Source organism: Phalacrocorax carbo, chromosome 8 (genome assembly GCF_963921805.1).
Source record: "Phalacrocorax carbo chromosome 8, bPhaCar2.1, whole genome shotgun sequence".
NCBI classification, from domain to species: Eukaryota; Metazoa; Chordata; class Aves; order Suliformes; family Phalacrocoracidae; genus Phalacrocorax; species Phalacrocorax carbo.
In genome coordinates this window covers 34,815,303-35,070,199 of record NC_087520.1, presented here as the reverse complement: position 1 = coordinate 35,070,199, position 254,897 = coordinate 34,815,303, and the positions used below count along the sequence as shown (strand labels likewise).

The window sequence follows — 254,897 nt, the reverse complement described above, 5'->3', positions numbered from 1 at the left end:
ATGGATCACAGAGGAAAGACTAACCAAAGTCTTTGTTAAACCCTTGTTTAACCTTCAAGTGTTTTATTACAATGCTACATGTTTTGCCACCTTGCAGTCAGTCTTCAGTGGAAAGGTTATTAAAGGAACTAAAATTTGTATTTTTATGTCCAGCTTTTAGCTTGCAATTAGCCTTTGAGATGTGGAACTTGTAGGAGGAATCTATAAACAGATTAGTTCAATACAATTTGAAATAAAAATTATTTGATTCTACTGGACCCAGCACAGTGCCCTTCTTAAAATGGTTTGTAGCAGCTATTACATGGCCATGTTTTTGTCCATTTTTGGAACCCTATACTTATTCTGCTTTGTGCAAAGGACCGTTGCGCATGTTTAATATTTTTGTGAATGTTACTCAGTTAAGCTTTCTGTTGTCAAAACATCCTCTTGGAAAAAAAGTGCAAGTAAATTTTCAGACATGCAATAGTCTTTGGTGAATAAAGATACTTGAAAAGTCCTAGTGCCAAACAGTTTCACATTAATCCCTTATTTCTGAATGCACTGCGTTATCTGTAACACAAGAGGTCAGCCTTGGCTGCCCATCTGCTTGCTCAGAAGTGGCTCTCCTTGTGGAACCTCATCTTGGAGTTACTTCTCTAGACCACCTCCAGTTCCTCACAAGATATTCCTGAGTTATGACATAACCAAGGGACCTGCCAGCTAGCAACTGCCTTTCCTCTGAGGAACTGGCAATTTAATAGTAAAAGGGTAAATTAAGTGAACAAGTGGAAATGATCCTCAGTCAACAGGACCATAAAGGTGTCCAAGGCCATGTAATCCTGTCTACATCACTGTGACCCTCCAGTCTCTTCCGTTCGCTGCTTTTCTGTTGAATTCTTGCACCTTATTTCAGATGATACTGGGAATTTTTGGAGCAGCAATGCTTTTATGTGGCCCAACACACTGGGAACCCATTTCTTACCTGGATGCCAGTGCTCACCACATGCTTGGAAGAGCCATGTCATCAGCTCTGGTGAGATGATTAAATGATAAGGGATGTGAGTAAGAATTACACTTAGGTCTGTGTAATTGCTTCTGCATTTGCTGCTTTTTGGAGTTTCACTCTTCAGTCACAGGCCTGAAATTCAAGTGCAGACTTTTCCCCCAGGTGGGCCAGATATTTACTTGCTTTTCACAAGTGTCTACATCCATGTCCCCAGAATGGCGGGGCAGGGAGGATGTTTTGACTGTGAAAAGGGCAGTTCTTTCAAGAGGATTAAAGGTTCTTCTTTGATGCATCTGGGGAATGATAAAGCAGGGTGGGTGACTGCTGCAGTGGCTTCCCCAGGGTCAGTGATGGGAGAGGCAGGGAAGCTGTTCTCCTTTCCTTTCCCCTCTTCTCTCTCCATTTGGTGGAATTGGTAGGAGATCAATCTGGCTTAGAGAAAGAAGGACTCAAAGCCACTCTTAGAGGACATCTGCCACAGAACTCCTCCTTTGTCCCCTCTTTGGCCCACTACATATATTTTGTCCTTCATTTCCCCAGCCAAAGACCCCCAATCCCTATTGTTCTCCCACTCGGCAGCTCTGCCACAGTAGAATAGCAAGTACCCGTCTCTGTTATGCTACATGAAACTAAAAATATCAACCCCACTGGAGTTACTTCTACATTAAAGATGTACGTGAAATAAAAATCACTTTTTGAGCTTTTTTTTAAATTTAATTTTTAATTAATCTTAATTTGAATTTTGAAGCGATCTGAAAAATAGTTTAAAATGAACATATAGATATCTAACGGATTTTTTTTTCTTCCCATTTCCAGTGCTGAGAGCATGAATAATGCAGGACAAATGCTGTGGCTCCCCCTTCGTACTGCAGAAGCCGGGACTTTGTGCAGGGCAGGCGGGGGGCAGCCGGAGGGCCGGCTGCCCCCAGGTCGGCCGGCCTGTGCCGGCGAGCCGGCCCCGGGGCAGCCGCGGGCCCCTTCTCCCGTGGGTGCGTGGGAGAGCCCGCGGCGCCGGGCCGGGCCGGGCCGGGCGGGAGGCCGCGCTGGGGGGCCGGGGGAGAACGCCTGCGGCCTCCCGCGTCCCGCCGCGGCGCCTGGCTCCCGCCTTGGCCCTCCACACGGCCTTCCCGCCACCCGCCGTTGCCGTGGAAACTGGCAACTGCTCCCGGTGGGGGGGGGGGAACGGGACTGTGGGGGCTGGTAGGCGAGCGGCGCCCCGGGGGTCTGAGGGGACGGGCCGGGGGATGGGGCCCGGTGCTTGGGTGGACCCTGTGAGCCTGCGGCTGTGGGGCTGCGAAGGTCCTGGCGCTGCGGAGGGGCAGGGGGCCTGGTGCTGCGGAGCAGCCCCGGGGGCTGGGGGCTTGGAGCTTGGCGCTGTGAGGGACCCTCTGGGGCGGGGGTCTGGCACCACGGAGGGCGCAGCGGGGCGGGCGCCTGGCGCTGCAGAGGGCCCGGCAGGCCCTCCCCAGGGCTGGCCGGCAGAGCGGCAGCAGCTGTGCGGGCAGGCGGGGGAGTGGCGTGGAGGCAGGTGTGCCTGGGGGTGCGGAGCGGAGGGTGTCCCGCTCAGTTTGAGGTAAAAACTCTGTGAGCAGGTGGAGGGGCTGCAGGCCAGGGGACCCGCGCTAGCCAACTCCCAGCAGCTCGCGAGTGTGAGGCAGGAGGTGTCCGGGGAGCTGCTGGGAGAGCGTGGTCCTCTGAGAGGTAGGAGGAGGAGGAGGAGGTGGTGGTGGTGTTTCTAATTAATGCCTGTGTGGTAGCCTAATCTGTGTTACGGGGCTCTCGTGAGTATTGTAGCAACAAAGGTATATTTTAGGGTTCAGTTAATTAAAAATTACTTATAAATCTGCCTAGGTCCTGTGTGGCACTTAACTCTGCTGCTGTGGTGCTACCACAGAAGAAATATACCATATTTATACAGTTACAGCAGTAGTTTGACTAACCTCCTGTAGAGCTCTTTCTCTGCTCATTTCAGTCATTCCTCGTTGGATGCTAAATGCTTGCTCTCCTCCTTCTAATAGTTGAACTAGTTGTAGTGGGGAGTGTAGGACTGATACCTGCTTTTAGCCATCTCGGTAGAAGAGCTCCTGCCTTGATCCCTGGGAAGAGGGACAGTGCTGATTCCTGCTGCAGGTCTTGCCCTCAGGGAATGGCCTGTACTGCTCGTGTAACTGTGCTTCGTTGAAGGGCTAAAGTGTAGCAGGCTTAAGGTTTTGGGTATGCCTACATGCTGGGTTAAAGTTTTGTCAGTAGTCATCAGGAGAAATTATAACATGATATGAATTGGCTTCTGATTTAATTTTATAGCAAGTTTCTGTTTTCTTTTCCCAGGGCTAATTTCAAGTCTATATGGAAGTGGCTAATACATGTATATATCTTATATAAACTCAGTATTGGCAGGGCACTTAAATACATGCTTGTAGTGAAGAGGTGCTTGACTTGTTTGCAGTAGTGTGGTTTAAGAAAATAACTTGATCTAAAAGGCCTGATTTTTATATGCAAGCACATGTGTGTGTTTATGTTTATTTTGGAGTTAATTCCTTTTTGTGACTGATAGTGAGGGAGAAGGTCTTTCCCAACAAGCTAAAGTGAAAGGAAATAATCGAGGAGTTGGTTTCGTAATGTATAGGGACTGAATAAATCTAGCCATCTAGATATCTGTAAGCTCTAGAGTTTTCACGCTGCATTGCAATCTGTAACAAGCTTTTCTCAACTGTTGGGTTTTTTCTTTTTTTTTTTTTATTTCTTGAAGGAGTACTGTGCCACACTGCTGATATTTGGCTTCCCAGAAATAGATGTTGAATTCAAGTGTTTGAATCCTGAAATCGTGTTACAATATCTCAAATTCTTTGTGGCCTATATAAATTAACAGAGTCATAAGTAAAACTCTGTTTGATAAAGAGAAATACTGCATTCCTAGAATAGAAAACACACAGCATAGGAAATTACTAGTCAGTTCTAAGAAAATGTTGGCGTAAACTGCTTAAAAAGGATAAACACTTTAATATTTTGTTTTTATCAAAAAATATTCCAAACAGTACTTCATCTTGAGGTTTTTGTACTTTTCTTCTCTAAATAATAAAAAAAAAATCTTTGAAGAACATAGTTAAAAATATATGTTCCTAAGTACAGATGTCTGGGAAAGGTTGCCAATCTGCAGTTGATGCTTGGAAGGAAGGCATGATCTTGAGCATTTTTGAGGAAAAGGATTACTTAATCATGCAAGATTACTTTCTATTATCTTGAGAACAGTTACTGATTGTTTGAAGAAAAAAAAACCACTAAGAGTGCTTCCATCTCATTTCACAAATGTCTCTTATGAAGATTGTTTCTGATTGTGGAAGTTGATCTGTAGTCTTAGAAATTGAATTTCTTGTCCATCTACTTGTGTACCTTAAAAAATCTTCAGTCTGAGGAAAGCACCAAAAGTACTTGTCTTGATATCTAGATCCTTGGTCTCTGTATGCTGCCTAGAATAATTTTGTGAAAAAGACTGACAGTATCAGGATAGAATAATTTTATGAAAATGCTGATGTTTTCAGGGACAACTGCCTGCCTTTGCGTGGTTTGCAGATGCTGATCCTCTTACAGATGATTCTTAATGTGCGCAAAAGCAAGTAAACAAAAAAACCCATGACGGTATTTAACAGTGCAGTTAGCTGAACAGTGCTTGTAGTGTTCTAGGACTCCTACTTCCCATTATCCCCTTACTTGAAAAACATCATTGGTTCAAGAGGGTGTACAGGGCTGTAGTTAACTATGTTTGTTGGACAAATTGAGTTGTCACAAGCTGCATACAAGAATATTTCATCCTTTGTAGAGCAACTGGGGAAGCAATAATTTTAGGACCAAAACTTGCTGGCAGCTCTGCTCAAAGTAGAGCTGCTGCAATTAAAACATAAGAAGCTTTTAATAAGAATTAATTGGGGGCAGGGGGGATGAAAACTGTACATGCCCATTTATTGGTGAGAATTATAGCACGCTTTCTACATTCTGTGCAAATAATGGTTCTTAGTTCTTCAGTTCACATGCTGTTATAAATCTATGTCCATCCTGTAACTTAAAACTCTTCACTGTAATAGCTCCATTAAGAAATCAAGAGAGGAATTACTTAAGCAAGGAAGACCAAAGCCAATCTTACATGGATATCTGGTGAGCTAGTGGATATTTTCTTTCTCAAATTCAGAGCTTGAATGAACCAAGTTCTTGCCTCCATTCATCTACAGTAAACTTGGTCGTGAAATTTAATGTGGGTGTTTTGTGGTGCCTGATAGTTAGGCTAATAGAGTGCTAACTTTGTTATATTTAATGTTTACAGTGTTAATAGCAAAACATAGTAGCTGTGGCTTTATTGTGTTGGAGACTTTTAGTATGTTATTTATAGATCTGAAACCTACAAGATACAATATAAAAGCCTTCAATATGAAAAATGTTACATTTCTGAGCAGACAGTGAGAAAATTGCCTTTTAGAGGTCAAAACTCCCAATGCCTCTGGCAACATGGCCTTGATGTCATTTGACAGCGTGGAAACACAGCCCTTCCTGGGAATAAACAGCCAATACCTGCATGATTCATTTCATTAGGAGGGTTCTCCCATTGTTGCTAGGCAATATTTGCTAGGTGGAGTTTAAAAAAAAACAAACAACAAACAAAACCACACAACAAAAAAACCCAAACAAAAACCAACAAAACCCCGAACGACAAAAACCTCAAAACCCAACTGCTATCTCCTCAGAATAATACTTCCTGTAGGTTGTCTTGCTATGGATATTGATTCTTATTCTGTGGTGTGGTTTTTTTAATTGGGTGGTAATTTGTCCTTTCTGCAGAATTAATAAGAGAATCACCAACTGAATCCCCATAGGTACCTCCCCTCTGAGAGGCACAGAGGGGAAGAGGTAGGAAAGGGCTGTCACCTGGTTAGCGGAAGGCTTTCTTTCTCTCTTCCTCCCTCTGTACCTTCTTAGAGCTGTCTGTCTGGAAACGCTCAGCTGTGTTGTGATGTGGAATTCTTAGAGAGGAAACATGGCAGAGACCAGCAGACGTTCATTTGAAATGATTTTTATTCACTGCATTCTGGAATGGACTTGAAAGCAGGTCTCAGAGGCAACTTGTACGTACCAGTTTGTCTTACATATTTATTTATGACAGACTTGAATCTTCAGGATGGTGTTCTATCAAGTGACATACCCACTCAGGGTGATGTGTGTCTAAAAATAGGTCATTGTCAAAGGACAGCAAAGGAATTGTATAAACTTATAAACTAAATCATTGCAGTCTAGTATGATAGCACACTAGCACACTCTGAAGCTGAGGTAATGCTGAGTTCAAAATTACAGGTTTACATGGATTATTTTTCTAGCATAATATATTAGCGTTGCATTTATCGGACTGGGAGAAGACTGGCTGCAGATTCTAAAGACAGCTAATGCTAACGGGTTACTCCTGGCACAGCAGTTTGAAAATAGTTCTCAAAGTGAAACAAATTGGAGGTCGCTTCAGAAGGTAGCAGGGTTGGACCAAACTTTGCTTCACATAACTCACTTTTTCATGTGTTAAATCATACCATAAAGCATTTATTTAAGGCTGGGTTTTAGGCATGTGGGTTTGAAAGTAATGTTCCTGCTTTGTGCATTTAGCCAATGTGAATGGAATTTTTCTTTTTTCTCTAGAGTAAGTATTGGCAGGGCTGAAAGATAAAACCACTAAGAAATGACTCTGTTTAAAAATGGATCATCAAGAAAGGGATTTCTGTCATCCTAAGTAACCTGTTGATGCATACAAATGTGTGGGGTTTGGACTGCAACACAGCAATACAGTTTTTACTGGTTATGACAGTGTAAACGCTTCTATTAAGTAAGGCCTGGAACTTAGCTACACAAGTAATGCATATTTTGGCATTTAACTGCATTGTTACTGTAAACTAAATAGAGGGACTACTTTTAATTAAGGAGAGACTGTGCAGGTGGTCAATAAAGGAACACATACATCTGTGTAGAGGGTTATATTAATAGGGTTTAAAAGTTGCCAGGTAAAGGTGTAGGAAAGAAATAAAGGGTAAGTGTGACACCTGGTGGAAAGATGGTATCAGGAGCAAGAGATCTTTTAATGATAAATGGGCTTATTTGACATCAAAGTGCATTATGTGATGTTTGAAAACATGTATGCTACTGCTGGACATGAAGCCAGGTGTGACTTGGCTTGTGATCTCAGCTCATATTGTCCAAGCCAGTAAATGTGGCAAGCCAATTATATTCTTAATAAATAGTGATCTCTCTAAAGATACCAAAGAAAGCTCATGTTAAGTAGCTTCCCCAAACCTGTAATCTACACTAAAAATAAATTAACGTGGTACAGGCTTAACGACCTTTGAAGATCCAAGTAACTTTTCAGAAAAATTCATCATAACTACTTAGATGACACATTCTAGTACTTTTCTTGAAGCTTGAGTTCTTTATTGAGTCTTCTGTAATACTACTTCTAGGTATAAGTCCCAAATTACCAGGACTGTCCGCTGCTGCGTAGCCCTGCTTGCTGGTCTGGGAGATAACTGGTCTGGTACTGGCTTGGAGATGCACTTGCAGGAGCCTAGCATTAGAGGCCCTGTTTGGTTTTTGTTCCCTTACAACTGGTTGGATACTTTGAGCATGCTTTCCTGCAGAGTGCAGGAATACTGTAATATTGCATGCATGAAGGAGGAGGAAAAGGGGAACAAATCTGTAGAGGAGGAGGGAGAGAAAAGTAGAGATACCTTTTGTTTGGTGTCAGACTGCTAGAGTTAGAACCTGCTGTTCTTCAGCTAGTAGAACTTGCATGAAATCAGGGTGGCCTCAGCGCTGCAGACATCTTGCTTTATTATATTTATTTACAAAGTATTATAGTATGTTGTGGAAAAACAGCCTGCAAGTCATTGGAAAACTTTGTATTAGGGATGTTCAGGAAGCCCCTAGCTCAGCTGAGAGGCACAGGCAAAAGAAAAGAAAATTAATCTTAATCTTTCAGTTCTGCTTTAAAATGTCTCATTCTTCTGAGGTTTCATTCCACGTGGTATTGATCATCCCATGCCACTCTGAGATTTTTCTATGTTCTGACTTTGCTACTGAAAGATTGCTTTATCCTAACTGTGGTGCGAGTTCAATCACAATTCTGCTCTGTAGTTCAGGCTTACCTTCTGTGCACAACTGCCCCTGCCCCACCCCATCATGTGGGGATTTTCTACTTCATCAAAAGACAATAGGTCTTAAGCTTGTCTTGTTCTTTATGCATTTTCTCTTCTATTTTTAATGTTAGCGTATCACTTGCTAGAACAATATAAGAGTTCTGTATTGCTAATGGCAGTGACTTTCTTGCTTCGGGGGCAGACTCCATCTGCAAGTTTTTGCCTGCTTACTCAGAAATAACGCTTTTTGGGAATTGGCCAGTTCAGTCAGGGAAACTAGTTGGTGAATACCTAAACCCACAAATCTAGCGTTTCAGTCATTCAGTCCCAGCTGGAATGGAGCAACACTGAAATGGGATAGACCCATCTGAGGTGGCTGGCTTTTTCATCAGCCACAATGAGCATTTAACATCAGGTTCCTTCAGGTCACCTGATTGTTAGGCACAAACTAGGCAATATTTATGAACGGTGATGTTTTCATACTGTGATGGATAAAATATATTGTTTATTCCACAGACCAAACTGTTCTGCTGTGCTAGCAGAACTGAAATTCAACTTCTGTCAGTCAAGAGTTTTTGCTAATCTAAATGGGTTTGAGTGAAGAAGGCCTTTGGTAAAGAGTTTGCTGGTATACTCTAGTGCAGTTTAGTTCAGTGTTGAACACTTCCTTCCCAGTCTACCTCCTCCTCATCAGCATGACAGTAATTACCCTTTTCTGTCTGTATTTGCTGGGATAGATTGTGTAGGCACTCTCATACTCGTGCAACCACATAAATTAAAAACAGTTAAACTCCCAGTTACTGAACTGTCATACAAAGACTGGATGTAGGCCAAGTTTCAGTTTCTTCATGAGATGCTTGGTTTATGTTTTATCAGGGGGGAGGGAAACAAGCCTTATGCTGTCCTTCAAGGAACCTAGTTATATTGGTCAATAGTGTTCCGAAGATTATTGTGGGGTGTGTAGGTAGAGAAATGGCCATATTAAAAAGGGGCAGATACTATAGTTTACCTGTTTTGGAAATCTAAGTGAGAAACACAATTTTTAGTGAAGTTGAGGCCTGATTATTTTAAAAGAAGTCTAGATGTAACCTTAAAAAAACCCAACACCAATCAACAACAACAACAAAAAAACACCAAAAAAACCCACCCAGCAGTTTTGATTGACCTCAGAGCAGGACTGACAAGTTTTGCTTCTCAGCTCTGTCTTGGTGAGGAGACAATTCTCCTTCTTACGAAATTATAACTAATGATGGTACTGAGCTTGTGCTAGCACAAGGTGCTTTCTTAACTGCAAATGTGATCTCAGTCTGAAAATATCTTAAATTTACTGAATGGACTTCCTTCTGTAGTATACTCTTACAGTTATAAGCCCTTCATTTTTGCCCAGAGCATCTGCTTAGATATCATAGAGTGAAAATAATCTTAATGTCACTAAATGAGAAAAAAATGAACATATTGCCTTGGAGAGAAACAGAATGGGGAGGGGGATTGAGGAGGGGAACAGTACAGAATAATATTTGCTGCACTCTTGTGGATACCAGGAGGAAAAATGTCCTTTCCTTTTCTGAGATAATTTAAAAATGTGTATGTATCAATGTTGCAGCTTCTTAGTAACAATGTTAAATTTTTGACTATGCAAATATATACAGCCTTTGAGAAAGCTTATAGTTTGCATTCGTGTGTCTTGGTCTCCGTTACTGGTACTGATGATTGTGGGGGGTATGGTAGCTGTTCTGGCAGTGTATGTTGGGTGGGAGGAGGAAGGGTTCCTTGAGTACCTGTTGAAAAAAAATAAAAAATCTGCTGCAAGCCAAAAGTTAGTGAAAGTAGGATATGAAACTTGCTTATGGAAATATACCACTGGATGCCACTGTTGCTTCATGGAATGTTATACTAAAATAACACCGGCTCTGCTTCTTTGAAAAATTCTGCTTTTCCTTCACTCATCTTAGTTCTTTATTACTTTAATCTTTGTTCATATTGAAGGAAAGGAGAAATCATGCCCTACTTATTCTCTCCAGCAACATGGTGATATGGTTCCCATATCTAGAAGTGACATCTTGTCATAGGAAAGAAAAGGGAATGACACAAAGTTTTGCCATCTTTTTTTTTCCTTTCACCTTCTAAGGTAAAATCTTCTTGAAAAGAAGAAAGGTTCAGATGAAAGAGCGGTCAGTTTTCCTTGTAACTAAATGCCTTCTCTCTGGCTCTGAATCCTGTGTTAATCACAACTAAGTTTGGACACTGAGCCTTTATTCCTGTTTTAATGTCATCCTAGAGAGGAGGGCAGGAGGTCGCTTTCGCAAATGCCTGTTTATTTCCTTTCCCAAGTGTTGTGCATTTTGTACTTGAAAGAATGTGTTTTGCTTGTTATAATTTTTTCCTCCTTGGGAAGCAGGGAGGGTGAAGGTCATCAGGTGAATTTTTGATGGCTGTTGCTTGTTTTCACAGGCTTACTTTTAATCACCTGATTAGCAACTCAAGACTTTTCTCTAAGTCATACAGTGGGGTTTCTTTTATATTTTGGCTTTTTGACTCAAGCAATTTAATTAAATGAAAAGAAATAAGAAAATCTGAAGCCTAACTTTCATTGGTTTTGTTTTTGTATTCTGTGTGACCCTAATTCCTATGCTTTCCTATGGGAGAAGGAAAAAAAAGGTTGGGGAAAAAATGTGAGACATAAGCTTATTGTGGTGTATGTAGCCTGCTAGCCCGGCTTCTTCTGAGACAGGGACCACCTTCTGCTGTGTGCCTGCTTAATTGGGTAAGCCCTAAATATTGTTGGTTCCATGAAGTGCTAGCCTAATTAATGACAGTAGAAATGTGGAGAAAAGGCAAACACAATGGAAATGATCTGTTGAGGGGGCTCTGAAGGAAAAGAAGCAATAACCACGTAGCCCTGAGAAAGCACGTTTATCCTCTCTCTGCAAGCTGGGCGGGAGAAGGCAGACGGCAGGGCTTCAGCCTGGAGGCCTCGGCAGTGCCATGGAAACGGCACAGGAGCACCACATCCCTCCGGCTCTGCAGGCCTTGTGGCTCTACTGCGGATTTAGAGGCAGCAGCACCCACACAACCTGTGTGGGGCTGCACGAGGGGGAAGCTTAAAATGCATGGCTGTTCTGCTGCTTCAGAACTGGCTTATACAAAAAATTAAGGCAGAGGAGAAAGACACAAGTAAATGTACTAAGTTTATTGTCAAAGATGGAGTAGCAGCTGCAGCACAGTCCCCTGTGCTGGATGTCAGACAGCCAGAACACAGTTTAATTGTGCTACTGTTCACTGATAACTCTCCTCTTCAGGAACCTGGGCTGAAGCTTTGCCTGGATTAGATGTTGTAATCTAAGTTTTTCCAGTGATCAGGACTGGATGCTAATATTACATTGTTGTAGGTACTGAAGGGAAGCCTGCTAGCAGAGCTGCTACTGTTGGTGATGCCGCATAAACTTGTAGCAGTGACCCAGATAACATTGTGACTGACACAGTAAGTTACAGTGTCAGGAGGAATAAATGTCTCCTGCAGCCCCTCACAGAGCTCCAGCTGTGCCATGGTACCTGCCCTTAAGCCCCATCTACCCAAGAAACCGACCCGTTGCTGACGGGCTGTGGGACTTGCTGGGCTTTGCTCAATTATAAACTAGTTGTATATGTGGCTTCAGAAAATACACGGTGCTTGCGATTATTTAGAAATGGTGGTGACTTAGTGTACTTATTAAAGGATCCTCCAAAACGGCTGCCTGGGCTCTGCCATGTCTGCTGAGAATTCCTAGCGGTCATCTAAGCATGACAGCTCTCTCACTTTATCTACTGCCCTCTGCTGTGTTCCTACTTCTGGCCTAGACCTGAGAGAGGGGCAGTGTTTAAATTATCCTTCCTGGAGCTCTGCAGTCAGCCGTATTTTCATCTATCTCTGTCCTGAGGTTGAAATCACAAGTTCTCTTTTATATTATGTCATGTAAAGAGAAGGTTGTCCTTGTTCTTATTGGCTTGCAGTAGGACTGGCTTGACTGCTGAAGAATTCTAAGTGGCTATGCTGTGGCTTGATGTGGCCTTGCTCAAACAATAAAACGTGAGATACAGCAAGATGAAAGAAGCAGACGTCTTGCTGCTATCTTTGGACAACAGACTAAATAGAATATTAATACCTTTTGTCGTTTGCAGCTGTCAGAGGAAAAAAAGCTAAATGAAGTTTGACTTTTGCATATGAAGGCCTGGGCTTTTATGTATGGTGTAAACTGGTGAAAAGTAAGATGGAAAAGAGCAGGATTCAAGCCTGGGTTCTTGAGAGGTTGTGGTGTGGTTAGCTAGCTACCTAATGTAGAGGGCAAAGCCAGAGAAGGACTAAAAAAGCATGGCATGCAAATGAAATACACTGCTACTGCCTCTTTTTTTCCACCGAGTTTATGCTTGCTTCATCCCTTGCTTGTTTTAGGGTGAGTGGATGCAGAAGACCACTACTGAACACTGTCCTCAGGCTTCCTCTTTACAGGCATGTGTATATATAAGCAAAGATCAGGAATGCTTCCACAGTCTTAAGCTCCTTTTGAGTGTTCCTTAAGTGTACAGAATTTGGTCCCTACTGCATCTGGAGCTTCTTGAAGATAATTACTGATTCGTGGCTGTGACATCTTTTCTTAACTGGAAACCTTAATACATATATACAGTAAACCCCACTTCCAGAAATGGCAAAGAAGGGTTCTGTATCTTTTACAAGAAGCAATAGACAAAGAGCAAATATGTTTTGTAGGAGAGGTTGTGGCATGGAGAAGCACTCACAGGCATTGTCAAGGCTGTGCATATGGCTCTGTATGTGTGTTCATAGCCATGAATCGTTGTGAAGCAGAAACCGATTGTTTTTACCCCATGTAAGCCTCTGCTTGCTTATCTAGTTGAAAGCAGCAACTAATTCTTTTTGCTTTATTTGTAATCTTTGCAGTTTAGTGTCTGTATATATCTTAAAGGTGACATCTTCACAATGTAGGTCTTTAGAGTCCTTGTCTTTCATCCTGTTGCAGTTAGTTAAAAATGTGAGCATAATTGTTCACAGCCTCTTCCTCTATGGGGATGGTCTTTGAAAATTTATCTGGTCTCTTAGGGAATGGTGCATCCTCTGGCTGCTGGTATATGGAAAGTGCATTGGTACAAAACTATTTTTAATTCTTTCAATTGGTGCTGGATCTCTGTCATTATTCATTGCAAGTCTCTTCAAACTTTCAGAGATTTTCTAACAACTCCTAGCTCATAAGCAACAGCTTCCCCCGTGATAACCCTGCAGCCAGTCGTTTTGTTCCTCCAAGTTTCTGTCGCTGTGTTGCCAACCTAGTCATTAGACCAATGATTATTATTTAAGCTGATTGTGCATTCTAGTTTGGACTCTCTTTTTGTAGTGAGTAGTTAGAGAAAACATTTCCATGAATAGCACAAATTGATAAGGAAAATGCCATCACTTAGTGAAGATACAAAATAGACATAGGTAGGTTCTTTTTCTTGAAAAAGTGATCAAGTCCATGGGAAAAGGTGAAGATCCTAGCTGATGTCTAGAAGCTTTGCCCTGTTGGTCTTGGTACATACTAGATGTTTAGGGATTTGGTGCTCGTGTTTTACAACGTGTATGTTCTCCAAGGCTGTGGTGTGTGTGGTTCTTTAATGTTTTTCTTTCCCTATCCTCCAGTGTCATGTAGTGAAGGTCATGCTATTTCTATTCTAGGTAGGACAATATTTAAACAGTACATGAAAACATTCCTATATTATAAGATATTTTGAGACTGAAGTCTACAGGTGAATATGTGAGATCAGGAAAGCAGATAGTGGCAAGACTGTTATTATTAAGAAAGAATATTTTTATCTTTTGGAATAATGTAGTCATAGAAGTATAAATTTATAAGCTATCCAACAACATCAGTTCTTTGTTTAAAAGACACAAAAGATTAAATTCTTCATTCAGCTGGTGTGTAGACTTACCTGAACATTCTTGGAGCTGGAGCAAAGGTAATAACCGGGGGTCAAGAGGGAAGACTGCCTGGCTGATCATTAATCTTAGTTTGCCTATGGAATATAGCTGGGAAGAAGGTTTGGGTTTTTTTTTTCCTTTAGTCTGTCCTTCCTTCCCCCAAACAAGAAAACTGTAGGTTTTGCTCAAGTCTGACTTTAGAGTAATTGAGGATAAACAAGGAATGTTGAAAATTGGGGCTTTCAGGGGGGTGTGTGTGTGTGTTTGGGTTGTTTTTTTACAAGAAAACTTGGGAGGGAGGAAGGCTTGCTGTGATTCAAACCAGTTGAATTTCAAAAGAGAGTAAAGACTTAGTGAAAATCCCGGTCTGTGTGGGTCTGAAAACATGTTTACTAGAAGAAGGGTTGTGACAGGGACAGGTAGTGCCTGATAACTTTTGGGTAGCTCCTGCAGGTTACAAGTACCTCTGAACATGAAGGTGTCTGGATTTCAATGTAAGCAGCCCAAGAATTTTCCAGAGGTTGTCACTAATTCTGTGCTTCCTGTGCTAGTGCCTTGTTTTGCTCCAGCTTTGTTGCTCATACCCTGGCTAGTTTTCTTGAAGCTGGAATGAGAACAATTGCAATTGTGAGAGCAGCATAAGAAATGTAGGCAGTGCTTAGAGAAAGGTAGGAAAGATTCTACTGAATACTTTGCCAATCAATCTTCTTATTTATTAGGTGGGGTGTTGAGTGCATAAAACATCCTAAGGGTCCAGCTACATTATTTTTGGAAAGTAAAAGACCTTATAGTAATGCAACTTACTTTAATTTTGTAATTTCGTCCAGAGTACTTAATGATCTGAGATAAGAGAGAATGCAGAAGGGCCAAGCGTTGCCCTAAATACCATCAGAACCACAGTCTTGAGAGGAGAAGTACACGTTTTGAATTGGTAAAAAGGAGTTGTATTAATTATATGGCATGTCACATTACACATGAACACCATTAAAAGTCAGCCTTTAAATCTTAAAACACTTCCAGTTCTTGCTATCCTCATTATTAACATCCATATTCTACATTAATGCTGCTGGCAAGAGGTGAAAGCCATCCAGGGTGAAAAGAAATTAGTTTCGTTTTTCAGTAATTATGGGGAAAACCCTGCTCACTGGCTTTAGTCACCCTCTCAAGTTATTCTAGTGCTGCTGGTTAAAAAGATCCTGATCTATGGTGTTTTGCTAATGATCAACAGTTTTAGAAAAGACATTTTCCAGCAGCACAGCCTCTATTATTGGGACAATTTTTCCCTCTTGGGCAACTGCCAGATCTTTCAAAACCACTGGGAAAGCTTATGAAGGGTAAGTTTTTTTTTTTCTTCTTAAACTTGATATCACTATTGCTTGAGATGCAAACTAATGTTTCCAATTTTCAAAGGAAAAGGCCACCTCTTTCAAAGCAGGTATTTAAACAATCTATGGCTGAGGTAAAACATACTTGTTAGTATCACAACTAGGTAAAGGAGGAGGCACTGGAGAGTTATGCCAAGAATTAAGTGGAAATGACAGAACAGCATGCTAAGGTAGCAGCTGTCTTACAGTGCGGCAGGTTCTATATGAGTAAATAAAATATCTTAATTTGTCAGGTGCATTTTCCTGTTCTTATTTCAGGTGGCCCTTTTTATAAGGTTGAATGACAGAAGAGTAAAAGATTGCAGTAGGAAGACGGTGATGCATTTTGAGAGAAGCATCCTGGAGGACTGAGCAGGTACCTCCTATTGAGAAATATGAAGGTTTGGTTTGTTCTTTCTCAGCATTGGAAACTGGATTTATGCGGTACTTTAAAACGTCAGTAGTTAAACACAGAGCTCACTACTAGATGACTTTCTACTGGAGTGCACCATGTCACTCTGGTGGTTAATTGCCAGTACTTGTAATCCGTCTCATATGACATGTTGATTTTCAGGTTATGAAAAGCTCTGACAGATTTCCCATGCATCCATTTAGTGTCTTGCAAAGGATTAATGAGAGTTTGAGCAATAGCTCGGACACTAAATTTGTGTGACGATTTTCTTACTTAAAATAAATTCATTGTTCAAGAGGCCTTGCACCTTCTGTGACCACTTGCAAAACTCTGACATGTTCCCTGACCACTTATGTGAAATGCTGTGTAGTGTGTAGGACTGCTGTACTTTGGGGAGGGGGCGGGCATCCTGGCCACAGAGACACAAGTAGTTTCTTGCTGGGATGGTTTTTGCCTTGGTGCCCCTAGATAGGTTTGGGACTTTTGATCTTGAACAAACTTCATTGTGACAATTTTTATCTTTAAAGAACTAATTGAGCTGCTTACCTGTTTATTACATTATCGATTCTACTTCAAATGATCCTGGCTGTAGTAACCTCCTTCTGAAGCAGTTCAGTATTCTGTGATCAAGAGTTACTTAAGCTTATTGTGCTTAGCGTTGTACTTCTAAAGGAAGGTGGTATCCTTTTTTGTTCACTTCTTTCTCAAAGAAATGACTATTTAAAAAAAAAGCTTATCTTGGATAATAGGTCTTTTAAGTATCTGCAGCATGAGGTGTCATAACTGAAATACTTTTAAGTAATTTAATTAGATCTTTAAAATCTTTCTTTTTGCAGCAAGATACCTTACCTTCCCCAAAACTGGAACATGGGTCTGCAGATATTAAAACTGCAGCAAGATGTTTTACATTAATAGTTTATACCTTACTGTCACAAGATCACCTATGTAATAAAATGTCCTTATTCTTTAAGGCTACAGGCAGACAGTAGGATGCAAGAGAAATATGCTGGGACAAGCTACGTAAGACTTCACATAGAACATCAGAATTGTTCTTCTTCTGAGTATGAAATCTTGCCTTTGGCACTAAACTATATTGAATGCTTCAGAAGGGAATGAAAAGGAAATCTTTTCTCTAAGCAGAAAGGTAACTTTGAATGCAGAGCTGGTATGTGTGGATTTCTAGCTCTTCTCCATTTGATGCTTTGATTTACTTTCCCCTTTTTCTTGACTCGCTGTGCTACAATGCTCTTTGTATTTTCCGTTCTTTGGAGCAGAAAAAACTAACACAAAAAACTAGTGCTGGTGAACTCTACAGCTGATTAAATATATATGCTGTTGTTTGTTTTATGGTAAATATCATAAGACGTCATGTGGTATGGTAAAAGGTATGGTGTCCTTATTCTAATGCTTGTTTAAGAGCTGCCTTGATCAAAGTTAATGCTTGTTTCGAGGTGTGTTTGGTAAGAGCTTAAAAAAAATAGAGCCATGCACTGAGCTATTATGCTTATTTAAGGTAACAGCAAGACTTTCATTGCCTGTGTCTGGGGATCTCTTAACTAAAGAAATTATATCTCTCCGGATGGACTGTACAACTGTCTTTAATACAGTTAAAGACCTTTGATGGGTAGACAAGACTGACCTCGACTGTGTTGTGAGTTTGAGGCTTTGATTATCCACTTAGCCTTTCAGTAGATCTTCCCTTCCTGCACATGCTTTCATTTGTGGGCTAGTCTTCTGCATCTGTAGAGGGAAAAAAGTATTAGGAAGAGGGATTTTAAGTTGAACTTCCTCAGGATGTGTAAGCATGACTTGGAAGATAGCAAATATATGCTTATTTATAGATCTGCAAATATCTATTCTTAGTAACTATAGATAAACTGTAAGGGGAAGAAACTTAATGAAACAGGGAATGGAGGAAGATTATTTGGGTTTGGGTGATCTAGTAGACCAGTAGCCCAGTCAGTTCTAAAATGTCATTACCATGAGGAAGAGAGTCCAAAAGGCTGAACTGGGTCTTGCAGTCTGGCACATTGATCAAGAGGATGGAGAAAGACTAAGGGAGAGATTCTTATAGGAACTGTAAGGGTAACTCTTGTGGTTTAACCCCAGCTGGCAACTAAGCCCCATACAGCTGCTTGCTTGTTCCCCCTCTAGTGGGATGGGGGGGAGGACTGAAGGTGTAAAAGTGAGAAAACTTATGGGTTGAGATAAAGACAGCTTAATGGGTAAAGCAAAAGCCACACACAAAAGCAAAGCAAAACAAGGAATTAACTAGCTCCTTCCCATGGGCAGGCAGGTGTTCAGCTATTTCCAGGAAAGCAGGGCTCCATCAAGCGTAACAGTTACTTGGGAAGACAAAAGCCATCACTCCGAACATTTGTCCTGTGTTCCCCCTCCCCACTGGCTTTTTCCCCCTGCTTTATTTACTAAGCATGACACCATATGGTGTGGGACATCTCTTGGGTCAATTGGGGTCAGCTGTCCCAGCCGTGTCCCCTCCCAACCCTTTGTGCCACCCCTCTGCTCCCCAGCCCACTTACGGGTGGGGTGGGGTGAGAGGCAGGAAAGGCCTTGGCTCTGTGTAAGCACTGCTCAGCAGTGACTAAAACATTCCTCTATTATCAACACTGTTTCCAACACAAATCCAAAACATAGTCCCACACTAGCTACTGTAAAGAAAATTAACTCTATCCCAGCCAAAACCAGCACAGTAACACAAAGGAGAAACAGAAAGCCAGGATCGGAAGATAACAAATGGATGAAGCCCCACTGAGAACATGTATGAGCATAGTTTGGACAAGAAGATTTGGAAGCTCTCTTGCTAGAGGCAGGAGGGTGGCTTTTACCAAAGTAGGAATGCTTGTGGAAGGACTGCAAAGATCTAAGGGGCATAGAAGCCATTAAAAAAAGCAAGAATGCCCCTGTTAGAGCTTCTGTAGGTGAGAGGAATGCATATAAAGCTGTTCCATTGCAGGATCAGTCTTGGACCAGCCACACAAGTGTATAGGTAGTGTGTTTTCCTTTGCGCAGATCCTATAGTGCTTCTCCTGAGCTAACTCCTTCCCCATCCAGGGGTTCTGCATAGTACTTCCTTTCCTTTTGCCCTGTAGGTGGCTTTCTGCTCGGCACAGGTTCTGTGTCTTCCCTGACCTTTACTGTACTTGGGGTTTTTTATGCCCTAATCATGAGGGACCAAGGAATGAGGGAAGGCATCTATAGTGAGCTTTAATGCACTTTGGCTACCCAAAATGGTACCTACAGACACTTTAGCCTACCTTCCCTTGCAGTCAACCCTGTAAAGTAGCCTGTGTAGTGTTTTTGTGAGGGCATGTGATCTTGCTGGATTGGGGGAATGATGTAGAAAAATTTAAATGTCAATGAGGAGCAAAATTCTTTAGGCTTTTAATCTTATTGAGTTCTCGCTTCATTTAGTCAAAACCTTCCCAGATGCTAGTTTCCAGTGAGACTTAACTCTGAAAATGTGAAGACTTGAGGGTCTGTCTGATTCACAGGGGGGGGATCGGTATTGGCCTAATGGGACGTTGCTTGAAACTTTAATTACAAGACGACAGTAAAAAGCACTGTTTAAGAAAAATATTCTGCTTATCAAATTTTGTTGCTAGTCTAGTCAGGCTAAAAACTCTGCTTAATCTTAATGATTAGTAAGAGTTCTTCATTTCTCTGAGATTTATAGTGGTGTTAAATAAATTAAGAATTATTCAGAGGCGGTATATTAAAGGAGATCTAATCAAGATATCCAGAACATTGTGACATATTTAAATCCCATAATATTTTAAAAAACCCATTTTTGAGGGAGTAAAGATACTTTATATACAATTAGAGGCAGTATGATTAATAACCTTGGGCTCAGATTTGACGGCTTCCTTTGGGATCTGACTTTTTTTCTATATCTCTGGAACCAAATATATGCCTTAATTACCAATCAAACAGTCAATGAAGGCAGAACTGAAGTGCGAGTGTATATACTTGAATTTGCACTAGCATTTCTTCCACAGACTTGGATTAGTGAAGTTGAGTGTATCTGCAGACTTTAATCGCTTTCAGAAAAATGTGGATCCATGTTACGAGCTTAGATTTTCAAAACTGGCAGGACTGTCTGTTTCACATCATATAATATTTACGCCACATGCTAAACCTGCAAAAGGTGGGTGTTAGTCCAAATGCAGACACGTTTTAAAAAGTGCTGAGAAGATTCAGACCATCTAAAACCAGACCACTATTTGGGCAGGACAGTATAGCTTCTCCCCAGTCCTATTTCTTTATGGATGTTTTAGGAGGGATAGGGGATTTCGATATATGAGGAACAAACACATCTGGGTTGAAACCGCTGTGGTTGCAGATAATTTGCAAGGCTAAGACATAATCTGAATTAAAGAAAAGTGGCGTAAGATGCTCTTGAGATTTGAACACCCACAGGTTGCTACAAAGTCAGTGTGACTTGTGGGTGGGCAATGCTCCTTAAATAGCCAGCCATGTCAGTGTTTCCTTTTTACTGCAGAAACAGAACAGAAAAGTCAATGCCTTAAAATTCAATTGGATTGGCAGCTCAGGATTTTGGAAGGTGTTACTCCAGGGTGCTTAGCTTGTCAGATATATCTGCAAGGAAACTGATTGCTGAGTTGAAGCTAGGGAATGGGAAAATGTGTTGAAAACCAGTCTTTATTTTAATTCTGGGTATTACTGTTTCTGATAGTTCAGGATGATGAATAGTGGGGGAGAAGTAGCTCCTTGTCTATGCCAATGGCATATACTATGTGGGACTCGGTAGGCAATGCAACTGTGGGAGGGGGCAAGGATTCAACTAAACTCATTTGTCACTGAATTAAATTAAGTCAACACAAAGCTCTTTAACTTAATCAGAATGTCCAGATACCAATGAAAACCAGGTGATTTAGAAATCTGCTTCATTGGAGGGTTACCACTTTCAAGTATGTACCAGCTCTGGCATGAGTCAAATTTGTCTTTGATTATTGTCTTGTTAAGATGTGAACGTGACTTTTTTTATTAGTGACTCTGCTGGGCTGTCCTGCCCTGTGCAGTCAGGGCTATCTGCTGCCTGTTTAGCTTGACTGTAACAAGTGGATTCAACTTGCCGTCCTTTTGGTATGGATCAAATTACTTCATTTGTAACCATCTTCACCATTGCCTTGCTCAGATACAGCTTTAGCAAGCTGCTTTTGTGCTCAATTTACAGTTGCGCCAGAGCAACTGGGGGGTGGTGTTCCAATTAGGATTGAGCAAAATGTTTAGGTGGGTGTCATGATGCTGTTTCAGAACCAGTGATGCAGACATTAAAAGAAAATATGTAGTGGTTGTGTTTTAACACAATTTACTGGAATTTCATTGTTCTCATATTTGTTTGCCTCTCTCCTTTATGTAATTGGATATATCTATAATTAGAGTTTCAGGATGTATATATAATCCCTTTGCCTTCTGAATTTTTCTAAAATTGATTTTTTTACTTCTGCACATGTTCTTGAGTGTTTATAAGCTGTATATTTTGTTCAGATATGACAGGCTTAGCTTTTTATTCTGAATGGTTAATTTTGAAACTCTTTATGAAAGAGCTCTAAGGTATAATGCATTTGATTGTTAGTGACTGTTGTGTGCTTCATAGACTGTAATATAAACCTGACGTTCAGTTTTGGTGGGATGATCTAGTGAAGTTCTCAGTTTTATTTTAGATAATAAAAAAACCCTATTTTTTTTTCCACAGATAAACATGGGTAAATTGTCAGATTCATAACCAATCTCATACTATGTCTGCCACGTTTTCCACACTGCTTGAAATGGTCACTGTATGCCTGATTTATAAAGACAGTATCACCTTGATGAGTACACAGTATGTCACTTGACCAGGATTCATGTCTGTATGGATTTCAGTGGAGAAATATAATGTGAGACTATATAAATATTGTAGACTCTTGCTCTGTCACAGTGTCTGTTTTATTGGTCAGATTACCTGTGCTGTAGTGATTATGGCTTTTTTTGGTGGTATTTAAAAAAATTCTGATAGAAAAGGAGATATTGGTGGGGGAAAAAATAAGGCTAAAACCTTTTCATGAATTAAAAATTAGAGATCAGTAGATGATGTGCAGTGAAAAACACCAAAGATTATATTGTTCTTGAATGTTCCTCCACACCAGAGATGGGGAAAGATAAGCGGAGCAATTCTAGGGGATCAGACCCAAAACAGTCACATAACAGACAAATAGTAGGCCATATCTCCCAGTTACCTGCCCAAGCATTAGCATATCTGACTACTACTACTAGGTGTAGGAGCATTGTGAATGAATACTGTTGAAAAGTCAAACAGCTGTCCTGTTTCTTAGGGACAGACAGCTAAAACTGTTCCCTATGGTCTTCAGTATATGTATCTATATGTGGGCTGGCATAACCTTCATGTGACTTCTCTGTGGCTACATCATGGTACCCAGTCAGGGTTATATTGACTGGATGCAGTAAAAAAACCCCACAACTTTTTCTTGCGATCATAATGTACATTAGCCTGTATCTATGAACCTGAAGGTGAACTGTAGCCTGGAGCTTTCATTTCTTAGGAAAGAAGCCACCTCCACTAGTGTTTAATGGATTGGGACAAGCTCTTAGTGCAGTCGCCTTAAGCCATTGCTTCCCATGCTGCTGCTCCCTCTGCTTGAATGTAATCTTAACACCTTTTGCAGCTGGTGATGTTACTTATGTTTGGATATGTTGAGAGGAAATTTCCTGTATTAAGTGAAAATAAATCTGGACAGGAATCCCAGATTGGGAAAATAACTGTGGAAAACTTGGGATTGTGAAAGCCTCTTTCATTTTTCATAGCTTGACAGCATAATTTTAAGCTCCAGAAAAAAATGATGACACTGCTAGAAAAGATCACTGATAGAGTCCTGTAAAGCTGAATGTGAAATGTAAGGCTAGCACTACTGTGGCTGGATTTAAACAGACGAATTCGAGCTTCATACAAGGTAGGTACATAATGGAAAACTTGACCTTCACCGCAACTCTGTTAAATGTGTGTCTTCAGTTAAAAAAAAGTTGGTGGCAAAATGCAATGGATGGCAGAATTTTGAAGAGCTTATTCATGCAGCTGGGTAAAAATCACTGTGGCACAAACTGCCTGGAAAATGACACTTAAAAGATTTGTCCACATAGAAGTTGTTACGTATGAATGCTTCTTGCCACATGCAAGTTAATTGTCCACAGAGTTGTGTGTATGCCTAGGACTTTGCAAAGTGTTATTTCTGGTCTGGTTTTATTTTAGTTTAAAAGTGTTTTTGCACGGCTGCATGTTTCTATTAGACTAGTCATAAAGCAAACATTATTATTCTCTAGCATGGGCCACAACTAACTGTATCAATCGCTTCATAATATGTTAACCAAATAGCTTGGTGGCAGTGAGCAAGGGTTAATCATGCCTGTCTTCTCATTCTGTGTCAGTATGTTCTATGCTGTGTTCCCCTTACTGCTTAAGTGATACATTATTTGTAATGCTTTCACATACTTCAGGATTAAATTGGAGTGTGGAACAGGTGAGTGCCTGCTGTTCTTAAAACTTGAATCCACTGTGAGTCTAACTGCATGTTTAATGCAGAACACCTCTATTTGAGTGGATAGTTCTGAGAAATTTCAGCAGAAGTGACTTACTAATGGTCAGTATCAGTTGTCACTCTATAGCAGTTGTCACTGGTATAGTTTACATTAGTACAATCTCACTCTTTCTTGTAGGAATGCGCTGGAGTCAAGTACAGCAGTATCTTGCTGGAAGCCACAGGAGATGTTTGTTTACAGGCTTGTCTGATAGGTTCTATTGATGAAAGCTAAGAAAAATGCTGGCTTTTCTTAACAAGTAGCTGTTAACTTGGGACAAAAAGTAGTTACATGCATCTTGCTATGTGAAGCTTGGGATGCTTCCCAAGTCATTGTTCAGGAGCGTGCAGGTGCATGCTGAGGCTTTGAAGTCACCACAAATAACAATGCCAACCTGAAAATAATCACTTGAAGTAATATCAGCTCAAACAGACTATGCTGTGACTTGTCTCTCATGTTGTGCTCTGAAAACAAGCTACTACTGCATGCAGATGCTGTTGTTCTGTTATCACTGAAATGAAAATGAACAGACAAGGCTGAGATTTGTACGTTTAAGTTTCTCCCAAATGGTTGGCTGGACTGTGCCCAGCTACCTGTGTGATTTCTTGCTGGGGGTAGAAGAGGAACTCGGTCAACTCAGTGATTTAAAGCAATTTGTGTCAATAATAAATCAATAATAATTAAGCAAAACAACCACAAAAAAGAAACACCTCTTCAGTTTTTATCTGGTAGTTACGGATAATGTGGTACCATTTAAGTTGGCCTGGCTAATGGAATCATGTTATTGTACAAAGTAACCAAGAACAACTATTTAAAAGACAATTAATATGTTTGATATTTCTTGTATTCATTTTACAATTAATCTTTGTGGGATTATATCTACCCCCCTGTTCATTTGTGAGTTCTTATATTAAAATCTTTCTGTTAATAGACACCTTAGTGTGTATAATGCTATTTGCACAATTGTTTGTACTTTGTACTTCATATACATGCAAATAAGTAGACAATTACATATGGATTTGAGATAGGTGTGCTCTTGCTTTTACTGTCAGCAGTGGTGTTACCCAAATGGGAGAAGTAGTGCAAAGAAATGAAGGATTAAATTAATGTACTCTATAGTACATGCAGTCCATGTATGTGGATCTCTTACTCTGTAGGATCCCCCTCTCTCAAAAAAAGATACTGCTTGGACATCCAAAGAGTGGACTTACTGAGAAAGTTGCTCAAATGAGGCTGGGGAAGGAATGGGACCACTGGAACTCAGTATCTACATTTTTAAAACTTTAAAAACTCTTTACTTAAATCATTATTGGTTTACAGCTTATCTTAATAAACTGAATTGTGGCAAAAAAGATGATCTCCTATCCTCCATTTGTCTTCCCTTTTGATATTGTGCAGTCTGATGTGATCAAATTTTGGTGATTATCATGGAAAAAGTGTTGGCACCCCATCATGCAAATTCTGAGAAGTTATGATGTAAGCAGTTAAGGAACTTCACTTTAATCTATTGATTCTTTTTATTTTTAGAGGCATAAACTGACAGTAGTGGTATGAGGTCTACCATAGTTAATATCTGTTGTAGTGGGGGGGCTTTTATAATACAAAAATCTACAAATCACTATCACTCAATTTGTGCACATTACAAGGATAATTTTTTTTAAGCATGCAAATGTCTCAAAGATGATGACTGTTCGGATCCTCATGAACTTTATGTACAGAGCATCCCGATGTCAAGTTCCTAAATTATCCCTTAATTAAAAAATGATTGCTGTTTCGAGTTCCAGACTTTGCAGAGCCAGACAATAAACTGCATACTGCACTGTTCAGTATGTTTCACTTGGCTGCGTTCTGGGCATGGTGACTAGTTGTAGTTCTTACGCTGAAGTACCTGTGGGTAACAGAACTGCAGCTGGCAGCTTGGAGTGCCAGGACAGCAAAAGCTGGCTAACAAATTGGGCTTTGTTTAGATGATAGTCTTGCCTCTTGAAAATGCTCTTATTGATTTATTCAGGGAACACCTATTTATTTTTCACAATTTATTTTTGTATCTGAGTTAATACCTTTTCCTTTTCCTACTATAGGCTTTAGGCTGCTTTGTGGCTTAAGGTGTAAAATTCTGATCTGTTGATGTTTCAGTACCTTCATACCTCATCTTCTGTGACTGCTTTAGCTGGGTCCTTACTCCTGAATCGTTAACTGTGAACACTCTACTCCTAATATGCTGGTCCCTGAAATCCTAAAATTCCTATTTCCCATTTCAGAAGTTGTCAATATATCAAGAGTAATGGAGAGCTGCCCCAGCTAGAATCAAGTGAAGTATCTCCAGTACTGGAAGCAACCTAAGAATGGATTTATGAAGCTGGGAGGCAGGTCTGCTTTAACCTGTGTGGGGAGGAAAGATGCTGGGACAGTTTGCTGTCAGCACCTGAGCTATTTGTATTGATTAAGTATAAGGTGGAGAGAGTTTTAAGACAATAGGAGTTGTGAGTAGAGAGGTAGGGCAGAAAAGATTTGGGAGTAAAAATATTGAAAAATATTAAGCTGAGAACTAGGAGAACAGTTCTGTAAACAGCCCAGTAGTTACAAAATTCACCTTTAAGAAGCATCAAGAAGAATTAAAAAACCAATTGCATTGACAAAATTAATTTGGCTAAAAATAGCAATGCAAGATGTTTACCTCTGCTGACCTCTGAGCTAGGCTGTTTGTCTGAAAATAGGTGGTTTTTTGTACAAAGTCTTGAATTTCTGCTTTCCATATGAAATTGAATATAAATTTCCATATGAAGAAAAGACTAAAACATGGAAAAATTCAGAATGAACAACTCTGAAAAAAGTTCAATTGCATTATCAAAAGTGAAAATGTCAAGATTTCATATGCAGGGAAAAAGACAAGATAATCCAAAGGGAAACCAGCAGTTTGAAAACTTAGCACCCTCTACTTAAAATTGTTGCTTTTTATTGAAACATTTTGATTGATATGAAAATATTAGATGTCTATTGCCTCAGCTTTTTTGTTCAAGATAATGCATCTCTTAGCTTTAAAATATGTATCTTTACAGATCTGATTTTTTTTCTTTGAAACCATTTCTTGCCTTGTTTCTACCAGTCAGTAGGGAGAAAGTGATGAAAGTAACAAAGCCAAATATATGCAACTAGCCAGTATTAAGTAGGTTCAAATATATAGAAGGATACTTCTGTCTTCCTTGAGATACTGTAAAACAGATGCTACTGTGCTATATACAGCTTGTCATAAACATACAAATAACTTATTTAGGAGTCTTTGTTTAAAGAATGCTTGTTACCCCAGACAAAATAAAACCCTGCCAAAGTCTTCATCTTCATTTGTCATTAAAAATGTTATTCCCCTGTCATTAGCTTTTATTGGAGTAGAAAGGTTTTTAATTAAAATAGATTTGAGGGGGTAGTGATTGTATCAAGCTTGTGCTTTTACTATCAGTGTAATTTTGCTGGTATTTTTTTCCACTCATATGGTGAACACTTTACTGGTGTGTAACTGTACCAACAAAGTCTTTCAGATGTAAACATGACCTTGTGGCTCTATCAATTTATGTGTATATGTAGATTAATCTGAAAAGGAACTGGGGTGAGGGATTGTTCTTCAGTCTTTTCCTTAGAGCTCTCTAGAACTAGCAGACATCTGAATACAGATGATATCCAGGTTTATTCTGCTTGCATCACAGAGCTAACTTATGAGTCTGCATGTTCTCTTCTGCTGTAATGGTGCTGCAATAAGGTGAATTGAGATTCTTCTCTCAGTGGAAGTTCACCTGCTGACTTGAATGAGTTCAGCACCAGTCTGCAGGAGCAGTGATAGGCCAGTGCACCAGAGCACCGTGCGTTGCTTGCAAGATCAGACCATGAAAAGATGCTATGGAGGGCTCCAGTATTTATATAATCCTTTCCTTGTGTTGGTGAGTATTTGTGATTCCCATAACTACAGGCAAATCAACTGCATCCATTAGAGTATTGTCACCTCTTAGAGCACTCAATATCATTAAATGCTAAGGACGGCATAACTCAGATTCCTAGTGGCAGTCTTGACTATACCTCCTCACCCCCTCATGCCCCCCTCACCCCAATAAATCCTACCACTGTCAGAATGAATGTTCTGCTCTATCTGTGCTAAGAAGTGATTAATGCGTCTTGTTTTGCCCTGGATACTCCTCAGTGTGACCTGTTGAATGAGGTTATCTGCCACACTTACCTGTTGGCAGAGCAGCCCAGGAGAGTAGCCTCCAGCCTGTTCTGCTGATCTGAGGTGGGATAGCAGAAAAATTACTGTGAATAAAAATGCTGTTCACTAGTCATGTGAGCAGATCAACAAGTATCTGGGGGGTGGAAGGGTGGGGTAGGTGGTTAGCTGCAGCAGCAAGGCAGTGAGGAGGAGCTTGGGCAGATGGGGAATGGTAACTGGATTCATGGAACAATAAGTTTCACATTACCTTTCTAATGCAAACAGTTTTTCTCTGAACAAAAAAAAGGTCTGATGTCAGACATATGTGAAGTATTTGGCAGTAAAGCTTTCAATACAGGTATTTTAAAACAATTCTTTCCCCACTAAAATAAAAAATAAAACAAAAAAACACCACAAAAAACCACCCCACAAACAAAAAACCAAACCAACCACAACCCAAATGATACTGGATGTTTCCAGGGAAACTGTGATGCCAATACTTGTGATGCATGGAACTATCTGTGTGAGTAAACTTTCTTGGATCTGAACCTGTAAATGTGAAACTACTTGAAACAAGTGTTTCTTCTTAGGGGACTGTACAAATGTACAGTCCCAGTTGTGGTGGAATTCTTGGCTGTGAAATACAAACTCTAGAAATTACTGGGGAGTTCAAGTTTGGCATTGTGGCAGAGTTTGAGACTTGTTCCAATATGTCCAATTTAAATGTCACCATTTCAACTGTTTAAAAAGCATGTAAACAAGGATACTGTATACAGGATTTGTGTGAAGATTTATGAAATAAGTGGAAGGTCCAGTATTTGATTCTTGCAGGAGACTTCTGCTAGAGATGAAAGACTTCCGTTAAGTATAGAAAATGAACAACTGACTAAAACACCTGCAATATTTTTTGTATGTTAAGTCAGATGTAATTGTTACTTGAATAAACAAGTGCAGATTGTTTGCAGCAATGACAGGAACTACCCCGTTGGGCAGGAAGCTGCATTTATCCTTGCTTGTTATTATGAAGGAAAGATTTTATATTCCTGGTGACTATGAAGATTAAACCAGAGATTTATGTTAATGCAAAGGATTAAAAGAATCTTAATAACATTTATAAAGATGCAAATGTTCGCCTGCATTTTATCTTTTTGCAGATGAATGTGCCATAAGGGAAATACTGAAGGGAGAGAACACATCCTCGCTCTGAATTGCAACATCTGGTTTAATACTGCACTCACATGGTCATTAAGTATTAGTTGTTTTCACCAGTGTATTTTTGAACAGTGTGTGTGATAGGCTACTTCTCCTTGACTAATGGATATCAGGAAATAACAATCTACGACAAACTTCAAATACGTAGTGCCTGTGTAGTCTATAGCTTCATGTATTGCAGATTTCGACAAACTGTCAATGCTACTCAGTGTGGGGTCTTTTCTTGCTACTCCGTCACTTTCAGACTTATTTTATATATAGCACAGAGCTTGAAATACTGGCTCTGCTGTAGAGTTGCCAGCTGTGTTTCCGCAGTTTCAGACTGTCCTCCCAGTGCAAACACAGGCCACACCAGCATGGAAAATGATGTGCTTTATTTGGGACCCTGACATATAATGTTATACATACATATACATACATTTCATATGGAGAAATTATAGAAAAAATATGATTTGAAAAAGGAGGCAATTAAGGTGAAGGTGTAAACATCACTAGCCATTTATGTTCTATTTTGGATTTTTTCCTGCTCTTTAATCATTTACTAACGGACAAGTATATATAAAGAGAGGCCACCTGGATTTGTTTTACAAGTCAACTGGTATGACTGTGGAAATGTCTCATCTCAAATCAATATAAATCTTCAAAAGGTTTTGAGTAGTTAAACATCAAATAATCCATATAGTAAAAGTCATAGCTTCGTTGTCGTTGAGAAGGAGAAAGCTCTGCAAAATACTGTTGAGTAATTTTAGTGGTAGTTCTTTCTTCATTGGAGTGCCTGTCTTTAAACTTGGGGAAAGTTAAATTTTGTGGAGCACCAATTAAGTGGAGGAAGAAGTTTGCATCTTCTTCCATACTTTCAAATTTCCCAACAAAGTCGTAGTCTATTAAACATGGGCTGCAAAGCCTGTTGACATGATCCCAGTGGATATCCATACCCACGGGCCTATGTACGTCCAGGAGGTACTGAATGAACTCTTTAAATTTTACTCCAGAGCCTGTCCTTAATGCTTCTTTGGTGGCATTGACACGGTATCTGGAAATGATGGCTTTTCCAAAAACCGGGTGGTAGTAATTGTTTGGGTGTTCAAATTTGTCCCGAAATGCAGATACCAGCTTTTCAAAAGGTTCACGAATGAAAAGCATCTTCGTATAAGTGTTGAGCCTATGATAAATTCCTTTGTGATCAAAGCCATCCAGCCTTTTTAAATAGTTTCCATAGTGCACTGTGTTGTGCTGTATATCTTTTGTGGAAGAAGCCAGCCCGTTAAGAACCATGAGCACACGCTTCCAGTTAGAGCAGCCAGCTTTTGGTACTTCACAGTATAAAACTCTATATTTATCTTCTACAAATATTCTAGAAACATGGTAAGGAGTGATTATTCTTCTATTATTACTCTTGTATTTAGAACAAGTTTCCCTCATTATCCGCTTTCTTTCTCTTTGGATCTGATAGAGACTTTTCCACTTGTTTCTGTCCTCAGATTTAATTGTGGGCAGGTTGAAGATGGAGCTATTCATGGAAATCAGAATTGGGCTCTTCTTAATTATAAATCTCCTCCTCCGTTTATGGAGCCTGATGGAATTAATTTCTTCACCTTTCTCTTGATCTTTCATTGCAAACATTATACTGCTTTGCCTTCTGTGTGTGCTTTGAAGCTTAGTGGGCACATTTTCAGGTAGGTGTAATGAATCACCCTGCTTTACAGTTGCTACTCCGTCTGCAGTATTTTTTCTTAATCTTCTATCCTGATTATTGCTGGAAACACAGTCCTGATTGGGGAAAAAAAAGATGAAAGAAGTTAGTAAATAAGAGTGTTTATCACTATTAACAGCTTGTACAACTTAATGTGGATCTATTCATGCGCTCTGAGTTCAGCAGAGTTGTACAACAAAATGCATGGCTGCAAGTCCTCAGTGCTGTGCCTACGTTGTGGTAATGACTTCTCTTGTCATCTTGTTCTGTGCTTGCATGAAATTTAAAGGCTGAGGTGAGTCTGAACTGGTAAATTCTAGTTCAGATTTGAATTTAACTGTATTTTAGGTCATGCCGGTACCCAGATTTCAATAAATACTTTTGTCTTGGATACTTTGTCCTTGAAATTTCCACAAAAGGTATTTTGAGGACTTAATTATTCCAGACCACCTGTTGTCACTCAAATCTGTTTGGTTTTCCCCTCCTCTTTCAGTAGCTTACCCTTGCTATGAGGGTGGTTGGACACAGAGTGAAGCCTGATAGGGAAGGGAGGTTTATAGTGTTTGTAAAGTGGAGTGAACTGTAGAAGGAGCAAGAGAGGGACAGAGAAAGGACTGCAGTAAGAACATGGAGGCTTTGCAGAGAAGTGGGTTTGAGAGCAGCATGAATAGGGACCCCAAAGAGAGGCTTGAGCGAGGTGAGCCTGGGACCAGAGCAGTTGAGACTTGACGAGAAGCAGTGAGGGGTGGGAATGAGGCTGTGGCTGGGATTAGGAAAGTGAAAACAGAGTAATCAAAGTGGATCTATGGATAAGGGGTTTCTGGGTCCTGCTCCTTTTCCTTAGGCAGATCTCACCAGTTAGTATTAACTTTTGGCATACAGCCCACATGTGCTCCATTATTTCCTGCTTCTCAAAGCAGCTGAATTAAATCCCTGTCTACAGGTCTATGCCTCTAAGACTAAAATTAGGTCCTGATTGCTGTTTAACTCTGTGTCATCCCTGTTTTGAGAAGTCATCTGGAAACTGAGTGGCATATGAAGCACTAGGGAGTATTTCAACAGAGAGAGCAGATGTAGTTACAGAATGTTTGTTGCTTACTTAAAATACTTAAAGTTTACTGAGAGATTTTATAAATTGTAAATTTCTGATTTTCAGTCTTTACTTGGTCCCTAATAGTATTTAGAACTATTATTTTTACTTCAAAAATTATTTTTGAGGTTTTAAAAAAAAAAGATACTAGATGAATTTTAAGGTGCACAGTATGGGGATTAGTAGGGTCATGCTCTCTCAAGGTGGCAGATTAAATCTTACTTGTAATACTGATTTTACAAGTTTCTGGCTGAAAGAGATGCGATAGGAAGCTTATCAAACTTGTGCTGTCATGGAGGTTATATCTTCCCACCTCCTTCTTCAAGAGTGTGAGATGGGAAAAAGAGACTTGGTGTTCATTACAGAAAGTATTGGTGACAAAAGAAGAAGAAGAAAAAAGTTAAATTGTATTATTTTGTAGGTGACTTGCTTAAATGGGTAACTATTATACAAAACTCAAACAGAACAGATCAGAACAGATCATTTAGGTTTCTAAAATGTTTTGCTGGCTATTTTGGTAGCGGAGGCAGTTTGTAATGTGCAGACTGGGAAACCAACTGATAATTTGTTATATAAGACACTACATAGTTGGGAGCGTTGGGAGTGACTGTTGTACTCTGCTCTTCAGAAGTTATTTCTGGTAGTCAAAGGTGTATTGAAGTTTTTGTCTATGTAAAATACCAGATGTAGTTCTAAATATTACCCTTTACAGAGTGGCTGAAATTCAATATTATTTACTCATGTTGTGTGGCTAATATTTCAAGTTTATCAAATTCAGACTTCTTAGATATTCACAGCTTTAATGATGATGATGAACCTAAAGTTCTTGGGAAACTCAAATGCCATGATTTTAATGTTTTCTGTCAGTGTAACTCTTCATCCAGAAGGTCAAACTGGAGCTGTAAAGGTGGAGTGATGTCAGTCACACCACAATGATTTCACTAGGCAATGACATTTGGGTAACAGCTGGCAGCTGCACAGTTGTTCCTTTGCATATTTTTGCACTTGTCTTTCAACTATGAAATAGTGAATGGCTGTGGTGGGCTGTCACTGCTGCTGTGAGCATGCTAACAGCCACTAGATGGAGGAATTTCACCAGTATTTTTCTTTATTTTTAAGTACTTCTGAAGACATTTGATCAGTGTGATTTCATACATTAATATTAATATATAGGAAGTTTACAGTATACTTTAGCAATATCCAGTCTAGGAGAAAACTACATAAAAACAAAGTTGCATAGCTTATAGAATTTGTATTTTAAAAGGAAAATCTACACTTCATGACAAAGCTTTGATGCATCTTTTCTTTCCAATGCTTAATCTCCAGTCTAGTGGCCTTATCTGAGCCATCTCTATCCATACATGGAATATGGGTACAATTTTCCTTATGTGCTTCTGAAAACTTACTTTTTTTGGTTGCTGGAATCCCATGTTATATTTTATCCCTAAAGAAAGAAATTAAAGTCATTATTTGGTAAAAGTTAAAACACTAGTTTCATTTTGCTGGACTCATAACAGTGTCCTCTCAGTAACTAAAAAAGAAAACAGGAACAATACAGTGATAGGTAGACCAACAATGAATTGTAATTAATGTATATTTCATAGTAATACTCCTGGAAGGCCTCTTTATTTATAGGTGTCCTAACAATTGTGAAATGGAGTGAATGTCTCTATCTCCCTTTTACAGATGGGGAAACTGAAATGGAGAAAAGTGACTGCTTAACCTCAGCTAAAAGGACAGTAGCAGAACAAGAAGCAGCTGAAATTTGTGATCCCAGGTTAGAGCTCTAAGGAGGGCTGTTCTTTGTGTACTTACCTGAAGCTGTGTGGCTTCCCACTGCCCCACCTTTTGGTAGTATGGTACTTAGTCATAGTAATAGCTTGCATTGAGTATTATATTTTGCTATAAACCAAAGCAACACACAGTGGAGTTAGATATAAATGAGGTAATGTTTGTAGAGGTTTAAAGAGACAAAACAACACAGAATAGTGTTTTGCTAAATCTTCTGGCTTCTATAGTGATGTCTACCTGAAAACATAATAATGAAGATGTGAAAATCCCAGAAGGCAGATTTAGCAGATGTGTAGGATCTCTTTACTGTTCCTAACCTCTGCTAAGTATAAGTTAATAATACAGGAATATATAATGGAAAACACTTCTTAACTATGAAATTAATTTAGGGCTTTTCAGCTTACAAACTGGTATCCTTACTGTCACTGTTGCTTGAGAACTTCAGTTGCTTGAAGACTTCAGTTTAATAAGTGCATTATGAATCCACAGCTGTTTTGGCAAAGACGATTACAGGTAAAGGTTTTGTTACAGGTAAAGGTGTTGCAAAGCATTGTAAGTGAAAGCATCACTAGAATAGCTCAATCCCATCAGATTAATTTTCATAGTACTATGAAAGCTCTCAGAAACACCATGCATGCATAGTTCACGTTGTACCTTATTGCAGTTAAAGTAGCAAGTCCAACTTACATGATCAATCGTAGGTTGGGTTTTTTTGTGTTTTTAAATCAGATCTACAAACTAACGTTTATTGTAGAGTCTGAGTAAAATTACTGTGGTTATTTCTATGCTGTTAGAGCTTATCTAGCAGTGCTCATTATTCTTCTGGCTCATGTTTGAGCTTTAATTCCACTGCAGCAATTTGTTAGCAATAAACTCAATTTAAGGTTAATGGGGATATTGTGATTCTGTGCCTATTAAAAGCAAAGGGTGTATTATTTTTACTTCATCAGAAATAAGTTTTAGCCATGTTATAGAAGGAGTCTTAAGCCTTTTCTTAGGTGCTTCTCAAAAATATTTAACTGCTAAATAAAGTCAGAAGATATAAAGAGAAACAGAGCTAATCTATAGCATTATTGTGTCAGTTCTGGAGTATTAAAACGGATTCTGTTGCACCAGGCTTTAGGGGATGTTACTGAGCTGTTGTCCAATTCTTGATGTGATCAGCTGAAGAACCACATTTATTCTACTGCTGTGTAATATGTAACAGAGCAATGAACGTATAGAAACTCCTGTCCAAAAAGAGTAGCAAAAACTTAGCACCAGCACTTTGAAATAATTGATACTAAAGCATGGGTGATCTGTTTAAACCATTAAAATGTTCTGTTTGTCAGCAGATGTAATCTCTCTTGCTAAATCTAAAGGTGTAACTTTAAGCCTCTTGAGCTAGATTGGCCTTGGCTGCTTGGTCTCCACTCTAAGGCATCCTAAATGCAGAGAGTTGGGGTAGTTGTTTTTTACTTAAGCTTTCTTTTCTTTTACTTTAAGCTTTCTTGTAGCAGAGCTTGAAATTAAAGATTTTCCTTAAATTTAGAATATTGTTATGCTATCTCTTCTCTTGCATACATCTTTCTCACAGAAATCATGTCAGGTACAGTTTTGAAAAGTTAACATAGTTAAATTTAGTCTGGTGGTGTGGGTTGGTCAATTCTGCTCATCTTCTATGGATAGCTTTTGGTTTCTTGTGTATATGTAATATAATGCACTTAGCAATTATCATTACAATGTTATTACAGACAATAGTCTCTATTCTGTTCAGTAGCAATTTATTCCTCTCAAGTATTTTATTTTTGGTCTTTCTTTAAACTGAATTGAGTAGTGTTAAGTCATGCCTTGTTCTCTGTCAGAGATCTTGGAGATTTACTTTGGCTGACAATACTGTCAACATTCATAGATGAGAATTTACATATTTAAATATTTCTCCTACTGTGAACTAGTTAGGCCTACCAGTGCAAGACAGGAGAATGGTTGTGCAGCCCTTCCCAAAAGCTAAGATTTTACAGTGTCTACAAGTCCACACCCTTTCTGAAAGCATTTTGAGCTTTTCACAATTGGAAACATAAATAGGTGAGAAAAGACTTGGTCGCCTATTGGAAAACCAAGCAAATGTTTTGGACAAAATCAGATGCAAATACTGGAGCATTTACTGTGTCCAATATTTGCTCAAATGTAAAAGTTAGGGTTAGTTTTTATTCCCCAGTTTTGTTTAGTTGTGGCCATTTGTCCTGACTTCAGTGGGAGTAGTGATAGCGTGTAGCAAAACCACACACTGTTTGTGTAATTACCTATTAAGGTTGGTATGTATCTGCCATAAATAAGAATGATTAAAAAAAAACCCACAAAAGTGAAAAGAGCAGGTGTGAGACCGATCTTTTTTGTGGTTAATTATGATTAATTATGTTTTTGTTTTAGGGTTTCATAGAGGTAACTTATTTAGAGATTAATACTTTGACTGGTATGCTGTGCTTTAAAAAATGTTAAATGCTAGTAGGAGATGAGTAACTGTTTAAAAAAAAGATTATTTACTGGCTTTAAGATGTAATCATAACAACAATTCACGTTTAATGTAAATGTTTGGTGAAGCACTTGCCAACCTCTCCAATGTTTTTCTGATTTGTGACTTCTAAAGTTGGCTTCTTTTAGATGTCTTTCTCATGATACAGTCTGTCACTTCAGATCTAAAGCTACATGAAAAAAAACCTCTCAAGTGCAGTGAACTCAGGGAAGTTATATTGCACAGATCTACTATACTAATCAAAATCTAAATTTAATGTTATGCTACATCTTTACTCTCCATGTTACTTACTAGCTCTCAGATGTTACTGCCAAAATCATAGGGGTTTTTTTTGCCATAAATAAACCACTGGTGTCTGCTGCACCCAGGTGAAGTCAGTGATCATTAAATGTTTGGTGCAAGACACGATGACCAACATCTCACTAGTGCTAAAACAGAGAATAGCTGAGAGACAGAATAATTCTTTGGTTGTACATCGTTTATGTCAGTTTTCATGGTGTTCTTTTCTCTTCCCCTTGTGCAACCATGATTTTCCAGACCTGAGCTTGGCCTATGTTTTACGTCTGCTTTTGTTGTCTTTCATGAAATATGAGCCTTATGCTTCATCCAGTCCTACCATATAGTCAAACCCATTGTGAGATTATTTTTTTCTAAAATGCTACCAGCAACACAATAAAATGGCCTTCATCTTCCCTGTCTAATATTATATAGCTTTGCCTCTCTGCCTTCTCCTCTATCTCTGCTTCAAGACCTAATTTTGATTTGCCTCTGGTGTTTTCTTCCCTTCTGAGACTACACTACAGCTGAAATATTTTTTAATAAAAATGATAACTTCAAGTCTGCATCTGTGACTCCATCCCTTAATGGGCTTCTGTGAGCAATGTATACTTGTTTGCTTCATCCTAACTGACTTGTGAAATATGCTCAGGAAGGGCTGTTACTATCGTAATATGAACATGTGCGTCAAGTGTCTATCTGCATGGCCTCAGTCTTGGGTCTTTACTCAAAGACAACAATACATACTTAATCGCAGAATGAATAGTAAACTAGTACTCAGAATTCTGATTAGCCTGAAAAATTTTTAGTTTTAAAAGGATTTTCTCCAAAATATTGGTCAGATCATCTTTTTCCATTTTTTTGGTAATTTAAAATGAGCTCTTAACTTGTTCAGTATAAAAGAACTGCCCATGCCTGATCCTAACTTACTCTGGTGTCTGTTTACATACTTGAATTAAATTACTTATTAAAGACATTTATTTTAAAATTGCTACCATTGTAAATTATTTGTTTTTACATATATGTTTTATATGTACTGTACCTACTTGGAATACTTTTAAAATATATAAATCCTGTTGTTAACTGCTTTTATTCTGAAATTGAGGCCTAATTAATAGAACAAACTTTATATGTGTGTGTATCTGCTTTAAATGTTTGCTATGTGTCACTTTTATATTTTAAACTTGTAGTTTATTTGATCAGGGAAACCCCCCTCAAAAGTCTCCATCTAAGCTACATACACAGGACCTCATTTTAATACAGACAAAATCAATGAGGCAAAGTAAAGAAGGCTTAGCAAAGCTGTAGCACATCTTTAATTGTGCATCAAGAAAGAAGCAAACCTCTTTGAGTCCCCCATGAAGCTGCAAGTACTCAGTGTCATTTCCCACAGACGAGTAAACTTTTACAGTGACTGCTTTGGTTAAGTGATATACTGCCAAGCCCTTGTCAAAGCTAAATGCTTAGTGACAGGACATGCATTATTGTGTTTTAAAGAGACTTAGAAGTCATGTATTGCTGAGACACACAGTGTCTGTTTTCATGTCTGTTCACACTAATTGTTGCAATGGTAAAGATAACACAAATAAATTTACTGTATTCTCTATGAACGACAGGGTGCATGCAGGAAAACCTTGAGCCTCCTGCAATTTGACCAAAGAACCTGTCTGTCACTCTTGAAATGAATGCAGTTAAACAGAGTCTCCATAGCCCCTCTCATTTTTATGGCACCTTTTTGTATTTGGCAGCAGAATAATTATATATATATATATGACAAGAATGATTTTATTTATGTATGAATTGTAAGGGGGAATTATTTGGGACTCATTTATAATGCAGCTTTTCTGGAAAAAATTAGATGTTACTGTAAATATTTTATTCTGATATCTATTGCTACAGTATGCACCATGCAGTCTTTTTTTTAACTTTATATCACAAAGCATAGTAAGTTACTTGTTACTATGCCAGCTTTTCACACGTGAGAAGCAGAGAGGCTAACAGCTGCATTTGCCAAACTCATCTGATTTTAGGTTGTCACATTTTGAATTACAAACCTAAACACCGATTCTCTAAAACCCCCATCTTACTGGTCGAATTTTACCCTGAAAAATTTATTCCAGGCTCATACAGTGAGTGTTTAGTAACGTCTAGAATGTAGGTATCTGACTTCTAATCATAATGTTCAGTTCACCATATTGTAGATGATTGCCCAAGTAGTGGGATGTAGTTTATCCACTGAAGGCTAAGGTTTTGAGACCCAGATTCTGCTGCACATCTCTGGATATATCAGATTCTCACTTCCATGCTATCCAGGCAGTTGGATGGGCATTTCCCTAACATGCCAAGTATCAGTGGGCTGTGGGCTGTACAAACATTTCCAGCTTGTGTGAAGCTGGCCCAGCAGGGTTGGGGACTGAGCTGCTGAGGGAAGGATCCTTTGGTAAGCCTCACTGTAGGGCGCATGGGCTGTGTGCAATGTAAAGCTGCAACTTCTTAAATGAACCTTACTGTGAGAATGACATACTTTTGCCCCTGGTAGGCGATGTGTGTTCCAAGAGAGTCCGGATTTTTATAGCTGTGATGGAGAACCAGGACTGTTAACTAGGAAGTACTTCTTTTTGCTTCCATGGTGTGAAGTCTGTATTTCTCAAGATGGCAATTATTGCTCCTCTTCAGTGCCTTCTACAATCTGTTTTTGGCTAACATTTACAGCCCCTTTTTTTTTTGTTTTGTATTTTTCCTCTGAATATTCATGCTTCTTTCTAGTAACTTCTTTCTCTTCACCTTTCTTTCCCTGTATAAAAAATTCTCAGTCTCTGCCCTGACTCTGTGATCCAGTATTTTTGAGGGTGTAACAAAAGGTAAGTTTGTAATATTTCCAGAAACAAGAATGTCTGCATTTCATTAACTCTATTTTAATTGATCCTTCTGAATTGGAAACTTACTTGTGTTCTATCGCTTTACCATTGTCCTTGCCAGCAATATTGATGCTTAAAAAAATCTCTTTGGGATATTTCATACTCTTCAGAGGGATGTTCATTGACAGCAACATCTGACAGGATTGCATTTTTAGTCTAATAAAAATATACTGCATTTAAAGTAAGATATATAGAAAAAACATTAATTTCTTTTTTTTGAGTGCATTTAATTAAAGCAATGTTTATTTGCTGTGCAAATGTTAAACCTTCTTACGTTCTCATGCCACCATGGTTCTGGTATGCAATGCCAATCTCCCGTTTTGTGGCAAAGAACCCGATTCCTTAAGTCCATCTTGCTGATTTAAAGGAGCTGAAAACTTAACAGCCAGGTCTGATGGTTATTTCCTTTGCACAGAGGGGAATGGGTAGAATAGTTCTGTGGCTATTTCCCAGTCTCCAAAGTAGCCCTTTGGAGCTCTAAGTAGTTAAGCATGACTCTTGGAGTAAATAGCTGCTTTTTTTCCCCCTATTTTGGGAAGGCATAAGAAGTTTACCAAGCTACTGAGGATTAAGGTTTTTTATCTCTTTGAGTTTTCTTTCACATGCAAGTTCCTTTGAAAAACAGATAAGTCAGACTTCCTGAGTTCTTAGATTTTTGTTTCAATCCTACCTTTGCCAAGCATGCGATTTTTAATAGTTTAAATGCAACCTATATCAGGAACTTTGAACTCTGACTTGTGGCTTATTCGTAAGCAGTTGCTGTGGTGAAGTTAGAATACTTCCCAAAAAGATAGCTGTTTACCCTTGTTTCCCACTGTGCTAGTATTGTGCACAAACTGAATTACTTTATATTGATCTTGTGCTCCTCAATCCAAGTCAGCTTCAGAGAGGCAGGAGTTGAATCTAAGTGAAACCGTTAGCTCCATATTTCTAAACCAGCCAAATCTGCAGTTTCTCCATCCCACAGGCAGCAGGCAATGCAGTGTTGTGCTGCATTTGTGTCATGGGGTACTTATGATGGTAGCAGCTTGTGTGCACTTCAGTTGATTAAAACACGATTACTCTGGCTTTTTGTGTCTGGAATGACTTTCCATCTTAATGAAGTAAGGGAGTCTCTGGACAGAAGTACTGTATATGGGGAAAGCAATGCAATTCTAAAGGGCATATCCTGGAAATAATTAAAAGCGTTAGGTTCATCCATCAGTTTGAACAAGAAAAAATTACAAAAGGGGAAGCAAAGTAGAGATCAGTACATGTGTTAAGTAACTTCTAATGTTTGCTACTTGAGGACTTCCATACTGTCAAAGAACTGGGTATTCCCAGTTTGTTGTGGTGCCAGTAGCCAATCCTGTATGTCCGAATAGAGTCATCGTTCTGAAGCATGGTGCTTGCTGAGTTGTGGCTGTTGCCAAGTCGTTATTGCTTCCCTCCTGATTCCCTGATTAATTCCCTTGTAGCCAATGCTTTTGATGTAATGTCCCTCTTGACATTTTAACTTAGGCCATCCTTCGTACACAGCTTTCTCTGCTTTTTCCAGTAAGAGTTTCTTGGAGTAAAAGATGACAGTATGGAGCTGGTACCCACTGTTTCTAAATGTGGGTGTCACCTGAGTATAGCGCGTATGTCTACAGAGTGTTGCTCAGAGAACATGCCCAGGCTACCTCCTGCTATTGTTTCCCCTCATAAAGGCTTTGTACCTCTTGGACAACTTGCCTCATGTCTGTTTTGCTGTACATATTTTTGTGTTAAGTGTACTAGTAAGAAATACTATCTCCTGAAACTTCTGTTTATTTTTCTATGATTTTAAACACAAATTCATGTGAGAAATAGTTTTGATACGGTTTGCCTTGCAAATTTTTTTGATTCATAGAGGTCAAAGCAAGAGAAAAGCAGAAACAGAAATGGTAGCGTTTTAGAGGAATAAATTCCTGTTGAATCAAATTTCAAAGTTTGACTTCCTGGTAAGTCCCACCACCTACATATCAGTAGTGACTTTGTTAGCCAAGTATTGTTTGAAACTGTGGTGTTAGTCTTGTCCAGGAAGTTATTTACATTCAGACTTTGTAATGAGGGTTCCTTTCATCTGTCCTCTACTCCATTGTTGAGATTGTAAGTTGTTTGAAGAGGAGATTCTTGTATTACTTGGAATTCAAAAACCCTGATACTTTGACTTGCATCATGCTAATAGAACAGCTATATGAACCCTTAAAGAAAAACGCATACTACTGTGTTTTTTCACAATGTTCTTATGTTCTAAGATATACTGAATCCATCTCCTTGACTAAATAATCATGTAACTGTCACTTGGTATGTTTCCTTGATAGCTAATAAAGGAAAGGGAAATGCATGGTACCTTTATATTGCAAGCCTAATTGAATGAATACAAGAAGCAGTTTGTGAATTTATTATGGGAAGTGTCATGGTTTAATCCCAATTGGCAACTAAGCCCCACACAGCTGCTCACTTGCTCCCCCTCTGGTGGGATGGAGGGAGAACTGAAAGAGTAAAAGTGAGAAAACTTGTGGATTGAGATAAAGACAGCTTAATGGGTAAAGCAAAAGCAGCGCATGCAAGCAAAGCAAAACAAGGAATTAATTCGCTCCTTCCCATGGGCAGTCAGGTGTTCAGCTATCTCCAGGAAAGCAGGGCTCCACCATGCATGAGGGTTACTCAGGAAGACAAACAGCAGCACTCTGAACATCCCATCTCCCCTGCTTCATTCTTTCATTCTTCCCCCAGCTTTATACGCTGTGCATGATGTCATATGGTGTGGGACATCCCTTTGGTCAGTTGGGGTCAGCTGTCCCAGCTGTGTCCCCTCCCAATTCCTTGTGCACCCCCAGTTACTTGCTGGTGGCAGAACAGGCCTTGACTTTGTGTAAGCACTACTCAGCAGTAATGAAAACATCCCTGTGTTATCGAGCTGTTTTCAGCACAAATCCAAGACACAGCCCCACACTAGCTACTGTGAAGAAAACTAACTCTATCCCAGCCAAAACTAGCACAGGAAGATACCGCTACTTGTTTACTTTGCTATTTACTCTTTGCTATTTAGCCATCCTCATTAGAAAGTGCCATTTTCTGACTTAATTTATATTCTATAAGGATTCTATGAAGAAAGTAGAAGAGTCAAGCCTGTGCTATTGCATTCCCCATTCCTTTTGTGGACCTATCCCTGGGAATATTGTTAATTAGCATTGTTAACTTTCAGGCACTGTCAGCAGTTCCTTTCATTTTCTACTTAATACCTTTCAGTTATTCTCCATTCACATATTTAGTATTTGCATATTGCCTTCATAGCATGACTTTGACAAGGACATTACACTTTATTCAGGTTTATTAAAAAGTAAAAGCTAAGGTTTAAAATATAGCACTGCATTTATATTTAGTAGCCTGTCAGGTAACCAGAGGAGTTTTAATGAATCTCAAGCAAGAATGTAATGTAGTTTGTGACGGTAGTGGAGAAGGAGTTAGCTAGCCAGAATAGCTCACCTAGAACCCCAGAAATGTTTCAAGGAACTGTGCAAGTAGGACACCAACGCTTCAGCAGTCTCTCTACTGGAGGGAAGACAAAGTAATATAGGTAAAATTCTAGACTGCTTTCGTGTTGCCCTGTAGAGGTGTTTCTTCAGGAGGGAAAACAAAACTGGAAAGAGAGAAGGCTGCAGGCAAAACTACATAGACATGCCTCTGAGTGATGGAAGTTCAGTGATTTGATAGATTGACTGTGGATCAAATACCACAGGCGTGCATCCAAATGCTGTGTTATTGTTACAATCAATTAGCTGGAACTGATATAGTTTCCCTTTCACCTGTTACCATAGTTAATACTGACAAATCTTCCTAGTATAAGAGATCAATATGTAGTATTTTAAAGAAGTTAAGACCTGCAACTTTGTTGCAAAATATGCTGCAAAAGGGGTGATAACTGGATAGACTTTGATTCATGACCTGCGAGAAACAAGCAGGAGATAACAACAGTTCTGGGAAAGCTGGGTGTGAGGGGTTGAGCTCTTTGCTAGGACTTCTCTTCCTGACTAATGAGCAACTGAAAGACAGTGGTGGTTTTCTGTTAGTCATTTCTCACTGACCCTACTCTCCTTTGTGGAACATTTCCTGCTTCATGTTAAGGAGCTCACTTGCACTCCTTCTCCAGCCAGATTTTAGTGACTGATTGGTAGAACAATTTGCTTGCATAAGAGTAGTCTCTTGGATTGACTTTCAAGTCAGTAAGAGTGAGGGGGAAATGCACTCAAAAACTGAGTGCTTACTACTTCCAATATCCCTGTGACATTGCGTGGTATCCAGAATTTATTCTAAGCTGGAAACCCAGGTGGAAAGAATCAAAGTGCTAGTCTTGAGTTACAGCAAGCTTGAAACTTTTGAAGGGGAACTCGAGGCCATTTTAAGATGTTCTGAAACTTTTGGAACTCACAATTTAACTTTGTTTTTTTTGTGTAAAGCTAGAAAAAGTGGTCATCATTTGATTTTAAAGTTTATAATTATAAAATTAAAGTTTATAATTATAAGGTTGCCCAAGGACAGGACAAAGGGCAATGGGCACAAGTTGGAACTCAGGAAGTTCCAGCTGAACATGAGGAAAAGCTTCTTCCCTGTGCGGGTGCCAGAGCAGCGGCACAGGCTGCCCAGAGAGGCTGTGGAGTCCCTTCCCTGGGGACATTCAAACCCCGTCTGGATGCAGTCCTGTGCCCCTGCTCTGGGTGTGCCTGCTCAAGCAGGGGGGTTGGACAAGATGGTCTCCAGAGGTCCCTTCCAACCCCTACTGTTCTGTGATAATGTTTTCTGGAGAACCTTCCTATTCCTTGACTAAATACAGTCATCCAAAGATGCCAGGAAGATAAATGATTGGGTAATTGCTGGTAATTCAAGAAGAAAGCCATGAAGTTGAAAGTGGCAAGAAAGGTCTATATGTATATAGATATATACATATCCTTAAATGACTTGGGAATGGTACAGATCCCTCTGAAGGGATTATGCCTTGTTACCTCATTTAGTAATCTAGACATTTGTCTTTCCGAGGTCTTACACAAATGAATACCTAACTTAGTAACAATCTTTCTTGTTATTCTTCCCAGTTTCTGCATTCAGTGGGGATACAGATATTTTAGAGATGGATTTTCAAGCAAAAGTAAGGGGAAGACGTCTTCAGTGGTATTTAGTTTGGGAGTTCTGCTGTACTCATGGCATACTTCACACAGCTTTTGTGAAGTTAGTCTTCCAGAACAGAACACTTCCTTTCTGCCTGGAGAAGGAATTGTAATCACCCTCCACCAGGGCTATGATGCATTTTTCTCCTTTGGACACCATGTTGAGGGATTTGTTTTTAATAGCATGTTTGACCAGAAGTGCGTTATATGGCAGCAGCTTACCTTTACATCCTTGAAAATAATAATGGTGCTTTCTCCAAGAAATTGGAGACATGCTCTAAGAAATGTACTTAAAACAGAGGAGTGAAACAGACTTATTCTACCTGCAGGTCTCTAGTTTTAATACTGTCTAGTGTCCAGATGCTGTAAGTTTCAAGAAGCTCTAAGAAATTAAGGATAACCATGCCAAAGCACAAAATAAGTGAATTGTTCTCAAGTTCAATTAATGAGGAAATATAGAACAATGCTGATCTGTCAAAGGACTTCAAGGCTGTATTGGCAGATGACATGAAACTGCAGCAAAAGTCAGAGGGAGCGGTGCCTATGCCTGACAAAACAATGCCAGTAGATCAAAGAGGCAGTAGGATACTGTTATTGTCCATGGAGGCCACCAGGCATATGAGCAGGCGTTTCTCCGTCAGTAAAGTGGCGGTTTGATGTTTGTGTTTTCTCCTTGCCTATGTAAATGTCAGTGAAAATTGATAGTAGGACACCTGGAAAGCAGGGCCTCATGTCTGCACAAGTTGTCAAATATCTCCTTACCTTTGTGTAAGGGACAGTGCTTGAGGACAGGAGGGTTTCTGAAAATGAGAGAGAAGTTCTTTTCTTCTTGTGAATGGGTTGAAAAAGCATCACTAGGGTAGAGTAATAGTTCCTGCTGCCAGAGAAATCTCTGACTTATTAACCCCAGGCAAAAGGAGAAGAAATTCATAGTAACTTGAGAAAAGAGTACTAAACTAGGAGAGAGAATGAAAAGCCTTAGGCTTCTCCCAGGAAGATTTGAAATGAACAGAGAAACCTGTTCAGGATGGAAATGGAAAAACTCTACACAAACACATATCAGATACGGACTGGTGGTTCTCAATAGGTCTAAACTATTTTTACTAGACTCTGATAAAATGGACATGCGTTGCTGAGGATACTTAATGCCTCATATGATGTGTGTCTTGCAGGTTCAGGTGCTTATAGAACATATGGTTCTATAATTAGAATTGTAATTAATGGAGCATTATATCATGTGGACATTATAAGACAATCCAGCAGGAGTGGGATTTAGAGGACACTTGCTGTTAACCACTACTCACAACTCTTACCATTAGGAACTAGGTATCTCAGGGTCTGATCTACTTACAGCTTGGTATCTGCATTGGAGGGAGGCCTCTGGTGCCTTTCTCCCTGTGTGCTTCCTAGCACAACTCTGCATCTCTATTCTAGTGTTATCTTTCTACCTGCAGTTGACTGCAAATACTTTGGATGGGATGCACAGGCAGCTGCTGCTGAAGTAAAGGGCTTTCCCCTTGGAAAAGCTATTCTGTTCACTTTACTAGTCACTGCCTCTGCCAGGTCGCTGCATTTTCCTTCTTCTCCCCTGCACAATTTAAGAAACATGGGATCTGACAGAGACGTGAAAGAGAAGATGCAGCAGTTGTGTGGCAGTATATCTCAGATATGTGGGCAAGAGAAGAATAGCCTTTTCGGGGGCCTGGTGATCTCTTAATCTCCACACCTGGATGACTGTGCTGGTTTTGGCTGAGAAGGGGTTAATTCTCTTCACTGTAGTGCCTGTAGTAGTCAGGGATGTTTCCAGCTTCCCCTGCTCTGCCATTTTGGCAAGAGGCTGGGAGGGGCAGGGCTGCAGCCAGGACAGCTGACCCCGCCTGGCCAACGGGGTGTTCATTCCATACCATGTGACGCCACAACCAGTATATTAATGGGGACAGTTGGCGCTCGGGGATTGGCAGCGGCAGGTTGGCGGGCAGTGAGCAGCTGCATCACATGCGGTTGGTTTTGGTGGTTCATTCCCCCTTACACCCTCCCTGGGTTTTGTGCCTCTCTCATTGTTTTCCTTTCCATTGCATTATTGTTGCTGCTGTTGTTTTATTTTAATTATTATACTGTTCTTATCTCAACCTGTGAGCTTTACCCTTCTGATTCTTTCCCCCATCCCACCAGTGGGGGAGTGAGCGAGTGGCTGTGTGGGGCTGAGTTGCCGGCTAAACCACAACAATGAGCTACATTGGTTTTCTAAAGGGGTCACATCTGCTATGTCAGAGAAAATGCAGGTATTCCCCATTTGGTCTCTGTTCCCCATTTCCTACAGGTGCCACTTCTGTCTATGCAGCCCACTGCCTGGCTGCAGAAACTGGAAGGGCTCTAGCATATTTGCCTCTCTCTGGCACTGAACCATCAGTGGTGCCTGAAGTGAGAATCCCTCTGCTGCTGCCATTTTATGGCCATATCTGCATTTTTCATTCCCACATAATAGCACTTCCTACTTTCTAGTATCCCAGTGTAGAATGGTGTATCAGCCCAAGAAGGGGCCATATGAACTGAGATTGAATTGTTCGCATCTACCTTGACAACCCAAATTTGGGATACAGTTGCTATGACAATGGAATAATCTGATTTTGTAAGTCAGTGCATACAAACAGCAAGTAGCCAATTGGTTGCTGAATATGGTAAGCTGATGGAAGTGTGTGAATGTGTCTAATTTCATTGAAAGCCTTTCTATGATGGTCATTGTTCAGAGCATTTCAATATATTCATGGTTCACTCAGTACATTGCATGCAGTTACATATACAATTCATTCTCTCCGTTATGCATTGGCTAAAGGATCTCTGAAGTAATCTGCCACTCTAAGTTAGTCTTCTGAGACAATCATCTTACAGACGGACTACTTCCTGACAATGAAGCACACTGCTGACTGGATGTGTGGCTTACACAGTGTAATTTGATATTGTAAATATTTTTTTGTTTTTTTTTTTTTTTTTTTGATGCCTCTCCTCTAGTGCTGATTAAATGCCAGGATTTTAGCAGCAAACTATGTACATACATAAAGTCCTATCTGACCATTTGTTTCATCTGAAATCCAACTCTTTCACTTTAGATGGGGACTTTTTTACTAAGCTAATCTTGTTGAATTTTTGTTGAGAATGCATACAGGTTGTGCTCAAATGTTAGTGCATTCTCAACACTTAAATTATGCACTTAGGGAAGACCTGTTTTTAAATCTGAGAGTAGTATGCAACTCTACTAAGTCTCAATCTTTTGTGTTTATCTCAGCTGTTCATTCATAAATATTTTATCTCTGACAAGTCAGTTCACTTCAGTCTTTATTTCCACTTTTGGTCTTAGGTTAAATACATTCAAAGTTGTGACTTCATGGAACTGCATGTGACTATTACATTTAAAATGAGGTGTGTTCATCAGAAACAGTTTACTGTTGCAAATCTGATTTGTCGGTCTTCTCATGGTCTTATAGTTGATCTATTGGGGGAAAAAAAAATATTTTTTACTTCAGCGGCTGAGCTTCCTACAGCTCTTACTCATTGTTCAGGAATGGAATATTTAAAACCTCTGAACTCTACTGTCTGAAGACTTGCTACAATGAGAATCCGACTTGGAAGCGTGGGTTTTAAAAAACTTTGTTACAGGTATTATAACAGCTCCTGTGTAAGCAATAGTTATTTATGACTGTATAGAACTGTCTTTTGAACTATGAAAAATGTGGCGTTTACTTTGGTGGGTACCAGATCAGTTCCTCAATGAGCGAGTAGTAATGCATTATCAATTTTGTACATGATGGTAAACTGCTCTCCTAATCTTTTTACTCCTGGTGTGTCTTCTCACTGTACTTTTCCCAAAAAGGATTGGGAAGTTAGTGCTGCTCCACTGAAACCATGTATCTTTGAAAACTATGGTGGGCTTGCAAGAAGAAAGTTTCTTCCTGTTAAATTTTATTAGAGAAAAAGTATTTGATAAAATTGTCAGTGACTTGATTTCTGCAAGAACTTCAGTGTAGGAAAATAAACAGGTATTAAAAATACTCAGAATAAAGTTTTGGACACATTTTTTCATTTCTTCATGTCTTTTCATACTCCTTCATGATGGTTTTAATGTTTCTTGAGGCAAAATATCATCATTATTTCACACACTCTCACTGTTTTCCAACCTTTCCTCTTGCATAAAAAGGGGACAGCATTTAAAAAAAATTGTCAGAATGCCCTGTAGGGGAAATTTTAATTATCCAAGAAGTGAAGATGTCAAAAACTATAACATAAGGACTAAGTGGGAAATAAGAACTTTTTTTAAATCATTGTTTAGAAAAAATTTAAATGTCTGTCTGCTTTTCCTGTTGCATATCTAGCTTTGCTCCCCCTGCCCCCATTTTAGACTTTCTTTTTTGTCTTAAAGTGATTAAGGCCTTCTGGCAGGAATTGGTTTTATGCTTTTTGTGCAATCTCAGATTCTCTTTTCACAGATGCTCTAAACTTTGGTGGAGCTGAAATGAACTGGAAGTTGCAAAGTTACACCACACGCAACTTCAGATAGCCTTTCTATACTTTCTGCTATACAGGACATAAAGATTCCATTTATTTTGAGAAAATACAGAGTAGTGTGGCCTTGAATCCCTTCCCATAACTGCTTGTCCATTCAGTTCGTTTGCAAAAAAGTGAATTTCTTCAGAGTACATTAAGAGAATATCTCATGCAAATTACAGAGGAACTTGAGAAACCTGCATTTCCCTTGTATGGTTTGTATGTGGTGCAGGACTGATAATAAAAGCAGAATATATCTTATAGGAATAAAACAAAATCATTAAAATTATAGGAAGCTTGATCTGATGTCAGTTTACTACCTCTTAAAGTTGGATCTATGGTTCCATTTCGCTTGTAAACAAATGAGACTCCAGACTATCAACTGACACAATTTCCCTTTTTCTCCCCCCATTAAGGAAGGTGGTAATTGCCAAGATGTTGACAGCAAGTGCTGGAGGAAGCAATATGAGTGATTTCCTTGGTGACTGTCAGACTCTTCAGACAAGGCTTTCAAACTACATTTATAATAACAGAAATACACTGTGGGAAAGATAGGCAATGTTGTCTTCAGCAAGCTTGTTTCTTGCCAATATATAGAAATCAGCTACCAGCAATTCCAGCTTTATACTGGTGTATTAGCTTGGGGAACTCACTGAAAGACTAAATGATTCATTGCATTCTTAATTTTTACAGAGAAGCAATAATATCCTTAAAATTTAGACACAGAATCTCTGGTATAAAGTCTGAACATGTTCCTGCAGTGCTGGGTCCTCAAGAGGCCTTTGCTGTAGTGACTAATTTTGTATTTCATAATGGTGTGTTTCTTAAAAATGCATTCTGTCAAATCCCACAACAGCAGATACTGTCTTGGAGTGAATTAATAGAAGCAAAATTCTTAAGTAATCTGCTGTTAGTAAATGGCTGAGTATGGGTCATGCAGTTTCTGAGATTGTTACTTAATGTAGGCAACGCTCATTTTGTGTCTTGCTGTTTTAAATGGGCTTAATTTTCCACAGTTTGCAAGGTGGTACATTTCAAAGCCTATGAGACATAAAATTATGAGCTTAGCATGCTTGATTTAGACTTGGGTTCATCAATAAATCTCTCTGCCTCAGTCTCCATAGCTGTAAAATAGGAAGAATATGCCTTCCTCTGAGGAGTGCAGTGCATGTTAACTGATTGACTGAGAACATAAGTGGTTGGTGCTCTGCAAGCAATATGGTGGTCTCCTTAATTGAGGATTTTATTGCTAATCACAGGCAGTGCTTTTGAACAAGGAATGACTTCTTTTTTTCCAAACTTCTGCCCAAAAGTTTCTTGTTGTGTTTTGTGCTGCCTTCCTTGTCTCTGGGATTTCTTGCAAGTTCTGTCTGTGTTTGTAAGTTAATGTTGGTGGACATGCTGTTGACACAGACATTTTCCCAATGCTCTTGCTATGCGTGTCCCTTGGATGGGATTGATTTTCAAATATCATTATCCGGTAGTTTGGCCTCACATCCTATCTTACCTAAAGTGTGTTGGTGGACTACCTGATGTAGAGAATAGAAATATTCCTTACAAAAGTTACGTTTGTGTGTATATGAACCACTTGTGTGATTTTTAATATGGGGGCTTGTAAGCTTTACTTGGTTCTATAAAGCATTTCAAACTAATTTGGATGTGGCTAGGATACGTGGCTATTGAATCAACAGATTTTAATGTAGGGGGTTTTGTGTGTGTTTTTTTTAATACTACTTTCTGGTCATATTCTGAAAATCTGCATAACTAACACTTTAAAATAAGTCTGTTTCAGTAATTTTTAGTGATGATTTCAGCTTTATCAGTAAGGCAATGCAAAGTAATTTTTCACTCTCATACTAAGGCTACAGAGATCTAAAACTAGCAGTAGTATCTTTGCTTAAACCGTACTCCTCTGTGAATCCTCCAAAAGGAACCATTCTGTGATTGCTGAGTACCAATTTTCCCCATAGAACTGTGCCGCCTATTTTCAGGGTTCTCTTTCTTCTCTTTCAACACCCTAAAGGCATCACAATACCAAAATGAATATACACAAGCATCTTCAGAAAAGTGCCTATTAGGATTTCTAATGTTTTGAACGTTTTTCCACCTTCTTTTATCTGCATGTGGCTTTGTTTAAGGAATAAACTTGCAAATAATTAGAAGTCCAGATATGGATTTCTTTTGTCTTATAAAACTACACAGGGACTGAGGAACCCTAATTCACCTGTTATTGAATTAGGGAATTACTGAATACTAAACTAAAGTAATACTACAGAAACCTTGGGTCAAGCGAAGTATTCCATTTATCTCAACTAGATTTAATTATATTTATCTGTAGTTAATGTTTCCTTTAACACAAATAAATTTTCAGGTACTCATGACATGTAAATTGCTGCTACTAGTTCAAAACTGTGCATCACTTCTATTGAAATTGAGAGAAGGGTAGTAATGAAAACATCATACCCTATATTTTTGTAAGAATACTGCTGATTTCATTCCAAGTGAAACTTATTTTAAATAAAAATCTGTGAATTGTTTTAATAAGTGACAGGACTGAACCTAAATCTTGCTAAACATAATTTAATAAGAGCAGAAAATATTTTAGTCATTTTCATTGTCCAAATTCAGAGAAAAAAAAAGATAAGGTACACACTGTAAAAGGCAGAACATGGAAACCTGTAATGATTATCTTCATTCTCTTTTTCTTTCTTTTTATAATGGAAGCTGCTATTTTTAATGTACATGAAAGCCTTTTTTTTTTGTAATTTCATATTTTAAAAAAAAGTATTCTTCTAGGACTTTGTGCAATTCATAAGCAGATTATGTAGTGAAAGCTAAAATCCTGTCTGTTTTATGTGGCTTACTTCCTAAAAGTAAGGTGTACAGTAGTACCACCATCTCTCATCAGATTAAGGTGGACCTGTATAAAAGCATGGGCATGAAGATGTCAGGCTTGTAATACTTCTGCTCATGGTCTGTTACTCTTTCATTGATCTTTACAAGCCTATAACTCTCTTAAAAAGCATGTCGTTAGATAGATATTGAAAGGAAAATGTAATGATGGCTCTACAAAAGCAATAAAGCTGCCTTTATTAGCTTTTATGAAAGTCTTTATTGCTCATAGGGTCTTAGTTTCGGCAAGCAGTGAACCACATTTAGGCACTTAAAACCCATTTCTCATAGGCATCTCCAGAAGCCTTTGCCCCTTCACTTTCAGTGCTCCACCCTTGTGAACGTATTTTTCTCCTAAGTGTCTGCCCAGTAAAGTCAAAATACAAAATGTTAAAATATGTACTGGCTCTTAGGTGTTGCAAACCAGTGGAAGAGGTCAATGGTGGCTCTTGGGAAAGGAACAAGTTTCTTTGTTTCCAGTATTGTAATAGCTAAGAGAGTAAACATTAATTTTCATTAAGCACTTTGCTATAAATCTCAGTTTAATATCTATTTCAGATGTTCTAGATAAATTCTTAACCTTTCAGTTGTTCCCTCTTGTAAACCTGTATCAGTGATGAATCTTGGCAGTGACAAATGGCACTGCTAGACTCTGCAACTACTTCTGTTCATGTTCTTCCCTAAGCATTTTCTTTAGAGGGAGGAGGAAGGGAAAGGGACAGGCTGGGGAAGGTGGTTTGAATACTAATGCCTATAAATGGCATACTCCTTTTCCTCCCCTTACTCAAGCTCTGAGCATGCCTGCAAAAACTAGAAGTCTCTCTTGAAGAAAAACAAACAAACAAAACCTCACACACAAACAAAAAAAAACCCCATTAAGTTGACTGATGAACCATTTGCTTGTTGTGGTAGTAAATTAAGTAATATTAGATGATCGGTTAGTGACCTGCAGCTTTCCAGATCACTTAGTTACAGCAACGATGCATGTAAACATCTGAAGTAGGTAGATTGTCTCCTGAAATAGGAACAACCTTATGCTGTTGAGAGCACTTGCAATGAGTTTGTTGTATTCTTGGAATGCTTTGTCTGATAGCATAGCCAGTATGACTGAGAAATAGTCATGCACACCTTCTTACAGTAACCAGACAGTACAGAAATCTGCTCCTTTTTAAAGTTTCTAGACCTCTGTGGCAAAAAGTTTTATCGTAATGCAAGTGAGAGTTAACATGTCCCATAAGTAGCTGATCTGTGTTTGACTGGAATGAACTTGAACTCCGAAACTTTGGGGTCTGCCCCACCTTTACCACCACCTGATGGGAAGACTGGCAGACAGGTACAATAACAACTCAAGTTTATGAATAGTGTTATTCCAGGTGTCAAAGTGCAAAGGTAGATGTAATTAAGCAATAACCCTGTCTTCCCAAGGACAAAATAAAAAACCTACTGTACTGCTTTTTCCAGTTAAGATCCAAGTGAAAAAAGGATTTTGACTCAAGGTTAGCATGTAACTTTCAGTGAAATGAAGATACCAGATTAATTTAGAAAACTTTCATTTTGGGAATATTCAGTTGCTCATTATAATAGTATTTCCTGGAATATAATTTTTATGACTATCAAAAGTATCAATGCACAATATGTTTTAAAAACCTCCAAAACAACCAGTTCCCCCCACCAACCTACTAATGCAGTATGAGGTTAAAATATGTATGAGGTGTTTTAATTTTCTTTGTGCATTTTCTGTTTTGAAGAAAACAGTGCAGACAATTTTAAAAAAATAAAGTTAACAGAACATGTCAACTCCTATGTCATCATGTAACAATTCTGTAGTTAACACTACTATTAAGCTGTCGTAAAACAGCATAAAACTGTTAATTCTTAATTTTTTAATTTTTTTTTTTTTTAACATCTATCTGAAAGGAAAACTTTTGTTTGGGATAATGGGAGTCATTTCAAAACCTGAGTCTCATATGGAAAATATCCTTTGTGACTAGTCTGCTGTAGTGAGGATCTGTACTGTTAAGACCACCTGGCCTGAGCAAGCTGAACCTGGCTGTTGCATTGCATACTTGTTTGCTATGTAGTGTAGATCAGGTAGAGCTTAAGACATTGCATGAAACTGCCCTGTGTTAGACTACAGGGACTCCCACCTGTAATGCTTTTGCTGACCCATAGTAGACCAGCACAGTGACCTTTTTGGTAACTGTAGAGCCCCAGAAGTTTTGAGGTGAATGGGAAAGTCATTCAAGAAAAAGACTGCAGTATCACAAACAGGGCAAAGAACAGGCTCTGTCTTCTGAAGAGATACATGTATACAGCTCCAGGCACATTTAAGAGCTGAGTACATTCAGTACCTTCTCAGACCTGGCTCAGACCCTAAATTTTCATGATAATACCAGCTTCGTCTCGTTTCCTGTTATTGGTTTAGTGGGAGTAATCTTTCTTAACAAGCTCTCAAGGGTGCCACAAAACTTTATTAATATTAAGCAGAGCTTGGAGATTCTCCACCACAATGTGGAATATAACAGTAAGGATAATGCATTAATAGCGTGGTTTTGTTTGTCACAAAAAATAATTAATTCTGTCCTGTCTCTTTGAACAACTGCAATGATTTTTGTGCTGTTTGTTAATATATTTAGATTAGATGCTGAAGTGAAAGCCTAAACACACTGTCATCTTCAGACACACTCAGGCAATTAGAGTGCAGCTTGTGTTATTGTTTTATAATTCAAGCCTAGTGAAGTCATAAATTAAGAAGCTCATTAAATTTTCAATTGCATTAATAGGAAAATTCAACTTATTAAATTCTGTGGTAAGACCTAATAACAAAACATTGGAAACGCATCTTAATTTTTTTCCTCTATCTTTGTTAATCCTTGTTGGCCAGATAGCTTTCTCTACCCTTAATATAGAGAAAATAAAGTAATAGGAATATAAATTGTAGAAAAAAGGTCTCTTACGTGGAGCTTAACGCTGATCCTCCTTGTCACATTTTAAAGACTTTTTTAACAAATTCTCATGACAGCCTGCCACATAAGTAGCTACAGGCATCTCAGCAGCAAGGTGCCAGCATCTCTGTGCTCTGTGCTTGGCACTGCTTTGTTTCTAGCAGCATATCAAATAGAGACTGATAACACTGTTTTTATTTGGCAATGCATGAAACGATTTGGTGCTATAGGTTGAGCTGTTTAAAAAAGGAAATATTAAAAATATCTCAGTTTTTCCTGCAATTGCAAATTTTAAGTGTATGTATTTAATGGAGCATGCAAATATGAAACTGCTCAGTGAGCCAAGTCTGTACTGGTAGAAATGGATTTATATCCATTAAAACCATAATGACACAATTTATTCACACTTGTGGTGGATTTCCTTATTTCACAGAGGGGTTTTTTTTTTTTTGGTACCAGCTAATGGTTCAAGCCCAAATTATTTGAAAATTTATGTAGTTACACCCAGTTATGCTGCAGCTGAGTTTTTTTTTTCCTTTGCATGTTAGTATGCTCACATTACAACAGAACAAGTACTACAGAAATTCTTCATTCATCTTGAGAGGTGGTGTTGGTGTTTAATTTATTCAGTGGTTGTCTCAGTTATTGCCAAATTGTAGTGAGATAGAGAAGTGATTATGAGGGGGCATGAAATGCTTTGCATGTAGTACTAACTCACTCTAGATAAGTATAAGCACAGAAAGAAAAATATTTGGCTAGGTAATTTGAAGACTTCATTGTAAGTGTGATTTTTTTTTTCTGAACACTAGACTAATAAGCTTCCTGTTGCCTGTACCATTCAAAAGAGAGCTTTCTCACTAAAAAATCCTCTTCGATGTGCAGTCGTACCTGCCAAAATCGTATCTGTTAGCTGTTTGCTCAATTAACTGCTCAATCTAGACAAACAAATGCTATAGGGCAAAAAATAGGTCTGCATTTCTTCAGGCAGTTCTAGGGCATCTGTTTCTGAACTACATTCCCTCAGGTGCACATGTTCAACCTACTGCTCAGACTTCAAGGTTTGTAATCAGGGACCTGTTCACATTCCCCAGTTGCACCTTGCAGCAGGACGTTTAGTAAATGATCTTTTGCTTCACAAAGGTATTTGATATTTGCAATATTAGCTCTTCCTACTCCTCTTTCAAGATACTTAGCTATCTAACTGCAAGGTAAATTATATTTCTCTTTTTCCTTCTGTGGAAACATTGCACTTCTTTCTTGCAGATGGCGGGGGAGGAGAGGGAATTGGTACCAGAGGCAAGTGCAGCCTGTCTTGGGGTGTGGGGAACATGGAAGCAATGCTGCATATGAAGGGTGTCTGTAGGGGTTTTATCATTTAAACTTCTGATGCTGCTGCTCTTATACCTTCCTTGTAAAAGACTCCATGCAAAACAGTGCTTCTCAGGGAGGTTTAATAACAGTGTACGGCCAAGTCAAAATCTGAATAAGGGAACCAAAATATCACAGGTTGCTGGGAAGGGCAGTACTTCTATTCATGTTTTTGTGAGGTGATTTTTCTCTGTCTCTATTATGCTACTGTCACTGTGGGTAACGAAGTGAGTTACCACGAAGACAGGATCTAAAGACCTTCTGAAAACATGTAGCAAAGTAAAACTAATCAGATTTTTTGGTTTTGTTACTTCAAGTTTCAAATTTATTAAGCTAAAGTTATGGTACTTTTGAGCCTGATTCATGATTTTTGATTGCTCAAGGTTGTCAGTATGAGACACATGACATTTTCTTTTTCTTTTTTTTTCCCCCTCTTTTTCTTTGGTTTAGTTTAAGCATTTATCTTTAAAGTATATATCTGTAACAGACCAATTTGTTAAACTACCTGTACTTCTGTGCAATGGTTGCTTAAAGATGGTTTGTTAGAGCAGCAGGTTCTGGCTTTTCAATTTTTTTCTATTGTCAATCAAAATAATAAGTTTTAATGTACTTTTGCATTTATTTCTTTGAACAACACTGCTGCAATAAAACATATTAAATAATTTCATTAACCTTGGCCTAGACTTGCACTAAGAATCTCTTAATTGGGCAAACATAGCACAGATGTGAGGTCTATGATTATTGCAGCTATGCCAATCTACTGGCAATGTGTCATTTTTAATGTGACAGCTGTATTCCAGCAATCAAGGGTTACAGCTTCTGGCAGCACAAAGTTCTCATTATGCCATTTCTGCTCTGCAGTAAAATAATTATTTCAAAGCAAGCTGCTTCCTTCTCATCCCTAACCTGAGATCAGAAGTCTTCCTGTTTATTGTTTTGTGACTTTTCATCTAATCATGATCTGCAGCAGCTGGGTTCATGTTTAAAAGTTAGTGTTCTGAGACTGACCTAAGGTGCATTACTCTATACACACACACTTTTTTTTTTTGAGAGAGATATATATATAAAAAAGTAACAAATCAAAATCTGCTCCAAAGTACATTTCTCCTTTGAGTAAATGAACAGGGAATAGCTAAAAATTACAGGGGATTTTTTATACTTCGTTATGTCATATACACAAGTTATTTTTATGAACTTGTCTTTCAGTTAATCTATGAGCTATTAAAATGAATACTTTCTGTAATGATTCCATCTAGGGAATTTAAAAGCCACACAGTGTCTATCTTGAGAAGTTGCTACAGCAGAAGCCTTGAATCAATTTGACTGATTTTACTTGAGATGGTTTTAAGAGGAATATTTTTGTTTGCCACTTGGACTTTAAAGAAAACTCACTGTTTCAGAATAAAAGCAACAATGTGTAAGTGAACTATCAAGAGTTACTGTGTTACCACAACAAAATATGCTCACATCTGCGGAGGCCAGAGGCCTTGGGCAAGCTACACCTCTATCCCCTTTTCTTCTTTCCCGTTTCTGAAGTGGCACTGGGCATCGGAGCAACAGGTAAAGGAGGGTGGGGGGTTTTTTTAGTGCCATAGACCAAAGAATCAAGCTAAACTAAATTAACACAAAAAAGCCTGAAACAATTATTAATTATGACTACATGACCAAAAATAGAACCAGCTTTTTTTGGATCTAATGACTACAGTGGTGATAGCAATTGCAATGGAAATTAAAAGAGCATCTTGTAAGAGAATCACTTTTCATCAGCACCTTATTTTTAATAAATCAGTCCTGAATTTTAATTTGTAATAATTTTCTTAATGCATTCACCTTGTGTAACTGAGAAATCAGTGTCATTGGATGGATGTATTATTTCTGCCTCTCTGCTTTAAAGGTCATGTCCTAATTCAAGCAACTATAAAAATTAACATTTTTCAGTAATTTTATAATAGATAAGGTTTCTCTGTAGCCTTAAGAAGAGTATGCTAACATGCTTTTGGCAGCAGCATAGTTTGATACATTACTGCTATGACAAACCTAATACAGAATCCTTATTAATAATCCTATTAATGTTTCATCTAATGTGAGGGAAATGGTAAATAAATTGTGGCTTTAACCCACTGCTGAGCTTCCAATTACTATTTTTCTCCCTATCTGCTTGCAATATATCACTTTTTTAATATGACTGAAATGTTCTAACAATCAAGGGTTAGGATCCTAACAGCATGAAGTCCTCATTACATGATTTCTGCACTACAGCAAAATAATGATTGTGAAGCAAGCTGTTCTCCATGTAACACTTACAGAATAACTCATAAGACTACCCATTTACCACCTTCTGGTTATGGATTCAATTACTTCATGCCTCGGGTCTGTGGATGTTGGAATCATGTCATGCATCTGTCTTGAGCTGCACCATAAAAAGCATTCAAAGTGAATAAATTACAGGTGATGTTCCCCAGAAGCACTCTGAGGTTTTTGCTTTCTCCCAGGCCACTCAAGGCCGTGTCTTCTAAAAATTTAATGAAGGTTTCATAAACCATAAAAAGCCCACTAGAATGTCATGACCTTCTTTCATTTTCTGAAACTGCGCAAAAATCTGTTTTCCGCAATTAACAGGGAGAAGAGTGTTACACTTGAGAGACAGCATTTAAATGGTATGTTATAGTCCCAAATACATATTAAAAAGAACTGAAGAGGTAAATAAACAGTATTTCAGATGGTTATGCAGATCTCATAAAGAGATTTTATTCTTCCAAACAATAGGTCTTTGTATCAGATTAATACAGTTTGCCTCCTTGAGTACGCAGTATAAAATCGGCAAGGAGATGAAATCATAAATACTTACCTGTTAGCAAGTGACTCTAGGTACAGCTGCTGTATATCTTGTATTTCTTATATTAAGCATATAGCAGGGGAAAATTCAGGGTGCCTGACTGTACTTCATCTGACCTATAGCCCAATTCTTTTTCTTCTTGTTACATTAATGTGTGCCTTAATTTTATCCAATAATAAAGCTGACCAAATGTTTTTTAGAAAAGCCTGTTTTTTCAAGAGGAAGGGATCTTGCTGTGCTGACAGTGTAAGAAAACTTGCAAATGGTGAACAATGTTGATGGGTGATCTGAAGTAATGACAAAGTTAGAAACTCAAATGGCGTACAAAACATACCACACTTGTAGCTCAATTATTGACAGTGCTTTTATGAGAAATTTAGTATTAGCTCTTGTTTGTTTGCTCTCTAGTGCCCTTGAAAAATGCAGTAAGATGCTTACTTGAAAATGGAAATAATGAATTCATTTGGAGCAGGGTCTTGGTCTTTTTCCTCTGGTTTGTTTCCCCTCCCACCCCCTTTCTTTCTCAGCTTTACCCAGTAGAATTTCACAGAGAACAAGGTAGTAAGGCTACTGATACCTGGTAAACTCTTACATGCTATATAGCCATACTTCGCCTTGTGGTTCACAGAGCTGATGAACAGTGGTGAGGCATCTACACTGTCAAATATTTTTCTCTCACACAAGTACTATGAAGCAACCTGAGGGAAAAATTAAGATTATTCTGACATGATGAGAGAGATTATGCATATTCTTAACTATTTCAGGAATTCCGCTGACTGGAGCAGAGTGCCACATATTCCCTCGTGTCAGACAGGGAAGCCTCTTGCAATTCAGGACCATGCTAGTTGCATTAGGTAGTGGAGTGCCAGGATTAGACCCCATACATGGACTGCATTAATAAACCTTTTGCTCTATAAAATTAGGCTTCCATGCCTCAAAGAATGGAGGTTGTTTTCCCAGAGGGTGAAATGTATGAAGAACTTTTGGATGTAGATACATTGTTTTGACACTTCTGCTGCGTGTGAAATGTGTGCCTGGTGGGTACGAAGTGGGAAATAGTGAAACACCTGAGGAGTTTCTAATCAATATGCACAGCTCTCTTGCTTTCGAGGTATTTTACCCATTGACAAGAAAAGAACTTAAATAAATGTTATGGCTTGCTCAGCGCCAGACAGTAAACTGTAGATCAGAAGAGACTGGCACTCAGGTGTTACACTTGCAATTGGATACTTAGGTTTGGGATTTTAACAAAGATATGATAGTGACATTTTTATGACTTTTTTTTCCTAACTCTCTATTTTTATAGCTTTCCAAGTCATACTTTCCTGACCTTTGTTTGATATCCCTGATTTGCAGGATCACTCAGAGAGCAGAGATGCAATTTAATGTATCATTAATTCCTTACAACCTTGGTGTTTATCTCGTCACTTGACACTGTTCTTTTCAGTGTTTAGTTTTAACAAAAGAGTAAGTCCCATTTCTCTTACCCTCCAGAATTTATGGATATTATAAATAATTTGCTATCCACATGGCTAACATCATGCATCAGGTGCGTGTCTTGTGGCAGCATTAGTGAGGAATATAGTGATCATGTTATCATTTGGCTTTGCTAACATAATTAACAGAAGAACATAAATATGTGAGCTAATGGGCAACCTATTCTAGAGTCAATGCCCACAAAATCATTACCTTGCAATGTACTTAAAGTGTGCCAGTTGTCCACCATATATTGATCAGGGAGTGTTTGTTATGTTAAACATCCTGGGTAATTAATATAAACTACTCTAATTCAGTAGGTATCACAGATATCCAGAAGAAAAATAATTAGTGGATAATGCACACAGAGAAACAAGAACGAAAGGGTTCCAAGTACAAACGCTACAGACTGGCTACAATGGGACAGAAACAGAACATTGTGTGAGGTAACTGGATTTCTTCTTGTGATTAAAGAAATGAGGAGGTAGTGAGCTTGGCAGGGCAAAAGTCAGAGAAAGTCTTTAACATAATCTTTTTTCAAAAGCTTATGGTGTACCATTTTTATAGACAAATGCAAGATATATGTTTGAGACTGCATCACTGCATTCCTTTTCCTTCCTGCCAAATCTATCAGTTGAATTCTGAATTACTGCAGCCTCTGTGCAGGTTTCTGAAAGCCCTGTGGTGGCAGGAGGCAGGGCTGTTCTCGAGCCAGTGAGGAGTCATTTTCCAAGCAAGAAGCTCAGATGGTTTCCCTGATAAATGATGAAGTTGCAATGAGTGTCAGCTGCTTGTAGATGCCTGGGGGACCTTGCAACAGGACAGGCTGAGATGTGTCTTCTGGCACAAGAATGAGGAATATGGGGATATAGGAATACAGACATGGAGAATGTGACAGAAGTGGAAATTCTCTCAGCAGGTTGGTTGAGGCCTGAGGAGCTTCAGGGCATGTTATGGTCATGGTGAGCTGTGGAGAATTTTTAGCTAGATCCAGTTTTGGGAGCAGAAATGTGTGCGTGGGATTGGCCACCCATAAATATTCCAAGAGATTACCTTCCCCTGCTTTTCCTATACTGCCTCCTTGCTTTTAATGTTAGAAACAAAGCAGCCACTCCCCTTCAACCATATTTTGCCTTACTGAAGATTTCCTTTGTCTCCTAGGTTATTTAAATTCCATTTTGAAAAAAACCTGCCACTGTCATCACTATCCTGTAATCCCTGCCTATATACTTCTGGCAGCAGCACACTCCATGGTCAGCTGATTTGCACCTCAGATCTGAATCGTACACTAGGGTGACACTGGCAATGGTGTTACCGCTCCGAGGCTTCTCTTTGGAGTCGGACTGTTCTTTTGCACAGCATGGCAGGTGTCTGTAGATGATTTCAAGTTAGCAGAGGGAGTTTAGGCTCTGCTTCCCCAAGACGTGGGTGGTGCCTTTGTCTTGCAGGGCAAGGGGTTATCAAGCTGAGATGCTTTTCTTGTGGAAAGTATGATGTGAGGGTTGCTGCAGCTTTTTTCAGTTCTCATTGCTGATGTTGATCTTTTGCCGTCCTTTCTCTGTGGCAGCCCCTCTCATCTGGAAAGTAAAAGCATGACTCATGGTATATGTTGGATGGTTGTGTAAATTGGTGCAGATGTTAATTTAATAAAGAAAAGTCCCTACTTCAGTCATGGTCCTCAGTCTCCCTTCTGTATCCAAGTCAGTGATTTCCTGTAGGTTTTTACAGTCATCCTACAAAGCTGAGTACAGAAAAAGAATCATTGCTGTGGAAACCTACAACAGGGTTTGGGAAAGGATAGCATTCCCTTAAAACATTACAGGATAGCAATTAACTTCATTGCTTTTATACATCATTGAGATACTTCTAGTTTCTTCCTCATACGGGAATATAATTACATAATATATGGTACAATATCTGTTTTGCTGAAGCCATGATGCTTGCTTCTTTGGGACAGATTTTTATCTACAGTGCTTAAAACTGGCTCATATAATAGAACTGGGTATTGTTCTACAGACATACCTAAATGTGAAGAAGACTGACTGTATGAGATATGCCTGGCCGCTGACTTGAGAATTATAGATCAGACTACATTGTGCACCTAACTAATGTGCCAAAAAGAAGCCAAAAAGTTCAAACAAATGGGCTATTTATTGCAAGGTGATCAAAAGGCAAAATCATGAAGCCTAACCTTTACAAAATCCCAGCTTGCTTTAAATGGTCTCTATCTCCTAGAAAGAAACCTTGGGATTTCCATTCATATACTTCACTAGAGTCTGGCTCTTTTGTAATCTCTATCTTATTCTTAAATAGGAAAGGCATTATTTGCTTTTGTGGATGCACCTAAATGGATGCTTCCTGGAGTGACTGTTATGGACTCAGGTATCTGTCATGCCCCTGAATTAAATTCTAACTATGTAACATGTCTTTAGTGTTGTTGTGTAACATGTCGTTGTGTGAAGTTTCACAGTGAATATTGCATTTTTATTGTCATATACTGATAGCTTTTCAACAATCTCTTTGCATCTTGTAAATATTTGCAGCAATTTTTGTTTTAAAAAAGTTATATTTGGGTATTCAGAAGGCTTTAAATTGCATGATGCTCAGAGTACTTTGCAGAGCTGTTATACACAGAATCATTTTTTTCATCAGTAAAAGAAATCCAGTGAGCATGTATGTGTGTATATATATATGAATTTTCTAACTGCAGAAACATTACGTGTACCTGCAGAGTAGAAAAGGACTGATCAAGACTCTTGAACTGTTGCCCTTGCATGTTTTGTTCTACAGGTGAACATGCTATTAAACCAATCCAGGCAACAAGATTTGATGAGACCTGTTGAACGCAGAATTTTCACAATGGAACTGCACAAACTTATTTAGCACAAGCATCTCTTTAACTATTAAACTGTGAATAACTGTGTGGCCTCTGCTGTAATGTGTGCACCTACATAATGTGATTGATAAAATCAGGAATACTAACTGGAATATGAAAATGCAACAGGAATGTCTCTGCCTGAATCCAGTCTTGGCTTTAGCTTTCCTGAATGCTTTGGTGGCAGAATGTGGTTAGTGGCTTCTCAGTTAAGAAGGGTATGTTAATGCTATACAGGGATTCTTGAGGAGGCTGCTGTCTCAGGTATAAGCTACAGTAGAGTCACTTCACTGGGCTTAGCGTTAGTCATAGAAAGTTATATTGTTAAATAGAAAAGGTTGACAAAATTCTTACCAAACAGCTACAGCCAAGTAATCCTTTCTGTGATTATTTTTTCAAAATGGGGGGAGGGGGAAGGGGGAAGGGGGAGTGCCTATTTTTGGCACTTTTTTGTTATAATATCAGGGAGGCTTTTAACTTTTTTTTTTGTGTATGGTGCTCTAAATGAAAGCAGAGGGACAGCCAGTGTTGTGGCGCTTAGAGGATGGATAAGTAGTGCTTTAGACTTCAATGGATTTTCTATATGCGTGAAGCAATTCATACATCCATAAGCAAAGATGGTTACTGCTTCAGAAATCAGGGGAGGTGATTCTGCCCCTCCGTTCCACTCTGGTGAGACCCTGCCTGCAGTGCTGCGTCCGGCTCTGGAGCCCTCAGCACAGGAAGGACGTGGACCTGTTGGAGCAGGTCCAGAGGAGGCCACAAAAATGATCTGAGGGCTGGAGCACCTCTCCTCCAAGGACAGGCTGAGGGAGTTGGGGTTGTTCAGCCTGGAGAAGAGAAGGCTCCAGGGAGACCTTATTGCAGCCTTTCAATACTTAAAGGGGGCTTGTAAGAAAGGTGAGGGCAACCTCTTCAGCGAGGCCTGCTGTGACAGGACAAGGGGCAATGGTTTTAAACTAAAAAAGGGTAGATTCAGACTAGATGTAGGGAAAAAATTTTTTACAATGAGGGTGGTGAAACACAGAATATGTTGCCCAGAGAGGTGGTCGATGCCCCATGCCAGGAAACATTCAAGATCAGGTTGGACAGGGCTCTGAGCAACCTGATGTAGTTGAAGATGTCCCTGCTCACTGCAGGGGGGTTGGACTAGGTGACCTTTAAAGGTCCCTTCCAACCCAAACTATTCTATGATTCTATGAAAAACAAAAGCGTTAAAGCCTGAGACAAGCAATATGAACACTTAAGAAAGTTATGTATGTCCTAAAACGCCACCCAATTATCACATTTCCTGCCTGTTGAATACATGCAGGCAGGTATCTAGAAAGTCTCTTTCATATATATTGTAGATGCAAAACTAATTGCTGGTGGTCCTTAAGCTCTGGTATTAAAGTTGCTCTGTAATAGCATTTACTGAAATCTCTCTTTAGATTTATAGATCTGGACACCCACCCCCCAACCCCTCACCCACACCCCTCCAAAGTTATCTGGAAAATTGGAAGCTTTCAGTTAAAAGTACTTCACGTTTAATGTTTGAGTCAAATGCAGGTATACTAACAGTGGAAGGCTCTGGTTTGGATGTGTCATACTGTTCCTTCTCAGAAACCAGGTTTCTCACCTTGATGCACTGCCACGGCTAGACACACCAGCATGGCAGATACAATCTGAGCTGCTGTGGAATCATGGAGGGAGGAGTGTGAGATGCTTGAAGTTTGGCTTTGGTCAGGCACCACAGCTGCACTTCTGAATGGGAATTTTAGCTTTATCCAGATACACTTTGTTTATAATTTTGTTTCCCTGCAAAGCTTTTGCAGTTTTCCTCAGAAGAATTTTCTCCTTTCCTGGCCTTTGAAGATGCTGCAATTTTTCACCTCACAGTATTTGTATAAATTATTTTTTAGGAAAAGCGATTTTTAGAAGACTTTTATCTTCTGATCTACAGCATGGAGAAAGGCAAAGAAAACTACCGAAGGAGGCTAAATAAAGCTAAAATAATGATAAAAATGGAAAAAAACCAAGTCTTCAGGTTTATGATAAATTTTCTTGGTCAAAAGAAGCATTACAGGATTTTTTTCGGTGACACCATTCTGTTTCTGGGAATGTAGAAAAACATCAAAAGCTTCCCCATTGCTAGTGACTATGCAGTTTTGCTAATTGTAACAGTACTTTCTCTGCTGTGAGTGCCTGTATGAAGCTGAAGCCATTTAAACAATTTCTCTTAGGCCACTGAACCTCCATTTGATGGTAATAACTTTCTGGTTGCTACAGCCCTGTGCTGGATTCAGAGCAGTGACCTGTAGATGAAAGGCTCCATATCCCATTGCCAGTCCCCTGAGTTAGCCGGTCCTGGCCCATTTTTCTTCTCCTCTGCAAGCAGCTGCTTCTGCCTCTGGAGTTCCTGACTGAAACAGGCAGCAAAGAAATAATTCTGTGGCTCGTATTTCCACTTGGGTTCAGTGATCAGGATCACAACAGAAATAAGTGTGTTGAACTGAAAGGGTCTTTCTGCTTTTCTTAAAGGTTCTCCATGATATAAGTGTTACAAAAGCACTGTGTATTCCAATTAAACTTAAACAGCAGCTCTGGCAGGGAGCAACTGCTGTGCACTCACAGGATAAATCAGCTTTCCTACTGAGCTCCACCGCATAGTTAAAAAAGGAAAATCTATTTCAGCAACCTCCATAAAGAGCATATGCATTTTCTTTCTGTCTATCTTGCTTAGACCTTCGTATGTGTAGTTCTTATTTTTCATGGATACTGAATACCTATGACTCTGTTTGGGGTCAAAATCCTTGTCATTTCAGAGAGTCTTACAAAGTAGTGTCTTGTCTGCACCATCTTTTGTGGGCAGATGATGGAGCAAGGTGGGCTTACCAGCTTTGAGCTTTAGTTCTGCTCCCAATCCCCTGTGCGATATTGTGCAAGTTATTCCTTCCTACAAATGGGAATGATGATTTGTTTGCTCTTTGGCTCTTTTTCTGCCTCAGCTGGAAAATGTTTGCATCAGAGATTTTTTTTTTTTAGTTGTTTAACCCACATCTACTACACTGAGTCCTGAACTGGATTCCAGCTGGGGAGGACTATCATGGAGCTGAGTCAAATCTGGTTCATTATCACCACTTCCATTGTTCCTGTCTGAGCCATAGCTGCATCTGAACCCATGGAATTTGGCTCATTTATGAGTTGAGAAAGATCCATTTTGACTATCTGAGCATATAGAAATGTCTACAAAGATAAGCCCCCAGTGTGATTGGTGGTGGCTCTGTTAGTCATGTTTTAAGACAAAAGATGCTCTTCATACTTAGCAGAACAATGCAGTGCTGCTCTTTCTCCTGTGGTGCATCAACAAAATGCACTTTTCACTTGGCCAGCTACAGAACCATGCGTTACCCTTGGTTATATTTCTTTTTGCCTCTTGCTGCTGTACTGTGGATATAAATTACCTTAGCAAGGCATATTAAAAACTGATACTGGCTTGTGCGATGCTTTGACCATTAGTACCATCATAGCCAAAAGGCTCAGACAGCCAACTGTGCCCTTCTGTGGTCTCCAACCTGACCAAAAAGAGAACAGATTTCATTAAAGCTATTATGGAAGCAGCACTGCATAATGATTTACCCTGAGCATGAGCCAAAGTGCCATTTGGTGGAGATTAATATAACTTCACGTGTTTGAAAGGCTATAGTTCTGTATATTAAATATAAATAACTGAAATTTCATATCTGCAAGCCTAGTTGTTCCAGGCACAAAATGAAAACCAACTCTGTATTTACTCAGACCATTTCTGTTGTTTGAGTCACTTTATGGATACATGAAAGAAAGTCTGATGAAATGAATTATAGATATAAAAAATAGCAAGAGTAACATGCTTTTCAGATTTTTATATTGTATGAGGGGAGTCTTGGGAGTTCAGCTTGACAGAAAAAAGTCTTTTTTCTTTTCTCCCTTTTTTTTTTGCCTGCTTTTTTTTCTTTTCCATTGCCTATGAAATCAAGGTGAGGATAAAGAAAGATATTAAAAACTAGTTTTCCTGACTCAGAATAGGAAGGATTGTAAGGCAGCAGGATGCCCTGTGCATTGCAGAAAGTGGGTCACAATCAATAATAATGAAATTTTAAAGGTACGTCATTTTACAAAATACATCAGCCGGACAGTAATCTAGAGGGCATGTATGCACCTTCGCAATAGGAGGAGAAGTTCTGAAGTATCCATTAACTAACAGTAATTGCTAGATTACTTCTCTTGAAGCACAGAAATATCATAGAAAACCAGTGTTTCAATGAACTACAAGAGGAAGCTCCTAAAGAGCTACCACCTAAGAGAGGATAATAATTACACATTTTGGAAAATGGACATCTTCTGGTATATACTTTTTCGCATGTGGCTTATTTATTAGCTTTACGGATGGTCATAATGGCTGTACCTGAAGTAGTAATGACTCAGACAAATTCTACCTTCCCAAGAAACATAGGAAAATAAATGGACATAAAAGCTTTCTAAAGTCTATTTAGAGGAAGAGTCAATATTACACAATTAAAAACATTTTCATTTGCTGTGATATGTGATGATTTAAGAAGCAGCAATATATTGGAATTGTTGATGAAGTCGGTGTTTTGTGTATCTGAAGGTGATTTCTGCTAGCTACATTTTTCTCTGAATTTCACATTCTTTTGTTAAAATGGGCTGTTGTTTAAAAAAAAGGATAGATTTACATCTACCTTGAACAGAAGGAAAAGGTACCTGAAGATTTTGTATAATTAGCCAGTTATCCTTAATGGAGAGTTACTTTATTGATATGTAGTTATGAGTCTCTGTGTTGCTTTTTCTGGAAGTAACAGGGAAAAGGGAACAAATCCAACATGAGACAAAAATCTGAAAGCAAACAAACACTGTAGTATGATTAATGTTTAAAGGAGAGCTGTTGGATAATGGTGTTGAGTTGATTATAAGCATGTCTAAGGAAGTCATTTTTCTCTTCAAAGTGTGCATCACCATAGATTTGAAATGCAATTTGTTTTATTTTTCACTGATGTCTTCCTTATTAAGCAGAATGCTCTTTTGAAAGGAAGGATGCTTGAAAAATATTTTAAGAATTGGCTTATTGAAATATGTTAAATACTACTGATTTTTTTTTAATTAGAAATGTATGAATGTTTAGTGAAAAATCCCAAGCAACGTCTTAGTTTTAAATTACCAAAGTAAACTCTTCCTGGTTTGACTGAAAAGAATATAGTCTCCAAAAGCAGCTGGTTCTGTCTTTCAGACATACTGATGTTCATCCTTGAGCAGATATAAGGATTTCCCAGCAGTTTTCCTGGAGTTTGATACTGAATCCTTTCATTCCCAAAGTTCTTTGTAGTAGGTGGCCATTTTAAAGACCTATTGGATATAACCCCAGATGCGCTTCATTATTTCTGGCTTTTGAAGAGGTAAGCTTTTGCATGGAACTTCATCGTGCTTGTTTTGATGTAGGGGCTCCTTTAAGCACTGTTAGCTATTGATATTATTTCTGGAGTACTAGGACTTTCAGACACAATCAAAAACTGGGGCCTTCTCTACAGACCTTACTGTCTAAGAGGAAACTGGGAGACAATGGAAACAATGAAGGGCTGGAAAGCAATCACTGTACTACTTTTTTGTTCCCTAACTAAAAGAGAAATTAATTCATGATAAAGCTTGACAGTGTTTTAAAGCTTGAGCTATTCTGTTTGAGGCTTATATTTTTCATTGTCTTCTACCATAACATCTCCAGAAATATCCTGTGAAATAGGAACAGTAAGCTTGCAAATACAGTGTCAGTCCAGTTTCATGGATAGCTATCTTTATAACAGGAGGCCACAAGGAGGTTGAATCAAAAAAGACATCCCAAGCCGGTTTCCTGTTTCCTTTGAAGTATAACACATCCTGCAGCCGTCAGAATTCCACAATACGTTCTCCAAAAGCAGAGATGATGAGACTAAGATGCCTCTGTTTTTGAGAATTAAAATACCATAATTAATTGTGGATGTTTGATCATAGGCTACGTATTACTATCTATACTCTTACTAGGTCCATTTATTAATAGGACAAATTAAATGTTTTTCAGGCTTAAGTATGAAATTGTTTTCATTTGATATGTTCGTTGCATCTGTTCTAATTAAGAATTGAAATATGCTGGATGTAAAAATGGGGTAAAATGCCTTTTGTAAAAGTAATTATATTCATTTTAATTAATCCAGTTTAACACAAGATTTTCTCAGGGGTTAGACAGCATTCTTTTTAATAATTTGAGTAATAGTTGGTTTTACTAAATAAGGTATGGTTACTAGTATGCCCTACCTTTCTTTTAAACAAATACTATATTTCCCTGGTTTAGGAACAATTACAAGAACAATGATTGCAAAATCATAAAATTCAAGTGCCAAATGTGAATGCTTTTGCATGTCTGAAGTAATTAGAGCGGAAGAGTTTCCTTCTTAAAGAGTCTGGCATTTTTACAAAATTACATAAATATTGTTTTGGTATAAGCAAGATATTTTTTCCAAATTCAGAATGTTTCTTTCAATTTTTTTTACATGATTCATTGTTACAGGCTTTTAAAACTAAGAATTATTTTTATTGGGGAAAACTGAAACATTTTGTTCAAGACTGAGGAGGACATTTTTATGTTTACTGATTTTTGTCTGATTTTTTTCTGTCAAAATAGACAATTTTGCAAAGCATTTCACTTTCCACGAGGTATTATTTTTCTAATGCTTTAGTGAATAATCCATATTGAAATAGGTGGGATGAGATGCGCTAGAAAAAGTTTGTATGGGCAGACTGTGTAGTAGTTGTGGTAATTGTGTCTGAATAATTGATAAAATATCATTTGAGTTCCTTCCTCTGTTTCTGCTGGTTGCAAATACATTGTGCTGTAGGCACCACATTCACGCTTAACTAAACTGATAGAGGCAAAGTGATTTTGGTTGTTTTTTTTTTTTTTTAAAGAATTAAAGTACATCATATACCTCAGTGTCTAACATTATAATACATTAAAATGTCAGCATTAACCGCTCAATTCCATTACACAGCCTTATGGCCTCAGCTCCGTTACGGGTCTCACAAGCCATCAGTATTTACCATTCAGTCATTGCTGACTTGTAGTCTTCAAATCTTTGCATTTTGTTGAATGGCCAAAGTCTGAATTACATCAGAGCTGTGGTAATATTTATGATTACCGAATGCTAAATTGTGAATTACTTTTCATAGCTATAACACGATATGTTTTACCTATAAATTTAGAGTCTATTATAGAGATTTCAGAGCAAATAAAGGTTTTCTTAACCTTGTAGCAGACGTGTGTGTGTGCACTTCTAATTACTATTCGTAGTGCAGAATAACTTCGTGTAAGATTTATCTTTTAGTACCTTTCCTTGCCTATAGCGTATCAGACTGTAACTGCACGGGATCATGTTTATGGGCTGGATGCTGCTTACCTGCTCTGACTTCTGTTAGATTTTTAGGTGGAGCAGCTTAGATATGAACTTCAGTTTATGTCTTCCATTGAAGTAGGAAAGAACTTTAGTTCAGAGATGATATTTAATCCCCAATTGGATAGGACTCTACCCAGGCAAATTCACTATAAAAATGAAGTGCAGACTCAGCAAGCATTTAAGTAAGTTTTTAGCTTCCCATTGACTCTAGTTTTCTACTATTTTTTTGCCTTTTTTAAGTTTTTGAATTATGTAGGACTGTGCCAACACCCTCTACTGACAAGCATGTTGGGCTGCATAAATGTTTAGGTGGTCAAAGTCAAAACTAGGTATGACTTTCTGTGCAATTGCCTTGCGTGGTGCTTATCATTGTGAGTACTGAGTCTCGGGTTTTGTATGTTAGATAGTTCTTGACAACAGACTCTTTTTGTTTGTTTGTAATGTAAAAACTCTTAATAACTGTAGAATGGTATTTCTGCCCTGAGTTATTCCTTTCAAGGAATTTTCCATAGTTATTTGACATGAAGTAATTTGTAATTATCCTATTTATCAAGGCTCTGTAGTCTTTAATGTCTATTAACATGTAGTCACTGCAATACCTTAGTGTATTAGAGCTCAAAAAAATTTGCCTGCTATTAAATATCTATTACAAGGGTAGATGTCCTTTAATTAAAGCATAGAGAAAAAAATAGTTTGCTAGTATTTAGAATAATATTCATAGTAGGTTGACATGCTCCAGTTTTGGAGTCCATAAGAAATGAAAAGAATCCTCTTTAACTCAAGGTCACATAAGAAAGCCTATTAAAAAGGGCTGTGTTTGTAAAGTGCAATGCCAAACTGTTTATGCTTTTTTTAAATGCACGAAGTTTGCAAGGTAGAATAGTCTAATGTATTTTGCAGTTCCTCGTTAATATGCATTATCATTGAAAAATATTTAGCTTATTATTTTTCATTAGTAAAGCTATAACTGGGTTAGTCTTAGGAGGTTGAAAATTTGAGTTCTGAAACAAGTGTCAGAAAGTTGTATCAATTTAAATTTTTGAGAGTCTCTCTTCAGACTGTGTGCCAGTTCTTGCTTTTCTGACACTCAGGCCCTTGTCCCTGTAGTTAATCTTGCAGAAATGTTGGGAGTTTTAATGTGCTGTTGTGGTGGGTTGACCCTGTCTGGATGCCAGGTGCTCACCAAAGCTGCCCTATCACTCTCCTCCTCAAGTGGACAGGGGAGAGAAAGTATAATGAAAAGCTCATGAGTCCAGACAAGAACAGGGGAGGGATCATTCACTGATCACTATCATGGGCAAAACAGACTCAATGTGGGAAAATTAATTCAACTTATTATCAATCAAATCAGAGTAGGATAATGAGAAATAAAACAAAATATTAAAACACCTTCCCCCCACTCCTCCCTTCTTCCCAGGCTTAACTTTACTCCTGATTTCTCTGCCTCTTCCCCCCAAGTACTGCAGGGGGATGGGGAATGGGGGTTGTGGTCAGCTCATGACACATTGTCTCTGCTGCTCCTTCCTCCCCAGGTGGAGGACGACTCCTCCAGTGTGAGGTCCCTCCCATGGAAGACAGTCCTCCACAAACTTCTCTAACATTAGTCCTTCCTACAGACTGCTCTAGTGTGGACCCCTTCCATACCCTTCAGGAATAAACTGCTCCAGCATGGATCCCCCACAGGGTCACAAGTCCTGCCAGCAAACCTGCTCCAGCATGGGCTCCTCTCTCCACAGGTCCTATAAGAAGCCTGCTCCAGTGCAGTCTTCCCACAGGATCACAGCCTTCAGGCATCCACCTTTGGGTGTGGGGTCCTTGATGGGCTGCAGGTGGGTATCTGCTCCACCATTAACCCCCATGGGCTGCAGGGGGACAGCCTGCCTCACCATGGTCTTCACCATAGGCTGCAGGTGAATCTCTGCTCCGGTGCCTGGAGCACCTCCTCCCCCTCCTTCTTCACTGACCTTGGTGTCTGCAGGGTTGTTTCACTCACATAGTCTCAATCCTCTCTCTGGCTGAAACTGCTGTTGCACAGGTTTTTTTCCCCTTCTTAAATAAGTTCTCACTGAGGCACTTGGCCAGCAATGGGTCTGTCTTGGAGCCGGCTGGCACTGGCTCTGTCAGACTTAGGGGAAGCTTCTAGCATCTTCTCACGGAAGCCACCCTTGTAGCTCCCCCCACTACCAAAACTGTGACATGCAAACCCAATGCAGAGTCCATTAAAACAGAATACTGGTTAGGATTTGGAGACTTTCTATTTTACATTTATAGCTCTTGATTTATATGATTTCATGACTGAATCTTCAGACTTCTTAGATGCTAAAACAGCACAGGCAAAAACATTAGTGCTGGACTGGCTTGATAAGCCAGTAGGTATGATTGGGGATGGTTAAGTCTGGAAGAAGACAATGGATCATCTTGGAAAGATAAAAGGCAGAGGGAGAAAAATCACTAAAATTATTTATTTTTGAAATTCAGCCTGCTGGATAAAGGCATAAATATCGGCTAGTCAGATAGATACTGCTGAGTAGTTTTGACTGGTGTGATGCTATTGGAATTGGTAGTTGCATGTGCTGGGTATTACTGGGGGTACTAAATTCCTGTAAATGGAAGGCAGGATATCATCACAGCAGCCAGCAGCACCAAATGGTGGCTATCTCCCCGTCCCCATGGCCTTGTTATTGCTAATCCTTCCTGGAGGATACAGGAGTGAGCCTGGCCCATGCCGGGACATTTCTTTTGGAGTGCTGAACTGCGTAGCTGGAGTCCCTGGTGCCGAGCAGGAGACAGTGGCAGTGCTCACCAGCAGTGGTGCCTGCCCCTTCTTTCCATGGCCCTGCCAGGTAGGAACGCGGGGACCAGCTCTGAGGGTATGCAAGAAGGGCCCTGTGGATGCAGGGCATAAGCAGAACCTCTGATATCTATAGACATTTTCTGTTAAGTATATTGCTGCCAGTTCTCTGGGTTCATGTGGACCTGGGCAGTGTTAGACATGTTCCTTCTTGAAAGTATTGCTTCCTTGGCGCTGACAGACCAGCAAGCATTTCAATGATGGCTGTAGGGCAGTGAAGGAAATGCAATATATGTTTTTATAACATTTTTATTATTTCACTGTAGTGAGCCTTTTTCTTTTACATAAACAGTGGGTGACAAATTCAGGAGCTGAAGTTCAGTAGTGATGAGACAGCTCATGTAAATTTCTTGTGTGTAACTCTTTCCACATTTGTATGGAAAAATAAAATATATTTGATGTACGCGTGTATTCTTTATCCTTCGCTGTTACTTTGTCTTCTTTTGTTGTATGTTGGGCAGGGATTTTGTGCTTTTATTTCTGATCAAAACTGTGTTATCGATAACTCTGCCAACTTATCTGGCCAGGAGGGAACAAGCAGCATCCTGACATCGTTAAACCTATCTCATTTGAATGTTAGTGGGAAATTTTAGTGGGAAATATAGATTTGAAGGTCAGTGATGGAAGTATTATTGTTAGGTTATCTAAAAACTGACGGTACTTTGCAAGTCTGCTCCGAGATCTGAAATGATGTAATTTCAGCAGGATGGATTAGTTGTCACAACTTTGAAAGTATATGAAAATTTAATTAATCATAGGACTTTTCAGCTCTGTCTATATTGCCAGTAGAAGTTTCTGTTTGTAAGTGGTATGAATAATTTGCCAACATTCAAGTCTGTAGGAGGTACAGAGAATTAAGATTTTCTGTTATAGTACTTCCTTCTGCGTTGTGATCTGACCTACTTGGCCCCTTTCAGTTGCATGTTAGTCTTGTTCTGGCTTTAAAAAAAAAAAAAAGATAAGAATGTTGTTTTTCTTACCTACCCTATTCTGTCTGAGCCTTCCTCTTAAAATATATCCCTGACAACTGTCCCATTTCTGATGCTTTGAAAAGGTGGTGGTTATGGCTTCCCAACCACACTCTGTGCAACTTGAAAATAAAAAGGTATTTCTCTGTCAAAAGTTGAAAGAAATCTTCCTTTTCAAAAAGCAGAAGAAATTGTCTAGCTGGGATTAAACAAGGGCAGGAAGTGAAGCATTTGTTTGTTTTATGAAGTCTGGTGAATTTTGATAATGAGTCCTTTAAAACATATGATATTGAAGCTTTTCTAATTCCAGACAGATAAGAAATATAGTTACATATTTCAGCTTCAAAGACAAAAGTAACCTTTTATCACCTAATTTAACAGTCGTCTTAGTAAAATGTCTTAGAAGAATGTGAAATGTTATTTAAATGATAAAAAAGCACCATCTTTGAATAGCACGTTTTTTTTAATTGCCATAATCAAAGTCCAAACACATTTCCCTGCTTGCTTTAAATAGATTCTCTTAATGACAGGTTTCTCCTTAATGAGGAGGAGAACAAAGGGAACTCTGAGCGTGTCAGTGTGACTTCAGCATGACGAAAGTTCTGATTTTTGACAGCCCCCACTATGAAAATAGGAAATCTGGAAGTGGTTTAATTAACGTGTAGCTATGAATTGCTAGGTTGTGTTTTAAAATAGAAATTTTTTTATATTAATATTTGAATATGTGTTTTAAATAGCAAAAAAAGCCAAAGAAATTTTACACTGCAGGTCACGTAAAGTATGTTAATTCACACTTATTTTTGATAAGTAATACAAAATATCTTCTAAAATTGGGCATTCTTGTTAAGTTTACTAATATTTTCTCTGAATTTTGAGAGTGATAAGTAGCTTAGACTAATTACACAGTTCATGGAGTTTTTGCAGATTAAGTCTTGTTCTAGTACTAAAATCTGTGCTTTGAGAAGGGGAGACCTGTAACAAGTTCATTAATAAACAACAGCAGTTAGTGTTACTTAAATTCACGTGATCAAGGTAACTGATGTGTAATCATACTTAGTAGGAAAGGAGAACATAATCCCATACTTAATGGTGATCAGATTTTCTACAATTGACTAAACCTCAAAAATATGTTCTACATGTGGTCCTTTGTAGAGAGCATTGTAGGCTTTAGTAAAAGAGGTGACTTTGACATTAATAACAACTAAGTAATAACTCAGGTAATATACAAAATTTTACAATAGGGATAGACATCTCTTTCTAATATTGGATCTTGGTGCAACTTTACTGAGTCACATTTATTTTCTAAGGAATTGTATTTGTTCTCAGAAATTGCTTGGTTCTGTAAGACTTAAGAGGAGTGAATCTGTATGCTACTAAGAAAATATTAGGTACCTTTCTGGTGTGGTAATAGAGCATAGTTACCCTGCCGCACTGGCTCCCAAGCCTTCATGGGGAGTTGCACTACTGCCAGAGCTGGCTGCTGAGAGCTGGTGGGTGTCCTGGGCTTGGGCCATTGCAGGAGTATCTGCAGAAAGCCAGGAAGGGTAATGGTAACTCTGGGAGAGGCAAAGGACTTTTCCAGCTTAGTATCACTATTCCTGTTGTAGCTTCCCCCTAAATTCCTTGTAGCCTAAAAGTACACAGGTGTGGGTGAGAAAGGAAGGACACCAAGGTGGAGCTGGGAATGACAGGGTAGTGCACCTCGGCTGCTTGAGTGGCTGCTCTGCAGCAATGAATTCAGAAATTGGTGCCCTGTCCAGGAGATGGGGCCCTGATGTTTTCAGACAGGAAGGAATGTTTGCAGTTCTATAAGGTTTTTGCTGTTCTGTCAAATTGTACTTGTTTTTACAGCCAGACACTAGTCCAAGAATAATTATAGTTTTTAAACAATTATTGTGATTGCATACTAAGATTGATTGTTTTTTATCAGATTAATTGGAGAGAAAATGGCCACCAGTTTTTGAATGGCAGAAATTTTTTGTTTTGTTTTCTTTTGCTGTCTGTAAAGCTGTGAATTGCAAAAACATATGGATAGAATCATGGCTGATATCTGAAATGTAAATGAGATGCAGAGCTGGGGAATGTCTCCCTCCAGTTCACCCCTCCAGTGGCATCTGCTGGAAAGGTTAATGTACAGACACAGTTTTGTAAGAATTTCCTCCCTTCTGCTCCCTTTTCTCTCAGCAGCATCTGGTGCAAGAAAGAACTGCAATATGAAACTGGGTTCACTGTCAAAACAAGAGATTATAATTTCCACGTCATTGTCTCTATTCCCTACCACCCCCCTTCCCACTGTTTGATAATAATCTAGTCTCATAATGAAATTCATGAGGCCGCAACAACAAAGGAGCTCATGGAAGAGAACAGGAGCTTGTCAGATGGTATAGATTTGCATACTAATGAAGATTATGATGTTATTAATATTACAAAAGCAGGGTAGTATCCAAATGCCACTGAAATGGGGAATAATAGATCATGATTAAACTCCAAAAACAAATTAAGGAATATATTTTACAATATAACTACATCTTGCAACTACCAAAGACAGAAGTATACCCAGTTCTTGTAACTGAATTATGTTGATTTGTGTGATGTTTCAAGAAGGTTAATAAATGTAGACTTGCAATATGTTTTATTGTCTGTACTTTATTGGAAGAAAGGACTCAAAACTTCAATTTCTTTCAAGCTACAAAGGCTGATCACGAAAAGTAGAATTGGTTGGATTTCATAGGACTGATATTCAGAAGAACGTTGTCATGCCATTGACTTCCGAGCATGAGGTTAAGACAGGAGACTCATCCATCATTGGGGTTTTATTCCTGTCTTTGCTATAGGATTCTTGACTTAACTTTGGACAACCCTATGATATTTCCCTTTGCTTGCTTGTTCAGTAAAATAGGTTCAGAGATTGCAATGAATTCATGAAGGGAAAGGCAAAGCAGAATTAAAGCTTCTACAGCTCACATAGTATGCTTTCCACATTCCGTGTCTTCTGAACACTTAAAGGTATTGGTTTGCTCCAAAAAGAGCGCTTGGCATTTGCGAAGTCTCATGTCAAATGACAACGTGAGCAGAATTTTTCTCGGCTTGATTCCCTGTTCTTTCTGCTTTGCATGACGATGCCTATGCAGACACACATGATCCTCTCAGAGCAAGGTGATGGTTGTTTTATATCTACTCTGCATAAACAGAAATGAGCCCTAAAGTGCAGGACTGTAGACACCCTTGCTTCCAGTAGATTCGCCTTTCAATTTTAATATGAAACAGTGAGGCTACCCTTGTTACAGGAAGCAGTATGATTTTCCAGCATATTATGCTGCAGTTCAGCAAATTTGAAAGTGTACCTTTGTGAGGAAGATGAGGAGGGTCAGATTCTCACAATATTTGGCTGCTATTAGAGGCTTGTTCTGTAGCTCCAACAACACAAGGAATTAATTCAGTGTAACAGAAGCCTCTGTTGGTCAACAAAAAAGTTGTGAAAAAGCTGGAGTGTCTCATTGCTCAGGTGTGATTGAAGGTGGTGATGTATTTGGGAAGATTACAATGAGTCTTAGGGACCATGGTAGACTTGAGTGAAATTTAGTGTTTGTCAGTGTTTGTGAGCCTAACAAAGCAATTTGTGCTTTTCTGTTACACTGTGTAACTTATCAGGGTCATTTTGCTTAAGTTAAAGTAGACCAAGCCTTAAATCTAAGACAAGAATGATGATCTGACAATGAGGCTTGATAAGGACAAATTGTACCCTGCAGACCGTCAGATTGGTGCAGTTTTGATGTGGTCAGCGTGGGAGTGGGATGCAGCAATGTGCACCCAGGAGGTTTGCAAACCACGGGTGCTAAAAAGCCCAGCATCACACCTTCGCTCCTCTAAAGGGTTTGTGTGTATTTGTGGTGTTTCTGAAGGAAGGGTGGGATACAGGCAGCCATTTTGTGTTCTGTTGCTGGTCAGCCTCTTGCAGAGCTGTAAAACAGAAATACAAGAGCCAAGAAGGGGGATGTGTGTGGCAGGTGCTGAACATCAACAGAGGACTCTGCTGTCCTGTTCCACAGCCTGGGGGAGCATCCCAGCCCACAGCCAGCTTCCTCAGGCTCTGTGCAGGGAACAAGGATGGGTCCATTATGCAAATGTTTCTGTAAAGAGAACCATGGATTCATGTTCAAATATTTTAAGTGTCTCTGTTTATAAATTTTTGCCTTAGGCAGATATTTCTTTCACATTGAATTTTAAATAATGAAAGACTTTATTGTGTTTCACATTAGAAACAGCTTAATTCTTTTTAGGGATTGTGAAATAAGTGTTTTCATAATATTGTCCTATGTTTGGTAGCCTTTGTAAGAGCTTGAAAGGTTTTCAGTATCCCTTTCCTTTTTCTCACTATAACAAAGGGTTTTCACTTCACTGTTAATGTGGATTAATAAATCTGCATTAAATAAAACATGTAGGAAAGTGACAGTTCTGACAGCTTAAATTGTACTCATTTGTGATGTCTTCTTTCAGAGGCATTGATGAGTGAGCAATAGTTCCTTGTAGTGCTGCTTTATCTGATCAAAAACATTTTAAATTTGAGAGAACTAATACAGCATGGTAGCCTGGGAAGAAAAGATAGCTTGTTTAGTCTCTCCCCCTTTGGTGTAGGAGTCTTCCCTTGTGGCTGTTCACCAGTGTCTGCCCCATCACAGACTGCAAGATGGATGATAGTACCTGCAGGATGAGCTATGCGTAGCAGACACTGAGATATGTACTTCCTGATGAACAACTGCAGTTAGGAATTATGTGGATCTCTTAGCAGGGCCCCTGACAGACCAACTCTGCTGTCTTTGGTTGCAAGGGATACATGTCTCTAAACCCTCTTCCTTTAGCTGTTCTCTTCCCTCAGGCTTCCTTTGCATTTTTCCTTCACCAGTTTCTCAAAAGGGTCTTTCAGTGATGAGAGGAATGCCTTGTGCTGTTGTCACAACCTGCATGTTCAACTACTGTGTATCTGAGCACAGCTGTCGGCTTCATCCCAAACGCAGAGCTTACTGTGGAAGCCAAATTGACCTGGTCCCAGGTGGTGGAAGTGAGAATTTACTACTTATCACAAGCTAAGGCAATAGGGCAGCTCAGTTGTGCTGCCCTCAATAGATATTGCAGAGAGGCTGTGTTAACTCCTTGGGTTAAGGCAAAGACACAGGTCAGAGGACTGAGACTAGAACAATGAACTCTGGTGGCAAAGGGGCCAACCTGTGTGAAAATGTTATTACAAGTTTGAGACACTGCTTTGTAAGTTTGTAATTTGTACTTCTCTATTAAACAGTGCCAATCACTTGATGTGAAGCAAATTCAGAGGAATGTTTGGGTTCCTCTTAGCAAACCTTGACTGGTTCTTCAAACTTGTTCCTTAAACAACACTTTGGATTGCCAAATATTCTGACTATGAGGTAGAAGCCACTGTACTTCCATTTCTGATTTTTATTGCTTATAAAAATGATGGTAAATAGAAGTTTAATATAGTTTTGACTAAGACTGTAGTTCTCTCTTTGCCATCCCCAGCATCGTCAAAAATCCAGTGCCTATTTGCCAGTATATCCATTAGTGGCCTTTAGACAAAGCACAGCAGTAGCCTGGTATTTAACAGTACAATAATTGCATGACAGTATCATTTAATGGAAGTCTTGGTAAAACTGGAGGCAAAAGACCTCTCTTACAGCTCTTACTGTCAATAGGTCAATAAGACCTATTTTTAACACCTTTTCCAGGGAACTAGTGACTGTTTTGCAAAAGTTATACTTTCGCTGTTGTTGTTTTTCTTCAGTGTAGCATAGTAACTCTAGTACGGGGAGCTGGGGTGTTTACCAAAGCCACCATTCTCCTTCAGGTCTGTTAACAGCAGTCTATGCTATTTCTGTGTTTCTAGGAGTCTAGTGCTGGGCTGAAATGTTGGTTCACTGTGTCTGTATGGTTCACTAGCCCATTCAGATACAGAGGTCAGTCTTAGTTGTGGTTTAAGTAGCCTGTTAACCTGGCTGGGATTAGGATGGTACTGGGGCTGAAGCTTCCTTTTCTTCTTCTCTGTTCTTCCCCTGAAGTCATGTTAGTTATGAGGACATTGCTTTATGCAACAGAAATGAATCCATTATCTGTGAGAGAATCAGTTTCTACAAAACTTAACTATTTGGGTCAGAAGTACTTCACTTTCTTCTTCCAAACAGAAATGTCAATACAATGCAATTTTCAGTTCTTTTGAACTGGTGCATAGCTTTGAATGAGTTCATAGCAGAAAGTGCTATAATAGCCTCCATTCACTGTTGCAACCCACACTGTTTTTCATCCAAGGGACGTAGGCTATTGACCAGATCAGGGCTGTTGCTTCATTGATATGAAGCACCATCTACTCGGAATGAATGCATTTGCCCCACTAACGGTGAAGTCTGATTTTTCTCTGATGTGTGAGGCTGCTTTGCAGAATTCAGAGACAGTTATTTCTGGTTTGACAGGGACAACGGAAGAAAATTGGATTCTAGAAATACCTGCTTATCCTTAATCTTTGTGGTAATCTCTCATGGAGGTACGATAGGCCAGGGCAACCTGATTTAACTTTGAAGCCTACTCTGCTTTGAGCAGGAGGTTGCACTGGAGACCTCCAGAGGTGCCCTCCAACCTGAATTTTTCTGTGATTCTGTGACACCCTTGCAGTTTAGCAGGGCATCACTTTCTACCACGTTCATATTTTGTACTGCTTAATGCTACCTTTCACAGCTTCGCAGTCAGACACTTTACCTTCCTTTGGAAACATGAAGGTCTCTGTACTTTCAGTGGTTCCCAAAAGAATTAGGAATGGATTTTATGAATTACATTCAACAGTATTTTTGAGCAAAGCTACAAGATATGGCTAGGCTTAGAGAGTTGGTGGGTGTTGGTAGGAATAGGTGAACACAGGAGAGTATTCTAAAGGAAAATGGAAGTTGAATCCTAGTACTTAAGACGTGATTGCTCTAAAGCTGTGCTTCCTTACTCATTTCAGTGTGATCATCATTTAAATTACCTGTCTGCTATTTCCTTTCTGCAAGAATTTTGCCTATAAGTGGTGCCTAAAGCCATGTTCTGCAGAGCCAAGATTTTGCTAGTTGAGGTTCAATTGATTTCCCCTTCAGTTTAAAGGGAAAGCTCCAGGACACCAAACATCAATGCTGTGACATTGCAGATGCTGGGCAGCTGATGTTAAATGCATTGCACGTTTGGATCTTTTTCTGTGGCTTTCCCTTTGCTCAGCTGCCTTTTGCAATTTCTGAATTATTTTTCCCGTTACAGCCTCATTCCCCTTTTAGTTCTTTTTATTGTATAGAGCTGTCTTTAAAAAAAAAATTCAAGGGTTTTCTTCTGTACTTGGTATCATTTTGTGTCTGTTTTAGGTCTCTCTTGCTTCCTAAAACAATTACCTCATCATTTCAGATCTACTTGTATATTAACAGCTAGTCAGCTTTTTACCCTCTGGTCTTCATGCCCTTTTTCACACAGTTCCTGACCCCTTTATCAGCACGCCTGCCTTATTTTGTTCACAATTTAATTTTTGTATCAGTCCTCTTTCATCTCTCTGTGCTATACATATTTCACTCCAGATTCTCTTCTATACAATTAACTTTGTTCTATTTCCTCTGCCGTTTGAAGAAGCTTCACTGATGAAATAGTTCACATAATAAAATTCCCTTTTCTGATGCTCAGTCTGTAGCAGTACACAGGCCCAATCACCCACAGAAGGCATAACTTAACTGTCAGCAGTGCTACAGACTAACCCTAGATAAGGTACTGTGGTACCATTTTGTGCCACTTTCAGACAACCTCTTTGGGGTAATAATGAACCATGTTATCTATTGCCAGCATGGATAGAGGTGACACATGAATGGCACACCTGCTCACATTTCCTTAAACGCTACAAACAGCCTCATGAGGGAAATCTTCAAAGTGGTAACAATTTGAAGAAGCTGGACCGTGCAACTAACAATATTTTGATAAGAATTTTCCTTAAAGAAAGCCTTTGCTTTACTTGTGTAAGACTTAACATAGGAGGGGTTTGGCTCCATGAAAGAAAAAAGAAGCAACTTCAAGTTAACATGCAAGTTGGCAGAATTTAACAAAGAAGCCTTGCTAGTCTTCTCTGCAGCACTGATAAACAGTTAAAGAACACTGTATGGTGTGCAAACAACAGTCATGTCTGTAAACACGTTCTGCATCTGAATGTTGTAACTAACTGTATCTAGACTGGAATCTTCTGGTAAGGACCTTTTTCTGATGGATCACCTGGAATTACCTCTAGCCCTTTGCCTTCCCACCATTTTGGGAAGTTCAGAATATGGGTCTGAACTTTGCAATGTGAATATCTCTCTAATGCATGTAAGCATCGTTTATTTTGGATTCTTCAGTTTCTCCTCCTCATAATTCAGAGAATTACTTTAAAAATAGCGTAGGAAACTGCAGATTCCAACATTTAAAAATAGTTATTCAGGACGATTTCTGTAAGCAAATAATGTATAGTTCCTGTAAATTCATTGAAAATGGTAGGTAGCTCAGAACTGTGTTTTCATCCCTACCCAGAGTCCCAGTCATACAAAAAAATCCTATAAGCTCACTCTGATAGTGCTTTTAACTTGTATTTCCCGAACCTAAAGGTACTATGACTTGGTTAATTACTACTGTGGCCATTCATGAAGATTCAGGCTAGCACTAGCAGGTTAATGCTTTAGTGCTGACATTCTTCCAACACCTTCTGTAATTTTTCACATCAGCCTGGAGAGGACAGACAAGTTATCCTGTACTTTACTACAAAGAGATCGTAAAACAGAAAAGTCCTGAAGAAAGGTCCTGAGTGGTCTTTTAATGTCCTATACAGCTAAATCCTCTTTTTGAATCTTAAGTGAATTTGTTCCTTAATGAAAATATTATCTTTACTCTGCATTGCTCTAACTCACTGTTTAAAAAACAAATTGTGTAGACAAGCACAAAAGCCCAGCTTCTGACTGATTTTTAAGAAGGTTATTTAAAAATCAAAGTCACAGGACCCACTTTTTCTCTTGGGCCTCATCAAAACCAGCAATGGATGACACCAACTTCAGTAAGGCAGATATCATATGTGAAAGTTACACATAACATTAATCACTGTTGTTCTGGTGTATGTTCAGTAGCGTAATTCCTGCGTCATAGCAGCAGACATGCACACAGGATTGAGCCAAAGGCATTTTGTAACTTTGTCATGCTGCATGTGTTTTTTTGCCATGAATGTAGCCCTTTTTCACCTGGGAAGTAATCTTTATCCATCTTGTGGTTAAGACTGTGTGGTTTACTGTGAGTGTAAACAGAATAATTACCAAAGTGATACATTTCCCTCTGTTAATGTAATAGACTTCTAAGTGGACTCAAAGGAAATTAGGGAGTTACATAGTGAAAAAAAGTTACCATGTAGCATACTGCAGTCAGTACGGAGATCTATGTATTTTTAATTAATGTTAAACCCATGAAAGAAGGTTGTGTTTTCTTTTCATGTGGAGTTAAAAATACAAAACACCACAAAAAAAAACCCACCCATTTTGATCCTGTGTATTAAGATTATTTTCTGCCTTTTGGATTACTGGATTTGATGTGTGTATATTAGCAGTCAAAATGTGGAATAACATTTTTAAAAGTGCTGAAACAACACTGTGAAACATATGCCTTCATCTCCCAAAAGCTGAAAAGTAACTGCACAGCTTTGTTTTTTCAGTCTGCAGAGTCCAAAGAACTCACTAGGTACATCTCAGCTATGCTGGGAAGAGGAAATACTTGGCGAATAGTAATGGGGCAAACTAAATTTAATGACAAAACTCCCATTGGTTTCCAAGAAGCAGGATTTAGCTTTAACTTTCCATAAATGCCAGTGCATTTCTACGGTCTGATTTTGCATGAACAGTTGCTGAACAACTAGTTCTTGTGTACTGTATATTGCAAGGGGGAAAAAAGAAGATTTCGATGTCTTGCTAATAGATTTCTTCATGTCTCTAAATAATTAGGTGTATAGCTGGGGTTTATACTTGCATTTGATATCCCTTCTTGCAAATTACTTCTCAAGTGTGGGCTAAGTTTAAAAAAATCAGTTCCATGATGTCTATATATAGCTGAAAAGATGATGTGACATTTGAACTATGTGCTAACCTTGCTGTGATTCAAAGTGGTGGCTCCAGAGGGACTGTGGGCCAGGTACAGGCACAACAACACACCAGGGCTTAAAATCTGTACTTCCTAGTGGTCACTTGGAGATTGCAATTAGTCAGCTAAAGTGATGTTCCATTTTCATTAGAATTTTTAAAATAATCTCATTAAAAACTTTATCTTCTTTATCATTAAAACTTTATCTTCTTTAATAAAAGATTTATATCCTTATAAGGAATTTTTTGACAATTTTGATTTTCCTGATCATGGGGAGGTTTACATGGCACCAGGCCTGCTGGTAGCAGAAGGAGTTCAGCTGTATCAGAGGGAGAAAACGATTCTCACTCATGAGTTGCTGGGGCTCATTGAAAGGGCTTTAAACTAGGTTTGAAGGGGAAGGGGATGTAACCAGGCTTACTAGAGAGGAGCCTAGGGGTGGCATGCCAAGGTTGGGGGTGAAATCTCAAGTGCATCTACACCAATGCACACAGCGTGGGCAATAAACAGGAGCTGGAAGCCATTGTGCAGTGGGATAGCTATGACTTAGTCGCCATCACAGAGACATGGTGTGATGACTTTCACGACTGGAGTGCTGTAATGGATGGCTATAAGCTCTTCAGAATGGATAGGCAAAGGAGAGGCAGTGCGGTGGCTCTGTATGTTAGGGAGTATGTCAACTGTATAGAGCTCAACAATTGTGATGATAAGGTCGAGTGCTTATGGGTAAGAATGAGGGGGAAGGCCAACAAGGCAGATATCCTGCTGGGTGTCTGTTATAGACCACCCAACCAGGATGAAGTAGTAGATGAAGCATTCTACAAGCGGCTGGCAGAAGTCTCACAATCACTAGCCTCGTTCTCATGGGGGACTTCAACTTAACGGATGTCTGCTGGAAATAGAAGACAGGAGAGAGGAAACAGTCTAGGAGGTTCCTGGAGTGTGTGGAAGATAACTTCTTGATGCAGCTGGTAAGTGAACCTACCAGGGGAGGTGCCTCGCTTGACCTGCTGTTTACAAGCAGTGAAGGACTGGTGGGAGATGTGGCAGTTGGAGGCTGTCTTGGGCTCAGCGACCATGAAATGATAGAGTTCTCGATTATTAGCGAAGTGAGGAAGTGGGGGGTCAGTAAAACCACTACTGTGGGCTTCTGGAGGAGAGACTTTGGCCTCTTCAGGACACTGGTTGAGAGAGTCCCTTGAGAGACAGTCCTGAAGGGCAGTGTGGTCCAGGAAGTCTGGGCATTCTTCAAGAAGGAAGTCTTGAAGGCACAGGAGCAGGCTATCCCCATGTGCTGTAAGACGAACTAGCAGGGAAGATGACTGACCTGGTTAAACAGGGAGCTTTTCCTGGGACTCAGGAAAAAAAGGAGAGTTTTGGAAGAAGGGGCAGGCTACTCAGGAAGAGCACAGGGATCTCATTAGGTGATGCAGAGAGAAAATTAGAGAAAAGTCCAGCTCAGGGGCTGAATACCCTGGAGGGATAAACCCTGTCTTTACTTAAAGACTTGGCAAGAATAGTCAATGAAGAACTTCATCCTTTCTTGCATTGTTGGGGGCAATGTTTGGGGGAAACATTGCCACCAACAATGAAGAAAAGGCTGAAGTACTTAATGCCTTCTTGCCTCAGTCTTTAATAGTCAGACCAGTTATCCCCAGGGTATTCAGCCCCCTGAGCTGGAAGACAGGGAGTGGAATAAATCCCCCATAATCTAGGAGGAAGCCTTTTATGACCTGCTGCTCTACCTGGACACTCAGGTCTATGGGGCCGGGTGGGATCCACCTAAGAGTACCGAGGGAGCTGGCAGAGGAGCTTGCCAGGCCACTCGCCATCATTTATCAGCAGTCCTGGTTAACAGGGGAGGTCCCAGATGACTGGAGGCTTGCCGATGTGATGCCCATCTACAAGAAGGGCTGGAAGGAGGATGCTGGGAACTACAGGCCTGTCAGCCTGACCTCAGTACCAGGGAAGGTTATGGAACGGTTCATCTTGAGTGAGCTCACCAGGCAAGTGCAGGACAGCCAGGGGATCAGGCCCAGCCAGCGTGGGTTCACGAAAGGCAGGTCCTGCCTGACCAACCTGATGTCCTTCTATGACCTGGTGGCTCACCTAGTGGATGAGGGAAAGGCTGTGGATGTTATCTATGTGGACTTTAGTTAAGCCTTTGACACTGTCTTCCACAGCATCCTCCTAGAGAAGCTGGCGACTCATGGCTTAGGCAGACGTACTCTTCACTAGGTAAAAGATCTGGCTGGGTGGCGGAGCCCAGAGTTGTGGTGGTGAATGGAGTCAAATCCAGTTGGCGGCCAGTCACGAGCAGGCTTCCCCAGGACTCAGTGTTGGGGCCAGGCTTGTTTAATGTCTTCATCAACGATCTGGATGAGGGGATCAAGTGCACCCTCAGGAAGTTTGGAGATGACACCAAGTTGGGCAGGAGTGTCGATCTGCTTGAGGGTACGAAGGCTCTGCAGAGGGAGCCGGGCAGGCTGGATTGATGGGCCGGAGCCAACGGTATGAGATTCAACAAGGCCAAGTGCAGAGTCCTGCACTTTGGTCACAACAACCCCATGCAACGCTACAGGCTTGGGGAAGAGTGGCTGGAAAGCTGCCTGGCGGAGAAGGACCTGGAGGTGCTGGTTGACAGGCAGCTGAACGTGAGACAGCAGCGTGCTCAGGCAGCCAAGAAGGTCAACAGCATCCTGGCTTGCATCAGGAATCGTGTGGCCAGCAGGAGCAGGGAAGTGATTATGCCCCTGTACTCGGCACTGGTGAGGCTGCACCTTGAATACAAGAAGGACATTGAGGTGCTGGAGCGTGTCCAGAGAAGGGCAACGAAGCTGGAGAAGGGTCTAGAGAACAAGTCTTATGAGGAGCAGCTGAGGGAGCTGGGTTTGTTTAGTCTGGAGAAGAGGAGGCTGAGGGGAGACCTTATAGCTCTCTACAACTACCTGAAAGGAGGTTGTAGCGAGGTGGGTGTTGGTCTCTTCTCCCAGGTCACTAGTGATAGAACGAGAGGAAATGGCCTGAAGGTGCATCAGGGGAAGTTTAGATTGGACATGAGGAAAAACGTCTGTACTGGAAGAGTGGTCAGGGATTGCAACAGGCTGCCCAGAGAGGTGGTGGAGTCACCATCCCTGGAGGTATTTAAAAGATGTGTGGACGTGGCACTTCAGGGCATGGTTTAGAAGGCACGGGGGTGTTGGGTTGATGGTTGGACTTAATTGTCTTAGAGGTCTTTTCCAAACTTAATGATTCTATGATTCTTTAATTCTAATTACTACAGGAAGTCTTCGGTTAATGAGTTTTGGAGCCCTGTTTCATCAGTAGTAGAATTCCAGATCTTTTAAGCATTAGTCTCTGAAATACAATTTTAAGATTAATTTAATCTTTATTTACTTCCTGTTTCCAAGTTGATTCTTGTTCACATACAAAACCTTTATATGTTGCCTTCTGGCAGTTCTTGAAAGAATTTTTTTCATAGCAATTAGGAATGCACCATTTTTATATGAAGTTTTTTCTAAGAATAACTAGGAAGCAATTCAGTCAAGGCAACTTTTTTGTGCGTGTAAATGGCTTGCACGCATTGTGCTGCTTGAAGTTCTGAGTAAAGAAATTTGGTTTTGTGTGTCATAGTAGCTAACGCAGCAGAATTTTAATGTAATCATAATTTAATGTAGTATCCAGCAACAGACCATAATTAAAGAATATTAGTTTAGTATTTGGACTGGTGAACAAGTGGAAACATGGGAAGACATGTTCTAGGATATATTGGAGTATAGGTGAAAAGAACATTCATTAAAATTTACCTTATTTATTGGTCCAATAGTGTAACTGTTCACATTCAGTGTTTAGGTGTGTTCCACCTGCCTGAGACAATATCGGTCTTCCTTTGAAAGAAGCAACATTAAAATGTTAGGAAATTTAAAAAAAGAAAAAGTAAAAAGGGAACTGATTCGAATGAACTCAGTATGGACTTTCTTAGTTTACAGAGCAATATATTTTAGCATTGAACTGGGCAGACTGTTAAGTACTGGGAATGTTTTTCATAGTTTCTGTGACCCTGTAGATAGCTAAACTGTGATTAGATGCCTTTGCCTTTACAGTTCCTGAAAGCAGGTCTCTTCTGAAGTGACCAGTGCATGCTGAGCTAGAAATTCATTTGAAATCCTGACTTGACCAGTTCAGATATGTGCTAAGGAATAATGAAATTATTTTTGTAGAGGCAGATTGGCCTTCTTGAACTCTAGGGAATGATGCACTTCAGTTCCTGGCAGGATCCTGGCATTCAATTTTTAAAAGGCACATACAAAATTGTACTTTGAAGTCAGTATCTAAATGAGTCATTGACCTAGTAATTTGTTTGACTTGCATATTTTTGAAGACAAAAGGAAGAAGGGTGTGTTCTTTTTGGTTTGGACTAAACACAATCTATAATATTGCTGTGTTATTAAAGGTCATTGGAGAAGGATATAATATTAAATGAGAAAGGTGTGATGGGCTACTTTAGAGGCAGAGGCAAGAGTGTGTCAGTCAACTATGACACAAGAAGGGGGATAAGAGGAAAAGCTGAAAACTGGATACAAAAGAAGTCTTCCCCCCTACTGTGCACATACACAACAATTAGATCAAAGACCATGATAAGCATGAGCTTGATGAAATTTGAAGTTGGCAGTACTGCCTATTGGGGTAATGATGTGTCACTAGAGTGAAGATCACAAAATGTAACTACAAAAGAAAAAATCCTGCCAGGCATTGTTAAACCTTTGCTTTTGACTGCAGTCTGAAGATTCTCCTGAATCCTTTATGTGATTAAAATTTTAAACAATGTGATTAACCTTAACTATGTCATTAATGTAACATTGGATTTGAAACGTGCTGTGCAATCTCGGCTGCACGCTCTCTGTTCATCTGGTATTTGTAATTGATTGGTGTGTATAATAGTAGGCAAAAAGATGCACTTTAATCAGCTGGGTACCACCTGCACACACACATGGGCACAAGAGAATCCTGCTAGGCAAGCATTCACAACTTAAAACACACAAAGGAACATGAGTGAATAGATACAGATTTTAGTTGTTACCTGTTATGCTAAAATTTAAGATCATTAAAGTAGAAGTTTTGAATAGTTCACAATTCAAACTTTAACTATAATTTAAGTATCAGTAGTACTACCACGTTATACATAATCAAGACTGTAACTGTCCATAGAGTTTGATCAAATGGGCCATATATTCTAATGACGTTAATTAGTACTTTTCTACTGATTCAGTTTGAATTAGCATTGGATGCAAATCCTGCTTTAATTTTATGATAATTTATTTAAATAATCAGAATGCTTTTATACTTGCTTCCATTGAATAAGTGCTGGAGCCATTCTGGGTCAGCAAGAATCTCACCTTCTTTATTTCATTCTGGATATTTGTCTGAAGTTACTACACATGAAATGCCTCAAAGCATTTCCTCGACTGTGGTTTTCCACAGTTCTTAACTGTTGCTTCAAGTGAAATCTGCTTATTTGTGTTTCTGTGTCTGTGTGTTTAGCCTGCTGCTAACAATACAACAAGCCCTGGCAAGATGCTAACACACTCTTGTATTACACATCACTGTCTGAGAAATCTCAGTGCCTTAAAGAGTAGGGGGATTGTCCCCAAACTGCATAGTGGGAGAACTGAAGCATAAAGATAGGGGTTTTACCTGAAATCACCAATTTACCACTGTGCTCAGTTGGGGGAGAACCTGACAGTCCTGTCCCCCATTACTGCAGTATACCCCTAGGCAATCATATTCCAATCTTATTTTACCATTTTATTGCCATAATTCCATTTGGTATCCAATATTCCTCAGATGTTTGAGAAACTTGGGTCTTCAGTCTTACATAGTCTATGAAAAATGCCAGTTCTTACTGACGTGAATTATTTAACTAGAAATGTATCTGAATTTGGTTAAAGGCTGTGATTTTTATTTTGCATGGTTTCTGCAGCAGGGTGTTATGACCTTGTGGAGCTGCATGATATTACTAACTAAAGATTTAGAAAAAGGCATGAGGCTGTGAAAGTTACGCAGAGGCTTTCCCTCTGCAAAATAGGTGATTGTTCCGAGGCAAACTGATCAAAGATTCACCCCATGTTTCCTGCTATCCCATCTGCCAGTAAATATTATTCAGGCAAAATATTGAAGCTCCTTATTTTTATTTTATCAGCCAAATTTTGGCACCTAGGAATTAAACTACTTTCAAAAATATCCTTCTTCATCTTTCACTGAGGTTTTGATTAAGTGATGAGTGATTTATCTGAAGTGTTGCCCTTCACATTAATCTCTGTATATCTGCATGATGAATGCAACTTTATTTGGCTAATGTTATTTTTCAGTCCATCTTTGGTCTATTTTTCTCTGGGATTGCTATGCATTTACTCTTAACCACCCCCCCCCCCCTTGTTCTTTATAATAAGAATTATGCTGAATTTCCAACAGCGTGCCACAGATTTATGTAAAACTCATGATCCTATGTACAAGTTTGTGAAATTAGTCTGATCCTCTGGTTTGTACTTGCAAGTAGATACTTATCCTCTGCCAAATAAGATAAGTTTTATAGGGTTTTAAATACCCTTTGAAAGGTTCACTTAAGGTATTGAACTTTCCATGGGGTGTAAATGATCTCTCCTTAATGTTGCAGCTTATTTGTCCTACATCAGTTTTATCAATAACCTGATCGCTTTTTCTTTGTAATTTATTTTTCTTTTTCCTTTTGCCTACTTGCATGTTTTGGGGGAACTAACTAATGAGGATAGAGTTATTTTGATTGTCTCCAGCCAGGTTTCTAAATTGTCTCATGACTGCTATATCTGAGTACCTGTTTGAAACAATTAATTGGTGACAAGTCAGGCAGGGAGGGTAGTGGCAAAACCCAAATTACAGACATGTTTGTTTTTAATTTAAAGAATTGCTTTGCTTCAGTGGCCACATTGATCTACTACTTTAATGTACAACAAGATATGAACAAACTTAATTATCTCGTTGCAGAAGTTTTAGTATCTAGAAAATGCAGTACTTCATAACAAACCTGTAAGGAGGAAATACAAAACTCCCTGATATTAATGGTCTTTAAAGTATAGCTGGAAATTAAGTATCCACTTCAGTATATTAATTGCTGTTCAACTATTTATTCTCAACAGTGTCTTGACTGTTTTGAGCTATTGATAAACATTGCATTTATATTCACATTTCGGTGAAGAAGAATGTTCTTGTTGCTGAGGTTCATTTACCACTGATTGTGCAAGATCCTTCTTTTGCACAGTCTTCATCTGCTAGTTGACTATCTGAATTAACTGGTTTAAATAGTTTTCTGGTTCCACTCACCCTTGGGTATCCTTATGATAGTTCAAAGCTGTCTTGCGTTTATCTCCCCGTTCCTATTACACACAATCAGTACCAAATAGTCAACTCTATGTCTTACAAAACTCTGCTTTCAAAGACTTGTGAAATTAAATGTTAGTCCAAACTGCCAAAGAGTTTTCTTCAATTAATGGAGAAAGAAAGAAGGAAGGAAAGGAAGGAAGGAAGGAATGAATCTTTAAAAACCAGGTACGTTCTAAGAGAAATTAAATGCTGTCTGCCACACTTTGCATTCCCTGGCAGGTTTGTATGTGTGTACTTGGGGAAGAAATATTTATTTAAAGTTCTGTGAGGTAAACAGCCCATTTTAGCCTGGAAAAAGAATAGCAGGAAATAAACAATAATGAACAAAGTCTGTCTAAACTGCTGTTTCATGCTAATAACCTGAAAAGTGCAGAACTTGTGCTGACAATTCAGTCAAAACAGCCAGGTCCCAGGTCATCTTGGGGAATGAAATGCTAGATTTCAATCACTGCTCAAGAGGCTGGATTGCTAAAACCGCTTTGAAGTTCTCTTGTGATCTTCCATTGAGAGGCTAAGAATCAAAACTGCACAGAAGTTAAGAAGTAAAAGGAGAAAAGAAGCAAAACCTGAAAAAATAGATTCAGAGGCTTTTATTTCAGGTATTTTTTTCAGGTTTTGCTTTACAAGAATGTTTTAAAAAATAGTGTTCAGTAGTAAAAGAATTGCTGAAATTAGTCTACCTATCCCAAAATGAAAATACAGACATAGAAGCTAAATTTTGGGCTGCTAATTTTGAATGTGTGGCCCTGATCTCTAGAAAGGTGTTAGGAGATGCTATATTTAGAAAATGGCTCCAGTGATCTCATGTTACTCGTAATTCTTAACGCCCAAACCTTTTGTTTATTCTGAAGGTGCTGCGGTTTCTTGTCTGAGCTAGTCTGATTGTCCAATTAAAAGGTGATTTCTTGATATTCACTGTGTCTGTTGGTATAATTTTGTTCATCACAATTAGTCATTCACAATGGCAATCAGTTGATTTGAATTTGATAGCATTGGCAGTGTCATGACTGTCTCCGCGACAAACTTCCCACTAATTCCTCTTCCACTATGAGAACTCATATTACCTCTGAATTCTTTCCAAAGTAACAGGACATAATGCACTGACTTTACTGCAGTATACTTAATACAATAAATCAGGAGCAATAGCTAATGAAAATGTACTGTAAGGTACATAACTACATGAAAAAAAATGAAGGGGTATTTTTAGGTATATAAACTAATAATTGTAATTTCACTTTCCCTATGCTATCACTTCTTCCTAGACAGGGTAATGATCTGCCTTATCACTAAAGTGCCTCTACTAAATCTTTTGAAATGTCAAAAGAGAACTAATATTTACATCAGAATAATAACTACAATTACTTACCCACTTTCCAATTCATTTAGAGTCAATTATTCTTTAGTACTAAGAGAAATAGAACCTTACTGTAATACCGGAATGAGTTTAATTAATCCCTTTTCACATACAGCAGGCTGATAAATGAAATTCAGCCTGTCATTTAAGAGCTTGGGGAAATAGTATGATATTAAGGGTGCTTTGAGTGACTGACGCTTCAATTTATTTTGAAGAGCAGAAGTAGTCTGGCTTACCTTGGAGTTTATTCCAGTTTGCAATTAGTGATTTCAACTGGGGAGATCATAATTGTTCTAGAAAGACTTTCCAAACAAAATTTTTATGGACTTTTTGGCGTCACCTATCAATTACTACACACTTGTAACCCTTTATTTTGTAAAAATTACTGATAAAGAATGAAATCTGTAATACCAAAAGTGGTGCTGAAAAGTTTTTAGGAGCTGGAGAATATGATATATTTGTCTAGTAGAATTTCCCACAAGTCGATATCATATTTTCAGCAGGAAGGAGAAAGGGTAATTGGATTTAAATGTCAAGATGTTCCTTATGTAGGTTTGAAGTCACACATCTATTTTCTCAGCTACAGTTTTTGCTTATGATTATGAAAACTGCACCCACTTGTCACTGAAGATGACAGTGAAGAATTCTCTAGGAGTGAGTTAAATGCTGAACCATAATCTGGAAGTTTGACACAAGCAACTAACACCACTGGTATAGATGAGAAATAAATTTTTCTATTGGATTTGGTAGATCATAGATGAAATAGAGATTTTACTAAGAATCAACCCAGATAAAGCTAAGAAAGAGTAATCCAGCAACAGATTTCTAAATCAGGAAAATACAGACTGAAATGTCCAAGAGGTGAGGACAGTGTCCTACAGGAGGAAAACATGGGTAGATTTGTTTTCCTATCCCCCGCATTTTTCTAGATATTTAGAAGCAAATAGAATGAAACATGTCTAGAATGTCAGTTATTTCCCTAGATTGGCACTTGTGGGTATGTTTAAAATAGTAACAAAAGGGGGCTTTAATAAATTATATAGAAATCTGGAGATAGTTCTTAATACAGTTCCCTTGGCAGCAATTCTGTTCCATGCATTTGACCCCTACTGCTACTCAGTAGGTATTGGCTTCTCCTGACTCCTGCTGAACTCAAAAATAGCTTAAGCAGCACAGTTAATGCTAATTATCATTTAGTAAAATTGGGTAAGAACTGTCACCTTCCTTCAGTGTCTGTATTGGGAAAGGGTGTCTGGGCTACATCTTGTTTTTTCTAGAATCTCTTTAAATTAGAGGAGAACCTAGGGGGTTTCTCTTGTGTTGCTGAGGTACACGGAGAACCCCCATCAAGGCCATCTTCTGCAAGTGTTTGGTTCATATTCCTGTTGAGTGCCATGTTCAGCTGTAACTGATCATGTGTAAAAATACTTCTTTGTGAATAAAGGTAGCATAATTTCACTTATGCGCTTGTGTGTGCTGTTTGTTATAGCAATGCTAAATACACTTAAAATAGACTCACCTTACCAGAACTGTGTTTTACAAGAACTGTTCTCTGTATATTTGTTAATTTTTCCCTTTTATAGCTCAGGTTTTTTTTAAGAGGATGATTGTAATGCTTTAGGAAATGCACAGCTCATGGATACTGTTTGATGCTGAGGTAATTTTTGTGCATCTCCATCAGTCTGTGCACTCTATTTTGAATATGCAATACCTTTGCTTTCTCTTATTCTGTTCTTTTTTTCACTCCTATTCTGGACTGCTATCTCAAAGACCCAGTAGCATTAAAGGTTGGTTTATTTAGAGTATTTCAGTGTGTAAGATTGTGTCTTGGTTTAACAAGGAAAGAGTGCTGAGCATCAGGGAAAGAATTAGGGATCTGTGATTGCATGTTGGGTCAGATCAGGAGAATTAATAATGAAGAGGAATGGAGGCTATAAAGCCAGTGCGCTAGAGGGAAGCCATGTTAACTAGTCCAAGGTGAGGCAGATGTCTCATAAAGCAAGGGAAAAGAATCCCTGACCACCAGAATTCAGTATGGCCCTGGTTTGTGTTTTCTGACTGATTTCTAATAGATTTCTACTTCTTCTGCTTTATCTTGCAAGTGAAGAGGATTTAGAAACCTGGTCATGGTGGTAGAGCTTGGGAACCTTGTTCCAAACTGACTGGTGTGCTACACAGCATATTTGTGACAGCTCCCTGGTGGTCAGTTAAATCTCCAGAAGGTCTTTTATGGACCTTAGTTGTCCACTGTCAGAAGAGCTGAGCTTAGAGACTGCATTTGGGCCAAAGACCTCAGCCTTTGTGCCAAAAACCCCATGGCACAGTGAGAAGAGACAGAGAGCAGCAGTTACTGATGCAGAACAAGTAGATTCTGTGGGGTTTGCTCAGATTTGTGAAAACAACACCCCTATATTGTTGTTCCTAAGTAGTTCATTTAGCTGAGTATAGGCAAAACATTTATTCTTTCACAGGTTAAGAACTGCTCTTTCCGCCGCAATTGCAGTACAGGTGATTTGTGCAAAGTTTTCCTGCTTCCTGCATGCTTGACAGTTCAATGAAAAGAAGGTGGGAAAGCATGAAAACTGGGGCCAGGGCTGATTTGCAAGGCTTCTCATGCAGGAGAGGAGAGTAAAAGTTTTGACATTCCTCTAATCTTCAGCGCAGTGGGTGACTGACGGGCATCTGGAGAGCATTTGTCCCCTTCCTCCTCTGGCTCACTCTCCAGGGGCTGTAGTGTTGGTGCACCAAAGCTGCTCTGTCAGGAAGTCTAATCTGACAGTTACAAATTTCTAAATAACTTCAAGTTTCTGAGTCATTTAATGAAAGCCATTCATAAAGATACAGGGTTTGGGAGTGAGAAATATCAAATAACCTGCTGCTGTTGATACTATTTATGATAGTCCTGTTTTAGGCTTTTACAGTGCCTTTCAATTCCAGCATCCTTGGTAATGAGATGCATTTGGCATCACTAAAATTCAGTGGGTGGACAGTAGTAATCAGATGATAGATTATGTGTGGCAGAGTAAGTATGTGGACATAATTATTAGCAAAGACACAAGTGCAAATCCCAGTTCTTACTAATAGCTCTAAATGAGCTTTCTTATCTGTGATCATAAGCATGGCCTCCTTCAGACAATGGATAATCAGTAAAGTAGATTTTAGTCATTTTTATCTAAGAATGAAAAACTACAGTCCTTTTTTTTTATACAATTTTAGCAGCGTATGTGGATTATAGCACCTAAATGAAGAATGTTACTTTATTTTTTTGTTTTACCATTACTGCATATTATCACTTTACTGTCCCATGTGTATCATTATTCACTGGGCTGTTATTTAAAAGATTTTTTTATACCCTCCCTTGCTGAGTATCAAGATAAATTGTTGCCTGTACATTTTACTTTGAATTCCTAGTTGGATGGGAGCTTCAGGCTGTGGTTTTGTTTTGTTTTGTTTTGTTTTTTAATTTACGAATGCCAAGGAAATGAAACCTTTCCTTTTCTACCAGTTTGGAGTGACCGGTGTACTGGCAAGGCTCCTTCTGTATGTTGCCAGGTTGTTTAGCACCATATATCACATGTACTTAATTCAGTCCCTGAAGCTATTTTTTAAATTCCACCAGTTATATGCAGGCAATACAAATTCCTGTCATGCTGTGACTCATCATTGGCCCTCTGTAGTCTGATATTGGGACACCCAGTAGATGTGACAGAGTTACTTCATCATTATTTCTGTAGTGTTCAGTTAAGAAGGAATATTTGGAGCTAAGGTTTTGAAGAATGACCAGCCAGTTTAAATTGACTTAGAACCATTAAATGCTTATCTACTCGTTAAAGGCATGAGGAAATCCTGTGGATTCTTTTTCTCCATGGCATTTCTTTTTCCAGACAGAGCTAAGTACCTTATCTTAATGCGGCTGAGCAGGACAGAAAGTGGAGAAGTCTTGCAAGTGCTGGCTGTCACTGAAGGGAGTGCTCCTGCCTGTTGCAAAGGGAATTCAGTGAAAAGGGTCAGGAATGCAGAGATATACTTTAAAGTAGTTAGTGGCATATTAGTAGGATGATCTAAGAACCTGACACCTTGCGTGACCTGAGGAAAATATAGGTTCCTATCTTACATGTTACCTTTCCTCTGTCAGAAACGTGCAGAGTAAGACTAGAGAGCCTGGAGCTTTTCCTCAGCTGTTACTCCAGAGAGACAGGCAGAACTGCAGGAGGCTGCGATCCACCCACAGATATGGGCTCAGCCCCACAGGCTATCGGTAGAGGAGGAAGAAGCCAAGGACATCAGTAGAATTAATCAGTCACTATTTCTAAAGCTGTGGGATCTTACTATTTTTCTGTTTTCCTCCCCTCGCCTTTTCCCTCGCCTTTTCCCTCGCCTTTTCCCTCGCCTTTTCCCTCGCCTTTTCCCTCGCCTTTTCCCTCGCCTTTTCCCTCGCCTTTTCCCTCGCCTTTTCCCTCGCCTTTTCCCTCGCCTTTTCCCTCGCCTTTTCCCTCGCCTTTTCCCTCGCCTTTTCCCTCGCCTTTTCCCTCCCCTTTTCCCTCGCCTTTTCCCTCCCCTTTTCCCTCCCCTTTTCCCTCGCCTTTTCCCTCGCCTTTTCCCTCGCCTTTTCCCTCGCCTTTTCCCTTCCTCCAATACATACACATTGTAAAAAGGAGCCTGCAAGGCCCAGGGAGAAGGTCCATGAGGTCATGTCTCTTTGATACTGTCTTAAATTCAAAATGCTTTATAAAGGGTAACCTGGTAGGCCTAGAGGCAAGCTGAAATCCAGTATGTATAAAAAGTTTTTGTAGGCCTAAAAAGTTTAGGAACAGCAGCTCTTGATAGGATGAGGTATATCTTCACGATGCCTGACAGATGTCTATCTAACCTGTGCCTATAAAGAATGATAGGGTTTCCATAACCTCATTTAGCCACCTTTTACACTGTAATTACCTTTTGATGTATAGAGTTTTTCCCAATCTAAGTCCTTTTCACTGAAAATTAAGCCAATTATGTCTTGTCCTCTCCCCAGCAGACTAGAGAATAATTCATTAAACTCCCTCTGAGAAAGAGCCTTTTATATTAAGATGATTTGTCTCATGTCCTCTTCTGATCCTCTCTTTTCTACATGGGGGAAAAAAAAAGCTGAATCTTTGAATTTTCCTCCATTTTTTTCTGAAGCTTTAAGCATTCTTACTAACTTCCTTGAAACTCCCTGTTCTGATCTCTTTGCTTTGACAGGGTGTGCCTAGAAGCTAAAAAGATTTACTTCTCTTCAGACTCCAGGTCTTTAGGATGCCTGGTCCTAGCAATCAGTGACACAAGAGCCTTATGAGTCTTGTGTGTTTGGTCAGATCTGTGAGCATATGATCCCCTTATAGCCACTGTTAAACATTTCCCTAGCTAAACATAAAAATTCCTGATATAGGTTGATCGTCACTTCTGTAACTGGTCTTTACAATAATACCTTACTGTGAAATTATTATTATTTCTTTTAAAGTTCGTTCCCTCTCTGTTTTATAAAATGTTCTAAGACAAGCAAATGCAATAAGCAGAGTGCAGGAATAGTGCTGTGGAACAAAGGAAATCCCCCCCCAAGTACTTTTGTGGGCAGGGTCAGTTAGAAAACATTCTTGTTTTCTGTCACTGCTTTTTTCTGCTCTCCATAACATTCAAGTGCCAGTGGTAGGCTCTATGTACTGTATGGTATGTAGATGTTCTACATGATCAATAATTTATGAAGTTGGCACTTTCTAAATGTTTAAATTTTCAACAATGATAGCAGGTTCCTTCTCTGCTCTTGCAATTATCCCACTGAATAGTTATATATCAACAAATGCTGACATAAATATTTCAAAACATGTAATTGTTGTGACCCACATTTTGACTGACAGTCTTTTATTAATACTGGGGCTGTATAAAGCACATACATTTTTTTGCATTTATGTTATTATTCATCTTTAGTGATGATGGCTTGCTGTAATTCCCAAGTGACTGAACTATTCTTTGTGCTCTGACATAATTTGTAACTTATGGAGATAATGATTTACTTGAAGAGAATCACATTATGTAATGGGGCAGACTTTGTTATAGTTGTAAAATCCCACCAAATAATGTGAATATTCAGTATGGTAATGAGGTCATCTGAGATTACTGTTTTCTAGAACAATGCTGATGAGGACCAATGTCCTTCCCAAACTAAAGGCAAGATTTGGCTCCATCTTTATACTTGTCCATGATTGTCATTTTATGTTGGAAGTGTAATTTTCAGAAACTTGAAGTTTCCACATGACTGTGGTTTTGAAAGATGTTTCATAAATGACAAATATGAAAAAAACAGAGAAACTATTGACGACCTTTGACTTGAAGCCCCCAAAGTTAGAGGAAATCTGTTTTCTGGCTTTGTCCCAGTTCTATCAAATATTTTAAATAAAAATTTATAACTTGCAGAGGCCATCCAGCCTCTAATTCCTGAACAAATTAATTTAAATACGAATTTAATTGCTGAAGAAAAATGTTACCAATTATATAAAGGAGAGGAAAATGAAATATGACTTATTTTTTATGCAGGAAGGAAACTTACTATGATGTTCTACAATAATTTAATCTGTAAGAGCTGCTTTAAAGTAGTGCACAACAGAGTGGGGATAAAGTTGAGTCTAGTTCCAGGCACAGACCTCTGATATGGACAAGGTGCTTCATGCTCTACTAGTCAGCAGTGAATGTTTCTGTCTATCTGGGCACACTCTGAAGTAGATCCTTCTTTCTGCAGTGGTGATCCTTCTGTTTTCTCAAGCTTCCTAGCCACATTAAAATAATAAACAGAAAAGCAACGTCTCATGTAAGGCTGTGACGAAATAAGAGTTAAATCCCAGTCAGCGGCAAAACCCTATCCTTGAATTTTAAGTGGGATGTACAGCTGTCATTGGATTACTGTCACCTTTTTGTTCCTCGTGAATCCAGGAAATTGAGTTGAGTTTCTACTAATCAACCTCTTTTGTCATATCCTCTAAAAAAACAAACCTTGATTTTTACAGTGTGGGTGGAGGATTCCTGTGTGGCCTTTCTGTTCTGTACCCTCGTGCAAAGTGTGCAGTAGTGTTTCCGTTGGCATTGCTCATCTGAGGACTCTACAGGAACAGAATGAGCACTGAATTGTGACCAGGAACTAAGCGAATACAACTCTCTTTTAACAATAACAAAATGAAATGAATACTGCATTTAAGTTTCAGATACCTGGCTTTAATTTTGAGTTTTAGGGTTTCTGTCTCAATAGTTATACTGAATTTGTGATTCAGTGTTCTTGTTCGTTGCCCTCCTAGCATTCTTGCTTTATTTGCAATAGCATTGGCCTGGTTTCTCTAATTTGCTGGTTAAGGCAGTGTCCTTAACCAGCAACGGCCAAGGGACCATGTTTGTGTTACTGGTTTCTTCTTCTGTGAATTGTAAGATAGATCAATTCCCCTTTCTGTTAATGTATCTTTAGTTTATGATAGATTATATCCCTGGCAATACCTTAAACTGAAGAGGAATCTGGCTTGCAGTGTGTAGCAAACCACAGCTTGTTTATTAATTGAGTTCACGTTAACCTCTGGATCTGTGATCATAAAGTGCAGTGCAGTTATTTCTTTATCTCTAAATTAAGGTAATTGTGGGGGTGGATTTATGGAGAGGTTTAGTTATATCAGATGGAATTTTTTGTTTGTTTTGTTGGATCATTCTGAAAGCTGGAGAACTGTGGATAAAGAAATTAAAACATTTTCTTGCTGCATGTGAGGATCATTAGGTTGCCTAATCTCTTATTCAGAAGTGGGATTCAGAAGTCTATGGATGAGTTTGCTCATTGCAGAGATGTAACATAATAAAGGCTAGGACTCTATTGTTTCTGAACTCTTTGTGAAAATATTAAGGTTTACATCCAGCCTCCTTTAGCAACAGTAAATTTACTATTGTGAAACAAAGGAATATTGAGATAATATCAAGATTTTCATATTAGATATTTGTATATGCCAATTACTATTTTCAGCTAAGTCTGTTGTCACCAACTAGATATAAAGTAGAAGATGGATTTGGGTGAGGGAAGATCTTTTCCTTTATAAAGTTCTGTCTTATATCAGGAGGACTTTAAATATTTTTCGCCTTGCTTCATAGCAAATCCCCTTCAGGAAGTGGGCTTGCAGTTGCATGTGACCAGGTTCCTGTTCTCAGCTGAGCTGTTGTTGCTGCCTTTGGACACATTCCATGTCATGGCAATGGTGAATTGAAATTTATTTGCTGAAAGAATCCTTACCAAGGTTTACAGTGCACCGGAGCAGGCTAAAAGCCTGCACAGTGAGTTGCAGTGACTGAGATGAAGAGCTGCAACTTCTAAAGCTTTTGTAATCCAATTGTACTTGAGTTGTGTATTTGTACACTTCTCTTCCCAGGCAATAGATTTAACAGCCTCTGGAATTTATGATGCATTCCAGTGGTGTATCACTAAGTTTTGGAAGAGACTTATGTTAAAGCTATCCTTTTCCTCAAAGTTGGTGTTATTTCCTTCCTCCTAGTGAATCTATGCCATTCTGATTGCTGTTATATTATGTCTGCCAGGGATGACTTATACACGTAAGAATTTGTGGTTGTTTTTGGAATGCACTGAGGTTCAGGATTCCTATCATATTTATATGCTAATGTTTTAATCAGATGAATTCTCCCTCCCTCATTTTACCTAATGAATGATGACCTTTCTTCTCTGCTCCCCATCTAGTAATATATTTAGATGCCAAGTATAAATCTTCTTAGCAAATGAATTGCTTATGTACATTTGCCACATGATGTATCTCTCCCTTGGTATGAGCAAATGTTTTGCTTAAACAGGAAAACAAATCCCCTAGCATCTTTCTTTTCCTTTTCTATATGCAGAGTTAGGTACTTCAGCATGGTTATAATACTAATATATAGCTAGTATGCTGTATTATGAAGACTCTTAAGTACATAATGTAGTAGATCTATTATGTGAAAGTATACTTAACTAAAAAAACCTCATTTGATGCTTGAAATCAAGGGAGTTAGTTCACATTCTGTTCGAGTGTATACTCTTCTTTGCATCCTTCTCTGGCTGTTCACTGGAAGAAGGTGTGCTTATGCTCAACTAAGGTGTGTTTGTTTTCTGGTTTTGTTCCCCTGCCCCTGAACCTTAACTTTCAGCAGTCTAACAGAAGTCCTTCACACAGGTGGAGAAGCATGTGCATTATAATGTCCATGTGCATGGACTAAAATTTTAAGTACACCGTTTTCCACCCTGATCATGTTACAATATTTTCTGTTAACTATGTCAGCTGAATAAAATGACATACTAAAATATCAGTTCTCATTCTTCAGGGTGAAAATTACTCCATTGCTTTATACGGATCAGTATGTAGCACCAAGAGTAAATATTTAGTTCTTTGTAAGAGCCTTTTAAAATCAGGATAGCATTTGTTATGCAAGCCATGTTTTTGTTAAAGGACAGGATATTCCCCAGATTTTGCTTTAGGGTGTTTATTAAATGTGACACTGGCTGAAGGAGACTTTTTAATGTATGCTGTACAGGTACCTGCTGGGCTGAATGTCCTGGCAAAAAGAAACCATCATACCAATATACTGGAATAGAGTTTGTAGCTGATTATTAAGCCAGCTATCAATGACCTATGTCATTGGAGAAGAGGGCATGTTTGAGATGGACATAACATTTGGAATAAACACTTTAAGGGTGTTATCGACATGCATGAATATTTTCTATTTTAGATGTCTGATAGCAAGGGTATTAATGTTAGGATTCAAAGACTTGACCCTACTGCTGCTCCCTGCAGAACCCCTACAGATGCTAAAAGTGGTTCTGACATGAAGTTCTGCCGTAAAATGCTTTGAAAATTATGCCAAAGAGGAAAAGAGAAACAAGACAAAGAAACAACATCAAGACTGTGCATTTTGGATTTTAAGAGTAAAGTGGAGCAGCTGTGAGCAAAAGCTCCTTTAAACAAAGACTGACACAAACCTGTAAAATGACCTTTACCTGGAGTAGTGTGGATGTGATCAGTAAATTCAAGAAAGGCTGAGGTGCCGTATGGTAGCTTAATGAGCTTTGTGGAAAGGGCAAGCATGAAATTAGAGATGAATTAGTTTGTTGTAACTTAGATAGTTGTCATCTTGTTCAGGAAGGATGTTTTCAATTATTTCCAGCATAAGAGTTGAGATTAATCAACAGTTTAAAAAATGAAATGCATGGAGCAGTTTGGAAAAGATGTAATATCTTTTATATTCATCTGAGACTGTGATACTGGAAAGAGGGAGGTAATGAATGAATGAACAGCCTGTGTGGAAGCTCTGGATGTGTGAAAAAAGGAGAAAAGTGAGATATCTACAGGCGATATTTTTAGAAGTGGCTAAATCACGTCAAATGCAGTTATATAGTGGTGTTTCTGCTTGGAAGGATGAAGTTAAAACTGCTTGATTCATTCAGCATATTAGAGGTCTCCTATTTATTTTAGCTTTTACTCATCAAAAAGAATCTATAAAGAGATTCTGTCCAGATGAAAAAGAAGAAAGAACAAGAAAATAATGGTTTAACGTTTTTGACTTTCCCATTAGTTATAAGAAATTAAAACTCCCAAGAAATCCCCATTTTGTGATGTTGGCAGAAAAAAGCTACTGGTTCAAGGGACACTGTAACTAATAATTGTTTGACTGTGGGTGAGTGCACATCCACATGTGTATTTAAAGGGTAGCTCCTGTCCTGAAGGCAGTTATTTTTGATGGAGTGTGTGACTAGGTTGGCACTAACAGAGTGGAGCTGTGTAAACATGTTTCTTGCCAAGCCAATTGTGATTAGAGCACCCAGTAACAGGAATTTCAAATATGTGATTAGAGATTCCAGAGTAACTTTAAATTAGAAATTAAGTTGGCCAAGCTGGTGGAAGCACTGTTAACAGCAGCCACCTTCAAAATTATGGGTAACAAAATGGTTTTGCAGGTTTTACAAACAAATAAGAAGTAGGATTTTTAAAAATATATCTCCTATAATTTTATGAGCATTTAACACAGCTGCCAGTCAGTTTATAAATAAAACTAGAATGAGAGGTAAGCAGCTGTTTGCTGATAGTGTGATACCTATTCATGCGGTTTCTCCTTTTCGAAGACAAGAAACAATCATTGCAAGGTTGGTAATGTGTGTGGTGAACTAACTAAAGAGAAGATTGCAACAGATCCTATTAAAAGGGAGACTATCAGACAGCAATTACTAATGATGTTCTTCAGAGATCAGTCCTGGCTTAAGCCTGCTCATTGTATCAATTAATGATGTGTGCAGAAGTAGTAGACATGTACTGAAACTTGTGGATGGCATGAGTGGAGAGAGGTGCTGCAAACACAGGAAACTGCAAAATCACATACAAAATTAATCATAGAATCACAGAATCATTAAGGCTGGAAAAGACCCTTAAAATCATAGAGTCCAACCGCTAACCTATCACTTCCAAGTCCACCAATAAACCGTATCCTCAAGCACCACATCTACCCTTCTTTTAAATACCTCCAGGGATGGAGACTCCACCACCTCCCCAGGCAGCCTATTCCAATGCCTGACAACCCTTTTGGTGAAGAAGTTCTTCCTAATATCCAACCTAAACTTCCACGGCGCAGCTTCAGGCCATTTCCTCTTATCCTACCGCTTGTTACTAGGAAGAGACCGACCCCCGCCTCGCTACAACCTCCTTTCAGGTAGTTGTAGAGAGCAATAAGGTCTCCCCTCAGCCTCCTCTTCTCCAGACTAAACAAACCCAGCTCCCTCAGCCGCTGCTCATAAGACTTGTTCTCTAGACCCTTCACCAGCTTTATTGCCCTTCTTTGGACATGCTCCAGCACCTCAATGTCCTTCTTATAGTGAGGGGCCCAAAACTGCACACAGCACTCAAGGTGCAGCCTTACCAGTGCCGAGTACAGGGGCACAATCACTTCCCTGCTCCTGCTGGCCACACGATTCCTGATGCAAGCCAGGATGCTGTTGACCTTCTTGGCTGCCTGAGCACGCTGCTGTCTCACGTTCAGCTGCCTGTCAACCAGCACCCCAGGTCCTTCTCCGCCAGGCAGCTTTCCAGCCACTCTTCCCCAAGCCTGTAGTGTTGCATGGGGTTGTTGTGACCAAAGTGCAGGACTCTGCACTTGGCCTTGTTGAATCTCATACCGTTGGCTCCGGCCCATCAATCCAGCCTGCCCGGCTCCCTCTGCAGAGCCTTCGTACCCTCAAGCAGATCGACACTCCTGCCCAACTTGGTGTCATCTCCAAACTTCCTGAGGGTGCACTTGATCCCCTCATCCAGATCGTTGATGAAGACATTAAACAAGCCTGGCCCCAACACTGAGTCCTGGGGAAGCCTGCTCGTGACTGGCCACCAACTGGATTTGACTCCATTCACCACCACTCTCTGGGCTCGGCCATCAGCCAGTTTTTAACCCAGCCCAGACTGCACTTGTCCAAGCCATGAGCAGCCAGCTTCTCTAGGAAAATGCTGTGGGAGACAGTGTCAAAGGCCTTGCTGAAGTCCAAGTAGACAACATCCACAGCCTTCCCCACATCCCCTAAGGGGGTCACCTTATCATAGAAGGAGACCAGGTTAGTGAGGCAGGACCTCCCTTTCATAAACCCACGCTGGCTGAGCCTGATCCCCTGGGTGTCCCGCATGTGCTGCGTAATGGCATTCAAGATGATCTGCTCTATGACCTTTCCCGGCACCGAGGTCAGGCTGACAGGCCTGTAGTTCCCTGGATCCTCCTTCTGACCCTTCCTGTAGAGGGGCGTCACATTCACTAGTTTCCAGTCATCTGGCATCTCTCCGGTTGACCAGGACTGCTGATAAATGATGGACAGTGGCTTGGCAAGCACCTCTGCCAGCTCCCTCAGTATCCTCGGGTGGATCCCATCTGGCTCCATGGACTTGTGAACATCCAGGTGAAGAAGCAGGTCAATGACTGCCACCTCTTCAACAACTGGGACTTCATTCTGCATACTATCTCCATCTCCCAGCACAGGGGGCCGACAGCCCTGAGGATGACCAGTCTGACTATTGAAGACTGAGGCAAAGAAAGCATTAAGTACCTCAGCCGCCTTCTCATCTTTCCTGGCAAGGTTACCTTCCCCATCCAACAAAGGAGGGAGGTTGTCCCTGGCCCTCCTTTTGTCACTGACGTATTTATAAAAACATTTTTTGTTATCTTTAACGGTGGCAGCCAGCTTAAGTTCCAGCGGGGCCTTTGCCTTCCTAATCTTTCCCCTGCATAACCTCACAACATCCTTGTAGTCCTCCTGAGTCACCTGCCCCTTCTTCCAAAGGCAGTAAGCTCTCCCTTTTTTCTTGAGTTCCAGCCAAAGCTCCCTATTCAGCCAAGCCAGTCTTCTCCCCTGCCTGCTCGACTTATGGCACATGGGGACGGCCTGCTCCTGTGCCTTTGAGATTTCCTTCTTTAGTAACACCCAGCCTTCCTGGACTCCTTTGCCCTTCAGGACTGCCTCCCAAGGGACTCTGTTAACCAGACTCCTTAACAATCCAAATTCTGCCCTTCTGAAGTCCAGGGTAGTGGTTTTACTGACCCTCTTCCTTACTTCTCCAAGAATCAAAAACTCTATCATGTCATGGTCGCTGAGCCCAAGACAGCCTCCGACCACCACGTCACCCACCAGGCCTTCTCAGTTTGTAAACAGCAGGTCCAGCGGGGCACCTCCCCTGGTTGGCTCGCTTACCAGCTGCGTCAGGAAGTTATCTCCCACACACTCCAGGAACCCCCGAGACTGCTTTCTCTCTGCTGTGTTGTATTTCCAGCAGATATCTGGTAAGTTGAAATATCCCACAAGAACAAGGGCTAGAGATTGTGAGACTTCAGCCAACTGCTTGTAGAGTACTTCATCTGTCTCCTCGTCCTGGTTGGGTGGTAAATAACAGACTCCCAGCAGGATATCTGCCTTATTAGCCTTCCCCCGATCCTTACCCATAAGCACTCAACCTTATCATTACTGTCGTTGAGTTCTAGACAGTCAAAACACTCTCTAACATAAAAGGCTACCCCTTCACCTCTCCTTCCTTGCCTGTCCCTTCTAAAGAGCTTGTAGCCATCCATTGCAGCACTCCAGTTGTGCGAGTCATCCCACCACGTTGCCATGATGGTGACCACATCGTAGTTTCCCTGGCACGCAATGGCTTCCAGCTCCTCCTGTTTATTGCCCATGCTGTGTGCATTGGTATAAATGCACTTCAGTTGATCGATTGATCTCTTCTCCAACACAGGTATGCCACCCCCAGGCTCATTCCTAGCAAGCCTGATCTTATCCCCTTCCCCCTTTGTATCTAGTTTAAAGCCCTCTCAACGAGGCCTGCTAACTCCTGAGCCAGAATCCTTTTCCCCCTTTGCAACAGGTGAACCCCATCTGTTTCCAGCAGGCCTGGTGCTGTGTAAACTGCAGAAATTTTCCATTTTTGCACTTTTAGGGGTCAAACATAACTTCATGCTATGAGCATAAAGCTTTTGGAAGCGGTGGAGGAGAAAAAGGTCTGGTGGGCTGGAGAATGGCTGGAAGTGCCAGCAGGCCGTGGTGTCAGGCAGGTATGGCTTTGGCGATGTCAGGCTGGGTGCTGTTTAACAGCAACAAACAAACACTAGCCTAGATGAACTGGCCTGACTTCCAAGTGGGGCAATCATGGTGGAGAGGAAAAAAAAAAGTGTTTCAAGAGGGAGCTATGGAAAAGAGTATATTCCAAACTAGGAGGTTTTTTTGACTTCAGAAACCGAGGGCTTGGTAAGAGTCCTTGGATTCTGTGAGCAGATATACATATGGGGGTTTGAAAGGAGAGCAGATTGCAGTTTGTTTGCAGTAGTGTAAATTATATTAATACCATACTGCAGAACTCCTGTTGATCATCTACAGAGGTGGAAGATACTGTTTTTTCCCCTTGACTGGTGATTTTGCTTTTTTTTCCTGCTAAGTTAGTTGTTTAAGTGTTTTGAGCTCCACAGCTCTCTACATTCTCTCATCCAGGGCATCCATTAAACACTTTCCTGAGCCTGGATTCCTTGGTCAGGTGGCTGTACCAATGCCACACTCCTCTTTGTGGGTTTACATCGCTGAATTACCAATACGTTTCTTACTTGTTGAAATAGTGCTCCATATTTTTCAACTCTGAGTCAGTCCTGTTCCTTTTTCTTCTAAAGCTCACCCCCTGCCAAAGGTATTTGTTTCTTTCATGCTCAGGTGTGTTATGGCTAAGCTATGGTACTACTTGGTGTGTATTTGAGGATTTTTTTCTTTCACACCAAGGTACCAGAGCTGGAAAATCTCACATGTTACAGCAAGATATTTCTTTTGTCTGTGTGGTGGAAGGCGTATAATGGTCATTTTCAAAGTCTGTTATAAGTCTACTTTATGTTAATTTGCCATTGAATTACTATGCCTTCAGCATAGTGTGGAAGAAATATATATATACGCTTTAGAAAGCACAGACTTCAGTATTAGATAAAAACCTATTCAGTCACTTTGACATCAGCTCCCCATGCTGCTCAATGTTCATTTATTTTTAAGCTACAATTTCTTCTGTATTTGTATTAGAGAGCAATACTGTGAATGCACAAAGGAATGTTACAAGTGGGTAGTGATCAAAGTGGCCACCTACCACACCGTAAGAAAAAAGTAACAGCTTGATTTGAAAGGCGCTAAAGTTAAAATTATGGAATTGGGCACTGTTGTCTGAAATGCACATGCATCTGTAATTCTTTCTTTTTCCTTTCAGAAGAGCCTCAAGTGCTCAAAATTCTAATCAATTAATTTTATGCTATTACCTTAGGGTACCTATTGCACACCAGAAAGTCTCTAAAAAGTGTGGTATTCTTGTTTGCTTTGTATGTGGTTGAAAAAAATTATCTTAGAAAGTAGGTAGTACATGGTCACATGGTTAGCAATTACCATATTTTAAGATTTTCTGGAGTTAATTTCCCATTTTATGAATATTTTTATCTTCTGTCCTTGTTTTCCACTCAGATACTATTAAAAACCTTAATGGAATGGCAATTAATACAGCATGTTTGGATTTATATTGGCTAAAATTTCACTGATGCAGTGAAAAATATTAATTAGATTCCCATGGTGGCAGCTTGTGCCTTCCTCTGCTGCTGTATTGCAGGGGTCACCCTGGCATGAGTGCTCCTGACAGACTGTCTGCTTTCTGGATCTAAGCAGTGTGAAGGACCTTGGCTATTTTTGTGCCCTTTTCCAAGGATGATATGGACTCCTGTCTCTGCTGCGAGGGAAGTGCTGAAAAAAAATCATCACTTAGCTCTACTAAAACCTGCTTTTCAAAAAAATGCTGCCAAGGAATAGCCCGGTGTTTTGAGGATGATAGCTTAGGTAACCTTACAGGTCTTTTCTTTCTTGAATTTCAAGACATCTTTGATGTTGAGAAATTTCATTAACTGGTGCGATAGACCATGCGTTTATATTACTGGTCAACAATTCTGGCCAGCAAAAGAAAACCTGCTCTTACAGCCAGCAGGCCAGGTTTATGCTGCATGTCAGGCCTCACCTGCTCAGGTGCAGTTTGCTAACAAGTCTAACACCTCCAATATTTAGGTAGCTGTAGATGCACATAAATTCCTACAAGTAGAGGTCAATGTTTTAAAACACTGCAGTGTAAACTGCATCTTTGGTACCAGCTGAACAACTACTAGAGCCTGTAGATCCCTGCAGCTTTTGAAAGGTTGATGAATATACAAGGTGAAAAGTGTATGAGATAGTCAAAATAAAATACAACAACAAATTTTATTTATTTTCCTGAATGCTGATGAATTTGACAGTCTGTTGCACATATTTTATTTGTTCAAATACATACTGAAAAATAGATCTGATGAAACAAGATACATTGTAGATGCCTTTCTCAAATAAGGCCTTTATACCCACATACAGTATATGCTTTCCAATAAAAATAATGGTGCTCTGCTAAAATTGGGTGGGGGGAAGCATAGTATTCTGAAGTCTCAAAGCTGTGGAAGAAATTACAAAAATGCAGTTAACCACTTCTGTGTTCAGTTTGGCTCCTTCCTGAGTAATGAGGGTCCAGTGCCCTCACTTCAGAACATTCTACTTGCTGAACACTCCAACTAGATTTAATGGGATTGCCCATAGCATGGTAGCTGGTGCACTAAGGACATTGCCATCCGTACTGTGCTAGGAGGAGGCACATGAAGAAGAGAAATGAGGAATTCTGTTATTTAGCAAGATTACCTCTGGGGAACTTCTGTTTGCACCCAGTGTTGATCGCTTGTCTCATAAGAAAGTGAGTCTTTGGACACTAGGGTAGCATGACATCTGCCCAGCGACAGTTCTCAAGATGTTTGCTTTGCTAAAGCCCCAGAAGAAATGGACCATTCCTAAAGAGATATAAAACATGAGGTTTCATTATATTTTGGATTTTAGGAACTCCAGTTGCTATCCAGCATTAGAAACTGTATTTCTAGGGGTTGCACATCCACCACTGCTGCCAACTTTGAAGCAAAATTTTATTCACCTGTTTTGGATCCACAAGTGCTCTAACAAGATGTTATAAACACCACAAACCACAAGAAAACCTTCAATTAGCATTTGCACCAATTAGCCACCAGAGACTCCACACCTTACATTAGTTCTGTTGCTTAGGGAACTACTTGTTAATTATTTTTTGGTTTTGTGTTAAAGGACAGAATGTAATTTGTATTTGCTGAATACATTCTGTCTAAAAACACATAAGATAACAGTTCATAGATCTGTAAAGGGCTAAAACCCTTTCCAATCTTAGTAGGCTACCATACTGTCTGGTATTTTATATTCTGTACCATGATGCTTGAAATATGTGGATGCTGCACTTTGTTACCTCCAGAAATGTCATTTTCTATTGAGGAATTTTCAGGTGATCTCATCTCTTTCCCACAGGCTTGGCACATGGTATTTTCTAATACTGTTTTAAGGTTAAATATAATTGATAAGATATTTCCTTTTATGTGCAAGGAAAGGGAGCTTGTCAGATATACAAGGGAAGGGAGCCCAGCAGGGTTATGGCAAGCAAAGTTACGGGTTACAACTAGTTTGTATGCAGTTATAGTTGTATCACTGCTTTATCCTTAACTGGCTTATCCCTGCTAGCCTACTTTTCTTCAAGCAGTTTGTAGCCAATACAGGATGCTTTTCATTTAGCAGCTGCCATACCTATTGTGGTTATTTATTTCTGTAGCCATAGCTGTGAACATTTTTATTGGTTGCTGTCAGAAAGACTAGACATAGTATCCATCCTTGGATAACTTCAGTAAGTGAGAATGCTTCCCTAGCATAATACTAATAAGCTAGTGTTTGAGGATTTATCACGAACATAAGTTTTGTGTCAATTTCCCATCAGAGCACGAAGTGTAGAGCAGTCAGGGTAGGAGGGGATGCCATCACATGAGCCATGATATTTTGATGACATCCACAGGCAGACATACATGGTAGTCTGTCCCTCTAGTGAAACAATACACAATTACACTGTTGACTTATTTCAGTTCTAAATTGTAACACATGTTTTAATGCAACAGTCTCGTGAGAAAGGGAAAAAATGTTCTGTACCAGTGACAACTGCTGAAAATTGCAGTGTCAGCCTTAGGACTGCATGGCTTCAGGATCTTGGCTGGCTCAACGGTTTAGCTGGGAGTGAGTTTGGTACAGTAGCAGATTCTGATACTGCAGATTCAGGTTGTACGTGGAAGTTGTCATGCAGGGATCTAGGTCTACCACAAAAACATCTCATGCTCTTTTTAGTATTTGGATAACTCCCAACACAGTGTGGCTTGCTTAGTTTATACCATGTTAAATGATTGAATGGGAATTGAATGCAGATAGCACAAAAGGAGGACAGCTTGGTTGGTTTCAGGATCTATTCCTACTCCTTCCAGGAATTTCCTGTGCAATGCAGTTAGCAGAATCCACTTCAGTTATCTTTCCTGAAAAGACAAGATAGAATACTGCAGAAGTGTTGCCCGCCTTAGCATAGGTATCACCTAACATGTTCATGAATTTTAGGCAGCCAGTGCAGCAGTCCTCCAAGTCTGTGTCAAGGTTCTGTATGTGGTTAAGACAAAGTACATGCTTTCAAAGGCATTAGGAGGTTTCTCCTGCCTGTTTTTTCTTGGGGACCAATGCAGGCAGTTGGGCTCCTACCCCATCAACGTTTTCCAAGTGAATTCTATGATTCTTACGTGATTTTAACATTTTCCAAGTGCTTTGAATTCCATGGATAGAAACTATTTCAATGCACAAATGCAAGAAGCTAGTTGTAATAGTGCTAGCAGCTATTCTAACATTGTGGACTTGATTTTAGATGTTCACAAATTGTAACTAAAGAAAACAGAAGTTTATGCCTCCCTAAAGTTCACGTGCAATAGACAGACTTTGTTCAGCTGGTATTTGAAGTGCCAGTGCAATGCTAAGTTCTGTCAGACTTAATTTGGAAAGTGCCCACAGTTTTTGATTAGAGCGCGCAGTACTCAGGAAATATGTTGCAGAGTTATTAGAAGAGAGTTACTTTCAGTGTCAGCTCTTGAGTGTAAAGCCAAGTGTCAGGCTAAAAGCATTCAAAGCAGCTTGTGCTTAATTCCATCTGCCAGTAACAGCTTCTTCATTACAAGGAAAAGGAGAGACGGAAATACAAAGAAAGCCTCATATAATATGCCTATGTATTTGTAAGCTTGTTTTCTGCCATATATAATTGTAGTTTCCAGTTTCCATTTATAATCCAGTAATTTACTTAGTGAATGTAATTCCTGTTTTGTTTCATAGGAGCAGTAAGAATTCTGATGGAAGACTTAATCTTATATGTTTGGGCCCAATTTTAAAAGGACATTTTGAAGCTTGATTCTTGTAATGGATTTTGCACCTATGTTTTCAAATAGCTGTACATGATTTAACCAGGCATGCTTTGGTACAAGTTGTATGCAAGAGGGATGGCACTTTCAGGAAGCATTCTGGGAACAGAGGGTAAGACAGTGCCGCAGTAGGCATTTATTTAGCATTTATTAGTTGTCTGTCTTGGCAATCTCTGAATTTGTCTGAAATTCTCTGATCCTGCCAATTGCATTTCATGGCCAGTATTTCTGACTGACAAAATGCAGTAAGAATGGCAATTCTTTTTTTTTTTTTTTGCTTCTCCATTACTTTTGACGCTATAAAAGTTCAAAGCTTTGAATGAGTTCTAACTATACTTTTGTCTTCCTCTGAAATTCATGGAAAACGTTGCATGATTTTAACACAGATTGAAATTCAATGTGCTTCTGACACAGCTCAGGTAGATTGCTGGCCTCTGAGATCAGTAACAGCAGATTTGCTTCCAGTGCCTGGAGACCAGCAGGGCTTTTTCAGCAGGTGGGGACTGCCTGTGTGTAGGTTGCCTACATCATGCTGTCCTTGGCACAGTGGTCATTATATGCTGTGAGAAATTCACTAGAGAAAGTAAATGTTGAAACATCTGGGAAAGTTAAGTCTGGAGGCCAGAGGCAACCAGAACTCAGAAAAAATATGTTTCCAGTAGGAAAAAATAGCTGTAAACATGTAAGTAGTAGTTGCAAAGGCAAATAGAGAGAGGTGCTAATGAATGAAAGAGCTCTAAAAGCTGGATCACCCACTTGTCTGATGATATTGCCATTTTAGAAATGCACAAAATTAAGCATTTTGACCCAGATTAAGAAAAATACGATGGTGTAAGTGCAGATGTATTGAATGAAATGAGTGTAATAGAAAATAAAAATACCTAGTTATTTGTCTACAGGGCAATGTGCAACCAAGGTCTTTAGAATAATGTACCCAGCTGCACATGCACTGCTTTTATTTAAGAATTCTTCTAAACTAAAAAGGGTGATACTATGTAAAGCTGAATTAATGTTTTATATTATTTCAGTCATCTCTTGTATTGCTGAAGCCATGCTGGATGCTGAGGGAGTAGTGCACAGTGGTGGCTGTGCTTGCAGCTCAAGACCCAACAGTCTACATGTTGCTCAAATGAGATCATAGCCATCAATACCCAAATCTATACAACTGACTGCTTCAATACTGCTCATATTGAATGTACACCAGAAAAAGAGATCACAAAACAATTTCCTCTATGTCAGTCATAATTCCCAGGACCCTCCGTGGTCCAACAGCACCTTTTTGAACCTTTTGCTCAAAAAAGAAGGTGCACTGTGCAAAAGGAGCAGATTATAATTGAAACTCCAATTCACAGTAAGGATGGGAATATTTCTTTCTCTCCCAGTTAGTGATGGTTTTCCCCCTGGCAAGGGAAGGCTTGTTCTGAACTGAAGCTTATCAATTTAATTGCTTCTCTATTTCATAAAGAATTGTTTCTAATTTTTATGTTTAGTAAGAAAATTTAAAGTAGTCATATGTCATACCTGAAGCTTAAGTTTCAGAGGTTTTGAGTATTACAGGTTTCTTGATTCAGATATTTTTCATTTTCTGTATGTGACCCATGAGTATTTCAGAATAAAGAAACTAGTTGTAGTGCATACTGATTCTGGGACTTGGAAAAAAAACTTGAAAGTGCTGCCTCTTGGGCAAACTGGACGGAATAAATCTGATTTACAGACTTGTGTTGGATTTCCGAAAGCACTTAAGTAGTTTAAGACCACAAGTACCATTGACTTGAAAGTCAATAAGTTGTTTTTTTAAATCCAGTCTACAGTCAGTTATTTTGTAACCTGTAAATTCTTCTGCAGCAAAGGCGAGCAAAAACTGCAGTTAATGCCTGCCTGCACCTGATTACATCCTAACCTTCAGTTAGATCTTTTTGCACAGAATCACTGGAGGTTGTGCCTTTAGCAGTCCCGTGGGGGACCAAGGAAAGGTCTGTTCCAGCAGGTTTAAAATCTTAAAATAAAATCTTAATATCTAGACTGCGAACGTTTCGGTGCAGATATGGAGATATGGGGGGAAATCTATATTTTGTGTTCATAGACAGAAGTCATATTGCTTCTTTGCCTTTGTATATTTACGTGCTTGCTGTACTACTCCCAAAGATATAAGATACCAACACAACTTTGACTTGTGGAATATATATAATTTTTTTTGTTGTTGGTGAGGACTAATTTTGTCTTTCTTTAGGCAGCCAATTTAGGTACTTTCATTAGGAAACTGGGCTTTCTATGTATTGAAGGAAAAGAGAGGGGCAGAATAGAAGTTGTGAATACCTTCCTTTGGATTCACAGCAAAACAAAGAACAGCAAAAACTGTGGAGTCATGGGCCATCTTTTATTAGTGGAATTACATCGCTCCATTTTTTTATCTCCAAGTAAAGGCTTAGAGTCAGGACTAACAAAAACATATCTGTGGGAATTGAGAGCACTAGAAGGCAAGCTACCCTTTGAATCTGTTGCAGCAGAGACGGGTTTATAGTTACATGATGATGTTATGGTTTGTACTCACTTTAATGTTATCCCAATGTGGAGACAAATGAGATTTACTATTTCTGGATGCTTAAATTTTTACTGTATTTAATTGTTATTGGAACTGTAGCTGTAATAAATAGTACGTTTTCTCTCCCTGTGATGCTTTTCTTTCCCTGCTATCATGCTCAAAAAATGAAGAAAGGTGTCATAGCATGAGAATTGCATCTGCATTGCCATGCTTTGACAGCTTCTCTATTTCTGCCCAAGAATTCTTATACATGCACTGTAAACACAGACATTTCAGTTGGCATTTTTCTCTCTTTCATAATATTATTTATTTATAACATAAAATAAAAATTAATGTGTCGGGTCTCTCTAGCATGATTCCAGACTACCTGGTGGAATTTCAACTGAAGCAGGAGAAATCTCGTTGAGGAAGGCATTTTCCTCCAAACCCATTACAGTCTATCCAGAAGGGGCTAAAATTAAGGTTGGAAATGTGCCTCTTCGTTCTGTCTTTCGTAACAGGAAACGTGATTTTATTCTCTAACAAACCCATCTAATCTTTCTAATCCTACCAACTCTTATTTTTCTTTTTCTAGTCCTGTAGTATTTTCTGCTCACTGCTGAAATGATTGTCCAAAGGAGGTAATGAGTTTTGTGGGAACAGGAGACCGCTCAGACATTCAGTAATGATGACTATTGTGGCAGTTGCAGAGGCACATGGAGAGCTGTGGATGTGGAGGGAGCTGGGAAAATACGTGCTGTCATCTCTGAGAGCTCTTCTTAGCATCACATAGATGAGTAAATGCTTCCTCTGGTGCTGGAAAGGTTAACAGACCTATGAATGTGGATGCTTTGCTCTGTGGCTCAGTAACACCAAACGTGGTAAATGCATATATGTGTGTGTATATCTATGTACACTCAATGTATGTCTGCATATGTCCTCTAGCAATAATATTCAGTGCTGCTGGAAGAACAAGAACTAAAATCTAAGTGGTCAGTGACATTCTGTATTGGCCCCCATAAATCCGTCTACTTGGGGAGAATATTTTCTACCTGAAGACATACATGGCTGATTTTGAATCCATGCCTATTTGTGCCTTAATACATCAGAGAGTTTGTTCAGGAACAGTTAGTTCATCCTTGTGAAAACATTAGCCTTCTGTTGCTGCCAAGGTCATTGTTGGCTTCAGTTATCTGGAGCCCTGGGACACAATCCCAAACCAGTGAAGTCCTTGGAAGGTTTACTTCAGTGTCTGTCCTTGTCTCCAGTGTAGACATAGAATAAATACCTGTTACTATTCTTAACACAAAGCAGATGTATTCTTTTGGGCAGTCCTTCAGCAATGTACAAAGTGTTAAGACTGTTACACTGAAGTGAAAGCAAACAGACTACTTGGTTTTTCTTTTTCCTGAGTATGTTGCATTTGTTTTTGGTCTCTTACCACAAAATGGTTAGTTGCTAGAATAATATCACTGGGAAAGTGTGAGCTTTTGTGTCCCCCAAGTGCTTGGTCTGTGTAAGAGGTTATCACACCTCCCTCTAGAGCCCATTGCAAAGGGTTGAGAGTCCTCCAGGTGCCCAGGGTTCAACCTGTCAGAAAAGGACTGGTTGTCACAGTGTTGCTGAAGCTGGGTTCAGTCCTCATAGTGAGTGAAGTCAATGTAAGTTTGACAGGAGGCTTAGGACTGTCTCAGGAGAGCATGCTGTACATCTGTACTATATCTGCCCTACCTGCAGCATAACTGCTCCTTGCAAGTACACACTGGGGAGATAGATGTTAAGGCTGCTTATGACCTAGAAGGCTGAATGTCCCCAGCCTTGGTGGTTCAAATTCTTTGCCATTCAACCCAAGTCCAGGCCAGCCTCCTAGAGCCATAACTGAGCCTTAACTAGAAAGCATAAAATTAGTATGCAAGAATTCTCTTCACTGGGACACCACAGTGGACCCATTATCTTCATTAAAGGGAAAGTAACTTATTCTGTAGAGCTTTGAATGTAGCATGTTTGCATGTGGTAGGAAGAATTAATGAGCAGTTGATAAGTCTAAAAAGGCAAAATACAATATCAATTAAATTAAATTAATAACATATTCACTCCATTACTTTTTTTTATTATTTTTTAGTCTTTTTAGGGTGTCTTATTTGATAAAAGACAAGAGATGAACATTTCATGCCTAATCAACACCTGGTAAAACACCACTTTACTTCTCAATATTGAGCGAATGTTGCCATTAAGGAGAGTATTTGATAATGCTGTCATGCTCAAGCAGCAGCTATAGTCAGTTAGTATCATGAAACAGAATTGCTTTCCTTGAGGAAAACCCAATTAAGAAAATTCTAAATAGCAGTGAGTAGTCTGCTGCGCTTCTAGTGCTATTGGTCATGCAACGGATTCCTTTGATGACTATGCAAGGCCCTAAATCAGGCCAAAGACTTCTATGAAGTTAGCTTCATTTTTGTGTATGTGAACACATATGAAAAATGAAATAATTATTTTCTTATTTTGGATTAATTGAAACCTCATAACTGTTATTCAGACCTTTGGGTTCATATTCTGCATATGAAGACCTATAGTGCAAGCTAAAATATGAAGGCTTAACATCCAAATATTTATCAATAATATTAGAGTAATGAAATAGGTGTGTACAAATGAGTGCCATGATGTTTCATATGGCTCTTGAACATCAAAATTACTTATATTTTCATGAAAATTTTGACAAATGGACTGGCATGCCAAAGGTTTGAAATCAGAGATGATAATCTATGCTGTAGTTCTGAGTAACAGAAAGAATCAGTTGCACAAAACCTTTTAACAACTTATTTCCTGACCTTTGCTGTGGAAACCCCCAGATTTTTCTACCTTCCAAAATGCTATTTTGTTTTTTATTTAAAATGCGGTTTGATGGGAGAATCAAGAGTTGATCATGAGTGGAAAATTAAGCTTTTGTTCTGAATTTAAAACACATTTCCATTTTCTGCAAAATTCTCAATTTTCTTATCACCAAAATCAACATTATCTGTCAACAATGCAAAGGGTGAATGTGATTAACCACCCACTCACTTGGAACAAGTGGTATCTTGATTCATTTAATTTAGAACATCTAAAGCTGTCAGCAACTTACCATCTGCTAAGGGTACCTGCTCTAGTCTGAAATGCCCTCTTAGCAACATGTGGGTTCAGTTATATAAGAGATACCAGGTTGCCTGTATTTTGAGAATGTGTTTGTGTAGTTTTTACTTAGATAAAAACTGAGCAACATAAATTGCTTCAGAAGGTATAGATTATTTGCTCCCCAAATCAAATCTCTAATGCCTCTGATGGAATTTGTGTCAATACTATAGTAAAATGGGATCATGTGGCATCAATAATTCACTACATATGCTCAAATGAAGATCTTTTCATTATGCAAATACTTCTGAAAGACATCTATCCCAGCTGCTTTTTCATTGTTTCTTGAAATATTTCTGAATGGGCACTGATTTAAAATAATGCTAGAAGATGGAAGTCTAAATTTAATATTTTGACTTTTAGTTTGACATTTGGGTGCTTGTAAGTTTTGCTAACAAAGCATAGTCCTTGCAACTGGGATGCTGTTTTGATAGAGCAGAAGAGACTTGAGCTGGTCATCTTCCCTTGCCTCTGGAGTGGCTGGTTTGAATGGCAGGTGAGGGATGGTTTATGGCATAGGAAGATGTTGAAGTTGTTCTCAGCTGCATCTTTTATGCAGATAAATACAGAACATCAGTTCCCAGTTTTATCAGCCTGACCCTTTTTATGACTGATGTCATGAAAGCTTTTGAGCTTGCTATAGTCTAATATCTATCCCAATTTGCATTCTGCTTGAAATTAAAAGCTAGCCTTTCATAAAAGCAGTCAGAATTGGTAAAATCAGTGCCAGTAATAAACAATAAATTGTTCAACACTCTTTGTAATGAACTGTGGAGGAAAGGTAAAAATACATTACTCTTAAATGAGAAATATAATGCCAGAGACCATGTTAAAATTACAGTAAAACATGAAATATAATAAATAAAATGATGTAACACTGGCCAGTGATTTCTATCCTATCTGTAACTTGGCACCAAATGCTGCAGATGTACAAAAGCTGGCATTGAAACCCACAAAATCTAACAGAAGACTTTCCTGTAGCTTCAATGTGCTTTGCAGTAGAAGCTGAATTTTTCTGGGGTGTCAAGTATACAGCCACTTATTTTATTCTATTTTTTAAAATAGCCAGGAGTTTCTTATCTTGCAGTGTTACAAATCTTGGCAGGTTTAAAATTATTCTTTGTGAACAGAACTAGTGCAGATTCAAGCATTTTTCAGAGTATTTTTCAAAACTTGGCCTGTGTATGACCGTGTAGCATCTTGGGAAAGAAGGAAAAGATTTTGGAAACATTACATAAAGTATATGTGTAGTGCTTTCAAAATCAGCTAAGGTTTTTGAGAGTGCAGTGGAAAAGACTCACATCTTTGGCCCTTTAACCCTACTTCACCAAATCCTTTCTAGAAGCATGTCGTGTGCGTTTAGATTACACAAACATAAAATGGCATTGTCAGTATGGAAAATGCATTTTTGTTTGTTTTCCCATCTACCTTTTATTTTGTGTCAAGGGTCAGGAGCTACACTTGTGGTCTAATTCTTCTGCTTCTTTGAGTTGTGCAGCTATTGGCATTTGTGCCTGGCTCAATAGGGCAAGACATCTGGGTATGGTTCAGAGGGATCTTGTGTCTAGAACAGTAATGACGTTTGCACTGTTTTTCTTAGTTCCCAGATCCTTCCCAAAGGCTGCCTGTTTTTATCTTTCTTGTGGCTCTTCAGAGTTTTCCTGCACTATAAACTGTCCGCGGCCAGAGAGTGGTTGTTTGGAGTGCTCTGGGCGAGTGCCATGCGTGATGCTGGTGGTGGGGTTCTACGCAATGCTCTAGAAAATATTTCACTTACTCGTTAACAAAACCATTTCAGATGAAAACTTTAGGTTCATTTGAGACAATTCATTGGAAATTCTCTAGTGTAAAGAAGATCAAGTAATGTAATCAAAGGAAAAATACCTGCACTATCTAAGGGATTTGGAAAGAAACTTCTGCAAGTAAAGTCTGAAGTGGAAGGTTTTAGTAGATTTGGTTTCTTTTCACAGCTCTGAGCACAGTCCTTGGTTGAAGAACACAAGTGGTTTGATTTTCCTGTAGCCTAGTTCACCTACATAAAATGAGGGCAAAATCAGCTGCTTGGACACACCTTTTGTCTGCCTTTGTGGTATAGTTTGTAAATTCTCATGTGCTCTGTGTTGCACAACAGCCATCATGAATAGACACCAGCCTACAGCCTGGGGACCCTGCTCTCTTTGCTCTCTCGTCTTCTTTTGGTAAGACAAAGAACGAGACATCTTGAAAGTATTTTGGGAAAAACGTATGCTTGGAGTCTAAATCACATTTGACTTAATAAATAGATATTACAGATGGTTTTTTTTTTTTTCAGGTGAACCCAGTGGGTGTGTGGTTTGTCACTCTTGGGTGTGTGGATATTTTACCCTGTTGATTCCAGCTGAGGGTCGGCTTGCAGTAAAACTGGAGCAAAGCAGGACTGATGATGGCCGAGAGTTTTCTATCTGGGGTGTAGTTCCTTGCATTTTCTGTGGTGTCAGAGATGCTTTCCGCCCCACCCCACCACTCTTTTCTGTGTTCTGCAGTTATGCCCACTCAGGTTTTTGTTCAGCAGGTCTGTAATGCAGGGGGAGGGAGAGCAGTGGAAGCACAGGAACTTCACCCAAGGAGCATCACTCAGCTGCACTCTGCTGTCACTCTTAGGTAGCTAATGCTATTCAGTTCACCTTCCCAGCACTCCCACTGCTTGGTTTCTCCAACCTTAACAAAGCATAGTGTTTGACAGACTGGTACAAAATATTTCTGCCTTTCAGAATGTTGTTTGTTTGCTTCTTTAAAAAAAAAAAAGAAAAAAAAAGTTGATAACAGGTTAAAATAATTCCTCATATAGAAACATTTGTCCGTATCCTATCAGTCAAAATGTCTGGCTAGGAGGTTTGGAATCAGTCAAATGATTCATATTATGGGTAAATTTTATCACTCCTAGTGTAGGGAAGAAAGTAATTTCCATTTCTTTTTAGAACACTGTGAGCCAATTTGCTCTGAGGTTGATCTGTAGGCTAAATTGTGGCGAGTCACGCTGCAGACTTTGTTTTGTCAGAGAAGTGTGTGTGGGGAGAGAGTTAAAATGCTTAGTTGAATGCTTAAATTCCTTCTTCTCTCATACCCTCAGTGCTGCATCTGACACCTTTTTATTTAATCAGTTCACAGTGTCTCTCCTGCACCATTTTTATTGCTTATCAAGTCATTAGAAATGTTTTAATCACTGTCTGATTATAGCTGTCCTCTCCAAGGTCTTTACAAAACTGGTACCCTCAGGTGTTTGTATATACACGGTGTTGTAGTTTGGATACTGGGCAGTGTTACTGTTTGGATGCTTTGCAGCAGAGTGTAAGACCTTTAACATCAAATCAAGCTATTTAATGCTAAAAGCTAGCTTCACTTTTTAATAATTTTCTTTGACAACCACTGTTTTCATTTCTGAAAGTGGCTTGCATGCCAGGCCTCTACTTTAGTGTCTAGATTTTTCACTCCAGGAGCAGTTGGTTGCTGGGCTTTAGTAAATGAACGTAGTATAGATCCCCCCTTTTTGCAGGTACCTTCGCAGCATTCTTCTGGCTCCTGCTGTCTGAAATTGCTCTCTTTCCATAACTAGTGCCTTTCAGAGACTGTTTTCATTTCAGTTGGATGTGTTTGCTGACCGTGTCAAATATTGTTTAAAATGCCCCATATGTGCTGTGTACAAAGCAACCACTTTGCTTATAGGTCTTAAGTTAAAGTGACAGCGTCAAGGTTAGTGAGGCTCAATATCTGACCCTCCTGAAAAAAAACCAACAGCAACAACAACAACAAAAAACCAACAATACAAGCAAAACAAAACAAAAAAAACCCAAATCCAAAACCAACCAACCAAAAAAAATCCCACAAAACCCAAACAAACAGAAAATTTGAAAACCTCATAGACTTCCATTCAGTTATGTTTTTCTGCTTTGAACAAATCAAAATGCATGCCATTTTTGGGGAGAGAGAAAAAGATTAGGATGGGGAAAAAAGAAGAATACTCATCAAGGGCACAGAATTCATTACAAAAAAGTCACTAGAGCAGGATAACATGACAATACACAACTGAGGAAAAATAGCTGGTTTTAAAAAAGTTTTAAAGAATTATAAAGCTATATGTACATTATGGTGGTTTTATGGTCTTACAGCTGCAAAAAACAGTTTTATGCAAAACTGTCCTAGTTATACCTTTTTATAGTATTCCCAAACATGGTTGGATAAAATGTAAAGTCTGTGTGGGCCAGAGGGCCAGATCATGGTAGAGAAGCTAGGCAGTTTTGGAGATGGATGAACCGTGGCAAGCCAGTTGGCATTGCTACTTTTGGGGCGCAGGAGAGGAGAGAATTTGACTAATATCAGAACCTCTTACTGAGTCCTTGTGAGTGAACCAGAAATCTGTTGAATCTGTAATAAAATTTCAGCTCTACTGCTGGCTTTTCCTTTTCTGTATACTAATGAATGGTGCTCGTGCAATATGTCAGCTGCTCTTATCTTCTAATGTTATTTTGCCTGAAAGAAATGGCAGTATGCTACTGTTAAAATGCTTACCCAGTTGCTGACATAACAAAAGGACACCTTACTAAAAAGTAAGTTAAACCTTTCTATTGATTATATGTAAACTTCAGAAATAGGAGAGCAGGCCATGGTTCTCATCCCATGTAACCACTTCTTTATATGTCTAAATCATTACTATGCAGTCTGCACTGAGACTATCTAATCTATTTGCATTTCATTTCTTTGTTTTATCAGTATTTCATAATGAAATCCAGGAATGCTTTTTTTATTTCAGCATGCTAACAAGTTCCCATACTATTGATGATAAAAAAAAATTTAGAAAATATAACCATTAAAAAATATTTTTCCTTTATTTGAACAAATACCTAATATTTTGTGGTTTACTGAATGAAAAAATAACGTTTTCTGAGTGTTATAAGCATAGACCTGTAAGTGTTCCTTAAGGACCAGACTCTAATGTGTATGTCCTTCTTACAAACACATAAAATAGATTTCTTCAATCCTTGTGCTTTTGCTGCCATTTCATTTATTATGCAGGAATCAATATTCTTGCAAATATAACTTGGTAATATAAAAATGAATAACACAAGATACATATTTTGCATAGTAAATAATAACAGGAGCCAGAAATGTTCTCTGTGCCTCTGTTCCAAAATTTTATACTACTTATAATTCAGTACATGAACCTTTTAATTCAGTTTCAATAAATTGCTTATGAGCCCCTTGAAAGTTGGTCCAATTTAATAATACTAGATGACAAGAACTTTCATAAAAATTAACTCCATTATCTTTCCTCATTAGTGAAGGCATGTCAGACATAAAGAATCCTACGATTGCTCTCTAGGAATACTTTATATTTGTTTTTTAATTAAGACATTTTAAAAATAAGTTCTGTTTGAAAGTTCACTGGTGATTATTACGGAAATGTTATTTATGCCAGTTTTGTTATAGTCCCCTCCATTAGTGGAGTAATTTGTTGAACTATGAAGACCCTTAACTGCGTTCAGGGACTTGCAATTTAACTAATCTGTTTTTATTTGGGACATTTCAGACTCATCGCAAGGCAAGCTCTTCGATGATCTGGATTTTGTTAGTGGAAAAAGATCTTCATAGTCATTTATTCTTTCCTTTGTTCCACCAACATGTTACCAATGGAGGAAACCCCAATGCTGTTGTGTTTTTAAATGCCATGAATAGTTAACTTACTGTAACAGGTACGTTTAAAGAATCCTCCCTGTCAGTAAATGAGTTTTGTATTTTCACAGGAGACGGAAACAAATATAGATGGCTAATTTTGGAAATCCGCATGCTTGGAAGTTTAAGCTTTAGCCTCCCAACCTTAGGAAATTAATTTTCCTTGGTGGCTATTAGTTTCCTGAACTCCCTTTCAGCAACTCCACTCCATCCGTTTCTTTTGACCTGCATTTGCTAGTTGCCATGTCATATCACTATGATAGCTGAACATTATTTTGTCCAATATTACAAAAAAAAACCCCAAAACCAAAACAAACCACCACAAAACTTTTTTCTTGGGTAATATGCCAGTCAAATTTCTCTTTTCTCCAGATTCTTCTATTTCTTTTCTCCTCTTGCTGTTGTCAGGGAACTGCTTTGTCCGAGAGGCTCCACGCTAAGGTGCCATGAGGTAGGAGTGAAGCCTGCTGGGAGTGGGCAATGGGAAGCAACACCTGAGTGTGAGAGAATGGAGACTCTCAATCCTGCCTAATAATAATAATAATATTGCTTTTGGTACCATCTTCACCCTCTTTGGTACAACCTTCACTCTCCAGAGAAGTGAAAATCTTTTGTTGTTTTGGACAAGTTTAAAAACTCAATTATCTTCATGAAATCTACTTCCCCACCCCCCAACCCTCTGAAAAATGTCAATGCTTCCGTTCGTCAAAAACGCAGCCCAGCATATCTTTCAGTCTTGGCTGTCTCTGGTCTTTCAAGTTACTAATTGCTACCTCTCTCCTCCTTGAATTCTTGACTTGCTACTTATAAATACATCCCTTCAAATACAACTTTGTATATACACAATTTTCATCTGTATAATTATAAAAAGAAATCTTGTACTTTCCGGGACCATCTACTCCATTTCATGTAATTTTATTTCTAACCAGTCCTGGTCCAGCCTTTACCGACATTTATAACATCCTTTTACTTCTGTATTGAGTACTTTTGCGGTTGACCCAACAGACATAAGTATCACCCTATAGGCATCCAAGCAGATATGAATTTTCATGACCCCTTTCATATGGATAAGATTGACAGGGGTTGCCTTTCCAAAGAGAAACTGTGATTCAATTCCTGAAACAAAGCACCCACTCTTTAAACTGATTTAAACCAAAGAATGAGTCAATAAGAAAGCAATTAAATTAGTGGACCTTGCTCTTCTGTACTGGAATGAACTCTTTCCTTTCTGACTGAGTAGAAGAAGATGGGAAGTCAGGATGCACCAGCATAATGCTCAGTACATTTTTTTACTGACTGACAAGGTGCTTGTAAGGATTTAATGGAAAATCTTAATGCATCATGTTTTGACAAACAGAATTACCTATCATACTCCTGGATGGATTTTTAAATGTAATACCTTAGAAGGAAAATCAAGTTGTTGATAAATAGGAATGACATACTGTGCTTAAAATTAAAAAAAAAAAGCGATGCATAGAAAGCTGAATACACATATCTAAGTGAATTTAGGAGGGTTTTTGTTGTTGTTGTTCTTTCATCAGGATAAAAGACAGCAATCTATATCGTAATCTCAAAAGATAGGTGCAGACAGGACTCAGCTTTTGGCCTTTTACAGAAATAGACTATCATTAATACCACCCATGCCAAAACTCATCATCATCCGCTGTCCAGCCAGGTAGAAGAAGCAGAAGTCATTCTTTCTAGGGACAGCTCCTACAGTTAGGGGACACATAAGACATTCTGTAGTTTCTTTTATACTGGTTGCGAATAATATTTTTTTTTGGAATTATGACAGACCTTGAACTGACTATTGCTTATTTATAGGTACTGTTGTGAGGAAAATGAATGACCTACTACTTGTGATATGGTCTTCACTCTTCCATTGTATTTCAAGGAGAGCTTGACCATGCTCTTGAACAGTTGCAAATTCTGTTGTAAAGGTTGTGTTTCGAAGCCTTCTGACTCCCTCTCTTGAACTGGATTCTGTCATACTATGAAAAATAAGAACTAGCTAACCTGTGGAGCCCCACAGACTTGCCTGTCTGTTTTCTGTAGAAGTTGCTCAGCTACAGTGATGATAGGGAAACATAAGAATGGGTAGGTGAATGACTGTATACTGGACCTATTGAAAAGAAAATAGAGAACAATAGGAAACACTCCTTGTATTTGCATTTTTGTATCATTTTAAGAGCCGATTTTAACTGAAGTACATTTGAAACAAATGGAATCAAAATAGGATTAATTCAGTTCTAAGTAATGTATTGCTCTAACATATACCTGTTTAAGCTACTGGATGTTTCTTGGGAAAAAGGCAAGTAATGCAGGAAGAAGCAGCAGGAGGAAGACTGTCAGTGGGACATACATACGCACCTCACCTGCTGCTCTGGCATTTCTTTCATGCTTAGCAATCCCACAAAGTTCAGTGGAGTCTGGGGAACTCCATCATGAGGCTGAAATCAGGGAATTAAAAGATTGATCAAAGTATGTGTTGAAGCCTAGGAGATGTGAATTGCTGCAGGAAAATTTGGCTAGTTATTTGAGTTCGGATATACTGGATTCCACTGTGACTCTGAGTATGGAAAACAATACTCAAAAGCTAAATCTGAAATAGGGGCCCTTCAAGACAGGAATTTTCCCAAAGTGCTGAACCTTTGGCAACATCCATGAACTTCACTGGTGCATTCAAACATGAGCCACTTGGAAGATAAGTTTGATTTTAAAGCAAGTTAAATAAGGATTAAGGTACATAACTTTCCTGTATCTAAGCTGGCATTCTCAGATGGCTTTATGAAGCTAAGTATATGTATAGGAACTCTTTTTTATCATAAGCATATTTCCCTTACGGCATGTTTTCTGTATGATCTCTAGAAACAGTTCTATTTTTAGGTATGTTATTTAAAATGTTATACTAATGACATATCTAAGCACTGCCTCTCAGAATGCTTTAATAAGAATTATTTTAAAGCATTTTTCTGAATAAGTTGCAGCTAGAAATAACTGAAATAAGAAGCCGTTAAGAAGTTAGTTGCACTTCTTTAAAATTGATACTAAGCTGTTCATAACACATTCTGAACAAAATTACATTTTTTTATTTGTTCATTAGGGAATGTGCCTTAAGGAGAATGGATTTTATTGTAGTAAACTAAAATAGTTATGCACAGAATAAACACATGACAAAACAAGGAGGTGGAAGAAGAATCTTAATGACCCCTATACTGTAGAGTGTGAACCGTTGTTCAAATAACATGAATGGCTTAGCTGTGGTCCACATGAAAATCTGAGTAGGAACCTGCACTTACAAATGTCTTGACTGTGTGTGTGACTCTAAGAAAGAAATGGCAGAACCGGATTACAAGGAAATGGATATTTGACATGCATTTCATAGTTATCTTTTATAGTTGTCTTTCAATTCCTCCCTCACTGATGCTTGTTATCAGTAGTAATACAGACATGACTGACGCACTACTGAACACAAGGTGCATGTCTATTAAGACTGGATATACAAAACAAGACAAGAAGCAGCTTTTTCTGCATGTCTTGGTGTCATTGCAGTGATGATATGACACCATTGTGCACTGCAAGTGCTGTGAAGTTTTTAAAACTGAAATTCAGATATTTCAAGGTGCTTTACTGAATTCAGATGGCAGGTGCTTCTGCCCTAATAGCTCCTCTAATGGACAGTAACCCATGTGTGTTCATGTGCTCTTCTGTTTCTCTTGTCTAGTTAGCCTCTTACATTGCCTTTCTCTGCAGCCTAAGGCCTAGCATTTCTTCCAGTCATGCCTTTGGGAAAATAGGTGATTGCTCAGCCCAACCCATACATGGTGCATACATCAATCCTCATTCTCTGACCTTATGAACATTTAGTAAGACTGGCTTACTGTTTACTTTTGCATGGACATAGGATTATAATACACAGGCTTTAGAAATGCCCCTGTAATAATTTTATGTCATAGCCAGGAAAGGAACATAGAATCATAAAAACATTAAGTTTGGAAAAGATTTCTACGATCATCAAGTCCAACCGTCAACCCAACACCCCCGTGCCTCCTAAAACATGCCCTGAAGTGCCACGTCCACACGTCTTTTAAATACCTCCAGGGATGGTGACTCCACCACCTCTCTGGGCAGCCTGTTGCAATCCCTGACCACTCTTCCAGTACAGACGTTTTTCCTCATGTCCAATCTAAACCTCCCCTGATACACCTTCAGGCCATTTCCTCTCGTTCTATCACTAGTGACCTGGGAGAAGAGACCAACACCCACCTCGCTACAACCTCCTTTCAGGTAGTTGTAGAGAGCGATAAGGTCTCCCCTCAGCCTCCTCTTCTCCAGACTAAACAAACCCAGCTCCCTCAGCCGCTCCTCATAAGACTTGTTCTCTAGACCCTTCTCCAGCTTCGTTGCCCTTCTCTGGACACGCTCCAGCACCTCAATGTCCTTCTTGTATTGAGGGGCCAAAACTGAACACAATATTCAAGGTGTGGCCTCACCAGTGCCGAGTACAGGGGCACAATCACTTCCCTGCTCCTGCTGGCCATGCTATTGCTGATACAAGCCAGGATGCTGTTGGCCTTCTTGGCTGCCTGAGCACGCTGCTGTCTCACGTTCAGCTGCCTGTCAACCAGCACCCTTCTCCGCCAGGCAGCTTTCCAGCCACTCTTCCCCAAGCCTGTAGTGTTGCATGGGGTTGTTGTGACCAAAGTGCAGGACTCTGCACTTGGCCTTGTTGAATCTCATACCGTTGGCTCCGGCCCATCAATCCAGCCTGCCCGGCTCCCTCTGCAGAGCCTTCGTACCCTCAAGCAGATCGACACTCCTGCCCAACTTGGTGTCATCTCCAAACTTCCTGAGGGTGCACTTGATCCCCTCATCCAGATCGTTGATGAAGACATTAAACAAGCCTGGCCCCAACACTGAGTCCTGGGGAAGCCTGCTCGTGACTGGCCGCCAACTGGATTTGACTCCATTCACCACCACAACTCTGGGCTCCGCCACCCAGCCAGATCTTTTACCTAGTGAAGAGTACGTCTGCCTAAGCCATGAGTCGCCAGCTTCTCTAGGAGGATGCTGTGGAAGACAGTGTCAAAGGCTTAACTAAAGTCCACATAGATAACATCCACAGCCTTTCCCTCATCCACTAGGTGAGCCACCAGGTCATAGAAGGACATCAGGTTGGTCAGGCAGGACCTGCCTTTCGTGAACCCACGCTGGCTGGGCCTGATCCCCTGGCTGTCCTGCACTTGCCTGGTGAGCTCACTCAAGATGAACCGTTCCATAACCTTCCCTGGTACTGAGGTCAGGCTGACAGGCCTGTAGTTCCCAGCATCCTCCTTCCGGCCCTTCTTGTAGATGGGCGTCACATCGGCAAGCCTCCAGTCATCTGGGACCTCCCCTGTTAACCAGGACTGCTGATAAATGATGGCGAGTGGCCTGGCAAGCTCCTCTGCCAGCTCCCTCGGTACTCTTAGGTGGATCCCACCCGGCCCCATAGACCTGAGTGTCCAGGTAGAGCAGCAGGTCATAAAAGGCTTCCTCCTAGATTATGGGGGATTTATTCCACTCCCTGTCTTCCAGCTCAGGGGGCTGAATACCCTGGGGATAACTGGTCTGACTATTAAAGACTGAAGCAGAGAATATAAGACTATGCTGGCCAAATTAATTCTGTGCATTGTAGAAACCTACCAGCAGTAGGTAAGGATTTAGTGTAGGAGTGCTCCCTGTGACAAGTTTGGACGCTGTAATGTTGGTGATAGATCCTGAAGGTGTTCTCAGAAAGTAACATCACGGTGCAGACCATCCACAGAGCAAAGAAGTTTTGATGCTATCTCATCCTCACAAGTGGTAAAACACAGTACATGAGGTACTGTTGCTCTGCATGGGAATCCTAATTATTAACCTATTCCTTGCCATGCAATGGACTGACCAAGTGTAAAGCCTAGACTGTAGTGGTTTTTGCTTGTTTCCCCAGGCTCTGAAGGACTATTGCATTTAGAGCTCGTCACAAGGCATGCACCAAAATCTAGTAAGTCTGTCAAAAGTCTGTAATGTGGAAAGTTGTATTTTATTTGAAGCAATTGCAAAGTGGTAGGGCTTTCCTTCATTTCCCTTCCCAGGCTCAGAGGTTAGACTTCGCTTTGACAAAGCATTTACTGCAGTATTTGGTTTCCTTTCAAATGCAGGATCACTTTAGACCCAGGGCAGGTAGTGACAGCCACTCATACTATGCTGCATCATATGGGACACAGTGCAGCAACTGTCCTGCTGCTTCTCTCCTCTAATAAATGAGGAACCTGTGAGTAAATTACAGCTTGTAGTGCATGATCATGGACGTTGTAAGTGGCTGCACCACAGTTGTCTTAGCAACAGCCACATCCCACAAGCTAAAGAACAGCTACTTAACTCACAAGCGGATAAAGAGACATTGATGCTTTGTCTCCACATGGAAAAATACATGGACATGGTATTAAGTGTTCTCCTCCCCATTAGAAATAATTTATAGGGAAAGCCTGTGACAAATACACATCTTCTCTTTTATAGGAGTGGCTTGCATTCTCTTATGCACTATGGGACACTGTAACCAAAAGGACATGCACACAGTAAACCTGCAGAAAGTGAAATGCCCTTATGTTATTCTGTCTGAACATGGATGTATTCTGTACATATGGAAAAAATCTTGCCAGAAGCCTGATGAATTGCCGCAGAGGGGGCTTGTCACGATTCGCATCATCCATAGACAGCTGATACAAAGGAAAGACTCCCCTAACTGTTGCTGGCTTTGGATCAGAGCTGTGTGTATAAAATGAGCTTCTGGAATCCATTGCCTATGAGTGAGACCCATTGAAATGAAATAATTGATACAGGCACCAGAACTTGAATTATTCAATTGCTTTTCTAATGCCTGTTTCTAAATACGTTGATTGTATGAAGCTGGCAGTATGAATTGGGCTTGGGGCCCACTTAACTGTGCCTGATACAGCTTTGTGATACAGCAATGTGTTTGTTGTGCTTTTATCCTGCACTGAAAGGCGAGTGATTACTCTATCATGATTGGATAATTTTCAAGGATTTTACAGGGGATTATTAGTTTTAGTGTCCTAATAAACATATAATTAAACAATGCCTCTGTATTATTGGTTCCTACTCTGCCTTGTACACAATGGATTTACAGCTTGTCAGTAAATATTGAAATTGTGATGTGGTAATTAAGATTTACATAAACCTTCTTTGGGAGGAGGATGAGAGGTTTTTACTGTGAGACTCAGCTGAAGTGTTGCAGTGGTAGGAAAGTATCTGAATGTGAGGAGGAAACACTGGCTAGTTCATACTTTTCTCCCCCAAGTTATCTAGTTTTGTTCAAGATTTCAGCCTTAAAGATAGCACAGTGTGCACTTTGAGGGAACAGAAGTCCTTCTCAAAGCCTAGGACAGCACTCCCTGACATAAGCCAAGGCAAATGAACATCTAATCTGCAATCTGAGCAATAACCTTGAAGTGGGAGAACATATTTGGGAGTTCTCTTCCTCTACTAGACTGTTACGGCTCTATTCAATTTGACGTGCCCTGAATTGTCAAATGCATTCCACCAAAGGACTTGAGCTGAGATATTCAAACCTCACATTTCATTACTTCATTAGAAGAGGTGAACCTTTTTCAGGAGAAAAAAAAATATCCTAAAAGATATTAAATTATCAATCAAATGAATTGCAGTTTAGATACCATATTTTATGAATGTTTTGTGAAACTTGCTCATAAAAAATGCAGCTTTTGACAGAACGAATATGTTCAGGTTAGTTCATGTTAAGTACTAATCAGCCTTGCCCAGTGCACACCCTGTCAATTTTCTTAGCTGGGGAAAACAACTAAGTGGTATACTGAGTATGTGCACGGTGTGGTTTCATTTAGATTAGATGATTATTTAACCTGATGTAACGTGATGCAAGCTTCTCCTGAGAAAGATTAGAAAAATAGAAAATTATTACAACCTTTATCAGTGCATCATTTATTGTAAGTTGTAATGGCATCTCCCCTTTGAGGCTACTCATGGGGAATGGCTGAAGTCTAATGTGCTTTGGGGTCAGTAGAATTCAGAGGTACCTCATTGATTCCCATGAACAACCCTAACCAGGTTGAAGGACATTGCATAAAGATGGGAGTAGGGCAGAAGTATCCCATTAGTTATGTATTGCCAGTCTTAACACTGATAGCAAGCAACTGCACAATATTTATACTCACCAAACCAAAGTACCCTATGCAGTCTTTCCCTGCTCTTGTCACTGAATGCATAGCCCATACAGCTGTTTGTCTTAAAAGCTTCTTTTTATGTGGAGAAAAGACTTACACAAGTGTACTGTGTGTCTATGTGTGTTTTGCTGCCTCTAATAACTGTTGAATCCACTAGCCAGAATCAAGTAAAAGGAGAAGAAGGGGTATCAGCAATACTTGCACTTTTACCAGCTTCATGCAAATGGGTAACTGAGTAAAAAAGCCCTGTAAATGCCCACACTAAGGGAAGGTGGCAGTGTGAGCTCTCACGCCAGATAGTGTGCAAGAATTTGCAAGGCAGAAAGACTTAATAAATGCCCCAACTGTTAGAAAAGCTTCAGCCTGAGCCGCTTAGTTCTTCAGTCAACCATGACACATAAATCTGAAGGAAACCAGGGTTTCATTAATCCTGGTGCTCACAAAACTGCTCTTTATACATCCATCTATGGTCAGTCTGAGTGGACCACTACTGAGAGACTGTGATAGAAGTATCTATTGTGTATTCAAGGAAATAATATTGCTTTGATTAAAATATTATCTTTGGATTTTTTTGTTTATAAGAGACACCCACTAGGGATCTTTGAATTTACCTTTGGAATCAAATAATGTCCAGAAAGATACTCACAATATGCAAGGTCTTAACAATGTTGTCTCAGTGGTCCCTTAGTGCTGTTCATGTGAGTGAGATCCTAACGATTTGTCAGGCTTTCCAGAATCAAGAATCTAAAATTAGATTTTGAATTGATGGCTGCTAATTACTGCATACAATTTAGTTATTTTGTCCTTTGGTTAATAGATAGGTATGCTCTTGTTTCTGAAGTACTACCTTTGACTGATAGCCTGTTCATTATCAAACATGTGAAACAAATTAGTCTGGTGGGAGGAAAATGAGAGTTAGAGCAAATATTAAGGAAAATTAGACAGCACTTACTCTTATGTAATTTTGATTTCTGAATTGTGCTGCAGTAACATCTACCCAACTAACCAGCCTTTTTCCTAATGAAATTTGCATTCTCTCTCAAACATCAACATCAGCATTATAAGGTAATTTAACTCTTAGTTTTGTCAAATTAAGGCACTTTAAAAATTATTTTATAAGTAGTGCTTTGCAAAGTCCACAGAACAAATCACATAACTATTACGTTATGCTAAAAATGTCAGTTTTATACTATAGAATCAGTCCCTGGAATTTTGCCATAGTTCATTCTATAATACTGCTCTCCCGGGAACTGAACCATTTGGCACCTCATTGCACTAATTGCTGTTGAACTTTAGACCCTTTAATGCAGTGAAAATTAAAATATTTAACATGCACTGATATTTCAGGATGAAAAGGTGGAATTTGCACAGAAATATGATATCCAATTTATTTCTGTAATAATGCCAATAATTTAGGATTAACTCTTATTAATATTTAGTGCAGTAGTAAATGAAAGGAGTTGTCATTATAATGTTATGATTATGATCAATAATGCCTTGGCCCTAGGTGAGTTTTTCTGCTCTTGTCCATTCTTTGTGTAACTTGATATGGGAGGCAAGGAAGAAGCAATCAACTAATGAACCACTTTATAAATATACAATACACATGCTGACCTATTTAAAGGATTGTGAAAGGAAGATTATTTTAATGTCTAAATACAGGCATTTCTATCCCTATCAATAGTGTAGAGAATTATTTTCTACTCCCCAATTCCTAACAAGAATGAAAAAAAAGCTTCTGACACTTAATGGCATACAAAACTATGAACTTCCTAATCAGTGTGGTATTTTCAATCATTGTATTTCTGTAGGAAACATATTAGATGTCTTTATGTGAAGTCATTTTGTATTCAGCTGCCATCTCCCATTACACATTTACCTTTTGATGTATGGCTAGGAAGTGTTGTTTTGCTTTATGAGCCTCATTTAGGAGCGCATTCTGTTAGAGGCCAAAGCAAACACTTGCTATCAGGAAAAGAACCAGAGAGGAATTCAGGTTCCTCAATCAGAAGCATAGACAACGATGTTGCCAAGTACCTGGTGGCTTAGATAAACTTTTTCTGACCCATTTTAGTTATTCTTCACAACATGTCACTGAAATTGCTTTTTTTACTCACCTAGTGAGTGTGACTTAGTGGTTCAGATCCCTTAATTCTCACTGAAAACAGTCTAAATACCTTTGTGTATCATGAGCATATCTTTGAATATTAATTCTCTCTCTAGCAGATACAAATGCCATTTCCCATGTATTTTGAGTTCTTTGTGAAGTCTCTGTTACCAGGGATGACATCTGTCTTGATCAATTTCTGGTTTAATCATCTGGATTAGCTGTTTGCAGGAAAAAAACTGCTACGTTTTTTTCCAAACTTTACTTGTGTTTGTACTTGGTATCGTCCCTGTCTTATTAAATCACTGGAATGGTCCCAGATCTTATCTGTATATTGCATGAATAATTTCAGCAGGTCATCATTTTCTGACAAAGCCTGTGTAATTTGTGAAGATTTGCTTGTCACATAAACCCAAACTTGTGTTTTCCCAGAATTGCTGGCATCAGCACTACCTCTAGGTAAAACCATGAGAACTTGATTCTTTTCATTGTAAAAAATCATTTGGTATTTATACTAGTATTGTTGCTTCTACCACATCTACCACTTTGAAGATAATTCAGGTGTTCAGCTAATTCAGCAGGTATAATAGCTGATCCATTCTAATGATCTGAATCTTTCAGATGACTGTTTTACTGAAAAATGTGCTGATCCCTAGAAGTACAGAGGGAGGGCTCCTAAATCTGTGCAACGCTATGTTCTAGGGTCTCTTTTAGAACGGTTATGTGACTGCTGCTTGACCAGCCAAGTGTGGACTGGCCATACAGTGTTGCACACCATCTACTGTCACTGTGGCCTTGGTGGGGGCAGTTAACTTTGCAGAACCTCAGCTCCCCACTACCAAATGAGGATAATGGCTCTTTTTCACCTTATGGAGGTAGAGGTGGCATCTTGGAGGTTTTGAGGAACTTGGTCATTGTGCAACAGTGATGAGGAGCAGATGAGAACTTCTTCAGCAGGAATTAGAGAAGTATATTCTTTTGTATCCATATGTGGGAAGATTTCTTGAATGTATTCCAGTTATTGATGCCTTCTGTCTCCCTGAACAAGCAATGGTGGCAATTAAGATTGAAACTGGGCACAGGATGCCATCAGTCCTTAGTGTGAAACTCATGAACCTGAGAGAAACCTACTATATCACCTGTGCAGGAGAGGAATAGGGCTGGACAGCATTTGTGATTCTGAGGACAGCTAAATAAGATCTTATATCAAAGAAAAGTCCTTTACCTGGGCATGTGCTGTTGAATAAGTATTTATTTATTGCAACATTCCAAATACATATGAGTAATTGCTAATGCAGCATAGATGCTGCTGACACAGTGCTGCTTCTGGAATAAATCTTCAGGAGAAAAGTCAACAGAAAACTGATAAGATTTAATGAGTGAGCTGTGCCAGATGCATACTGTAAAACTCTTTGCCTACAGTGCACATATAGCTTTATCCTAATCACTTCTTCACCAAAAATATTCATAAATATGCTCTTCCCACATTAAAAATAATAGTATGCATTCACGTAAAGACTAAAGAAATCAGGCATGAAAAGTCCTTCAGCTGCCAAGGACAGGTTTGGGTTTTTTTTAACCAATTCCTTAAGAAATATTTGTACTGTTTCATAAGAAGAAAAGAATTAGTTGAGAATCTAATCAAACAGGTATCCTGCACCAGCCTCTATGTTGGTGAATGCTTCAGGTGAGCCAGGTGCTGTGGCCTGAAGGGAACCATGGAGCGCTTGCACTCTCACCAGTGGTATCACCACCACTCTTCTTACTGTTGCTCAATCTTGAATTTTTGCAGGACTTCTGTTTCTAGCACTAATGATAAGGAGAAAAATTCTAAATCTTATGTATTTTATAAGGTGTCTAAGGTTTGAATCTAGCATGCTAGCTACGTATTACTGACTTTCTGCTGCCTCCTGAGAAACTGGAGGGTCTTGCTATAGTTGCTCCTATGCTAGATGCTCTTTCACTTTGTTCTTCTTTGACTTCCCCAAGCTAGGCTAATTGGATGGCTCTGAATAACACAGGGAGTATTTTGGCTTTTGAAAATGTTCTCCTTTTCAGGCTGCTTTCCAACCTTTTCTCCCCTGCTTAATGACCCATTCAAAAAAATTTCCAATGAAATTCTTAGACTAGATTTACGTAAGATCATTAGAGTATTCCAACTCCTTTAAAATATTCATGGCAGTCTCACATTGCTGGCTTCACAGATCCAATTTCAGGCAAAACTCCCATCAGCTTCACTGAATAAGGACGGCAGGGTAGAGCTCTAATTGTCAAAAGCTCAAAAGCTTCAGCTTTGGTAGCCGTACTCCATGTCAAGTACCAATTCAGATAGTGCTTCATTGCATATTCTGCTCACTCTGTGCAGTGAGGGAAAGGCAGGTTAGATGCTTTTTATTGTCCCCAGTCTTTGAAAACAAATTGCAAGAATTTGCTGACTTAAATCTCAGCCTATGAAGGCTTTTCTGTGTATCACCTGTATGTAAAACTTCACTGGATTTGCAACTGGAAAAGTAAAGCAGTCTGTTCGTCATTATGTTAAAAATTCTGTGCAGATTTGCAGCTTACTGGTCTATTATAATACTTGCTTTGGACAATTTTAGCATGGCAAGAGATGCTGTCCTGTGAAAGGGTGTCTTGATTTGTCCACAAAACTGGTAGGAAATCTTTATATATGAGGTGCCCCTTAGCTTAACCGTGTTAGTTATTTTTAGCATCAGTATAGTATAAACAGTTTCTTAGAGAAGCAGTAGTGGGGACATCATCTCAGTCCACAGACCAGCAGGGAGGAGAGCACGCTCGAGGCCTGGATTTGGAAGGCTCACTCAAGGGTCACAGCAGCAGAGCATAAGAATAATAATTTGAATTTTCTGGTTTTGCCAATAAACTTTACATTGAGTTACTGTACTCTACATAGACAGTGACTACAGCAGCCACATGTAGTAGTAAACATGCTATGGGCAACCCTGTGGTATAGCATTAACAACACTGGCTTTCATTCCCGAAGTGTGTGCCAGCTCAACAGGGCATGGGGACTCCAATTCCCTCTCTCCTCTTCAACCACTTCCAATGTTTGTGCCCAGTGAGTCCAGATCCAGATATGTTTTCCTCAGTATTCTACAGTCCTTCCTATTCTGCTATTCCTGGCTTAATGAACAGCCTAAGATGCAAAGAAAAGTCTCCAGGGACCAGTAGGATGTAAAATGTCCCACCATCTTAAACATTTATTACTGAAGCAACTCTGCTTGGATATGTTTTTTAAAATGGAAATGAATAATTTAAGACTGTTTAAAATATATGAATGTAACTTTAAATTAATCAGGTTTTTGTGTACATTGCTTGGCAAATAGCATATGTTAACAAAACTCACCTCCCCTTTCTTTTTTTTTACCACAGAAGCAACTTGAAAATGGTTTTAATAACATTTCCATAGAACTGAAGCATTTGTCCTGTCTCCAAACCCATGCATTTCAAAGCAGACACCCATAGCCATACCAAGGCAGATCAGAGAGATCTGTCTCAGCAATTACCTGAGACAGAGATAAGGGTGTTCAGTGGGGGCAAATACACCCAGCCCTGCTGATTGTGACCCTGGCTGTCTCCTGGGGTGACTGTGCAGCCACTCTGCAGGTAATGCAGAAGCTGGTGGCAACTGGGAGAAGAAGGGGAGAGCAGGTAGATGCTGGAATGGATACGTGTGGACAGCAGCCAAAATGGTCTCCTTGAGCTGCATGCATGACTGAGCAACCGGCTGCAGAATAGGCAGATTTGGAAATGAGTGCAATTTTGTTTATAATATTTGTAGCTTTTTCTAGGGAAGTGTACTGTATGCTTTGCCCTAGATAGTTGATAAAACATAGTTTAATGTCTCTGATAATGGGTGATAACTTGATAAGAGATTGGTCAGTCAGAAGTTCAGCTTTTCAAGTTTGCTCCTGTCTGTTTTTTAACAGTGTGAATAGTCAGGCCTAACTTGCCTTCCAAGGTCCATCGAGTACAGGCTCCTGCTCTCAAACTCCTCTACTACAACAGTTTCCCTTTGTGGAAAGAATTAAATACCTGTTGAGTCAGAAAGCGTGTGGCTGACAGGGATGTGCAAAATTGAGACTGAGCCTCCTGTTATGTTTAATTCAGTCAGGGACAGGATCTTAGGTCATTTGTATCCAGAGTGAATGCCACACCTGTCAAGCCATTGAGTCTTCTCATCCCTCTCTTCTAAAGTTGTCATTTGGGGTGGAACAAAAAAAGTTTTTTCCAGTGGTTGTCTGTCAGAAGTGAAAGCAGCAGCTTACCTACCCTACTTCTAACTCCTGCAGTCACAGAGCTTTAAAAAAAAACTGGGCGAAAACCTTAACATTTATTTAAGGTATAAAACCTTATAATTGATTTATCTTCACTGAAAATAATGAGGAGGTCTAGCTTTACATCTTCATTTGCTTCATAAATCATTATCGATTTAGCATGTTAACATTTACCATACTTGTATTTCTGTGCACAGCTTGTAAAATCCGGAATACGTGAAGGTGACCATCAGTGTGAACATCAGCAGGAGCTGGTGGGGAGGGCTGGCACAGCAGGGAGCCCGGGGAAGCACCTGAGCGATGGGAGCTCTGGTGCAACAGGAAGCAGGGGGTGGTGCAGGTGTGGAGTACAACATCCAGTTTGAGTGTAATCCTGTCTGTGGTTTCTCTAAACAACTCATGGTTTTTTTCTGTGTGAATGAAGAGCTGCAAGATGAAAATACAGTTTTATATATTTGACAAATTGGTCCAAATGTTTCTCCTCTGATGAATGAGGCTATTGGATCAGTTGAGTGCAAGAGTTGCTATGAATGACAATATAGAATAGGTATTTCTGATGCTACCTGCATATACTCTGGTATTTAGATGAAAGCACAAATGAGTTTATCTATAGATCACTAGGTAGGAAATGATTAACTGTCAATCATGTGACTTGGTTAATGCTGGGACAACCAATCTTCTGTTACTGTTAGCACAAGGTCTGATACATTATTGATTTTTTTAGCATTTTGATATTAGAAAAAACATATGTTTAAAAGAAGCTATCACAAATGTAAATACAGAACACAATGGGTTGGATAGATGACATAGGACAGGCTTGGCTAAGAGAGCTCGCGTGACTGACCTTGCATATCTGAAATGAAACAGTATGGTAGGATTTTTTTTTTCTTGTTAAACATACATAAATAAATAATCTCTCTCAGAACAAATATTTTCTAGTATCAAGCCAGAAGGAACATTTTCTTGTAAAGCTAGTTAACTTGTACAATGTGCCCTGCACTCTGAAGAATGCACAGCCAATTCTTTGTATCAGACTGTGTTTGATAAGTGGAACAGTAATATTTGACATTATTTGGTAATTTACCCATTTTTAATATTAGAAGTTACAACTATTTATGGAACTTAAACAGGGAGCTTTTAGAAGACAAACATCCATCTGGGAGCATAGTGGAAAAAACAAAATGATGCATTTAAAATATTATTTAATATGAATTAATTCTAAGCCAAGTGTGACAAACAACAACTGCCAATATCTCATCCTCTCTGGTAGCACTGACTTGTAAACTATAACCACATCTGTTGTATTAGTATTTGTCATAACTATGCTTGTGATAAACGATCACATCAAATTTTAATAACTTTCCTAATGTTCACAAGAATTATTGCATAATGAGGTTACCTCTCTTAGATCTATTGTGCAAAAAATGTTGCATGCAGTGTACTGACAAAAGTCAGCTTCCTATCAGAAGAACAACTTCCGTAACTACTTTGCAGCAACAATCGAATAGTGAAGCAGCAAGCAGGAGAAACAAGGCTTCCCAGAAAAATTTCCTTTGTGAAGGTGGTAGTGACTGTGAGCATGATGTAACCTAGCGCGTTTCAGAGGCAGTAGCTTGCTTATAACTTTATACTGCAATTCAGTTTACATGGTGTACGTCAAAAGCAAAGTAAAAGGCAATAGCAAAACCAAATCAGGAGAATAACAATAGAAGTAATGACTCCTGATCTTCTGTATACTCAAATCACTGCTTCTTACACTGTCAGAAACTTTTTTTGCACTATGTGTACTGTCTATACAATTAATGCATCAAGTTTTTAAAATGAAATCATACCTAAAATATATCACAAGACTAAACTACCTTCAAGAAGTTATTTGAAATTAGTAAGTCCTTTCATATATCTTTAACAAAAGTAGTAAGAGATTCTTTCCTGTGAAGTGGGGTTCTATCTGCACTGAGCGCAGACATAGGGATTGCATGGGATACATCAAAGTGTACTGATGGCTTAAGAGAATGTGACTGTCACCATATGCTGTCCAGTCCCACCTTCTTTTACATTTTACTACCAAATAATACAGGAGCCACCTATTTGGTATGTTGCTTGATTTTTTTCTGACATAGAAAATGTACACCCACATTCCATAAGTCTTTAAAATTTAATTCTTTGTGGGAAATTTAAGCCCTTGTCAGAGACTCTCTGATAATCTGAAAAAAGGCCCCTTAGGAGTTGTCTTACAGCCAGACTGGTGGCTAGGATGAGAATTTACCTAGCATATTTCCCTATCTAGCTGTTCATGCTGCTTCAGAGGATCTTGCATTACCATTAGTGCAGAGAAAATTAACGAAGACAGCTGTGTGTACTCAGTGGATCAGATTCTGATCTCTGTTACAGTTTGTATCTAGTTATTTATACTGGTCTAAAAGAGATCACAATCTGGTGGCGTGATCTATGCTATGCAGTATTAGGAGATGCTGAATTACCCAGTAATTTGGGTCCTACTATCTTTGTCTCCGAGAATCTGTACAAATGGTGTGTTTATAGGCTAGCAATTCAGTCGTGTTATTTAGGGGCTGCAGTAATACTATAACAAAGTATAAGAGCAAAGATCAGAGCAAAGATCAATAGCTGATGTTTGAATCCTGAGATGTACACCTGGATGAATCCTGGAAATACTTGCTTCTTTATGGTTTTACATGTAGAAAAGCCAGTCAAACATGCACTTGGCTTGAAAAAGAAATGCTTAGGTAGAAATAAAAGAAGATCATCATGGGTTTTCTGGGCTTCTGAAGCATACTGTAAAATGCTAGGAAAAAAATGTTACATCTTTCTGTTGTAGCTCAAATATAATATCTAAATGCAACATAAAGGATAAGGTTATATTTATGATACAGATTCTTCAAACATATCCTTAGTTCAAGACATTAAAATGGTATGAGAAACTGCTAAGGCAGGACCTATTTAGAGGCCACACTGAAGCAAGAAGGCATCCTGCAATGGACAAAGGACCACACAGCAGGAAATTCATGGTAGCAAATATCAATGCATGCCTGTTAGCTGCTTGTGGATAGGACCAGGCGTGCCATTTCCATGGCTGTGGGTTGGCCATTCATCCATTGTCCAGAAACACTGCAACACGCTGCAGAAAATCTATGCCCTGGCAATTCAGCAAATTAAGCAAGCGTATAATTTATGAGCCTGCTGATTAAATCCATTCAGCTCTAATATGTTAAGGGACAAAAGACCCCTTACTCTTTCTTTAAAGTTTAATCTGTGAATGTGTGCAGGCACATGCAAATTGCAGAGACACATGTGGCTTTCACAATGGTATATATAATATGTTATAGTAAATTGCATAGCCCACTGGTGAGTATGTTTACCATCAATTTCCCTGAGGCCCCACTCATCTCTTAAGGACTTATTTTGACTTTCCAAATCACTGAACTGCTCTGACTAACCAAACTTATTTAAATTAACCTGACAGATCTGTAAATGTCCTTTTTGCAGCACCAAACCCAACTCAGTTCTGCAGTGGGAACTTCTTTATACATTTTAAATGCTATGAAAAAACACTGATATCTTAGAATAGGGCAGGGTGGCCAACCTGATGTCCTCAGGGCGATCCCGTTGGCATGCCCACACTGAGCCTAGTAATAGACCGGCTTTGGCCAGGCTTGCTCTTTCACCTCAGCTCCCGGTGAAAGACATACCTTCCTCAGCACCTGGACAGCCAGGACAGGAATATTCTCTGTAGCCCTATGCATCAGCAAGCAGCCTGGGCTGCCAGTTTTGGGACGAAATGGAGTAATTTGCAATTGCTTGTCCTGCTCTAGCTGGTGGGGGAAGTGCAGAGATATCTTAAGGCTAGGATTGCTTTTCAGGTGAGGAGGTCAGATGGAAAGGGACCAGATGCACTGGGGGTAATATTGGAGGCTTAAAAAAAAGAGGCTATTCCCGTGGAAGATCAAGGAAGGAGAGGAAGGCACATGGAGATTGTCTGAAGGGGGAAAGCAATGGCCTGATATCAATAGGTTGAAATCTTTAGTGCCTTAAATGCTCATTTGATGCATGTGCCCCTGTGGCAGGGCTTGCCATGGAGGAAAGCAGCATTCTGTTGCTACCAGCCAAGGAAGCTCCTACTTTTTTTTTTTTTAGCTCAGTGATGCCAAAAATCCCAGAATTAAACTCTGTTGCATACCAGCTTCGTATTTAAATTTCAAGTGCTACCTGTAGAGTAACTCGTTGGAGTCACCAGGAGGGTGACCATGCCTGTGGTGAGCCCAGCGCTCCAACCTCTCGCTAAGGGAGGGAGCACTGGCACTGCTTGAGCTTCCCTTGCCAGGCTGGCCAGAGGGCAGTGCCTGTGTTGTGCTGCCAGCTTTCCCTGCAGCATCTGCGCTGGGGAATCTACAGGTGAGCTAATTATTTTGGTGACAGTTGGGAGTGCTGGCACTCTGCCAGGCAGCACCAGCTCTCTTTGCTTTGGGAAGGGATGTGAAATGATTGATCAGTACTGAAAGCATTTGTGTACATTTCAAGATCACTCGTTACTTTGTTCTGTATCTCACATTTTTGGGAGCGCAGTCCTGTTAATTGAGCTACCTCATGCTTGTTTATACATGAATCCAGAGTGCCTAAACAAAATACTTAATGCTTCTGCTTTGGCATCCTCCACAGATGGACCAAGGGAGGTTTGTGATGCACAAGCATTAGGAATAAAATCAAGAAGAGAAAACATGCTTTCAGTGGTATCATCAGTCATTTGATAAGGATTTTATATAATTGACTCTCCTGTTAGTTGTCTGCTAGAGTTTTTTAGTGTCCTAAGCTTGGACTGACCCTCAGGTCTTCAACTTAGAAATGCAATGAAATTGTCTTTGGTGGGAGCAAAGGGTCATATGTGAGTACCTTCAAAAAGGAGAACAAAAGCCAAATCTCTAATACCAGCACTATCCCTTTACTAGTAACAATGCCACTTCTTCAGCAGACTATACACCTGATTTCAGCTAAAACCAAAAAAGGAAATATTCACTCCCCCAGCTGATTTTTTAAAAACTGCTGGATCATTTATTCAGAAATTAAAAAAAAAAAAATATCAGCCCGAGTAGACATTCCCGGCATAGAAAATTTTAAAGAACAGGTTCTAAGTTTAGCAGCTAAAGGTCAAGATCTTATAAAGCAGTGCTGTGTAACTGCAGTGACATGGTTCTCATCTTCACTTATTCCTCAGTTTCAGAGAAGAGCAGGTGCCAAAAATTCTCTTCATGCAAAATAATCTGGTTATTGTAAATAACCTGGCTCAGGATGGAGAATTTGTGAACCTAGTTGCTTCATCTGTCCATATGGTTCAAGAAAAATTTGTCTGTGTAATTAGAAAATAGTTTAAAGAAAACAAAAAAAAAAAGAGAAAAGAAAGAAGAGATGGCTTTGTGATAGCAGTATAAGACTGGGATTATGGGGTTCTTGATACTATTTTTGCTTTTCCATGGATTTTCTGTATAAAATGACCAAATGACTGAGTATTGCTTCCTTCATTGGTAACATGGGGACATTCACCATGTGTTTTGAGGCTTAATTCATATTTGCAAAGCACTTTGAGACTCTCAGATTGAAAGTGCTGTTAGCACATAGTACTGATAATTAATTATTAAATCATAATTGGGCTCTGTGGATGCTCACAGCTGGCACCTGCAAACACAGGGATTTTGGATGGCTAACCCCTCAGATCAGGCTTGCTTGACAGAACAGGAAGTTTTAAAGTTGATTATTTGGCAAGGATGGGTTTTGGAGATATGTTCCTGGACTGAGAACAGATTTTGGCTCAGTGGATTTAGAGTAAAATTTCGAAAAGATTCTAGAGATTTGGGATATCACTATGTAACTGGGGTGGATACACATGAAATCCCTCTGTATACTCCAAAACCATAATGATGTGAGAGACATTTTTCTTAGTGTTATTGCAGTACTGCCCTGAGCTGATCTGTTCTAACAGGCATGTCTGTAACCATCATGTAGATAGATCTGTAAGGTCTGTGTTCCTTTGAAGCCAAAGGTACTTAAATACATATCACATTTCTTGAAAGAAAGCCTTCTCCTTTTTTTTATATTTTTTTTTTTAATGGGTAAGTGTAAAAGTTTATCTGCTCTCAAAATTGTGGGGAAATCTGAATGTTGGATAGTGCTTCTCATATTAGGTGGTGGTGTACTGGTGTTAAGGAGGAAAATTATGCAATGGAGATGTATTTTAAAAGGAAGCTTTCATTTGGGTGTATAAGAATATGTTTGAGTGTTTCAATATGGCTCATGTGTTTTAATGCAATTGTTAAAAAAATCAGTCTTTTACAACTTTAATTTTTGTTTCTAGCTACATATTGCATTAAATAAAAGAGTAATTGGTGAGTTCCAGTGGGTATCCTGTGCCTTAGGTTCTTCCTGTGCAAGCTGAAGAGACATATTTATTCTGCATATCTTGCAGAAGCTTAATTCCATTATATTTGGAGGGTGTTTTCAGCTCTTTAGATAGAAGGGCAAATATTCATATTTCAAACTCATATTGAAGAAAGAACGCTTTTTAAAAATCTTTCTCTGTAATTTGTGATCTGTTGAAAAACACTTTTCTCCTAAGCAGACGGACAGAAGCTATTGCATCTGTGCTATTGCAGCCTGTCAGTGGGAGCTAAGGTTGATCAGCAGCTCGTATGGCGAGAACCAACATTTTACATCTGTAGCACAGTAAGGTTATTGAATAAATAGTTTGTAGAGAGATATGAAATGTTAATGGCTGCTGCTTAAAGTCTGCAGTAGTTTGTATTGCTAGGGATATTTTGCAATTCAGTTTGGTGGAAGTAGTACTAATGGACAGAAATTTAAACATAACTGTGCAAGGAACTGTTATGCAAATTTCTCCCTTTTTTATTTTCTTCTGGAAAGTGCTCCCTGAGCAACTTTGACACCGGAGCCTTCTAACATCTCTAAATGTTGCTGACTGGGAAAACAAACAACACTGTCACATTTGGAAAGTCAAAGCAGAAAAGCGTCTCATTTGTAGAGCGATTCATTTCGATTTTCATCTTGCTACTGTCACTGAGGATACATGAACAACAGCAGTTGGTATTATCAGGAGACCTAAGCAGACCTGTTTTGTTGGCTGACTTGACAGCTGTTCCGTGAAAGAGATTCATGCTCACAAAATCAAAAAAGTACGAAGACCAGATTTTTCTTTTTAACCCTTTCTTGGCTCACTGTACCTGGGTTATGCTTTAATAAAAAATCAAAGGGAAGGATTGGGTTGCTGTGGAAAACAGCAGAGGGATTTAGTTTAGCAAACTACCCCATGTGTCCTATGTAGCACCCTTTAAAGCAGTGTCTCTGGCATTGTTTGGATCAGCACAGCCATCTGGGGAAATTAAACACAGGGGCCTAACTCTCCTGTTACCACAAGCAGCACATAGCAGGGAAGAGGTTTACATTATTCTCCCGAATGCTCCATTTCTCAGGCAACCTGGATCCTTTTGTCAGGCAGCTTCTTCTTCCTTTAAATCAGCAAATATGCAAATATTTAAATATTTAAAAAACTATACTTCCTTTTAGTTTTCTGCTTGCTAATTTTGAAATAAATATATTATTTTAGCAGATACTATTGCCAGACAGTTGGATTTTCTAAACAGTAAGGCTCTCCTACTATAGTGGTTTTAACTTGGCTGTTTTGAGATTTAGTTCCTAATACAGCATCTGTCTGCATATTGACCCCTTGATACCAATGTGATTTATGCAGTAGAAGAGTTTGTCTCACAGTTTTTTAGACGAAAGGAACTTTAATACCCATTTGTTTAATACGACTGGTACTGATTGCACTGCACTAACAGGCATTGGTGACACTGTTTCATTCAGCTCCTGCTGAAAAACCCTGCAAGTTTATCGTACGTTACCGTGAGGTGGTGGTGTTGTGAATTGTTATAGTCAATGGGAAATAAAAGGTTGTGGAAATTAATCTCCATGAGAAAGTCAAACTTGATATAAACCGTGCTCTATCATAAATACATACGCCTTGCCAATTACACTAGAATGATGCCAGATTTCAGTAAGTGTTTAGTTAGGGCTGTGGAGTTTGGTACAGACTGCATTGAAGACACAATGTAAAATAACTGCAATGAGTGAATGAAACTAGGGCAGTTCCTTCCAGTTGGCCCCGCCAGTGTTCCTGTGTGTCTCTTTTTCCAAATCTTTTGAAAGGTGCTGTCCCCCTGCTTGGAGGCTGTGGGGCCCTCATTGTGGTCAGGTACAGATGTGGTGGGGTGACTGGTTTGGTCTACAGTCATTTCACTGTGGTTATGATTAGTCATTTTAAATTAATCACCCATTTATCTGGGACTGGTGTCTTGGATTGCCTCTGTATAAATCTAATTTAATTATTTCATTAATTATAGATACTCTCTTAAGGCTGTGACATTGAAGTTTAGAAAAGCTCTTTGAAGATCATAGTCAGAGATTTTGTTGGCTCCTTCAGTTTTTCCTGCACTGGGACATGTGTTAACTATGGCACTTGCCTTCACAATCACATATGAAAAAAAGCCTTAGTGTACTTTTTCTACCAACATGAATGTGAGCCCAGGCTTTGCAGTGCAGTGATGAGATCCATCTGTCTAGCATAGAAAAGCACAGAATCACTGTACTCATTATTACAGCTAAAAGCCATGGACAGGACTGCCCTTGTTAGCGAGTGCTGTTTCCATTAGTATATGTTTATTAAATAAGTCTATTAAATATATATTAAACACTTTTCCGGACAACGTATGGCATATGCATATGTTTGTAGGGAGGTGCAGATGACACTTGTTTGAAATGATGCTCATCAGTCATGCATTCATTGCTCATGAGCCACTGAAGCCATGGTAAATACTGCCCCTTTTTCAAAGGAAATTTTCTGTGTCTTGTAAAGTTACTCCTCGAAACATGCCCAAACAGAAGAGCTCAAACTGATTTAATTACTCTATGTGTCCAATACAGTACTCAGCTATGTCATACTTCTGCTGCTGTCAGAAGAAAAGTGAGGAAAGAAATGACAAAGAGCTCTTTCAGACAGGGCTCTGACACTTTCTTACCCATTCACAACAATTGAACCTGATTTTTGCAATTAGCTGAAGGCTGCAGCCGGCAGTATTTTTACTGTAGCTGAGTATAAGCAAGAGTCCTCATCTTTTACCATTCATTACCGAGCAAGCACACCATACAAGTAGTTGCTTCTCATTACAAACCTTATCCTGAAAATTGTTGCTGAGCACCTGAAACCTTTTGTTTATTAGGTTGCTTAGGACATGCAGTGACTTTAAATAGTGAATGGATGTGTTCGGATGTAGTGCCGTATTCTCTTATTATCTGCCTTATAAGACCTAAAAATGAGGTTGAAATACAAGAGATGCAGAAAGGGAGGGAAACAAAACTGCTGGTTGCTTTTAGAAATCTGTCTTTTCAAAGTAAGCCTCAGCTTAGTTTTCCAGAGCTGCCACTATTTACAGAAGTTATTCACCTAACTTTTTTTAAGCACAGAAGCAAAACTAATTACTTACTTCAAGCTTAGCATGCATGGAGAGCTTTGCTAGATTCAGACCTGCAGTCAGCCGTTATCGACTTTAATTACCAAATGCTATGCTTTTTTATCTAGGTTTAAGCACTCATCCCAGTTTTTTCAGCCCAAAGACTCCTGGGACAGTTTGTATGTTGATACCCTCGCTGACCAAGTACCCCTAACAAGTTTTCTACAGCCTGGGAATTACAGCAGAGGGAAGGGACAGTCTGGCTGTACTTGTACCACAGCACATTTTTCATTTTCTGGGGAGTGCTACCTCTTCTGTCATTGAAATGCAGGCAAGACCATTGGTTATAAGTTGTTCTGTGTGAAGAGCCCATGCATGCATACACCCCACCCAGATATGTGCACAGTAATTGGCACAGACCTTGGTTTACACATTGGGTGGAAGGACTTGTCTTACTGAGATTGTAACATTTGGTAGCAATGGAGTCTAGATGTTTTAAACAAGGCTGTGTCTTCCAACTCCTTTTTCATTAATAAATTATCAGTTAATTAATTATGTGATTTTTATCCCATTTCCTCTTAAAAGCAGTCCTGCTGAGATTTTAACATGTGGTTACAGTGAAGTCTAGGTGTTTTAAACAAAGCCACCCTTCTGACTCCTTACTTTTTAATTAATAAATTATAAACCAATTAATTTTGTTTTTCAGATCCTCCCTGAAAACTACTGTGCTAAGTAAACTGTATATATGCTTTGTCATATGCTTGTTACATTCTGAATAGATAGTTTGATACTGAGCCTCTGAATTTTTGTAATCTATTATAGAATTAGAGAATGATTATAGAATTATTATTAGGAAATAGTACAGATCTGGGTCTCTTTCCTTAAGAATATGATTTGCTCAGGAAGAGCTTTCATATTATTAGATTTGCATAGTATGAATTAAGATTTTAAGTTCCTTTTATACCTGTTTTGTAGTATTTGTTGTATCACATGATGACTATAGACATAAGACATTAATCTGTTTTTTCTGCTAAAATATATTAATTTTAAAACTTTAGCTATCATATACTGCAAGAGGTGGTGAACATGAGTATGTATATGTAAGCAGGGACTGAAGAAAGAAAAATTTTAAAAAACCTTGAAATTGGCTGGAAACAAATTGCAAAAGCTGAATAAGGAATACTTTAATCATTTCTGTAAAATATTTACCTAACCTCTACTATATTTAACAATCTCTACAACATGTAACACCTGTAGGATCCACCACTTTGGTTCTCCTACAGTGAAACAAAGCTGTTTTCTGTAATACATAAATCAAATTCTTTTCTGAATCTTTTTTCTCATTCTTGTCCTTTAGTACTGTTTAAACACAATGAATTGAAATATGTGCTGTAGTCTCTGGTTTAGTGGTTATGCAAATCTGCTCTGTATGAAGCAGAGAGAAACCAGTGCAAATATCTCGTGTTCCGCTGCTCGAGCAGCCCGTTGTCACTGGGGAGGGCTACCAGCTGGCCTTGACCTCTGCCTAAGATCACAAATGCTGGCCATATTGCTTTTGACTGGTTTATCAGGATCAGGTGCTTTGACAGCAGAGGCTGTAGGAGTAGGGATGAAACAGTGGGAGAGAAGGTAAGGTGTGGAGGTGATGTAGTGTACCTGCAGCTGTGTTTGTGGGCAGGGACGTACAGTCTGGATGCTTCAGTGCAGGAACCAAGCAAGGAGCGGGTGTTCTGCACAAGTGCTGTTATTGAATGGGAGGGGTTTGCTGCAGTGTGGTATTTGCACTTTCTGGAAAGTTTCCGCTTCTCAGTGATGGCAGCTGCAGAACAGTAGGACTAGGCAGGAATTATATGTTAGCAAAATCACAAAACAGCTCTCCACCATTCGTTTCCTTTCTGAAGGTGAATATAAGAATTTGCATTCTGTATTCTCAGAAAGTTAGACTCTTTTTTTTTCAGAGAATGGCATAAGTGTAATGCAGTTAGTTGGGGAGGGCAAGCTAAATGAATCAAGCCATAATTTCAGAAGGGTTGGTTCCTGAAGGTGAAGCCTGGGAGGTTGAGAGCCTGCAATGCACCTCCAGTGACATTGTTATTTTCCTTGTTTTCTGAGAGAATGCCTAGTAAATTCAAAAGCTGTAACGATAATGCTTGCTGATGGTTCAGCTACTCATATTCTCACTCTCTTTATTGAACAGGAAGAGGGGAAATAATAAAATGAATTTATCCCTTAATACCTACATGCACTATGGAAAATTAGCCAGAATGCAAAAGTTCTGCTTTCAAGCAGTAGAAAAATTAGAGAGTTAATATGTCGGAAGGGGACTATATGCAGCTAACACATCATAGATCTTGTTAAGCCCTTTACTGTGTCACTGAAAAGCAACAAAGCTTTCAGCTGGGGACCACTGATCTTTTAAAGAATATAAAATTTGACATAAATCCATTTCCAAACTGATATTCTAATACTTCAGTTCCTATAGAAAGCCTGTGCATTTTCAAAAAGTAGGACAAATCAATAGAATCTATTACCCACTTGGTTATGAAATGTGATTCTTACCTGTAAATCCAGAATATCGACATTTAATTATGTTTGATCACTATAAATTTCTGTGTCCTTAAACTAATGCTAAAAATATAAATGCATACTAAAAAGCTGAGAATATGCTCTAGTAGCTCAGAAAAAAAAATCACAAAATACTCGTGCTTTGTTATAATGAGTCTTAGCCCTACGTGCTTATCAGCTGAAATGCAAGTTACTGTTAAAACTTGTAGGATATCAGGGTGATAAATAGCAGGTGGAAAAAGACAGCCTGTGTCTGATGATTACATGTGTTACAGTAGCAGTTCAGAGATTACTTTAATAATGGACAAGGCTGCAGCGTGCTGAGCAGATGTATGACAATACGTCCTTGACCATGCACAGAACATGCCTAAGCATCTTGCTGCAGTTTTGAGCTTCATGCAAGGACAGTTGGCTGCTAAAAATAACTTACGAGATAACAAACTAAAATATTAATATGTTGTGGGATGCGATGATTCTGTGCACACTGAACAGCACTGCCATGCAAATGATGAATTTCCAGAAGGAGAAGAGAGAATTAATTCTCATATTGTCACACTGAAATGGCTTAAATATGCACCAAAGCTATTTTTGGTGACCAGACAATTGCATCCTGTATGGCTTTCTGAATGTGAACTGACAGCCTGCTACAGGAAAGTACAATGCAATCATTTTTGGGCTCGAGCCAGGCATATCAATCGAATCATGGCTCCTCCGTAGCAGTTCTGTGAAAGAAATGCAGAACAAGCATGTCATTTTATATTGAACAGAAGGCTAAGAGTTTAATGACTGTTCGGGGACCTCAGGCAAGACTTCCATCAACATAGTTAGCCGCTGTTGTTTTCAAAGGAGCCATGAAGTAAACACTAAAGCTGTAAGAATTTACTGTGTGTCCCTTGGCCCATGTGAAGACTGGCAGCATGCCTACATGTGCTGTTTGTTAAATATAGCAGAAACCCTTTCTTTTATACCACTTGTGACATTTATGAAAACTAGGGTCCCTAGTTAAGTTAATGTTACGTTTTTAGAAGGTCTCCTAATGCTACTTATAGACCTTCTTACATTATTGGCACTTACATCTTCTATCCAAAGTTTTAAGCTAGAATGACATTGCTGTGATGTAATAAAATGTGGGAGGGAGCCCTTCCTTTGGCCTTGAGCACATAGACCAGGACACAGTTGAGCTTGTCTAATACTTCAAATTGCATTTGTGCAAGGATTTAACTGCTGAAACAAAACAAAAGAAGAAATTAGTCAATCTTATAATCTGTGTTGTGTTTGGAATTGCTGATTGACTGAGAGGTCCGGGTAGCAAGGATTGCACTTTTGAAATGAAAAACCTATGGCATCCTTGAGGTTCATGGTACCAGCTCAAACCAGGTCATGAACTGTGCCAGATGTTCCTTTTAGACAGGCACAGAGGTGTTAACTTAGAGCAAGAACAAATAAAACCCACAAAGAGGATTATTTTAATCCTTTTATATGTATATGGGGAGAGAGATAGATACATGTATATATTTAGTTGACAAATAAGCTATCCTAGAGCTAATATCCTGTATGATAGCAATGATTCCTCTTCTAAATAGATTTACCCTTTCTTTAACAAAGTACAAGCAGTGCAAACGCTTAACACGAACAGCTCTACTGGGTTATTAGTCTTTCGGTATGAGTGCAATGCTGTCTGCAAAACAATACTTTGTGTAGAAGACTTAATTAACCAGAGAAATCAAGCAGCTAACTAGCTCCTTAGCTTCCAGCAAGGACTTTTTTGATGGATTTACAGTAGCTGAAGATCTGATCCTATTATCTGTAATATGTCAGGTAAATTTTAAACTAAGTCATCCACTGTATGTTCAAACAGGAATGCCTGCTCCACTAAACAGCAGCCCGAAATATGTTCCTGTGTAAACAACTATATGAAAAAGGCAACTGGCTAACAGCTTATGCGACTGAGCAAGGGTGGGGATGACCGTGTATGAGGAAAGTGATAGTTGTAGTGCTGTGTGCCTCACCAGCTGAGCAAGAATCTTGCATTTCTTAATGAAAACTGAATTCAATCCATTGCTTTCTATGACATACCCTCCCAGTAAAAGGTTAAGTAATTACTGTTAGAGATGAGCATCAGCAGTACTACTTCAGACCTGAGTTGGCACTACCGTGCTGCTGAGGGGTTTCAGACTCTCCTTTTGCCTGTGTATTTTGCTGATTTCAGTGGATTAACCAGGTGCCTACTGTATGCAGCCTGTACCCCCAACTCTAAATTTGAGGTGAATTCCATCTTCCAATGGATCTACCTAGCTATCTTTAGGTGGACATGGTGGCATTCAGTAGGGGCATAAACATTTTTAATTGATCCACTTCACGTAACTTTTTATTTATTATTTGGCCATTTAATAGCAGAACAAATATGATTATTCACTGTCTTTATACCAATAGCCTTTTTGCAAAGCTCAAAGATAGGAAAAATCCTGAAATGTATTTCTTAACAACTCCAGTCTTGATCCTGTAAGCTGTAGGTGGTGGAAAAGCACAGCTAAGCCACTGGTAGGATTAAGGGCCATGCTGTATTTATCTCAAAAAGCAGTAGTAGAAAGTTGACATTAAAGTCTGGCATGCTACTGGAGTCTGGGGAAATTGCTGCCTGCCTAAGTCATCGTGTGTCACTGGGCTGTAGCTGGAGGGACGGTATTTCACTGCAGTTGCTACTGGCATCGTTGCAGTTGGGCCTCCTGACAGGCTGGGCTCCCACTTTCCCTTGAAGTCCAATCCTTGCTTCTTGATAAACCAGTTTTTTTAGGCAGCAGCAGGGGAATCTCAAATCTATAAGGACTGGTCCAGTCTGTGCATCCTTCCTGCATCTGTGCTGCCCCTTCCCCTGGGTGGGCCCACTAATTCTTGCACTCCTGCTTGCCAGCTCACTGCACTGTGAAGCACCAGCCACTTTTCTCTGTGCTCAAGGCCTGAGCAAACTGTGCTCCATGATAGAGCTCAAGCTGGCCTTGGGGGAAGGTGGTTTGAGTAATAATAATAACAACAACAATAATAATCATACTAGTTGTCGTATTTTAAACATGATTTTAAAAACTTGTTTAAAAACATGAGTTTTTTCCAAATCCCTTGCTCCTGCAATCAGGTGATTATGTGAGTAGTTCTCATTTTATTTTTCATTAAATAAATGTTCTGCCCTCATATTAACAGAAAAAATATTAGTGATGACTATAGAAAAAAAACCCTCTACTATATTAAGATTAACCAAATAAATACAAAAGAATTTTAAAATCTTGTAAGTTGATAGTGTGAGTTCCAATAGCCTTCAAAATGTTGATGCTGTAGGTTCTTTATATCTTCAGCCAGCACTTTTAAATTAAAACACTGAATTAAGAAGAGCTTTAGAAGAGTGGAAGCTGAAATATACACCAATACCATGAGAGGTATTTTTGCAATAAGGGAGAAAGGGAGAAGTGCAGGTATTGTTTCTTTGCTTCAGCTTCTCACAATCTTTAGTCTGTTTATGCAGAGACAGTTTTCTGTCCTTGTTATATCACTCCATAGTGTATTAAGTATAAATCAAATATCACATTGTGTCACTGATTTCTACGGCAGTAGGCACGTGATTAAGGTGTAGCATGTGTGACTGTGTTTGCAAAATCAGTGCTTCAGGCAGTCTTTCCAAAAAGATCCCTGCAATCTGGGGTTAGGTAATCCTAGATGTGCTGTGGATAAAGCACTTTAGAAGGTATGGAAATAGATTTGAAACCATATGAAATACACCTTACAGATTCCCCAAAGTAAAGTCTTTGTTGGATAAGAAAATGCAGGAGGCTGACAGGCAATAACCTCCCAGGCAGCTGCTGGTGGGTTGATACTTTAAGGGTGATGTTGGAATTGCTCATGTAGAGTATATGCAACAGACTTGTGAGTGGTAGGTAGTGGGAGCTCCCAGCCTCAGGTGCTTGTGGCAAATGGTTAAGAAAAAATGTTACGACAGCAACAGAGCACGTGTCAGAAACTTCACTGCTTTTCCATAAATGAAAGTGAGTGCAATGTAGTTTTCATGCACATTTAAACTGGCCATCTTTCATTAAAACCTAGTGTTAAACTGCATTTGCTGAATACATCTGTTCAGGCTATGGGCCACTAGGAAATGAGTAAACCCTTGCCGGGACAGGAAATCATGTGCGGTGATGCCTGGTTAGAGCATCTGAGAGAGGCAGTGGACTAAATTATGTGCTAATGTACATCAGTGTGTTTCCACTGAAGTCACAGATTTAATGTATTTGTTACATTTTCCTTTCTGTTTTAAAATATTTTTTGCAGCTATACAGATATTGCAAACTTAAATGGGCCTGGGAACAAAACCTGAATGATACTGTAGAATAGATATTATCAACCCAGAAATGCCATTATGGAATTTGAAAGTATTGAGAATCCCATGTGGGGAGAACCCAGGCTTCATAAATTTACGGAATGGCTTTTCAATCCTTTTCATTTATGTATACCTTCTATTGACTTTGTTAAATCCAGGGAAGTAGCAAAAATGTCTGTTCCTTAAATAAAACCTGTAAGTAATATCTAAAGATTCCAGGCTGTTCTATGAAAAAAATTACATTATGTGAGCCTTATTTTTGGTTACATTAATGCCCCTGTATACTTCCTAGCAATTTACATGGACTTTCCCAGAGTATAAATTATAGTGGAAAAGCATAAACGAGAATCAGACTCCATGACGTTAGGCAAACTAAACTTGATAGCTGTGTTAAGTGATACGTTTTTGTTGCGTTTGAATGCCTCCTTTCTCTTTTTCATTTTATTCTGAAGAACACACTCAAGAGGGCACAGATAGAGAGCATTTTATGCAACCTGGGTGGGATTCTTGCTTACCTCTCCTCCAAAGGCATTTCTCTTTCCTGAGAAAATAACTGCTACTTCACATACATTTTAATTTCATGGATATTCAGAAGAAGCACTTACATTACAAACTGTAATCTAAAGAATGAATGAAACATGCTGCTCAGCCCTATCACTCATGCGGTTCCAGAAAATCAAGAGAAGTGGCAATGATATTAAAAAATCAATTTTGATTAAAACAAAATAGCTGTACATTGGCTGATCCAACTTCAAGCTTTGGAAACCTGAAAGTTGATAAAGCACAAGGTTTATAAATTTAATCTCTTTCTGGAAACTGATTTCAGGTGTTTGCAATGAATGAAATAATGTATTTTTAAGTAAATATTCTGCTACAATAATCTAGCAAAAAGAGAAACACATAGGGTAACTAGCATTAAAACACTGGAAGCATATTTTCAGTGCTAAATTTATGCTTTTAAAAGTGTGTATATAGCATGATAGGTACTGCCTCAGATGCCATTTTCATTCTTTGATGCTTTTTAGATTAAATTACTAAAACTGTGTGATTTGGGAGGCATAAAAGAACATACAGCTTCATTTCAGAACAGAATAATCCATGTTCTCACTGCAGTGTTTTACCTAGCGAGTTGCTAGATAATAAGTAGTAGAGACTGTGGCATTTTAAGGTGCTGCTATCTTTTTTGCATTTGTTTTTGTTTGATTGCATCAGGCGTATCCATGTTAAATCAGTAACCTCGTCTCAAAGCACCTTTATTGGTTGCTTAAATTAAGGCAAGTTTAAACTAACCCCCAGGCATGGCTCGGCTGAGTCCAGACTGCCATTGCCTTTGTTTGTTGCATGATTCTTTCACAACTGGGAACTGGACTGGTTCAAGCAGGTAACCTTGGTGAAAAAATTATGTATCTAGGAGAGTGAAGCTGCTGGAGGAACTGAACTGGACTTGTTATAACCCAGGGAAAAAGGTTATTTTTCATTCATAACAGTTCTGTGAACAACTGTCTGACTTTGCATTGAAAATGAAAATTCATGGATTTTTTTTGGCCAGCCAAAATGTGGGAACAGTGATGTCTGGTAGAGAAGCAGAAGCATGGATCTTATTGGGATTAACTTCCTAAACTGAACTCGAGTCTTGGCCTCAGATATATTATTGCAAAATACATTATTTTCACAAAAGTATATTCAAAATATTTGGTCACTAACAAAGAATCATAGGATTCCAAGGTAGAAACAAAGATTTAAAGGTTTTTTTACTTTTATAATTGTAATAGACTACATATATGTTTCCCCTCCAAATTATCTAATGTGTGGATACGTAAACGTGCCTCTGTGGCCATTTCTAGAGTTCTTCTAGAGTTCTTCAGAGTTATTAAATTAGGTTATGAATGTCCATATCTATAAGCAACCTTGCTTTTATCCCCATGCAGTGTTACTTGAGTCCTTAGTACCTGAAATAGCCCTATGCATGGAATTCCACAGTACTGTATGCCATTTACATAATTGGAATTTGCTAAATAAGAATTATTATAATTAAAATGGCATTTTCCTAGAACAATTGCTGTGTGTCATTCAGTCAGATTCAGAGAGATCTGAGGCTAACTATACTAGGCATGCTGCAACCCTTCTGGTGCCTTGTGAAACAGTCCCATAGGGTTCCATCCAAGACACTCCTGGTAAAGTCATCCAGAAACATGAATCTGTAATCATGAGAAGCAGTTTAATCCAAGTTCATAAATGTCAGATCTTCCAAATTAATGTGCATACTGTGGGTCGCACACATTCCCATATGCTTAACTCACGTGTGCCAGTACCAGAAGGGAATCCATCCTGCGTGTTCCTATACCTAATGGGTGCCCTTCCCTGCAGACATGCACACACTGACATGTGGCATAGAGGTACAGAATGACATTTTGCATGTTTAAATTAGCTTCATGCATTTTCAAAAATGTGCTCAGAGCAGACGTAGTATTTAAAAAAAAATTAAAGTATAGTTCTTGTCAACAAATTGTGATTTGACTTTAAAAAAGGACATACTGTAAAATCTTTTCTGTATGCAAAGTCTTACCGCTGCTTGGCTGTGTCTTCCAGCCAGTCTCCAGCACACCTCTCCATGTTAACCAGAGGGGAGTTATGCTTACAAACTGGCACAATGAATCTCATAATTATAAATAAATGACTAGGGCTCTGAATTTGCAACCAGCCTGACAAAAGTTGGCCTCCTAAATCCATAATCCTTCATCTAAGTGTTGTGGTTTAAAAAGTGCAGTTTTGTTCAGTGGGAATTGTTCAGGAGGGGAAGTGCTCCAAAAAGATGTGTATATACATGTGAAACTACTGTGTTTGTGTATAGAAAAATAACATTGTATTGAATTTATTTTTTGTGGATTTTGTTGGAGATTTCAGTGGCAAAAAAACCCTCAGAAAACTTCTGAGGGACAAAATCTAGTGTTTGGCTGTTGAAATCCAGCTACCTTAGAAATAAAATGCTTTTGTTCATCTAAAAAGCCTTTAACCCATTCTGTTCACCAGTTTAGATAATAAAATTATTTATTTAAAGGTTCAAGAATAAGTTTAGGGAACAAAACTGATACTTTAGCATGCCTCAGGATCTCATATAGCTTAGCAGACAATTAATACTGCTTACTGAAATATTTATCCTCCACTCTTCTGCTAATAACAGCCCGAGTGATTTAAGCCACTGTACTTATACAAAATAATTAAAATGTACATCTTCACAGAGAACTGTTGCATAGTTTTACTATTAATTTGACAAATGTAATCCCTAAGAATGAGGCTTATCACTGAAACTGAAAGAGAATTTTTGGGGTGTCGCTAAGCAGTATTGTAATTATAGGGTTTGGATATAAACGGCTTTTGTGTGCAAGAGGAGGTAATGGCTCATGAAAACGCATTAACCTTTCACACCAGGGCATGAGACCATGTGTACGTGCCTCCTCTGGGGTACCAACTTCTTCCTGCAAAGATTCACCTCAATTTCCATAGAAGGGGAAATCATTGTAAAATCAATAAAACAATTATGGTTGTAGCTAATCTATTTTAACGGAATACTTATAAGCGATGTGTTTTATTAACGCAATAAGATAGGTCTGTGCTTATGGGCTATGCTGCCAGTCAGCTTCCCAGACATAAATATAACCACACAAACCCTCTGGTCTGCAAAGTGTCTGACAAGTGTTTACATGTTAACATTCATTAGAAGACTCAGTCAAGCAATTGATGCTTGATTAATTGATTGTCCCATGGTGACAGTTTATTTATTGAAATAGCTGCCAACCTGAACAGGAGCAGGACAGTCAGACCAATGACAAAAGACATTGATGGACAAACGCTGGACTTACTGAATAGCTACTGGAGTGACAGGCTGGTATCTACAGAGTTTAATCAATGCCTCAAAGATATAGCAACACTATAAAGACTGTTTATTTATTTTCTGTGCATTTATGAATTGTTAATGCGGTCAATACATATTAGCTTCATTTGTTGTTTGGTTAAAATGCAATTTAAATTTTCCAAGTTGAGTTGCCTTAGTATCAGTTTTTGTACAGCGAAATTTATGAGTCCTTACAGATTTGTAAGGTTTTACTGATGGCTAGAAAGCCAAGCATAATTTCTGCCTTTGTTTATTCCAGCATTACAGAATTAGTAAGGGTTGACATTGCAGGCCTTATTGAATAAATTAATTTCCTTGGCAGTGTGTGCATTTTGAATTTTCTTGAGTTAAGCCAGAAAAAGTGGATGCATCAGCACAAGCTAGTAAATAGCAACTGTGCTGTAAGTGGGTTTCAAGCTAGAGCAATACAAGGAAGAAGCTCTAAACCAGAGCAAATTATACACAGACAGTAAATGTGTTGGAACAGATCATCCCTTGCCTAATGGTACTGAAGTCCACTGAATTACCCAAGAGACAAGTTTGGCCCAATATTAATTTGCAGCAGATGTTTGAATACCTAATTATTTGAAAGAGCTTGAGTGTATTGCGATATAATTACCTGATACTGCAGCGTACTGCTTTCAGAGTTTGTTTTTGTCTTACTCTTGCAGTAGAAGCAATAATGCAAAAGTCATGGTGTAAGTCTTCTGAGTGATCACTTGGTTTTATGGCTATAAAGAAACAAGATTCCCAAATCATTAAATGATTGCAACTTACACGTGAAGTCAGGAACTGACTGATCTGTAACCTAGCCCATGGGCAGGCATTGTTTTGAACCTTGATGAGACAAACATGCAGAGCAGCACTCTTCTCGCATCACCCACCTCTATTCCTCTCCCTCCTCAATATCCTCTTTTCTTGCACATTATAGGGTGCCAGGGCAGGACCCTGCTGGTGCAGCAGAGGTGGTTCTTTGTTCCTTCTGGATCCCTTGCTGCTGGTATGCCCAGGGAAGCTGCTGTATCTCACATCCTTGTTGACAGCCCTGTCTAAAGGTTTGAGGTGGTTCTCCTGTAGTCAGTAGGAGTTACTACTGAATTAATTTGCAGTTTCTGCTACTATTGCTATTGTCCTGTGAATTCCAAGGTTTCTTAACTGATCCCAAAGCTCAGTTGTTATCCCAAAGCTCAATTATTTCAGCAACAGGCTGTTGGAAAGAGTCTTCTCTACGCATCTCACTTCTTGCACCACCATGTCTGAACCCATCAGTTTCTGGGGTTTGTCCTCCCTGAAGTCCTAAGCATGTAACCACCATGAGATGCTCTGGGTGTGACTGTGATGCTGCAAACAAATTCAAATGAAGAACAAGGATAGGCATCATGCTGTGTGTCTTCTGATTATGAGATTGTTCAGGAGTCACAGAAAGAGAATTTTATAAAGAGAAATTAAAAAGATCGGGCTTCTTTGCCAAAGTAAAAGGAACTTTTTATGAAATACAAGTGCTAAGGAGAATATTGAAGAAACTTTACTTGATAGTACTTTATTCTATTGCACACTACCTTGCATCTTCCTCTAAAACATATCACACCATCCATTGCTAAAGACAGGATATTTTAATGGATAGATGGGCTGCTGATGTGAGCTGCTATGGCAATTCCTATGCTCCTATTAACAGAGGCTGCTGTCATTTCAGTGACAATTAGCAGGCAAGACCTATTACAGGAATAAGATCACCTAATCCTCAACTCTGGTACATGCTGTTCACTATGATAGGTGTTTAATTATAAGGCTTCTGCAGGCTACAATAATTTGTGCAAAAATTCCAGAAAATATAGAGAATATGTTAAGACTTCACTTATAAATGACAAGTTAGACATCTGCTACTTAAAAATTTTTACTCCAACCTTTTTAATTAGCGTAACTACTTTTCTGTGCCATTCACAGTGCCTTTTTACAAGTTGTGGTAATGTAGGAAAGCCAGCAAGGTCTGAAGTGTCACTAGCAATTTTCTTCTCTGCTGCATTTTTAACTTGTTTACAAAGGTAGAAAGCAAGAAAAAGATACTGGGAGAGAGCCCACCAGGTGCATTATTCACTCGGTGGTTTGATCTTTTTAAAGTTGCTCATTAGGTGTAGCAAAGAGAGGGCAACATTGCAAGGGTGAATGCAGGAGAGCCTGGTTGCACACTGTAACATATTCAGCCATTAAACAGCCCATCACTGTGCTCCAAGGACCCTTCTCTGGGTATTGCAGCTTGGTACACACTGAAAGCTGTGGCAGTTACTCAGCAATGAAGAAATCCAGTTTTCATTTAACAGTAGCTACTGTCTTGGGGCTTCTTGTTTGGTTGTTTTTTTGTCTTTTTTCCAATAGGAAAAGGGACAACTCTAAGCAGCATGAAATCTAATCAAAACGAGATGAGTTAAGGGCAACCTGTACTTTCTGTTTCGTTGGAGCATAGCACAGTTTCCATGAAGGATGATGATATGTATTAGAAGAATCCCTTCCACTCTTGCATAAGCTGCCTTTGGGCATGTGTAGTTTGCATAATAAATCTTGTACTTTGTCCCCTGTGTATTTAACTAGCTCTTCTTTATGTGACTTTCTACTCTTCAGTAGTTGAAGGTTTGCAATGTACTTAACACTAGCATAAATCTGCTACCCATAGAGTTACCAGTTAAATTTTAATGGTGGGAGACTGAGATCTTTGGTTTTTGCTGTTGTTGCTTTAGAAAATGCCACCTGACAATCTACATACAAACCTTGACCATGCAAGCAGAATTTGGCCTCAGAGGCTGCACCATAATGTTAAGTCAGTGTAATGTTACTAAGGACTCTCAATATCAATGCATTTTAAAATCTGTTCATTATAATTTCTATTTCACAGAGCTAGAATAACTGCTGTGAATCTCTGTTCCCATGATATACATGCTATTCCTGGTCTTTTATTGTACTTAATAGTTCCCTGGATTACCTTGACTGTGAATTGGGTACTCAGACTCCTGAAGGTGTCCTGTCTTCAGCTGATGCTCTTTCCAGTTACCACAATTAAATTTCAATTAAAACAATGAAGCAAAACAATTAACAATCCCTCAAAAATTATTGTTAACCTTTTCCACAAAAATCTATGTATTTTTTTAGCAGCCTATATTACTCCTTTCCCTTATTCATCCTCAAAGCCCAGGATACACTTTCTCAGTAGCTCTTTCAATTACAAGTATCAGCATTATAATTTTTTGTCATGCTTTGTATTTTGTTGTCCCAAGGCTCTAAATCTGTTCTTTTTCTCTTCCATGTTATCTTTAACATCTTTATAACAAAAGTGCTGCAAAAGCTATTGGAGAAAGATCAGCCTGTCTGACAACATCATTCTTTGCAGCATGGTAGAGTTTGAATAGAGGCTACCGGCTCTGTTATATGAAGTAGCATTCTCTTTAACAAAGGAGGATAAGCATCAGAAGCATCTGGGGAAAAGTGCTGATTCGAAGTGCTGTGCTGTGAATATGAATTTTAACCAGTAATAAGAAAAAGCAGAGTATCATCTTTAGTAAGCTGAGTTCAAGTCTATTGAAGCACAGGGGCTGAAGGAAAGGATAAGTACTTGGGACACAATCCAAAGCAAGTCAACAGAAAAGTTCCTAGTGACTCCAGTGGTCTTTGAATCGGGTTTTCTTAAGCTATTTTTAAAGCACTTTTGTACATGAATCTTCACCTGCATTAGGAGCAAACATAATCATTGAGAAAATTGGCTATTTATGTGTATGAGTGAATAAAACAATCTTAGAAAGACCTGTGCGCCCATGCTCCAAAAGGCTGAAAGCAGAGGTGTCGTTGGAACCTACTGAGACTGATCACTGATGCTTTTGGGTGTTGAAGGCTCTAACTTGCCTGCAGAATTGCTAGGTACTCTCCCTGTATAATCATGCTCACTTCCATAAGGGCTTGCACTGTTGTCTGGGCGGAGGGACAGTGGCTGAACCAAACGGCAGCTTAAAGGATGAGGTTGCCGTCAGCCAGAGCAGAGACTATGTGCATTGCTTATGCATCCTGTTTTGGGGAAATTTAATTTTAAACCAAACTGGTGATTCTGAAGCTTTTTTTATTTCCTCAGATATATCTTTCCCTTTCTGTTGTTTCAGATACATAAATAAATGTTGGAAGAAGAGATCTAAAAGATTTATGTTTGCAAGGAGGTTAAATGTGGTTGCCATGAACAGCTGGAGTGTATCTAATGTGCTGCTTCTCTGTGCCTGGCCTGCATGGAATTGCACGCAGCATTGCTCACTCCTGGGGTGATGGATAAGCAGCACTGGTAACCACATGGAGGGGAAGAGCTACATGAAGTTTCATCCTCAAAAGTTCCTCGAATGAAGACAAAACAAATATTGTGTGGCTTCTGAAGAATTGTTGTGCTCGGGTTTTTTCCCGTTGAAGCTGAATGAGGCTGCAAAAAGGGCCATTAAGCGCAGGCACATTTACTGCTGACCCTGCTCCTGCACTAGCCCAGTGAGATAATGCAACTTTTCAGCTGTGTGGTTATTTGTATCTGGTGTAGAGCATTCCTAATATTACACACCTAGGAAGGACTGTGTTTTACTTCAATTTCCTTTTGGAAAGATCATTTCTGTTTTGTAGTTCAAAACAAATGCATAGCTTTAGGTGTATTTCTGGTAATTATACCCTTAAAACAGTAGTTTCAACCTCCATTATGTCTGTGAGCCTCTAAAATTATTCTGTGGACATATGGGCCTTTTTATATAGAGGTCTGCTAGGTGTAAGCTTACTTTTCTTACAGTTTTTTTGACCTTTTAGTTACCTCAAAAGCAATCCATGAACTTCCGGGGGTCCACAGACCACACTGACTTATTGACAACTACTGCACTGAAGTGATTGTGGAGAAGCAGAAACAGGGATGCCAGAGCTGTGCTCACAGATCAGCTCCACAGTGTTTCTGAGCATCCAACATCTGGGCTGTTTTTGCAAAACTGAAGTTTTGCAAAATGGACCTGTGAGGGAGCTGTAAAAGACTGTTTATGCATTGCCTCTAGAATAAAATTATGTTGGGGAGAAATCCTTATATTGCATCTTCAGACTGCAGGTATACAATATTACTAGCTAGAAGCTGTAGAATTTTAAGGATAAGTTTAATTCCTGTGGTTTGTACCAATTGCATGGTAATGCTTTGTTGTGGGAAATGTTATCTACCAAACCTCTATGTAACATATATGATTCATCATCTTGTTTGCCATGTTCAGCAGCTGTCATAATTTTCAGTTTTACTGCCTTCAAATAACCTTTCCAAATGCTAATTTCCTTATAATGCATTCTCCGGTAATTTTAAATAGGCCAATATAAACAGCATGTAATTTGCAGTTTTGCTTTCTTTTTTGAAGCACCTCAGCTAGACTTTTTTCATAATAAAATTTATATTTAATTTACCACTGATACTATTCTAATCACAGTAACAACTTTCCATTTGCATACTGTGTAATTGTGCTTCCACATTATTAAAAACCAGTTTATATCTGGTGAACTTCTGATAATTTTTTTTTTAGTTTGCAACAGTTATTTAATTGTCTTGTTAACGTGGATCATTTGATTTTATATCAGATTAAACTGTGGTCTCAATGGCTCATTTTTGCAATATGCTGTGTTGACAGAAAGGTACAGAGAATTTGAACGGATATATATCTTACTAAATGCAGATTTTATTAGCATATCTTGTTAATATTCTTTTCAGTTCAATAAATTTTTGTGGCACTTAAAAAACTATTAGTTTCTCTATAAAGCTTTGGATAAACATTTTGAAGCTGTGTGTTGGAGTTCATTAGCTTTCATATATGTGTGTATGCAGGTTTTTTGCTTTTGGCTTTTGAAAATAGGCACCAGTGGGAAGGTGCTTCCTCAGTGGCAGCGCAGTGGTTGGTAGGTTATCCTGCAACACAGTTTATGGCTGCTGGGCTTGGGAGTGGGTTTCTTGCTATATGTTTTAGGAAAAAAAAAAAAGACATTCTTTAGCAGAAATTACTTTGTTTAGGACTATAATGCTTGAGGAAAGGATTCTGTCTTTACCATAATATAATTCTCTAACTAAAAGTAAGTCACATTTTTTACATCTCTCACTTCATATCAGGTAGGCCCCCAAAAGACCCATTCATTGCTCTTCCATTAAAGCAGAGAGAGAGCTTGACACAGCAGGAGAGCAAGTTGTATGCAATGCCACATCTAAAAGAATGATTGTTTACAAATACCAGGTTTCCTTTGAAATGCCACTTAAGTAGACTAGGTCAACATTTTGAATATGTAGCTAAACTAAAAAAAGTTGGGAAAAGAATAAATTGAGATTTTTTTTTTTCCCCTGCTGCAATGTCATTTACCTTTCAGTGTGGATCATTTTGTTTGATCCAGAATGTTTCTTTCTGTTTTGGGATGTGTTTTAACCTTTATTTTTTATCACCCCCCCCCCAAAAAAAAAATTTTTTTTTAAAAAATTTTAATTTCAATATATTTGTTTAGAAATATTTTTTTTTTGGTTGAAGTATTTGCTGGCTGACCAGTGGGAAGAGTGAAAAAGCTTCTCCTGGACTATTAAGAGCATTATCAGATGGCACTGCCCCAAGGTATTGATTGAATATAAGCAGTAATACTGGTAGATAAGCTTGAGTGGTATTTGTTTTCAACTCTGATTTATCAGGGTCAGCCAGTGACACAAGCTATTCGGCATTTACACACTGCAGTCATGAAACAGCCTTGTTGGGTAACATGCTAACTGCAGAATGTTTCAATACCTTTTGAGCATTCATTTTTAAAAACCAAACTGCAATGTATTGAGTCCAGGAAATGCAAATAATAAAACTAGAAAAGTTTTTTTCCACTTAGTCTAAATAACCTGCAAGATAGTTTTGATATAAAGAAACATCTTGTATTGCCCTCACTACCTCTAAGAATCCTGATGGTATCGGCTGTCTTGTCAAGTTATATTTGACACTGGCACCACAGTGGCCCACTGTGAGGGTGGAGAGACTTCCAGTCTGCTTTTATTACTACTTCTATGCTGAGAGCTAAAACCCCTATCACCTTTAGGACCCGATCTGGCCCAGAGAATTGTGCAATTTTTAAACCTGTTGCAGAGAAAAGGAACCAGCTGAATCAATCAGCTCTCTTGCATGAACTCATTACGGGCTACCTAGGCCTGCTGGTAAGGGAGAGGGGACGTTTTAGCTCCATAAATTAAAATAGTATGGAGACATAACGAGGCTTGAAAACGTAGTTTAGAAATGTTCCCATATATTTTACACACATGTTTTCTGCTTAACCTGGCCACCACCCCTCATTGGCTCTGAGCTGTTAGGTCTGGCTTTGGCTGGACAGGCTTTCACTGGCCTTTTGTCATGATGTAGTGCATGCTGCCCAGGGCAAAACATCATAGCAATGTGAAGGCTGTGCTACATGGTATATTACAGCAACTGGATGCTATGATGCGTTCTAACCATGATACTATCAGACTGCATTGCTTTTCAGCTTGCTGCAGGACACTGGTTTTTGTCCACAGCAGCAGCCCTAACAGGAGTCAATGGTCATTCCTACCCCACGACTGCAATCTGCTGTTAAGCAGTGAGTTTGCTTTGACTGTGAAGTCTGCATTTATTAGTCAATACCAATTTTGTCCTCCTTGTGACAGGAACATTATCAGAGAAATGGCTTGTGGATTGTCCCTTTTTGTGTCTAAAACACCCACTTGGCCACCTGCACCTGGGTTTCCACTTCCCCTGCAGGTGCCCTGCAGCTGAGCCATAGCTATGGAGATGATGGACACAGCAACCCAAACGCAGCTATGCATTCAAGAAATCTTTGTTTTGTGAAATTCCTGCCAAAGAGCATTTCAGCTTGCTAGATCAAAGAAATAGGGCCAGATTCATGCAACTAGGCTAAGCAAACGCAGTCATTACATGCAACAGATGTAATGAGTGCTTTGTTTAGTCAAAGCCAGGAAACAGAATTGCCTTTTCCCAAGGTAAGCCTCTAACTCTGGACACCTTCTCCACTGAGACAAGAGATGGTAAATATTTTGCCGCCAGCAAGACCAGTGTTGCTGTGCTTGCTTCTCGTTCCTCTAAATGACTACAAGACAATGGTTTGTCTTGCTAATTAGAGCTGCTCTCATGGCAAACAGAGTTTCTCTTGGAATATTAACAATTCACCCTTCACTTGAAAGTTTTTACAACATCAATGGTTGGTTGCTAAAAGGACAGAAACTCAGAAACATTTAATTAATTAATATTAAAATATTCAGCATTCTTGAAATACTGTCTCAGCCATTCTTTGTGAAACATCTTTTGTTATAATCAAAAGACTATCTGTTTGTGGTGACATGCAGGGCTGTGATCAAAGTGGCTGAATGCTGTAAAAATGCCTGTATATACACGCACCCTTCTGAACTCCGTAGGAGCCACTGTTTGAATCACACTCGCTAATTTGAAGAATTTGAAATCTAATTAACATTAAATTGCAACAAAAATATACAAAGATCAAGGGACAGAAAGATGCCTTTGCTTCACAAGGTAGGGACAGGGCTGGAAGCAGCATGCTTGGGTGAGGGAGGTGAAGAAGGATGGCAGTGTGCTGTCTGCCGTGTCCCTGAGAAGGAGACTGCAGGAGACTGCCTTGCTCCCCAGGCTGTGTCATGTGAGATGTTTAAAAGTCAGAGTTTTTTCCCCTATACAAAAATATAGGTAAATAACCAAAAAATACAGTGGGGCTGATGCTGCAGAAGTTTCTCCCCAAAGCCCCAAAGTAAGGGGGGAAGGAGGCACTGAGATGACAGCTCTGTGCAGTGAGAATACCTCTGCTGGACTGCTCAAAATCATTCAGAGTGAAAAGGAAAATCTTCACACTTGGAGGGGACTGTGGTCATGGCACATCCAAGACTAATGTGAAGGGTAAAGCAAGTAAATTCAGCCTTTGAAGTTGAAGGGGAAAAAGAGTAAAATTCACTCATCTGTACTGTAGGTCTCTGATTTCTAATCTGTGATTTCATGGAGGAAAGAAATTGTGTCCCTGAACTCCTTTTAGGAACTATGTCCTTGGCTTATTAACTTGCTTTAGGTTTTGTCCAATTTCAGGGGGGGAAAGGGTTGCATTTGTGTGGGTGGTATTATTTTAGGAGATGTCTTAGTTAATTATTTTCTACTGAAACATCACCTAGGAGATACTCTTTCTCCGTCATGCAGCTTGATACTTCATGCAGTAAAAGGTAACTCTTCCATAGTTCATTAAATTACGTTGTGGTGAACTTATCTCCACTGGGTCTCAATTAAGAAGTGAAGCCAGTGCCTTTAGAGGAAAAGGCAGAGAACAATCAGAATATACTGAATATATAATTTGATCTCTGGAAACAAGCAAGAGCAAAAATATCATGTGCAAATGTTTAGACATTAAGAACATGTTATGTCTCAAAGATTTGTATATGGAAGTATAATATAATTAGATCATCATTATTGTTCATTAGGAATACTTAGTACTTCTAAAAATTTAAGGTGTTCTTTCTAAGGTTGTTAACTACCATAAATTTACTGTAGTAAATATTCATTTTCCCTACTACTTCCCTTTTATCCATTTTAGCACCCCTTGAAACTTCAGTCACATGCATTCTGGGCATATTGTCTATTAACATGAATTGTAAAGCTGCAGTAAATTTTCTGTTACATTCTAACTTAATTAAACATTTTGGTTTCAATAATATTTTTTAATTTTCCTTTTTAAAAATGTTTAAAATATCTCGCAGAACTAGTCTCTCTGGATGTTTTTCTACAAAAAACCCATAAACCTGTTCTCATTAAGTAATTTCAAATGTGAAGAACAGGAAAGGAAGTTATCTCAACTTTTGTTTCCCACATCTCCTTTCCTACCCTTCTTTGTGTCCTGCACACTTTTTTTTTTTCTGTGTCTCACCCATTTACATGCTTTTTTTCCTAATGCTGTTGTTATAATGGTTTGCTGAGGTCTGTTAATTTAGTTTTCTTCTACAAAATATAAATCATCCCAAGAACCATTCTGCAGGTATTGGTGAAATATGCTACTGGGACAGGCAGTGACATGGCTAGTTTAACATGCAGCACTGAACATATCATCAATATATAGATGTTAAACAATACCTGACTTTGTATATTCTTGGGTAACTTAATTCCCTTCAATAGCATGAGAATGAGCAGCTCATAAATGCAGAACAGGAATTTTAATTGGGCAGCGCCTTAAGGATGCCTTCTGTTTACAAGGTAATAACATCTCTTGAGCTAAATGAATGGAGGGGCAGGTTTCAGTTTTACAGGTTATAAAAATCAGTTGACTGGTTTCCACTATTAATCTTGGCTGTTCACAGTATCTAAGTGAACTTGGTGACTGAGGTGCTTATGTTTGTTTTGGGCACGTGAATGGTATCCCAGCCCGGCTTAAGTTCTCACCAAAGTCTTTATGATGAGTTTTAACCAATTAACAGTGAACTACATTAAAGTCTCAATGACTACAAAATTGCTTTGCCATGGCATAAAATTCATGGTATCTGCCTGCAGGTGTATACATATCATTTTTTGTTTAAAATGGAGTAGTGAGAGGAATTTGTATTCTTCTCTGAGATAAGGATCATCATGTTTTTCCTAGTAGCTGCATGCACAATTAGAAGGGCCCAATTAAATCTGCATTCAGTTCACACAGAGCGGCAGTGCTTGCTGTCTATAATTTCTCCTGTGGTTTGACTTATGGGCATTAAGCTGTGCAGAACTTTATTAACAAATAAAGTCAAGTCAAACAAGTCAAGAAAAAAAAATCCAACAAGCTGGAAACTGGTATGTGGGATCTTGGCTGTTGTGCACTACCTACAGCTTGAGAAAAGGAGTCTCCCCTCCCACCCCTCTCAAACAGCAACTGGGCAAATGACATTTCCTCTGCTTAAGCTTGTGCCTTCTGTCCTCCTGGCTGGAAGAAAAAGTATTTGTGTGTCTCCTCTGCTTCCATGTTAGTCACTATGACTGCAGCAGGTGCAGGCCATCGACAGACTCCTGTGAATTCAAGCCTAAAATAATTCTAAAGCCAAATATACCTTTGTTTGTCCCAAGCATTATCTGTGCCATCATTACAGAAAGCTCAGCACTGCCAATCTTTATGCCCAATGGAAGGAGAAAGGTAAATGAATTAGAATAGAGAAGGAACAGGGCACTGGAGCACAGGCGCCTTCTTGAAGGATGAGGAATTTCATTCACAACCTGCTTTTTTTCCCCCCCTGAGGTTGTTCAGTTTCCACTGCTCCATAAAGGGACTTGATGTCCCTTGATTTCCTCCCAGCCTGTGTAACCCTCCTTGTGTATGTGCATACATACTCGGTGGCACAGCATGTTTTGCTTTCATCGTCTAGGAATACCCAAAGTCTGTAAATATTGATCTCTTGGCTAATGCACTACAAAGAGCAAAACATCAGACATCCAGCACCTGCAAAGAGTTTTATGAGAAAATGTGTGGTTTCCAACTAAAAAGCGGGAAGAGAAGCCCCAAAAGACTCCATTTCTGTAGGTATGAACAGCCAGTGGATAGCAATTCTGAAAAAAAAGGAGGGAGAAAGCGTGTCTGAATTGCCCTGATGTGCAGAAATGGCAACAGAGGAAGTGCCTGCTGCATTTTCCCCCTTAATCACCACATAGGTCTCCTGAAGTGGCTGAGACCAAAAAGGGACAAAGATGGGACTTAATTTTACAAGATGCAGAGTATTCTGACCCTCAGGCACTTCAAGCATTGGAGCAGAGCTAACAGTCAAGCCACTTAGTTGACATTGCAGTGCTTTTCTGCACTGATGCTATGAGCTGGCATTTTGTAGGATAGGGCCTGTACAGAAGATGATTAAAATTAGTTCATCACCTTGCGTATGTCAAGTGGTGACAGATCCAAATGCAGTCACTTACTTTCAAAAATAGATAGATTATTGATTTGGAGAAAATTATAAAGATGTCCACAAGAAGTTGTTCTTGTGTAGGGCCTATACAAGATCAGGTATTTGGCCTTTTATGCTCTCTTGACTGGTGCTAAAGCAGTAGTTAACTGGCAGTTTTGATGCTGATACACAAAGCAAGCCATAATAGAGAAGATATCCACCTTTAACTTCAAGCTCCACTAAAATAATGAAAAGAAAATTAATGTTTAGTAAATGATAAAGGATGATATTGCTGGAGAGAGGAAGTTTTGGTTAAGCTTTTAGGGGAACGTTAATAACTTTGAGAAATAGAAACATATATTATAAAACACCTTTAAAATGGCATAAACTTTAGAAAATCCAGAAAGTATTTTAAACGTATCTAAGCTCCTCAATATGGTATCAAGTTTTAAAAATCAAGCAAACTGAATGATAGCTGACATATGGAGGGAGGCTTTCTAGTACTGACACATTTTCTATGAAAAATTCAATACAGCCTTATATTTAGAATAAATGTTTTGAGGTGAAATTAAAGTCTGCTGATCAACTTTTGCACATTTCTGTAATGCCTCTTCAAATTTCCAGGGGAATGTGAGAAGTATCCAGACTTGATCCCTAGGAATATACTTTCCTAAAGCTGCTACTCTGAGAGTCTTCTGACAAATCATAGTGCAGTTAAGTTTTGCCTGTGATATGTTGCCAAGCACATAAATGAATGCAGCTCCGAGATGGCAGGTCACTTTTTATTTTGCCAGACACGGAAAAGAATTGCCAACCTGTGACAGTTTTTAAAAGTAGGCTTTAAAAGAAATATCAAACCTTTTTTTTTTTTTTACCAGTCAGTATCTGAGAAGAAATGCTCACAGAAAAAGAGAGGATAGTGAAATTTGTGGAGGTGGAAGCTGCATTATGTGAGTGATTTAGCACTACATCACTCTCCTTTTATGCTGATAAATACATTTGGGATTAGGTGACATGGACTTTATGCCAACAAATGAATGGGCAGTGGATCTGAGTTCAGTCATCTGATGAGTATGTGCACCACTGTGGTGGAATTATAACTGCTGTCAGTAAGCACTAGATTTTGTAATAATCTCAGTGAATACGCTTTAGTCTTGCATTTTTGTTTTAGAATCTTGCAGTGCTTAGGTACCTTGAATTCCCTACAGAGAACTCCTGTAATAATAGGAAGTGGAAACATTTAGCAGGTGAATTGCCTAATTTAACACAATATAGCGCAATTTATGAGCAGTAGGGCAGGACAGGAACAAACCAGAGCAGCTGTGGATCCCAATTCCACAGTCTAACACTGAAGTGCTCTGAATCTGTGAAGCACTTGCTGATGGTTGACAGAAAATAATGGTCCTATAAATGCTGGCCTGTGATGGTATAGCTTAAGAGCTGTATTTACTTTGATAGGCTTTAGGCTGGAAAAGTACTGACTTTCTAACTCCTAAAGTACATTAACAGAAACTGTAAAAAAAAAAGGAAAGGAAAAAAAAGTGTCGCGTTCTCAATACCATGTCATAAATAAATGCTGCATTTTTCATAAGACTGCCAAGGATACGGCATTGTCATGAAAGCAGGGAAAAAGTGTTGTAGGAGACAATCTCTGTATATTATTTATGATAAAACAGCTTATGCATGATTGCTTTCACCATTAGACTGCATTTCTTTTGAACAGGGTTGCAGTGGCACTGTGGTGTTGAGTTTTCTTTGTAACCAGCTGGACAGCGTTTGATTGCCCTACAGCAGTAGACTGATGAAGTCATTGCCAGCACTTCTTTCCAATGCAAAAACTAACCAGGTTCACATTCAAAGTCAGTCTAAACCACAGCTATTTCAAGCAATAGAAAAGGGAATATCATACTCATAAGACCACATTTCCCTTATAAGTGCCTTGCCTTAGCAGACAAAGCAATAGATCTTTTTCTTTTCATCCCGATAACTGCAGACCATTGGGAACTAGTCTGCACTCAGGGAACTTCTCTGCTGTGGGAAGTTCAGCTAAAGAAGACTCAGAGTATGCGACTGCAGAAGGTTCATCCATTCTTGAGTTGGTGGCAGCTGCCCTTACACATGGAACAGTGTGCCACTTCTGCTTGAAAAGCGTGCCTCTGCTACAGTCACCAGATTCACAGAATCACAGAATCACAGGTTGGAAGGGACCTCAGGGATCATCTAGTCCAACCTTTCTGGGAAGAGCAGAGTCTAAACAAGATGGCCCAGCACACTGTCCAGACAGCTCTTGAAGGTGGCCAACGGGGCCGAGTCAACCACTTCCCTGGGGAGATTATTCCAATGGTGACTGTCCTCACTGTGAAAAATTTCCCTCTGGTCTCCAATCGGAATCTCCCCAAGAGCAACTTGTGTCCATCCCCCCTTGTCCTCTCCATGTGACTCCGTGTAAAAAGGGAGTCTCCATCTTCTTTGTAGCTACCGCTTAAGTACTGGTACATGGTGATGAGATCCCCTCTGAGCCTCCTTTTCTCAAGGCTGAACAAACCCAGCTCTCTCAGATTCTTTTGTTCATGATTTCTGCTGACACTGTTAGCTGAGAAGCAGATTAAATGGCTTCCAGTTTATAAAGAGAAGTTGCACAGTATAGGAAAATTACTTCTGAAATTATACATCAATGCCAGTTCATTTCCAATTGTATTTATATAAAGTTTCCAGTATGATAAACAAGTGCTACATTGTGCACTAGGAAGTATTATGGAAATGTACAGCGAACATGGAGATGTGCATAGGACTGTAATTTGTAAGTAACAAGGTGTATGTGCTCTGAATAAGTAATTAAGAAAATTTCAGTATAGCTATAATATTGGTATTTGCTCTAAGGCTACTGCAATATACAGTAAGATTTCTGCACAGGGGGTCCCTTGTGCTGTCAGGTTTGCAATAGCATTCACATGCCAGCCCTTCTGTCATCTCTCCTTCCTCCCTCTCCTCCCATTCACACCCCTAGTAAAGGAGAAAATAAAGAAAATAACAGTATTATGTTAGGAATTGGTAGATGAGGTAAGGAGAGCAATCACTGCAGAATCTCAGTCAGCTGAGTTTCAGGCTTGGTGTATTCATACTTGACTTAAAAATTCTGATATAGTCAGACTGCAAAGCCATTTCCATTTTACTTGTTTTCTCCCTTTTGGAGCTTTCACAACATGCATCCTTTGAGATATATTTTCCACCTTTTACCAGCTCCCAGAGGAGTGTGTGTCCATATATATTAATCTTAAAAGCTCTAACTGAAAACTCTTACAGGTTTGTGAATTCAATAACCATATGGCAAAAACCCAATGATTTTTTTCCCACAGGCTTATTCACCATATAGATGTATAGGAATGTTAATACTTCCCCTGGTTTTCATTTAGCAAAATCTCCTATTACAAAAGTAGATACCATTTCACAATATCTCTTCTCACTAAAGTCCGTAGAGCACATGGTCTTAAGTACAGCTATAGATGTTGTAGTACAGCTACAGATACTGTGTCCCTGGTCCAACTTAGAAGCAGTGGTCCTGGAATTCATGACCTCAGCTGCCCACCTGATATCCATGACCACAGTCCTGTCTCCAGGCCCTGGACTGGCTGGTCTGCAGCTCAGAAGTTCGTGTAGGCATTTGAAATCCACCTGAGAACTATCAGGATGGGTTGCATCCTCTAGACTTTTCCCTCACTTGCTGACATTGTCCAAGTTGCTCTCCCTTGTACCACCCAAATGCAGCGCTCACAAATCCAAGTTCTCCATGCTGTCAGTGATCTCATAAACTGCAGTGGCCCTGACCGAAGCTGTGAGGGTGCTCGTTAGCCCTATCAACTCTTTTACTGTAAATCCTCTGGGAGAGGGCACATGCCATTATGCCAAAGATGTCTCCTGCTAACCACAGGGCTGGACAGGCCCCTTCCTAGCTGCTTTTGTGGTTCCAGGACAAACACAGTGATGGAGTGGCTGCACATTTAGTTAATGTAAAGTTTTTGCATGTTTAATATCTTATCACAGACAGGAGATATATACATTCAAGAGTCATTAGCATTAGGGTGGGGATATATATATTAAAATTTTCTTGAACACCATGTGCAAATGCGCTTGACTTACCCAAAACAAATAATTTACTGTGTCTGTTTTAGAATAATGTAACGATCACTGCAGAAGCCAAGTTTATATAATTATACAGGGAGAATTATTAGACAAGCATTATGTTTCTGTACGGCGTATGACTGTCATTCATACCACTTCTCAACACACACCCCTGCTTTATCCTGCTTTATCCTGCTTTCTCCATAGTAATAGCACTCTGCATAGATGCCAAGAAAACTACTGCTGCAAGTGAAGTTATTGTCTCTTTAATGACCACAGGAATATCTACTGAATTTAATATATTGCCTTGGGAAATCTGTTTTGCCCACCCTAAATGGCTGTCTGTCTTATATCTGCTGAAAGTGATGCGAATTATATAAATAAAACTACACAGACAGCATGTTTGTCCATCAGTGAAAAAGGCTCTGCACCCGCTATCCTGGGCACCTATACTTTGTAAGCATTGGTTTCCAACAGATAAATGTAATCAAGGTTTATATGCTCACAGAAGCCAACAGGATGGGATTGTTTCACTTGAAAGATCAGAAGAAAATTGTAACTAATGTTGTGGAAAATTACTTTGATATTGCTTTCTCGGTACAGCATCACAATTAGGTAGCAATGTGAAGCACAGGGAAAGAATAAATGAATAGTAACAAATCAACACAAACAGCTACTGTCAGGAGTACTTTGCTCGGTGAAAGTAATGTAAGCATTACTTAAAGTTTTATGACTGTGGATTTTATACTGGTTTAAGTAGTACATCAAGGTCTCACCATCATGCTTGCTAGGACTAGAGCAATCAAGAACAATTTCCGGAACAGACAGATAAAACTAAAGTACCGAAGTATTTTTATTAATCTTGTTTCATAAGTTGTACTATCTTAAATTAAAGATGACTGAGTGTACTAACAGTGAAAAAATGTCCTTTTGGACAATGCAAAATTATCCTATGCTGCTTTTCAGTGGAAAATAAATGTTACTGAATTTTTCTCCAGCTTTCCTGATGAGATTCTGAGCCTGGCAAATATGTTTTGCTACATAGTAACTACGTGGTAAATACAAAAGCAATGGCTAATCCAATAAAACTTTGCCATGAAGAATCTGTTATCTGAATCTGTTAGCTTAATGACACATGCATTTATTCGATTCTATTGAGGGAGCAATCAGACAAGCAAATGATAGCAATGTCTGATCTCCATTAGAAACAGGCCCTTTTAAGGAGAAACACCCAGAACAGAGGGAGGGAAGGATTCTTCTCAGCTCGCCAAAATGTTACTTGTGATTGACAGATTTTCACAGAAGACTGTCTAGTGATGAAACATGCCTACCTGTCTTTTTAATGAAATGAATGGATATTTTTTCCTGTGTGTTTTAGTGATAACTGGTATCATTTTCAGAAGCAGGGGATGTGAGGAGTTTGAATCCACTGGGAGCTGAAAGCACTTAACACACATGAAAATAGAAAGAAGAGTAATTGTATTGAGCACCTTTTACTCAAGGGTAAAGTCTGGTTCCTATTAACATAAATAGTAATTGAATGTGAGAATTGAGCAATTGCTTACACACCTTTGGCAGTAATAGCATCGTTGGGATGTCATGTTTTAGCTATGCAGAACCCTGCCCACAGCAATCGCGTATGTTACAGAGTGAGTTTCCCTGTTGGGGGGTAGGAGTTCTGTTCAAACTTTTATTTAAATGTGCTTAAGCATCCCCTTCTACAGTTACATCCCTCTCAGAAATCACTTCACAGTGTACTGCAATCAGCAGACGGCATTCCAAAGGTTTATAGTAGAGAGAACAGGGGTACGATAGGTCAAGATGAGGGACCAATAATGAAAAAATGGAGAAGAAATAGCACTGGTTTTGAGACACTAGAAACTCCTTCTCTTTCAGGAGCAAAGAATTAACTTGTCAATATAAAGTTACACAATATTAGGTGCATTAGAGTACTGCCTGCATTTGCTGTCCATATGTCTTTCCCCTCACCCCCAATCTACTGGCCAATTTCAGTCGAATGTGGCCAGTACCGCCAGTTTTAATCTGTAAACTCTATTGCATCTAAGTATGCAAAAATAAATTGCGAAACACTGAAGCGGCTGGTTAATTCTCTGCTTTGCATAACACTGATGAATCATTATTTTTGTAGTTTCAGCTGAGTGGCTGCTTTCAAAAATGGTGTGCAGTTGGACTAAATAATAACCATATTAAAGTATAGATTGTTTAGTGACATGGAAATAAGCACTTAATAAACCTGGACACAGAAATTAGCACTTAATGTAATTATTTAAGAGTTATCTGTATTAGGGTACAGCTCCTTTAAAAATGTTAATAATACTTTAAAATATATACAGTCGTGTTCACTTTACAATGAAGATGTCAATTGAATAGACTTTTTATAAAGCACATATTTAGTCAAAGGAGAATTTCAGTGCATATAAAAGCAAACACAGTGACCAAACCTCAGTGCACAGGGGCATTATTATGAGCGGGAGTAACTGCACTGACATTTGTCTAGGCTCCAAATCAGCCTTCATTATGGCCTTAGTCAAAGACAAAGTGACTGTAAGTAAATCAAGAGATCTATGCTTTTTCATACTTCTTGTGTGCCCCTCATTTAAAAGGAAACCACTATTTGAGCCCACAGTTTTCTAGTTCTCACACTGATGCAGTCACAGTCCAAAGTTAGTAGCACAGGATGATGGTGTGCATATGAATGAAAGTTATGAAAAGTTTAGTGGAAGTTAAGCGCATTAAAGGAATGCATCCCAAAGTATTTGATGTTTCTTGCATAATTCATTTATGCATCTCTTATTTTGCATCTTCATGACACCTTGAACACCATATACAGGCAAAGGGGGATTCAGAGGCATGTATTTGCAGGAAATTAACTTTTGGCAATATTTCTCATTTTCATATTTATAGGGGTATAGCTGGTAGCAGAAATTGGTCTCAACTTTAGCAGAAAATTAACTCCATGCAGCTGGACCCTGAACACCTTGGCAAAGATCCCTGCATAATCAGTTAATTGGTTCTTGGAACTGTTTTTTAAGCAAACTCCCTTTTTTTTAAAACGAAATTGTTAATTAGTTTCAAAATAGCCTTCATTTAAAAAATTACCTTTGTTAAGGTAACCCGTGAAATATGTAAAACATGTGAAAGGCGTAAGTACAAATTGTTGAACATGAAAAAGCAAGTGAGTCAAACAGAAATAGGAATGCTAACCTGCTGTCTGCTGATGAACTATTTCTTCTGGATCCTGCAGGTGAATGAAGACAACGAGCCCAGCTGCTCCAAACAGCAAGATGAAGGAGAACATACATGTCAGCCTCATAATTATTGTTCTCAGATCAATCCAGTTCTGACCCAGGAAAAGTACTGCACGCAATCTCCAGGGCACTCTTCACTCATAGTCTCGTCCCCTCATCTGGAAGTCTGGCGCAATACGTCTACAAGAGGTATAAAACAAAACCCCTAAAACTTAACATATAGAGCATTTATTTCTTCAGTGCAGATTAGTAGATTTGAGTCCTTGTTTAGACCAAATAACTGATTTCTCTAGTATTTCTTTGGTACAGTTAATTGCAGTTATTCAGTTATTATTTCTGCCCCATCAATTTGTGTTTAATTATATGTCATTGTTTTTAACATGTTGAAAAGACAACGTAGAATAGTGTTAAAAAGTGCAGTTTGGGAAAAATTATCGTGCCATGGCTGCAATTTGCACAGAAAGCCCTCTTAATATGAAGCATGCATCACTTTTTATTTTCCACCGAAAAATATGAAAACTATAAAGTGAGATAATGTGGGGGAAATGATCACAAGAGCTGCACCTTGCATGTCAAACATGGGAGGAAGGATGAACAACTGGCAGCTGCTTGACTCACCCTTGATAAAAACAGTCAAACTGAAACGGTGCACCACAGGTCACCATGCTGCCTCCTGAAAAAGCTCTGCAGGCATATTGATTTCCGAGGGGAATACTGGTCACTGTGCTTGGACCTCCTTTTACTGGCTTGCAGAAAACATGAGAAAAGAAAGCATGGGCAGCAAGCGGGCCCTCTCTGCAGGAGTGACTGGCTCTGCTGCCCTTCCTCCCCTGGGAACTCCCAGTGAGTTTCTGGGCTCGGTTCACTCGGTGAGTGAATTCTCACTGCTCACCCTAACACTTGCTGTTAGGTGCAGTCCCAGTGAAACAGCAGCAGCCCTAGTCCTAGACAGGCATGTTGTGTGTCATTCTAAACCCCTCGCTGAGCACAGCCCTAAGGCAAATACTTCGCTTTAAGCCCGTGAATAGTCCCGATGGAACCAATGTCTGTTCTGGTAAGATACTAAGAAGTGAACAAATGAAAGAATGGGAACCAGAGAGAAAAAACATTAGAGGTGCCAATTGGCTTTATTAATGAAAATAAATGCTTTTGCCACACAACTGTGGTGGTCCTGCATTTTTCAGTAACACAGCACGGGCAGTGGAACTGGTTCCCAAAAATGTTACCGGATTTGTTATCAGCAAATTATTGAGCACAAGGGCTCAGACTAGAGAACAGCAACAGGTCGCACGGGTGGCGATCACTTTGCTTTTCTCATATTTCTAATCGCAAATGCAACCTGGTCTAACAGAAAGTTTTTGAAGGTGGCCTTTGTTTACAAAGGAGATTTTAAGTACAGAAAGACTGTGTAACAGTAGTTTGCAGGGAGAATGGGTTGTGGAAAGATGATGATTCAAAGTAGTTATGCCAGGAAAAGACTTTAAAGATTTGTTCTCAATGTGTCTGGAGTATTTGGTGTCAGGGGCAACTTGTTTGCTCTTCATGATTTCCATAGCAGGTTTTTAATTTTCTGCAGTGTGTAATTTCTAAAGTGCATCAACAAAGAGCACTAGCTGTGCAGTCCTGATGAAGTAATTTCTGTGACTCTGATTGCTAAGGTTATTTAATGGCAACTATGTTTATTCAGTATGTAAAGTAGCTGGAGCTCCAGGCCAGGAACACTGGTGGATGGTTGTATCTTAAATGAATGCAGAGCACCAAGTTCTCTCTATAGGCAAATTCAGCTTTATTTTTTTGTTAAAATTGTGACAGACATTAACTGTGGGTTTTTTGGTTGGGTTTTTTGGTTTTTTTTTTTTTTGCCTTAAACCTTTCTCATGCCTTTAAAAGTAAAACTAAAAGAAAATGTTGCTAAGTTTTTCAGCACTAGCATAGCCAAAACCTTATGGGTCCTTGTGCAGGTCCATCTGTGCCTGTTGTGTGCATGTGTATGTAGTATGGTGGACTTTTTGCACATGTATTTATTTTATAGATATATGTATATATTTAGGGGTCAAATGCTAACTTTAAAGCCCTAAGGGAGTCAGATTAGGGAAGGAGGATTAACCTTCAAAGCAACTTTGTTTAAATTCCAAACACTGCTGTTATAAGCAAACAATTAGGGAACATGAACCACCCTCTTGTCTGGTTCACTACAGAACTTGTTTGCACCACATAGTCAGTGGTTTGGGTAAATGGGTCCTTCAAACCAAATCCACCTGTGGCAAGGCTGGTACAACACCAAAATCACAGCATTGTTTTGTAAAACCATTCAGTTGGAGCTTTCTAAGAATTGTATTTCATTACTTAATATAAACATTTTCCTTTTTGTAACCAATTTACACTCTCTGCATGCCTGTGGGGAGGAGGATGTTACTACCCCAGCTTTACAGGACAGGTGTGAGGCAAGCGTCTTGCCCAAGACTATTCAGAAAGGCTGTGACAGAGCAGAGAGTTGAAGAGTCTCCCAGCCCCTAGGCTGGTATCGGCGGTGCTGCCCTTCTCTGCTGGGAATGCCCTGGCAGCTGGTGTGGTAGAGAGCTGGCAAGAGATGCCCGATCATAATTTGAGAGACAGCAGCTTAAAAACATCCACTCCCAAATAACAAAGGTTTTATATTTGCTTAATGCTGAGTTTTAATGTAATTTTTTGAATTAATTATACCCTTGAGCAAATATGGGTTTCTAAACCAATTATTATTAGCTTAAAATGCTAAATAGTTTTCCCTGGTTTTGATTTGTTGAAATGTTTTTGTTTGAAGTAGAGGCAGCATCAAGAAAGAAGATCCCTAGCCAGTTTTTAACTAGTGCAAGAAATGGTACAGTAGCAGTCTTCCCAATGCCTTAAGATGCAACAGTAACAAAAGCTAGATGAAAGCATATATCGAAAGAAGAAAAGGCCACACATACTTGCATAAATCTAAAGAAAGAGTGCTGCTTATTACCTGTTGCCATTACATGTCTTTGCAAGCAGTGGATACAGAGGGACTCCAAGAAAGAAAAAGAACAAGAACCTCTTTCCTCTCAACAGAATTATTACCTCTCAACAAACTTCAGAGATCTTTAAATTATGGGTCTAGTCTTTTCCCCTCCTTTTTTCCCTGTAATTATTTTTGCATTCAGTTGACTTTAATTAACGTGTCCTAGGAGAGCAAGCCTGGTAAATAGGAATGGCTGTTTTATACATGCTGAGCATGTGCTTTCTGAGCCCTCCCAGGCTGGTTCCTAGTTACAGGAGCAGAGGAACTCTGAAAGCAGTTAGCACTGACTGATAAATGTGAATGAAGTATCCTGATTAAGGAAACATTTGAAAATATTGTTAAACTCAAATAATATAATTTTTTTAATGGATCAGATAAAAAACTACAAAAAACTTAGTGGACCATCAGCTAACAGTTTCTTCAGGCAATATTTCCTCAGGTATATGAGGGAGAGGGATGCTCTACGTAGGAGCTTTGGATTGACCCATGCAGAGTCCCATCACATGTGAGGCAGTTTTTGGATGAATCCATAGCCTTCAACTTACACTTTGGATTTGCAGTCACATACTTTAACTGTGCTCCTCACAATAGGCAATAACATATTTGTATAATTTTTATTAGTATTATGGAAAGTGCAAGAAGATAAGGTTGCAAGCAGCTTCCAATCTAAACTCTATTTTCTGCTGCCCTGCACCTATTAAACAGATGAAGAGCAGTTCACTAGAACGTGCAATTATGAATTGAAACGTCTAACTTCTAATTTATTCTTCCGTTATACATTTCTGTGGTGGATAAAACTCATAGGTATCAATATATGTTTTTCTAAGGTTTCCCATTAACATGTTATGTGAATGCCCTGCCCTTGAAAGCAGCTGAAGTATGTGTATGCATGGATAATAATTAGCACTCAGATAGCACTTTGCAGTTCAAAGACATTCATTAATCACCACAGTACTCCTATGAATTGTGAGGTGAGGAAGTATTAGCATTGGGTAGGAGAATAGATGTTGCACCATTAAAGCAAGCCTTTTAAGGAAAAAAGGTATATGGTTTTAGGTAAAAATAATCCAAATATATTTGTGGAAACTATTTTAATACTATAGAAAAATTTTCAGGCACCACATCTTTTACTTAAACAGAAGCAGGACTGATTCCCCCCCTGCTCCCAAGCAGTACTGAAAGACACTGCAAACCAATATGATGGGAAAGATTTATTTAAATCTATTGGCAAGAGTGGCACTGAAAGAGGTGCTTTGTAGGTCTGCTTTTTCCAATCACTCCCTGCAAACCTAATGGCTGAACATTTTTACTGTGAGCAATTTGACATTATGATAATGGATCAGTCCAAGAAAGACAAAGAGACAGTTTTCTACCAATATCTCTGTTGTTTTATTCCTCATCTGAGATGGGTCAGCCAGGCTGCAGGGTTGTGTCTGATAGCACACGGCTGTTTGTTCATTCATGAGTTTTGTGGACATGACATTCTCTTCCTTGCCTGCTAAAAAGTCTGTGTGAAGAACGGCATTGATAAGATAATAATCTGAGGGCATGATGTAATTCTTAGGTAGAAACTTGGGATTGCCTTTGGTTCATCTAGAACTGGATCTTTCCCTAATAGTAGCCATGCTGATGCTTCAAAAGAAGGTAAAAGAAAAACCACCTTGCATAGCAAAGCAATAGGATAACTTGCCCCCAGGAAAAGGTCTGTCAATCTTGAGTTGAGGTCACCTTCTTTTTATGTGGGTAGCATATCTGAGATTGGCTTTCCTAGGAAAACATGATGTCAGGGTATGCAGCTTTCACAGCTGTCATGGCTTTAGCTGGGACAGAGTTAATTTTCTTCACTGCAGCTGGCATAGTGCTATGTTTTGAACTTAGCTTGAAAACTATGTTGAGATAACACACAGATGTTTTGGTTGTTGCTGGGTAGTGCTTGTACTAGTCAAGGACGTTTCTAGCTTCCCATGCTCTGCCGGGTGCACAAGAAGCTGCAAGGGGAGGGGGCTCAGCTAGGAGAGCGCATTCAAACTGGCCAAAGGGATATTCCATATCATGTAACGTCATGCCCAGTATGTTACCTGGGAGGGGCTGGCTGGGGGAGGAGGGAAGCAATCATGGCTCGGGGACGGGCAGCGTCGGTCGGCGGGTGGTGAGCGGCTGTATCATTTGTGTTTCTGTTTGTTTTTTTTTTTCCATTTTGTTTTATTATCATTATTGTCATTATTATAATAATCATCATTATTATTATTATTATTTTTATTGTAATTATTAAACTGCTTATCTCAACCCACAAGTTCTTTTGCTCTTCCGATTCTCTTCCCCATCCTACAGGGGTGGGGGGAGTAAGCGAGTGGCTGCGTGGTGTTCAGTTGCCGACTGAGGCTGAACCACATCAATAGCACAACTAACAATTGCTTTCCAAGAGCACGGTCACTCACAGAGAACAGGAGGGACAGAGGACACAAGATAACTACAGCCCCTCATTTCTCTCTCTTGGCTTCTCACAGAGACGCTGCAGAACCCAAGCTACATGACTACCTGTGTAATTGGGTACAGGTATGCTTTCACTACCCCGGATAGTTGGTGACCAGCCCAGCTAAATTAGCCTGAAGATGAAAGGAACTGTGCCAAGATGAGAACGGAAGAGGCTTTTTTCCTATGTGACCCTGTAAGGCTCCTGCCCACTGTAGGGCACCTTTATACTCTCCCTTCCTGGGATTTCACTGCAAGGTGCCGATGCAGCTCCGGGTGAATCAAGGAATGCAAACTAATGCCAGCATCAGGTTTACATTACCATATACATCAGCAAGTCAACAAAACACCCAAGTTGTTTGCAGACATCTACTGATTGCTAAATTGGAAAATTACAAATCACCTATGAATGAATGTAAATGCCTAGTTCACATGTACACGGTACACTTCATTTCTCATGCTGTGCAAGATTTAGTTGATATTCCTTTAGTTGATAGGAGGTTGCTGGTTCAGAGCTCAGTTAAAGCCCACTGTTTATTCAAAGGAGGGCAGCAGTATGCAAGTGTCTTTGCCTGTTGAAAGCAGGGATTGATGAGTTTCCACCAGGTGCTTTGTGTGCTGTTGAATAACCAGGTACTAAGCAGCAGAGATTAGCTTGGGCAGGGGCTCCCACTCTGTGGTTATACCATTCTTGGGAGGTGAACTGGGATGTCTGCATGGTGCTGTGGAGTTCTCTGTGGAGGTACGGGTCCGTGCAGCACTATTCAGGCTCTCTGTACAGAGAACTGTGGCACTGCACGGGCACGGCCTCAGCAGTGTCTATTGTCTTTGCCAAACTGTCCTTAGTTAATGGCATGAATTGACTGGTAGTATTGCCAGTTCAAAGAGATAATTTTTTATAAATGCAGAAATATTTTCATAAGTCAATCTTTACCTGACAAAAATAAAACCACATTAAAATTCAGCACTCTCTTAGCTGATCTGGGGAAGTTCACTGGGAGCTGTTGGCAGCTGGGAGCTGTGATGGATTTTTGTCTTCTACTGGATATTGTTTTGTGTGTGCTGAAAGGGTGCTGCAATGGAGCACTTTATGCATTATTAAGATAATTTTACTTAGATTGTGTAATATAGTTAGAGACTGGATAGTGACTCTGGGCAATTAACTGAATAGAAAAAAAAGGAATAGTATTACTAGAAAAAGATTTGCTATTATTACTAAAATTATTACTTCTAGACACATTAACTGTGTTTCTATGAGTTGTGTAAAGAACAGCTGCTTCTCATCTCTGAAGATGAGCCAAGCATGCATTTCCCTGCTTCAAAGCGCTTACAGAGACGAAAGGTCTTCAAACACAGGACACTAAGTTTTCCCATCACTCAAGTGTCCACTCTCTGCTTTACCCCTGACTTTTAGATCAGGCTTGTCATGGCATTTACAGAAGAAAAAGGGATTTATAAACATTATTCGTATTCAACAGTAAAACTAAGTTTTTAATAGTGGTTTTACAAATGCAGGCACTGTACTAGAAGTAGAGATATTAAAAATCATATTATTCTGTAGCTGTCAGCATTCTTCTTGGAAATAGGAAATGCAAATGAATCCCCAGTATTATGCCCCAAATCCTCTGGCTCTTTAGCATAGAAAGTAGTAGGAAACTATTAATCCTGTGGCTGCTTCCATTCACCAAACATTCATCTTTGGGTGCTGGATTTTCTGTCACTATATTCTTGCTCATGTATCGATAGAGCAAAACCTTTGATTTTTCCCTGAGATTTGAAAAGAAAAAATTTGTTTCCAGCTGATACTTCGGTTCAAAACATTTTGTCTGGCTGATGTTAACTTTGTCTGTAACTATGTTCATCTTTGTGTAATAACAAAAAAATATGTATTTTGAAGAAGGGTGTAATAAGAAATTTTAAGTTGAATCTGTGCAAAATGCCCTCTCCCTGAAATCTCCCCCAAATTCTTTACTGGAAAAAATCTGGATTTATATTTTTCCTTCATATGGGGAAAGGAATTAAATATGCTTCAATGAAATCACAAGGGAAGTTAAAGGTTCCTTTGACTCTGGCAAATCCTTGGAAATCAGAAGTTAAATACTTGAACAGAGAGAGGTGACTCAGCCTTCCAACCCTTTGTAATGCCAGCCATTGTCCGAAGGATGATGGAGAACCCATGCGCCCAGGTAGCTCCGATGGGTGTGTCCTGAGCCACTGTCAATGCTGCCAGATGCACAGACCAGTTTAGCAGTTTGAATTCAAGAAGCAAAAGCATACCTGCCTTGTGTGATTTTATGCAGCACTACTTTGAGCTCTCAGTGTTCCTAACACCCACTTGCAGAGGCAGGAATTGGCGCTCAGGTGAATCGGAGCTACTGACCCACCCGATGAGGTGGTACCTCTTCTTCCCTGCAGCTTAATTAGTCTCTTCCGTGTCCCAGTGATCCTGAATGCTGAGCTGACCGCTTATGTGACCACTATGTGCCACCCAGTGCACATCATCAGTGTTGTAGGAAATTAGGCAGAACGTACTGCCTTTTAACAGCTCTATTCTATTCTCCAGTCACTGGTCATTATGCATCTTGGCTTTCAGCATCTCCTCCAGTTATGCAAAATGGGGATTTCTCAACATGAAGAGAGGCCTGAAAATTATAGGATCCTCTTTTGCTCAGATAGACACAAACCCATATACTGCAAAAAGTGGGGAAAAGGGGCTTTAGAGGCTTTCTTTTATTCTAGTGGAAACTCATTTTGTTGGGTATCAGTGGGTCCAGTTCTACTCTGTTATGTACACCGGTTTTGTCCTTTGGACCTGCACAGTGCTAGAAGCTATGGTCACCCATATAACATGCCAAAACCTGAATTATGGCATAACTGCAAAAAGCTATGATACTGTTTTATGTGGCTGAAGTCAGAGTGATAACATATGACCCCTTTTTCCCATTCCAAAACCCCCAGCAAAGCTGCTAAAGCTGCTCCTCTCATTTCCATTACATATTGCAATACAAGGCAAGCACTTCTGGTTTCCACTTTCATCTACAATTTAAGACCAAAGGGAGAGCACTCAGTAAACAACCACAATAATCCTTTCAAAGTTGAGAAGATTTCTTTCCTATCTTTCTGGGTGCAAATTGTAGCAGGAGTCATGTGTTACTAATCTCCTCAGTACTGCAGCAGGTCCTTAGCAAGTTAATACACACACCTCTCCAAGATCCTCAAGGGGTTATAATACTATTCCTAAACTAAAATATAATTCTAAAGCAGTTCACATTTGAAATTAAAAGAGTCTTCTTTACTTTGTTTTAAATTAACATCTCACAGGAGCTGTACAGTGACAGTGTAAATAGTGAGTGTCAATAATGAACTTGTCCAGCTATCTTCCACACCAGAGTGGAAGGCACACAATTTGCATGGCAGATATTGCAGGCAGGCAACCAAGCCCTCCCAGGCTCTGCCTGGCAGCAGGATTTATAGGGGTATTGTCCCACTTAAAATATTTGATACGGAAATCTCTGCTGAATGCAGTGAAATACAGTGGAAGGGTTCCTAGTTTTTCAGGTGCCCACTTGGTTCTAGTTAGACACTGGTCTGAAATGCTTCCTTTTCCCTCCACTTGCCTCAATTTCTGTTCTATTTAAAGTAACTATCACATTTTTAAAGGTTTTTTTTTAGATGATTGCACCATCATATGACAGTGATGGTTGCACATCTCTGAAGGTTCTTCATTTGTCTCTTCTATAGGTTTCCTGGCTATTCCAAATAAAAACGCCTTCTTTCAGAAAATATGACACACCTGGAGTAAAGATGGGCTTCCAGAGGTACCAAAAAAGTAATTACTCCAGAAATATTCTCTCCTTTATGTCAGTATAAAGCAAGTGTACATTGGAGTTTGCTTTCATAAATTAATTTTTCTGTGCAGTTTTAGTTGTGTTGTACTAAGGAGAAAAAGATGACAAAACCGAAAAGATTTTATAAGCTGCTTATATGTATATATATGATTCTATATATAGAATCGTAGAATGGTTTGGATTGGAAGGGACCTTAAAGATCATCTAGTTCCAATCCCCCTGCCTTGTGCAGGGGCACCTTCCACTGGACCACGTTGCTCAAAGCCCCATCCAACCACATATATATATATTTATATATATGTGTAAACTTAAACAATATGTTCCTAGCCATTGGGTAAAAGTTTTATCCACATGCCAAACCTCTTGATATCATGAGAGTTTAAATAGTTTTTATAACAACAATTTTGAGTAGCTTTATGTATATGTGGGGCCCTGTCCTCCAACATTACAGCTTAACTTTGTGCCATATGTAACATGGTTCATATAATACGGTGTGGCGATTCATGATTCCTCAATGCTGTTTCCTTTTTCTAAAAGATAAAAGTAACTGAAGTGGAGGTTCTTTGTCTGGGAGTCATAAGCAAGCAAGAAAAACAGAACTGTGAAATGGTCCCTGTAAGCTAGGAATTAAAAATCTTTGTCACAAGCGAGGGTGGTTTTAATTCTGCACTTGAGGAAACAAAACACAGCGAAATTTCTGCAAAAGCAGAAAGCAAACAACCTCTTGGCTCACAGTCTCTGTAGTTCATTGTGATGCTACTATGGTTACTTCAGGAAGAAGAAAATAGCCCTCGTAACCTTGAAATGGAACATTTTGCTGTGACAGTGGAGTGGGTTCCTTTATTGACTTGAGCAACTTTGGTAACAGTGTACATTTGACTATTTTCACCTAATACTTAATCCTTCTAGCCACGGTGACTAATTTGTTTCTTACGAAATTTTACAAATGCTTTCTCCCTAATGAAAGATCACCAACTGTTTAGTCAAGGTACTTTTTCACTTAGACTATGCCTGTATATTAGAGATAAGTTATTTCCTCTTGTTCTTGATTTGGGCAGTTGAAACCCAGCAGCTAATTAAAAGGGCATATTCTATAAGTAGATCTAGTTGGAAAACTGTTTTTTTTCTTCTCTAAAATGGCTCTTACATTTTCTTTTCAGGGGAAAAGAAAATTTTCCCCCAGGATATATCGCAAAGCAAACTGAAACAAGTATTTGCATTTTATTTTGAGGTGCAATTTCTAAACAAAATTAAATAGAATTTTTGTTTCTAATTGAATTGGAACATTACTGCAGTGTATAAAGGGAAGCTGCACTGAGTGCTGAAGGATTAGTTGGCTGGGTGTGCAGAGGTATAGCTGTCACATGCTGCTGTCTGGATGGGCTGGCAGGTCTGAAGCAGGGACTGAGCCCCTCCAGCTCATATGCCATGCAGGACCAAAGGAAAGAAGCCCTTCTACAAGCTTTGCCATCACTTAAAGAGGAGTGAAATGGCTCTGTGTAATGACGAGTGAGTGGTAGTACATGTGGAAGCTGGTGGACTTGCAGAGACGCAGAGCTGTGAAGTGGTCAGGAGTTTCCTGGGGAAGCAAGCTGAGCTGTAGGTGGTACCTGGTCAAAGGCAGCATGAGGGTATGTTTATCAGAGTTATACCGGAGTGTTACTTACATTGGGTGGTGAGCATTTGCCCTACCCTTGCACTCCTTGGCTTCTAAAAGTTTTGCATTTGGCAAGGTCAGCTTTGGGGAAAGGGTGCAATACCACCTGCAGCTTCAGCACAGTCGTACTTTGAAAGACAGGAGTGCATAGCTGCCAAGAGAGCCACCAAGGAGACACACATGGTCTGTCTTCAGAAATGTGGCTGTTTCATTAGGTGGTATTTGGAGTAACTGTAAGACTGGGTGAGAAGGGAAGCGCAAGGTTATTCAGTGAAGGACCATAGGTCTTCATTTACATAGGGGAGCAGAGACACCAGTACAATGGTGGCATGGTTCAGCCCCAGTCGGCAACCAAGCACCACAGACACTCACTCCCCCACCCCCTCCTTAGTGGGATAGGGGAGAGAATCTGAAGAACAAAAGTAAGAAAACTTGTGGGTTGAGATAAGCACAGTTTAATAATTTAAATAATAATGATGATGATGATGTAAAGGAAAACAATGAGAGAGGGAGAGAAACAAAACCCAGGAAAAACAAGTGATGGAACCACTCACCACCCACCAGCCGATGCCCAGCCAGTCCCCAATCAGCGATCGCCACCCCCCAGCCAGCTCCCCCCCAGTTTATACACTGAGCATGATGTCATATGGTATGGACTATCCCTTTGGCCAGTTTGGGTCAGCTGTTCTGGCTCTGCCCCCTCCCGGCTTCCTGTGCACCTGGCAGAGGATGGGAAGCTGAAAAGTCCTTGACTAGTGTGAGCACTGCTCAGCAACAACTAAACCATCACTGTATTATCATACTAAGTCCAAAACACATCGCTATAGCAGCTACTAGGAAGAAAACTAACTGTATCCCAGCCTAAACCAGGATAGATGGCCACTGTATAAGGAACTGGGACGCATATGTGTGATGCACTTCTAGTTGTTCCTTATCTGTATGCTACTATGCACCAGAATTTCAGACACTCCAAATTTCAGAGCAGTCAGAGGAAACACGTGGATTTCAGAGCAAGTATTCCGCCTTTTAAACAGAAGGGGATTTTGAACATTGAGCTGTAATGAGAATCCTGAATAGGCATGAACTCTCTTTAAAATAATTTCTATAATGATAGTGGAGTGGCAGAATATTACTATTTGGTTTGCTGTTATTCAATTATTTTGCAGGACCTTTTGTCAGATTTGTAAAAAGAGCAGATAAGGCAACTAGCTGCTAGGCACACTTGTGTGCTGTAAATATCGGAGAACATTAAATGTCACTGGGAAAGTTCCTGTTGTTACATTGATACCCTATAGGAATGGATATACTCTATTGACTCGATGCATCTGACATCAGACCCAGTTTGTAACTCCATCCCCTCTCAGCTTCTGCATTCAGTGAGGGGAAGGGAGACGCAGCCTCAAAATTTCTGTTCTTTCCTCCCTCTTTTTGCTGTAATGTAGACAAGCATAACAATGCCTGCTCCAGGAGATGGAACGATTGTCAAAGTATTAGTGACACAGAGGAATCCTCCTGGGGAAGGAAAAGGGCATTCTGGTATTCCCCGCCTCAGCAACAATGCTCTGGCTGTAATGTTGAGACAATTATCAGCATGTTAGTACTGGTGAATTAGGCTAAGAAAACTGAACAGCAAAGACAATATGAAGTAGGGATATTTTCCTGTTTGGTGTGTTTAGCCCTGTACCAGGCAGGATTATTCAAACACCAGGGGATGGCTCTCGGGGCTGGTGTTATCATCCCATCCCTGTGCCCACACTGTCCCTCCTATGGGTTGACACCAGTCAAGCTCTGGCTGAGGGTTCGGGGAGATGTTACTGCAAACACGAATATTTGCATTCATTACTGAAATCGAGACATTTGCCTTCAAAGAACCTGACTGAAGCTCAGAGAAATTATTGTTAGTTTTCCAAAGTCACTTACATTTAACGGTTCTGTAAAAGGTACCAAAAGAATTGGGGTTTGACTGTAGATACTCGTATGTCACAAGCAGTAAAGGAAGGCTGAGACTTAATAGGTGCAAAGATGACTTGCCTGAATAAGACCTGGTAAGACAAATTTCAGACACATTCTGTGCACACAGAAGCATCAGTGTTTGTCCTGGCACCAATAATAAACAACAAAGTTTAGCTTGGTTGGTTGGTTGGTTGGTTTTATGGTTCACATCAACATAGTTATCTGTGCCTCACAATCTTCAGTGATTCCCCTTGCAACAGCTGCCTGAAGGCGAAGAAGTAATTGCATTGATTTTGAATTTTTTTTAACATATAGATGCAGTTTGCACAGGGAGGAGTTATGTGGTTTGCATGAAGCTGTTCAGGATATTTGTTGTGAAAGCAATAGCTGATGCTGGCCTTCTCACACCACAGATAAAGACTAATCATGAATTCATTAGTGATAGATGAAATTATTCTGCTGGTTTTATACACTTTTTTTAGGCTTGATCGAGTATTTGTCTCTTAAATACAAAACCCAAATGGAGTAAAATGTGTATCTGAGGGGAGTATTTCCTACTAGTAATATTACTAGGGTAGTGCCACTCTTGATACACTCATAATTCCACAAAGCTACTACTACTGCAATGAAAAAGGTGACCAGTGAAAAGTCAAGGCTAGAGTCAAGGTCTGGGGGTGCTGCCATATGCTGGTAGGTCTTGTTCCACACCTGCAACCCGCTGAGCACTGCAGCTCTTGTAGCAATTAAGGGGCATCTAATTCTTCTCCTTTCTGTGCAGTGTTTGGCAGAGATGTGGTTCAAGTTAGTTTGACTGCTTAGCTTTGGATTTTGTTGGCTACATCACTGTAATATCCCTTTTGAACTTTAATTTTCCGATGATAGCACATTGCTAAATGGTTATCTTGCTCAGTCATACAGGTTGGTACTCCATGACTTCACTGGTGTTGCCTAGAGAAACCAAACAAGGTACAGTCCTGCAGCTCTGGTCCCAGAGCTCCTGGGCCTGTGTGACTTTATTATCCTACATGCACAGTTTGATAGGAAAAAATTAAATATCTGCACTTTCAGATCTAGGGTTTCCTTAAGCTTTCATTAAACTTAGGTGGCAGCAGCTAACGGTTACAAACAGATCATGGAAAACAGTACCAGAGGGGCTGAGCTTTTCTGGTTTGCCCACAGTGGAAGTTATCCCCAGGATAAACTACATCAACTGTACTGAAACCAGTGCTAAAAGGTGCTTTGCTAACACCCACAGAAATAGCAAGGCACAGAGATTCCACACTCTCCTAGGATTTTATAAAGAAATTATAATTTTTAGAATACTTTCTGCTTTTATCACTCTCTAATTATTTTCACAGCAAAGAAACAGGGTGTGCCTGAGCCAGGACTCCTGAAGAGTACGCAGATCCAAGCAGGCCTCTAGCTTGCTGTCAACACACCGATTACAATGATTTCATTCAAACCAGGACAATAGAGACAAATTTTTAACTCCTGGTTCCATCAAATTCAGTTTATATATCAATGTCCACACATCCAGAAAACCACCTTAGACCCGGTCTGGTGCTCGACAGCTTCATAAATCTTTCTCCTTCACAAAAATTTCCTACAAGACCACAGGTCTGTCCAATTACAAACTGATTATGCCCCCTTAGCCCCAACTCTGGCGCTGGCAAAATCCTCTGAAGCTTAATTCTGTTTATTTGCATTTCCTGTGCTATCCACTAGTGATTCATGGCTTCACTTCATACCCTTTCAAGAAGCATTTCACAAATACAGTATTCTCCAATGAAGCAGATGGCAACATTTACGTTTGCAGCTCAGAGGCTCTCCTTTGCTCCAGTTCCTGAGAATTAACCTTGCCTAATCTGCCTGTGCGCTTTCCACTGTGAGCCATCCCACTACTGAAAGAAATTGCTACACCCACAGTGTATAAATATTTGTATTAAGCTATCCAAATTTAAAATCAAGACCTTAAAAATAAAATATTAGTGACCTTTTAGCTCATTTATAATTAAAACCCATTCTAATGTTGTGCATATAAATAATAGATAGCTGTTTTCACAGATCAATGCCTTCTCCTGCTTTATAAGAAACATTTTTAAGTAAAATTACTGTGCCTTTAAGTTTAATAGGAAAATTTGATGCGTTGGCAACTATGGGTTGATCTCTGTACATTTTTCAATTGTAAATTGCACTTTAAAAATGCAAACAATTATTAATATTGATTTGGACTAAACCAATATTGAATTTCAATATATTTCTGGCTCTTTTATGAATTACCCTGCACAGCCAGTGTGATTATGATGAAACAGTATTTGCACGCTCAATTTCTTTTCAGCAAGAAACCTTGAAGAGTGCTAGTTGTGTTCAGGCTGATAATGATAAACCCCTGCATTCAAGGAAAATAAGACTACCTAAAAATCTCAACTGAAGCATAGTAAATTAATTTTTCATCCCATACGTGCAGTTCGTATGTCATGGTACCTGGACTTTTGTTATTAACAAATAGCAAGAATTTAGTTAGAATGCAGCTCACTGCCTGAGCCCTTTGTTTTGGTGGTGCATCGCATGCAATTATAAAGTTATGTCAATCCATCACTGCGATTTCCTGCGACTAAGCAAAGAGACAAATATATTCATGTCCTAGAATGCTATAAGATGTCAATTTACTTAAGTGCCATTAAAACCGTGTTTCTATGCTGTGGCTGGAACAAACATTTCATAGCTCTGTTGGTAGAGGGTTTTGAGCTTTCCTTCTGATCGCAACTATAATCTCAAGGCCTGTTTGCTAATTGCTTACTCAGATAGCCCAGCATCTCCCTAGGGGCCTCATCTCTGGGACAGCCCTCCCCTGTGCGATGCGGCAGTGGCGATGGTCAGCAAGGTCACTACAGCTGAATGCCCTCATTACAACAGAGGAGTGGGTGGCAAGGGGGTCTCCCAAGAGCCCTGCGATACAGGGACAGAATTGGCTGGAAAACAGAAACCCTTTACCCTGGGGAAAAGAGATGTACTGAATCAAGACAAAACATCAAAATGAGATTTTTGTAGAAACAGATTTTTCAGAAAAATTTAATTTACTGGGCCGTTAAGTGGTGTTCTCATTGTGCTTGGCTGCTAACCGCTTAGACAGCTGTGCAGAAAACTTCTGAACTGCCAAGGGTTTTCTAGGCATGCAGCGGGCTCTAGTTCCCCACTTCATCCTCCTCTTCTCCCTTCGCAGCTGTACAGGGACCAGGATGGCAGAGAGCTGGGGACTGCTAACCAACAGCAGCCTGCCTGGAAAGTGGCTGTTAAATTCACCTTTTCCAGAAAGTGGAATTGAGGAGCGCATAGCAGGCAGCAGGCAGGTGAGACTTCATTTTGATTCTCCCAGGGAAAAATATGTTTTTCCAAACTATCTTTTTCCATGTAGAAAACTTTGGTTCTGTGAAAGGGCATTTTCTTACTGAAAATCCTTCTGCTGGAGAATTCCCCAACCAGATATTTTTCTGGAACTTACTCCCACGTAAACTGAAAATAACCCAAACATGGTGACTTTCCAGTCATGTTACAAAAAGCTAATGTTTTGCTGGAGTCCCTGGAGATGGTGGAGTTGTGCTACTTATATTAAGAAAGGGGTAGTAGGCAGAGAGCAAGTGTCTGCAGGACTTACGTGAGTGCTGCTGGCCCTTAATTCAATCATATGTAATGAATGATTAATAATATTAAGGCACTTAACCTTGCATAGTGTTGTAATTATTTTGATTATGAAATAAAAACCAGAAAGCATTTATGACATTCACTATTTTTAAACCTCATTATTTTGGAGAGCGTCATTCAAGAATTTGAACACTTGAAATCAGTAAATCAGAAAAATGAAATTATGCATGATTTTTCTTTACGTGACGCAGGTGCTTTCTAGTGTGATTTCTCCCTTCTGTGGGTAGAGTAGTGGGTAGGTAACAGCAAGTGCCCTCTGCTCCTTCATTTCACAGGTAATCTTGTTTCACCATTTTATGCTCAGATGCCCATAAATGTATAGTCACCTCTCTGTTATTTCACATTGTAATAGCATTGTGGTTTTGATTAGAGCAAGTCAATTTTCTTTGCCAAAATGGCTTTTTAACAAAGCTGTACCTTTCAGAAAATGTATTCTTTGGTCATAATTCTGTGATGTAAGAGGTGCTTTCCTTGACAAAGTTAAGTCCTGTGTCCTATACTACCAAAACTAATACTGTGAATATTACTGTAATTTTATAATACATACATGTTGCACAATATATAGTATATCGATACAAAATACTCTTAAGGACTCCAGCCTCCGGGTTTTTAAGAAGGAAGGATACCATTCCTGTCAATTTTTCCTTAGGTTGATCCAGATCCTGCCAGTCACTACACAGCTAGATTAATTTTGGATACAGAACAGATTTTGTGCCTTCCAATCTCAACAGCTGCGGTCGACACAGCTAATTCTGCATTGCCTGAGAACAGGCACAATGTAACGGCTATTGGTGATTCCCCTCCGGGCATCTATTTAAACAGGAGAGAGCATGTCAGCAGTCAGGTGGTGGGGTTCTGTTACACTAGAAGCATGTACTGCTAATAACAATACACCCTAGCTTTACTGTGCTGTATTTCTCAAGGAATTCCTTCCATCATCCTGGTTTTCGGTAATGAATTTTAGCATTCTTGGTGTCTCCTAGGGGATGGTTCCTGACACCCTAAGTTGGTATCAAAATTCTTGCTCAAGTTCACTGAAAGCAACTTCCGTCTCCTTAGCACCTTTCTTTCCAGACTGATGCCCCTAGCAAGAGGGAAATATTCAGAGCCTGAAATCCACCTTTTAGTAATTACTTACTGTATGTTCTGCTGCCTCATCAGATGACAGCTAATGGTTGTGTGACTCCAACAGAGGAAAAACAGCGTAGGATTTGAGGAAAATATATTTTTTTAAAGTCAAATCAGGCTGCACATTATTTCTATCCCACTTGCAATTAGCAGTGCGTGGGCTGATCACTAGCAATAAACTGTGGTTAGAACCAAAACTTAGCTGTGCCACCCTGGGTGTCACATGTCGCTGTAAAAGTTTAATCTAACAAACTAGAGAAGCCATTAGAGGAACTCATGTGGTTCCAGATAGCAATGTTTCAGCTCTGCAGCTCTCTTCAGGGCTGAAAATGACTGGGGTTTATGTCCATTCACCACAGTGAAAATTACAGCTTTGCCCATATACTAACTTGGTGCTTGTGCCTAAGAGTGGCTGGACCACAGTGTTAGATCCCCCAAATATGCAGGTATGACAGAGGGGTTAAATGCACCATTTTAGACTTCATTCTGGACTTTCCCAGCTTACAGCCAGCCCACTCCACTGCTTTTTAAAAAAAGGTTAATATATTTTATTACTTGTTTTTACAGATGAATTTCGCATCCCTTTTTCAGTAGCATCATGCTCGTATTATTAAATGCTGCATTGCAACATAGGGAGGATCTGAGACCTCTTCAGACCATTAGCTCTGGTCTAAACACGCTTCCAGCACACACTATGTGAATAAAGCACTGAAGAGCTTCTTTCTCACATAAGTATACTGTAACTGCAATATCATAATTATGTGAAAAATATTATTAGAGATCTGTAAAACAACAAATGGAGAGCTTCAAGACTAACATAAGTAAACTGTGGATCTGATGGCTAATGGTTGTGATGTATTTGTGTTTTAGAGACCTACTGAAACATAAGAAAAGTTATTTTGGCTTGAACCATTAGTAGCAGCTTCTTTGCCACCTCCATTTGTCTTTTTCTGCTTCTTGCCTCACCCTTTTTTTCCTATTCTGCCTATGTATAATGAGCAACTTCTTGTTATAGTGTTTCAATGTCAAAGACATTAAAGTGATAACCCAGGGGACTTGGGAGATGGCACAGACAAAGTTAACTGTAGGCAGAGAGCAGGGACTGTGTGGTGAAGGAATTTTCAAGCTGAGTGTACCTGGGCTATTTCTAAACTGTTCTGAAAAGTACCTAAGAAAAGCAGCCTTATTGTCATAGATCTTTTATCTGCAGAGGGATTCAGGCACTCTTAAGAAAAAATCAGCAGTCTATTGATCAGGAAGATAAACAAACCCCCAAACTGAAGACCTGTCTGAGGTGGTGAAATGGTTGAGCCCTGTCAGCATCAACACCTGACCCTCTCTCCCACAACTCTTCCCACTTTAGCTGCAGGAAAGGGTGAAGTTGGTCCCTTACTGCTAAATGGGGCTCATATTATACACTTGACAACCGCCTGCCACTGACTAAAACAGTAAGTCCTAATGATCAACACCATGTCTTCCCTTCATGCTGAAAACCACTATAAAACTCAGTCTTATCAGAGAAGAAATACACAAAATTGCAAATGGATGCTAAAGCATACAGTAGCACAGAGTGTAAGAAGGGCATGATCCTCTCTGAACTGGCTTCTTGTTGCTTGGCTGAGATGCCTGTGAGTAACTGGAGACTGCATCTTGCAGAGTGAGAGAGGAAAAGAGTTAGCAACTGTTTTTCTCCTACCTTGTGCTCCTGACTGTGGATTTGCTGCCCTTCAACATGTTATGACTAATGCATAAAGCGTTGCTCCTCTCCAGACACTCAACTTTTCACTAGCTTGAGACTTGAAAAAAAAGCCATGAATCTGTCTTTGGCTGTAGGTCTCCAGGCATGTAACCTTTACTGTATATGCCATGCTGGCATTCGTTGTCTGGTCTGCACTCTGTTTATCAGCCTCTTACTTGCTGTGTATACTGCAGTCTCTTAGATCCTTCTGTATTTACTCTTTGCCACCCTCCCTCATAACTACAAAACTAAATGGGAACAGGATCTCTCGGAGAAACAGCCCAAAAGGGCCTAGGTAATATTTTGTGCTGAATCTCTCTCCTTAGACCTTTAGATATCATTGGTGTATCTTTCAAGACACCTCTGGGGTTTCGAAACTAATTTTCCATCATCATTAGTGAGAAACTTATCCTCATGCTTCCTTTCATTAATGTCTAATACAAGAATGAGAAGTGCTGTATATGCATACTTTTTCTAACTTGCTGATGACATATGCAAATAATTAAACAAGGCACAGAAGCAATGGTTAAAAATTCTGCAAAACTTCCTCATTAAACTAAGCAATTATCTGCAAAAAGAGAGACATCTGAACCCTCTCCCTCCACACCCAGGATAAAATCTCTGCATCTTGCAGCCGTTTAATTTTTGCCCAGGAGGAGAAAATTCACATTTAATTACTGTCAAAGGTGAGGACAACATGGTGGGTGCATAGATGGTGACATTCAGTTTGTACCTGACAGTGAGGTGGCTGTGACTTTGCATGTGATCTGTTTGAATATTGTATGCAAGGTCACAGCTCTGTGTAAAATCAGTGGAAACATTAATTGAGTTCCAGCTATGTCATGTGCTACTGTGCAAAAAATGATTCATGAAACTCTAGGGCCATGATTTGCTGTTTGGTGGCAGTACAACTCAAGCAGTTAATACTTCTAGCCGTCTTGTCCCACCTGCTGTGTTACATTGGCATGTCTTCGAGCTGGATAGTGAAGTGAACTGAGGAAACAGATTCAGCTGAGAAACAGTCCATCAAAAAATAACAGCACTGAAAGTAAGTCATATGCATGGAGATAAATATATTTTCAAAGCACTAAAACAGATTAAACCCTTCCATGTTCTGTTCTTGCAGTACAGTTTATCTATTTAATCACCTGCACCATCCCTGTCACTGCAGTAGCAGAGATTTTCACAATCTATAGTTGTGAAAACAATGTTATTGCTCCCATTTTACAAATGAGAAGCTGAGGCAGAGAAACCTGAAGACCCTGCCTAGAGAAGTGGGGTACCTGTGGACAAAAAGAGGCTAGGTTTGGACCTTCCACAGTTCAGGTTAATATTCTAGCTACTGAATCCTCCTCCTTTTTCCTTAGTTACTGAAGAATAATGAAAAAGGTAAAATGTTTATTTTTATATAAGAGGAATTGAATATGCAAATCTGAATGGGGATTGATTTTTTAAAACTTACAACCAGAAGGTTTGTAAATCTGCCAAGAACTTCAGTTAAGCAACTGTTTCGCACTAGCTAGGATGTAGGTTAGTGGTTTCAGCAAATACACAGATAATTAACTAAAACTCCTTTTGTTCTAGCTGACAACTTGAAAGCAATGAAAGAAAGGAGAAAAATCACTGGGAGCAGTGTGGCATCTTACAAGGTTTCCAGTGCAACATACACAGGAGTACACTGACGAGCTTTTCTAGTGCTAATGAAGGAGTGTCAGACCGGCAACACCAAAATCTGGTGCATTTGTTGAAAAGGACAAGTATGAGAGGGAGTAGCTCAAATTTTTTTTTCCAGACACCAGTGAACAGTTGTGAAGGGAAGGCCACATACATTTAGTCTGTCTTTCTCTTTCAGCGGTGGTGGTACAGCCTGCTGCATGGGCACCTGGTGACCGAGAGGTGGGCAAGCGAACAGGTTCTTAGGTGTTGCCAAAGCTGTGGCAGTTTGCCTGTAGGGAAGGGAATCTAGGCTGGGTAAGTGCAATATATAGCGCTATATTATTACTACATATTATCTGCAATCTATGGTACATAATAATTAGATATTACGTGCAATATATAGCAAGGATATCACTGCTGTCCCTTTGGAGTGTCCCTGCAGGTCTAAATGTGCACAGAGAGGGACTCTGTTCAGTGAGGACTGTAAGATGGAGTTACCACCTTACAAGCCCCTCCTTTCCTTACTCCCTTCAGCAGTTGGTAACAGATTACTAGAGCACTGTATCAGTGCAATAGTGAATCCTGAGGTTAGCGAGATGTGAGTTAATGAGGCATTTCCCAGAAAGTAGGACATACCTTAACCCAGCTTCTCTCATGGTCACCTTGCATCATATTATATTATTAGTAAAGTTATTAATTTTTGTTATTGTAATGGCAAAGCCCAAACTTTTATTTACATAACAAGAAGTTTTAGAACAAGCAATGACCAAGTTCCCCAGGTCTGTGAGGTGCTCAGCAACTTTTTCAGATGAGTTCCTGATAGGTGTTTTATGAGGAACAAGGTCAGTGCTGCACGATAAACACAGTTCTGAAGTTTCTGGAGCAGGCTAGGAGGTAGGTGTAAAGTGTGTTTAACAGGCAGCAGCAACAATCAGAAAACTACAACTGGCAAAAGAACTTGCAGACGTGTCTGTTGCTGCAGCCTTGTTTGCCAAATAAGTTGTCTGTAAACTGTGCCATCATGAAAATTCTCCACGGTGGTAACAGTGCTTTCCCTGGAACATTTTGTTGAAGCTTGCAAATGGAATCATCTCCTATGACTGCTCTTTTAAGCAGTGTAAATCTTCAACAACAGTCCTAAATAAACCTGTGATATACAGTGCATGAAACACCTATTTTTATAAATATCTCTGCAGAGGAACGCTAGGGGTAGGAAGAATAAATTACAAGCAAGAATATGGCATTTTAAAATGTGCTCTAACCCTCTTTGCTCCTACTTTCTCTTGGTGCTGCTCTCCATTAACTTAGCTCCAGCCCCTGGAAAGCCAAAGGTCACAGCTTTTATTTACATAACACAAAGTTTCTAAATAACAAGCATTAAAGAAGTGAAGCTTTGCACGGAAAAAAAAAAAAAAAGTATGAATAAGAAATAATAGCTTAGCCTCAGTGGCCAGGAAGATATCAGCATTGGGAATAATACGCCATTTTAACAGAGATACATAAACACTATCACCTGAATATAGCACAAACTCCGGACTACCTGCTGGGGAAATCATATCTCATTTCAGTTGAGGGACACCAAATTACTCTCTATTGCCTTATAAGTGCTCAGTGCTCAGCACCTCACCATGCACAGGACCAGCTATGACTGCTCCACAGAGATCTGAAACGACTTCCCCGGATTTGGGTGTAATCCCAGGCATGAAGTATTTCTTAATCTAATCCTAAACTACTATTGCATGTAAATGTCCAAACTGAATTTAGTGCTTGGAAAGCAAAGGAAATGTTTAGCAATGGCCCTTTGAGCACCCTCTGTCTGCTTTTACTTCACAGCCCTGCCTCACATCAGTGAAGTTTAGGCTGTTTAGAAAGGACCAGAAAGCTTTGCCACATCCCATTGCTATAACTCAAAAGAGTCTGCTTCATCTTGTAGCACACAGAAACAGGGAACTAGTGTTTTCTCCTGTCTCACCCTAGCCCTTTTCATTCTAATGCTGCTCATTCTGGTGTGTTTTAAGATGAAAGAATCTGGTCAGGCAAAAGAACCTATAAAGTTGGTGTGGGATAATGATGGTCCAGGTGTCGTATTGTAGAGCAGGTAACAAATATAGTAAGTCTTATCCAGAAGAAACAGTTGCATTGTACTATCCAAAGGAGACTGATAACTATAACCCTCTACAGGGGTTATGATGCTGCTATACTGAGTTAGCCAATATAACTTGTTATACTCTGCTATTCTACCTTGAAATAATGCAGAGCAAGTATGATAGATCCAGTCATGTGCTATGGAGCTTGTATCATTTTGTACCTGTCTGGAAGATGACTTTTGTCACCCTTGCAATATAACTCCTGTGCAGCTGCTGTGACTGCTAGACGTGCTGCTGCCAGGGGAAAGCACACAGCTTTTTAGGCATTGGCCATGGTGAAGGATGATTGGGAAGAAATATAGAATTCATTTTCAGGATCACCTTCTACTCACAGCAAATGAGAAGTACATATGGATGTTTTCATTTTTCAGACTATACTGCTGTCCCATGTGGCCCAGGCTTTGTAACTACTGTCAACTCAACCATCAGTTGGTATTCATTACACCAGAACCAGAGCAAGGAATTTCTAAACACCTTAAGGAAAGCATATAGGGCTTCTCATGCTCAAGAGAAACTCTGGAAAAATCCCAAGTGTGGAAAGAAAATGGGATAAGAATTTTTAACTTTCAATGAGCCATATCTGCAGATACACATTTCTTGTGTTACCATATTTTAGGAGGACTTTTCAAAATTGGTAAGACATGACCAACCCCCACCCTTTCCCAGAGACATAGTGGAGCTGCGCTTCTCTTTTGTAATTCAGGCTATAGTAATAATACTTGCATTATATGCTCAGTTAAATTACTCTTCCCAGAGGCAGCGCTCCAGCTTGGTCATGTGGGTACCAGGAAAAATGCTGCCCAAGAGAGAACAGCTGAAACAGATTTTGGTCTCTCCATCCTTACAAGCCCCAGCTGGTAGGTATCACTCTTATCAAGAGCATTCAAAGGCCTTGCAAGGAGCAGAGTCTTTGTTGCTGCCCCTCTGTGGCTAGTCTCTCTCATTTAATTGCTAAGACCATAAAGTAGAGCCAGCAGCACACAGAGCAGGGAGGGAGCATGCTTGGTACTGGTGAGTGGTATTGCAAAAGGGCCAGCTCATCCCGGAGGGGATGGGAGGGGCAAGTGGGGGCTGCTGGCTGGAGGATGTATGATGCAGGAGTGATATGGAGAAGAGGCAACTAGAGAACATTAACAGCAAAAGTGTGGAAGTAGAAGGCTGAGATTGCAAAAGGGAAACTGAAGCCTAGGTGGGGGAATAGTGCCTGGATAGTAAAGCTAGTGAGGGAAGAAGCAAAGAGACAGGTGGGATTCCCAAAACAGAAGAGGCTCCAGTGGTGTGAATATGAAGGGAGAGAAAGCTTTGGGTTTTGTATCCTGACTGTGTCCCACTCAGGTAAATCACATTCTACCTCTTTTATTCTCTCCATCATGTGTATGGCAGCCTCTCTTCCCTGCCTGCACAGCTCCTGAGTGCTCTGTGTTGCCAGGCTATTGTCATGTGGTGCCTTCCTGGGATGGATGATGTGATCTCTGCTAGCAGGCACACTGCCCTCTTTGGTTCCAAAACTGTTTTTGAATCTTTTGGGTTGAAAGGTGCTAATGTATTCTCTGCTAAAAGGATATACCTGAGAAAGAATGAAAAGCACAGCCCCAACACATCACTTCTCACATGGGAGGCTCTTGGATCCTGCCCAGTGTTTGTAAAGCGTGTGTAAATTAATGAACAGAGTCATTATTATTGTTAATGACACAAACATATGAAAACCTTTTAAATAAATACTTGGAAGACTACTAAGCCTACTACCAGAATGAAATCTAAGGGTTCTCAGCAGCAAAATGCAGTAGAAAATTGTGGCTGAAAGGAACAGATGTTTAAAATGAATGTTTTCAGTGCGCTGAACTAAAATATAATTCGAACATATACAGAAGACATATAGACTGGCTTTGAGTAGCACAACCCCCTGAAATACCTATACAAGTAACCTTGTTTTGGATCAGCAAGGCTTATTCTATTTATTAAATCAGTAAGTGTAAAGCCCATAGACCATTTTAGTTATCAACCTTTTCCAAATGAATATCCCAAGCATTTCTAATCACAACCATCTGATTTCCATTATTTTGACCTCCTTCTTCTTTGGCTGGATCAATAATGTCTGATGTAATAATTTATCAACATATACTGGGAAAAGTATTGATTCTACTTGTACACATTAGCTGGGAGAAAAATATGTCAGGCTCTCCCTTTAGTCTAGATGCCTTCCTAGATTTAAATTAAGCTGCATTTGGTATTTGTATGAAGGATATTAGCACTGTATGTAAAACAAATCACTGTAGCTGAAATGGATGTTTTATTTGCCCCAGTTCCCCTGATACTTTTATGGCACCCATCACTGCAATATCTGTTTTTCATACTCTAATTGCTTTGTGAAATCTCTCGCTCCTCTGCCTCCCACCCCTGTGCATTCGCACAGCGTACTGCAACGCAGTCTGACACTTTTCATCCTGCCTCTTGGGGAGGCTGAATTTAAGGCCAACTGGAGATTTTATTTAGTTGAGAGATGTACAATATAGGTAGAAAGCATTCATGTAAATCCTGGATGTTCACAGAAGGATCAAAAGCTTACATGTCTAATATGGATGGGGTAAGATTAATATTTGACCACAATATGGTTTTCGGTGTGGGGCCTATTGGTGAAAGTAGTATTTGAAAGAAGGCAATGAAGAGAAGCTGTATGTTACAGTATGCTGTATTTTCTAACAGTACTGTGCCTAAGAACTATCAATTGCAATTCATCTACAAAAATCAAATACATGGAAATCTGGCTAATTTTATTTCTGAACACCTCCATACTAATATACCTTGGGGGGAGGATGATCAAAACACTAAAACAATGTGCTGAGTCATTAAGTGGAATGAACCACTAGAACCATTCCTTCCTCCAGCAGCTATAATCTGTCATCAAATTACTTACCTAATGCATGTGTTGTAATAGCCAACTGTAGTTTCTTTTTCATATCCTTTTGTTTCAGATGAAGCGACTTAAAAATTGCAAATGTTTCTCCCCTTAGATGCAAGAGCATAAATCACGAGTAATACTGAGCTCTCTGCCTCATATTGATTCTTTCGTGAACTAAGCCAGATGGGTTCAGATATGAGCATGATCTAATATTCCCCGTAGCTTGATTTATAGATTTCTTTGTGCATTACCTGACCATAAATGAGTCTTGCATTATTTCTTGTGCGCCTGTCAAATTAAAGAAAAATATTCTCGTTGACCTTTAAACTTGAGAGAAAAAAATGAGTCAGAGACATTTTACTGCATGTATTACAGTGATCTTAGTGCTTACGTGCCAATTAAGAGAGTGTGTGATTATAAAAGAGGTCTAGTAATTTGTGTTGTGTGTAATGATTTCATTTTCCTGTAAAGCACGCAGTAGATATACAGACAGTGGCATAAGCTACATTGCAAATAACCCTGGAAGAGAGAAAAATAGGAGAACAATTTGGCACAATTCATTCCTTAATTTACAAAAATGAGCACTGATTGCAAGAACTGAAATGTTTTTTCTGGAAGAAAATAATGTTCTTTAAAATGTAGGCACAAGAAGCAGAAATGCAGAAATGACTGCCACATAAGGTGTTAATGCCATTCAGGTCAATGAGCATCATGAGGCGTTTTCTGACCCCAGAGACCTCTTCTGTGAACAAAATGAGTTTAGTAGGTATGAAAAATAATGAGCAATGTATCATGAACCTATCATTAGGGCACAACCCTGGGCTCAGGACTTGCAACCAAGCTCTGGTGAGAAACACTAAGTTTTGCCTGAGCAAAAAGCTCATGCTTAAACTGAAGGGACTCACCTCAACAACCCAGAACCTCCTCCCCTCAGTTTTCAAGAGCGATTCTAATGAGTCTTTTATCTCCTCTGTATTTATTTGCAATTGATGCTCAGAGCTATCAAATCTAGGCATTAAAAATAAAATATTTCCATCTTTGCCATTCTTCAGCTTTTTGACCAGGCAAAGTATGGTAAACATGTTCTGAAAATGCTCAGCAGACCAAATCCCTGTCGTATTTCTATTCAGGTTGTATCTCTATTCTGTGTCTGTATCAGGAGATGACATTTTCAGTATGAACAAGATTTTAGCTTCTGTCTTCTGAGAAAGCAGTCTTTTAATGAGTCTTTCCATGCTATGTGGGCATACCACAAAACCTGGCTGGTAACCCTGGCCTGGGCTCTCCTAGGAACAGGCAGACCTGTTTGTGTTCTCGGCTCTCTCTTCTAGATACTCCCCTATGTGTCTGTATCACCAGAAAATTCCTGTTTTAGATTTTTCTCCAGCTCAGGTATGTTTAGACTAGCTAACCTATTCCTACAATTGAAAATGGGGGTTCAGGAGTATTAATATTCCTTTCCAGTCTCTTGTTAAGGTCACTGAACTATTGAGTACCCTGTTTCCTAGCCCACGGTCTTTGTTATTTTATTCCTAAATGGCTCTGGCTGTGGCAAGAAAGCTTTTCTTAACACTTCCAATTAGCCAAAGGCTGAAGTATAGCCAGTGTTTTACATCCGTCCAGGGATGCACCTAAACAGTGTATCTCTTTTGGGGACCAGTATGTTCATGAGAGGGTTATAAGTATAGATTTTCTTTGGTTTGGATGCTTTATTTTAATTCCAGTGGCTGATTACATTTGTTTATTTTTATTACAGTAAGCTTCCAGTCTCTGAGAATGGGACCTGCGGTGCTAAAGACACTTTTATTATATATGAGACTTCAAGTGATAGTCTTTGCCCTGAGGAGCTCACAATAAAAATAAGCAGACAGATAGAGAGATAAAATACATGATTCAGCATCAGATGTAATTTGCTGTATGAAGCTGATTCAATTGTATTTGAAAGATTTATTTTACAGATGAAGAAACTTAGGTGCAGTGAAATGAAATGACTTGCAGAAAATACCACAGAAGTCTATGGAAAAGTAGGAACTAAAACTTTGAGTGCCCCATAGCTCCCAGGACAGCCCTTTTCTTTGAACCAGGGGGAAATATTTATGCATTACGCGAACACAACTACATCCCAATCTGCAGAAATTATACAGCCCTACAGTTATGCCACACAGCAGATTTTTTTTAATTCCTCTGCTGTGCATAAGCCTGGCACTATCTCTTCTTTCTTCTGTGAGTAGTTCTTACTCAGAGATACTCTTTTGATTTCTAGCACAAATGGTGCTTTGAAAAAGATATGTTTACTGCAGCAAGACATAGAAAATACACCTAAATTCCCTAGTCTGGTCACTATATTTATATGAAAAGTATTGTGGCAATAAATCAAAATGCAGTGATTGCCATTCCCCTTCCCATAATGATTTATAATTGTGGATTTACCTCTGGCTAAAAGACACTGTTCAGACTGTCTAGCCTGCATGGTAATAACAGCAAGCTCTCCTCTATTTCCTCTCAGTATGGCAATGGAGACCGAGAGCCTCTTCACTTTAAACCATTCGGTGAACACATAAGATGAGAGTTAAAACCTTCTGGAAAATACAAAAATAATAAAGCACGATCAGTGAAACCCTAAATCATAATGACAATGTGATCCAGTGTCAGCTAGAGACACTTGCTGTCTACAGTGGAGTTTAAGTGAAACATTGCTCTATCTGGTAAACAAAAAGAAAGAAAAAGAGGAAAAAGGCAGGGAAATAATATTCAAGAATTTCATAATAGAATTGAGAGACTAACAGCAGAAGAAAACTATTCACCCTCTGGTACTGTGGAGTTTTACTTCACAGAAAAATAGGATGCTGTGGGATCGAGACGTCTTGTTCCGTTTAACAATATTTCTTTGTTGTTTTATAGGCTAAATTTCTTTGTTTCATAGTCTAAACAGTATAAATACCCAGGAGTCACCTTCACATTTATAAACTATAAACATAATTATCTTCAGCTCCATTTGTTAAACTCACTCAGAGATGTTTTTTCTTTAGTTGCCTAGAAAACCAAACGCTTGAGGATGAGGGCTGGTAGCTTGCTGTTTGTAAGAGCTGGACGTTGGTATTCTTGTTTGAAAAGTAAACTAACAGACTGACCTGTAAGGCCTTTACCTTATAATGAATAGGATCTTAATAACAGACTGTTTGGTGGAGGAATTTTCTGTTGGCATTAGGACTTCAACTTTCTTCCTGTCCTGAGGTCAGTACAGGGCGCGAGCCTGTGAACATGGTTCAGGCTTGAGGTAGTCCTCAGGCCTCCAGGGAAGGGAAATGCTGTAACCTATGCATTTCCCCTGAACTCTTCTCTCCTTACTTTAGCATTTCCAGAGCAGCACCTGGATGCTAAAAATTCATTCCAGACTGAAATATGTCTCACAAAGACTGAAGATAAGGAAAGAAAGCCAAAATTTGCCTCTTAAGTTCATACAGATATTCAACACCTGAGCCATCCAAGCCCAGCATCTTTGCAATCCATTATATCCTTCACGGGGAATATGCTAAGCTCTACAGATCATCTCTGCACAGAAGAGAAATACCACTGTTTTGCTGGACACATACTGCCCCTTATGAGGCAGTGAGGAGATGAACTAAGTTGAGCTTTTTGGTAGTATCCATCACTACAGTCAAAGTGTTAAATCCTTCTTGTCCAGCAGTTTGTTCCATAATAGAAACATAGATAGTAGTGACAGAGAAAATAACTTGGGTCATCTAGTTTATCCTTTGCTGGGAGAAAGATTGTTTCTTGCATTTGTTGTCTTTGCAGACCTTACCTCACCCAAAATTACCACCTGACCTAAAGTCTGACAGAAAAATGGAATAGTACCAAGATAAACCATGCTCGGGCGCCTGGTTTGTTGTTTGTGTAGCAGCAGAGAATGCTGTCAGGGTACAGCTTACAAGATGAAAAGGGTGGGGAAGAACTCTAAACCTTCCTCCTGTGCAGGGTACACCAGCTCAGGGTAGATGCTGAGGGAAGGAAGAGGAGAAAACAGAGCATTATGCATCTGCGAACAGTATTGTCCTAAGGGGGTGGTAATCTGTGAAGATTGTTGGGAATCACTGGAAAATGAATAAATACAGTAGTGTTCTCTAAGGGTAACATAAAGGAATCTTCTTCGCTAACCATGGGGATTCTCTGGGAAAGAACTGGGAGTCATTTTTCCCTAGAGGACTCAGGAAATAAGTCACATTACAGTGTCGATCTGTTTTCTTCCCATGGTTGTAAAGGGCAGAGGGGAAGAGGAAAAAAAGGACAATTATGCCCCACAAGGCTCTGTACAACAGCTGGAAGGTACAGTTGCTCCTTAGCACCAGACCTTCTAAGATGTGATTGTGTAATGTTAGCAGTGGTTTTTCAGGGCTTCATGTGTACTCTTGTACCACAGGTTATGAATTAATTTCCAGCAAGTGTTTGCTTTCATAACATTCAAGGTGACTCCAGGACAAGACCTAGGGCAGTGAGAGGGAAAAGCAAGGCTTTGCCATGCTTTGACTGATCCAAGGTACAGGCTGTGGGAGACTCATCAAATATGCTGTCCCTGCATTGTTCCTCTGCATTTTTTTGCTGCAAACTGTTCCCGTCTGCCCTGAAAAGGACTTCCATGGCCAGGAAGCCTCCTGTTTGCAACTTCATGAATCCCTTGGGGCATGGATGGCAGGTCTCTCTTCAGCTCATCTGGCTACTTCTCATTCCTGCGTTCAAGTCTCAGCTCTTGCTCTCAAATTCACACCCTCCCCTTGCATGCTTTTCCCTGCTTTGCCTCACATCTGTTGCCTCACCAAAGCCTCTGGACAGCCTGAGCCCTCTTCTCTTGCCTTTAGTGGTTGCATGTTGCGCTGTCTTTGCCTGATTTTATTTTCTATATTTTGCAGTCGGTATGGTGTCTGGGAGGGGATACAGGGCTGACTATGCTGAGAGCAATGTTCAGTGACAGGAGGTCAGGAAAAGCAAAACCAATTAATGGATCGGTGTTTTACCTTGGACCACATACTCCTCAGACTCTCCCTGCTTTCTTTCACCCCCTGCCTTTCATGAGGCAGCCCCTTCTGCTCAATAAGCAAAGAGCACAGCCTGTTCCCTGGGTTTCAGACTACAGCTCATGCTGGGGCCCCAGTCTGTGCTTCTGCTCCGGCTTGCCCAAGCTAAGCCATCCCTGTCAGCCTCTGAAGGATGACAGAGACCTCTGTGTTCCTATTGCATGAAGAACTGGGCTAGACTGGCTAATCATTTAAATGATAAATTGAGAAAACGGTGATATTTTGGCCCCAACAGGGTGGCGATGGAGATAAGAAATTCTTGGTCTTCAGGACAGACCAGAAATACTGTTTTCCAAAATAGTTTGTTTTGCTTATGTTTCATCACAGGATTTTACCTTTCCTTTCTGAGTGTTCTCAATGCACAGGGACAAGAGACATGGTATTTTGGTACACTGTTGTATTTAGAGCAGCCACAAAAAATTAGGATCCAAATCATATCCAACCTGTCACATGATTACATGGCAAACCTGCATAGTCAGAAATCCTCTGCACCACGCTCAGCCCTTGACAGAGCTCTTGGAAGCAATGTGAGTGATGAACTCCTATTTAGGAACTGACAAATTTGTGTGGATCAATGATTATTAAAAAGAAAATGTCATTAAAGAGGACAGTTCGGTGCAGTATCATCCAGAAGCTGTCAATGCCTCTGCTGGGAAAATTAAAATAAAGCCATCTTACAATGCACATTGCAAACGTTTTGAATTTAATAATTAACTAAAAGGCAGAAGCAGCAGCCTATTTCCAGGGTGCATTTTGGTGTCCATTAAAAACACTGATTCTCTGAAAGGCAGGAGATTATAACTTCTTGTAATTCTTGCTAAAGCTTGCTGGGATCTTTCATTTACAAAATGCTTGTAGATTGAACTGTGTGGTTTTTTTTTTAAAGGAGGGTAGCAACTGACTAAACATCTTACAAATAACTCTAAACTTAAAAAAAAAAGCAAATGTTTTATTTTGATACTTGTAAGCAAAAAAGATCTTTGCATTGGAAATTATTTTTAATTTTGAAGATTTTTGTTTCAGTGATAAAAATGAAACACTCACTTGTCTTTTGGACATACCTGAAGCAATTCTTCCCCCCATTAATTTTGGTTCAACCACTGAACAGAAAAATTACTTATTCAGAGACCCCAATTCTTCTTGCAGGAACAAGCCCTGCAAATGTTAGTAGTCCACTTTATATTGTCGTATGAAGCCTGTCATGGCTCTGCTGAAACAGAGTGAGGTGAAGTGCTACTAAAATCAGCAGTATTGCTTAAAATAAATTTTTGTACAGTATGGAGATAGAAGATCTTCTAGGAAGTTTGTAATGTCCTGTACAACAGCAGTCATCATACACATTGCCATTATTACTTATTGGAGGAGTTTTTTACAATAAACCACTGTAGGACTAAGAATTAGTTATTTTGAACACAGTATTATTATTACAGGTATTTTTTTTCTCATGATCTTTCAGAGCTGAGACCCTAACTGCAAATCTGGTACAAAAAGCCCAGGACAAATAGAGACAGCTGTTTCAAACAAGAAAGAATTAAGTAAAACCACAGGACTGGCATGGAGTGGTAGGGAAGTCCAAGGAAGAAGCTGGAGAAGCACTGGTTAGTTTGATAGATTATTCTGTCTTACAAGGGACATCATTAGTGTCAGGTTCTACACAGGCATCAGAATGAATGGAAGATGTGCAGGAATCTACTCCTGGGGTACATCCTCAGAGCCATACATGCTACAGTGTAGGAAGCTTTTTCCATCTTCCAGTACTTTGACTTTGTTAGAAATCTTAATACAGCCTAATTTTACAAATTTAGGTTCAAACTTCTCCCTTCACCTCAACCTTCTCCCTTCATCTCAACCTTCCTATTGCCCTGGGGGGTCTGTAATTCTTTCCCCATACAAAGGTCTCACTCCTAGGCATGGTCTCCTTTTCTATGATATGATATAACCTTTTCCTGAGGCTTTTTGCTTTTTACATTTGTCATATGTTGATTTGTTATAAGCTTTAGAAAAGCAGCAAGGTGAAAAGAGGCAGTGCTGCATGGCAGAGCCCAGCGCCCGGCTCAGCCGCAGCATTTGCTGGGGACAGCTTGGGGCAGGGTGGGCTGGGACCTGCAGCTCCTGTGGGGCACTGTGCTGATGAGCTGAGCTGAGAAGTTGCAAGGGGAGATATGCCAGTACAGCCAAATCATAGTACCTAGGTTAGATAAAAACGATCTGGATGGAGCATTTCTACTTTCTCAAAACTTAATTTCCTTCCCAAGAATTTTGTATTTCATGACAAGTTTTAAAACTGAGATTTTTAATCTTAAAAGAAACCAAAATTAGAATTTTCCATAGGACAGAAATTCATATTTCAGTGATAAAGCAGAAGAAACCATGCTAAATGGAGAAACTGAATGGCTGGGGCAGGCAGCTGATTTTGCTTTCCAAAATGGCAAAGAGCTCCTTACATGGGACACAGGCATAATCCTGAGGACAATCCTTGCTCCCATGTGAGTGTCTGCCCTGCGTGGAAGGCTGCACCTAACTCAGGCACGGTTTTTGCAGCAAACAAAAATTGACCTTAGGAGTCTTTATGGTCAGTTGCCGCCTTTAGTCTTACCTTGGCAGCAAAATGGAGAGTTATTTGGAATATTTTCACTTGCAAAATTAAATTTGGAGAGGAGAGAGATATTTCATAAAGTAAACCAATATAAACAAAAATAGCCCCGCTGGGTAAGAAAATACCGCTAACTGGGGGAAGTACATATAAATCCATATAAATAATGGCCATGTAAAACCATGATGCTGTGTATTTCTAGTAACCAAACTTCAAAAGAAGATGATGAACACAAAAGAGGGCAATGATATGTGGAGTAGAGAACATAACATGTGAAGAGGCTGAGAAAGCTAAATTCATAGTGTCTAGTGAAACAGACGGCTCGGGGGAACATGATCACAGTCTATAAATACCTTCAAGGTAACAATAGAAATGAAGGGGGGGAATTATTCACAGTCTCAGAAAATTGTAGGCCAGGGAGCAATGGCCTGAAGCTAAGAAAGAAAAAGTTTAGATGAGATATTAGGGGGTAAAAAGAAGCCCTGGCAAAGCATCAGGCCAGTTTAATAGCCAAACAGGGAAGTGCCTGGTGCAGCAAAACTGCCAGGTTTATGCAACCAGTGAGATGGTGGAAAAAAAAGAGAGAGGCTTTAGTCAGACACACAAGAGCCAGATAGGACTGAAAGAGTACTACTTGGTCTCACAGGCTTCGCTCCAGGTAATGTCATATATAGCGCTACATGGAACTACAAGGCAGAGCTGTTTCTTTGAACTAGCCCACCTGCTTCCTCTGTTGGTCTCTCTCAAATATTTCCTTTATCCATCATGCACCTTGCCCCTTCCCATCCAAACACGGATGAATTCCACATCATCCCCTCTTACCGAGTTTGGCTTTCCGTCCTGCTGACAGAGGTGTCAGGAGAACTGCAGGAAGAAGGAACAGTTGTTACTAAAGCAAGTCCAGTCAAGAGGGCTGCTAATATGATGGATTATAGAAGGAAATCTCAGAGTCACTTAAGGATGAGGAGCTGGAGGTTTCCATGAATAATACCAATAATCATATAAAAAAACCTCTCTGCAACACTGAAGTTGGAAGAAACTGCTGCCTCTGCTCAGAGCACCTCACAGGCCAGCTATGATTGGTCTCCATTGAAAGAAGGAGACTTCCAGGGCTGCGTGGGACTTTTTGAAGAGGAAGCTTCTCCTGGAGCAAACAAGTGAGTAGGACCCTATGAGCTCTGCTGGTAGTCCCCACTGTGCAAGCTCTCCCCACTCCTTCTCTTTGCCCTAGAAATGCAAGGAAACAGGGTCAGCCAGGTCTGAGAGGCTGATATTAATTCTCTAACATGCAAGAGAAAGGTGTTTCTAATAAATGCCCAGTACACTTCACAAGGCATACTAATAACAAATGCCAGTGAGTTCACAGTCCAGAAGACACCCTGGAGGTGGGGTTCAGTTGCTCAGAGGAGCGTGGCAGGAAGCAGGGAGGCTGTTGCTACCCATCGGCATGGGGCTGCCGTTGCGAAATGATACACGATTATCACAGAGCTTGCTGTTGGCTGGCATCTAGTCAAACTCCTGGGTACACAGCAACCAGTACCCAGGGTGGTTTACAGCACAATTACAGAGTTACTGCCAAAATAAATACTTGGTGTACAGCACAGAAACCTCTTATATAGAAACCTTCCATAAATACTGCCTGTTGCCCTTTCCCTTCGGGGAACCACAGCAAAGGTATCTGCACCCAGCAGTGCTTCTGTATAAGGGCCTTTCCACAAAGCTCACTTGTGGGCATTGCCCCTAACTTGCTAGAGAAGAGATGTCTTTTTGCATTACATCCCTCTCGGTGCTTCCTTTACAATGAAGTACCCACAGAGCATCGCTGTGTGACTCCTCAGCAGCTGCCACCAGTGCTTCCAGGACTGGAGAAAACAAGAGTTGCAGCACACTGTGCAAAATCAAATAGGAGACAGTAATTGTGAGCCTGCTGCATCTTTAATGCTAGTCCAGAAGCAGCATTGGAGTAGCAACACTATATCTGAAACAGTTTTGTACCATTTTCATAGTTTATATAGTTTTGTTTTTAGTTTTGTTATTAGTGAAACAGAAAAGCCCAATGAATCTATGCTGAAGTTCTCCAGTTGAGGGTCACCACTTTTTGGACCAATCTGGATAGCAAATGAATATTTTGCCAGTGGTATCTTAGTGGTGGGCATCTTGCAGACAGAGTTTCTTGGTTTCATTTGTTTCTTATTTACAAAGAACTACTTAACAATTCTCAGATGTCTTCACAACAAATAATAGAAAAAGCATTTCAAAAGAGGTCTATGTGAAGTCAGGGGTACAGAATCATAGAATCATTAAGGTTGGAAAAAACCTCTAGGATCATCAAGTCCAAATGTCAACCCAACACCCCCATGCCTCCTAAACCATGCCTTGAAGTGCCACGTCTACACAGTTTTTGAACACCTCCAGGGATGGTGACTCCACCACCTCTCTGGGCAACCTGTTCCAATGCCTGACCACAAGAGGCCATGTCCTCTTGTCCTAGTGCTAGTGAGTGACCTGGGAGAAAAGACCAACACCCACCTTGCTACAACCTCCTTTCAGGTAGTTGTAGAGCGCGATACGGTCTTCCCTCAGCCTCCTCTTCTCCAGACTAAACAACTGCAGTTCCCTCAGCCATTCCTCATCAGACCTGCTCTCCAGTCCCTTCCCCAGCTTTGTTGCCCTTCTCTGGACATGTTCCAGCACCTCAGTGTGCTTCTTGTACTGAACATAGTATTTGAGGTGTGGCCTCACCAGTGACAAGGACAGGGGGACAATCTCTGCCATACAACCCTATGACTGGGTTACAGAAAAGGTTCATTTATGGTAAATGCTAATCACTAAAAACACCAGGTGCAATATTTTGAAGACCAAAAACAATTACAAGTTTTGCTCTGCTTTGGTTTTAAAGCTAAATCTGTATCATTTGCTGTGCTGAAATTCCCCATCAATTACTGCTGAAATAACAAATCTAAAGACTTTTAAAATAATGATTTTAAAAATTACCCTTTTTTATTTGAAAAGTATTCCCCATCCTAAGGAATCCAGATAGGTATGTACAAACAAGTATTTTCAGAACATATATACTTGAAAAATCTGGAAAGAATAAAGGAACAAAAAAGCTGCACGGGTCTGCTGCACCTCCCCAAAGTTGCTTTCATTCAGTAACTTTGATAAAGCAATCCACAGTTACATACATAAGCTCAAATGATCCTATTTCTGTACAACTATTTAACTGAAGGGAACTATAGTCATTGTAAAGACATATCTCTGTTACAATCTGTAATGAATATAATCTTCAAGGGGCAATAACTTCTCTCAGTTACACAATTTTTCTGTTAAAAATGGCATACGTTACAATCTGGGTTGTCAGCTCCTCTAGCCATGGACATACACATTTCTCGGTAAAGTGTCTTAGACACCCCCAGTATACTACCAATAAGATCAGTAATAATGTTCAAATTTTTTTTTTTAATCACATGTTAATATAATTTTTCAAGTTATTTTTTCAATATAAATACATAGGGCACAACAGCTGTTTGGAGATCCCCACTGAGAGCTGTTTTGTGGCTATCTCTACAGAAAATGCCTTTGGCTAATATAATTTAAACCTCTTCTGTAAATGCATTTTATGCTTTGAAGTTAGCTAATAATTTCTGTTATTTAGGAACAATGTTCTGTGATTTGCTCCTATTAGTAAAAATGAGAAAATCAGTGCTCCCGTTGGCTCCCTGCTCCCTACCTGCCCAAGCACTAGGGTGCTGGTGATCTGCTGCCCTTGATTTACCAAGAGCTGCCCTGCTGCTGGGCTGTGCTGGGTGGGAAGGTGGCAAGGACTCCGGGACGGCGGCACTTTTACAAAGAGCTCAGGCTGCCCGGGGAACTTCAGAGTTAGGTCCCAAGGTCACAGCCGGCATCAGGAAGGAGAACTATAAATTACAAAGCACTGGACTGCAGCCAAGCCCATGGGAAGCTGCATTTAGCATATCATTCTCTAAGCAGCAGGATGAAACCTTAACTCCCTTTCAGACAGAATTTGAATGGAATTTGTTATAAGAACACTCTGATTGAAATACCACCAACTCACTTTCCATAACAAGTCCGAAACAGGTTGCAATTGCAGGGGGATCCTCTTCCAACCAGCCCAAAATGATGATGAGGATGATGACAGAGCCCTATCAAATATTTATGAAAACCAGACAAATTTCTGTGCTAGTGACATATTATAAGAGAGACCTCAAATAAACTCCTGACATTAAGCTAAGCTCAGATTTCTCCCAGTGTAAACCAAAGGTTGAAGAACAAACTGATTCTAGTATTTTGAAGTAAAAATGCTGCAATGGAGGTTAATAGCACTGTACTTAGAACAATACAGTGCAGGTAAGTGTGATGATTTATTACTTGTAGATCCTATTCACACACTGCCGTCAGTGCTGTAGACCTCCTGTGCAAGGTGCAGAATTAGAACTTTACGTGAGCTCTAGGCTCTTTGGGTAGTGGCTCCGATGTGTTACACGCATATACAATATCTAATGCTGTGGAGACATGCAGAGTCCTCCAGAAGTTGCAGCATACACAAAACAATATGGACAATGCTATTCCAAAGCATTAAAAAAATAAGTGAAAAGGATGAATTAATTATTTTAAGGACGCAAAGGTTACTTTAGATTTTGAATGCTGAAAAATGATAAAAAAGAAATGATCCGTGTAAACTTTCTGTATCACAAACGGAAAACCTCTGCCTCTGCATCTCACTGTTGCACCGTTAACTCTGAGACCTGTATTTAAAGTTGTGGGATAATACTATTGTCAATCTCTTTGGGAAAAGGGGCAACTTGAAAGCAAATCCCTTCCCCCTTGGCTGCAAAGGACAAGGCATTAAGTGCTGAGACAGCTGCCATCCTTCCATCTTGGCACTAAGTTACGTGATGGAAAGAGCAGCGAAGAGATGCTGGAGAGTTTGGCTGCATAAAGGCAGGCAAGAGTAGTAATTTATTGGACAGCACCTTCCTCAGATGGATCGTACAGCGGTAACTAATAAGTAGATGTGAACCATTTTGCTGGTAAGTTATAACTGATTGTTTAAAGCACTATCACAGGTCTTTGCAACCAGGGAAGGTGCTATTAGAAAGAAACACTAATAATGTGATCTGAATAGCTGTTCTGAAGAAAAGCCAGAAAAGTAATGAATTAGCTTCTGTAGTTGGAAAGTTGGTTTTTTTGGATGCGAGTGTCATAAAGTATACTTTTGAGGAAAGGTGGAAAAAGCATCTCAGTATTTGTAAAACATTGTAGAGATGGCAGAGAATGAACTTTCCCTAGAACTGGGGGATGTAGAAACCTGTGTTGGACGACTGAACTCTGGAGTGAGAGACACAACGATGGTCATGGTCTGTCTTACACCCAATGCTGTGATAACCTCCAGATGAACAGGTTTCAGTCACTGCAGATTAGGACAGGATTATCTCTTCTCTTACTTGAGAAACCAGGCAAATACATTTCTGCTGCAAGAAAGAAAGGGCTGCATTCTGTAAGTACTCCTTTCTCTGAGCCTTTGGCATCTGCTAAAATGAAGAAAATAACTGCTCTTCTGAACTGCAACACAAAGAAGAGATTCACGGCATCCTCCTATGTATGTGCCTGCAGATTCATATGTTTTATTGACCAGGATGCTGCTTTTACAATTTCTTCCTTTATTTCATAGATTTTTTCACAAATGGATTTTGTGATCCCTAAGAAATGAGATATCCAAAGGTTCACAAAACAACAATCTTTGTGGGTTTTTTGCCAAATGAAAGAGCAACGTAGTTTTTACCCTTTCTTATGCACCAGTCTAACTTCTGATGCACCCTTTAGATTTCTGATTTTACTAATTCAGCTTACACTGATTTATATGCTTTAAGCAGATCAAGCAGCTCACGCAAAAAAACCCCAAACGTTAAAGTATATTAAATAATTATTTCTGTAACATCTTCCATTAAAGAACTTAAAAGCAACAGAAAAAATAATTTATCTTCTTTGAGCTAAGTAGTATCCCCATTTCAGGATATAAAAATGAAGGCGTACTAAATAAAATATTCAAACATAGGTGCCTCAAGTTAGTAATCTAAATATACATGTCACCAGCTAACTACTGCTTTGATTCTCCCAACTCAGAAGGGGATCATTTTTGCATTTGAGGGTCACACTGAATAGAATGAGAAACCAACATTTCTCCAACTCTTTCTGTGCAGGTAGTAAAGGGACCCAAACTTAAAAACCAGGATCTCCTGTGGCTTTGCTCAAATTAGCAACTGTTAAAGCAACTTTTATTTAGCTCCTAGCTATAATTTGATGTCAGATTGCAGGCATTCAAGTTCAAAAACCACTCAGAAAGTTTATGTAACTGATCCTGCCACCTTTCCCAACATGAGTAATTACTGCTCTCTCAACAAGTGCCATTTACTTACATTAACTGACTTCCATGAGGTTGGTTACTGTATGAATGGGGGTTGGAAGATCAGGCCCTAGGAGATTTTATCATAGTTGTGCTGCACTTTGGCAGCACTGAAGACAGAAATCAGCCCCCCTGCCTGCCTTCTGTCTTTATCACAGGCATAACCTCCAGACCCTTCTCCTAGAGCAAGGACTTGCACCTCCGAGTGAGTGAGGCTTCTTTCTGACAAAGAATGAAAGACCATTTATGGATGCTGTATTACACATTTCAAATTAAGTATTTTAAGGGAGGTGCAATAATTGTCAGGTCTGCATATTTAATGGACCTTAAGCTACAAATATGCTCAAATAGTGCCTAGTTAATATCAGTTTGACAGTGAATTGGCACAGTACTAGGCTCCAATGCATCAAATTAGCATTGATCCACAAAATATTACTGAAAGGTTTCTTAAATTTGCCAAGTTTTGAAATCAGTTTGGGAGAAGAGGGCTTCTCCTCTCAGCCTGCCTTTATTGAAGTCCTTTCTAATTCCCTAGCAGGAGTCCAAGGGCATTCCTTCAGAAATGCTTTAGAAATGTTATTTCTTGTCAAACTTTGTCTTCCCATCCTCATTAAAGAGAGATCAATTCCCTTTAGGGTTTTTCTTGGGTGTACAGTTTAAAATCCTCTCCCCCTTGCTCTGGGTCAGGAGGAGCAGAGCTGTGACCACGTGGTGCCCAGCCGAGGTTCAGCTGGGCTCTGTGCAGCCGATATGTGTTTGATATTCTGGGATGCAGGTGCTCCACTGCCTCCAGCGGATGGCTAACAACTTCCAGGTGGGATTTGAAGGAACTGGCACTGCCCCATTATATTCCTCTATGGCTTCCGTCCTGGCAAGCTTAACAGCTTCCCCCCCCCCCCGCCTGATATTAATACAGCTGCGCTCAGTGGACCCAACTATGCTGGAACACCCTCAATAAACAGCAGAGCTGGCATGCAGTGCTCTCTGAAGGGTTCATGACTCTGCTGCAGTTTCAGCTCCGTCTGCCAGCGCTGGGGTTTGTTAACCTTCCTGGCAGCCTGCAAAGCCACTCTGCTCTGGGGTGCGCTGCCGGGGGATTGGCAGAGGCTGGCCAGCAGTCTGCCACAAAGGTGAAGAGTTTGAAGGATGCTTAAGCTCCTGGAGGAGGCTTGTCCTGGTTGGTATTAGCTCACTTTGCTTGCATTTTGTTCTATGGATTTTCAATAACTATGATAGAAGAGCATACATTGAAACAAAAGAATTAAGATATAACGGTGACATTTTTCTCTAGAATTTTTATCTTTGTCCAAGCAAGGATACAAAAGGTGGGACACAAATGGTCCAGTGTCTAATCACAGAACTTTCCTTGCAAAAAACGTGCTGCAACAGCTATTGAAATATTTTGCCAGCAAAAGTCATGTAACAGCACCTGTGACAGAGGCTTGTGACATTGGTTTTTATCCCCTGAAAGAATAGAAATCGGGTGGCTTTCAGAAGATAGCCACTGAATGGTCTGTTTAATGGTTGCTTACTATTATGGATGCATACTGTGGCATGGTTACCATGAGGCGGCACATGCCAGCACCTAATGGCTCCAAAAGTGGCATTGCCAGACCTGGAAGGTTGTCCCCAGCATGACAGGGAGTGTGCTGCAACAGTGTCCCCCCTTGTTCCAAGGTTTCTCAGCCGTTCTCCTGCTCTGCTCTTCACCAGTGGGGTCATGCCGTGAAGACAGGGCCTTGCTGTCCCCTGACTTGGTCTTGTCACAGCATGTGCTCCACTGCTGAAGCCACAGCTCCACGTTTTGGAGGTGGCACTGGTAGCGGAGACTGCACCTGCAGAACATCTCCCTGCAGAGTGGCTGCTCCAGCTCCTGTTGGACTGCCATGGTTGTGCCTCCTGGAGACAGAAAACTCCTGGAAATATCCGTTGGACCTTGTCTGTTTGTAGTTGTCCCCACCAGCTCCCATTCAGCATCAGAAACACGAGGAGGCTGAAGGTGTTGCTCCTGTGGCTCAGCTGAAGCCACAGAGAAATGTTGGCTGCTGTGTGATGACTAAGGCTCACATGCTTATTACTTCTATCAGTTAAAGCTCTTAATCACTTTGTGCTGTTTCATCCTATAACATGAATTCACTTCAAGCTGTGAAATTCACCATTTTTGCCATGACTAATTTGTGAAATCTGCCACCTTCCTTCATGGTTCGCTTTGTGCCCTAGTTAGGCATCATCTGTCTGATTAGGGAAATCTGTGATTTGTTTCTTGCAGTTGAGCCAATACAATTTCATTCCACTCCTTCCTCCTCTTTGCATTCAACTGTGATTTCATCATCACTTTTACCTTCTGATGCGAGGGGGATGGAGCGGTGTGGAAGCCATCTTTGCCAGGGTTTGCACACAGTGATTCCTGTCTTTCCTCCTCTACATAACATGTGGGTAGGGCTCAGTCTTGCATTGGTGGGACTCAAGCTGAGGCTTTAACCCTGGCTTTGGTTAAAGCTGCTTAGGTCTATTATATTGTGTTTATCATCTTACTACATTTCTCCCAGCCCGGTTGCTGCAATATTTTGGAAATAATTTCCCACCTGCCTTGCAAGTGCCTTGTTTCACGATACATTCATCTGTTACTCTTTAGATTGAACATTGCTGGCATTACTAAATGCTATAAATGCACCCAGTATATCATAAAAATACACAAGCAGCTGACTGGTCTTGCCTACAAGAAATACTATTAAGCCTTTCATTTTTCACATGCTCTGGGCAAGATCCAGAGGGTGCTCGAGGAACATATCATAACTGAATCAGATCCTAAATTCTGATATTCTCACTGATTGGTTAATGTCTAAAAATATTTTCCCATATTCTTAATGTCTTAATTGTTCTTTGAAGACATTGCCAGCTCATCCATCCTTTTACCCATAATTTACACCCTCTCGCAAATCCAGTGAAATATTATTTTAGTATTTCTGTCACTGAAATACAGTGATAAATGGTCTTCTTTTAAGATCAGTGGGAACAGTATAATGGATGTGCAGGAGAGCTTATTGACTTGCTCTTGCCAAAATGGAGTCCTGCCATGAAGTTCAGAGGGATCACGAGCTGCCCTGGATACTCCTCATGTTTTGAATTGGCCTTTTTAATGGTAAAGCTTATGGGTTTGTGCCACACAGTTTTATGAGATAATGACAAGCAAGCAAAAGAAACCCTACCTCTTGGCTGTACTAGTTTTCACCATAACTTTCCATCTCTCTCTTCCTTTTTTTTTTACCAGTTTCACTCAGTCTAAGTTAATCACCTCCCTGTCTGAAATGCAATCATGTAAATAAGATCAGCAGCACTGTTTCTATTAACAGATAAATAAATGGACAAATCTCTTGAGAATTCCTGGCTGTAATTAACCCTAGATCAGAAACCTGGAGGAGGAGGAGGTTCAGGAACGTCCCACCTGCGTGTTTGTTACTTTGTCCAGCTATCGGAAAACCTACAGGGCTGATCCTGCTGTTCACACAGCTGATAAAATTTATTTGAATGACTCTGAGAGCAGGATTATGCCTGGTGCTCAGCTCCCCATGCTCTTCTCTATCTACTGCATTCAGCACAGGAGTCTTGCAGCCGTACTAGCCCAAGCTATTTACTTACCACCACTGTGGACTAATCAGATGGCAATAAAAGCTTTTACTGTGCCATCCTGTTTGTGATCAGCAGAAACATAAAAAGCATGTTAGCAAATTGATTTTTGGCATTAATTGTGAGCAAAGAGCATTATTCTGAGTACAGAGAGGGTTGAGGGTTTTTTTTTCAGGCAGAAAAATTCTATTTTAGTATTTTAAAAGTGATTCTGGAAGATGCTGAGCTAAGCCCAATGGACGTACTTTTCAAATACCATAAAGCAAAGAGTAGTTACTGAATCTCCTCAGTCTTATTAGCTTACATAAACATAAAAATTTGAATAATGTTTAAAAAGCTAAATTCTCCAGATAATCCATAATCAGTAAATGTTCATTACTGCAATGTAGCAAATATGCATGAGATTTCCCCCGTGACATTTTGGTTACACAATTTAAAAGGCGTAGCAAAACCCTCCTCCACATGGGGCCGGGCAGAAACTTCCACAGGTTCCAGAGGTCACTCGGCTGCAGCTCAGACTTTCCTGGTCCCCTTCAGGAATGAGTCGGAGAAAATCAGAATTCACTATCTCATTTTACAGCTCTGGTGATTTATAAATAAATCATCCCCACACGATGATTGATGTCTCCATATAAATAATTAAGTCTTGACCTTATGTTATGACACCTGCTAAATTTTTTGGCACTTGAAACCAGCGCTCAGGAGAGATCCTTGACACCAGATAAATAAAGGTAGGACTAGATTTGAGGGGGAGGGGGAGCCAGTTTTGTTTACCCTCATTTTGTTCTGTTTCATTCCATCAGCTAATTGATGATGATGATTATTAATCTCCGTTGCCGTCTACTCTATGGATTTAATTCCTGCCCGTGATTGCTGTTGGAAAGTTTGCTCCATTAGAAGCAGACTTTGATTAGATTTATAGTAGCCAGGGTTTCCCAGAGCTCCCCCAAACTGCTGTGTGATCTAGCCCAGGCGTTTTACACCTATTTTTATTTGCGATTTACTTCACTCGATGGCAGAGCACCAGTAGCCCGGGTGACACTGTCATTCTGCTCAACCAGGCTAGGTAGCAGGTGTCAGCAAAAGTTTAATTTGGAAGCTCATGAATTCAAAAGAAGAGCTTAATGGTTATCCCCAACACAGAGAGCTGCTGTGGCCTGCTCCTGGAAAAGAGAAAATCCTGGGGACATGAAAGGAATTGATGAGACTCCAGGCATCTGACAAAATGAAATCTTCTCGGGATAAACTGGGGATAGCTTTCTCATTAAATGGTGAGCATCATTAATAAACAAAATGGATTTAGCACTGCATTTCCGATTTTCACTTCTGAGACCATTCAGGTTTACCATTCATCCTCCCTCACTGGTACTGTATATACAGCCTATTCTCTGAAGAGCTGCAACTTTTAAACCTTGCAATAAAATAGAAGCATATCAGGGTAAGTGTCTAACATTAAAAAAATGAGCATCTCTGGGTTTTTTTAAGCATGTTAATCTGCACACACCACAAGTCAGCTACCCACAGAAAGCTACATTATAATACAATTATAATAAGGGGCTTTCCTAGCCCCTGAAAAAAGCTTAAAAAATAACCATGCAGCTACAACTGGGGATCACATTGTTCCTGGCTACGTCCACAGCCAACGCCAGGGAATCCCAGATGTCAGTGAGGTGCCCGGGCTGCCCGGTTGCCCGCCACTAGCACGCTGGTGCTAACACACTTGGACAAAATTATTCTTTGCTGTACGTTTGCTGTGTTCTTAAGGGCTGAGTGGGATGTCAGGTGGCATTGCAAGGTCCGAGCCGCCAGTGTCACTGGGCAGGGCAATACGGGGCTCACCAAGAAGCGTGCCTACAGGAAAACAGCGCCTAAAGCAAACCCCTGTTCCCCTACACAGCAACTCCAGAAACGAGAAGGCGCCTGAATAACCTGCTTGTGCATAGATTGAACTCCGGGTGAACTGGATTTCCAGTCTATGGGAGTGCCCGAATTTATCAACTAGTTTGCTTTAGATCCCATCATTTTCGCTACCACAACCCGAGCCGGACCCGTACCCGCGAGCAGTCCGCCCGGCTCAGACGCCAGCTCCATCCCTCACATCCCTCAGATGAAGCTGGGGTCCCTGTGCCGGCGCCCCGCGAAGCCCCCCGTGCCCGACCGGGGCTGGGCCGGCGCCGCCGGGAGCGGAGCGGGGCGGGGGACGCGCCGCAGCCCCAGGGCAGCCCGCACCCAGCGCGGCACCTGCCCCCCCACCCCCCCCAGTTACCGGCGCTGGTAATTACGGGGCGGGCCGGGAGGGCAGCCCCGAGGTGAGGGGGTCGCGCCGCCGGGGCTGGGCCGGGCCGGGCCGGGGGGACACGACACGGCACGACACGGGACGAGGGGCCCCAGCCCAGCCCCGCCGCAAGTTTGGGCACTTTCCCGAAGTGGTGCCGGGAAAAGTTGGGGAGCGGCTGGGGCGTACGGGAGGGGGGCGGGGACGGAGGGGGACGGGGACGGGGGGGGACACTCGCCACTGACCTGCGCCGCGTCCGCGCCGCCTCCCCGCGCTCAGCGCATCCTCCGCGCCGCTCCGCGCCCCGCAGCCGCGGCTCCGCGCCGGCGACCCTCGGCGAGGCGGAGAGACAGCGAAGCGGGACAGCCCGCCCGGAGACGGGAGGCCGCCTCCCGCCCCCCTCCCCGCCCCCCGCCGCCGCCGCCGCCGCCGCCGCCGCCGCGCCCCGGCCCCGCTCGGCCCCGCTGGGCTGGGCTCGGCTCGGCTGGGCTCGGCTCGGCTCGGCGGCAGCGCGGCCCCCGCCCCGCGCCCCGCCGCGCCCCGCTGCGCACCTCCGGGAGCAGGTGCGGCTGCCTCTGGCGGGGAGCCCGGCCCGGCCCCGCTGCGTCCCGGCGCATCGTCCCCCGCCGCTTTTCCAGGGGTGCCGTTCGCTTTTCAAGTTTGACACGTTTTCGCGGCGCCGTCCGCCCCCCCGGCCGCCTTCAGGGCTGCTGAATTATGCATTGTCTGAAGGGCAAATTACCGCCTTGCGGAACAGTGGGCTGCCGAAAGTGTGTGCGTGTGTGTCTGTGTGTGCGTGTGTGTCCGTACGCACAGGCGCGCACACAGCTCCTGCTGCGAAGCTGCTCGGCGAGCTTGTGCCTGGGCGTCTCTGACCGAAATATCGCAGCCCCCGAGTGGGACGTTGCGGGGGAGGGAGGCGAGGTCCCAGGCAGGGCGCTGCGGGGAGCCCCCGCGTCCCTGCTGCCCCGTGTCCTTTGGGAGGAGCGGGGCAGGGAGGTTATTTTTGTATCTTCAATGTGGGTACACGCATCCTGCCGGACATGTCCCCCTCCGGTCTGCAATTTAGCGCTATTGAAAATACATGTCTTTTAAGACCACTTGGGAAGATCGATGGCCCACACTTACTCCCAAAGGAAGGTGGTTTTGAACAAAAACCCCAAGGGGAGAAACAGTAGAAGCAGTGGGAAGAGAACTGAAGTGATGATGCTCTTGAACAATAAACTGGAGCAATGCGCTGTAGCCGGGCATGGTGGGGGGCACCAAGGTGCCTTGTCTAGAGCCTGGCATGTGGACTGTGGAGTAACTGCACAGAAGGTGCCTCTTGCACTCTCTGCTGGCTATTTTCCACCCTAAAATACCAGGAGGCTTCTCCTGTGCAACTGTGCAGCAGAATAAATGGTCTAATAACCGCAAAACCAGGGTATGGCTGTAATCCCCAAGAATGGCCTCTGTGGCATGCCTGGCTGTTGCTAGGTGTAATGAAGTGGCCACTGGATGAAATCAAGAAACACCAGGATTAGATGAAATAGTGCCCCCAGAGCCTGTGCATCAAGGAGGTTCACTGTGCTCTGGCCCCACTGCCCAACTTCTGGAGTGGTGGGCCCCAGGAGCTGCCCTTTGTGCCAGGAAATCTTGGAGCTGAGCTTTGGCAGCCTGGAGGGAGCAGCAGCGGGGCTTGCTGACAAAGCAAGCCAGCAGTGTTACGTTAACTTACCTGCCATCCACCCTTAATAACACATCGTGCACATACAGTGTTACATGCGGGTCAAGATGGATCCTATCTCCAACCTTCTGAATAGTTCCAGGTGTGTCTTATAAATAAACTATGACATTTATCCTTTGTCTAGATTAACAGAAATACATTATACTTAGTCTGCTCCCTAACAATCAATTGTTCTGACTAAGTAGGTGTTATTTATTAAAGTATTGATTAGGGACCCAACCCTGTAGTCTTTAAGCAAGCCAATTCTTTGCTGGTGAATGGAATATTTGATTGAGAATTTTGAGATCAGACTTTATATAATTCTATTGTCACAGAAAAATAAAATGCACGCAGTACAGCTTTCTAAGGGGAGATGCATTCATGCCACTTGGAGTTCAAAGGAAGAACAACACATATTCCTTACATGAAAACTGCAATCATTGCTTTACCTGAGCGCTCTCTGTCATATTCTGTGTGACGCAGCGCACACAGGCTTTAACAGCAAAACCAAATAATTCTAACTGGTGAAACTACATTGAGTTACATGCTATAAATGTAAAACATTCCTCGATGTCTGTTGCTATGGCAGGTGACCGGGGAGAATACCGTACTTGGAGGGCCAACTCCCATTCGTGTGGCAGAAGGAGACTTTCCTGCTCCATCTGTAGTGGCCGCTTTTGTAAGCAGGGTGAGCCGAACATGGCTCTGTGTTCTTTATACAGGATGGGTTATGAAAAATGCTTTAAAAGAATGACCTTGAAAACAAAGCCCAAATAAAGAGTCCTAGTCCTAGGTCCAGTTACAGCAAGTTTTCTGCCATGCTCCCTGCAGGACTCTCAATTATGTTTTCCTTCAATTTTGTCTCCATTACTTGCAAAACATTCTTGGAAATTTAAAAAATAAGGTATCTTAAAACAATGATTTCTGGGGTTTATTTTTGTATTTGGGAGGATTGATTTTTACTTTTTTCCCTGTCTCCAACGGAACAGAAGGCAATGTGAATCCCTTTTGTTTACTCTGTTTCTGCTCCTGACTGCTTAATAACATGAGCAGAAATGTGTACGGCTCTGGCTGTAGTCTGGTGCTAGTTATTATTACAAAGTTAGGAGGAAGAGCAACAATCAAAAAGCTTTGGTTTTGAGAGGGTATAATGAAATAAGAGGGCAGAATGGAGAGAAAAAAATATTTATATAGGAAAAGAATATACTTGGCAAATGCGTATGCTATAACAATAAAAGATTTTCATTCAGATATTTATATGAAATGAGATTTCTAATTATTTTGAGCTGAAAACATCTTAAAGTAAATTCAGTGTTTACCGAAGGGAATCGTTTGTGTTCTTAGTTGTACAGACTCAGGCTGTTAAGGAACAGCCCAGCATATAATCTGGCATTGTTGTTGTGATCTAGTGATACTAGTACTGTGCTTGTAATCAGGATTGCTGGTTATTATACACCACAGACTGTCACTTAGAGTCCTAGAAATAATCCCACTTCCTTTACAATTGTTTACCTTTGTTTAGTCATGAGCAAACGCAACTTATGTTTTCAGGGTGTTTGCTATAGAAGGCTGGAAGACATTTGAGGGAATTAATAGTAAGGTTGAAATTAATAGTAAGGTTGGTTCTGGCTCTTAGACACATGTAAAATATTTCTGGTGGAAAAGACTGGAAATTATTTATTTCAGTGATTTGGAGCCTGATATTTATAACAATATTATCTGAATGCTTTAGAAAAAAAATTATTTCCCCCACCCTGCCAATTATTTGAAAAAAAAAAAGTAAAAATTTTAAAAATTATATATTACAGGGAAGTTCATCTTATATTGAGTCTTTATTCATCTCTCAGAAAATAGCACAGAGAAAAAAATGAAGAGAACATATGGTGTCTTCTATCAGTCAGTCATCATTACTGCTTCTTCACACTATGTCATCACCCCACAAATAGCAAATGAGTGTGAATTTCTCCCTGCTGAAAGAGAAAAGAGAAAACTGGTTAGTGCAGCCAAGTAAAAAAAATTAATAAATATTATAATAGCATCAACTGGAAGGTTATATAAAATATTAAAGACAATGAGAATGCAGAGGGGAAAACCCCTAAACTGTCAAACAATAGTATCAAACCTGCAAATGTTGAGCTGGAGCAGAACTCATGAATTTCTCTTGATTTGATAACCAAGCTTGAAATATTGATGGGACACAGTCTCTCTTGCCCATTCTTTATGAATGATTCCGTGCTATTTGAGGTGCTCAAACAGACAGTACTCAAATAAGAACTGCAAAGAATGTAATGTAATAGTTTGTCTCTGGGGCATCCATAAAATCCTGAATTTCCTTTTTAAGCAGACATCTAGGAAAAATATAATTTTATTTAATTCCCCAATGTTCCTATTACACTTTCAGTGTAAAGGTTGCAATTCAAATCCTTACCTGCAAAGCCTGTCTGCCATTCTTAAAGTCTCTTGCACAGAAATATATGACAAAGGAGCCTTAGAAATAGCTGCCATAGGAACTTAATAAACCCCAACACTGGAAACATCCATCCCAGCTTTGGAAAGGATATTTTAAAATCGACCTCCTCTAGAAGCAGAAAAAGCAGTTGAAGTTTATGGGGGAAAAAAGTATATATGTATGTATATGTATGTGTATATCTGCAACCTGATAGGTTTCCTGAGATCAGGGAAATCCTCAGGCTAGAAAAACCTACGTGCTCATTTTTACCTTCCATCTTCCTCCACCTCCTGCCAGTGCTGTTGATATACCACAGAGACCAGAAGATAGACCCTCTGAATAAAGCTTCCTGAGTGGTACATACAGAATAGTGTAACAAAGCAGAAAATTAAGAGCCTTATAGGAAAGTCTAAAGCAAATCTAGGCCAGATTCTGTCCCATATCTCTAATCCTTCGTTCTCTTTAGATCCTTCCCTTGAAAAGCAGCTCATAGCTCCAGCTAATGCACCTGGAATTGAGCCCCATATGTAAACTACATGGGGAAGCAAGGTCATTTGCAAGCTCCTTTCATTTTGATGCCCAGCTGAAACAGGTGCATGCAAGTTGGTAAAATATGGTTCAGACAACTACCTGGAACTATGTAGACGCTTGGACTATGCTTAATTTCTTATAAGACCAGTCTCAGGATCTGATATTATTTTATTGATGCTGCTTTACGGTAGCCATGCCTGACTGTGGAAAAAGAGCTTTCCTTTAAAGACCGTTTTTCTAAAAATTGCTTAAACTGCGGACAGCCAGTGAGGGTGAGCGTGGCAGGTTGGGTAATGGGACAGCATCAGCTAGGGTAATGGAAGAAGGAGAAGCACAGTGGTAGGTAATGCTAGGGATAGAAGAAAGCAGAATAAGTGAATTTTCTGGGAGTTAACCAAAACCAAGAAAATATGAAATAATTCCATGCACTCTCCCCCTGGAGCAATGCATAGTATCTGGAAGATAGGAGTGGCAAGGTTTGTGTAGAGAGGCAGTATCTTTATCAGACCAGGGAATATCAATGGACAAATTGTTAGGTGCACACACCAGTATTTGGGAACAAAATGAAAATCCCTGGAAAAATTATAGAAACCTCAAAAGACAGTGTTGGAAGAGATTCATTAGATCATATGGTTCATCCTTTGGTAGCAGCAGCAAATTGTCCCCTAGAGACAGGGGACATCATTTATTTATAGCCAAAAGGCCCAGAAGGAACAATATCGTTTAGACAGGGAAGCCTGAGAAGCATTTGATTTAGTCTGAGTGAGAACAGCCAGACCTGCAAGACTCAGAATCAAAAAATTGCTCTCAAAACTACTCTTTAGAAACTCCATCGATAACCTGGAGTAACCAGGAGCTGTAGCTTTTGTCCTCATTACACTGGGTAGGTGCTGGAAGGGTTTGTTTCAGCAGGACATACAAAGATGTATGTTGAGATAGTCCCCACAAAAAACACATAAAGGAACAGGGGTTTGAAGTTTTTTATTGCTCCTGTTTTGTCCATCCTTGAAGAACGGTGATGGAGATGGATAATTTCTAATGGCCCTTTGACAGACTGAACCTGATAGGCCTGGTTCTGTCAGGCAATGTCGCTCTCTAAGGCATAATTTGTTGCAACACTGTTCTAACTTTGGGTCTCCACTAGACTTAACTTTGGGTCTCCACTAGACTTATTCAAGTCCCATCCAGTTCTGGCATTTGGGGCTTGGGGCTCCTTAGAAATGACTTGGCTCTCCTGGGTGGATTTGCTTTGTCACTTCCAGAGATAGTAAAACTTGGGGACAGTATTGGTATGCACCTTGTATGCAGCTCCTTATTGTCCATGTTTGGCAAGCAGTGGAACCCTGGTCTATCAGTATAGTGATGGACACTGCTGTGCAGTGGTTGGGATGGCCCTGAGCATGTTTTTCAAAGTGGATGAGTGGAATGAATCATACTGGAATGATGAATTGGAGAAAAATACGCTTAATGCTGGCCAGCAGAAGTGATCCTAGTGGGATCAGTCCATCACTGAAGAAATGTGTCATGGCTCTTTCATAGGTGACATAAACAAGTTCCTTTTTAGGCTGCCAGGAACAGGGGCAGATCTCCTGACACTTGCATTCATTCTCCTTGATTTTATGTGTTGGTGGTATGACTCAGCAGAGAGGGAGCATGGTGCAGGCGTGTAAGCCTGCTCCTGAAGAACCATTCTGAAGACCAATCAAAGCAAAATAACTACGAAGTGTAATAAACAACGCTTTTCCTAGCCTCAGGTTAGGCCTGGCTCCTGCTCCCTTCTCATGGACCCTCTCTCTCTACAGCCTCTCTTGCCTTCTGCTCCTTTACCCTGGGGAGTCTGCTTCTGCGCCATCCATCCCACACACCTACTGCGGAAACAACTGCCTTTGACCAGATCTCCTTTCTACCTCTTCTCTTTTCCTTTGCTGCTGCTGTTTTTTCCTTCTCATGTTACTATTACTGATTTTACATTTTTTTAAAAACATATAATGTGAAGAATTGATTTTGTGCATGGTTCATGCAGAGGGGGGCTGAGTCTGTGAACGACGCCAATATTTCTTATTCTTCCATCTTACCATTCTTTTGCATCTGTTGTGCTGTTTTCAATAAACAATTAAAATAAGTGCAAGTATTGCAGTCAACCGGGATTTCACCTAGTCTGCTCTGCTTGAATATCCTTCCTGTGAAATGAACATGCCTTACCCTGGAACTGCCAGTTCCATTATATGATACTGTTCCTTGTTTCTCCTGTACTTTCACTGGCTGAAATACTGACAGGAGAAAAACGGGCTGAAGGGGAAGCCATAGTTTTAGTTCTGGCATTGCATAACCTCATTGGTAGGGTTTTGTTTGCAAACCCAAGAGTGCTTGAGATTCAGGTCACTTCTCTCAATCTCCCTGCAGTGGTAGGCGTGTGTATGAATGCATCAGAGAGGAGAGATAAATGACTCACGTTATGATCCATCTTTATTTCAAATAGTACTCAGCAAAAGCGAGAGGGTGGCTTTTGTGTTGCAAAACCCTGTTGATTTAATTTTTGTTTTGCAGAGCTGGGCGTGGTTTGGGCAGAGGTACTATAAATCTTAACACACAGAGGGTGAGGGCAGCACAGACCTGTGATTTTTAGTTTGGCCAACTTCTCTGAGGAAATCCGGCAGATCAATTTAGAAAAAAACATAAATAAACTATATTTGGCCTGTAGATTTTCCCTGATTATTTCTTCTTGGTTCTCATTTCTGAACAGGCATCGTCACCTCATCTCATTTGAGGTAATAGAATCTGAAGGGTAAGAAGGCAAAAATCCTGGCTATTGACGTATATGATGAAAACTAGCATATTTCCTCTGTAAATATGAGATTGTGGAATACCATAGCAGATGTCTTGTCAACTGGGGAAAGTCTGCTGTTGTCCTTTAAAAAGCAGCTGCTGCCTAGGTGCTCTGGTTTTCTTTAGAGCTAAAGCAGTGATGCTTCCAGAATCTGGCTTCCAGTCTTCCCTGAATTTTGAATCACAAAAGCATCGCCAAGGTCACTTCCTGGAATACTTTTGGATTTTCATCACTTTTGGCCATCTGGACTAGATGTAGCAAGGTGATATCAGTGAACTCCTTTGTGAACAACTGTCCATATGACAAAGGGAAGAATGCCTTTAAACATTGTGAAAAGGGGAGGCGAAAGCTCAGGGCAGAATCCGGATTTCAGTTTTATTTTGAACCGAACAATGTAACCTTTCAAATTCACAAAGCATTGTCAGCTCTTATAATCCTTTATTAGTCTGCTTCGGTTTGATTTCTGTTTGTATTTTTACTATCTAAGGAAAAACATATTTTGGCATCCTTTAGTCTGAACACTGACAACTGTCACTGTAGGAATAAGGTGAGTAAGAATTACTTTGTGTGAGCAAAATTTAATTGACCGGGCACTTAGGGAGAAGAAAAAAGGAGGAAAAAGAAAAAGGAATATCTGTAGCTTGATTCAAGCATTCTGTCTGTTCTGGAAATAAACTAAGAGAGAACACAAGCTGCTGCATTTGTGTGATTGCACTAAAATAGCAGCATGTGTTTACATTTTAACTTTCCATTACAAGGCTGCTGGCTGCATAGCTGGAAGCACAGATTTAGGATGTGGCAAGTACCTGTTTTGTGGGCTCTGTTACGGTGCCCCAAACAGCCAACACACAAACACTTATCCTTTTGATGTGAGCGCCAACTTCTGGGGCAAAGGCTTATTATGGCACTGGGGATTTAATTTTGTCTTTTTAAGTGCCAGAAAAGGAGAATATGCAGAAATAAAAGAGACACAAATAACGTTTGCTCTGGCTTGCTCAAACTGATTTTCCTTGCACAGTGAAAGTGGTTGGTGACTCTTTGTGCTACTGTTAATTCAACACTGCATTGAAGTTCTCCTTTATATCACCTAGGGCCAGACGCTGCCCTCGCGTTCATTTTAGATGGTTTCTTAGTACATCAAATGTCTTGTTAGGCTCCAAGTGTGATATGATCAAGCATGAAGCAACATTTTATAGTGTGGCAGACTTGAAGCACCAATTGCAATGTAAATGCTCTTGATCTTGTATCTAATTCATTCACACTGGTCCCTAATACAGGTGATCCCCTGGATGGGTTTCCCAAATACTGGCAGCAAAACCACAGCCATATACTAGAGATGCTGATGGCCTTTCTTTTTTAACAATTCCTATTCTAGTTACAAAGCTATTCTTAAGGCTGAAGGAACTCCCCTCCTCCCCCTTCCCTCTCCTCAGGTTTTTAGAGAGACCAGATGAAGACCTGACTCTAGGTTGTCACTTTGCAAATCAAGCTGTTTTTTAATCAACACAACACTCAATTGTTTGCTCTTCTGTACATTAAAAAGCAATGATACAGATCACTGATAGGAACTCAGTGATAATATGTCAACCCTTTTTCATTAAGCATGCCAGCTTGCATTGCAACCTCGCGGCTGCTGCTGCTTCTGCTGTCAGAATACTGTAAACTTTTTGTTTGATCCCAGAGCGTCCTTGAAGTTTATTTCATTACGGAGTATAATATCTCCTAATGGAAACTAGGTAATAGGCGTACCAAGAACTAGCAAACAGGAGATTTTATGTCAAAAGAGAATTCAATTTTAATTAATCTTTTCAGAGTAATTCAATTGAGTCTTCAGGAGGAACCTATTTCTGCTTTTCCCCACAGTTTCCTACACTGATTCTGCATATTTTAAATCTGTGTTTCAGTAGTCCAAGAGTACATCTAAATAGAAAGCAAGAGATACATGTTAGACCTCATTTTGGGAGATCTGCTTTTATACAAGGATTGGATCTTTTCATATTAATAGGACTACTGCGTTGTGATGGTAGCAGGAAGATCTTAGTGGTCTTTCCCGTGTCTTATTCTCTCTCCTTCCCTCCCACAGTGTGTGTACAGTATACGTGTATCCATGTGTATGCACACATATGAACACATACACAAATATTCTGTAGTTTTGCATTGGTGAGAAGACCTTCCTCTTCTGACTTTTAATTTAAATGTGAGAGACATGTTTCTCTGTTACTTCCTCTGCATCCATTTAGCAGTGCAAGAAAGAGTTATGTGTCAGCAGGTATGGGTGCAGTGTATGTGTGTTTAGTCTCTCTCTGTATCTACAACCTCCCGAGCCTGATATAATAATTCACGCATGGGTGACAGCCAGTTTAGAAATGATTCTTTATAAAATGGAAGGAAAATACACAGAATGTATAAACTTGTAGTATCGTCTCCTTCCAGCTAGTTCTCCTCCATCCCCTGAACAACTACTTTCCACATTTTTATTCCAATTGTCTTTAGGGTTACAAAAATGATCTCTTGGCATCACTCTGATTTTTCTGGCATGGCTTTCAATTAAAGCACTTTTATTTCACAGGTGATATTGTATCGATTGTGATGGGAATGCATGTCATCCTGATGTGCTCTGCCCCTGCCCCCGGCTGGAGTGGGTCTCTTCTAAAAGGATGTGGGTAGAAGGTATGTTAGGATTCACTTGCTTTAGGTATAAAAACCACAAAATCATGTAATCTCAGAGTAGTAGTTATTTACTGACACCCACTTAGCGCAGAAGTATCTACAGGTTTACCATGAAAGCAAGGGACCGGTTGGCCAAGTTTGTGCAGGAAGGCAGAGTCCGTCCATGGGGTGACGTGTGATTCTGAGCAGAAAGTGTAGAGCGGGACACACTCCTTCTCCCTCTCTCATTCATGCTGCAGCCTGTAATAGAAAATAAATTCACGTATTCATTTTAATCTTAGGCAAGGAAGAGTGACATATACTGCTTATCTGGCAATACAGGGTTTCTGTATCGTTGTTGAAAGAATGGGAAACATGCAGGCGACTAGAGACACCTCTGCAGAGCCAGAGCTTGATGAAAGGTGTGCAGTACAGCTATTGAAGTGAGAGGAGCTGAGTGCTCTGGAATCAGGCATTAAATGCCCAATTTAATTTCCATTTAATTATCTCCTTACCTTTATTTAAAATTGCTTTGATAACAGGAGGCTTCTGGATTTGGGAATTTAGCACAGGGAGGGGAGAACACTAAGATTATGTATTGCTGTTTCTGTAGGTATATATAGTATTGCTTTTGTTGTATAGTACAACTTGAATTCAGATGCACTGCTTCTCCTCAGTGCAGTAGGTAATACATCTAGCCAGAAAGCTTTGGTGGGATGGGGCAGGGAGAAAAAAGAGAAACAAAGAGTTGAAGGGAAGAGGGAGAAGAGAAAAATGGATCAATAGAAAAATGGGGAAAAAATAGTAAAGGGGATGAGTGGTGTGCAAGAATGAAGGGATAGGGTATATGTTAGAAAATAGAAGGAAACATGAAGTGGTTTGAGGATGCCGGGAAATCTCATCCTTCCAAAAAATGAAACTCTCTGGGAACCAGAACAAGACATGATGCTAGAGCATTGCCTCACAGGCTGAGCAATGGCAGGAGTGAGAAGGGAAGCCTAAAAGTAAATTGAAGGGAAAAAAGGGAGAGTGCTTTTGAAAGTAGGTGCAGATGGTAACAAGAGGGAATTGGTTCTGCTTTCTACCAGGGTGCAAAGATGCTGGTTGTCCTTTTACTGAGGATTGTGATGGATACGAATGTGGGGCTGGACCTACCATGAGAACTCCCCGTTTTCTAAGAAATACGTTAAAAGAACTTGACTACGTTGTACTTACAGGCTATTTATTTGACATGCTGTAGAAACTTGCTTTTCATTAAGTGAAGAGAGAAAGTGAATCTGAGCTAATAGCTTAATTTATAAAAGAAAGCGTCTTTTCCTCAGCATGCTTAATGAAGGAGTTGAGCTGAAGCAGAGAAGGCAGCAGAAGGCAGCTTCGGTGAGGTCTGAGTGAGCCACCCTCATGTGTCTGGCATGGGATAGCAGTGGCCATTGGGCCAGCAAATAGTTAGATCTAGCAGCTATTAGCTTTATTTTGGGGCACTTTTGAAATCTCTGTTTCAAGGTGCGTGCCTGCAGAAGCAAGGGATGCTTGGGTTCCCAACAACGGCTAGCATCGAGACACTGAAACACTGCTAGCAGTTCTCCCAGTGCCGATGGGTTTTGGGAAGACTCTCCCTGTACGGGCAAGCCGTACAGCCCCTGTATGGGCAAGACGGTGTTATACTAACATGTAATATGGCATAATATTAACAATGGGTCTCTTTGTGAAGGCCTTTTCTCCAGCAGCTGTTAGTGTCTGTAATTCAATTTCTCGAGGACTTAGACTTCCTCACTTAGGGCTCCTCTTAGCCCAGGTGAATCAGGCTGCCCTGTCTATGCTAATGATGTATGTTTTCACATAAACCCTGACCTTCTCTCTTTGTATCCACGCTGCCATGCAGCTGGTAAACTTACCTGGGGGGTAGATAATGAACGAGTGGAGCTAGCAGCTACACAGAAGAGTGAGAAGGATGGGTTGTGGCATAGAGCAAATGTCTGGAGTCATCTTCTTTGTCTGGATGAAGAGCTGTGTCTCTCCAAAAACAGATGACCGAGGGTGAGGACTGTGTGTTCAGTTGCTTTAATTCCTATGGGAACACTGGAGTGGAGAAAAACTGGAGAAAAATATAAAAGTTTAGAAATGTCCATGGATGATTCTTGAGAAATGTGCTTAGAAAATTAGATAAATAACACAAACCCAAAGGAAAAACCCAGCAGTGTTCAGAGCTCTCCATGACAGGCTGCAAATAGGACCCCTCTTTCCTGAGTGGAAGTGAAGGAGAAATATTAGGAAAATCTGTTTAGATTTTTTGCCATTGTATGATATGGCTGGTATCTCATCTGCTACCTGTTAAGGAGCAATGTTTAGTTACAGCATCCTATTTACTGCCATCCTTTTTCATTTGAGCATGTGTAATTTAAAGTCATTTGAAGAACTAGCAGTGTGAAACAAACTGTCTGAAGTGCACAAGGTTATTTCCTTAAAATACGGTCTTTAATGACATGCAGAAAGGGGCTTGCTTATTTTCCTCCAGGCAGCCTTTGATTTTGCGGAGTTACTTTGAGTCCAGCTTTGTATAAAGTTGCCTTGGGAAGGCAATAGTAATCACTTTTCCTAAGGGAGAGAGGGGCCAAGTCCACTTCTGCGTACCACAGGGACAGTGGGGAGGCACCAGCACTGTTTTTGGCCCTGTAAATGAAGAAACCTATTTCTGAAGATGCTTTGTTTACCAAGCAGGGCTGAAACGAAGAACTGTGTCAGACCTTTCATTTCCACAGAATAAACTGTGAAGAGGTTTCCCCTCTCCCCCACCCTCATCTCACAAGCAATTGGCTTAAAATTAGTTCTGACTCACTTGCCAGATTGCTGGTAGGTAGTTCAGAGCTAACATCTCTGTTGGGGAGAGAGGCCAGTGCTGTTCAAAAAAACCTTTCTCTGAGTGCACACAGCCTGGCATGGGGCTGGGACATAGGTGCTCTGGGATCTTCCCTCTGTGCCATGGACTTTGCTTGGGATGTTATGTCTATTTTAAAAATCTCTGGGTTGTTTTCTTATGTTTCCTGTCAGAGTGCAAACCACCAGCCTCATGCCTTGGGTTGCCTGCCCAACCTGTGAACTGTGACAATTAAATTCCTGATTTGTGCAAAATGCCCTGGTCTCTCCATGTGACACGGGGTTTAGTGACACGTTGCTGTCCCAGAGGGGACATCCCAGAGCGGGTGAGCAATCTCCTAATGCATTTCCCATCCAGCATCCTGCACTGCAGCTGCGCTGGTCGTAGGGCCGAGAGGAGTCTGAATGTCACTGGTAGAGGAAACATGTCAGGTGCAATCATCCATACTGCCTTCAGCAAGTGCAATGGTAGGATCAAAGGCCTAAAGCTCCAGTAAACAGAACAAAACAACAGATAAAAGGTCTAAAATAAAATGTTCTAACTTGGAGCTCATGGATGGGCTCACCCTCGTCCCTAATTTAGGATTAGCTTTTCACTTGCTCCCTTTATTTCCTTCTTTCTTCAGGTGTCTTTGCTATGGGTTTTAAGTAACATTCTTTGTTTAGGGGGTATGATATAAATAATTAAAATCCTTACCTCTGTAATTTTCCCTGTATTGACAAAGCCTGATAGCTTCCCTGCTGAAGGCACTGCCAGCTCTCCAGTGCAGACGTGGCTGGCAGAGACAAAGCCCTTGGCTGGGAACATAAAGCTACTTCTTCTGGTGAACTTAAAACTTTAAATTAACTCTGTTAAAAGTTGCTTTTATTCAGGCCTCTCTGAACCTAGACCTCCCTGAAGGCATCCCAGCAGCCCCACGAGTGCCATTACACTATTGCACTGTAAGTTCTCCAGGACATGGACTGTCTCATCCCATGGAGCTGTGATGTGTCCTGCCCAATGGCTCCAACTCTATGCACAGCTCTAGGAACTGTTGCAGCACATGCACTACAAAACGGCAATAAGTGACATGACAATGACATTCAGGCAATAGTATCACTGAAATATATTCCCACGCCAACCACCTCAGCCATTTTGCTGTAAAGCTCTTCCAAAAATGACAGTGGGAAATAGGAAAAGGTTTGGTTTTGTTTTTTTTTTTTACTTTTGATAGTCTTCAGAACACCAAAAGTTATTTTTACTGAAGCTGTCAAGGAAAAAATACCATGTTGAGGCAGAGGACGAGCTTAAAACAACTCAGAGCAGGAGCTGAAAGAGCAGTTCTCCACATCCAAACGCCTGCTGGGGCTCTTGCCTCCACCAGCTCTCTGCTCCAGTCTAGTTTTGTCCAGGAGCTGGGGGTGCCTGACCAGAAAAGGGCTGGGACACCTGGGCATCAGAAGGCACTGGGAAGAGACAAGAGGCATCTGGACAAAGTGGTGCTCCCTTCACTGTCCAGTCCATGGTACCTGGGAGCAGAAGGTGGGCATTTCTCCTTTCAGGCTTCTGTACAAGGGAGAGTAGGGTGGCACCATCAAAAGTTGTAGCCTTGCTAATGTGCAGCATGTCCTGCTGTTGCTGTCCCAGCCAACAAATATTGAATAAGGTTCAGCTGAGGCTGGGCCACGGGGGATCATTTCCACTGCTGGAATGGGGAGACCCAAAAATTGTCATGAAAGCAAAAGGAAAGGAAGTGATGTGAGATCAGATGCTTGCATGATTTTGTATTTCGGAAAGTCCAAAGGGACTGTAAAGCTGTCAAAAAAAAGGTTCAGTCTGGTTCTGCATCTTTCTTCTACTCAAGCAGGCAGTGTGCATGGCAGCCTGCTTCAAAGCACACGTCAAATGGAAATGTCATCGCTAATACTCAGTAATTGCCATATCTTGTCCCTGTAATATACTGTGTTAGTAGGCAGGCAGTATTTTACTGAAAGCATGGCAAAATGCAGTCCTGATTTAATGCATGCTCACGTGTGTTATGGATGGGGAAGGGAGGCACAGAGAGTGGCGGTGTGGTGCCCCATGAGCCAGCTGGAATGAGGCCATGTCCCCAGGGCTTCGCATGCCACCCATGGCCACCCAGCGACTCCTCATCCCACTCGCAGGCTCATGTGTGGTGGCTCCTGTTTGGAGTTAGCTGTTGTTGTCTGTCTGACATGTGAAATAATTGAATCAAGTACACCTGGCATGTTAACAACTCATTTTGAGTCTCAAGAGAAAATACAGCCTTTTGAGCTAACACAGCACGCAGTGGAGGGGGGGAGAGGGATGTGCTGGAAGATGGTTTTAGCTGTTGTTAATAATGTGGTTTGCCTGGAATTTGAGATGGTTATTAAAGGTGCTGTGTTTTACATTTTGTCTTCCCATACCTATATTTTTCTAAAAACATGACATGTGAAATGTAGATTAGGGTACATCAAAACCACCTGGTTCCAGGAGCATTGACTTAGATGTGAATGCTTGAATTTCATCAGGCTTGAGGACACCTTCCTGAGCAAAAGCAGGCTGCCCAGCCACTGGAGGAAGTTAAACACAAGGGAGAAATAATTTCTTTGTTCAACTGCTGCCAAACAATAGATACTTAACAAAGCACACATCTAAACAAACATCTTCAATATTTTTTTAGCCATATTTTATAGCTATCACTCTCAAGACTGAAGGACAGACATGCCAAAATACCTTGGTAGAAACATAAGAAACTTTGGGGTTTGAAATAATTCTATAAATCTCTGTCCTGCTCCATTCCCCGACCTGTACCTCTATCTGTCATTGCCCTGGCCAGCCAGAGGGAAGAAACATCTTGGAGAGTGAAGAAAGACTTATCTTCCTCGGGCCTGCAGACTGTGCATTAGTGCTCTGCGTGGCACAGGTAAACAAAGAGCCTGATGGGGAAGGATAAATACACCAGAATAGTGAGCAGTACCAACATTACCCCATAAATGGCATGCCTTAGATAGAAGTAGCTGCAGCATGTCAGTAGAGATGTGATGGCCATATCCTGCTCCAAGTGGGATCCAGCAAGCCAGGATTCACTTCATGGAAGTTAGCAGATGCTCCATATTTGCATCAGCAAAATCACAGATGGAACTGGGTTTTCTGAAACGTCTGAAGGGGAGTATGCATATCCCGACAGATCGAGTGCGGTTGGATCCAGCCCAGGAGTGGCAGGGCTGGGGCGCCATTTTTGTTTTTTAATAACTCCGGGTTTTAGCACTGCCACTTATTATTGCAGCGGCTAACAGGGGACCTACAGGAAAATCCAGTTTTATTGAAACTGAAAAGGTCAGTTTTGTTGAACGTTTCCATGGTGAAAATAATAAATTAAATATATTCAGACTTTTCAAGCTACTCAGATCTACTGGCTGACCAACTGGAAGATTTTCCTGCAAGCTATTTTAATAGTATCTTGTTGCATAGCTTTCTTGTGTGGGGTGGGCCTGTTTTTTTTTTCACTGACCACACCCCCACACCCCAATTTTTCTCTTTGTTAAACCAGATTCTTCAATCTTTGCAGTGCTATAGATGGACAAACCACTGTCAGGACGCCTTGCGAAGGGGTCCAAAGCCCCCTGGGAAGGCAGCTTTTCAGTATCACCATTTCTGCCTCATCATGAAGGCCCAGATTTGCTTCCCCTTCTTCAGTTGTGTGTGAAGGCTTCTGTTGACTGTCCCGCTAAGAGGTGTTTTGAGCAAATATTCCTTCATTTGCCTCTGGCAAATGCCACTTGGGACTCGGCTGTTTCCCACTGATGTCAGTGAGGTCTTTGCTTTGTGTTCACTGCTGGTGGGGTTAGTTTGTAATGGGATACATTTTATTAGGGCTCAGATTGATTTGGTCAGTTTGTCAGGTAAGTATGATCCCTCTTTCATTCCCTGAGCATTGGATGGTATTTGCAGCTACTGTCAACTTGGCAAGAGGAGATACAGGCACCCTTCTCTGGGGTGCTGCACCTTGAAATGGCCCTCCTGTTGTCTGCATTACAAACCTGCAGAAAATACCTGCCCCAGCAAAGGCATGCTGGAGCCCAAGAGGCTTCTCTCTGAGTGGTGACTCCTAGGGTGGAGCAGCTAACACATTTCATGTTCAGTGGTTGTAACTAAATGCCCAGTCCTGCTCTATGAATTTTCAAATAATTTCTCATCAGTCTCACATGCTTTCTACATTTCTTTTCCCTTCTGCTTGTTACTGAGGTGCCATAGGCATAAAAGTAAGGTTTTCCCTTTTAAAGAGTTCATCTGCTCCTACCACTCACTGCTAATTACTTCTTTCTTCACATAATTTTGATAAAAGCTCTCTCAGTAACTGGCTATGGTGGCATCTCCTACAGGGTTTCTTACCTTCTGGAGTGTTCAGTGCTGTCACTGTGGAAGTCTTTTGCATGATCACATAGAAGGGGGTCCTGTCACCTCCCCGGCTGTTCTGTAGACATCAAAATATGTGTGAATTATTACAAAGGTACAAAGAAAAGATGGCACTGGGAAAGGAGAGGTCTGCTTCACAGTTAGGCTATCACCCCTATCCTGATCGTAGATGCCAGGGTGGTCATGGCAATGACTCCTATGCTGTGTTGACAAAGTCCTGCATATCTCTTGCTGGATTTTAACCTGGAGACTGCCTGAGTGCACAAAGCACAGGCTGGCCATGGCCTGGGGGCTGGTATCACTGGTGGCTTATCCCCATGGGGAGCCTTGAGCACCACCAAGGTGGTGTGATATTGCTGCCACCCATCCTGCTAGCCAGCTCCAGCGGATGAGGGGTGCAGAGAAGAGGGGAGAGCATGTCAATGGGAGACTCCCTGCAAAGACCAGGACTAAAGTAATTTTGTTTCAAAACTTATTTTGCATGGATGTTGGTACCTTGAAATAATCCCTGAGCAGGCAAGCCAGTGCCAAGGAATCAGTCTTGGGCTACTTGACTGCACCTTGTCACCATCACTTGTGTATTTTGGGTGCTGCTCACACCACCCCAGGGGTGTGGGGAAGCTGTGAGCTACAGACCCCTCTTTTCCCAGCACCAAGTGGCACTGATGACTGAGCCCAGCCAGTTTGTACAGGCAGCAGGCCCTTGAGGAGGCAATTGTCATGTTAATGCAAGACTTGCCTGGGTTTTATAATCTTGGATCTGTGCCTTTGCTCCCTCCTGCCCCAGACTCTTCTTTTTATCGTGGCTTCTTCTTCTGCTCTGGTTGCTGCTCACCCCTGCACAACCTTTTTACCACTCGAGCAGCTTTTCTCTTGGAATCACAAAAAGCCAGGAATGGCTGAATCTCATATTTTACTTGCCAGACACAACTGTATGTAAGTTGAGGGAATTAGCTTTGGTTGGGTTTTTTCTCTCTCTTCTTTTTGCCCACAGTAGACTGCAATATATATAACACGGTAATCCTCATATAATATCCTCACAGTTTTTATAGCTCCCAGTTTTCCTATATCTTTATACCTGCCAGTTTCTCTACACAGTACCATACACCATATGGCAGCGTGTAGTTGGTGGGAGGTTGGGTAGTGCTCCTCATCTTACCTTTCCACCCTCCACCACAGCTGCTGCTTCGTGCAGAATACTCTCTCTGGTGGGTTTTTCCCACATGCACATGCATAAAAAATTCCCAACCTAATAGCTTTTAGCTATCATAGCTGACTTCAGAGGTGTTCTTCAGTCTGTACAACTAAGAGCCATTTCATTTTGCATTCAATGCAACATGAGTTGGAGACTGAAGATATGGAAAACAAGTAGATTGCAAACTTTGGTTATCCACTGCTACCGTGAGTTTGTATTCACACTACACTGCACACGCATGTACACATACTTGCTTACTTACTCAATAGGGTTTGGTTGTTTCTCAGAGCAGACAGTTTTGCTATTAAAAGCTGTAAAATTTTTTGTTTTTAAAAACAGATGAACACCCACAAGTTGGTGCGTATGGGACTTTGTTCTTCTCCTTTTCTCAGTGACAGTTTAAATGTAGCCAGCAAACTGAGAAGAGACCAAACATCTTTGTGACCAAAATGAAGGCCCAGGAAGTAGCTGGCTTAGTCTCAGTTTCTTAGGGAATATGGTGAATTCTGCAGAATTACTCATTTACTACACAGATGAAATAAAATGGGTCCTTGCCCCTTTCTCCCACTGGATAAATCTAATCCACTGTGACAGAATATTACTGTGATGTATGGTATTGTAGGATTACCAAGATGGAGAGAAAGAAGAAATACTCCCAAATAATTACTACTAATCATTATTTACTTTACAGCTAAACTGGAGGGCCTGCTTTTACTTGGGAACTGTACATGGTCATAGAAAGATAACATAGGCCAGTGTGGGGAGGGAAGGAGAGGAATCATCCGCAGTGCAAGGATAAAGACATGAGGAACAGGGACCTTGAGGAAGTCACTCAAGATGAAGCAAGGAATCTGTGGCAGAGCTGGAGCTCACTGAAGAGTCCTGGTGCAGCAATACCTTATCTGAAAGATCATCTTTCCTCTTAATAATAATTAATATTATCTCTCAAATAAGATTTTATGTATGTTTAAATTTAATATCTCATCCTTCAGGAAGGGCTCAATCCTGCTAGGTATTACAAACAATCTGGGCTGGTTTAGATCTGTTGGGAGCTGAGGATGCTACTCTTTTTCTCAATCAAGCCCTTAGCGAAGCTGATGCTATTGACAGATTACCATTTATAGCTCTTTATTGCTTACTGTAGGTTTATTGCAAACTCCTTTCCTGCTTAGTTCTCCTTCCGTCTCTCAGAGCAAGCATAATGTACAGCCCATGTAAATACAAAACATTAAGCAATTACTGGGTTATTTCAGATGCAGTGCTAATAATATATCATTTCTGAAAACCACAGCTTCAGATGAGGGCATGCTGTACCAGTCATCTCATACGATACTCACTAGAAAGTGAGCTCAGCCATTACTGTTGTATCCCTGAGTTATTACTCACCTACCCCATGAAAGAAAGGGGAGTCCTGGAGGTTAATGTGGTTAGTAAAGCAATCTGAGGAAGCTGAGCTTTTATCTGCTTACACAGTGTACAGAAGATATTTAAATAGCAGACTTCAATCTCCTGCTCTTGTCTGCTGACTCCTACATCACTGTCTTGATTTTGTAATGACTGCCAGTTTTCTGCTGGAATAAGAAACGGTCAATCTGAGAATTTGGTATGTACGAGGTCCCTCAGGCAAATTGCCTGGCACCAGTGTTAAGAGGCTAGATGTGGGTTTCTTGCTGAAAATGAAGACTTCTGAATTTGTGTGGCTTTTGTGCCCTTCTGTACTACTCAGCCCTGGGATATGTCCTGGAAGCAGCCTGAGCAGAGTGATGTGGTCAGCCGTCTGGGCAGCAGTGCATTTCTGAAGGGGACGAGGGGCAGGGACGTGGCCGCACACCCACTCCCCCAGCCCTGGGAGGTCACGTCCCACCACTTCCCCTCTGCATCCTTGGTGCTCTGTGTCTGGGCAAACAGGGAAAAAATGCTATTGCCTCTCTTCAGGTCAGGAATATTGCCCCAGCCTTGTCTGTGCAGAGGGACTTGCAGTGCTTTTAGTCTGATGCAAATAAAGAACTGCTCCAAAACCCTCCTTGGGGCTTGGTGGTGCATTAACACTAACATCAACACACCAGTAATACTAAGTCATATTATGTCTGCGTTGCTCCCACTGCCCATAAGCTCACATCAAAATGGTGGGGCGTTGAAGGCCCATACGATGTCAGCCTGTGTGTGAATAGCACTGCCATAAAGTGTGTCGCTGCCACCAGCTGAGGCACTTGATGCTCTGGACCACTTTCCTTTGCAATGCATACAATGTATTTGAGGGTGTTAAATTCTTTAATAAGCACTGAAGGCACTTTGGTAGGGCAGGCTCAGTGAAGTTTGTGCTGCCTGTGTTATGCCTGTTCAGTGGGAAAACAGCAGAATGAATCTCTGGAGCTGTCAATCCAGCACCTCCACCACTGCTGAAGTCCCTAAAAAAGATGTTTTTAAAGAAAGGTATGGATGCATTGTGCTTCCTTGGAGTACAGAGTTGGAAAAAAAGCTAAGATGTGCTCAGAAAACCCACTTGCTACTATTTATAGGCTTCATTGCTCCACCAAATAATCCGTCTTCTGAATTTCTGAAGTTTGTTTGGTAGAATATTAAAATCAATGCATTGCGGGTCCTCATGGCATAGCAGGCTCAGAGTGACTCAGCGACAGCATGCTAACCTCTCAGCTTTGCAAATTACTGTGCCCTGTGCTAATTATTTCTGCTTTAATAGATTTTACTTTGAATAGAAACATGGCTGAATTCAGTCAGGAGCAGCTCCTTGACATGGCCCAAGGCTCGCTCTGAGGCGCAGACCTGTGCTCTGGAGCCTGGCCTTTGCAGAGAAGGGCTGGCCAGCTCTGCGGATGCTGGCCTCAGATGGCAGCACTGGTTTTTCCTTTAGCAGTGATAAATGAGTTTTTACTGATGGATTTTTGGCTGGCCTTTTCCAGGCACTTGGCTCACAGCTGAGCTAGTTGTCATAGCAGTAATGGGACTGCCTATGATCCCAATAAGGGGTCAGTTTGCTGACGGATTATATTGACCTTTCCTTTTTAACTTGGAATGTGAAAAACGTGCTTCTTATGTTTTCTTGAAAATACCTGATCTGTGATTCCAGTTTGGGACCCTTGGCATATGGGGGTGCTCAGATGGGAAGGGTTGGTTGACAGAAAGAGATGCAAATCGTAGGAGTGGGCTGCGATTTTAATCTTTGAACCTTGTTAAATGTGGAGTACTAGAGGGCACATCTTTGGTGCAGTGTCCATATTTAATTTGTGTTTGTGTAGGAATAAGCAGTGCTCATTTACCTCTGCATCATTTACCAATTACATAAACAACATTTATAATTATGATTAATTTATTTAGATTTTCTCTTGTGGGGTTTCTATGAGCACAGAGTTAGAGAGCATTAAAAGAATATGACTCGGTTACTAGCAAGGCATTATTTCAGGCTTGCTCTGACTGTATGTAACTCCCATTTGATTCAGTGTGCGAGTGCAGTGACCACAACCTAGTTCTTCAGGGACATGATACAACTCTTCCAAGCTGAACATTGAATGACAGCCTATTTGGATGGCCCTGATTATAACCTGCAACAGGACCAAGGCAGGTTTGTTTCTGGGAAAGGGTCTAAGCTTGGGGCACTGTATGCAAGTCTCCACATGCCTTGCTTATAATGTGCTTGTCTTGGGAACATACAGAAGTTTCCAGTGTCAGGCCTGTGTTTTTGTTAAATTCAGAATTTCAGTGCATTTAAGCAGTGGTAATCAATAGTTCTTCACATCTTTCCTTCTGATGTGCAGAATGTGCTGAGCAGGGCTGAGAGGTGCAGCTGTGAGTAACAGGCTGTTATTTATTCCTTTGGGAGACACTGGCCTGATTTGGTAAAATGATAATTTTTTGGAAGAAAAATTTTGATTTCTTGTAGAAGCCTTAAGCTGCAGAAATAAATATTTTAGCTCAGAACTGGAGAAAATTAAAATGTTTTCAGCTTTTACCATAAAAAGTGGACTTCTCCAGGAAAAAAAAAAACAAACCACATTTCTGCCACTTCCTGTTCTGTAACCCTCCCCTCAGACATCCCCCACAAAAATTCCCCAATGCATTCATAAAAGAAAATTAGAAGGAAAAATTTCAAGCAACCTTGGTATTTACAAAGGGAATTTTTATCAGCTCTCAGTTGCAGAAGAAAATCTAATTCCTGCAGAAGAAGCAACCCAGACATTTCTCTTTTAGTGACTTTCAACCACAAGCATCAGTTGGTGATGTATTGGCCAAAGTCTAGTCAAGAGAGTGGGATATGGATAGCACTGTAAGAGCAGGGGGGAGACTGGCAGATAGCCTTTTCTTACGTTTTGCAGAAGAAATGGCAAATCTGTATTATTTCCTATCCTTAAATAGCTTGCCATAGTCCAAAGCTACTCTCAGTAGTTAGCCAAAGCTCACAGTGACTTACAATAATTTCACTGAGTTAGCCATTTAAACCAATAATGCTGGAACTGAGGCACGTACCAGTACACCAGTATTAAGCACCCAGTCCCTGTGGCTTATAATTAGGGCAGGAGAGGAGCCAACCTTCTAATCTGCTGCTCCTCCAAGAGTGGCAGAACTGCGGGGCTGCCCCATGGGCTCTTGGGGCTGCTAAACAGTTGATTATTCAGTAGATAGCACACATGGGAAAACAGGCGACTGGGAGGGCTCCTGGCCAGGAGAGCCCTGGCTCAGGCACCTCCTGTTCCAATTTCTGCTGGGAGTCAGGCGTGGGGAAAGGAGCCTGCTTTGTCCATGCTGGCACCCAGACTCTTCTCAGGGAATGTTTCAATGGAATAGATGAATTTTCCTTTTTGGGGGGGAGGTAGGGGGAAGTTGATTAATTGATATTTTCTGACAAGACGTGTTTTGCCAGAAAATCCCTACCCACTCCTAATTAGAGGGCTGTATCTGGCCTCTGTGTTTTAGGTTTATAATTCTGCTTGGAGACCAGATGGTGAATTTTTACCACTGAGAGCAATTTCCTAAAAATCTGTTTAGTATTCTAGCAGTTTGCAGGATGGGGAAAAATTTTAAAAAATGCTTAGGGGCAAATTTTCTGCTTATTGCACAGGAAGTTTTAACACATAATAACTGCAATTGGGTGGGTAACTTGCTACACTGGAAATTTACTTTTTCATATCTTGAGATTATAAGGCAAGGAGATTTTCTATGTAAACTTTGGGGGTTTTGCCTTTTTAGATCTCAACTTTGTAACTAAGAGGAAGCAGACAAGGTTTGTAATGCATAGAGAAGGGAAACATGCACTATTGCTTTAGTCAAAACTGGCTGAAATAGCTCAGGTAGACTTCTGCTAGTTGGCAATGTTACCATTTCTTAAAGAAATCATGTGGTAATTGAATCTAATGTTTGTGCTGGAAGCTGAATACATGTCCAATGGGAATTAGACCTATGTAATGCAGAGCAGGGGTGCGTAATTAAGGTGCATCATAACTAGAGATTGTTAGATTTGCATGATATCCCCATTTTCAAGGCACCTGCGACATCTGTCCCCAAATGAACTCAATTACGTTAAGAAACTTTCCAATAATTTGGGTCAGAGGAGAAGTGAGAAAGATAGGACTTCAACATCGTGGTTTAGGTGGGGGCAGAGGCGTGCTTTGAGGTGAGCCATCTGATGGTCTCTAGTGTTGAACAGGACATGGGGATCTGAACTGCACCACAGATCATAAGATTATTTTAGCAAATACCTAATGCTTTTTCTGCTCTGAAAGCTTTGATTTCCTGAGCAAGGGGAAGCTCTGTTGTAGGTGAACAAGCTAAATCTGATCCAAATTAAACCCACAATCTGCACATGCTGGAGATGTGAAGGGTCTCAGCACCTGCTGCTTTGGTGTCCTGAACCCACTCCAGCTGAACCAAATTACTTGCTAATGGCAACACTGCTGAAACCATCTATATGGCTGCCTGGTTTTCTGCTTCTTCAGTACTGAGTAGGTCTCTTGGTGGGAGGAAAAGCAGTCTGAAGACTGTTTTGAATGTGCTTGGTGAATGCTAGCCTCTGGAAGAGTACCACAAAGGGCAGCAGGGCCTGGGAATGGGGACCAAGGAGCTGGAAGCTGAAACAGCAAAGTTTGATGCATAAAGAAAAGCTGAGAAAAAAATGCAGGCTCTGTGCTATCAAGATTAGGAGGAATTAAATTCTGTCTGTGGCTCCAAAATATTCATAATTAGGCCTGACTGGAAGATCTGATATGCTTTAAAGGTTTTGACAGTGACTGAGACATGGATAACTTGGGGTGAGAGTTTTTGTTAACTTTGACTTCCACATTGCTCTTGGCAATTGTAGTAAGCATGTTGGATGAGTAATTAATTTTAGTTTTAAAAGTTCTTAGATTTCACAAGCTTTTACCACATTTTTAAGTTTATTCCTGTTATTAATAAGAATATAGAAGCTGTAACAATTTTAAAATTTCCTTAGCACTTATGATATTTCTTAAAACACCCTAATCTGGCAAAACAAATAGTTCCCCATTATTACACTCAAGATGTAAGGAAAACCCAAAGACCTCTGTTAGCCTTTCCCAATCACTGCTAAGTTGACATGGGAGTGATAAAGCTCATACTAAAAAAAAAAAAGAATCTTAGTTTTAAAAAGCTTGTGTAAGTAAGTCAGAGAAGTTGTTCCTAGCCAGCACTCACAGAATTCAATGACAATGTCAAAATAGTGTCTTTGCACAGAGACTTGTGAAAGAACAGAGAAGCAGAACAAAACATTACTAACAGAGCTCTGTAAAATGCATATTTTACTTCATAAGGTCTACTGCAATAATTCTCTTCTGATTTTGACCTTTGTGGGTTTAACACTACAATGCTGTAGCTGGAGCTTTGGATTCAGGTGGAGACAAAAACCTAAAAATAAACCTGATTTGTTCTAAGACAGAAAACCGACGTCTGCGTAACTTTAACATGCAATTACAGGTGTGCTCAGGTTCACTCAACTAGCTCCTATAGAGAATCAGTGGATAACACTTGCAGTGTTAATTTAAAGCTAGTAGCAAAACCTGCCAAAAGACAAATCAGGCAGGTTTCCTGCAGCTTTATATTGCTCCAGAAGCCTTCTTCCAAATGAGTAGTTTTCTCCTACTGCTAATTCATTAATGTTACAGTACTGTGCATTACTGTCAGAATAAGATATGGGAGTTTCTCAGGGTGAATATTATCATTATGGCTTTAAGCAGCAAAAAGCAAGGTGGTTGTGAATCAACCTTTTGAAGGCTTTGTGGGGTTTTTGCTAGAAATGAGTTTGACTCATTACAGTCGTGTCTAGATGGTTCAATGCAGCTCCACACCGGCAATGCCTGTGCAGGTTCTGAGCAGGCTGCTGTGGCCAAGGGTGCTGTTCTTTGCTGGATCTAGAGGTGAGGCCCTGTGGCTGCAATAGTGTGGCTTGCTTCAGCTAAAGGGCCACAGCTCTCAGACTTGACTTTTTTTATGTTTTGCAGGCATTTGAGGAGTTTGGGATGGTGATGATGGGCTCCTTGCCTCCAATGCATTTAAAGAAACTGTCCTCTGTAGAATTTGGGTTAGGCTCTGTGCAGCTAACACAAAAGCAATCCCCAAGAAACAAGGCCAAACAATAAGTGGCAAGGTTGAATGGGATAGATGTCCAGCAAGGGAGCATTTTAAGTCCAAGTACACAAGCTTGTCTAATCCTAAAATTTGATTAAGAACAAATAAAATTATATTGCTGGGCAGTCAGAGACTCCTGATAATTTAAGCCCTTGCCTAGGGCAACTATGAATATTCAATGTGATGACCTCTCTGATAATATTGTAATCACCTGAACATATAAATCATGGGTTTTTTCAATCCTTGAAGTACGGTATGTTTTTCATTATTTTTCGCCTTGATTGACTGGCACACCTTGAACTAAACTACTCAGTGGTTAACATTCCCTGATCACTGTTTGCTGATCTTGGCTATGCCTTTCTCATCATAGGATTGATTATTTGAAGTCTGAAGTAGTTGTGTGAGAAACTGCTAAACGGGTTTCAGATTATTGCAGGGTTTTTTGTTTGTTTGTTTTTTTTTTTGTTTTGTTTTGTTTTGTTTTTTTCTAAGCCAAGACCCCTTCCACACTGTCTGTATTAACCAGCTCTGCTGTCTTTCTCTTTATGCAGGGTTGGGGATTCTGGGTTCCCACTGCTTATTATTCTGTCAGCTGGGGACAAAGAAAGCATTTGAGTCCTTGTGTCTTTGCATCAGAACATTAAGCTAAACAAAAATACTCATTCACAGTGTCCATGTAGGCCTGTTTCCTGACTCTGACCTTTCCCACTGATCTCCTTCAGACTCTTATCAAGTGGTCCAGGTCTCTCCTGAGGGGCAATGCCCAACATTGACTTAACTTTCCCAACAAAAGACTTGTTGCTCTGCACAGCCTGCAGACTATCCCCTTATTTATGTATGCATGTTTGTGTCTTTCAAAATTGTGGCATTCTTGATTCCCACTCAGTGTAATTTACTATAATTGCTAGATCTTTTTCTAAAGAACTTTCAACTAATCAATTTTTCCTCCATCCTGTATTTCTGCAGTGGAGTATTTTTGCATGCTCTAATTGAAATGCACCCTATTGTTTGTGCTAGTTCCCCAGCTTGTCAGGTCCATTTGCAATTCTGATCCTGTCCTCCTGCACATTTGCAGTCCCTTCTGGCTAGAGGTCATTTGCAAATGTACTGAGAATACTCTATATCATACCTTCCAGGTCACTATAATACGGCATTGAACAGAGCTGGCTCAGAACAAATCCCCAAGGAATACCTTTGTTTTGTGCATCCTTCCATTCTGACAGTAAACAATCAATAACTCCTCCCTGGCTTAAGTCACCCTGTCTTTCTTGCATCCACCTACAGTAGTTTCATCTAAATTGTGTATCCATAGCTCATATGAAAAATATCATGGGAAGCAGTGTCAGAGGCTTACTAGGTGAAGTATGACATTTACCCTTCTCCCTTTGCCACAAGGTCTGCTGCCTTGTTGCAAAATTAAATGATATTGTTTTGACATTATTTTTGCGTGACAGATTCATGCACAGTGCTGTTCATCTCCTTCATGTCCTCCATGGCCTTACAAATCACTTGTTTGTTACAGCATTCTTGACTGCCCTTTTGTTCCTCACTCCGCCGTCCTCCCCCGTGTTCAGCTTGGGCACTGTCATTTTCAAGTTGTCCTGCCTCCTCCATGACTTCTCGAAGGTGAACTCCTAATGATGTCCCCGACTCGTTTCACATAACAACCTACAGGCTATTTACCTCAGGAATTAATTGGCTGAAGCAATTGGAAAGATGTAACTTGCTCAAGTACCCTCAAGTCTGGGTTGGGTTTGGTTTGGTTTTTTTTTTCCCCCTCCTTAATGTAGATGGTGATAGTTACTTCCATTATAGGTCTTAATTGTAACCATATACATGGTGTTGACCTTTAGATGGGGATTATTGCTCAAAAGAAAGCCTCAAAATCATCAGTTGTACTATGTTTTGTGATTTCACTGACCTTGTTCCACCCTACTTCACCATTTCTGATGCCTGCCATGTCACGCAGACTGGCAGGGAGTGCAAAGGGAAGACCCTGAGCTGGGGCACACCAGGGGTTTGCTGCCGACCTCCTTCCTGCTGGTCCGGAGTTGCTCAGCAATCACACAGAAATAAGTGTGCCGTAAAGTCACTTCCATCCCTTGTTCTAGGTTTATGCTAAGTCAGTGCAGACTAATTAGATGATCTGGCCCTCATTTTACCATTTAGGAGGCAGAAGGCAACTGGTAAATATCACAGACAACGCTTGTCTTCATGCCGAGCTGCTCTATTGTGTTTCTGTCGCATGTGGCTGTGTACAGCGGAGCCAAAGGACCGCAGCTGGGAGGAAATTGCAGACAATGAGTCCTCTGGCCTAACTGGTCATTGTGATATATGGAAGAATCGTGTTAATTTATATAAAGTGGCTTTTGCTAAGGCTGCTTCTACTTGAATTTTGTTTTGAAAAGAAGAAATTATTCTCTCTCCTTACTGCAGACTTCATAATGTATATTGTATTCTCTGGTTGGGTCACTCAGTACCTGAAGCATCCCACTGCTTTTCTGCTGCAGATAAAATAGTGCCTTTTGTTTCCCCTTGTTCCAGTCTGACCTCTCTTCTTACCCTGCCATCCACATCTCTCTGATGTCTCAATTTTTGTGGGCCCAGCCAGTGCACGAGGAAGCCTTTGTGGAGGGTTTAAAGGAGACAATCTCACAGGTCCTGACAGCCCCCTTCTGTTTTCAGCCCTTGGCCTCTCACAACTGCAGAGGGGTCCTTCCTCCCGTGTCCCAGTTCAGTCTAATTCATCTTCCTTCTAGTAAATCTGCCGCGAGAGCCCTCTCACCCTCTGCATGGAGAAATTGCATTCCCCAGAGGGCACATGTGCTAATGACAGCCCAGTCCTCATCTTCCCCAGCTGGCTGACAATGCTCAGGGAAGTTCAGATTGGAGGCTATTTGAGCTGTCCTCAGCATTGCAGCAAATTCCCACCGGAATCAGTCCTTTTTATATCCCAAGATTGCAATGATCCTTTGGTCCTTGAGGGGTTATAGGCATGGAGTGGGAAGTAATGGGGGGATTTTCAGATTCTGATATGTAGTATTCTTCTTGCATGTATCAAAATGTCCCTGGGCCTTGGCAGATGCTCTGGAATCATTCCGCCTGCATCTGCTGCCCGCATTAGGCCATTTAGTCAATATGCATTCACTGTAGAAGTCCAGTGATATTCATCCTACAGGAGCCCTTCTCTTTATGGGATAACCCAGGGCTCAACATTAGGCCAGAATTGACTCTTGATGTATGAGCTAATGAGAGAGGAGGCGATTTGAATGTTGTCCTTGCCAAGGGCAGCCTCCTTCAGGAGCACTTGCCTGGAGCGGCTATATCCTTGGTAGGACCTTAGTCTGCCTTCCAGCTGGACAGGCGTCTTCCTGGGGTACAATATAATTTCCTCTC

At 40.1% G+C, this 254,897-nt stretch overlaps 1 protein-coding gene and 1 long non-coding RNA gene across 3 annotated transcripts; one reads left to right on the top strand and one right to left on the bottom strand.

The window, feature by feature from the left end:
- Positions 1 to 15,737: 15,737 nt before the first annotated feature.
- LOC135314791 (uncharacterized) lies at positions 15,738 to 195,433 on the top strand. Of its 2 annotated transcripts, none has more exons than XR_010374284.1 (3): positions 15,738 to 15,829; positions 179,063 to 179,255; positions 195,239 to 195,433. It is a non-coding gene; the product is annotated as an uncharacterized LOC135314791 (long non-coding RNA). The 2 variants fall into 2 exon arrangements; XR_010374283.1 differs by lacking the exon at positions 15,738 to 15,829 and adding an exon at positions 33,117 to 33,443.
- Positions 29,258 to 179,131, bottom strand: CHST8 (carbohydrate sulfotransferase 8). Its single transcript, XM_064459557.1, has 3 exons — positions 179,023 to 179,131; positions 33,073 to 33,110; positions 29,258 to 30,653 (listed from the first exon to the last, which is right to left on the bottom strand). Exons 1-3 carry the CDS (start codon positions 179,129 to 179,131, stop codon positions 29,511 to 29,513), a joined length of 1,290 nt encoding a protein of 429 aa, XP_064315627.1. The 3' UTR covers positions 29,258 to 29,510.
- Positions 195,434 to 254,897: the final 59,464 nt, after the last annotated feature.

Coding starts and splice junctions, on each gene's coding strand:
- CHST8 (XM_064459557.1), bottom strand. CDS start 179,131: ATGAGGCTGACATGTATGTTCTCCTTCATCTTGCTGTTTGGAGCAGCT. Junction 33,111..179,022: donor AGTTCATCAGCAGACAGCAG/GTTAGCATTCCT, acceptor TTCTTTCTTTAG/GGATAAAATATAACATGGGA. Junction 30,654..33,072: donor GATTCCAGCAACCAAAAAAA/GTAAGTTTTCAG, acceptor TTCCCCAATCAG/GACTGTGTTTCCAGCAATAA.